At 39.3% G+C, this 281,016-nt stretch overlaps 2 protein-coding genes across 2 annotated transcripts; one reads left to right on the top strand and one right to left on the bottom strand.

Moving 5' to 3' along the window:
- Window positions 1–8,751: 8,751 nt before the first annotated feature.
- On the bottom strand, window positions 8,752–9,736 carry LOC112206878 (variable charge X-linked-like). Its single transcript, NM_001427505.1, has 2 exons — window positions 9,441–9,736; window positions 8,752–9,247 (listed from the first exon to the last, which is right to left on the bottom strand). The coding sequence occupies exons 1-2, from the start codon at window positions 9,540–9,542 to the stop codon at window positions 8,879–8,881; spliced, it is 471 nt and encodes a 156-aa protein (NP_001414434.1). The 5' UTR covers window positions 9,543–9,736; the 3' UTR covers window positions 8,752–8,878.
- Window positions 9,737–65,584: 55,848 nt separating this feature from the next.
- On the top strand, window positions 65,585–268,838 carry ANOS1 (anosmin 1). The gene is made up of 14 exons (XM_016943751.3): window positions 65,585–65,962; window positions 97,768–97,815; window positions 174,129–174,191; window positions 200,457–200,679; window positions 209,759–209,943; window positions 212,329–212,458; window positions 226,990–227,195; window positions 229,328–229,472; window positions 243,592–243,738; window positions 257,932–258,026; window positions 260,738–260,909; window positions 261,870–262,090; window positions 263,224–263,365; window positions 264,660–268,838. The coding sequence occupies exons 1-14, from the start codon at window positions 65,756–65,758 to the stop codon at window positions 264,716–264,718; spliced, it is 2,043 nt and encodes a 680-aa protein (XP_016799240.1). The 5' UTR covers window positions 65,585–65,755; the 3' UTR covers window positions 264,719–268,838.
- The last annotated feature ends 12,178 nt before the right edge of the window (window positions 268,839–281,016 follow it).

Here is a 281,016-nt window from a genome sequence, read left to right as displayed (position 1 = left end):
TCTTTTATATTTATATTACTTTTGGTCTCTATGCCAGTCATAGAGCATTCTCACAGCTGGTGAGAATATGCTGAATTATTCCAATATAATGGTGGATTTGTTCATTTCTATTTTTGTTCTGTTAATTTTTCTTTTATGTGTATTATATATATTAATGCCATTTAATTAGATGCATGTAGATTTAAATTGTTATAGCTATCTGAGAACTTAACAGATTTTCTCAAATGGATGACTGTTTTATCCATAAGGATGACTTTAGCATTAATATTTAATTCATCTGATGTTGATACAGTTAAGCCTCTTTTCCTTGGGTTAACATATATTTGGTCTTTGGTTTTCCATCATCTTCTTTTCAAACCTTTTGTGTCTTTATCTTTTCATTATAGAGTTTAATCTGTTTGTATCCATTGTGTTTATGGACTCATTTCTATCATCTTATATTGTACTTTCTGTTAGTATACCTGCTTTTCATATCACTTTTATTCTATCTTGTTTGTGTTTGTTTTATTTTAGCTTGATTATTACCATTTTATTTTGTCCTTTTTTGGGTCAGAAGTTACATCCTCTAATTTCATCCTTTTATTGGATATTATAGAAATGTTATAATATATATTTTTTGAAGTGTGTATACAAATAAAGTGAATGAGTAACCTGACTCTTCTTCAGAAAAATATAAAGACCACATAAAGTGGGCACATATCTGTGGAGGGACAAAGGTGATGCTGGGCACACAGACTGACCACACAGAGCTGGATCTCTTCAACAATGTCGTATGTCTATGTGAAGAAGGGTGCCAAGGCACACTCTAAGATAATGTGTGTGTGTGTGGGGGAGGCGTGTGTGTGAATGTGTGCGGCACACCTGATGCATGCTCAGGAGTGTATGTATATCTATGTGCACCGTTGTTTTTAATTCAAAAAGTGCATAGCTTTCATTTTCACTGGAAGTTATGATGCCTCATACAGCAAGTACCTTTGGTACTTTTGGATAGACTTTTTAAGGTAGCATCTCATTTTTGTCACCAATTTAGCAGCTGTCTGCATTCTAAAAAGCTGGATTCAACTTTAAAACTTCCCCAGTCTAGTATAGTATAGTGTAAACAGATCAATCACTATAGGAGGAGGATTAAACAGGCATATTCTGAGCAGGCGACTGGAACACAAAACCACTTAAAGAAGCAGAATTGGGCTTGTGTGTTTAAAAGCACAAAAGGAACTGTGAAATATCTAAAATCCAATAGCTAAGAGAAATTTCACATGGAGAGACTGAGAAACTTCTGCAATCATTATGAACGCCTTAAGTTATGAGTGGAAAAACTGTTGCAGAGATTTCCATAGTAATCTCCAAAAATGAATCTGTTGCCCACTGAAACTCAGGATGGTAAGGAAGCAGAAAGTTATGGCAAGACTGGGCTAGTTCTGATTCCATTGGCCATGCCTGGCTAAGCATTTCATTAATTCTTTACCGAGATGAGATTTGAATTACAGTTGACATCAAGAAGTAGTTACATCTCTATTTTCCAAGATCAATCATTCAGCAAAATTTAATAATTGATTCAGTAATACAGAGTCAGTCATTCCTAAATAATGTTTTCTGTTTGCTTTGTAAATTTCTGAAGCAAAAGGACAAAACAATTATTTTAAAAAATCAAAGGTCAGTATCAAAAAGGCAAAGTCAAAATTCTGCAAGAGCATGGTGCTGAGCATGGGTTGGCCAGATATACTTTATTGCTTTTGGAAATGGTTCTCGAGTGATTCGTGTAGGAAATAGTGTAGAAATATTCTGGAAGGGTTTTCTCTGCCTTTATGTGAACATTTCCAGTTTCCAGGAGCCACGGAGCCTGATTCAGTTGTCTACACACAGGTGATGATGATGATGATGATGATGATGATGATGATGATGATGATGCTACTGAGTTGTTTGAGCTCATTTTATATATATATATGATATTATATATATATATTCTGGTTCTTAATCTCTTGTCAGATGTATAGTTTGCAAATATTTTCTTCCATTCTTTAGGTTGTCTCTTCATTGATTTTTTTTTTTTTTTACCATGCAGAAGCTGTTGAGCTTCATGTTTTTCCATTTGTTGACTTTGCTTTTACTGCCTGTGCTTTGGAAGTCTTACTCAAAAAATCTTTGCCCAGACTAGTGTCCTCAAGCATTTCCCCACAGTTTTCTTTTAGTAGTTTCATAGTTTGTGGTGATAAACTATGAGCATGCAGGTGTGACTCCATTCGCCAATGTTGTGAACAGAAGTTGTGAGGACAGAATGGTTTGTGTTTTCATAAGTTTTCTATATGCAAAGTTGATTTGATGACAGTGGCCTCCTAAGAATGAACTTTCATCAAAACACTGAGGTCTCTGACCAAGCAGACAATAAAAACACTCCTTAATGTGGGAGTCATCAGTACCACATAAAATGTGCAAATTAGCAACATTTCTGTCCAAGTATTGAGCTACAAGATTCAACTCAGGAATATTATATGGTTTTATTCATTTTAATACGTAATGGAGGAGACACATTTTTGCTTGTAAAGGAATAAATCCATGTGTCTAATTATGTATTAGGAAAATGAGGTCATTTCCTTCTATGTGGTAATATATTCACATATAGGGGGAAATGCCATAATATATGGGACAATAAGATGGATAATACTATACTAACAAATATAATAAAATGAATAATATGAAAAAAACATCAAGAGATGGAATTAACTTTAAATACAGGGCAGATATATTTTTATCAGCTTGCTGGGCTAGCACTTTTCCTTACTTCTCTCCCTGAAGGGTCCTCAATTCTGTTTCTATTCTGTGTGTCTTTTTCCCCCACTTCTGTGTACATCTGTCCAGGGCCCCTTCCCCCAAAGCCCTTCAACTAGTTATTCTCCAGCAGAACATTTTTCTGCCAGTAAAAATATTTTCTTTCAGGAATTGGCTAAAAGCTATTTTCGTAAAAACTTCCCTATATGAATTGAGCCTATAATTATCTGGCTCTTTCTTAGGATTTCTGCAGAGCTTATGCACACCTAAAGCATACCAATTCACACTTGGTTCCGGGGTCTATAGTAGAGTCACAGAAACATGACTCCTGTCATGAATGCAAGCTAGGATGTGGTCCCTAAAGCAGGGGATGTGTCTCGAATGCCTCTTCAATCCTTGTACAGTGTCTAATACAGTACTGCTTCCACAGTGTTGAGCAGCAGTCCTTAAGAGGGTGGAGTTTAGAATTTGATCTTTGCAGACCTGAGTTTTAATCCTGACTCTATAACCTATAAGCAGTATAAGAAAGTTACTCAAACTGTCTGTCTCATTTGTCCAGTGGGGACACTACTCATTTTACAGGGTGTGATGGTTAATTTCAGGTGTCAACGTGACTGCCTTAAGGAATACGTCAGGAATTGGTAAAGCATTGTTTCTAGGTGAGCCTGCACAGGTATTCTTGGGAAGATTGGCGTGAGCTGGTGGACAGAGTGGGGAAGATGTCTTCAATAGAGACAGGCCCCATTCAATTCTCTGAGGGCCCAGATAGAAGAAACAAGGCAGAGGAAAGGCACTTTCCTCCCTTTCTCTCCTGGAGCTGAGACTCTTCTTTTCCTGCCCTTGGACATCAGAACTTCAGGCTCTTTTTATGCTGAGAATTACACCATCTACTTCCCTGGTTCTGAGGTTTTTGGGTGTGGACTGAGTCACACTCCTGGCATCCCAGGGGCTCCAGCTTGCAGACGGCTTGTCCTGAGACTTTTCACCCTCTAATTCCCCTAATAAATCCCCTCTCATCTGTCTTTGCTGATAACCTGTTGGTAGCGTCTCTCTAGAGCCCCGATTAATCCATAGGGGTAATGTGAGGGAGAAATGAGGTCGTGCATGGAGAGCATTTCACACCCTGCCTGACACATGCCCAGGTCTAACAGGCTGCAGCTGCAGTTATTCTAGAGCTTAGCATCAGTGTTCAAAACAGTGGAAGTCCTTCCCTCTGGTACCCAGCCATCGCGTTGAGCTTCTCCTGTCATTTTTCAATTCCGGAGTGTTTTTTGAGAGCAATTCTATGTCCTGTGTATCACTGATGTGGGGCCAAAACAATCTGTATGGGTGGGGATCTGAAGCTGGGAATGACCAATAGGTCAGAAAGTTCTTAGGAGTCAGGAGCAGAGGAAGCTGCATGGTCAAGGGGAATCAACATGCGCCTTCCTGCCATGTGTCCTATTTCCTGCGGTCTAATGAGACAGAGACATATGTATGTATGTATCATCTCATGCTTAGCTCTTTAATATGTACAAGGTGTTTTCAAATTCTCCCACCAACTGTCTTTGACAGATGAGAATCTCAAGATCACCTGTTGTTCATGACTGCAGTCAAAGGGATCTGCCTTTTAGGGACGCAGGAAGATTTGCCTATAATGCTAGGAAGTTTTGATATTTATCATTTGATTACAAAAGTCAACTGCACCTTTGCTGTTATATTATTTTGGGTCTTTACTCATTCCACTGTTTATTTTAAGCCTGAGATTGTGGGTAGTTGGAGAAGGAGGGAAAGTATTTAACACTCTTATTAACTAGTTTAACTGTGTGTATAACATGTAGAATAAAGAGAGACTTAAATGAAGATGTAGTATTTGTGAATGCTCCAACAAATTAAAAGATTACTTAAATTATTGATTTTTTTTTTTTTTGAGATGGAGTCTTGCTCTGTCACCCAGGCTGGAGTGCAGTGGGTGCAGTCTTGCAATCTCTGCTCACTGCAACCTCCACCTCCAGGGCTCAAGCAATTCTCTTGCCTCAGCCTCCCAAGTAACTGGGATTACAGGTGCACACCACCACGCCTGGCTAATTTTTGTATTTTTAGTAAAGACAGTGTTTCACCATGTTAGGCAGGCTGGTTTCAAGCTCCTGACCTCAAGTGATCTGCCTGCGTTGGCCTCCCAAAGTGCTGGGATTACAGGCGTGACCCACCGCACCTGGCCTGATTTCTGATTAAACCTCTTATTGTCTATAATGAATTAAAAGTTTGTGAAAGTAAATTCAATGACATTTTTGCATCTATAATTTCAAAATCATAGTAACTTTCCAAATCTGAAAATGTCTGAAACACAAGTCTGCCAATCATCACAATAAAACATGAAGCCCTAGTGAAAGAGCTAGTCAGGATGGGTTCCCAACAAATAGCAGTTGAAGCTCCTACTGCCATGAAATGATGAAAGAAACACGGTTTAAGTGCCACGGATAATTATTTCAATGCCAAAAGAATCATCACAGACTGTTGTGACATGCAGAGCTTGAATGGAAATATGGCATTAAAATAAGGTGCATGAAATTAATCCTTGAATGTAATTTTGAAACACACTGCAAAAGTGCTCCCTAATATACACCAACCCCAAAAGTGGCCACTGACAAGATAAATTTATTTCAGTTTTTATGCTGTCATTATGGAAAAAACTATAGCAGAGAGTTCACCAATTTCCCTTTGGAAAGAGATATACAACCACAGCCAATACGCTTTCCTAAAAGACAGCAGGAGCTTTTCATGCGGACTTGTTTCCCATCCGTAACATACAAATATTTATTGTCCAGGGTCAATACAGCCTTGCAAATAAACAGGCTTTGAGTTATACCAAGCATGCTCATTCTTATATGGTATTTCCATATAAGAAATACAAAAGAAATATACCACAAAATGATGGTGTTCAGGACATGGGGCAACGCCCTGTTTCTGTGGTATAGTGGCCTAGATTTCGTAGGATTCCATAGGAGGCAGCTACAAGTTCAACATGAAAAGCTCTGAAATCCCTTCCTAAGCTAATGAAGTGAAGCCCTGACCGCACCAAGGAAAGGATGAAACAGAACTCATTTGTTGTTTCTCAAATGATGCTACCATCTCTTCAAAGCCACCATTAATTTTAACATCTTTAAAGGTATAAGAACAATGTATGTAACAAGTGAAAACTGCCTATAAAGTTAGTGCTTTACATCTCAAACCCTTATTATATGGAAATTCATATTTTCAGAATCACATAAAAGTTTAACGTGCTATTCATTGTAAGATTAAAGGACATGAGTTATTCTGTCTGCGTAATTATTAACAACTGGAAATTAAATCGTGATAATTTTGTACTTTATTCTTCTTAAAATGATAATTTCCTTTCTCCTTTTGCCTGAGAAGCATGCTTCAACAATACCAACAGCTTACCTTCTAAAATAAATGATCACATATAGAATATATATTTTATATATTGTATATTTATCTTTATGCATTACATATTTATATATTATTTATATATTATATATAAATATAAATATATTTACATATTTATATATGTATTTATATATTTACATAGAATATAAATATTTATATAATCTATATGTGAAATAGATCTCTATCTAAATGTAAATAGAAATAGATATATAAATATACAGAGATTATATATTTATCTATAAATATACAGATTATATATTTATCTATAAATATACATATAAATACAAACTATATATATATCCATTAGAAATATACAGGTCTTTTCTAAATATAAATATAGAAATACACAGGTCTTTTCTAAATGTATCATAAATTCTACTATATAAAATTCTACTATATATAGAAAAGACCTGTGTGTTTATATGTTTATATAAATACCTGTGCATTTATATAAATATGTATTTATATAAATATATATAAATATAGGTTTAATATATATAACACATTAGAAATACAGCAGTGCATTATACTCTATATAGAAAAGATCTGTGCATTTATATAATTATATATATAAATGTACATTACATATATACACATTAGAAATACCCATCCTTTCTATATATAGCAAGTTCTATATTATTCTCTCATTGTAATTATTGACAACTGGGAATTTTGTACTTTATTTATTTTTTATTTTTATTTTATTTTTCTTAAAATGATAATTTCCTTTCTTTTTTTATCTGTGAAGGATGCTTCAACAATCACAACACCTAACCTTCTAAAATAAATGATCACATATAGAATATATATTTTATATATATTTATATTTATATATCTATTTTCATGTATTTATATTTATAGATAGGTTTCATATATAGATTTGATGTCTCTATTGATATATTATTTATAAATATAAATATATGTTTAATATGTTTTATATATAATATATAGAATATATTTATATATGTAATCTATAAATATAAAAACATAAGATATATTACTATATAAATATACATAATAGGTTCTACTATGTACAAAAAAGAGTTGTGTATTTCTAATGTGTATAATCTATATTTACATTTATTTATATTTATATATTTTATATATAAATATATATTCCATATTTTGTCTATATGTATATATTTTATATGTAAACATATGTTTGTCTATAGTAAATATAGTTGTATATTTTATTTATATAAAAATTTACATATATTTGTATATAGTAAATTCTACTAGATATAGAAAAGACCTGTATATTTCTAATGTATGGAAATATGAAATGTACTTTCTGTCTCCTCAGTTGCAAAAATAAAAAGGCTTTTTTCAAGTAGATAGATTTTTCTCTACTTTGAATTTTTCTTCTTAATAATATTAGATTGTAGGGAGGGGACGCTGAAAGGAAAGAGATGGAAACGATTCTTCCATCGGTTTCTATAACCGAAAAGGTATTTTGACAGTGAAACCTAAGTAGGTAGAATCCAGTTCTTGGTACCTGGTGTATGTGCTAGCAAGAGTGCATGAAGAAACAAACCGTATAAGAAGCGGAGTCATCCTGTGAAGGGGAAATTTGTCTCCAGTGCTCAGCCATGACGCAATCCTTATCCTCCTGTCTGGCTAACTGTGACCTGTCTCTGTGACCTCAACCCCGCGGGACCCCACTTCCCTCCCTCCCCACATACCACTTGTTCCTTCCTTCTTTCCTCTCTCCCTCCCCACACACCACCTCTTCCTCCCTCCCTCCCCACACACCTCTTCCTCCCTCCCTCCCCACACACCACCTCTTCCTCCCTCCCTCCCCACACACCTCCTCTTCCTCCCTCCCTCCCCACACACCACCTCTTCCTCCCTCCCTCCCCACACACCTCCTCTTCCTCCCTCCCTCCCTCCCCACACACCACCTCTTCCTCCCTCCCTCCCCACACACCACCTCTTCCTCCCTCCCTCCCTCCCCACACACCACCTCTTCCTCCCTCCCTCCCTCCCTACACACCACCTCTTCCTCCCTCCCTCCCTCCCCACACACCACCTCTTCCTCCCTCCCTCCCTCCCCACACACTTCCTCTTCCTCCCTCCCTCCCTCCCCACACACCACCTCTTCCTCCCTCCCTCCCCACACACTACCTCTTCCTCCCTCCCTCCCCAAAGACCACCTCTTCCTCCCTCCCTCCCTCCCCACACACCTCCTCTTCCTCCCTCCCTCCCTCCCCACACACCACCTCTTCCTCCCTCCCCAAACACCACCTCTTCCTCCCTCCCTCCCTCCCCACACACCACCTCTTCCTCCCTCCCTCCCTCCCCACACACCTCCTCTTCCTTCCTCCCTCCCTCCCCACACACCACCTGTTCCTCCCTCCCTCCCTCCCCACACACCTCCTCTTCCCCCCTCCCTCCCCACACACCACCTCTTCCTCCCTCCCTCCCTCCCCACACACCACCTCTTCCTCCCTCCCTCCCCACACACCACCTGTTCCTCCCTCCCTCCCTCCCCACACACCTCCTCTTCCCCCCTCCCTCCCTCCCTCCCCACCATCAGAGAACACGGAGTCACTCAGATCAATTTGCAACACATTCATTTTATTATCAACAGTATGGCAAGCACCCCGCTGGTGAGATCTCTGAGGTCTGGCGGCTGGGCCTGAACTTAGTCGCTGCTCTCGGAGATAGGGGAGTAGCTGGCCGTCTACACACTCGGTAGTTCTTCCACCTCGCTCTCCTGACTCAGTGGTTCTTCCATCTCGGTCTCCTGACTCAGTGGTTCTTCCACCTCGCTCTCCTGACTCAGTGGTTCCCCCACCTCGGTCTCCTGACTCAGTGGTTCCCCCACCTCGCTCTCCTGACTCAGGGGGTCGTGCTGGCTCCCCTCGCTCACTGGCTCCTCCGGCGGCAGCTCGTGCTGAGGGAGCTCCTGGCTGGGCTGGTCGCTGGGGCCGGGTGCCGCTGGCCCGCTCTCCGCCTCAGGTGCCGTCACGGCCGCCATCTTTGTCGCAGCCCCTTTCTTCCCGCGTCTCCCTCTACGAACCGCTTTTCCCTTCTTGGCCACCTTGGCAGTCTGGAAGGACAACAGGGACGATCACAGAAGGGCTGTGGTTTAGGGACGAGGATGGAGGAGGCTGGGAACAGGGACGTGTCCTCAGAAGCGGTGGGGACCGGGTTGGGGGGTTGTGCCAAGTGAGGACAGGAGAGGCTTCTTGTGAGGAAGGAGGCGAGGGGAAGACGAGGAGGAGCTTGGGAGGGTCACTCACCTTCTTCTTCGGGCCACTGGGGCTCAGCTGAGAGGAGGCCTTCCTCTTTGCTGCCTCCTCGGCCTTGGCCGGAGGTCCCGAGGCTCTCGGCTTTGGACTCATCTTCCGCAGCTCAACGTCTCGCAACGGTCGACTAACTCCAGGCTGTCTGGCCTCCCTGTGTATACCCCTCTCGCGATCCCAGGACGAGACAATCACGCCCCTGACCTGTGATTGGTCAACACTCCACTACCCAGCCAATGGTAGCCCTGGGTGGGAAGGCAGGCCTTATACGTCACAAAGCACCATCAGGACATGGCGGATGAAGTCGGGGGCGGGGGGTGGGGGTGACATCTAATGAGGAAGGCAGGGTGCTCTAGTTGGAGAAAGGGAGATTTGGGTTATCACCCCTAAAGATAGTTCCCAAACTGACATGTCGCCCCTCCTAAACTCCCCATGTTCAATTTTGGCAGATCACGTGGCACGGGAGGATATTTCCGCCATATGTTTCCCCCGGACCTCCCATTCAGTGGTACATTCTGTTCCTCCACACCTGCCATCATTACCCAGTTTCTGTATGACCTACCTAAAATCCCTCCATGCTAACTGGGATAGACGGAGGGCTATATGAAGACGTCAATTGACCAGGCACAGTGGCTCACGCTTGTAATCCCAGCACTTTGGGAGACCAAGGTGGGTGGATCACTTGAGGTCAGGAGTTTGAGACCAGCCTGAACAACATGATGAAACCCCATCTCTGCTAAAAATACCAAAATTACCCGGGCATGGTGGCACGCACATGTAGGTCCAGCTACTCAGGAAGCTGAGGCAGGAGGATCTCTTGAACCCGGGAGTTGGAGGTTGCAGTAAGCCAAGATTGTGCCACTGCACTCCAGCCTGGGCGACAGAGCAAGACTCTGTCTCAGAAAACAAGAAGAAGACAAAAGCTATCTTATCTGTGCGTTCTTTTGTATTTACTCATTGGGATAAAGAGGCAATTCCAATGAAAGTAGGACTTCAAAAAATAGATATACTCTATGGCCATATCAAAATTATTAAAAGCACCTTACTGTCTGTGTTCTTAAAAAATTTATACTGCTGTAAATGATTAAGGCAACCGAGCAAGATATATTAATATCAATGCTGAGCCACTGGTTTGTGGGTATGTCATTTCCACAGACATCAAAATGCTATTTAGGTTGTTTTGGTCCATCATTCAATGATACCTCCCCTTAGAATTGAATGAAAGCATTTTGTTAACATTTATGTACGCTTACAATTATTTCACATCTGTGGCAAGGTAAATTATGTAGAGTGCTTTGTTTATCCAGTTTAATATTCGTGGATTATGTGGAAGTTTATATGGACATCTAAAAACTTGAATGATGAATTCGCCTGCCTTTCCTTTTTTTAATGTGCAGTTTTCACATGTAACAACATATAACAACATGTAAAAAGATTTTTTGCATGTAACATGTTAAAAAGATGTACATGTTTTTACATGTAAAACAATTTTACACGTAACATGTAAAAAAAGAAATGTTCATTTGGAAACACTTTATTTAGTAAATATGAAATTCAGAATATATATGGAGTAAGTGAAGTAAATGTATTCTTTTGCCAAGTTTCTGAAATTCCATTCATGAATCCTTCAAAACACAGTACTCCCATTGGGAGGAGAGAAGTGACTTCCTCTCATTTTTCCTCGTGCTATTTATGTTAATTGGCCCCTGTATACCACTCATCTTTTCTAGGTTTTCCAAGTTTCAGAAAAAAAACAAGTTCATTCAGATTGTGTTTTTCTGCCTGCAGTCATGTATACAGCAATAAGTGAGTCCCTATGGGGAGCATTTAATTCCTAAAGTTTGCATTTTCATAAAGGATTTTCCTTTTACCCAAAGCGTGTGTTGGTACTACTAAGTACTATGAAGTACTACTTTAAGTTTCTAAAAAGATCCTTATTTGAGATCTCTTTCAGTAGTTACAGAGCCAAAATAAGCACTGCAGAGGTCCATGTCTGAGTTCTGTTGTACATCCTGGGTTATCTGACTACTATTTACTCGATAGTGGAAGGACAAGAAAGAGGCCACAATGTACTTAATGATGGAACAGTTGATGTTCATGCCACCCCTTACTACCTCAAATGAGTAACTGTGTACTTGAAGTCATATTATTTTTAGAGACCAGGTGTCGCTCTGGCCCAGCCAGAATGCAGTGGTACGATCATAGCTCATTGCAACTTTGACCTCCTGGGCTCAAGCGATCCTCTCACCTGAGCCTTCAGAGTGGCTGGTACCACAGGTGTGTGCACCACATCCAACTTATATATAATATATAATATATTCTATATTATACATAATATAATATATTCTATATCATACATAATATAATATATATTCTATATCATACATAATATAATATATATTCTATATCATACATCATATAATATATATTCTATATCATACATCATATAATATATATTCTATATCATACATCATATAATATATATTCTATATCATACATCATATAATATATCTTCTATATCATACATCATATAATATATCTTCTATATCATACATAATATAATATATATTCTATATCATACATAATATAATATATATTCTATCTTATACATAATATATATTCTATCTTATACATAATATATATTCTTATACATAATATATATTCTATATTACGCATAATATATATTCTATATTACACATAATATATATTCTATATTACACATAATATATATTCTATATTATACATAATATATATTCTGTATTATACATAATATATATTCTGTATTATAAATCATATAATATATATTCTGTATTATACATAGTATAATATATATTCTATATTATACATAATAGAATATGTATTCTATATAACACATAACATAATATATATTCTATATAACACATAACATAATATATATTCTATATAACACATAACATAATATATATACTATATTATACATAACATAATATATATTCTATATTATACATAATATAATACATATTCTATATTATACATAATATAATACATATTCTATATTATACATAATATAATACATATTCTATATTATACATAATATACTACATATTCTATATTATACATAATATACTACATATTCTATATTATACATAATATACTACATATTCTATATTATACATAATATACTACATATTCTATATTATACATAATATACTACATATTCTATATTATACATAATATACTACATATTCTATATTATACATAATATAATACATATTCTATATTATACATAATATAATACATATTCTATATTATACATAATATAATATATATTCCATATTATACATAATGTAATATATATTCCATATTATACATAATGTAATATATATTCCATATTATACATAATATAATATATATTCCATATACATAATATAATATATATTCCATATTATACACAATATAATATATATTCCATATTATACACAATATAATAGATATTCCATATTATACATAATATAATATATATTCTATATTATACATAATATAATATATATTCTATATTATACATAATATATAATACATATTATGTATTATACATAATATAATATATATTATGTATTATACATAATATAATATATATTATGTATTATACATAATATAATATATATTTTGTATTATACATAATATAATATATATTATGTATAATACATAATATATATTATGTATTATACATAATATAATATATAATATATACTATATATGATACATAATATAATATATAATATATTAGATAATATCTATAGCATAATTATATAATACCTATAGCATAATTATATAATTATGCTTTATATATTATATATATCTAATATATTAGATATATATAATATGTAAAGCATAATTATATAATGTGTAATAATACAAATTTTATATATATATAAAATATATATTTTTTTATATATATTATTTGTATTATTATATATTATATATTATATATATGATATATGATATCTTAGAAATAACATATATATTATATATAATATATTATATATCACATATATAAGACATAATATATAATATATATAATACATTATATATAACATATAATATATATAATACATTATATATAACATATAATATATATATTATATATAATATATATACAATATATAATATATGTATTATATATAATATATGTTATATATATTATATATAATATATACAATATATAATATGTATTATATATAATATATACAATATATAATATGTATTATATATAATATACATATTATATATAATATATAATATATATTATATATATAATATATATATTATATAATTATATACACACACACACACACACACACACGTTTTGTCTTTCTAGAGATGAAGCCTCCCTGCATTGTCCAGGCCAGTCTGAAATTCCTGGCCTCCAGTGATCCTCCTGCCTTGGCCTCCCAAATTGCTGGGATTGTAGGCATGAGCCACTGATCCTGGCTGCATTATCTCACTCCTATGTGGAATCTAAAACAGTTGAACTCACAGAATCAGAGAATAGAATGTGGTTTCCAGGAGCTGGGGGAGGTGGAAGGTTGGGGAGATGTTGGCCAAAGGGTACAAGATTTCAGTTAGACAGGAGGAGTAAGTTCAAGAGCTCTATTGTAAAACACTGTGACAACAGCTAATGATAATATTGTATTTTTAAAGATTGCTAAGAGGGTAGATTTTAAGAGTTCTCACCACAAAGGAAATTATACTTAGGTGAAGTAATGCAATCGTCAACTAGCTCGGTGTAGCTATTTCACGATGTATACATATTTCAAAGCAACCTGGTGTAGACGGTATATACCATTTAAGTTCGTCAATTAAAATAAGTTAGTGAAATGTTTGGAATTAAAAGTAAAAACATACACTTATTGCCCTGCAGTTCTATAGTTTCATGTAAAGTCTGGACTGAGTGCCTTTGGGTTAACATTCAAGATGACAGTGGGGCAGTGTCCCTTCTGGGGGTTGTAGGGGAGGAGCTGTTTTCTTGTGTTTTTCAGACTCTGAAAGCTCCCACCATTCCTTGTCTCATGGCCTCTTTCTCCATCTTAAAAGCCAGCATTTTTTGGGTCGGATCCTTGTCATGTGGCTGTCTTTCTGGTTCCTTTCTCCTGCCTCTTTTACACTTAGAAAGACCCTTGGGATTCCACTGGACTCCCCCAGAGATAACCCAAGATAATATCCATGCTTCAGGTCAGCTGATTGGTACCTGTCAATAGCACCTTCCAACTCATTTCCTCCCTTGCCTTGTCGTCTCACATGTTCACAGGTTCCAGGGATGAGTTCCTGGACATCTTTGGAGGGTACTTATTTTGCCTACCAAATACACCCTTTCTTTAAATGCACCTCATCTTAAAAATGGCATTGTTTTAGGTGGGCACAGTAGCTCATGCCTATAATCCCAGCGCTTTGGGAGGCAGGGATGGGAGAATCACTTGAGGCCAGGAGTTTGAGACCACCCTGGCCAGCATAGCAAGATCTCATCTGTACAAAATCATTTTTTAAATGGCACCATTATAAAGAGGGAGATAGCGTGGATTCCATCCTGGTCTCAGCCCTTGTTCAAAGGTGTTGACTTGCATAAACTGAAAAGCCACAGTGACAATAAAAAGCTCATCCCTTGCTACTCCTAAGGAGAAACGCTGGCTCCCATAAGCAAATGATGTGAGTGTAAGTCTTTGTGTATGTGTCCATGGGCTGGGGAACGGGTTCGCTGAGTTAATGGAGGCTTTGAAGTCTGTACTGTCTTCCACCTGGCTGCAAATTGTATACAGTAGTTCAAGGGATCCCCTCACTTCAGGCCTCCCGAATACCTGGGAATACAGGCATGTGCCACCATGCTGGCTAATTTTTTTGTGTGTTTTGTAAAGACATGGTCTCACTACGTTGCCCAGGCTGGTCTTGAACTCCTGGCCTCAAGTGATCCTCCTGCCTCAGCCTCCCAAAGTGCTGGGATTACAGGCATGAGCCACTGCATCCAGCTGACCTATGTGCTTTGTTTTTATTTTATTATTTCATTTTATTTTTATTTTATTTTTTGGGACAGGGTCTTGCTCTGTCACCCAGGCTGGAGGGCAGTGGTGCAATCATAGCTCACTGCAAACTCTGCCCCCGGCCTCAAGTGATCCTCCCATCTCTGCCTCATGAGTAGCTGGGACCACAGGCATGTGTCACCATGACCAGCTAATGTCTGTATTTTTAGTAGAGATGGGGTTTTGCTGTGTTGAAATAGACTCTCTTTATTTAAAACATATGTCTGTCTATTCCTGAGTACAGTTTAAAAACATCTTTTTTTATTATTTGAATTTGTAAGGGTCTTATGTGTAAATAGAAAAGAAAATGCTTATGATAAAATTAATCATAATTAAAATTATTGAATAATTAATATATTAATATATTTGCTTAACAAAATGTTAATATTCTCTTAAAATATCATTACTAACACATAATCCACAAAAATCCTACCTTGGATTTTATTACATAGTTTAGAACTTTTATTGCATGTTCTTATCTTTGTAGTACCATACATGAATTTTAACATCTCTAAGCACAGGAGAAGATTGTATACGTCATTGCCCTTACCTTACAGCTAATAAATGATTGATCATTTCAGAAAGCAGGCATTTAAAGCTGTGTGAACATGAAGCATTCCTCATTACAGATGCTCTTGATCACATAGCTACATGGTATCCAGCAGTTGCAACTTACAAAGTGTATCAGTCCAAGATCTGATTGGTTCTGCAAATTTAGATGACTCATTTTCCAATATTTTCAAGTTGCAGCCCCATGTTTTCATACATGTCATTTCTGATTTACCATTAAGCATGTTCTGGTAAATTGTTTCTCTCGACTGCTCATGCAGTGTTCTGAACTGGTGCCATAGTGGATTTATTTTCTTCCCTTCAGTATAGACACATACATGTGCTTATTTCTAAACCTCATTAGCTGCCACTAAGGACCAGGAAGCAAAGTCCAAGTGACTGAAAGCGGTTTCAAGTTATTCTTTGATTGGCTTTCGGAGTGAGTTTGATGCAATCTCCTCACTTTTCTAGCCAGGGTGATTTGGCCAAGTTATCTGTCCTCAACCATTCCCGTTTGGGCTGTAATACTGTTTTGCCAAACACAGAAACACTAATGTAGATAGCTCACACTTACGGTTTCCAGAAATTTTTTTCATACAGGGAAGTTTTCTTAAAATGTATCAATCTCTTTTTTTTTTCTAAATCCACAAACAAGATTGAATAATATATCACATATACATTTAAATACATATTGTAAATATTTGCATATGAATATATACAATATATGATTAATGTAAACCATTTTGTTTTCCTTACATTTCTTAAAATCAAAGCCAATGAAAAACATTTTAAGTACAATGATATAATTTACTGATAAAAGAAAATTATCTTCCCCTCTTCTATAAATTTACAGAGCCTGGAATTTTTATCAGATACATTTTGGATACCTTATAGCACTAACATAGCCCTTTTTTAAAATATGTTTTTGAAATTTAGCTATTATTTTTAGTAGAGACATGATCTCACTATGTTGCCCAGGCTAGTTTCCAACTCCTGGCTCCAGTGATTCTCCCACTTGGCCTCCCAAATTGCTGGGACTACAAGGAATGAGCCACCATGTTGGCCCAGCATAGTCCTTTACAAAAAAAAAAAAAAAAAAGAAAGGCCACCATAAATATTTGCGGAGATATTGAGTGAGTGGATGGATTAACAAATGAATTAATCAATGAAGCAGTGTCTGAACTTAGGAGAAATTTTTTTTTTTTTGAGATGGAGTCTCGCTCTGTCGCCCAGGCTGGAGTGCAGTGGTGCAATCTCGACTCACTGCAAGCTCCGCCTCCCAGGTTCACGCCATTCTCCTGCCTCAGCCTCCCGAGTAGTTGGGACTATAGGCGCCCGCCACCACACCCAGCTAATTTTTTGTATTTTTAGTAGAGACGGAGTTTCACCGTGTTAGCCAGGATGGTCTCGATCTCCTGACCTCGTGATCCACCCGCCTCGGCCTCCCAAAGTGCTGGGATTACAGGCGTGAGCCACCGCGCCCAGCCTCTTTTTTTTTTTTTTTTTTAAGGAACATTAGTTAAAATGTACTAAACAGCTCCATACGACTTCTCCAGAATGATGGACATTGCCCTATAGACATATATGAAAAATGTATATGTTTATTTATAACAGATATACAACTTTCTTTATTACTGTATTCACTTTATGTTGTACTTATTTTTCTACAAATGACTACAAAAGCCTGTTTGGTTATAATACAATTTCTATAGGCACTTAAACAAACAAAATAGCTCCATCCTTATTTGTGTTCAAAATTTGAAAGTTGCTATTTTGGGGTCATTTTTATGTTCATATCTCTTTTCCTGAATTTGATTTTGTAATGCTTTTTTGTTACATTTATTTTAATTTTTTTATTTCTATAGGTTATTGGGGAGCAGGTAGTGTTTGGTCACATGGTATTTGGTAACACAAGAAAGTTCTTTACTTTTTTGAGATTTTGAGATTTTGGTGCACCCATCACCCGAGCAGTATACACTGAACCCTATTTGTAGTCTTTTATCCCTCACCCTCTTTTCACCCTTTCCCCCTAAGTCCCCAAAGTCCATTGTATCACTCTTATGCCTTCGTATCCTCATAGCTTAGTTCCCACTTACAAGTGAGAACATGTGATGTTTGGTTTTCCATTCCTGAGTTACTTCACTTAGAATAATAGTCTGCAGTCTCATCCAGGTTGTTGCAAACGCCATTAATTCATTCCTTTCTATAGCTGAGTAGTTTTCCATTGTGTATATATACCACAGTTTCTTTATCTACTCGTTGATTGATGGGCATTAGGGTTGGTTCCATGTTTTTGCAATTGCGAATTGTGCTGCTATAAACATGGGTGTGCAAGTATCTTTTTCGTATAATGATTTCTTTTTCTCTGGATAGATACCCAGTAGTGGGATTGCTCGATCAAATGGTAGTTCTACTTTTAGTTCTCCAAGGAATCTCCACACTGTAATGCTCTTTTAAAATATGTGCTTTTTATTTCTTGCTTGAATTTTTTTTTTTGTATTTGGAAATTGATTTAGGAAGTATATGTAATCCATAGAGACCTCAGCCCATTTTTAAAGATTCATGTTACAAACACTCCAATAGCTTCCTGTGGGTCTGGCATGGTAGGAAGTACAGGTGAAAGAAGACAAATAAGACAGAACTGGTATTCTGGAGCTTGAGAAAATGAAGAACCCTGACAATCACAATGCAGTGTGAGAAGTGTTGTGAGACATGCATTTGCGGGACCCCTAGGGGCACGTGTCTGTCTCCTAGTGCAGCCCAGGAGGTATTGTCATGGAAGGCATCCCTCTTAAATCATCTCCCAGAGGATGGCATCTGATGAGGGTAGGATGCATATTCCAGGCAAAGGAGGCAAAGGCACTGGGTTATTAAAGTATTGCAAATAACTCCTGCACACTTCTGGTACAAGTATAAATTGGTACAATCCCCGAGGAGAAATATTTGGTAATATCCACCAGTAATAAAATGTATTAATGATCAGATATGGGACCCAGCTCTCCCAGCTGTTCCATTTTTGAGAATGTTTCCTGCAGAGACACTTGCCCATGGATGACGTGGCAGATGCACAGTTTTGTTCACGGCAGCCCTAGCCTTCGCACAGAGTTACAAACACCCTAGATGTTCCTCAGGAGAGGAAGGATTCAATAAAATACTGTGTGTCCAAATGGTGGGAATGCCACTACAATCAAATGATAAGGAAGACTTTCTGAGATATGATGTTAGGTGAAAAAAGTGGGTTGTAAATGGACGTGTACGATATACTATATATTATGTGAACAAGGGAAAATACATATATGCCTTTACTTGTTTCTTGTAAATGTATAAAGTCATCTCAACGTGTATGTAAGAAGCTGACAAAAATATTTGTCTCAGTGTGTGGTGTTGTTATATGGGACTAGATACAGGACTCGTTGGGGTGAAGGATGAGAGGGAGAGAATGGTCCAAGAAACAGCTACAGACCTTCTCCAAGCTTCCGCAGTCATCAACTCATGGCCAATTCCATTTCATCCCAACTCCTAGACATTTCTGCCTGCCCCAGAGTAGAATATCTTGTATATATACAGATGCACACACACACACACACACACACACACACAGACACACACACATATTCATGTGCTTGGCTTATGGCCCAAATAAGATCCATGCATAAAAATTAAAGGTAAAATTTTTCTTTTAAATATGTACTTTGTCAACTTCTGCAATAATTATAAAAGCCTTAAATTATGAATGGAGTAAAGGGAGTTTGTTATTATTATCAAACTCTCCTAGACACAGTTTTATTTTTATTATGATTTTTCTTTTAACTCATAGTGATCTTTGTGTGTCTTTTTACATTTTTAAATATACAGGGCCATTGAAGGTTTTCTTTAGGCATTAACTTTTTAATTTTTGTATTATAGTTAGAAAATTTCAGATTCTTTGAAATTTGAGAAGACATACTTTATGTCAAGTGGGTAACCAAGTTTTAGAAAATTTTCTGGAACGCTTGAAAAGAACGTGTTCTCCAATTATTTCATGTAGTTTTCTATATATGTCCATTACAAGGAGCTTATTAAACTATTAAATCTTTTATATTTATATTAGTTTGATCTCTATGCCAGTCATAGACCATTCTCACAGCTGGTGAGAATATGCTGAATTATCCCAGTATAATGGTGGATTTGTTCATTTCTATTTTCATTCTGTTAATTTTTCTTTTATGTATATTATATATAAATGCCATTTAATTAGATGCATATAGATTTAAATTGTTATAGCTATCTGAGAACTTAACAGATTTTCCCATAGGGATAACTGTTTTACCAATAAGAATGACTTTTGCATTAATATTTAATTTATCTGATGTTGATACAATTAAGCCTTTTTCCTTGGATTGATACATGTTTGGTATTTTGTTTTCCATCTTTTTCTTTTCAAACCTTTTGTGTCTTCATCTTTTCATTATAGAGTTTAATCTGTTTGTATCCATTGTGTTTATGGACTCATTTCTATCATCTTATATTGTACTTTCTGTTAGTATACTTGCTTTTCATATCACTTTTATTCTATCTTGTTTGTGTTTGTTTTATTTTAGCTTGATTATTACCATTTTATTTTGTCCTTTTTTGGGTCAGAAGTTACATCCTCTAATTTCATCCTTTTATTGGATATTATAGAAATGTTATAATATATATTTTTTGAAGTGTGTACACAAATAAAGTGAATGAGTAACCTGACTCTTCTTCAGAAAAATATAAAGACCACACAAAGTGGGCACATAGCTGTGGAGGGACAAAGGTGATGCTGGGCACACAGACTGACCACACAGAGCTGGGTCTCTTCAACAATGTCGTATGTCTATGTGAAGAAGGATGCCAAGGCACACTCTAAGATAATGTGTGTGTGCGGGGGAGGAGGCGTGTGTGTGAATGTGTGCGGCACACCTGATGCATGCTCAGGAGTGTATGTATATCTATGTGCACCGTTGTTTTTAATTCAAAAAGTGCATAGCTTTCATTTTCACAGGAAGTTATGATGCCTCATACAGCAAGTACCTTTGGTACTTTTGGATAGACTTTTTAAGGTAGCATCTCATTTTTGTCACCAATTTAGCAGCTGTCTGCATTCTAAAAAGCTGGATTCAACTTTAAAACTTCTCCAGTCTAGTATAGTATAGTGTAAACAGATCAATCACTATAGGAGGAGGATTAAACAGGCATATTCTGAGCAGGCGACTGGAACACAAAACCACTTAAAGAAGCAGAATTGGGCTTGTGTGTTTAAAAGCACAAAAGGAACTGTGAAATATCTAAAATCCAATAGCTAAGAGAAATTTCACATGGAGAGACTGAGAAACTTCTGCAATCATTATGAACGCCTTAAGTTATGAGTGGAAAAACTGTTGCAGAGATTTCCATAGTAATCTCCAAAAATGAATCTGTTGCCCACTGAAACTCAGGATGGTAAGGAAGCAGAAAGTTATGGCAAGACTGGGCTAGTTCTGATTCCATTGGCCATGCCTGGCTAAGCATTTCATTAATTCTTTACCGAGATGAGATTTGAATTACAGTTGACATCAAGAAGTAGTTACATCTCTATTTTCCAAGATCAATCATTCAGCAAAATTTAATAATTGATTCAGTAATACAGAGTCAGTCATTCCTAAATAATGTTTTCTGTTTGCTTTGTAAATTTCTGAAGCAAAAGGACAAAACAATTATTTTAAAAAATCAAAGGTCAGTATCAAAAAGGCAAAGTCAAAATTCTGCAAGAGCATGGTGCTGAGCATGGGTTGGCCAGATATACTTTATTGCTTTTGGAAATGGTTCTCGAGTGATTCGTGTAGGAAATAGTGTAGAAATATTCTGGAAGGGTTTTCTCTGCCTTTATGTGAACATTTCCAGTTTCCAGGAGCCACGGAGCCTGATTCAGTTGTCTACACACAGGTGATGATGATGATGATGATGATGATGATGATGATGATGATGATGCTACTGAGTTGTTTGAGCTCAGTATATATATGCAAAAAGACAGTGTTGCAGAGATTTCTGTAGTAATCTCCAAAGATGAATCTGTTGCCCACTGAAACTCAGGACAATAAGGAAGCAGAAAGTTATAGCAAGACTGGGCTAATTCTAATTCCATTGGCCATGCCTAGCTAAGCATTTCATTAATTCTTTTTTTTTTTTTTACTCTTTTGGTTATTTTATTTTATTTACTTATTTATTTTACTTTAAGATCTGGGATACATGTGCTGAATGTGAAGGTTTGTTACATAGGTATACATGTGCCATGGTGTTTTGCTGCGCCTATCAACCCATCATCTAGGTTTTAAGCCCCGCATGTATTAGGTATTTGTCCTAATGCTCTCGCTCCCTTTCCCCTCAACCCCTGACAGGCCCTGGTGTGTGATGTTCCCCTCCCTGTGTCCATGTGTTCTCATTGTTCAACTCCCACTTATGAGTGACAACATGCGGTGTTTGGTTGTCTGTTCCTGTGTTAGTTTGCTGAGGATGATCGTTTCCAGCTTCATCCACGTTCCTGCAAAGGACATAAACTCATTCCTTTTTATGGCTGCATAGTATTCCATGGTGTCTATGTGCCACATTTTCTTTATCCAATCTATCATTGATGGGCATTTGGGCTAGTTCCAAGTCTTTGCTATTGTAAATAGTGCTGCAGTAAACATACGTGTGCATGTGTCTTTATAGTAGAATGATTTGTAATCCTTTGGGTGTATACCCAGTAATGGGATTGCTGGATCAAATGGTATTTCTGGTTCCTTGAGGAATCGCCACACTGTCTTCCACAATGGTTGAACTAATTTACACTCCCACCAACAGTGTAAAAGTGTTCCTATTTCTCTGCATCCTTGCCAGCATCTATTGTTTCCAGACTTTTTAATGATTGCCATTTTAACTGGCGTGAGATGGTATCTCATTGTGGTTTTGATTTATTTGCATTCCTCTAATGACCAGTGATTATGAGCTTTTTTTCATATGTTTATTGGCAGCATAGATGTCTTCATTTGAGAAGTGTCTGTTTATATCCTTTGCCCACTTTTTTCTCCCATTCTGCAGGTTGCCTGTTCACTCTGATGATAGTTTCTTTTGCTGAGCAGAAGCTCTTTAGTTTAGGTAGATCCCATTTGTCAGTTTTGGCTTTTGTTGCCATTGTTTTTGGTGTTTTAGTCATGGAGTCTTTGCCCATGTTTATGTCCTGAATGGTATTGCCTAGGTTTTCTTCTGGGTTTTTATAGTTTTAGGTTTTACGTTTCAGTCTTTAATCCATCATGAGTCAATTTTTGTATAATGCTTAAGGAAAGGGTCCAGTTTCAGTTTTCTGGCTATGGCTAGCCAGTTTTCCCAACACCATTTATTAAACAGGGAATCCTTTCCACATTTCTTGTTTTTGTCAGGTTTGTCAGACACGAGATGGTTATAGATGTGTTGTGTTCTGAGGCCTCTGTTCTGTTCCGTTGATCTATATATCTGTTTTGGTACCAGTTCTACACTATTTTGGTTACTGTAGCCTTGTATAGCTTGAAGTCAGGTAGCATGATGCCTCCAGCTTTGTTCTTTTTGCTTAGGATTGTCTTGGCTATGTGGGCTCTTTTTTGGTTCCATATGAAATTTAAAGTAGTTTTTTCCATTTCTTTGAAGAAAGTCAATGGTAGCTTGATTGGGAGAGCATTGAATCTATTGATTTTTCCTATCCATGAGCATGGAATATTTTTCCATTTGTTTGTGTCCTCTCTTATTTCCTTGAGCAGTTGATTGTAGTTCTCCCTGAAGAGGACCTTCACGTCCCTTGTAAATTGTATTCTTAGGTATTTTATTCTCTTTGTAGCAATTGTGAGTGGGAGTTCATTCATGATTTGGCTCTCTGTCTGTTATTGGTGTATAGGAATGCTTGTGATTCTTGCACATTGACTTTGTATCCTGAGACTTTGCTGAAGTTGCTTATCAGCTTAAGGAGATTTTGGGCTGAGATCATGTGGTTTTCTAAATATACAATCATGTCATCTGCAAAATATACAGTCATGTTATCTGCAAACAGAGAGAACTTGACTTCCTCTTTTCCTAATTGAATACCCTTTATTTCTTTCTCTTGCCTGATTGCCCTGGCCAGAACTTCCAATACTATGTTGAATAGGAGTGGTAAGAGAGGGCATCCTTGCCTCGTGCCGGTTTTCAAAGGGAATGCTTCCAGTTTTTGCCCATTCAGTATGATATTGGCTGTGGGTTTGTCATAAATAGCTCTTATTATTTTGAGATACATTACATCAATGCCTAGCTTATTGAGAGTTTTTTGCATGAAGGGCTGTTGAATTTTGTCGAAGGCCTTTTCTGCATCTATTGAGATATTCATGTGGTTTTTATCATTGGTTCTGTTTATGTGATGGATTACATTTATTGATTTGCGTATGTTGAACCAGCCTTGCATCCCAGGGATGAAGCCAACTTGATTGTGGTGGATAAGCTTTTTGATGTGCTGCTGGATTCGGTTTGCCAGTATTTTATTGAGGATTTTCACATCAATGTTCATCAGGGATATTGGCCTGAAATTTTCTTTTTTTGTTGTGTCTCTGCCAGGTTTTTGGTATCAGGATGATGCTGTCCTCATAAAATGAGTTAAGGAGAATTCTCTCTTTTTCTATTGTTTGGAATAGCTTCAGAAGGAAGGGTAGCAGCTTCTCTTTGTACCTCTGGTAGAATTCGGTTGTGAATCCGTCTGGTCCTGGACATTTTTTGGATGGTAGGCTATTAATTGCTGCCTCAATTTCAGAACTAGTTATTGGTCTATTCAGGGATTTGACTTTTTCCTGGTTTAGTCTTGGGAGGGTGTATGCGTCCAGGAATTTATCTATTTCTTCTAGATTTTCTAGTTTATTTGCATAGAGGTGTTTATAGTATTCTCTGATGGTAGCTTGTATTTCTGTGGGATCGGTGGTGATATCCCTTTATCATTTTTTATTGCATCTATTTGATTCTTCTCTCTTTTCTTCTTTATTAGTCTGGCTAGTGGTCTATCTATTTGGTTGATCTTTTCAAGAAACAGCTCCTGGATTTATTGATTTTTCATTTGCCATTTTCTTAATTGGATTACTGGCTTCGGGGGATGCATTGGAAGAACAGGGACAGGAAAGCAGGCATTCCTAGGGTCTGATAATCAGACACATCTGAAGGCAAAGTCAGATCCCCAAAATTAAGAGTGCCATTTTATACTGGATCCTGGATCCCCCAAAGGAGGGAAATGCTATGGGAAAAGATAGCACAGTGTTTCTACCATGCATTTCATTGCAAGGCAACCCAAAGATAAACAGTTCTTTTTGCAATCAGCCCATCATCTGTGGGAGTCTCATTTCTCAGGTCAGATTGGGGATGTTTTTATATCTTCTGGGTGGCTGAGAGAATGCCTCTCTGTTCCAAATGTGCAAATAGTTAAGTAGCCCTCCATAACTAGTATTAGCCATCACATAAAGTATATTTCCTGCCTAGTTATTACACATCAAGTATCTCTCATAATGTGAAGTAGTTTCTGATATCCCCAAAACTCAAAATCATTAGATAACACAATGCAAAACAAAACAGAGTCCTGGATTTTGAGAGAGATCTATCCACTTTTAACTCCTGGGATTCTTAAAATCTTAAAAGTGTTGAATCTTCTGTCTGTGTAGCTATACATGTGTTGTGTGTAATGTCTATAAAAAGAGCTCTAATGGTCTTAAGAAATAAGTGCTTAAATTAAATATGTTTTAAAGGAAATATAAAATCTGTAATGCCTTTTATTTCATGTGATGTTAATCTTTAATAAATAAAAATAGTCCTAAGGATTATTGGTAAAATACAAGTGTTGTCAAAATGCAAATAGGTGGTCTAAATCATACAATTCTCATACTAGGTTTGATAAATGTTTCAAGGTTGTAAACTGCCTGCTTTACAACTTGGTGAGGCCTGGGGACATACAAAATTAACCACACCCCTAATTATACTGAAAAAAGTCAGACTTTCTCTGTGTCTAGTATATAATGAAAACAACTCACCAGGTTTCACATTAAAGTTACAAATTACTAGAAGTTATCATTATGACATGTAATTTAAACTACTAAAAATAGATTTATTTTCAAGGTGTGTAAAGACAGTAACATATGCTTTTAGTAAATGATTATAAGAAGGCATGGAAATGTAAATTTTGCCTAGGGATAAAGGATTGTTTTAAATTAGATAAACTAAAGCTGAAGATTTAAGCAAGTTATGAAAGATTGCAAAAATTAATCTTGCAAAAAATCCCATGTATAAACAGTAACTAAATTCAAAATGGTACTACATGGTTTTTTCATAAATTGAGCATTGAAATAAAGACACAGCAAGATGGTCTTAAGATGCTAGTCTGCCTTTTAGCAAAACGGTTATAAAAGGTTTGCAAACATTTCACCCATGGTCAAATTGGTTAAGATTAGATGTAATTGTCTATGAGGTTTCACTAAAAATTGGGATTAACTATAATAAACTAATTCAAGGGTAAAATTTGGCTTTGAACAGGATTTTCATGTAATAGTAAAGGCTAATGAAAGATTTTTGCCTTATGAGTCATCATTTTGGCAAAATAAATAATTTATGGTAATCTGGAATTCTATTTCATAACATCAAGTATTTTAAACCTCTAACATACTTAAGAGGCTTCTCAAAATCACACCTCAGTTTTAAAATTGTCTTTCCTGACACCTGGCTTTTTGGAGACTTCAGAAGGGCCCTTAAAGTGTCCAGAAAAAAAAAGGTTAACAGGATTATTTAACATGGTTACATATGTGAGATTGCCAAAATGATGTTTAATCTTCTTCAGGTTATATTTTAGTGAATAATATTAGTGTATGTTTCAAAATTGTGTGGGATTTCTAAAATTCTAATGTTTAAATATATACTATCAATTATAATTAAGGTTGAAGTTATTGTAAACAACAGAAATAACCAAATCTCTGTCAGTCGTGTTTTTAACTGTAACTACCCTGGAAATTTTGTCTTCCACAGACAATTGTTGTCTTGCTTTGTTCCCTTTCAAAAGATGGTTTATAATCAAGCTATAGGACTTTAACAGTTGTTCTCAAATGGAGGTTTCTAATCGCTTTGAAGATTATAACATTGGAATAGAAAAAATATACAGGACTCATGAGGAGCTGAAATGTTTCTGAATATCAAACAGTAGTTAAACTGCATGAACTACACTAATAGAAGTCTGAAGTAATCTTTTTTAACTTTTTGCTTGAAACATTGCTAATCTTTGTTTTCTTCTTCAAAGTCAAGGAAACTTTTCCTTTAAGATATCTATTGCTTTTGTCAATTAAGTAAGGTATGCTTCTTGAACAAAATTTGAAGCATATTTGTTTTTCACTGCCTGGGTTCTCTAAAATTCGGAGACTGTGAGTATTCTTAACTTATGGCAATATGGTTTGGATCAGTGCATTAAGAATACATTTTCTTTATAAAAGCCCCTTGGGGAAAAAAAGAAATAGACTTGCCTCATACAGTCATCTATGCAGTCCCTGTACAGGGTTCCTGACCTGCAGTCAATAAAGAATGTCACTTTATAACAGGTCTAGGAGCTCTGAGTTTATCTTGGGACTTTAAGAGGAAAGGATCACCCAACTCACAGGTATTTGAGGATATAAACCCATGGCTGGACTTGGTTTTAAGAGGTCTTATCTAAGATTCCTTGTGAAACAGAGTTCCGCCAAAGTCAATTTAAAAGCCCGTGGGAAAGATAATTATTCTTGCTGCACTTTATGCACAGAATCAGGTGAAGTATAAAACTAAAGTTTATTCTACAAACAATACGGTTCTATCATAATTTGTTTTTACCAAAAATGAGGACTGGAGAGAGAAAAATTATGCTCCAAAACTTATCATACATTTGTTGTAAAATTTTAGTCTCATTAGTTGTTTCTGAGTGTTTTTGCCTACATTTTAGATGAACCCTGCTTACTCTTGTGAACCAAGTAGTGATCTCCTACAGCTTGAAAGAAACAAAAAGGGATGGGTAAAGTAAAAATCTGGACCAATATGCTAGTTCTGGGCAATTATCCTGAAAATCCTGCCAGGTAATGAAAATAAATAGGGTGCCCATAACCTGGAGTTTTCTTTGGGAAAATAAAACCAAAGAACTTCATAGACCCCCAAAAAGGGAAATTCTATATCTTGACAACTTAAATTTTAGATGGAAATAATCTACTATGGCACCTTTGTGGGAATTGCTATACTCACTCTACTATTTGCATTAGAGCTATACATAGTAGCACCTTCTAACTGAAATGTTGGACAGAGAGTTTCCATTGCTGTTGCATTTTGCTTAAGTATTATCCATATAGCAGAAATAATAGCTACTGACAAGCAGTAAACATGAAGGTTTTACTATCTCTGAGTCTGCTGGGACTTTTTATCGGGTTTGGTAATATGTCACACCCTAGCTATGCAAAGTGGGTTGTAATAAAATGGAGGTTTATGTAAGAAAGGATCTTGTATGGTAAATTCTTGTCCTAAAGAGAATAACTGGTTGTTAAAAAGAGGGATGTTTAGGACAAGTTAGAAAGTTAAACATGCTGTAGATGGTCTGTGGGAGTCATTAAAGGATTAATAATTGCAGCAAAGATTTAACCAAGGTTAACACTAAAGTTACACTAGCCACCCAAATCTAATGCTATTTATCCCAAAAAGAGTTTTACTTTTATATTAATGTTTCAACAATATCTGATGGATGCAAACCAGTATTAAAACCCACTGGAATGGCTGACAGCAATCAAATTCCAAATGGTGCTGCAGACAAAACCATGACACACCTTTGTTCTGAGGACTCTTAGATCAACCCCAGGAGCAGCCCTAGCTTCTGTTGCCCACAAAGCACCCCCTTTCAGCAGAAAGTAGCCAGAAAGAGTCATTGTCCAACACTCCCAACAGCAGTTAGGGTCCCCACTCCTTAGGGGGAAATAGTATAGGAATTAAAACGAAATTATTTAGGCAGATAGTCAGGGTAAGGAAGTCCTCAGTAAGGTTTCCCTTTTAATAAAAAGCAGTCCCCAAATCCTTTCTTTCCTAATAAAGACCAGCCTCTAAGATCGAGCTGCAGACATAGATAAGAAAGCTGAAAGCTTGCATAATGGCAGCTGTGCCAATAGGAAAAGGCTATCTGGGGGCTAGGCATATCCAACGTGGTGGCCCCATCTTTCCTTTTCCTTGCAAATCACGTGTGCAGAAGGGAGCAGACAACATGGAGCCACCAAGTAGCAAACACATTTGCACAATAAAAAAGATTAGGGTGGGGCGGCAAGGTTCTTTGTGTGCTATGAACACATCACACCTGGTCCAACCAATCTTTGGGATCTATGTAAATCAGACATTGCCTCCTCAAGTTAGTCTATAGAACCCTATGCACTCCACCACAAAACTGGAAGACCCACTCAGGTGCCCCTCTCTTTCTGCAGGAGGGAGGGCTATTCTGTTTTCTCTTCCTTTTTCCTATTAAACCTCCACTCTTAAACTCACTCCTTGTGTCGGTTCATGTCCTTGATTTCCTTGGCATGAGGCAACAAACCTTGGATATTGCCTCATATGAGCCATGTCGCTTGAATATCACAGGCCATTTTATCCCTTCAATGGAAACTATGTTATGTGGACTATTTATGATTATAAATGGGTGACTACCAGATGAACAAATGTGGTATTTCATAATATCGGACTGCTAGCTTTTTTCTGCCTTTGCTCCATTTTGACCTCAAGATGTTCATCAACCCATTTTTTTGCAAGCAAAGTACTTGACCGTTGGACCTGCTATAATATTTCACTGAAATCTGGCATTAAAAAATGTAAGTGGGTATTTGGAGCTCCATGTATTGATTACAGTTTTTAAACTTGGAATAAATAACTAGCATCCTTTGAATACCAAAAATTGTTTCCTTTTGACATTTAATTTACTCTGTTTAAAATGAGAGATGTAAAGTGGTGGTTTGTCAGTGACCTAGCCATTTTGTTTTAGAGTATCAAGAACTTGGAAAAGTATGATGAAAGAACTCTTCTTGGTGAAGGAAGTCAACTTAAAAAAGAAATCACTGTTTTCCAAAGTAAAACTGTGTCAGAGACTGTAAATTATGCATATTTAATCTTAGTAACTCAGGATTGATGTAAGCACTGGAATATTTTATTTGCAAAAATGTTATCACAATTACTTAAATTTCTTTTTTTTTTGAAACAGCTGCAGCAAGAGTTGGCACTTATGCAGTTGTCTCTTCAATCTCTGTTATTCTGATGATTGAAGAAAAAACCTTAACCTATGTTATATGATACAAGCATAACTTCAGTTACACAAAACCACACGTTAGACCTTGTTTCTGCGATCTGTTGAATGAACCCTAGACAGTTCTAAGAGAAAGCAGCAATTGCACAGTTATATACATGGTCAATTAAATTTCAACATTAAAAATAATTTAGTTTTAGGTTTGGCCACTGTGGATCTGTATCCGTTCCAAAACTGTAGAAAGCATGGGCATGGAAAAGTACATTTGTCTCTAATAAAAGAAGACAAAACCTATTTTATCTGTGCATTCTTCTTTACTTATCAGTAGGTTTAAGAAGCAATTCCAATGAAAGTATTGTTTGGAGCAGGACCCCCAAAATCTGGCCATAAACTGGCCCCAAAACTGACCATAAACAAAATCTCTGCAGCACTGTAACATGTTCATAATGGCCCTAACACCCAAGCTGGAAGGTTGTGGGTTTACGGGAATGAGGGCAAGGAATACCTGGTCTGCCCAGGGCAGAAAACCACTTAAAGGCATTCTTAAGCCACAAACAATAGCATGAGCAATCTGTGCCTTAAGGACATGCTCCTGCTGCAGTTAACTAGCCCAACCTATTCCTTTAATTTGGCCCATCTCTTCGTTTCCCATAAGGGATACTTTTAGTTAATTTAACATCTATAGAAACGATGCTAATGACTGGTTTGCTGTTAATAAATACATGGGTAAATCTCTGTTCAGGGCTCTCAAGTCTGAAGACTCTGAGACCCCTGGTTTCCCACTTCACACCTCTATATTTCTGTGTGTGTGTGTGTCTTTAATTCCTCTAGCGCCACTGGGTTAGGGTCTCCCCAACTGATCTGGTCTCGGCAAAGTATGACTTCAAAAAATAGGTATACTCTATGGCCTTATCAAAATTTTTACTAGCACCTTAACATCTGTGTTTTTGAAAAAGTTAAACTAATAAATGATTAAGACAACTGTGCAAGATATATTAATATCAGTGTTGAGCCACTGGCTTGTAGGTATGTTATTTCCACAAAGACATCAAATTGCCATGTAGTTTGTTTTGGTCCACCATTCAATGATATCTCCCCTTAGCACTGATTGAAAGTATTTCGTTAACATTTATATACTCTTACAATTATTTCACATCTATAGCAAGGTAAATTATGTAGAGTGCTTTGTTTTTCAAGTTTAATATTTGTGGAGTATGTGGAAGTTTAAGTATACATGCATCTAAAATCTTGAATGATGAATTCTCCTATCTTTCCTTTTGTAATGTGCAGTTTTTATATGTAACAGCATACAAAATATTCATTTCCAAATGCTTTATTTAGTAAATATATAATTCAGAATATATTTGGAGTAAGTCAGTTAAATGTATTTTTTTGCTGAGTTTCTGAAATTCCATTCATGAATCATTCAAAACACAATACTCCCATTGGGGGAATAGAAGAGGGACTTCCTCTCATTTTTCCTTGTGCTTTTCATTTTAATTGGCCCCTATATACCATTCTTACCTTTTCAAGATTTTCCAAGCTTAAGAAAAAAAACAAGTTCATTCAGATTCTGTTTTTCTGCCTGCAATCACTTATACAGGAATAAGTGGGTCCTTATAGGGAGCATTTAATTCCTAAAGTTGCATTTTCATAAAGGATTTTCCTTTTACCCAACACATGTGTTGGTATATAAGCCTAAGTACTATTTCAAGTTTCTAAGAAGATTCATATTTGAGACTTCTTTCAGTAGTTACAGAGGCAAAATAAGCACTGCAGCAGTCCATGTGAGAGTTCCATTACACATACTGGCCTATCTAACTATATAGTGGAAGGACGATAATTAGGTCACAGTGTACTTAGTGTGGAACAGTTGATATTTATGCCACCCCTTACTACCTCGAATAAGTAACTGTGTACTTGAAGTCCCTTTGGCAGATATTCTGAAGGGAAGAAAGTCTTTGCCCTTAAAAGTTATTAGGGGTGTGTATATATGCATGTGTGTGTATAAATATATGTGTGTGTCTCTGTGTGTATATATGTGTATATATGCATACACATGTATGCATACTTGTATATGTATATCTACATGTACATATATATGTATATCTACATGTACATATATACATATATGTGTAGATAGATGCACAAACACATATATATGACTTTTGTTTTTAGAATTGTTTTTAGTTCACAACAAATTGATCTGAAGGTCTAGAGATTTCTCATTTGCCACCTGTTCTCCTGCCATACCGTTCTCTGCTATTCATATCCCCCACCAGAGTGGTGCCTTTCTTACACTCCATGAACTTACATCAACAGATCATTATCACCCCAATTCCATAGATTATTTCAGGGTGCACTCTTGGTTACTATTTTTTTAGTGACTATTTTTCTCACATCACCTGTGCTGTAGCCCCTATTTTACTTTTCATAAAGAGAACATTTAATTTATTCTTTTTTTGTGACCATTAAATTTTAGGTTCGAATACCAGAAATCAATCACACTAAAACAAGTGTAAAGATTCACTTTTCTCCTGAAAATGGTAAGACAAATAACTTTTATTTACATACATATGCTTGAAAAATTATAGTTAGTGCTTTTAAATTCTAGATTGAAGCATATATTTTCTTTTGTTCCATAATAAACACCTGCTTCGAAGAATGGCTGATATCAAGAGCATCATGTCTCTTAATATTGTCTCACTCGACAGCTGAATGTTGAAATGTACAGTCACAAAGCACTAAATATATCCTTAGAGCAATAACGCATTGAACAAAATTTAGAGGTCTCCCAAGGAAGTTTGCCTACAAACCAGTGGCAAGTCCTTTCCTTTAGCAACTGAAACCCAGGAGAAACAGAGTCTCTTGTCTCTGCCTCTTGGAGAGGGGTTCTCCTGACACTGGAGGGAAATGGCCATCTCATCTGCCTGATGTTAGTTAAAATTTCATTTTGGATTGATAGGTTCATATCTTCGTGAAGATATCTAAATTAAGGTGATCCAGCCAAATCACTAAATACTCGACTCACTCCTTAGGAGGAACTTAGCTCTTCCCTGATTTCTGTGCACACACCTGATTTATTGCACTCACAGTACATAAGCTCTGAGATATGAAATTGAACCAGAACCAGACAGTGCATTGCATTCTTATCCAGGCAAATCAAGGCTCGCTCAGCACTGCTCATCCAAAGCACACTGAAATCAATTCTTATTTATTTGTAAAACAGTGATGATGGTATCTGTGTCAGAGGGTTACTGTGAGTGCCAGAGGAAACAATGATGATGAGAAGGTTAGACACATGGTACATGTTGAATTAATGTTAGCTATTAGTTACCAATACCTTCATGATTTTCACTGATATGTATTAGTTGCAAATGTGTATGGGATAAATGTGATATTTTGATACATGAATATGGAAGGATCAAATCAGGATAGTTAGGATATTATCACCTCAAATTTTATCTTTTTTTGTGTGTGTTGAGAACATTGCAAATCTCTTCTAGGTATTTTGAAATACAGGATAACTAGAGTTACTCATCTGTGCTATTTAATACTGGAACTTATTTCTTCTCTTTAAATGTATGTTTGTGCCCACTGTCCAGCATTGCTTTTTCCGGGTCATCCCTGCTACTGTTTCCAGTCCCTGGTAGCTACCATTCTACTCATTACCTCCCTGAGATCAATTGTGTCCAGGAATAAATAGCCATTAAGTGATAAAAATTGACTAGTTGATAGTTAATAATCATGACTGGTCTATTCTTTGTCTGCTACACTTTCTTTCATCTATGTGTGGCAAGTGCCTACTTAATCTTTTAAGATTTGTGTCAAAGATCACCTTATTCTTCACCTCTTCTGGAATCTGTTTGATCTCAAACAAAATTGTGTCCCTTTTCCTCTCTTTTAGTGGTTCTGTACCTTTCAAACCCCATATTGTGGCTGTTATTTACTTAACTGTTACCCCTGAGAGTAAAAATCTTATCATAGTCCTAGTTATATTTTTGGAGCCTGGTGTGTTCCCAGCAATACAGAAGGTGCACAATACATGTGTACTAAATAATTGAAATAATAAATGCTGGCCTGGCACAGTGGCTCACACCTGTAATCCCTGCACTTTGGGAGGCCGAGGTGGGTGGATCACGAGGTCAGGAGTTCGAGACCATCCTGGCCAATATGGTGAAACCCCATCTCTACTAAAAATACAAAAATCAGCCAGGCATGGTAGCAGGTGCCTGTAGTCCCAGCTACTCAGGAGGCTGAGGCAGGAGAATCCCTGGAAACTGGAAGGCGGAGGTTGCAGTGAGCTGAGATTGCACCATTGCACTCCAGCCTGGGCAACAAGAGTGAAACTCCATCTCAAAAAAAAAAAAAAGAAAAGAAAAAAGAAAAAGAAATAATAAATGCTGAATAGACAGCAATTCTCCAAACTCTGTGTTTATGCAAACACAAGAATTAACTTTGTTTGCCTAATTCAAACAGTATCTTGAAATATATTCTAACTTCCCATTTTCCATGAATTAACCAGACATCGTTTGTTGCCAGATTTTCACAAATTAAGCAGTTAAGTATCTTTTGCTATATATCATTTTAAAAGAGCACATGGAAAAAAATCAGACAGCTTAGGTAGTTCACGTCTCTTGAGCTCACTATTTTAAGGAGTGAAGTTCACCCCGCCACTTGCCCACCTGTCTCAGTACTCACACAACACTTGCATCGAAGTCCTGCTAATATACGTTAAATCAAATATTCATACCTGCTTTTAAGTGTGCCCTAGTCAACAAACAGGTCACTTGGTTATCATTATCTTCCATCCAGGATCAAGATAAAATAAGTGCCAGAGAAAGATGCCTTATAGAGATTCTCACAATGTACTAGTTACGCATAAACAAATTAATTACTGGAGCAGACATTCCTACCTTTTAGAAAGTGAAGACTTGTTCATAGGAGCTGAGAGTGAAGAAAATCAATTCTTGTTGAACTGATAAATGTCCCTTCTAGATAATTGACATTGCCATTAAAACATAAATTTGACATTTTTCTTTATCTGCCAGCTACTTATTTCCTGCATGAGCTATTCTGACTTTTTAAATTATATCTTTTGGTCATTTGCCAAGTGCTTGGCCTCTGGGTACACACGGAATAAATTATGCAGTAAAAAGCATCTCAGATCCTTGCACCTATTTTTGATCAGGTACACCTGTAAATCTTAAAAAGCCTATAAAGAAATACCTAACTAGTACGTTGGACACAAGACACAAAAAATCTCACATACTACAATAGTAACTGAAGTACTAAATGCTTACTCAACTTAGAAAATTGCAATCTTTAGGGGGAAAAATCCTTTAACAAAAGCTTAAAATTCCACTAGGTGGTAACCACTGTTAACACACACATGCATTTCCCTCTTCATATTTGGGAAACTGATGGTCGTGTTTCCTTTTTAGGGTGGAAGAAGGAATTCTCCATTAAGAGAAGGGAAGGAAAATATAGGAAAAAGAACCGCTCTTTGAAGGCTTCTATTGTCCAAATCATGAGGAAGAGCTTGTAGTTCTGAGTTGCACAAACATGCTTTAGTTGTTTTTCTGTAGGATCCTGGGCAGGGTCACCTGTTTCACGATAGCTGTGTCCTCAGACCCAGTGTAGGAGAGAGGTAAAAGATGTTGATTGGATAAATGTGTTACATTGCTAGTTCATACCTCTCTGAGCCTCTCTTGAAGCCACTGCAGGGAAAATTCCTCCATCTTTTCTTCGTTCTGTCACTTGCATATTGGGAGCCTTTCCTACTGCCCTTCTTATGTTGCTTTGGTTTGTTTCACAGCATGAATTTTTTCCATTACATATGTCTGTATTTCCAGGGTCTAGCACATGACTGCGCTCAATAAATATCAAATGAATGAATGAATGAATGAGTGAACACGAGTTTCAGATGTCCTTTACAGCCTTTTCTCATTGAAGAAATGCTTGTTCTTTGCCTCTTCAAAAGAGGTGCAACTCATTGAGAATAGGGTTGCCAAATGTTGCAAAACTAAGCATAGTCTTACAAAACTAAATATAGATGTGCCATATGATCTAACAATTGCACTCTTTGGTAATTACCCAAATGATTTGAAAATTTATTTCCACACAAAAACTTGTATGCAAATGTTTAAGCAGCTTTATCTATCATTACCAAAATTTGGAAGCAACTAAGATGTCCTTCAATGGGTGAGTGCCTAAACAAATTGTGGTACATTCATACAATGGAATACCATTCAGCAATTGTAAGAAATGATCTAGCAAGCCATGAAATGATCAGAAGGAACCTGAAATTCATATTGCTAAAAGAAAAAAGCCAATCTGAAGAGGCTGCATGCTGTATGATTCCTGCTATATGGATGACATTATGGAAAAGGCAAAAGTATGGTGACAGTAAGATGATTAATGTTTACAGGGGTTGGGGGCAGGAAAGGATTAATTGGTGGCATGCAGACGATTTTCAGGGCAGCCCAAATACTGTGTGTGATACTACAATGGTGGATACTCGTCATTATACATTTGTCATTGTGAACCCTAATGTAAACTATGGACTTTAGGTTATAATGGTGTATCAGTATTGGCTCATCAATGGTAACAAATGTACCAGTCTGATATGGAATATTGAAAGCATGCATGTGGATTTGTTGAGGAAGGGGGTACCTGAGAACCTTACGTACTTACTGCTCAATTTTGCTGTGAATCTAAACCCATACTAAAAAATAAAGTCAACCCAAAAAGTACGAGGTACTCAAATAAACGTGAATTTCAGATACACAACAAATACTTCTTTAGTATAAGCGTGTCCCATGCAGTCTCTGGGACACGATTATACAAAAAAAGTTTCACTGTTTACCTGAAATTCACATTAAACTGAGAGTTCTATATTTTATCTGGCAGCCCTGCTTGAGAGAAGACATCTGATCTTACAGCTTCTTGGTGTTCACCACAATGTCAGGGGAGCTGTTGGGGACTTGGGCTTTGCTTCTTGAAGAGCTGCATCAGATGACTTCAGGAGTACTTCTTGCAGCTCAAGACACCACACTACTGAAAAAACCTGGATGAACTGGACACACTTTGAGGAGAGTGATGAGAAATATGATTCAACACCAAGTTGCAGGGTGTGTGGTTGATGACACTGAGGTTATTTAATCTGGAGAAGGGATGATCCAGGAGTAATAGGAATGTTGTTCCTAAGGAGCCTTTTTCATAAAGATTCATAAAGTCATTTTCTCAAGCTCTAAGTTTATAACATCAGTGCCAATGAGTGAAAGCCACAGCAAAGCCTATTTCAGCTGGCCACTGGAATTGTTTTCTAACAACGAGAGTCATTTGAAGATGGAAGGGGCTGCTTTGAAAGGTGGTGCCTTGCTCTATCCTGGGGGTATTCGTACAAAAGTTGGACAATCCCATGGCAAGGGTGCTGATGTGAGCATTACCATATGGATGCGTAGACTGGCTGGTGACACGTTTGTGTGCACACATGCACACAAAAGAAATTTGACATAGTACTGACTTTTTAATTCATTTTTATTGAGATATTGCACGTAGTCCAAAATTCACCACTTTAAAGTATAACTATTCACTAGTTTTTAGTATATTCACAAGGGTGTACAAGTATCACCATCACTGCTAACTCCAGAACATCTCCATCACCTCGAAAAGAAAGCCCATTAATAATCCCCCTACCAATCTTCCCTTCTCCCAGCCCCTGGCAACCACTAATCTTTGGATTCTGTCTCTATGGATTTAGGACTGGTTAATATTAAAGTCTCCTTGAACTTGGGGAATCTCTGTTTCTATAAAGTGGCCCTTGGATTCTCCCACCCGAACACAAGCAGGTCATTCCCAAAGACAAAGGAATCTCAGCATACTGGAATCAATGTTAAAACTCAGATCCTTAAGAAGTTAGAATGCACCATCGTTAAATCCCACATTCTTATGGCGGCACTGTCTGTTCAAATAATAGTTTTTTTTTTTTTTCGTTCCATATAAACATGCACTGGTGAGCCTGAGACTTAAAGGAAATGCCATGAAGTCAAAATAGTGAAAACTGCATTTTACTTTGTCAACCTAAATAACAGAGAGTCTCTCCAAAAGAAAAGATGTTTATTTGTGAACAGGGCATTGCAATAGAAACACACATGCCATAGTAAACTATACGCCTATTCAGGGAGGTAAAAGAAGAGAAAGGTTTTTAAACAGAAAAATGATGAGAATGATATAATTGTTTTGAAATAATTATCTTTGGCTATAAAAATCAGTAACAAAGGTGACACCAGTCCGAGTTTGGTCAGGGAGTTGTTTGGCAGATGTCCTTATAGAAGTACTTTTTCTGTAAGGTTGTGATGACATTTGTGCAAGGTTGTGGTTTTTGCAGCCTTTTGTGATAGTTTTTGTTATCAGACCTACAAGCATGTGAACCATCTCCATGGTTTTCCCTGGCTCTGTTTGCTAGGATTTTCTTAACACTATTCACCCCCACTTCATTCTCACAACTTTCACAAATTGCAGCCTCGTTCGTGTGTACAATAAACCTTCATTTTTTTTCTTTCCAAGTATTCTGCAGTTACAGATGGGGTAAAGTTGCTCCCTAGGGTTTTAAAATTTTCATTTCTTTTTTTCCTTAGTAACTTGTGATCCTGAAGAGAGGAACTAGGAAATTACAACCTTGTTTGCAATAAACTCAACATAGCGTGATTAGAAAAACTGTCCTTTGGCAAAATAGTGATGAAGACATGAATGGGTTCTCTCTTGTTCCATCAGGACAGCTGGTAAACTCCCACACCTTTGCTTCTAGGCTTTCTTTTGGCGGGGCATGAAAAGCTCAGCTACAATAAATCATCGTCTAGCCTAAGACATTTATGAACAGATATGTTTTATGAGAGTAGCACATTCAGGCTCTGAAGAAAACATCTGCTTTTTATTCTCAATGTATCACATCTGGGTTATACTTTGCAAAAGTATAGAAATGTTATCATTAAAGATGAATTTGAGTTCAATTGTGGCAAAAGCCACAGCTGAAAACATATGACAGAGTGACAGTTGGCTAAGAAAGCTAGGACTTTTATTTATTTATTTTAAAGCTATAGCTAGGAAAGGGCTTACAGGGCCACAGGAAAATACTCTACAGTGAGATCTGAATACCTTCCTTAACCGTGTTCCTGCTTCAGGGTCTGCTCAGAGGACTTTATGGGTATTTTGAGTCAGGGGGAAGTTCACATGCTGTCAATGTGTAAGGAAGGCTCTCTGTGATGAAATACAGTGTGGTGTTGACTTGATGAGCCCACTGTTTTTTCTTAAGGAAATACCTTTGTATTGACTGCATTTGAGGACAAGTAGTGACTCATAAACCTGGAGCAATATGAGGATCTAATAAAATCAACCCCTTTACCTCATACATTCCTAGTGGATGCTCCACAAGAGTTCTGGGGCTACTCAGGGCAGGAAGCCATCCTCACAGGGTTCCCAAGAATTCCGGACAGAAAGAGAGTCATCATTCAGCATTCCTCAGGCTGCACTTGCACCCACTTCCTTGTAACCACGAGCCCCATAGCACTAGATCCTGACCATTTGCATCTCCGTTGTTCCTATCGAAAGGATCTCTGATGTTAGAATCAGAGGCTTCTGTTTAAGAATTGCTTCAGCAGATCCTGAATTCCAGTGAAACAGCTGAGGCCAACCAGTTTGAAGATCCCCACAGAGGAACCCAACCAGCGTGAGAACACAGCTTCTTCATCACCCTGTCCCATGACTTCACCCTGCACTCTTCTACCAATCAGTGATCTCCACGCTTCGGCCCACTCCAAAACCCTTAAAGCCCCTAGCCCCAAACTCCTTGGAGAGATGGATTGAAGGTTTCCTCTCATCTCCTCATTTGGCAGCCCCATGATTAAACCTCTTTCTCTGCTGCAACCCGGTGTCTCGGGGCAGTGACTTGCCACATGCATGGGGCAATGGACTTATTACGGTTACAGGAGAACCCTGACCTACAGAAATGTGGAAAAAGTTTACAAACCATTTAGGAACAGCAAAAGGGACTTGGGGCTACATCACTGGGAGGAAGTTCTGTACAACCGTGTCCTCCCAAGTTGGCCTGGCAACAGAGCATCCTTGCAGGCACTGGGGTCAGTTAACACAGCAGGATGCAGAAGCATAGGTGAAACCAAGCCAAGTGGCCATACAACCCCTAAGCAGCAGTGTGGCAGCCCCTGCTAGCTTTGCTTGCCACTATCTAATGGATTTGGTCAATAAGGAGGTGATGAGCCAAGATGGATTCTGAGAGTGTATGACTTACACAGACAGCAAAAGTATAGTCAGTATAGTGCCAGCTCCCCAAGGCTCAAGTCCCACCTGACAACACAAAACCAGGGGGTCCAGGTGACAGATGCTGTGAGCTAGGGGTAGCCCCTCTGCTGAGGTCCTACCTCTAACCTACAGCCAGGCTGCTTTATAGAGACACACAGAAGCCTGAAGCTGTATCCTAAAGAGGCAAGGTGTAGAAGGGCCTGTATTCCCCTCAAAGTAGAGAGATAGATGGAAGAGAAGTGGCCAAGAGCCTGTCTTCCCAAGGTGGGGTTGGGGAAATGTCTTTTAGCTGCTCCTTAACAGGTTATCTCCTCTGGCTCCAGAAGAAATTGCAGGTTATCCCACCATGACATGGGCCAGAATGTGGTCAACCTTTGCCTGTGTGGCCCATTTGGTGCTGGGCATGGTAGCGCCTTTTGGCCTACAAACAATTGATCAGTGCCGGAGGAGGGAATCTGTGCCTCAAAAACCCATGCTACACAGCATGGGTCCTCTTTGATCCAGCAGAAGCTCTTGCAATGGTAGCCCAACAAGCAACTTATGAAGCCAGTCTTTGGAATGGGCAGGTTTAAGATCACATGGGGTTGTATGCTAATGAAATTATGGAGCACAAGTCATTATTGAATCTTGGCTCTCTTGGCTACTCATTCAAGCCTGTTGATTATATCCTGGGCAGTAGGATAGAATCATCCAAGTTTGTCTTCTGTGTCCTCCGTCTTCTGTTCTGTAGTCCTGTGTGCAAGATGGCACAATAATCCAAGTTTGTCTCTGTTCCTGCTCTGTCGTCTTGCATCTGTTTCACTGTTTGTCCATTAAACACCAGGGCCTTTAAGAAGTAGGCCCAAAACCTCATGGGAATGACCTTCCCCACAGAGGTCTGAGTTCTGAGTGCTTCTTTGTCTCTCTTGAACATCAATCACCATTGCCTGTTCCAAGACACTGTTGAGAAGCCAATAATAAGAGATGTGGTTACAGCAGGTTTTCCTGCCCAGGTATCCTGAGAACTCCCTGGAAATTCCCCCATCTTATGATTCACAGCAAGTCTGTCTGCACACCTTCATCCTTAGCATTTTTGTGTTGCAAACCAGGGATATCTTTCTTCATTCATGTGCTCATGGGTTGCCAGGATTCTTGTACTATCTTATATTGTAATGTGTAACACATAGCCATCCTGTGTATAATGTTTTAATACTTTCAGTCCATTCCTTTCATCATTAAATAAGCATTTCTCGGGTAACTGTTACATTCCAGGCATCGAACTGAATGATAAGGACACAGAGATAAATGTAATGTGCCTCTTTGTATTATTAAAAGCTTATGATAAATTACTTTGCCATCTACAACTGCTATTATGCTGTACATCAGATTATAGCTCTTGTCCACACGTGGTGATTGATGATGCAGCTAGCTCTCTTCTAATAATGAAGAAAACCTATAAAATGAGAATACTTCTGCTGAACTTAGTGAGCTGCAAAATTATTTGGTTTTATTATGTGGTGGGACAAGAACTTAATGCCCATTGCATTGATTCGCTATCTCTGACCTGACTTTCCAGACAACTTAAAAACCAGAAGAAATATAAAAATCTTTCAAGATCTACTAGGAAAACTATTCTGAGTATTTAAAAGAGGAAATGCAATTCAGGAAGTGATGAAAGAGCAATCTCCGGAAGCTACTAAGACCCCTAGAGGGAGGATCCTAGGTGGCAGGAAGTTACTAGCAAGCCCAAGGTGGCACCACCTGGTGGAAGCTGAAACCCAAACAGGCATATCCAGAGATGCTGGAAATACACAAAGGATACGGACACCCGGAGACACCTGCCACTGCCTCCCATTGGCCCAACCAGCTGGATGCCTGCTTGGAAGAGAGCCTGAGGCCAGAGCTTGAAGGCATAGCCCAGGGAAAGTGAGGGCAGATACAAGGAAAGTAGCATATGGACAGAGATGTGTACTCTCACAGGGACATAATAAACAATAAGCATTAAATATTACTTATAATAAGATCTTACGCTATTTTTATATTTTACATAATGATACTTTCATTCTACATTTGTTGTTTTTGTTGTTGAGTCCCATGGCAGGAAGGAAAAGTAAAGCCAGAGCAAGAAGAGCCAGTTTGTCCAGGATGAGGGTCAGTTTCCAGGTTGAAAGATTTAGCTCGGGGGAGGCTTTAGAAGGTGTCACTGGAGCAAGTTTTCAACAGCGGTAAGGTGTTAGTTGTGCAAAATTTCCCCCCGGTGTTTTTCAGGCAGAGGAAACAACAAGAACGCAGATCCTAAAGGGAAGCAGACTAGAAATGTTCCAAAATCTGCAACAAAACAGAAAGAAAAGCATGCAAACTGAGAGCAGAATCACTTAAAGTCAGAAAGGAGAGGATGCCCCGGATTCCCCACCAAGGAGAGAAGCAGGCAGCTGAAAAGTAGAATCTTCCTTCAGTCGGGCCCTAAGCGCGCAAATCACATCAAAGCAACAACAAGATGCATTTATTATAAAATAGTATTTGATCTGTAAACATGAATAATTCATTCATTATTCAGTAAAGACTTATTGAATGTTTGTTATGTGTCAATAGTGGCAAATTTGGTAGACAAAGCCCTGCCTCCATGGAGCTTACGTTCTAGTTGGAGAGATACAGAACACGCAAGTAAATAAAATAAGCAAGTGAATGCAAAAATAAATAACACAACTTGAGGGAGAGGGAAGCGTTAGGAAGAAAAATGAAGGGGAATAAGGGTTTAGTGAGTGATGCGGTAGAAGGTATATGTAGATGGAGAAATCAGAGGGTCTTCACATAAACACCTTTCTCAGCTTATGATAATCCATTTTATTTTTAAAATTATTTTCATCAATATATAATAGGTGTACATATATGTGATAATGCAATGCATCCACTTATATATTTTATTTCTATACAATGGCTATTATATAACTTTTATACGTGATCTATTTTTGGTTTTAGTTACATAGGGCTATAAATAAAAATCTACTTAAATACTGTATTTTAAGTATTGTTTAATCCCATTTGACATGCACATCGATACTCATAAAGGCTATGTCTATTTCTGTTAGACGTTGTAGAAGTGTTTTCCTCTTGGTGAAGAATGAGACGGTGATGTTTGAGCAGAGACTAGAGGACCTAGGAAGACTGGTGTGAAAATGTCTTTGGCATAGGGAAGAGCATTTGCTAATCTTCTGAAGAAAGCATAAGCTTCAGTGCAGTAAGAAATTCCACTGGGGCTGGAGTGGGCAGAGGAGTGGGTGAGACAAGACCCAAGAAGGGCAGTGCAGATGAGAAGGGGTTGAGCAGGCCAGGCAGAAGAGGTTGGTTCTCATCTCTGAAGGAAGGGAAATCACGAGGGGGTGGAGGACAAGGCAGGCCGTCGTGTGTTTTGCACTTTACAAGCTCACTCTCAGCAGAGCATGGTGGCCTGCACCTGCAGTGCCAGTACTTTGGGAGGCTGAGGCGGGAGGATGACTTGAGCCCAGGAGTTCAACTCCATCCTGGATGATGTAGCGAGATCCCATCTCTAAAAATAAAACATAAAAAATTTAAAAAGCTGCCGCTGGCCAACATGGGCAAATAGTGTAGAGGGCAAGTGTGGAAGGAAAGGGTGCCTTAAATGACGATGGAAGGACAAATGGAAAACAAATAAAGCACATAAAATATGAGCATATATTTACAAGAGATAATGCAACGTTTAGTTATTCTTAAAAAATACAACATACAGAAAAAAAACCACACACCTGTTTGTTAAAATGTCCTATCAATTTATGGCAGCAAAAATACTGAATAGCGTTGTAAGAGCAGTGTGTTAATGTAGCAATATTGGTCATGGTCAAAAAACTAAACATGTTCTAAGCCATCACTTCATAAATACTATAATGACAGATCTCACATTTTGCAGTTATAAGCTGCACATTTTAGTAATCTTATAAAAAGCACCATGCATTTTATCTTATTCATTCCTAGGGGGTCATGTTAATGTGCGTGCTAGTCTTAGAAACCCAGCTAGTAATAATCTACCAACATCTTTATGTCACCGGTTTTATGACTTTATTAGGAATCAAAAATCTCTTTTTTACTGACATTTCATGTTTACTAGACTAGTCATTTAGCATGAAAAATAAAAATCAATACAGTTAGTCAATGTAATTTTAAAATCTGAGATGATTGTTCTAGAATTGCTTTTAATATATCTCCTAGAAATCCTGTAATACTGGAAATAAATATTGGTCACACACATTTAGAACGTAGAAAGAAAACCCAGCCTGGTTGTAACTCTGTATGACAGGAGTAGTGATCTTGACTGGGTACAGCAGAGTTGAGGAGCATTTTAGCACCTTAGTAGAAATCATAGACTCAGTTTAAGGATCTTGAAGGCATTTGACCATTTAATTCGTTTTCTTAGCTTTACTCTACAGAGCTATTTGTTCCATTCTTCATCCAAAATGCGGTTTTAACATTACATGAGAAAAATGTGGGTTCTTTTCTCTAATATTCTGTTTTGTCTTCATGGAAAGAACGAGTATAGGCAAATTAGCTGGCCCGTAGAACAAAGCAAACTACGTACCAGTTTAAAAGAGACCTACGCTGAGTGCATGTTACCATGTCCCTCGTTTATGCACACAGAATAAGGATTGGGGTGTTTCAGCCTCATAACCAAGCTATGAGATGTGAGCTAGAGCTGCCTATTTCACAAGACCTATTTTTATTTATTTATTTATTTATTTATTTATTTATTTATTTATTTTTTATTTATTTATTTTGAGACAGGGTCTCTGTTGCTCAGGCTGAAGTGCAGTGGTGTGATCACAGCTCACTGTAGCCTCAACCTCGTGTGCTGACATGATCTTCTCACATCAGTTTTGTGAGTATGTGAGACCACAGGCACCTGCCACCATGCCCGGCCAATCTTTCTATTTTTTTTTTTTTTTTTGTAGAGACTTTGTTGCCCAGGCTGGTCTCAAACTCCTGGGCTCAAGTGATCCTCCCTCCTCAGCTTCTGAAAACACTGGCATTACAGGCCTGAGCCACCGTGACTGGCTGAAACACCTACCGTTTACATATATTAACATCACTGAAATTGAAGTGTATCTCACAGCATAATCAACAGTGTCTTATAGTCACTCTTGGCCAGAGAGCAAGCAGGATGGTCATCTCTACCTGCACATGCATGTGCTGGGCCTGGCCATAGTCTCTTCAAATGAGTTTTGTGAGCTGTTGTTGCTACAAGTGGGAATTCTATATGCCCAGCAGATGCCATTGACAGCAGGAGGAATTGTCACCTCTCTGAAAATCAAAGAAATCTATTTCAAACTATGGGAGGCTATTGTAGCTGACCCAAGCATCTCCCAGAGCTGTCGTGAAGGCCTCAGACTTCAATTTGTAAGAAACGTCAGGCTGATTTCTAATACACATTTCTTAACTTCCAGGGGTAGCTGATTGAATTGACGAGGAAAACAAAAACAAAACAAAACAAAAAATACTACGTGTTTAATCACACAAGCAAGCCTCTGCGGATTACTTGAAAGCAGAAATAAAAGTGCTGAGCAGATGCACTCTCTCCCCCCACATTTCCCTCCCTCCCTCAACCTCCAGCCAACCTCAGCTGCTTTAGAGGGGAAGGCTAGGGCTAAGGTCTCTCTGCCGCCAGGCTGAATTGAGTACCATGTGGATCTCTGCAATTGTGCTGGGGAAGTTTGTGCGGAGAAGTGATTCAAATTATTACGGCTTTGTTGAATACAGGCTTCCAAGTCACCATCCTACCGGGTTCCATGTGGTGAGTGAACATCCAAGTTCAGCTAATTTGGGTGAATAAGGTTCCCTATGGCATGTTGAATGCCCTTGTGTGGGTGGGGCCTTTCGGAGGCAATTCAGCATACTGTTTACGTTGCTTTTACTTGTGAACAAGTATTAGAAATTGATGCATTGTAGTCTGTTTCTTGTCCTGTGATTGTTGGGGGCAGGGGCAGGGACTTCCAATCATGGAGAACCATAGGTGCAAAATTGTTAGTGTTTTGAGGGACCCACAACACTAACGTCCCTTTTGAGCTATAATCTCTATGACTGACGATTTGCCAAGTGGAGCCTCTGGCAGAAGAAGGCAGCCTCCACCCAGGGGCCTCCTGGGGTCGTGGATTCATGCCTCCCCTAATGTACCTGTCAAGTACAGCCCTTTGCAAGGCAGCACTTAGCTTGCTACAGGGCTCTTGTCAAAGCTGAACACCTGAGCTGTGGAGGTCTCCTTGTTCTCCAGCCTGCTATTACTGTTTTGGGGTGCATCAATGGTGACTCAATGACTAACGAGACAGGAAAGGGCCCAACAAGCCTCAGTTGTCCAGTGGAAATAGAATTATCAAGAAGGCTGCTCACCTGGCTCCAGGGCATCTCCGCTTTGCATTTTGGCAGTAATTTCTTTTTGGGAAACTTTATTTGCTCCACTCCCACTGGTTGAATGTGGCCTTTGGTTCCCCAAGTTTCCCCTAAGTGCCAGGGCCTAGTTCACCGATGGTTTGCCTAAGATGAAACCCAATGGTATCCACTGTGTTGCCATGGATGTTCAGCTTCAGCAATGTCCACGCAAAATCTGGAGTGGGGAGAACTCAAGGCTATTTTCCCAGCTCTGCACAAGACTCTGTTGATGAACCTTGTTTTATTTTATGGACTCGCAGGGGCTTCTTAGTTGGAAAATTCATACATCACAGCAGCTGACTGAGCCATGTGACATGCCACTGCAGATAGCCCCATTCAAGGGCTCTATTCTGATGAGGCAACCTGGAATAAAGCTGCATCCCTCAGATTACCCACTGCTGATGGGACCAATGATGACCTCAGACCTGAGGTCCCATTTGGGGGCTACTGGAGGTGCCCTCTCCTTGTTCAACATTCATTACTTTAGAACTTATTCAACACAGTGCCAGGAATGTTTGTCAAATCACTCAAAATGGCATGCTGGTTACAATATGATCCCAGCAGAGCAAGAAGAGGACTGCAAGTTCAACATTGAAAAGAAATCTTCTTAACATTTTTAGTCACAAACATTCATAAGTTTGTTAAAAACAAGAGCTCATGCAATAGAAAATGCAAACTGCATAGTCAGAAATAAAGTGTGGAGTGATGGAGATAACTCTGGCTGTTAATAAGTAACCTTCAAGAGGGTGGAGACTTTATGTAGCCTGCTATTATATCACCCTGTCTAGACCAGGACTTGAAACATAGAAGGAGGCTCAGAGAGTTACTGAGTGAATAAATAATGTTGAACTTGCTGCCAGAGAGGTGAAACACAAAATTACTGGGAGAGGGGAGATCAAATTAGAAACAAAGCTATTTAAGCTTACTTTTCTTCCACCATCAAGAGAAAAAGGAGAATAAGAGCAAACAAATGGAGCAAAATAAATGCTTCTCATTGTTCTTCCTGTGGACACCTTTGATAGCTGATATACGATAAATTGTCAGTAAATTGCAGTTTATTGGGAGGGAGCTCTTGCAGGTGCTATTTCCAGCCTTTCTCTAGTTAGAGAGAGGAAGATAGAAAGGTTTTCATCTCTATAAGAAGTTCCATTGAGACTATTTGAATAGGAACTGCAAGAAGGCAGGGTTTGGGTGGGGCATGGAGTAGTGGAACAGTAGAAGAAATGGAAAACACCCACATTGGTTAATTTTTTCTTCGAAGCATCACCCAAAATGTTTTGAATGAAACATTCTGTGCTGTGGGTTGTTTAACATCTTTTTTAAAATATTGTGTCCTGTGTTGTGTGTGTGTATCTGTGTGCATACGTGTGTGTTACGTGTTCGTGTCTGTGTGTGTGTCTCTGTGTGTGTGTTGTTATATAATGCTGTTTTAGTTGAAGGATGTGTTTATTTATTTGGTTGGTTTTCCTAGAACTAATGAATGATTTGAAAAACATGGGATTGGTTATGTCAGTGCTTCTCAATTGGGGAGCGGGGCGATTTTGCCCTACCGGGGTCCCTTTGGCAATGTCGGAGACACAGTTGGTGTTGTAAGTGGTAAGAGGTTCTACTACCATCTAGTGGTGAAAGGCCAGGGTTGTTGCTAAAAATCCCACACAGAAGACAGTCTCCAAGACGAAGAGGGATCCTGTCTAAAACGTCAATGGGGTTGATGTTGAGAAACCATGAGTTTCCCATTATTTTAATCCAATTACCAGGACTTTTCTGAAATCTACTATTTGAATTTAGGGAAAAGTATTCTTCTTGTTGATTCTCTAACCTGGAGGCATTCAAATCACCAAGGTGCTTTAAACAATACTGACACCAAAGCCACCCCAGACCAATTAAATGTGGATGTCTCGCAGTAGGGCCTAGGCCTCTGCATTTTAAAATTCCTAATAGTTTTTAGCATTGAGCAGCACCCATTTAAATGATATAATGTAGGCCGGGCGCGGTGGCTCGCGCCTGAAATCCTAGCACTTTGGGAGGCCGAGGCGGGCAGATCACGAGGTCAGGAGATCGAGACCATCCTGGCTAACACGGTGAAACCCCGTCTTTACTAAAAATACAAAAAATTAGCCCGGCGTGGTGGCAGGCACCTATAGTCCCAGCTACTCGGGAGGCTGAGGCAGGAGAATGGCGTGAACCCGGGAGACGGAGCTTGCAGTGAGCCGAGATCGCACCACTGCACTCCAGCCTGGGCAACAGAGCAAGACTTCGTCTCAAAATAAATAAATAAATAAAATAATGCAGGAACTCAAAACCACCCACAGTTGATTTATCTTATCCACACTAAAAGTATCCACAAATAAAATGACACAATTCTCCAACTTAAACCAGAATTTAACAGCTGTCATTACTCCATAACTTCCTATGTACTTGTTTATATTTTATAAAAGAAGATTTTCTTTCACTTAAAGAAAAATCCACATTAAAAAACAGAAAAGAAAGTTTTGGAATATAATAAAAGTATTTCCTTCTTTGTTTTGACAACTTTGTGGCAACCTTCAAGTTCTAAGTCCATTTCTTTATAGTGAATATTTCAGTGACTCATCAGAGAGGCAAGCTAATAATAATAATAATAATAGTTCACCTTATGTAGTATTTCATGCTGTTAGTGTGTGAGATTGCAAGTCTAAATCAAAGCCATTATAATTTATCTGTAATTAGAAACCAGCACTTGCCGGGCAAGGTGCTTGTAATCTCAGCACTTTAGGAGGCTGAGGCAGGAGAATCACTTGAGGCTGGGAGTTCAAGACCAGCCTAGCCAACATGGAAAAATCCCATCTCTACCAAAAAATACAAAAATCAGCCAGATGTGGTAGCACCTGCCTGTAATCTCAGCTGCTCAGGAGGCTGAGGCAGGAGAATCGCTTGAACCCAGGAGGCGGAGGCTGCAGTGAGCTGAGATCACGCCACTGCGCTCCAGCCTGGATGACAGAGCGAGACTGCATCTCAAAAAACAAACAAACAAAGAACAACAACAACAACAACAACAAAACTCAGCACATAAAAATGCCTGTGGATTGAGAATTTTAAAATCGCTTTTAGAATAATTAGCGGTGGGGGGAGGGGGGAGGGATAGCATTGGGAGATATACCTAATGCTAGATGACGAGTTAGTGGGTGCAGTGCACCAGCATGGCACATGTATACATATGTAACTAACCTGCACAATGTGCACATGTACCCTAAAACTTAAAGTATAATAAAAAAAAGAATAATAATTAGCTGTGGTTTGAACTTAAACAGTCTGCTTTTTTACTTGGATTCTTATTCACTTCACTTTAATTACAGTGGTGCAAGTATTATCTCTCTCTCTCTCTCCACCCCCGTCTCTTTCTCTCTTTCTCTCTCTCTCTCTGTCTCTCTCCGTCTCTCTCCGTCTCTCCCCACCATGTGCTCAGAACTTTCCCGGAATTAGTTACGAGGTTAGAAATAGAAACAGAAGTTGACTTATCATATTACTGAATAGTCTCCCAATAGCATTTAAAAAGCACATTTAACAGGAGTCTCTCCTGAAACTCACCCAAGTAATTGGAAAGTAAATGAGTCTTAACAGAGATAAAAGAATACAATTCAATAAAAGTAGCAGAAAACCTCAAATGACTGACACAGAGAGATTTCCCACATATTACTTCCCAATATTGCATTACTTAAAATTTGCCCAAATTACCCGTCTGCACATTCCAGAGCTCACCAACCTGTAGATATAAGGAAAGACATATTATTGTAGTGACTGTTTTTCTAGCTTGTGGTGCCTTTTAAAATCCTCTGAAATCTCCTTATAGCTGTTTTATACCCACACTTACTCCTATGTGATCTCATTTGGCCCATTTTATTTTGAACATTATGCATATAATGCTGATCCTGAAATCCGTGTCTCCCAGGAGAGTGAAAAGCTATAAAGAAAGGCATTCCCTCCCTGCAGACAGGCACAGTGAGCTCCACAGAAGGCCATCCTCATTCTTATGCCTTTGCGTCCTCATAGCTTAGCTCCCACATATCAGTGAGAACACACAATGTTTGGTTTTCCATTCCTGAGTTACTTCACTTAGAATAATAGTCTCCAATCTCATCCAGGGCACTGCAAATGCTGTTAATTCATTGCTTTTTATGGCTGCGTAGTATTCCATCATATATATATCACAGTTTCTTTATCTACTTGTTGATTGATTTGGGTTGGTTCCACAATTTTGCAATTGTGAATGGTGCTGCTATAAACATGTGTGTGCAAACATCTTTTTCGAATAATGACTTCTTTTCCTCTGGGTAGATATCCAGTAGCAGGATTGCTGGATCAAATGGTAGTTCTACTTTTAGTTTTTTAGGGAATCTCCACACTGTTTTCCATAGCAACTGTATTAGTTTACATTCCCACCAGCAGTGTAGAAGTGTTCCCTGTTCATCGCACCCATGCCAAAGATTGGAGACTTGGGGAGAAGAGTGGGAGGGGGACGAGAGACAAAAAAACTACAAATATGGTGCAGTGTACACTGCTCAGGTGATGGGTGCACCAAAATCCCACTAATCACCACTGAAGAACTTACTCATGTAACCAAATACAACCTGTACCCCAATAACTTATGGAAAAATAAAAATAATAATAAAAAAAGAAGACCAGTGTCATTGCAAGCATGGGTTGTTTAAACCACGGAGTTCTCATCTTCTCCTCATGTGTCAGTTCCCTGTCTTGGACTCTTTACCTTCTCATTTTTTCTGACAGTGACATATTGTTTCACTAGGTACTTGAGACAGCTCTACAAAAGTCTAGGGCTATTTTATCCCCAAGGCTAACACTTTTCAGTCATCTGAACACACTATCTTTTGGTTCCTTATTATTCCTAAGAAAAACACTCAATTACTAAGCCTTATTCTTCTCTGACTTTCCATCCAGAAAGAATACAAAACAAACAAACAAACAAACCATTGCTTTCTGACCCATTCTTTTAACAAATGATGCATTTAATATTGCAACAGAAGCTTAGGACCCTGTGTTGCTGCTTAAGTGACCATGCAGTGTCTGGCACTGTTATTTTGACTTCATTATATTTTTAAATTTCAGGTACACTGAGTTAGATAAATTGTAACTCCTGGTCCGTGACATTTGCAACATTGTTCCAGGTATAGCCCATTTTACCTATTTAGCTAACTATTTAATTAGGTATTGTTAATAGCGTAATGGACACCAGAAAATCCCACTGCCACTAACAAAAGCTAGGCCTTATACAATCAACAAATCCTCCTGTTTTACCCACTATTATCTTATAATCTATGCCTACGATGATCGCTTCTTCCCCTTTTATATAAATTTATTGCATATATTTGTGTTTTTTTTTTTTTTGAGACAGAGTCTCCCTCTGTCACCCAGCCTGGGGTGCAGTGGCACGATCTCTGCTCACTGCAACCTTTGCCTCCTGGGTTTAAGCTATTCTCCTGCCTCAGCCTCCTGAGTAGTTGGTACTACAGCGCATGCCACCATGCCCGGCTAATTTTTCTATTTTTGTAGACAGGGTTTTGCCATGTTGGCCAGGCTGGTCTCGAACTCCTGACCTCAAGTGATCCACCCACCTTGGCCTCCCAAAGTGCTGGGATTACAGGCATGAGCCATGGCGCCTGCCCTATTGCATATATTTGCTACTAATAAGTATTTTTTATTCTAGTTACCTTTAACTTTATAAAGAGATAGTATATCTTACCATGTGTAGTCTGTTGGCATTTTTTTCACATACTGTTAAGGTTTTTGTTTAACATATGCATCTCTGTAGTTAATTTTAACAGCTGTACAATATTTCAGTATGTGAATGTGCAAGAGTTTATGCAGCTGTTGTCCTATCGATGGACACTTTATTGGTTTCAGGATTTTGATAACGTGAGCTGTGCTGCTGTAAAGTTGCTTGGTCAAGACTTTGATAATATATATGCGGTAGCTTCAGTTGGGTTGCACCAGGAGTGAAAATGAGAGATTGTCATCTATGTGGGTGGTTGGTTTTTTGGTGGTGATGTCCGACTCTTTTCCAGAGTCGTTGCATTAATCGATACTCGCACCAGCAAAGTATCAAAGATGCTTTGAAGCCAGGTGCAGCGGTTCATGCCTGTAGTCCCAGCTACTCGGAAGGCTGAGACAGGAAGATCGCTTGAATCCAGGAGTTTGAGACCAGCACGGGCAATAGTAATACCCCATCTCTAATATCTTAAAAATAAAAGATGCTGTAGAGCCATACACTTTCAAAGAAGTTAGCATGGTCAGACTACTAAATTGCAGCTGAATTAGCATGGTCAGACTTTTATTAAATTGTTGCCAAAGTAAAAAATAACATAGAGTGTGGGCTTATTTTATATTTTTTCCAATCACCAATGATTCTAAACATGTCTTTTAGAAACACGTTTCTTCCTCTGTCTATGCCTGTTTATAAGATTTTCTCTTTTTTTTTTTGTTCTGTTTGTGCTCTTTTCTTTTCATGTGTAGGAATTAATTCCATATTCTTTATTCCAACACTTTGTCCAGTGTGTATTGTGAAGGCATTTTCTACCACATTGTAATTAGTCTCTTTTCTTTCTTTAAGATGTCTTTGGTAAACAATATGCCTTAATTTTAACATGACCAAGTGGATTGAAATTTTCTCTCTCTCTGTTTTTTGTTTTGTTTTGTTTTGTTTTGTTTTTTTGACGGAGTCTTGCTCTGTCACCAGGCTGGAGTGCAGTGGCATGATCTCGGCTCACTGCAACCTCCACCTCCCTGGTTCAAGCAATTCCCCTGCCTCAGCTTCCCAGATAGCTGGGATTACAGGCACATGCCACCATGCCCGGCTAATTTTTTTTTTTTTTTTTTTGTATTTTTAGTAGAGACGGGGTTTCACCATGTTGGCCAGACTGGTCTCGAACTCCTGACCTCAGGCAATCCTCCCGCCTCGGCCTCCCAAAGTGCTGAGATTACAGGTGTGAGCCACTGCGCCCGGCCTCTCTATCTTTTTTTAGTTAATGCATTTTGTGCTTTACTTAAGAAGTATCTCTCTAATACTAAATTCATCTTTGATCTGACACCCGATTTGTCTCTCAGGTAATGGTTTGAGGATTTCCTTCCTTGCTTCGCTGGTCCTCTTCAGGCTTTGCTGGAGGATAATTCATTATTGCCATCTTAAGCTTTGTCTTCGAAGGTGTCTTGTCTGTGAGGGAACTTCAGGCTCCAGTGTCAACTCTGACTTTGGAAGCAAGTTCTGGGGCTTTCTCCCAGGGCAGCCCTTTGGTGCCCCCTGCTGGCAAGTGTAACCAGGACAGCCAGCATTAAATCAGCCAAACTACTAATACATTCTGGGAAGCAGAGAGAATGTGGTCTGATGAATTTTGGGTTTAGGCCTCCATAATTTCAGATAACGTTTATGCTATTCGTAAATTCTTATATCATACTTCTGAACACCTAGAGTAAAAATTACATATTGAATACAACAATTAAGAAGTTGTAAGAAAAAAAGAGGCCGCAAATTGAGGAGTGTCGAGTATTTCCAGGTCCAGGCAAATAATTTGTTGAGCGCCTATCAGAAATAGCCATCGGCCATAAGAAGTGGAGATGGACATGGACATGTAAACAAAGACTTGATAAGGCGTGACAAACATAATAAAAATGAGCAGCATGAAGAAAATACTCAGGAGGTGTCATCTGAGAATGTTAGAAAAGGCTGCCCATAGGACAATACAGTTACCTCAGGTGGGGACAATAATACATTTCTCAGTGCACCAGGGTTGGCAGGCCAAGAGGAGAGACGACCATTTCAGGGGAGAGAGCAACATCCACCACTGGGATGGGCATGGAGTGACAGCGTGAAGGCGCCAGCTGTTTAGTTCTTCCGTAGCGTGGCTGACACTGATGGGTCTGGGGAAAGATGAACTTTGAGGAGGGAAGACATTATAAAGCAACTCTTACTGCATGATAAACAACTGTCACATCAGCAGGGGGGGATCCAGCCATGATTTTTAAAGAGGGCAACAATAATAGCATATCCTAATTTTAGAAAGACGTGATAAGAGCTAACACTTCCGGTGGTGTTCACCGATATTAACTCAGTGAATACTTATGACACCACAAAGTTGGTATGTTTTCCCCATTTTCCATTTGAGAACACTGAGCTACAGAGAACATATATAATATCCCCAAGTCTGCACTTCTAAAAGCTTCCACAGGGTCGACTGGGGTTCATACCCAGGCAGTCTTTTGCAGGCTCTATGCTTTCAGCAGCTTTTATTTAATTGACCATTTTGGGTACTTTTGCAATAGGCCAGGCACGCTTCCTGCACTGGGCAATGGGGGCTGGGTTCCTGAGGCAGGATTGTGCGTGTGTCTCGCCCTTGGAAACGCCCAACAGGGAGTTGGTCTTACGTAGCGTAGTGAAAGCTCAGGGCAGAGGTGGTTGAGAGAGACACATGCAAATCTTACAGCTCTGCAGAGCAACTAGGGAAAGGCCCCCAAGAAGCCACTCGTAGACACCGCCTCTTTGCATAGCTGCTTGACCCAAAGCAGAATCTTCATCTCTGGGAAGGAAACTCAGGGTCTGTGGTGGGCCCCGGTCAAAAATAAATGACCCACACCTGGGCCAGAGCCCCTCACCCAAGTGGACACCAAGTCAGGACTGGCAAACGAGATTCTGGTTTTCACAGCATAGAGAGAAGACAGAGCCCCAGTACTGACTGGGCTCTGTAAGGTAGAGCAACAGTGTCCTCAATTCCTGCTGCATGGGCTTCTTTCCCATGCAAAGCCTCCTTGTCCAACTTGCCCTTCGATTCTATCACATGGAACAGATTATTTCAAGAACAGTGACGAATCCAGAAGGATGTAAAAAGAGGCTCCAGGGAAAAAAACTGAGGAAGAGACATGGGAAATCTAGGGATATGTGCTGTTTAGGAACAGGAGTTTCAAAGGAAGGGGTCTTGGGAATAAGTCAGTTCCATAAGCTCAACAAGGTAAGAGCAAAGCAGATGGGGAGATTTTTGTATCCTCAGCAAGAAGTAATTCCCTTGTCTGCTGAGTGGCTTGAAGACCACTGAGTGGGAAATCTTCTGGTCCAAGATGACAGAAAAGACCCGTGTTCTACTTTGAAAAAATGAACAATGATAATGAGGACAGGATAAAACTGCTAATCTAGAATTCTATTGTAGAAAAAGTATTCTCCAAAAGTAAAAATGAAACAAAGACATGGCAATACATCCCCTCAAAAAGAAATCTGAGGCCGGGCATGGTGGCTCACGCCTGTAATCCCAGCACTTTGGGAGGCCGAGGCGGGCAAATCACCTGAAGTCGGGAGCTCAAGACCAGCCTGGCCGACATGGAGAAACCCTGTCTCTATTAAAAAACACAAAATTAGCCGGGCGTGGTGGTGCATGCCTGTAATCCCAGCTACTTGGGAGGCTGAGGCAGAAGAATCGCTTGAACCCAGGAGGCGGAGGTTGCGGTGAGCCGAGATCGCACCACTGCACTCCAGCCTGGGCAAAAAGAGCGAAACTCCATCTCAAAAAAAAAAAAAAAAAAAAAAAAAAGGAAATCTGAGAAAATCTGTTTCCAATAGAACCATACTAATATATATATACAGTTGCATATATTTAACTTCTTCCAGCCGAAGGAATGATCCCAGATGGAAACATGGAAATATAAGAAAGAAGAAGCAATGTAAAGGATAAATAAATATTAAATCATAATGAATATTGAGTGTATAAAACAAAAATAATAAGGCTTGTAAAATTTAAATTATATAATTAGAATTAAAATGTACAAACTGACAAAGAAAAATAGAGTCTACAAATAGTCCTTGTTCTTATGGAAATTTTGTGTATATATACATACAAAATTGTATCTATCTAAATTATCTATCTATCTATCTATCTATCATCTATCATCTATCTATCTATGATGTCTTATAATCCCTTAATGTCTGAGTAGGCAGTTATGATAGTCATAACTTTAAAGTTTTTGCAGACAATGATAAAAAGTCTTTTGATTTTAAATAAACAATGAACATGTGCACCTAATCTTCTGAAAACAGAAAAGGGTTTAGATCTCTTTTCATTTCTTTCTTTGTGCATAATGCCAGGAAGCAGTAATTCACTGGGCGACATCCTACTGATATGAATGAGCTGACCATTTCTCCAATCACGCCACTGGTCTTCACTGGCTTCCTCTGTATCAATAATTCAGGAGCATTTCTGCCTGTATGAATGCTCTCAACTGAATGCTTTTCCTAGCACCGTCCTCCTCCATATATGAAAAGCATTATGAACATTGAGATGTTGGAAATAAATTCCTCAGGGATAAATACCACCTGAACTCTCATCAATTCAGAATGGTAGCTACTAATTATTTTCAGGAGAGGAAAAAGAAACGTGTTGAATACATATGGACACCTCCCCTTCAGTTTCTTTTTGAGCACAGAAGTTGTTACCATGTTGCTAACTACCTTAGCTATCTCAGGCAATGTCCAGAAAGACCAGGAAGAAACATTCCCATTAGGAATCGCCATTTAAACATCAAGTGAATCCCATTCACCATCTTTTTTCCTTTTCTGTTTTCTTATTGTTTTAGAAAACATGGTCTCACTTTGTTACCCAGCATGGAGTGCAGTGGTGCAATCACAGCTCACTGCAGCTTCAACCTCCCAGGCTCAGGTGATCTTACTTCAGCCTCTCTGGGACTAGGGGTGTGTGCCACTTGCCCTGATTATTTTATTTTATTTATTTATTTATTTTTTTGGCAGAGACAAGGTCTTGTTATGTTGCCCAGGCTCCATTTACCATGTTTGATATTCAACTGTTGTCCATCTGTGTCCCAGTGAAACACAGATTGCTAAGAAAACAAAAGGCGAAGTGAACTCCTGGCCTTGGCACTCCGTGGAACTCAAAGTCGACCTTTGATGTGCTACATAGTGCCCGAGGAGGGCTGGGCATTCAGAGGCCCAGAAACAATGAAGAGAAGAGACCGGAAGGGAGTCAGCTTTGCTCTCTGACTCTGAAACACCCAAAATTCAATCTTAGAGCGGAATATTCTCCAGTTGGTTCATGCTGGCCACTATAGAAAATCCTGGAAATAAACAAAATATGTCTCTTTGTTTTGTTTTATTTGTGGTCCTAGGGGATGCTTTTTATTAGCTCCAGTGGATACAGAAGAGGAAACAGTTAGTTCATGCCTTAGTTACATTCAGAGGCCCTGCCCACTTGATCTTGGAGCAATGCAGGGCTTCCCCCAGGTTCCCAAACATGTTTATGTTCATCTCTTGGCTGTTGTCTCATCTTGTGCAGAGTGGCTGGTGAGTGTTGAAAGGTAGTTTCTGGGTCTTCTTCATGTTCCCTAAGGCAGCAGATAAAGCCTGTCAACTTTTTTTGCTCTTGTTTTCCCTGGCGTCAAATTTTATTCATATGTTCTCACATTTTACAAAATCTTAAAAAGCAAGCCATGTAGGAGCTGCAAAAAAAAGTGGTTCCAAACAGATGCTTCCATAGATGTAATTCACAGTCCACCTTTGTCAGTTAATTTTGTAGGGAATATTTGGAAAGTGTTTAAAAGTTAGGAAAAAATTGTTTGAAACTGCTATACTAATCTCCCTAATTTAGGTCAGTGTGACTGTAGAGATGCAGGAACGCCTTGCAATATTTAAATCCACACTGGAAGTAATTGAGTTAGTGCTAAGTGAGAATGTGGCATGATTACCCCAGTCAGATATATGCTGTAGAGTGGACAGCTTTGTCCTAAAATTAGGTTATCTCACAGAGACGGTTCTGTGCTTTCCTTCCCGTTTTATTTAAATGGCCAGCGTGTGGCGCTGTCTCCTGTTAAAAAGCTGCTTTTGTAATTTCCAGCGGCTTCTCTCCAAATCGCTTGGTATTTATGTGGCTCAATGTCAATTTCAAAAGGCTTGAAAACATCAGAGAACAAAAACCCACTTAAGACTTTTAACAGAATAGAGTTTCAGTAATTCTGAAGAGCACCTGTAGATTTATTTTCATGTTTAAACATGAAATTCAGAATAAACATGATCATTTATTTGAGCTTTGTTTAAAAAAACTGCTTCAAAAAAGTCTCATTTTACAAAATTTTAAGTACAAATTTTACTGAAAAGAACATTATGCTCTTCACATGAAAAATAGGCCACTCGAAAGTGAGAAATGTCATTTTTAATTAAAGTTATATCATTTAAGACTTCACTAAATTCATGCTTCTATTAATTTGTTTATGCTTCTCCAAATATTTTAGGGGCAAGCCAGTAACATTTTTGTCATACATTTTTGAAATACAATAGTTATTGTTTATATTTTTAATAGCCTCCCACATTTGACTTTAAGTATTTCTAACTATTTGTATGTTTTTCAATATCTACGGCTTGTACCGAGAATTTGACATGAGAGCCCTAAGTATTTATGGTTGCTTATAATAGTGTTGGTAATGTTAGAAGTAGGGTAAAATTAGCTAACTGCCTTGTCACTGGGGCAAGCGTTCATTTTACGGGCGTCAAGCAGCCTGTGAAACCACTGGGTTTCAAAAACCCACCCTCCTTGCTGGGTGCAGCATCTGTTCTGCTGTGTAAGACACCAGAATCAACAGAGGCCATCACATGTGCTAGAGAGACAGATTCATGGTGGGGCTCCGGGAGGGAAAGTGCACCCACAGCCGAACATCACCATTGCACATCACCATTCCCATCGCCAGACAATTGCTCTTGACACATGAAAATACGTCCTCTGACATACTTTATTTATTTATTTTTATTTTATTTTATTTTGAGACGGAGTCTCGATCTGTCACCAGGCTGGAGTGCAGTGGCGCGATCTCGGCTCACTGCAGTCTTCGCCTCCCAGGTTCAAGTGATTCCCCTGCCTCAGCCTCCCGAGGCTGGCTAATTTTTTTTTTTTTTTTTTAGTAGAGACGGGGTTTCACCACGTTGCCCAGGATCGTCTCGATCTCCTGACCTCGTGATCCGCCCGCCTCGGCCTCCCGAAGTGCTGGGATTACAGGCGTGAGCCACCACACCCGGCCTATTTTTTACTAATTATTTTAACTTTAGTAACGATTGCAGCCAGGAAAAATACCTTAGCAATTTCTTAGTCCAGACTCTCAGCACAAGTGTAAACAGGCAGCAAACAAATTTAACACTGATTGATGATGACATGACAATATGAAAGGGCAAAGAGACAAATTATTGAGAAGTGGTGGTAGTTAGAAATCATAGTATTTGACAATTTTTCGTATATTTTGCAAAGGAAGTTTAAATGTCATTAAAATAGTCTTTAGTGCACAAAAGTAATAGGAAACACAATTCTGAAACTTTGTAAAATCTTAGGAAACATCAAGATGACTAATAAAAGTTATCTCTTTAAACTGTATGGACTGCAACTAAATTTTTATAATCTCGTTGAAGGTGAAAAATGTGTTATATGCTAAAGTTATCCCCAAATAGGGTATCTAGCCTTGCAAGGTGATAAAAGAAAGCAGAAGACTGTAAATGGATGCAGTGGTCTTTTGTGTAAACTAGAGTGTATATTCAAAGACCCTATGCCAAAAGCAATCATTGTTATTTGCAAAATCATTAAATTGGCCATCGGGAACAGATGGGTACAGTACCATAAAGGTACACCTCATTCCTGCCTGAAACCATATTGCGAAAGATGAAAATCTGACATTTATCCATTCAGTTATTAATTGTATCCTGTGCTGTGCAGAAGAGAAATTAAGTCTGGAGGAGAAGGAAAGCGGTTAAAAAAGAGCTTTAGCGGAACTGAGCTAGCAAAGCCTGAGAACATTGCCTGAGAGGGTGGAAGTATGGGTCATGGCCAGTGAGCTTGCAGGGCACACTCCTTCATCTTGCCACTGTTGCTTTTCCTGAAGTGAACTGCAGTTTCTAAGGGAAGATGCACACTCTTGCATCATCAAATGGAGGCAACTTGAAAGGAAACTAGACCTCATCTGTGACTTTCTTCCCCTCACTTTACTTTCCCCTGAGAACCAAAACCAGGGACGATGTCGTTTTGTTCATGACTCCTAAATGCTGTCATATTTAAGTATTTGTTCTCCAAGTTTTGAGTGAGTTCTCATTTTGTTTTTCCAAGAGAGGCATGTCAGATAAAGATTATATTTGCTACCTTCAAACTTTATCCTTATCCAGTGTAGCTGGAAGCCCTTTAAAAAGGCAAGTTGCTTTCTGAAAAAAACAATGAGTCTAAGAGAGTCTTGGCTAAATGTACTGGAAAAATATGTCCATTTGATTGTTAAGAAATAGACTAGTATGTCCAATCCATATAAACACACATCTAAAAAAAGATACTTTAAACAACAGTAAATCATAGATGCTATTTAAATACAATTTTTTGTACCATTTTTAATGGTTATGTACTTTTTTTTGTTTGTTTGTTTTGTTTTTTGTTTTGAGACAGGGTCTGGCCCTGTCACTGAGGCTGGAACTCAATGGCATGATCTGGGTGCACTGCAGCCTCGACCTCCTGGGCTCAAGCAGTCCTCCCAACTAGGTTTCCTGAGTAGCTGGGACCACAGATGTTTACCACCTACCACCATTCCTGGCTAATTTTTGTACTTTTTGTAGAGATGGGGTTTCACCGTGTTGCCCAGGCTGGTCTCAAACTCCTGAGCTCAAGTGATCCTCCTGCCTTGGCCTCCCAAAGTGCTGGGATCATAGGCATGAGCCACCAAGTCGGGCTTCAGATGTACTTTTAAAATCAATTATCCCTCAAAGTGTAGTCCCTGGTTGAATTTGTATAGAATCACTTGGGGTATTATTTAAAAGCTGACATTTCAACCCTCCACCCCAGATATACTGACTCAGAATCTCTCAATTTAGGGCCCTGGAGTCTATGTTTAGTAAAGATTTCAGGTGTTTCTCATTCTCTGCAGAAAAACAGGAAAAAAAAAAGAAAGAAAGAAAAGAAAAACCAATAATTAAAATAAAAGGAAAATAATAATTTTTGGAAACTGTGAAAGAGGGCTTTATTTTGTGTGATTCCTCCACAACCTGACCAAGACAATCACATATTTTGGTCTATCTTTGTTCATGTAGATATAAATAAGAGATAATTAAGGTGCTTTTCTACTCTCTTTGTTAAATGTGTGTTTGTCTATTTAAGTCAAACCAAAGTCAATGTGAAGTTAAATTCTTCTCTAGACAAATTCGGATCATGGGGGTCAAGGAGATTTGGAGAAAGGCATACTAAGTACCGTCTTACTAGCTGCACCCGAGGGTCCTACCCCTTTATCCATCATTTCCTCAGCATACTCTTAGGGTTCTCCTCCCCTGTGGTTGGCTTTCATGAACTTAGATTGTGGCTTACCTGGTAATGTCAAAAGTCAGAGAACTTCCATGTTTCAGTTTGCAAGGTGAGCTGCATAATAAGTTGGGCATACATGGGCAGAATGAAAACAAAACAAAACAAAAAAACACCAAAATTTGACTGTTATTCTGACTTTACTAGAATGCTTTCCTTTTAAAAGTTACTTTAAGCTGCAATTAAAGTAAATAATATGAGAAAGGCCTGCGTAATCACAGAGGATGTCTGTGATTATTCTAAAGGAAGAAAGCAATATAACTGCAAATATCATTTTAACATATTTGTAATAAGGTGGCTCTATATGTTTAAACCCAAGTTTTCTGTTAAACTGACTGTTCTCCTTTGTGGTTTATTACAAAACGCATTTATTCATAGAAATGAATATGCTATGGAACCCATATAAGTAGCACACACACTGCTTTTTAAAAAAAAAAACGGCAACCCCTGTGAACCTCCAAAGGCTGTTTTTAAAAGCTCAGCATGCTTGTCCTTGTGATTTCACTTTCTGGAATATGCATTTCATGATATGACATGCAAAATTATAAATCAAAGTTACCTAAGAAAATGTTGGTGTACATAATATCTTTGCCTTCACCAAGACCACATATTTGCTTAACTTTAAAATTTCAAACAGGCCAGGCACGGTGGCCCACGCCTGTAATCCCAGCACTTTGGGAGGCTGAGGCAGGCGGATCACGAGGTCAGGAGATCGAGACCATCCTGGCTAACATGGTGAAACCCCGTCTCCACTAAAAATACAAAAAATTAGCCGGGCGTGGTGGCGGGCGCCTGTAGTCCCAGCAACTCGGGAGGCTGAGGCAGGAGAATGGCGTGAACCCGGGAGGCGGAGGTTGCAGTGAGCCGAGATTGCACCACTGCACTCCAGTCTGGGTGACAGAGGGAGACTCCGTCTCAAAACAAAACAAAACAACTCCAAACAAACACTAGGAAAGGATCCCCTACAGCTTTTGGAAATGTTTTTAGTAATTCACAAATGAAAGTGACAACATTTAGAAGACAATCTCGGTATTCAGACATCATTATTTATTGACACTTGGCTTTATACACATGCCTGCTTGGGGTCATTATAGTTAGCTTCTTTACTCTTCGTTAATATTATGTTTAACATACTTAAAAAATATTTCCATTTGCAATTCTGAGCAATTTTAAAACAAATCATTGAAGTCGTGTAAGCTTATGCCAAAATTACTAGGTTTCCAGCCCAAGTAAAGAGTGGCCCCAACCTTTTTGGCACCAGGGACTGGTTTCATGGAAGACAATTTTTCCATGGACCTGGGGGTAGCAAGTGATGGCTTGGGGATGAAATTGCTCCATCTCAGATCGACATTAGATTCTCATAAGGAGTGCGCTACCTAGACATCTCGCATGCATAGTTCACTATAGGATTGAAGCTCCTATCAGAATCTAATGCTGCCACTGATCTCACCTGAGGCGCAGCTCAGGCAGTAATGTTCCCTGGCCTGCCGCGGCCCAGTTCCTAACAAGCCACTGACAGGTACTGGTCCAAGGCCTTGGGGTTAAGGACCTCTGAAGTAAGGGATTGTCATGGCTAAAACCTACAGATAGGGTCAGCTACATAATTTGTGAGGCTTCATGCAAAATGAAAATTCAGGGAAACTTGTTCAAAAATTGTGAAGAGTTTCAGGATGGTGATGGCAGAACAGGCCTTCTAAGAGTGCGACTGTACCATTGTACAGCTTGCATGTCCATGAAACTGGCTTTGCCTATAGAACCTTTTGAACAAGATGACCCTGATTTTCTAACTCGCTGAGAAACACACCAAGGCCAATTAATTTGACTGGCCTTTCTGATTTAAGCTATGTGAAGAAATACACATGTAAGATGATGTATTTGAAAAGCACTCATAATAGGATAGCTGCAGATGGCTGTCATTGCAATTTGTTAACAGGCAGATCTCAAAATTGCAGAGTGGAACCTGTGTATAAGAATAGGGAAAAGGGTGGGAAATTGCAAAACAACTATATAGGCTTTGTGCAAAGAGGATTCCAGCCTTCTGATGTAGCTTTGAGTAGAGCGAGTGCATCTAGATACCCTGACTGTGCTTAGCTGGGTGCTTATGGAGATCCCGTTTTCGAAGGTGAAAGTGCAATTGGGTAGGAGAGGGTGGAGATGTCAGAACAAAGGAACAGCAGTCAGTTGTTGTCCATTCGAATAGGAGTGTGCCTGGGTCTTTTTTCTCTGGGCTCTCCTACCTGCAAGGGGACTGTCACTTCCTGATGGGGCTCAGGGGAGTGTAGAGCTTTGTTACAAGTTGTGTCTTATCAATGCCTCCTGTCTTTCTGTGGCAGGATCCTGGCTGGGGAGGGAGAATTCGTGTGCTGAGAGAACACTAGACAAAAACGACAGGAGAGGACGGAGCAGCCATTCCAAAGCTAAAAAGCCTGAGTCAAGAGGCTCGGGCAAATCGTGGGGAAAGAAAGAGATTAAGACGCAAGTCTATTTAGAATAAATCACTCACTTTGGGGCGTGCAAGGCTTACTAGAAAAACAGACACCTGAGGAAACAAGGCGTGTGGACCTAAAGGTGGTTAGCTATGCACTGAGACTGTCTCCAGGGAAAACAGTGCGGGAGGGAGGGAGGGATGCGGGAAGGACGGAAGAAATGCAAGAGGGAGAGAAGGAGGAATTTGTCTCCGGGACACTGTAGGGCAAATGTCCACGCTCCCCTCCCCGTCTGTCTTACTGCCATTTGTTTTCTTCACTTCTTTCCACTACCTGGGCAAAGGAAATTTGAATATGTGAAAGCGTGGGAAAAGCCTGGACCCAGGGGAGGTCGGGGAGAAAGCAAGCCACTTAGGGGCGCGGGGTCAATCCCCAGGCAGGTGGGACGCCCCTGGGGGTCCTGAGGCCTCTTCCCTCCTGCTGAAGGGAGCACCCCTCCTGGCAGGCCTGGACCTGCTCACACCGAGGTTTACCTGGACGGAGGGGGAAGGTGGGAGGGGCAGGAAGCGGTTAGTGCGGACGGGAGAGGCGCCTGCGTGGGAGCCGGGCCCCTCGAGACCTGCGCGGCGTGGAAAGCCGCTCGGCGTCGCCCTCCCCCGGAGCGCCCGGGCTCGCAGCTGACGAGACCGGCCCATGGGCCCTGCGCCCGGCCCCCCTGTCACTCACACGCCTTCCAGCCAATGGTGCGGCCTCCTGTCCCCCTCACCCCACCCCTCGAGGGCGAGCTGGGAGGGAGGTCGGCGAGGAGGGTCCGGCCGGAGTTGAAGGATTGAACTTTCCGGCTCAGTCGCGGCGGCTGCCTGGTCCCCAGCAGTGCAGCCCCGGCGCGGAGCAGGGAGCCTCGGCCCGCGCCCGGCGCCCTCGCCCTCGACCCGCAGCCATGGTGCCCGGGGTGCCCGGCGCGGTCCTGACCCTCTGCCTCTGGCTGGCGGCCTCCAGCGGCTGCCTGGCGGCCGGCCCCGGCGCGGCTGCTGCGCGGCGGCTGGACGAGTCGCTGTCTGCCGGGAGCGTCCAGCGCGCCCGCTGCGCCTCCAGGTGCCTGAGCCTGCAGATAACTCGCATCTCCGCCTTCTTCCAGCACTTCCAGGTACGGGGAGGCCCCCGCCCGGGTTCTTTCTGGGGCTGCGGCCGCGGCGTGGGCGCACCGGGGCGCGCGCCTCCTAGCCTGGGCTCGCAAAGTTCTCGGCCAGCGCCGCGGGCTGATCCTGGCTTCCCCTGGGCGTGGGTCTTACAGTCGGGGTGCTGGAACTCTCCTTTCCAGCCTCTTCCCGGCTCCTGAAAAGAAAAAGAAGCCCGAGACATCTTGCCCCAACTCCCTCCTTCCCAGCAGGAAACCAAAGGCGATTTCCCTGGGGAGGGAGAGTCGTGGATGCTGGGAGTGGGTGTGTGGATGTGGCGGTTTCCCGGGAATTGGAGTGCGCGAGACTCTGGGCGGGCGGCGACTCCCGCAAAGTCCCAGGCGCTCCGGGGCACTGGGAGGGAGTCCGGGAGGCGCGTCCGGCTGCGCCCGGGGACCTCACCTCGAGCCCCAGCCCCGCAGGTGCCCGCGGGCCGACACTTTGTCTCTTTTGAAAGATGGTTTTCACTCTCTGAGGGCTCAGAGCTCGCTGCCCACCCTTAGAGCCCCAGCCAGGGTACTTGTGCCCAGTCGTGTTCCAGGGTGCGTGTATGCGCGTGTTGGGGGTGCGGGTGGCTGTGCGCGCCTCAATTCGGAACCCCAAAGATTCGAGGTCTTGCCCTGGACTAGCATAGAGCGTCAGGGAAGAAGTGCCGGGGACAGGGGATTTGGCGGGGCCGTATTCGGATACTCCTCAACGAGTCCCGGGGAAACCGTCCCCCAAACCCCGAACGTAGGTTCTTTCAGCCTGAGGTTGGGGAGTATGTGTGTGTGCGCGCGCGCTTGTGTGGGAGGCTCCGGGAGCCGCGCGCTTGGCTCCAGCGGGTTGCCGGGACTCTGCCCTGTGGCGCGGACCCCCGCGGGACTTGCGTGGAGGCTCCGGGTGCGGGTGGGCGCACGAGAGCAGGTTCCGGACTCAGCGCGAGGGATTGCAGCTGCTGCCTGTACCAGCCCTGTCGTGCGTGCGAGCTCTGAAATCCTCCGCTTATTTTTCTCTTCTCTCATCCTTCTCTCCTTCTTCTTCTCGCCTCTATCCCTAGGTGCCCACCTGTTCCAAGTTCCCAATTTCTCGCTTCAGAGAAACTCTGGAGGGACCAAAAGGAGAAATGGGGGCTGGGGGGAGGGGGTCCCCTGGCTGGGCGGGAACTGGAAGCCAAACCCTTGGCTCTTAAACTGGGCGCCCCTCCTGCCGGAGCTGGGTCAAGGGGTGGGGGGGGGGGGGGTCCCCCCTAGAGGCCCTGGGAATTAAGCTGCCAGAGGAGGCCATATTAATAAGGGTGGAATGTGGAAGTGATTCTCCTTACACTCGGGGATGATCTTGAACTGGCTGGTGAAGCTGGCGCGTTCGCGAGTGTGCAGTTGAGTTTGTTCTAAGTCGTAGAAGCAGCGTCTCGTGGGTGTCAGAGAAATGGGCACGCTCTGTAGTCCTTCTGCGTCTTCAGGGAATGGAAGACCCAGTGCTCACCTCCTGTGGTGAAATTACCCAGACATCCTGGACAGAGCCAGGAGAGGGCCGGTCCCCAGGCACCTGGTTTCCAGCCCTCCGAGTCCTACCCTGAAAGTCACTCTCCTAAGATGCCACACTATTGTTTGAAACAACAGAAAACAAAACAAAACGGAGCAGCCTATTCCCAGGGAGAAAGAGTACCTTTTTTTTTCTTTTTATTGAATTGTCAGTGCTGTAATTTATTTGTTTTACAGTTTCAGTGGCTAAAGCAGCAGCTTAGATGAAGCCAGTTCCCGTGAAAGGCTTTTCTTGTGGTCTCCTTGGCATGATTTCTCTTTGGAAGAAAAACTGCTGACAGAATGCACATTGCTAGACAATCCTGATTACATTTTAATTAGCTGGGGGTGAAATAAGCTGCAAATTACTCAGTTAAGACTTAATAAGTGCTGTGTTTGTAATCAATTGCAAAGCCATTCTGGGAGCCTTAACCCTAACCTGGTAATGCCTATCTGATTTATCTAAATTGCAGGGATTAAGTGTTTTTAAGATCTGAAAAGCCAGCAACACATTCTCCTTATAAAACCCCAAGCTTCCCTGTTCCCCACCGCTTGCCTTCCTTTTTTTTTTTTTTTTTTTTTTTTAATAATTAGAAGGAAGATGGGCCGGGCGCAGTGGCTCATGCCTCTAATCCCTGCACTTTGGGAGGCCAAGGCGGGCGGATCATTTGAGGTCAGGAGTTCCAGACCAGCCTGGCCAACATGAAATCCCGTCTCTACAAAAAATACAAAAATTAGCCTGGTGTAGTGGTGCATGCTGTAGTCCCAGCTACTCAGGAGGCTGAGGGAGGAGAATCCTTGAACCCGGGAGGCAGCGGTTGCAGTGAGCCGAGATCACACCACTGCACTCCAGCCTGGGTGACAGAGCAAGACTGTCTCAAAAAAAAAAAAAAAAAAAGGAAGGAAGGTGGAGCAATCAGTCTGCAGACAACTCATGACTGGGCTACGGGAAGTCTTAAGAAGATTGCTTTCCTACAGGGTCACCCCCGCCCCCAACTCCTGCAAATGAGCCCACCCATAAAGCTGTCTCTGGAGCAGGTGCCTGTTTCCATCTTCTCTTGCACGGTTTCAGGCCATGTTTAAGGATGGGAGAAGCTTGCCTGGCCTCCAGCCTGGATGCCCGCCAGGTATGTGGACTCTCAATTATGAAAGCTGTCAGGCCTTGCCTCAGGAGAGCGCAACCTATGCACTCATGGTGTAGGCAGTGACACAGATTCCCTGGGGCAGTGACCTGCTGTCGTCGGCCTGCAGAGGAAGCTGTCGTCTCATAGTCTGTGCCCCAGTTGTCCCCACTGTCCTCCACTGCCCAGCCCTTCAGCAACAAGACAGAAAAGCAGTGGGTAGATGTGCACACCTGACACCTCCAGGTCTGCAGGCTGTTTCTGCCCCACCTGCACAAAGTGGCTGTCAACCACGCCCAAAAACACAAGGGACTCAGTACTGAGGCATGGGGGTGGGAATGCAGACCAGGGATACCTGAGTAATCCAACACTGCTCTGACCTGGAAAGGAAGAAAGGAAGATGGGATGGAAACCCCATCATTTCACTACTGAATGCTGCCCTTCATTCACGAAAAGAAACAGTGCATGTTAGCACCTCCTGAAATATTAGTATCTGGCTCCAGGATGCTTTGTCCAGGTCATTTGGCATGGAGCTATTTCAGGCTCACAAGTAGAATACATATGTGCGGTTAGCAGAGTGAAGAGGAGCTGTGGGTCTGTGAGGTATGGAACAGGGAAGTGGGCTTTGGGGCTGGGCAGACCTGCTCTACACCCAGGCTCTGTAGCGTCGCGAATGGGTAGCTTGGGTGCATCACATCACCTTCCTGAATGTTAACCCTTCATATGCCCAGTGGGGGAGAGAAGCACCTGCCCTGCAAGATGCAATCAGGATGCAAAACATGTTGGGGTGATGCAGGTGATGGTAATACAGCAGCTAGCACTACCCGGAAGATTACTAAGGAGCAGCCACTCTTCTGGGTATTTTACAAGTACTACTCTTTTAATCCCCACAACACTCCTAGGAGGCAGCTACTAAATTAGGGAAGAACTCAGAGGTCTTGAAAAGTTGGCTCATCACACAGTTCATTGATGATTTAGCTGGGTTAATAGTGAGGATGGCTTCTAGCTTTTGGTTTTGTTTCTATTTTTAAGATTTCGTTGGTTAGCTGGAAAATTTACTTCAGGACTGACTACCTAATTTTCAGGGCCTGGTGCAAAATAAAAATGTGGGGCCTCTTAGCAAGAAAAAAAGTGTTTGTTAAAGGAAATAAGATATAAAACGTTTTCCTTTCTTCTGCCACTTGCTTCTGTTAACTTGTCATGGTGTTTTAAATTTCCTATCCATGTTGTTCTCAGTGAAGAAAATTTAAAAGTTTAATTTTAGCATGACGCTAACTCTTCTTCTTTATATTGTGCAATGCCAGCTTTACATGTAAATATCAGAGCACTTAATTCCTGGAGGGAGCCCTGAAATGGCCAGAGGGTCCAACAGGCCAGACTCGGGAATGGTGGAAGGAGGAAGAGAAGGCTCCCCCAAGGCTTTGGGGTGTGCCCAGGGAACACTCATGTCTCACAGGCACCTAGGGCCTTGGGCTCAGACACATGTGCTCAGGCATGATGCTGGCCAGGTCCCCTCTTTTGCCTGCTGCTGCACCCAGGGATTGTACTCTTGCCTGGCACAGGTCCTCTGGAAATTGAGCCAGGTGCCTCCCCTTCATAGGCCAGCTGCTCCTGCCCCCAGCAGATGGGCAACTCCCAGGTGTATTGCATCCTCCTCAGTGGATGTGCCATTCCAGTGTCTCAGAATCGTGCTGGCCACCCACCAAACACACCATCATGCTACTAGCATGGAATGGGGACAGACACAACCATACCATGGGACACTGTACGACATGCATATGGCCAGCCCTGATCTTCCCTACACCCATGCCTGGTCCCTGCAGGGACCATAGTGGGCAGGGATCATGTGATGGGAGGTGGGGAGCAGAAGGCCAGTGGGGCCTGAGGTGCCAGGTGATGGGGGAATGGGCGGTGAGAACCTGTCCTGGAGAGGTGAGGGTGCGGTGGGAGTCAGGATTGGTTGTGAGCTGACATGTCCACTCTCCAGTGAGTACTGCAGTGTGCTATTGACTCTTACATACAAAACTCAAACTCAAAGAATTTCAGCATGGCCATTGCAGAGCATACCCCAAGCCTAGGTCCTCTTGTGAGCATGTAGTGGACTGCACTGTTCATACATCTGTGAAACTGACCTAATTTGCTTTGTTTGTATGTCAAAGATTCAGCCATCTGGGAAAGTTTAAACCTACTTTGGAGTGGCGGTTCCTCATAGGGTCACCTGTAATGTTAAAGGGTACGATGCTGACATATGCTCACATAGGGAGAAACATCTCTCCTCTTATGTTCTCAACTTCTCTAGAAGATTAAAGAAGAAGGAAAGGAGGGAGGTGGTGCCTGAGATAAGCCCTGTCTCTTTATAGGTGACTCTTGATGCATTTGAGAGTGACTTCATGCCATATGCTTCATCTTGGACACTCCTGCTCCTCTGACCTCCTCTGGGTCTGCCCATGATGGCACAGGTGTAGCTGAGTCTTAAGCTCTAAACATAATCAGTTCCCTAAGCATGGGCAGGCTTGGGACCTGCCATTGGCAATCTCAGCATTGGCAGGCCTGGGACCTGCTCTTTGTCTGCCTGTGTTTTCTCAATGGAGGCTCAAGAGAGTAGGGTTTGAGGAAAAGTAGTAGTCCGTGGGCAAGTGAGGCGGGGTGTGTGTGTATGTGTGTCTGTGTCTTTGCCAGATTTCAGAATGCCCAGGGAGAAAGTGGATGGGATCCTGCTGGAAGACTAATAGCAGGTTGCTGGCAGCTTGGCCCTAGGGTTCCAGAATTGTACTGATGTTAAGAGATTCTTCCTTAATGGGACGTTATTCACCCTATAAAGTACCACCGATAGGCTCCCTTCGGTAGCTGATTAGAGATCAGAGGCTCTTCCTAGCAGTAATTGGAAGCTGTTTGTTTTGGCAAAAAGGAGAATGAAGCTGGTGATGAGATCATTCCACTTAGAGGGCCAGCCTCTCCTCCAAGGCAAAGTAAACAAACAATTAGCGCATCAAAACCCCAGCAGCTACAAATCAGCCCCAGGCTCACAGATTTCAGAGGAACGGATTTTGTGGTGCTCATACCCAGCCTACGATGTGTCCCTTTGCTCTGTGCTGAGTTTTCAGTTATATTGCAGGATGGCCAGGCATTTAGAGAGCCGCTGGGAGAGCCATGACTCGATGCAGTTTGGTCTTGGTGTTTCCTGGTCTGAGTTATTGGCTCTCTGGCTGCGTTTCTAACATGTTCTGAATTTGACCCAAAAGAAACCTTATACTATTCATTGCAATTTTTTGTGTTTTTAATATGGTATTTCTCTTTGAACATGATTTAAAACTCTACCTTATTGTGACTGTAATAGAACATTTAAAAAACAATAGAAAATACACTTACTAACTTGTTTATTTCTTTATGCAGTATATCAAATATATATATCTGTATATATATATATATGTATATAATATTATTTATCCACATGTGTGTATTTGGACACCTAAATTAAAAAGGTAATATTGTTGGTGCAAGTGTTCCCACTTTTTAAAATGTAATCATAAATTTGGAGGTTATCATATTTATTCACAATAAATTCACCATCTTTCATGTTCTCACCTACCAGGTATGTTTCAGTGAGTGAGTATAAAATGTTGGGGTTAAGGTAGAGAGACTTATGAAAGTGTTAGGGGGTACTGCTTGTATTAAGTCAGAAATGGAGAAGTTCCAATGGATTACTTGGTATTGCTGTCCAGAAACCTGACTCTCATACCATTTTGGGGGGAAGGGAGGTTTGGGACAGCAATTAATGAAGCATATCCATATTATCAAAAGGCATTTTTATTTATGAAATAGGAATAGAAATAACTGAAAATGTCTCTTTGCAGTGCCTTGTGTAAAGTATAGAATAACATAATTTCTGGGCATCATCTAAGCTCACACAGCCTTAGGGTTCTGAAGTCAGCTACCTTTCAACTTTTCCATTTAACTTACCCTGGCCTCCATATTTTGAAAGCAGGTTGTCTATCAACATATGGCGTTTATTAAGTATGACCTAGTTTTTCCTCTTTACATTAATCAAAGATATCCATAACTCTTTCAAGCTTTAGATTAGCATTAGGTTGCCCCCATGACCAGAGCTGATTGATAAAATGAATGGTTATGACATTTTAGTTCTCTTTGCACCATCATCTTAGGAAAATGTGTCATTTTGGGGAGTTTTCTGAAATATTTTAAAAGAGGTGATATACACCAATTCCTTCTCCAGTCGATGCAGTTGTTGACCTCTTGCCTCTTACCCCACCATCCCCCGGCTCCTGTATCAGCTGCTAATAGCTTACAGCTGCTTCCTTTTAAGGGAATAACCTTTGGCCGATGGGCACCATCTTGCTTGCAAGGTCATGCATCCTCCTCCCTTGATGTGCGCAGACCATGGCAATTGGCTCTCTGCTCAGGGGATATAGGAGGTCAGCCCCCTGCTGGAATCAGCTCTGTAATGCAATTCATGCCCAAAAGCTCACATGGGATCAGGCTTATGCAGGGCTCTGGCTGAGAGCCCATCCCCACACAGGTCTTATCTCTGCCTTCTCCTGCTTCCTCTCTTCCCTCTTCTACTGAGAGCTTCTCTCCCCGCCCCAATATTACCTCATGTCCGAGAAACCCCATTTCAACCTCTGCTTCTAGGAAACCCAGTCTAAGACACCTCCCTTCAGAAACACTTGGTTCCATTCAACACTTTTGTTTTTTCTGATCAGACAACTCGGTTCTTATAGAAATGACCTGTTCAAGCTAGTAGGTAGAATAAGTAAAAATATAACTTAGCTTTTACACTCTCAGCTAAGACTTCATTTACTATCCTTCAAAAAATTGAGAGGGTATACAAAGTTTAAACATCATTTTAAATAAAGAAACAGATTCAGAAGATTTTCTGTTACTTGAATTTAGTTTCTGGCTCCTGATGACTTCAGTAAAAAGATTTCAATTCTTGGACCTAGTAGGTAAGCACATCATGCTCCCTCATTGTTGAGAATTCAATGAAATGTGAAAATATGCACTGTTCAGGCAAGCTTGAAATAGCTGTAGGGTAAGTGGGCAGTAGCTGGAGTGAGAGGACATCATTAACGACAGTACTACATGGCAGGTCTAGGAAGAAGGCAAGGGAGCCCCAATAGTTCAGGTATCAGCCAACATTGGATTTACTCAGCATGCAACCAGTGGAGCTACACCCCAAAAAAGCTACATCCTCCAGGACCTGCAATCCTTTGTATATTTTAAAAATGTAATTTGTGTATGGTTTCAAAGAGGTGAGGGGAGACATTTTCCCTGATGGTAAAGAGGATTGGATAAAAATAGTTATCCTTATTAGCCAATATGTAAAAAATGCCCAGAAAGGAACAAATGTAGCATTTGTAGATTGTTTTCATGTAAATCACTGTCTGCATAGGTGCTGAATCTGTTTCTTTCTTTAAAAAGTACTGATTTATTTGCATTTCCCTGATCACTAGTGATGTTGAGCATTTTTTTCATATGTTTGTTGGCCAGTTGTATATCTTCTTTTCAGAATTGCTTATTTATGTCCTTAGCCTACTTTTTGATGGGATTGCTTGTTTTTTCTTCTTGCTGATTTGTTTGAGTTCCTTGTAGATTCTGGATATTAGTTATTTGTCAGATGTATAGGTTGTGAAGATTTTCTCCCACTCTGTGGGTTGTCTGTTTACTCTGCTGACTGTTGTTTTTGCCGCGCAAAAGCTCTTCAGTTTAATTAAGTCCCACCTATTTATCTTTGTTTTTGTTTTGTTTGGTTTTGGGTATTTGGTCATGAAATCTTTGCCTAAGCCAGTGTCTCAAAGGGTTATTCCAACGTTATCTTCTAGAATTTTTATAGTTTCAGGTCTTAGATTTAAGTCCTTGATCCATCTTGAGTTGATTTTTGTATAAATGAGAGACGAGGATCCAGTTTCATTCTCCTACATGTGGCTTGCCAATTATCCCAGCACCGTTTGTTGAATAGGGTGTCCTTTCCACACTTTATGTTTTTGCTTGCTTTGTCGAACCACGATGTGGTACCACCTTACTCCCGCAAGAATGGCCATTATCAAAAAATCAAAAAATAATAGATGTTGACATGGATGCAGTGAAAAGGGAACACTTCTACACCACTGGTGGGAATGTAAACTAGTAAAACAGTGTGGAGATTCCTTAAAGAACTAAAAGTAGAACTACCATTTGATCCAGCAATCCCACTACTGGATATCTACCCAGAGAAAAAGAAGTCATTATATGAAAAAAGATACTTGCACACGCAATTGCAAAAATGTGGAACCAGCCCAAATTCCCATCAATCAATGAGTGGATAAAGAAACTGTGGTGTGTGTGTGTGTGTGTGTGTGTGTGTGTGTATACACACATAATGGAGTACCACTCAGACATAAAAAGGAATGAACTAATGGTATTCGCAGCAACCTGGATGGGATTGGAGACCATTATTGTAAGTGAAGTAACTCAGGAATGGAAAACCAAACATTGTATGTTCTCACTTGTAAGTGGGAACTAAGCTATGAGGATGCAAAGGCATAAGAGTGATACAATGGACTTTGGGGACTCCGGAGGAAAGGGTGGGAAGGGGGTGAGTGATAAAAGACTACACACTGTGTTCAGTGTATACTGCTTGGGTGATGGGTGCACCAAAATCTCACAAATCACCACTAAAGAACTTCCTTGTGTAACCAAATACCACCTGCTCCCCAAAAACCTATAGAAATGTATTTTTTTAAAAAGTACTGATTTAATAAGTTGCATTTATTTCAGCTAATATCAGTGGATTGTTACAATTCCAAAGATGAGCTAAAACCTCTGTACATGAGGAACTTAGGGTCTATTCTAGGCTAAGACTTGTTTGTAAACAGACAAGTTCAGCCCAATAGATGGAGTTTTTTGTATGAGATCTCAGAGGAGGGAGGGTGTTTATCTTTTTAGGGAAAGTCTCATAACTGCTAGCTGAGTTATTCCAGCTTGGAACAGCATGTGTATAAATACAGAGTCTTGCAACAGTGTGGTCTGTTGTTGGGGACCATAACCTAAATGGCCATGATATAGCATCAGCCTCCCAGCTAGCAGCCAGACTTTGGGAACTTGTTAGAGAAGGAATAAATAGCCACAAAGCTCAAGTGCTTTGTTCTGCAAGGCAGGTTAAGAGCATGCCCATTGTAACATGATGCCACATTCAAGCCACAACACTTAGGGATGTGTGTCTTGCTGGTTCTTGCTAATCTGGTTGAATTTCAACTCTTAATGCTTTTCAGTTGATCTCTATGGAGATCCTTGGCCACACCCCTAAGAACGAGCCTAAGAAAGAAGAAGGGAGGAAAAGGAGGCTATCTCTTGGCTTGCGGTTGGACACAGCTTCTGAATTAGTGGAAATTAGAAGCTCTCCGGAATTCCTGAGCCACAGGACAGAAGGCATTTAGCATTGCATTTTACAGTGTTTTGGAGTTGACACAGTTGTTTCACATAAAATATCTATTTGACCATCACAACTACTCTGTGAGGTCAGGAATGTTATTTTTCTTTTCAGATAAGAAAACTGAAGGCCTGAAAATGAGATAACCAAGGATCCATAGCAGAAACTCAAGCCCTCATTGTCACATTCCTAGATATTTGTACTGAATGACTCCACTTCTTAGCATGTTAACAGCGAGAGAAGACAGAGGGGAAACAGCACCTATATTATGATCCAGAGACACTCAGTTGTAAGGGAACTAGGACGGGATTTCTCACTGGCTTCTGGAGTCAGTTTTGCACCACAGTTGCACAGATGAGGACAATTGAAAGGTTGCTGGTGTGATAGAAAATGGCTTGAAAAATATCAGTCCATCAACACCATCCCGACTGGTGGTGCACGTACCTACCCAATTCATTCTTCTAACCAATAAGAATCTGCAAAACACAACCGTCTTTCAGGTATCTTAGATTGTGAGGCCCCAGCATATGTGAGATGTGCTTCTTGCCTCCAAAACAATTACTTTCTTTACAAATTTTTTGTTTGTTGTTTACACAAGGTCTCCCTCTGTCACCTAGACTAGAGTGTAGTGCCATGATCATATCTCACTGTAGCTTTGCACTCCTAGGCTCAAGAAATCCTCCCTCAACCTCCTGAGTAACTGGGACTACAGGTGTGTTACACCCCCGTACCTGGCTACTTTTTTTTTTAAGTTTTTTGTTTTTGTTTTTGTTTTTCCCCAGAGATGGGGTCTTGCTATGTTGATCAGGCTAGTTTCAAACTCCTGGCCTCCAGTGATTCTGTTGCATCAGCCTCCCAAAGTACTGAGATCACAGGTGTGAGCCACCATACCTGGCCAAGAGAATTATTTTCTACTGGAGAGAAGGACAAACATTTAATAAAATTGCTGCAAGTTGTTGACGTGAAGAAAGAAACTATTAAAACCATGAATCGACTTTTAAATCCTTACATATAGTAATTTAACTCATGATCATGGGTATTGATATTTTTCAGATGAAGAATGTCTTTTTTTGTTTTTGTCAATTGCTTTTTTTTAGGCCTATCCAATTTTCCATGCATGTAATGAAATAGCAGAGTTTTATCGAGATTCTTGGGGAAGCATTCCAAGCAGCTGGAGTCCTGGACATCACAGGGGATGTTTGCTGCCTGCAACAAAAGTTGCGGTGTCCTCATTCTTGGCTGTGTTGCTGTTGTGTATGTTGGTGGGACATGTGTGGAGTCATTGTGCATGGTAATTGTAGCTTGCATGTATGTGACAGCCATTTCCACGAGCTCAGTGTGCCTGACATGCTTGCTTCATTGCCTTTTGTTTGGGTTTTGGTTATGTGTGTGTGTGTTTACACTTTATAATTCTTTCCGGCATCTCTGCAAAATATAAAAGTTAGGCAATGAGGAAATCTTTCAAAAAAAGAATTTTGAAAATTCTCAAGGCTGCACATGAGAACAAGATGGTAAAGATGTGAAGTTTTGGGGTTCTTTAATCCCCGAAGCTTTAAAACCTCTCCTCAGGGGAGTCTGAGAAACAATACCCATCAAAAGGCTTGAAAAGAATCCAGCAACTAATCAAGGCTCTTAATTCACATTCTGTTTACCCTTTTGTTTTGAATTATAACTTTTTTATTTCATAAGGTTTTTTTTTTGCTTTTCAAGTTGTTAATACTTCAGAAAATATTTTCTTAGTGAGCTCAAAAATATATAATTTTGTGTTTCACATTACCCTGATTCTTATAAAGATAACGCAGATATGTTGTTACCATTTAAAAAGTCACATAATGGGCCAGGCGCGGTGGCTCTCGCCTGTAATCCCAGCATTTTGGGAGGCCAAGGTGGGCAGATCGCCTGAGGTTAGGAGTTTGAGACCAGCCTGGCCAACATGGCAAAACCCCATCTCTACTAAAAATACAAAAATTAGCCAGGCATGGTGGTGCGCACCTGTAGTCCCAGCTACTAGGGAGGCTGAGGCAGAAGAATCCCTGGAACTTGGGAGGCGGAGGTTGCAGTAAGCCGAGATTGTGCCACTGTACTTCAGCCTGGGTGACAAAGAACCTGTTGAGTTCTTTGAAGGGTTCATTCAAGGAAAGTTGATTAACTCTTGTTTAAATCTCTAATAGGGCATTATTGCAAGAGACAGTCCATCTAGACTTACACAAATATCCCAGTCCTTGTCTTTAAATGCCTACACTGTTGGAAGTAATGACACTCTTCTGAAATGTAGACTCCTTGTTATACTGTGTATACCAGAAAGAAAGTTGACCAAAACCTGTAAGCCTAAAATACGGGAGAGAGATTTTTAACAGAATACACAGCTTATATTGACATGTGTCACCCCATCAACTGGACAGGTCCTGAGTGTTGTTATAACAAATCCAGTATGCCAAGGAGGTTTGCATTTCAGGGTCATTAGTTTGCTTTCCAACTGATAGGACTCCCGCAGAATGCAAATTGCAAGATCCTTTACAATCGTAACGAATAGTGATAATAGAATCATCCCCACAATTGGAAGTATACGAATATTTTCTGAGAACTCTGCACCAACAATTTCTGATGCAGCGCTGAGATTTCCACTTTTTCTTCTTCATGGCCAGATACTTTTGTCTCTGCCAACTGCTGTTTTATCCCTTGCTTGATGGTCATTTCTGCCCAGTGGACAGAGTTCTGCTCACCTAGAGGCGTAATTGTGCCTAAAACAAGGAGCAGAGAACCACGTAGCTGTAAGGAGATGCTATGGCAACCAGACATCAGAGGTTACCTATTCCTGCCCAACAGTCCTGCCATATGAATGACCCACATAAAGGCAGAATTACAAACCACACCACAGCATTGGCGCCTGGCCCCTAGAGCTGAAACCAATCCTGTTGATGCCAAGAATGCCAAGTTCATGCAGAAGTTACTGACTCCTTTCAGATAGAATGAGAAGAAAATGGGAGGCCAGTTGTTGTGAACATGTTTTGACAACTGTGGTTCTTTTAAATTTCATCTGTGGCAAGAAGGGACAAAGACGTCACCTAGGGTGGTGTCCACCATTAATTGTTTGAAGGTGGGCACTTTGTTCCCCATTTTCTTTTCCATGTTTTGGGCTACTAAAGCTATTTGGGGCCAGGCATGGTAGCTCACGCCTGTATTCCCAGTGCTTTGGGAGGCTGAGGTGGGAGAATCGCTTGAGTCCAGGAGTTCAAGGCTGCAATGAGCTCCAGTGGCACCACTGCACTCCAGTTGGGTGACAGGAGTGAGACTGTGTCCTCAAAACAGAAAAGTCATTTGGAACTAGAACGTTGCCTTTAAAATCTAAAATATGTGTCCCATATATCCTTGATGGATAGTGCCATCATATCTTTTGCTTAATCATTTATTTTTTAAATTTTGAATTTTTATTTATTTTATTTATTTACGTTTTGAGACAGGGTCTCACTCTGTCACCCAGGCTGGAGTGCAGTGGTGCAATCATGGCTCACTGCAGCCTCAAACTCCCTGGCTCAAGGATCCCTCCACCTCAGCCTTTCAAGTAGCTGGTATACAGGCATGTACCACCACGCTTGGCTAATTTTTTAACAGTTTGTAGAGACAAGTTCTCACCATATTGCCTAGGCTTGAGTTTTTATTTTTTGAAAACAGAGACAGGGTCTCACTATGTTGCCCAGGCTGGTCTTGAACTTCTGGCCACAAGAGATCCTCCCATCTGGGCTTCCCAAAGTGCTGGGATTACAGGTGTGAGCCACTGTACCAGGTCAGCCCATCATATCTTTGAGTAGAAATGCATTGTCTCTCTCTTCTCGCTCTCTCCTGATCTCTCTTTTCTTTCCCCCCTTCCCTCTCCCTTTCTATTTTGACATTTGGCTGTACCATTTTGAAAGCAGTACAGCCAAACCTAGTGGTCATCATTCCAGAAATGGCCTACATCTGGGAAGTATTTTTTTTTTTCCCATTGGGCCAGAATTTAAAAGAAAGTAGAGAACATCTTTTGGTTGCTTTTGTTGTTTCCACATTTTTGTATCCGGAGTTATGAGCTAATGCCTTCACAGCTGCAAAGAAATTTTTTAAAAAAAATCTGGATAGAATATATTCTCTGGTTATGTATCACAATCACCAGAAAAACAAATATAGACTAGTCGACCATCTGTAATTTTCATTTTTCTATTATCCAGGAGCCATAGATTTTTGCAATGTTTTAAACCTGTTTTTAATAGGGCAAGATTTGCATACTCTAGTTCACTTTATTACTCCACAATTTTGAAAAAAAGATGGAGGTTGCTTTTTTACATAACCTCATGAAATTAGGGCTAGAATTTAATTTCCATATATTTGTCTGTGTGTATATTATGCATGCGTTTCTAGTTCAGGGTTTGTCAACCATGGCACTGTGGACGTTTTGGAGCAGATTCTTCTTTGTTGAGTGGAAGGGCTGTCTGGTGCATTTTAATGGTTCCACAGCATCCCTGGCCTCTCCCTACTCAATGCCAGTACCATACCTCCCACCTTCAGTCATGACAAAACTGATGTCTCCAAACATAGCAGTATGTGAATATTTGTATCGGGATATCCATATCTATTCCATCTGTCTCTGTCTCTGGGTCTCTATCTCTGTGTCTGTCTCTATCTGTATATGTTTTGCTTCCACTCTATGGCAAACATCCTGGCAGTCATGACATGGCTTAGCTTCTTGTTCTCAGGAAACACTAAGGGTCTGTGCTGTGTCAGGCTCTTTGCTAAGCGCTGGTGTTGCCAAGATGACCAAGGCACGTGCCTTCATTCCCAAAAGACTGTGTCAGGGAACTGGGGTGCACAGACACAAATGAGGTGTCAGGTGGCACTAGCTCAGAGATGGGAGGCCACAAGAGGAGGGGTTACAGGGTGATCCAGAGTGCACTGTGGATCCAGATCGCTGGTGCCCTACCCTGGTTCTGTCCCTTCTTATGCTTACATCTCTGCTGTAAGTAATTCTGGAATCAAAACTGATGCTGTGAACTCTCTCGCTTATGGGGAGACATGGACATCCCCATTCACAGTCAGAGGAGAAGGTTTGGGCCCTGAGATGACCACAAAAGGACAGGGTTAGCCTGACAAGTTTTCATCTTCTGAATAAATGAGATCTTGTAGCATTCTGTTAAGTTTCTCTCTCCTAAACGAAAACCTCACTTTCCTTGCGTCTTTGGCAACCCTGATTGTGAAGATGTGTCGTGGCATGTGAGCATGATCATATAAGTAGATGGATGGTTTTATCTATGAGCAGACTCATGCAAACTTAGTTATGCTGCATCTTCTTCTTTAAATTCACATTATCATTATTTCTGTTGGTGAGCTGGTCCTAAGGTCTTCTGTTTTTGGGACTTCTTTGCAAGTAAACTTCTTTTCCTTTCTGAAGACTGTTGTCTCTGCCCTGTCTCTCAGACCGTCGACTGCCCTTTGCCTCCATTTTGACGGTGGTGCTGCTTCATTGAGTTTTCTGGGATGCCATGCATTTTACTCAGAACAGAGCCTCTTACTTGGCTCTACAGACGCGCTGGCTGTCATCAAGATGAGTTAGGCCCAGAGGGAGTGCCTGGTGCTGATGATCCTGGGATTCAAAAATAGTGTGGTGCATGCCTGTAGCCCCAGCCGCTTGAGAGACTGAGGAGGGACGATCACAGCCTAGGAGTTCTAGTCTAGCCTGGGCAACACGGTGAGACCCTATCGCTAAAATAAAATGAATAGTATGTAACCCTGGATCCCCAGTGCTCTACAGTCTGGTCTGAGAGACCCCTCCACTTCCAAAAGAGATTTAAAAACTTAATTTTTTAATTTAAGAAACTCTTTCCAGTTTGTTTTGAAGTATCTAGTTCAATCAGTAGAGCATGACATGCAGATCTCTCATGTGTGCTTTTGTTACTTAAAGATTTCCCATTCTGGGTGGCCATGGTGGGCCTGTCATCCCAGTGCTTTGGGAGGCTGAGATGGGAGGATCACTTGAGTTCGGGAATTTGAGACCAGCCTGGGCATCAGAGTGAGACCCCATCTCCACCAAAAAAAAAAGAAAAAGAAAAAATTAGCCAGGCTTGGTGGTGCATACCTCTTGTCCTTGCTACTTGGGAGTCTGAGGCAGAAGGATTGCTTGAGCCCAGGATGTTGAGGCTACAGTGAGCTATGATTGAGCCACTGCACTCCAGCCTAGGTGACAAAGAGACGCTGTCTCTGAAAAAAGAGAAATATTTCACCTTTCCGTATGATGCATAGGATAAGATTAAGTAGATTTTTAAATTGAAATTTGAAATCCTGGATAGATATTGTGTAAGGAAAAAAAGTCATTTAATTCCAAGTCATCTATTCTACTGGGAAAACATATCTGACTTTTCAGACATCCTTCTAATTCTGCAATGAACACATTTTTCTTGGAATGAGTTTTATTTTTTTGCAAAGCAGTTTTTTCTTGGGGTTATTGCTCTTTGCGCTTGCATCACATTTAATTAATCATGTTTTCTCAAGTGATCCCTCATTAAAACACACTGTCTTTTGAAGTTTATATTAAAATAACCCAGAATCATGATGAATGGGTTAGAATATAAGTCAGGGCATAATAGACTACGAGGTGCTCTATTTTAGTTTGATGAATTATTCTGCACTCTTTAATGAATAACATAAATTAGCATAATGAAAAAGCATATATCACAAGAAAACAATGTGACAAAAATCTGACACTTAGTAAAGTCAATTAGAAGGGGAAAACATGTATTTTTAGTCATTTTTTTCCCCTTCTTGGGTGTTCCCTACTACAAATGAAGCTCAACTAAGTCCTGCATCTCCTAGTTTACATGTGTATAGCAAGATGGGGGTTTTGCTTTACCATTAAAACAACAACTTCTAGGACTTACCAGGGATATTCCAAAATGTGTTGCTAAAATATTCAGTAGGGAAGCACATGGAAATAATAGTTTTTATCTCTGGGGCACGGTACGTTTTTTCAATTAGATTTTTTTTTAATGGTTATAGTGATAATAGCAATAGTTCCCAGCTCATGTTATCCGGAAGCATATCCTCTCCACCTACTCTTAATGCATGTGAGTAATTAGCTTGATAACTTAACATTAATCCTTAACCTCTGCTGGTCAACATGCCAGATTCCAGGCAGTAATGTGCCTTGTGGGAATGACTTGTTATGCATAACATATTGCACCTGTCAAGCTTTGCAGCTGCCAAGCATCTATTTTGAAAAATAATAGGGTGATTTGAGAGTGCCTTTAAAGTCTGCTTTGTGCTTTTGCCACACAGTCATCCCCAGCAAGAAATTACATGTTTCTACAGTTGTTCTGTATGAAAATGGCCAGAGACTGAGATGAGGCCAAGACAGCAGAGGCCAGGGAGGTCTAGACCGCCCTGAATATTGTTACCTTGAGTCTTGGTCTTGGAGAAAAAGAAACCAGCACATGCAAAGATCAACTTACTGCTTTACAAAGAGGGTTGTTCTTTCTCAATGACAAGAATCCAATAAGATACCTGTAAGAGCTGAATAAGGGTCTCAGTCATTTATTTGGGACACTTGGAAGGGAGAGAAGAGAGACATTTGGGCCGGACGCGGTGGCTCATGCCTGTAATCCCAGCACTTTGGGAGGCCGAGGCAGGTGGATCACCTGAGGTCAGGAGTTCAAGACCAGCCTGGCCAATCTGGTGAAACCCCGTCTCTACTAAAAATACAAAAATTAGCCAGGCGTGGTGGTGGGCGCCTGTAATCCCAGCTCCTTGGGAGGCTGAGGCAGGAGAATCACTTGAACCCGGGAGGTAGAGGTTGCAGTGAGCTGAGATCGCGTCGTTGCACTCCAGCCTGGGTGACAGAGTGAGACTCCATCTCAAAAAAAAAAAAAAAAAGAAAGAAAGAAAAAAGAAAGAAAGGAGACATTTGGAGTGTATTTCGTGAAGTCACATAAAGCAAAGGAAGAGTAAGCATCTCAGGCTTTCGTGGGGATCAGCCATATTTGGACAACTTGTAAAACAGCTCGCTGCTCTCCAGCCCCAGGAGTTTTGATTCTACGAGTGTAAGGTATATCACCAGAATTTGCAAAAGCTTCCAGGTGAGGCTGATATCACTGGTTCCAGTACCACACTTTGAAAGTCACTGCTTCAGTCAGTCATGCTGTCGGGCTTCTCTCTGGTACCTTTCTTTGCTTGATAAGAGGTGCCAAGTTCTAGCTTTGGAACTGTCCATTCTCCGTCCCCCAGCTTGGACATTCTTCTGGGCAGCCCTTTTTGATTCAGGTTATGTACAATTGATTAAGTGTGAGCTTACTAAGTAGAAGTCAGTGGTGGTGTCCTCAGCAGAAACATCATTATAGGCTCACTTAGAATTAGTAGACTCATTTGTCAAATGAGAGGGCTGGAGTCACTGTCTGGCTGCCATGTCTTTTGAAACATGAGTTTTGATTCCACCTTGTTGACAGATGAAGAGGCCATTGTCAATTCCTCTGAACATATGTGTTCAGGGAGAGAGAGTGGGTCTCCTGGGAGAGAATGGGTCATTAGTAATCAAGGTCCAGGTATGGAACAAAGATCAGGAACATAAAGCTGAAGGTCTCACCAGAGGGTGCAACATTTTAAAAGTAGATTGGTTACACCTGGGGAGAATTGTGTGCTTGGCCAAATCACCTCATTATGACGGTGTGGTTCTTCCATGTTTATTCAAGCAATCAATTTTCACCAAAACTGGACTACTTGATTATAAACAGTTTACATTATGGATTACAAATGCCTTCTTATGATGCACCCACTTGCTGTCAGATTGAAGTACTTTATGAAAGGAAAAACCATTGTCAGTGAGATGGACAGATGGGTTGTTACAAAACACCATGTTCTGACATTTGCTGGGAGATGGCAAGGAGGCCAAAGTGAAGAAATAAACATTGATAGTGAGTTGAAGCAAATTGAAAAAATAATACGTGAACATATTAACACATAGATTATTAACTGAGGTGCAGGTTGAAGTGTGGCTGAAACAATGTAGTATTTGTCCCATGGCTTTAATTTATTTTAGTCACTTCCGGATTGAATAATGCACCTCTAACTCCATATGTTGATGTCCTAACCCCCAGTTCCTCAGAAAGTGGCAAAGTGGCCTTATTTGGAAATAACGTCGTTAGAGATGTGATTAATTGAGATGAGTCATTCTGGAGGAGGGTAGGCCCCTAATCCAATATGACTGGTGTCCTTACTGAAAGGAGAAATTTTAACACAGACATGCAGAGATGTGAGGACACGGATGTGAACGTTGGAATGCTGCCACAAGCCAAGGAACTACCAGAAGCTCAAAGAAAGTCATGGAGCCAATCTTCCCCTATGGCCTTTCTGAGAGAGCATGGTCTTGCGATAACTTGGTCTCACACTTCCAGCCTCCAGAACCGAGAGACAATAAATTTCTCCTCTTTCAGCCCCCCTGGGTTGTGGTACTTTGTCATGGCAGCCGTAGGAAACAAAGTCATATATTTCAATGTGAATTTGAAATTATACTAAGAATAGCACTTGCCAGTATTGCATTTTCATGTTCTCCCAAGTGGGGTTTTGATATGTGAATCTAATTTAGTGTAACCTTGCATTAAACAACTGTATAGATTCTATTCTTTACATGGATATTATGCCTTTGCAAAGACTTCAAACAACCATACAATGTAGAAATTAATTAGGCTGCTCTTATTTATAAGGAACTGGAAACCATTTTCTTTATTGTTGTATCAAAACTTACTGAGGGATTTTAGAATTCTGACTTCTCCATGGCTAATCACATGATTAATTGGGATTAATCAACCTCCAGGTGGGGCCCCAGAGCTCTCTCAGACCTTCTACGTTATTGAAAGTCACTCCTTGTGTGCAAAGTGGTCATATCACTGAACTTGGCATCTTGCCAGCTAGACTACAGCCTTGACCTTGGATGGTCACAGGTGGTTTTCATAGACATCTCTGTGATTATCTTGTAAAGACATTATTCATCTCATTTGAGAAAAGAAGACATTAATTTTTCTGAGAGCTTACCACCCATGATGGATGAGTAGTAGCCTGGCATGTGAAATAAAGCCTTTGACTTTAAGTAAGGTGTGCTTACTATTAAAATATTCTTTGTGTTTGAATCAGTAATAGTTCATACATTTTTTAGCCTTCCTGAGCCCCAATTGACTCATCTACAAAGGGAGACTGTTGAACTTGAATTGCTATTAACTTGCCATTCTCAGGATGTAGAATTTTCCTCTGACTCTTGTGTTGCCACTGTTGCCAATGGCTTTCACATGTTATTCAGATGTGTGACAGTGACTAACCTGATGATTCGGGACAGTCTTAGGCATGGTAATTTTGAGGTTTAGAGCTATCATTGGACACTTAGATTCCTCTTCAGCATGGTAATTTTGAGGTTTATTGGACACTTAGATTTCTCCTCCAACCCCATTCTTTGCTTTTCCTTTCTCCTCAGACATTAGTGGAAATTCTAAGTTCCCCACTGTATGCTCATTTCCATGATGTGGTTTGTGTCATCGTCTTGGTCCTGCCCTTGAGTATTATGGAATTCAGTAATATGTGTGTGATCTTCCTTCTTCACACTCAGGCAGGATGGTCCCTGCATTGTGTTTTTCTCTTCTGGTTTTGATGTTTTCCTTTGGCATGGTAAATGTTTTGGAGAGAGTTACTAGATGAATTAGTTAATCAGAGGATAAAATATTAGCAGGCAGAAAATCTGAAAGTTGATCACTTGACTTGCAACTCCTCACCCCTTTTCCCTTGAATGGCTTTGAGAGATTTCGCTAGGAATTCAGGATGGAAAAGTCAGCATAGCGGAGTAACATGTTACAGGGACACTGTAACCTCTTTCCCTTGGAAAGTTCCCTGTATTATGAGACAATGACATGTCATTAACGAGTTACATTTGTCTTGTTTTCACCAAGAAGATGGATTGAATGGCCCTCAAAGATCTTCTCTGAGTTGTAATGATATGGTATCATCTGAGTCAGAATGCTACCATTTACAAACATTTTGAGTGGGTATTTGGAATCACTTGTTGGGTCCTTTTTCTTATCCTGGTTGTGTTTAGAGAACAGGCTTGGTCAGATTCAAATAGATCTTACACTTTGACAGAGACCGGAATGCCCATTGATGAAAATACTTTGCACAGAAGGACTGCTGGTGAGGTAGAAGTTCTCAGAGAGCTCTGGACTCCTATGTGGCTCATGTGGTCAACTATAAAATCGGAATTTCAAAAGCCCTCATAAATTTATAAGATAACACGGCCGGGCGTGGTGGCTCACGCTTGTAATCCCAGCACTTTGGGAGGCCGAGGCGGGTGGATCACGAGGTCAGGAGATCGAGACCATCCTGGCTAGCACGGTGAAACCCCGTCTGTACTAAAAATACAAAAAATTAGCCGGGCGTGGTGGCGGGCGCCTGCAGTCCCAGCTACTTGGGAAGCTGAGGAAGGAGAATGGCGTGAACCCAGGAGGCGGAGCTTGCAGTGAGTGGAGATCGCACTGCTGCACTCCAGCCTGGGTGACAGAGCGAGACTCCATCTCAAAAAAAAAATAAAATAAAATAACACAAATAATGGTTTTCAATCATTTGTGCATAAGAGCAGCTATTGCACACTACCTTTCCCAGGGTGGACAAGGTTGAATCCTGATGTAGCTAAGAAATGTCACAAGTCATAGTTTTAGTCTATGCAACTTTAGTTTCTGCTAAAATTTTTCTTGATGAATTTTTAGTTATATTTATTTATAAAACATCCTATATTAAGAACACAACACCTACAACAGTTAAGGAAATACAAGACCTAGGAAGGCTTCAAAACACTTCTAGTTATTACGTATCACCTAAAGTACACTATAGCCAGATAAATACTCGCATCATGTCATACTCTTTGCAGATAACCATGGTGAAGAATGTCCCTGGAGGTGAAGGTTGCAGTGAGCTGTGATCTCACCACTGCACTCCAGCCTGGGTGACAGAGTGAGACCCTGTCTCAAGAAAGAAAAGAAAAGAAAACAATGTAATTCAAAGTCATGTAAAGTTATTTAATATTGTTTTCTCTCTGTGTTGGTCTTGCATAATTTTCTTCTTTGATGATTTTCGTTATTCACAAGAACTTTGAAATGAAATTGACATTTGTTTTCTAAAAGACATTTCTTTTTTTATGGTTGAATAATACTCCACTGTGTATATGTACTGCTTTTTCTTTCTTTCTTTCTTTTTTAATTATACTTTAAGTTCTGGGATACATGTGCAGAACGTTCAGGTTTGTTACATAGGTATACACATGCCATGGCGGTTTGCTGCACCCATCAACCCATCATCTATCTATATTAGGTATTTATCCTAATGCTATCCCTCCCCTCGCCCCCCACCCCCTGACAGGCTCCGGTGTGTAATGTTCCCTTCCCTATGTCCATGTGTTCTCATTGTTCAACTCCCACTTATGAGTGAGAACTTGCGGTGTTTGGTTTTCTGTTCCTGTGTTAGTTTGCTGAGAATGATTGTTTCCAGCTTCATCCATGTCCCTGCAGAGGACATGAACTCATCCTTTTTTATGGCTGCATAGTATTCCATGGTGTATATGTGCCGCATTTTCTTTATCCAGTCTATCACTGATGGGCATTTGGGTTGGTTCCAAGTCTTTGCTATTGTGAATAGTGCCACAATAAACATATGTGTGAATGTGTCTTTATGGTAGAATGATTTATATTCCTTTGGGTATATAGCCAGTACTGGGATTGCTGGGTCAAATGGTATTTCTGGTTCTAGATCCTTGAGGAATTGCCACACTGTCTTCCACAATGGTTGAACTAATTTACACTCCCACCAACAGTGTAAAAGGATTCCTATTTCTCCACATCCTCTCCAGCATCTGTTGTTTCCTGACTTTTTAATGATCACCATTCTAACTGGTGTGAGATGGTATCTCATTGTGGTTTTGATTTGCGTTTCTCTAATGACCAGTGATGATGAGCTTTTTTCATATGTTTGTTGGCCACATAAATGTCTTCTTTTGAGAAGTGCTGTTCATATCCTTCACCCACTTTTTGATGGGGTTGTTTGATTTTTTTCTAGTAAATTTGTTTAAGTTCCTTGTAGATTCTGGATACTAACCCTTTGTCAGACGGATAGATTGCAAAATTTTTCTCCCATTCTGTAGGTTGCCTGTTCACTCTGATGATAGTTTCTTAGACATTTCTATTGTTCCTTTAAACTGTCTGGCACTCAGCTTCCCACTAAAGTTTTTTGTTTTTGTTTTTGTTTTGAGGCATAGTCTCGCTCTGCCACCCAGGCTGCAATGCAGTGGTGTGATCTCAGCTCACTGCAACCTCCGCCTCCTGGATTCAAGCAATTCTCCTGCCACAGCCTCCAGAGTAGCTGGGATTACAGGCATGTGCTGGCATGCCCAGATTATTTTTGTATTTTTAGTAGAGATGGGGTCTCACCATGTTGGCCAGGCTGGTCTTGAAATCCTGACCTCGTGGTCCACCCGCCTCAGCCTCCCAAAGTGCTGGGATTACAGGCGTGTGCCACCATGCCTGGCCAGTTGGTTTTAAAAGTACAGGTGGAAAATAACTGCTGGTTACATTGAAACAACGTATGTTCTTCTTGGATGAATATACTTGAAGAACACAATTCTATTAGTTTCAGGAAAAGTATATCAAAGTTATAATGCACCCTAAGGGTTTCAGGATCTGCCTCCCCTCCCCACCCGGGCAGACACCTACATCTGAAGATGCTCAAGTTATTGAAATAAAATGGTGTGGTATTTGTATATGACCTGCAAATATCCTCCTATATATTTAAAATCATCTGTACATTACTTATAATACCTAATACTGTGTAAGTGCTGTGTAAATAGCTGTTACACTGTATTGTTTAGGGAATGATGAGAAGAAGAAAAGTCTGGCATTTGCTGTTCTATATATTTTCTTTAGATACTGTATCTACACCCTATAAAAAGATAATTAGTATTTTTATTTATTAAATAACGTATATTTGATCCCAAATGCAAGTCTTTGTTCAGTTTTCGGTGTCATCATGCCAAATCTCTTGGACATTTACATCACAGGAAACAAAATAATGAGCCTACTTCCTAAAAGCTCCATCCAGAGAAGATGAAACATTTCATCAGCTCAATCTATTTATATCATTCTTTCTAGCTCCTCAGGACCTAATAACTAAAGCTTAAATTCCTTTGTATGACCTCCTACTCCATTCGTTTATTTCTTCAATCAGTACCATTTGTGAAGACCATTTACCCTGTGTCAGGCACGCTGCTATGTGCCAGAGAGCCAATGGCAAACATGTGCTAGGGATAGACACTACCGCCAAAGCTTTTCCAGGCTGGGGGGCATATGATCGTTAAATTAAAACAACACACATAATTTACACTTGTCCACTGTGTGATAGAGTGCCTGGGGGGAGAAGTGCAGAACGTTATAAGAGCAAGCAACAGAGAGAGAGAGCTGTGGCAGTCAGGGCGTGGGGGTCAGGGAAGCCTTCCTGGTTGAAGTCGCATTTTCTTTGAAGAAAGGACAGTATGGGAAGGCTGGGTGTCTGGAGGCAGGTGTATTTCTTTCTATATGGTCAAATATTTGTTTCCTGTAGAATTCCATTAAATGTGAAATATTTGTAGAATACAGAGAGACTTTTTTCTTGGTTAATGAAAAGACTGCTGAGGATATTCCATAACATTTGAAAGAAATCTTACTTATGAACAACAAATATATAAAGAAAGCCCTCCTCCTGAACCTTTTCAATAGACTTTTTATTTTGTAGAGCAGTTTTAGGTTCACAGCAATTGAGCAGAAGGTACAGAGAATATCCACATGCTCTCTGCCCCCACCATGCACAGCCTCTCCCATTACCAACATCCCCCACCAGAGTGGGACATTTGTGACAAGGGATGAACCTACGTTGGCACATCATCATCATCAGGGTCCATAGTTTACCTACGCTTCACTTTTGGTGTTGTACGGTCTATGGGTTTGGACAAATATATAATGACTTGTATCTATAGTTTCATCTGTTGCTTTAAAATAACTTACACCAAGCATGGACACAAAATTGTCCATTCAGGGTCACAGCTAATTATTTGCAGTGTCAAAGCATTGATTGGTAAAGTTAAGGTCTATGGTGGGTTTCCTGACTGATTTCTATTTCAAATGTTCAGTTCCATTGTTAGACACTAGTTTGGTATGTATTTTGGAAATTGTAGACTGACTAGTTCTTTAGCTGTTCCATGCCGACACCTGGCTATGTTGAAGGAAATGAGTGAGATCTGTTCCTGTTTTCTCTTTTCATATGGTGGGATCTAGAGAACTAGTTTCCATATATCTTTATTCTTCCCGTGTGTGTTGTCTTTGCATGAATGATGTGTTTTCTTTACTTGAAGCTTTTGAAGAGTTATCTTTCTTTAAGGAAAAATCAAAAGGCTAGAAATGAAAAGACTTGGAAAATGTCATTGAAATAATGGCCGGGTGCAGTTGATTGAACTTATATAAACTCTTTGAAAGCCAGATTGACTAGCATTCATGTTTGATCTAGTTAAACCAATAAAATACAGGATGTAATCTTTATATAATTACAAAAGTCCCACTGTCTAATCCTACCTGGAGGTTACAATGATGGTTCCAGAGGCAAATGTGTTTCTAGCCTAATGTACTTTGACTCTTTATCTTTGTTGGCTTTAAGCCAGGACAAGACTTTATTGCAAATACTGTTATTTTATCTTTGTTGTCAAATGGCTTAACTGGTGAAGGCTATTGTAATCTGACGAAGGACTTCTGCTGGGGCAGGGTATTGAAATATACTGGATTCTTGTATTTTTTTATTGCTCTTCTGCTCAAAGAGTACTATATGTAAGCAACATAGGTGGACCGTGATGGGGTAGCATCTGGCCTAAACAAAGTGGCCAGCATTGATCGGGGGTTTATTGGCATCCCTGATGCTAGTGGGCAGGGTTCTTAGAAGTTCATAGTAGAGATAAATAGCACAGCACATGATGACTGATACAGGTAAGAGCACAGAACGGCTGCAAAACCTTGGCATGGGGGCAATTATTTTAAGAAAAACAGGAAACCCAGAATCCAAAAAGGAACTATGGATGCATTTTGAGGGCAAATATATATGTGAATGCATGGATGCGTGCATCTGTGTGTGTGCATGCATATAAAATTTCCTTGTGGAAAAACCTCACAAATAAATGCAAAAGATGAATGAGGGGCTTGAGAATTTTTGCAATAGACAAATGATCATTGAACCTAAGTGATACTAATAGTTGCTAAAATTAATTTTAAAAATGGTGAACAATCCACAATTAGATAAGGTAAAAGAGACAGACTATCCACGGTAAAGGAAAATAAATGGCCAGTCAGGAAATTAAAGTAAAAATACCAATACCATTGCCCACTCATCCTGTTGGCAAATGTTGAAAAATTGCTTCCACCCAAGGAAAAAACAGAATGGAAAGGCATCCTTTTACTGCAAGTTTTATTTGTATTTTAGTATTGCTAAAATACTGTATCTTAGTATTTTCAATACTAAATACTTTTGAGTCTCACTATAATAAGACTGAATCAGTTAGTCTAGGGTGAGTATTATCCGTTGTGAGCTGGGAGATATTAAGTCTAGGATTACTCCCAAACTGCTAAAGACAATATAATGGCAAATGACAACAAAATCACATCAATAATAACAAAGGATTTTTAAAAAATCCTGAGCCAAACATTTTGATAAATACTTTACAAGGATTATCTTTTTAATCATCCCAAGCAGCCTATGACATGCTGTCCTCACTAATTTTAAAAAATCATTCTAATCATAATAATTGTTTATGCATGCTTGCCATTGCCCCAAATATTTCTTTGTAATGACAGAGTTTTTCATTTTGTGATTAGTAGAAAATTTTGCTTGAAATGAAAATGCCTTGCTCAACGCAATGTATTGATATTAATTCCCAATTCAAAATAGGCTCTGTGGCTATTGGCTTCCTTCTCATTTTGATGGGTGTGTATAAGCCAATGGTATGGGGAGCATTGAATTGCAGGAAAGAAGGAGAGTTGGTGTGGGGCAGGGCAGGAGGGTTTACACTTGGGAAGGGGAGGTTGGGCAGCTGAAGACAATCTCTGCTGCATCCTTTGTGCTTTTGTTGTTGAAGTTTGGCCATTCAACATACACAGTAGAAGGGAACAAAAGAAAGCTAATCAAGGTGTGTATTAGTCTGTTCTCATGCTGCTAATAACGACATACCTGAGACTGGGTAATTTACAAAGAAAAAGAGATTTAATGGACTCACAGTTCCACATGGCTGGGGAGGCCTCACAATCATGGTGGAAGACAAAGGAGGAGCAAAGCCATGTCTTAAATGGTGGCAGGCAAGAGAGCATGTGCGGGGGAACTGCCCTTTATAAACCCAACAGATCTTGTGAGACTTACTATCACGAGAATAACATGGGAAAAACCCGCCCCCATGATTCAATTACCTCTCCTAGGGTCCCTCTCACATCACATGGGAATTGTGAGAGCTACAATTCAAGATGAGATTTGGGTGGGAACACAACCAAACCATATCAAGGTGTGTCCTGCACAGGGCTTCTCAGGACTCTAATCCTTTATTTTTGTTTTAATTAACTCTCTGATATTTGCTAAATTAAAAATATTATTTCCAGAGATAAAATCTTCTGTAATGAAAATCCTGCAATCTACTTTCTATTTACCTGATCTCCCCTCCTATTCTCTGCTCCACCCCATCCATCTGAACTGCTGCTACCTCAACATATGGTATTTAGGACTGTTGGACCAATCTTCATCTCTCCTTTCAAGGTTATAAATCTGGAAATTCCTTCAAAATCGAGTGTGCATCTTGTTCCTTTCTTCACCTGTGGCTTTTCCTGTTGTGTTGTTTACCATTGAGGTCAATCACTGGCTTTGTCACTCTGCATATTTTACTTGGTTTCCCTGACTACAGGTTTCTTAACTGTAAAATAAATAAATGAAGCTTATGTCATTTTGTGGGATGATTACATGGGGTGAGTATTAAAACATCAAGGCACATTTCTGTCACATAGATTTGGCCACTATAATAATAATAATAGTCAAAGGTGTATTGCCGCGTTAGTGATATTTTTGTCAACCTGTTGACAACAGTTGCTGTGCCTACTTTTGGAACCCCAGGCAACAGTTGCCATGCCCACTTTTGGAACCCCAGTCACTCTTGCATGGCCTCAGAAATGTGCCTTCTCTGTGAGGACCAAGAGCTGCCCTCCCTTGCTAATGTCTTACAGACAGGTAAAGAGGAAACATGGAATCCTGTCCCCAGGGAAAAATCTAGTTGAGCAACCAAGACACAGACAAAATAAAGCATATCATTCAGCAGGAGAGGGTGTGATAAAACTCCAAAGAGGAATCCAGCAAGTGCAGAAATAGCTGAGGTTCCCCTGATCTCATCCAGAGATAAGGTCCTGCCCATCTGCCTAGGAAAAGAAACATCCGGAAGGGAAGGAGGTCTCACCTGTGCCCATGTCAAGGATTCTAGTCCAAGGAGCAGAACCCCGCTGACCTGACTCAAGAAGACTCAAAACCTTCAAACCAAGATGGTGCTGAAAAAGACCTTCAGGAACTGGCTTTGACCTAGTCTCCAAGGTCTGAGGCTGTCCACTTCAGCCCTGAGTCTCTTTAGAAGGTGCCTTATTGCTTCCCATCACTGGTTGGGGAGGAGCTTGGAACACTCAAGTTGAATCCAGGATGTGTTCAGACAGGTGTCGTCCTTGGAAGTCCTGGCAGGAGCCAACTCTACACAGGGGAAGCAGGGGAAGCTTTAACTATGAAACCCCTCTAGCATATAGCCCTAATATTTACTTCTTCTCAGCCTTAACTCCCAATAATTCCTTCACATACCTAGGATTTTAGCCAATCCTCTATGAATCTACACACCGTGCAACATGCTGAGGCTGGCTGTCATGTAGGAAGTTCTTCAAAGCTGCCCTGCCCCAGCCCCCAGCTTCTGCATGCTCAATGCCTGGCCCCTGCTTTTTGCAGTTGTCACGCTGTTTATGACCATCCCCTAGTCAGCCTGGCCCCTCTGAACTTTTAGCTTATAACCAAGCCAATGGCTCCCTTTATAAAACTTCAGTTTTATAAAAGGGTATGTTATGCCCTCTTACACGCTTTCTCCTAACATCTCATTTTCCAGTAATTGAACCACGCCCATCATTTGTCCAGCATTGGCCTCTGCCCAATCTAATTATTTATCTGATGTAATCCCTGCCAGAAATCATACCGAACTTCACCCTAAGCTGTTCGTATGCGTCTCCAGCTTCAGACCTTACTGTCTCTATGGGGGGCATAGATGTCGGGGGAGAGATGAGGGCCCAGATGTGGATGTACGGAACTCAGTAGGTGGTAGGTAGGTTCATAGGAGATTGGCTAAAATCCTAAGAATGTGTTGGAATTATTAGGAGTTAAGGCTGAGAAGAAGTAAAAAGTAGGGCTATATGCTAGAGAGGTTTCATAGTTAAAGCATTCATATGGGACCGAGATCTTTTAAGCCAATAATCTTCACATTGAAGAAGAAGATTGCCAATCCTATACAGCTGAGATTTATTTAGTGGTTTGGGGGGGATCCTATAATTAAGCTATTACTGGGAAGAGACATATTCAGATATGTTATTGGCAGTGGATGGGCAAAATGTGGTATATCCATGTAGCTGAAACTGACAGTCAAAAAGATGAAGTACCAATATATACTACAATGTACATGAAGCAAGATTGCTGTAGCATTTAGCATCAAGAAGCCAGACACATATTGTATGATTCCATTTATATAAAATGTCCAGAATAGGCAAATAGATAAAGACAGAAGCAGATTTATTGTTTGCCAAGGTAAGGCAAGTAGTGGGGAAGACAGAATGGGAGTGATTACAAATAGGTACAGGTTTCTTTTTGGGCTGGTGAAAATGTTCTACAATTAAATAGTGGTGTTGGTTGCATAGCTTTCTGAATATACTCAAGTTGTACAATTTAAATGAGTGAATTTTGTGAATTATATCTCAATAAACTTGTTATAAAAGTATTTTCTAAAAGATATTTTTTGGTTCAATTTTCTTTTCTCATAACTGCAAACATATATCATCTTGCTCTGTCAATACTGGTATCCTTCATATTAAAAGTTTAGACGTTCAAACATAGGAAATGGGAGATTTTGTTTCATCTCCACCTTGAACTTCAGAGAACTAGAGGTCATGACATTTTAGCTATTGGGTGATGGTTTCTGCTAGCTTTGCTACCTATTCTGGCCTAGCATAACCTGACTTAAAAGATCCCAACCAGAGAAAAAAATAATCACCAAAATCTTAGTTATGTGGAATACAGAAATTCTAATGTTCAGGATAATAAATCATAGTACAATTTTATTTATTTATTTATTTTTTTGAGATGGAGTTTTCCTCTTGTTGCCCAGGCTGGAGTGCAATGGTGTGATTTCAGCTCACTGCAACCTCCTCCTCCTAGGTTCAAGCAATTCTCCTGCCTTAGCCTCCCCAGTAGCTGGGATTACAGGCATGTGCCACCACACCCAGCTAATTATATATTTTTTAGTAGAGACAGGGTTTCACCATGTTGGCCAGGCTGGTCTCGAACTCCTGACCTCAGGCGATCCACCCGTCTTGGCCTCCCAAAGTGCTGGGATTACAGGCGTGAGCCACCACGCCCGGCCCCAAATATTTGTTATATATTGAGTGTATCTATTGTTTCATTTAGTTACCCCAGTGGCCTGATGCATGAGATATTGCTGTTAGGCTTGCTTTACTGATGGATAAACTGAGGCATGGGGATGTTAAGTCTCTTGTCTGTGATCATATGTTTTGTGAAAGAGTAAGAGAAGGCTTTTCACGTGGGATCTGATATAGTTTGGATTTGTGTGCCTGCCCAAATCTTATGTCGAATTGGAAGGATGGGCCTGGTGAGGGGTAATTGGATCATAGAGGTGGATTTCCTCCTGGCTGTTCTCATGACAGGAAGTGAGTTCTCACAAGATCTGATGGCTTAAAAGTGTGTGGCACTTCCCTTTTTGCTCTCTCTCTCTCTCTCTCCTGCTCTGCCATGGTAAGATGTGCTTGCTTCCCCTTTGCCTTCCGCCATGATTGTAAGTTTCCTGAGCCTCCCCAGCCATACTTCCTGTTAAGCCTGCAGAACTGTCAGTCAATGAAACCTCTTTTCTTCATAAATTACCCAGTTTCAGGTAGTTCTTTATAGAAGTGTAAGAACAGACTAATACAAGATCTTTCTCCCAATCCCAAACTCTTATTTCTGTAAATTGGTTGAGATCAAAAGCATCCACAATGCTTAAGTTGTAAATTTCTCAAAACTGCTGACTATTGGCGGAACGTCTAGTGTTCATTTACCTGCTTCACTGCTCAACACACCATCAAAGTTGCCTCAGACCCTTTTTCATTTCAGACAGCTTAGAATCTTTAGTATTTTATATGTCTTTGTTTACATCATGAAATCAACAAAATGAAACTTATATTACAAACACATTTTCTATCATTGGAAGGGAAGGACAGCAGGTTTTGCAAGATTGGGTATTTGTTAAAATGCAAATATTCAAAAATTATATGCATAAATTATAATTTTAAATTAGAAATCTGTGTATGTGTAGCTTTCTAATGGATCAATATTTTTCCTTTTTCTTTTTGCAGAACAATGGTTCCCTGGTTTGGTGCCAGAATCACAAGCAATGTTCTAAGGTACGTTTCCTATACCTGTATGAATGGTGCAAAAAACTTTTAGTTTTGGAATAATTATAGATTCACAGTAAGTTGCAAAGACAGCACAGAGAAATCATATATGCCCAGTTTCCACCAATGGTTACACTTTAAGTAATTGTAAACAATATCAAAAGCACAAAATTGATATGCATGCAATGTATGTATATGATTTTGTGACATTTATCATGTGTAAGATTGGATTTACGTAGCTACCACTGCCATCAAGATACAGGTATCAATGGTTCTATATACTACTGTATTTTATTGTTGTTTGTAATTTTCTGTTAAAAAACATTAAGAAGAAAATGCCCTCTGGTTAGACCAGAGAAGATTTAATGTATTCTATTTATACTTATGTTATTTTGCATGTATTTTGGTTTCTTTGTAGGAATTGCTGGTTAAATAATTTGATTTTTTCATTAAAGAGTCTCTTTTCCATTTTTGAGTATTCTTTGCTGCACACTAAAGTACTATAAACTTTATTATGTTACTTATTTATATGTTTGATATAATACAATTCTTACCTCAATCCCAATACACCAAAATCTTTGTTTTTTAAATATACATATGATGGTACTCTAGCTTCAGTCTGAAGTAGGTTTCGTAATCAGGTTATGTAAATGAGTAAAGTTTACAAAGTTTGCTAAAAACATTGGAGCAAAACTTTGGGATCATAATAGTGTTTCATAAAATTTATTTCATGGATATTACTTTTAGTCCTAAAATAGAAATACACCTTATTTTATAAACAACAAATAATCTAAGGAATATATAATAATCTTGAAATAGCATATTTATGAAAAGGATTATTTTGTGAAAGGTCTTTCAAATACATACAATAAATTATTATAGAATAATATTCCTAAACCAAAAACTTTGTTCTAATGATGCATTTCCACAATCATGCTCACTGAATACACGAGTGTTACTTTAAAATAGAACAGAGTTCCTACGTGAATGTTAAATAATTTGATGAAGATAAGCTTTGCTTATCTCTGACTGTCTAGATACTAGGCAGGAATGAAATGCCTGGTTACGGTCCACTTACTCTTTTTATGTAATGTCCTAAGCATTTGTTCTGTCCAGACATTTTCTGGTATTGATTATATTAATTGGTCTTCAACTGGAATTTTAGATAACTTTTTCATGCCATCATTCCAGATAAAGCACATAATGCTATGAGGTTGATTAAATTTCATAAGTATTCTTTTTGTGCAGTGTCGTATTAATCGTGTATTATAGGAATGATAATTTGTTACATTGGTAATACTTCTTATTTAAGCACTCATTTTTTCCATATTCCATCAAGAAATTATCTTTTGCAGACTTACAAGGAATTTGATTAGAACAGGCTTATTTGAATTACTTTAAAATTATTGCAGTGAAAGAAATTCGTACACTAGGGATCAAAGATGGTTAAACCATATTTTGCAAATGATTAATCAAGGCTGCCATGAGAGACTTTGAATTTCACAAGGAAAGAAAGCAATCCTTTTTGTCAGAAAGCAAAAATCAATCAATAAGTCACAATTAAGCCCAACTGAAACTCTGGAATATATTACAAAGCTGACAGAAATTGAAGGGTTGTCTTTAACTTGGGATCCTTGGGAATCTTTGGGAATGAATCTTGCTTATTAATCAAAGTTTGACTCCTTTGGATGTTAGCACGACTGGATACCTGTGCAGATAATTACAATTTGCATTTCTTTTGGGATTCATGAAGTACTAGGTGGGCTTTTCTCTTAATGCGTACGTTAATGAGGTTACTGGTAATCCGTAGTCACATAGTCATCAGTTTTACAAATGGGAAAATTCAGGCATGTGCATATTGATGATGGTTCTGTAATCACTCAACAAACCAGTAGAGACATATACATCCCTGTCTTCTACACTGTGTTTCTTACAGGCCAACAACTCTAGAAACCAGTTTGTACAAATATAGGGAGAGAAAAGTCAGAAAAGTCAGAAAAGTCAGAAGCAGTGTTAATGCTACAATTTTCCGATGATGTATTTTAAAAGATTAGGTTTGCATAATGTTTTCTAGAAACCACACGCTTTTTAATCAGTTCTGGTGACCATCTGCAAAGCCTGTCAGCTCCTCCTTCAGAGCCCCTGTGGAATAGATCTCATCTAACCACTCTTCCCACCTCCAACCTGCCATTCTCTTTGTCTGGGATGAATCCAAGAGCAACCTGATGGGTCTCCTAGCTTCCACTCTGACCCCAAAAAATCACATTTCCTCATGGCTGCTGGAAAGACCCTTCAAACATATAAGTGGCATCACACTGCTGTCTACCTTAAACCTAATGATTCATTTCTGTCTCACTCAGACTAAAATCCAAAGCCCTATTCTGATTCTCACTGGCTGTCTCTTGACTGCCTGTGCTCTGTCCCCAACTTTGATGTTGTTTTTGTTGTTTGTTGGTTTTTCGAGATGGAGTCTTGTTCTGTCACCCAGGCTGGAGTTCAGTGGTGCAATCTTGGGTCACTGCAACCTCTGCCTCCCGGATTCAAGCAATTCTCCTGCCTCAGCCTCCCGAGTAGCTGGGATTACAGGCGCCTGCCACCATGCCTGGCTAATTTTTGTATTTTTTAGTAGAGATGGAGTTTCTCCATGTTGGCCAGGCTGGAAGAAAACATTTTAACTGTAGAGATTCATCTCTGTGCTTCATCTGACTTCGGGTATGCTGGGTTCCACATAATGGAATCAGCACTATGAGCTCAAGGGTCTTTAGCCCCTGCACCACTCAACCCTAGAGAATATAGAAGAGTGCCTATTGTCCAGCACAGGTCTAGGCCAGTGGTTCTCAACCAAGGGCAATTTCCTCCCCCAGGAACAATTGCCAATGGCTGGAAATATTTTTGATTGTCACAGTTGGGAGTGAGGAGTTACTGGCATCTAGTGGGTCAAGGCCAGGGATGCTAATAAAGAACCTATACTGCACAGAAAAGCCCTCCCACAGCAAGGATTATCTGGCTCCAAATATTAGTAATGCTGAGATTGACAAACTCTGGTCTACACATTTGTGAAGTTATAAAAGAAATTAAGAGCATAGTCCTCAGCAGTTTTACTTTATTTATGAAAGAAAATAAATGTGTAGTTTACTGAGCACAAGGTATGTGCCAAGCACCTTTTTAGGGGCTCATTATGTCTAGGAATTCTGATTGTCATCATGTACTCTGTAACACTGGTGAGAGAGATTGCTCTTTGCCTACTAATCTGGTTTCTCCTCTTCTCTGCTAATCGAAAGCTCATTCCTCACCTGAGCACATTGTCACCTTGCGTTAAACATCTATATTTCCCCAAGCTCCATTGCTTCTAAATATGGCCAGTAACTAATTTCTTGCCCAAGTGGAATTATTGTGAAGAAATTTCAAAATGCTTCTTTTAATAGGAACTGATTTAGCTAGAAAATGCACTCATTTGTTCTCTTCCCCTTGTCTTTCCCTGCTTCTTAGAGGACATACCAATGGCAGGGGCCCCAGCAGCTCTCTTGGGCCATGAGGTACTTTTGAGGATGGAGTCCAGGCTGAGAATAACTGACAAGAAAGATAGAAGGAACCTGGCTCTTTGATACTGTGGGGCCCCATACCAGCCTTGCACATGAAGAGGAAATACTTTTCTATCTTGCTTAAGTTACTGTTATTTCACATTTCTTTTGTTCTGTGAAGATGGAATTGTGTGTGAGTGAAATTAATCTCGGCTTCATCTTGGAATGACCACCTTCATGTCATAGATGCTCAGAAAAGGTGGGTGACTTTCTTACAAAGTCACTTTACTAATAAGTACCAGTAAATCCCCTACACAGGATTTGAACTGAGTTCCGGTGGAATTAAAAGCCAGTGATTTTCTCATTGTATACCTCACACATATGAAGTCTTATAGAATAACTTTTTAAAAGTTATGAAAGATCTCCTGCTCAATTTAGTGGTTGATTGTCTTGATGCACTAGGTTTTTTTTTTTTTTTTCCCACCCTTATAGCTACTGTGAATAGTGTAACTTCCTGGCAAAACTGTGACCCAATTCTAGCAAATGAGCCATATTTTCTCTTTCTTGCTTTTATGTTCCTGTTGTCTGGTGGGAAGTCAGAAAGATACAGCCTAAAGATGGCCTACTCTTCTGATTCAGCTTCGTTTAGGGATACATAGTAGATTCCCGGGGAAATAGATTCCTTAGATATTCCTCCATTAAGGTGATTTTTCTTTTCTTTTCTTTATTTTTTATGTTGAGAGAACATTTAACACATAAGAATGTGGTATGCCCTTGGCCACTCCAGAATAAACTGTTCGCAAAACTGACATCTAAACACAGTTTCAGTCTCGGATGATTCAGGGCAAACCATTTATTTATTAATTTAGAGATGGAGTCTCGCTCTGTGTGCCAAGCTGGAGTGCAGTGGCATGATCTCTGCTCCCTGCAACCTCCGCCTCCTGGGGTCAAGCAGTTCTTGTGCCTCAGCCTCCCCAGTAGCTGGGATTACAGGCACCTGCCACCATGCCCAGCTAATTTTTGTATTTTTAGTAGAGATGGGGTTTTGACATGTTGGCCAGGCTGGTCTCAAACTCCTGGCCTCAAGTGATCTGCCCCCCTCAGCCTCCCAAAATGCTGGGATTACAGGCGTGAGTCACCATGCCTGGCCAAGCCTTTTAAAATATATCAAATCTATCCTAAAACGATGCCTTTACAATCACTTATTTTTAGTAGTTCAATTTTAGTAGTAAGTAAGTAATAAGATCACCTATTTCTAATCAAGAAAGTAAATATACACCTTTGGCATAAAAAATAATGTATTTTAAAAATTCTATCTAAATATGTTTTGCAAACAATTTTTATCTTAATTTCCTTTTTTTCAGTCCAAGCCACACTAAATACTTTTTGGAATGAAATATTACTATAGTAATGTAAAACATACTGATAAAACGTGATATATTTCCATTCTAATAATATTTTTAAGTTGGTCCAATCTTAACAATGTACATTACTTTTATTTTATTTTATTTGAGATGGAATTTCGCTCTTGTTGCCCAGGCTGTAGTGCAGTGGCACAGGCTTGGCTCACTGCAACTCTGCCTTCCAGGCTCAAGTGATTCTCCAGCCTCAGCCTCCTGAGTAACTGGGATTACAGGTGCCCCCCACCATGCCTGGCTAATTTTTGTATTTTTAGTAGACAGGGTTTCTCCATGTTGGCCAGGCTGGCATCAAACTCCTGGCCTCAAGTGATTCGCCTACCTTGGCCTCCCAAAGTGCTGGGATTACAGGCGTGAGCCACCATGCCCGACCTATTACTTTAAGAACCTATTTTCATTAACCTTTCTCTTAAATAACAAATTACTCCATGCCAAATATAATGTAAATCAGATCCTATTTTTTCCCATATATTATAATGTTGTGGCTGTTCAGCCCTTTTATGTTTCTAGTTTAACATTTTCTTTAAATACATTTCATTTGCTCGTTCCAATAGAGTCTGATTAATCCCATTTCAGTAGATACTCACTGAGCATCTACTATGCCCTAGGCCCTAGTGATAAAGTGATACAAAGGGTGAACTTGGTCTTTGCATTAATTTTTTACTTTTTTGCTCACTGAGAAAATTCCCAGATATTGTTACTTCATCCATTCTTAAAAATTCATGCAATATTCCGGCCTGGGGCGGTGGCCCACGCCTGTAATCCCAGCACTTTGGGAGGCTGAGGTGGGCAGATGACAAGGGCAGGAGATGGAGACCATCCTGGCCAACATGGTAAAACCCCGTCTCTACTAAAAATACAAAAATTATCTGGGCATGGTGGTGCACGCCTGTAGTCCCAGCTACTTGGGAGGCTGCGAAAGGAGAGTCACTTGAACCCTGGAGGTGAAGTTTGCAGGGAGCTGAGATCCAGCCTGGCGACAGAGTGAGACTCTGTCTAAAAAAAAAAAAAAAATTCATGCAATATTCCTTATGAGTCCCCATTACTGTACCAATGGGGACATAACCACCTTCTCCCCCTTACTTTGCCCATTAGAGCATTTGTGTACCTTTAGAATCCATTTCTGCTTTTTCTCTTTGCTAATCTCACAATTCTAACTCTTTTCCATCATTCTGAAGTTCCTCTGTACTCACCCATTAACGGTTAATATGTGAATTACCCAGTCTCTGTTAGGCTCTGCTCATGGTCTTAAGGCTCAATTCTCATGTTCGTAACTTATTTGGTACTCTGGGATGGAAATATTTGATGAAGAAAGAGAAAACTATTTGAGTGAGCCACAGACACATGGATCCTAGGCCTGACTATGTTAAGAGTTAGATGGCTCCTCTCAGTAAGGGAACGTAGGTGATACAGACCACTGAGATCATTGTTTGCACGAAGGATGGAGAGAAGAATTCTAAAGCTAGAGAGAATATTTAGGAATATCCAGTGCAATTCTTTCATTGTGCGCTTCAGGAACCTGAGGCCTGAAGCAATGATATATCCAGCCAAAGACAGCCTCCAGCTCAGAGGAAATGCTTATTCTTACATTCTATTTTTCATTGTATGTAATTTCCCTAAAAGCCCACTTAGGAATGATTTGGAGCATTTGACAGGAAATTCAAATTCATGGGCAAGATGCCCTGGTGTTTAGTCATAGCACAGAGTCAAAATATTGTAATGAGCCATGTTAACATCTATGTTTCCCAGTGGCTTTTTCTGGTAGAGGAGGACAAATATCCTTCTCTCTACCCATCCTATGTTCATGACTTAGGTCCTTTTAACACAAGATAGATTAAGAAGAGAAAAACTTGCAAATTTATTTAGTAAGATTTACATGCTGTGGGAGTCTTCCTAAATAAATGAAGACTCCAGTAAATGGTTAATTCTGTGTATTTTTATAGTAGCTTTGATGAAGAGTGAATACTGATGGAGAAATATGATAGGACAAAAAGGGTGTGATCTAGTGTAGATAAACTGGGGAATTTAGCAAGGCCTGTTTGTTCAGGTTCCTCTCTGTGACCCTTCATCTTCAGAGATGAGCATGTTCCTTTCTTCCAGGGATCGGGAGGCCCTCACATGAGTGTCTTCTGACCTGCTTCTTGGGAATGTTGGAAAAGCTTTCCTAAGCTGTATGCCCTGCATCAGGGAGAAGCATATGTGTGGGTGAGGAGGGGAGGTCAGAGAGACTTTCCTGCTTCTGTTTTTTTAATATGCCAAGGTGCCGTATTTTGAGTAGTGTGTCCTGAATCCCATCATCCTTTTCAATGTAACTTTTCATTAAATGCAGTGTTCTAGGATAAGGGTTAGCAAATGACTTCTAAAAAAACACCAGATAGTAACCATCTTTGTCTTTGCAGCCCATAAAGTATCTGTTGCAACTACTCAACTCTGTTGTTGCAGCACAAAAGCAATACTAGAAAATACATAGACCAAGAAGAGTGGCTATGTTCCAATAAAACATTTTTTGTAGATAGTAAAATTTCAATTTCCTGTAATTTTCACATTATAATATTTTACTTATTTTTTTTCCAACCATTGAAAATGAAAGAACCATTCTTAGCTTACTGGTTCTACAAAAACAGGTGGCAACCTGGATTTGGCCTGCTGCTGTAGTTTGTCAACCCCTCTTCTATGACATTACATTCACACAGACAAAACTAAACCCAAACAAAACAATAAAAATGCATTCTTCTGACAATACAAAGACATATCTTAAAATATTTAAAGTCAAACAAAAATGGACAGTTTCTGACATAGCTTATAGAACATTGTTTGTCAAACTGCAGGGATTTGAAATAATGAATAGTAAACAATAGTGAAAAAAAACTTCAAATAAATCACAGCTAATTTTTGAAAATCCAGTGTTAAAATGTGATGATCAGAGTCAAGAAAAATTGTGAAAGATTTGAAAATTGGTAAAAGTAAAGATTATTTTTCTCTGTATTGCACTTCTCCAAGTTCTGTCCAGTGTTCAGTGCTTTGAACTATTTTCCCACTCTGCAAATGGTAGAAAATTGATAATGAAAATAACTCTTGTCCATGAAAATGCAAATACATTTTGTCTAATGGAATGCACTTGATGCTTCATCCAGGAATACAACATTTTGCATATATTTGTAAATCCATTTCAGCACCAGCATTCCTTATTGACCCCATTCATCCATCCATCCATCCATCCATCCATCCATCCATCTTAATCTATCATTTATCTGTCTATTGTCTATTTATCTATGGGATTTTTCCTTTGAATCAAATGTAACATATGACTATTTCTTGAGTTAAATAAAATCTTTGGTACATTTCCATCTGATATTTGCATGAGTGTTGTCTTCACTTTATAAAATATTTCTCCACTTTGGGAGGCCAAGGCAGGCGGATCACGAGGTCAAGAGTTCAAGACCAGCCTGGTCAACATGGTGAAACCCTGTCTCTACTAAAAATACAAAAATTAGCTGGGTGTGGTGGTGCACGCCTGTAATCCCAGCTACTCAGGAGGCTGAGGTAGGAGCATTGCTTGAACCCAGGAGGTGGAGGTTGCAGTGAGCTGAGATCGCTCCACTGCACTCTAGCCTGGGCAACAGATTGAGACTCTGTCTCAAAAAAAAAAAAAGATTTCTCCTTTAACCTTCAGCTCAGAGTTACGTTTCAAAACCTTGCATCTAACAAACAATGGCATGCCACTTAGTAACAACCACCTATCTGTGGGGAGCCTGCATGCTTATCTTTCTGCCTTTGGGTGCCAGAATTCACTGGCTTGACTTTTGTTCCCCATTTGGTTTGGAGTGTATGTGTTGAAAAGTGGTAATTTAGGGCCCAATCTTGGTGCCTTGGCTTACAGCTTTAATCTCAGTGGGAGTTCAGTTCTTATAAGGGTACAACTCCTAACTGTTAGTGATTTTCCAGCTTTATTCAGAACCAAGTTTAGAGGTGAGGAAGATTGGTTTTGCTTGTATAAAAATCTGGACAGCTTCATTTGCCATCTGTGAAATTTATCGAGTGAGGGCCAAACCTCTGAAACACATCTGAATATGACTGTGGAAATTTTTGTTTTGTATGAGATGCTTTCTGTGATTTATGTGGTAACGACTGTAAATCCATAGAGCCCAAGGAAGACATTTCTTAGGAGCAAAATGAAAACTCAGACATACATGAAAATGCACCGTGCCCTAGTACCCAAGAACCAAAGGTGAACGTTTTTTATCTGATTGCAATTCTAATATGTAGTGGATCAAAATTTTAAATGTTTAGATACTTTAGACCTGTTGCAATACTTACTGATGCTTATACTATATCTCTTGACTTTATATATGATACATTTCAAGAATAATGTTGCTGTTCACCAAGCATCTGTTGTCCAACTTATTGATTTCCTTTGGAGCAAACAATGACTTCACAGCCAAATCACGTTTGACAATGATTTCAGGAGAAGTGCAGGCTTGTGTAATTCAAAGAGAGAGATTTGTGCAGAAAATGTCTCAAGTCAGGTATAATTAATTCCCCTTCATTTTGGATATTAATGTTATTATTTCCACAAGTACATGTCTTTACTTACATGAGATCATGTCTTTATTTTTCAGGAGAAAATAAATATGATGTGAGAATAAACATTAGAAGAGATAAGAGAAATATTCTATTATTTCCTTAAACCAACATTTTGGACTTAACGTTTGTGTAGAATGCATGCGAAAAGAAATTGTTAGTGTGTGTGAGGTTTCAACTAGTGTTCTTTTGAAAAAGCCATCTTATGTACAATATTATATTAGCATGATTAATATAAACCACTGGATATAAATTTCTCCAACTGTCCTATAGCATGTTGCCACAAGATAATTATGAGTAGCCTTGGCCTTTTGTGCTTAGTAAGACATGAAGTCTCTCTCTCTCTTTCTCTCTCTCTTTTTTTTTTTGTTTTTTTTTTTAAAGCTTTATTGCTCACACAGGGCCTGTTTGGTAGTTTCTTCCCACGGATGTGCGTGACAACAGGGTCTTGCTCTGTTGCCCAGGCTGAAGTGCAGTGGCACCATCTCGGCTCGCTGGATCCTTGACTTCACAGGCTCAAGTAATCCTCTTGCCTTAGCCTCCTGAGTGGCTGGGACTACAGGCATGTGCCACCATGCCTGGATAATTTATTATTATTATTATTATTATTATTATTTGTAGAGACAAGATCTCACTATGTTGTCCAGGCTGGTTTGAACTCCTGAGCTCAAGCCACTTGCACACCTCGGCCTTCCCAAAGTGCTGGGATTACAAGCATGAGCCACGGAGACCGGCCTGAAGTCTGTCTTAAGGGAGTTGATGGAATTGAAAATTAAGTTAGGGCTGGACGTGTGGCATGATTTATAAGTAATTCATCCATTGTTGCTCTAGAAGGACATTAAAGTGGCTATCATCTCTGATGCAAAGGCAGAAATGGAAAGAAAAAAGAAGAGAAAAAAATGAGAGCCTGGGAAAAAGATAAAAAAAGAACTCACAAATAGCTACATAAACAACTAGTTTCAAAACACCATTTCTTAAATGGCCAGGAAATAGTCCTGAGATTTTTGAGAAACCACTGAAGGCTTCCAGCAGGGTCCCTTCTAGTGATAATGCAGGTGGATGGATGAGTTAATGATTTAAACAATTAGAGATTTGCTGCAAACTTCCATCTGTCACTGCCCCCTGGAATGCAGACTCACAGTTCTAATTGGAGCCTCCAGCATTGAAGGCGGCATGAGTTGGTGTCACTGATTTGCTTCCCCTGACCACTGTCATTCTCATGGTAAGCGTTTTCTGCCCTCACGCTGAGAACTTTTATCAAACATATTAGTGTGCATTTGGGTGATCATTAGCCTGCGGTAGCTGAAACATTCCAGGTTATTTTAGCCTAGAAACTAGCCTGTCTGCTGAAAGAACATGCAAAGCTTCCTGCTAAGCTGGTACACAATCAATATATAAGGGAAAGAACGGGTTCCTATTTAGATTTAAATCCAATATGTGACAAGTTAATAGCTCAGTGTGTTTCTGCTTTTCCATGTCAATTTTACGGGTGTGAAAGACTCTTCCACCTGCTATAAACTTCAAAGGAAAAACATGCGGAAGGGGAAATGCACCTCCGTGTAAGTCTTTTCCTAATCTCTTACGATTAATTTCTTCTTCCATCTGATGAAAGAAAATGCAAACGAAATCTCTTATTTGGTTCACAGTTGAAGACGAGTTCCATAAAGCTGCCTTTAGAAAGGGAATCTGTTTTGAACATATGAAAACCATCTGAGTCAAGATGCATTACATGGTGATTACAGTCTGACAGATGTTTTGAAGTTGTAATGTGTTCATCAGAAAGCACGCAGAGCAGGGTTGAGCGCCGCTTGTTTGAAGATGTTGAGGTTTATTCTGGCAACTGGAAAAATGCACCAATGCTGATTGAAGTTTGGGGACCCTTATATTTGAGAAAGGAGACAGAATTGGATTTCAGTCTCTGGTAGATCAGCATTTGTGGGCATTGAACATGAGATTGTATCATGTTGCTTTATCTCTGCCGTGACAGTCACTGTCAAAATATTCTCTACTGGGGTAGAAAACTCTCACTTGAATTTAAGGGGGGTCCACATTTGCTTTTCTATGTTCATAATTTTGACTCCACCTTATAAGTAATCGTTGGAATGAGGTTCAAGTCTACTTGCCTCCCGAATCACACGTAGGAGTTCCTCTTAGAAAACCTAATTTGTGTTTGTGCGTAGTCTACTTTGGAAACTTTTCATTTCTCTGTGTTTCTGAAAGAGCAGTCATTGTAGGAAAATAAATGGAGGTTTTAATTTAAACTCTATTTTTACCAACTGGGTGAACATAGAAACTCTTGCTGTCTCACTTGCCTGAAAAAGAGAATATAGACTAATTGTTTGAAACTAAAACAATTTGCCTATCTCAAGAGATCTTTTATCTATTCAATGGGGAAGAACCTGCCTTGCCCCATAAATAATGACATTCAACCACCTTGGCGTATTTATTTTGCAACTAATTTAGGTCTAAGAATATCCTTGTAAGATTCACTACTCAAAACATGATGTTCTTTGGGTAATCAGTGTGTGTGTGTGTGTGTGTGTGTGTGTGTGTGTTTACTGGATTACACCTTCTGTTTTCTTCTGGGTTGGAAAATGAAATCACGTTTTCTGAGGAGGATTTTTGTCAGATACTCCCTTCTCCCTATTTGATGCATATCTATGCAGGAAGTGGGTTGCTTTTTTTTAAAATATTTATGTATTTATTTATTTATTTATTTTAGACAAATGTCTGTTAGGACCTTTAATTTCACAGTGAATGTCAGAGCTAATGAAAGTTTTGCTAGCTATGGAGTGACAATGAAGTATAAGCAAAGCCACCAGGCATCTGGAACTTTCCAAGGAGTAGAATATGAAACTCATTGTATCCTGGTGGTACCAAAAGCCACTGGAGAGAGACAGTATTTATACCTGCCTGATGGATGTATCACTTCCAGGTGCTCTAGAATCTATGCCTTGATTACACGGCTAAACTATGTCTTTGCCATTTCAAATCTTCCTTTAACAAATGGCTTTTGCTGAATGGTATGTTGCTGCAATGCAATATGGATGATAACCTCAGAAATTGTCCTACAAACCTAGTCGTTGGGGCTGCTCTAAGAAAGTTGTTGAGGACATTGGTCTCTTATGTCATGCCATTTTGGGGAGGAAACTTGGAGAGATATTAATTAATTAATTATTTAATTTTTTTTGAGACGAAGTCTGGCTCTGTCTCCCAGGGTGGAATGCAGTGGCGCGATGTTGGCTCACTGCAACCTCCACTTCCTGGGTTCAAGCGATTCCCCTGCCTCAGCCTTCTGAGTAGTTGGGATTACAGATGCTTGCCACCACGCCCGGCTAATTTTTGTATTTTTTTAGTAGAGTGGGGGTTTCGCTATGTTGGCCAGGCTGGTCTGGAACTCCTGACCTGAGGTGATCTGCCCACCTTGGCCCCCAAAGCGTTGGGATTACAGGCCTGAGCCACCATGCTCGGCCTAGAGACATTCATTCTGATTGCATTATCAGTACTAATTGTGCCTCCTTGAGAAATGGGTAGATACTTTTGGCCTATGGATACTGTGGATTTTGCAGTTAATAGTGTTTTCCTCTTACAATTGGTCTTTAGAAAGCTAAAACTTAAATCAAACAGCCTGTCTTTAACAAGTGTGCTGAAATTGATCATATGTATTTAGGAAACTTGCTTTATCCTTGACAGTATTTATTTTCTCCCCATTTTAATTTCCCTTTATCTCATTTTTTTTTCACTCACTTAAGATGTGCTTTCCAGCTGTAATCATATGTAGCTTTGTAAATTGTCTTGAATTATTTTAAGAGTAAGAAAGGCCATAGATAAATGCACACATCCATAAAATAATAAATCGGTAGAAGGATATCATACTGTGGCTGCGCACGTTGCCCGATGAGTTGTTTAGTCTCTTGAACCCTTTTATCCAGAATTTCATGGTTAAACAAAATGAAGTGACAAGACATCTATATTCATACCAAAGTTCTTTCAGCTGAGAAGTGATGATTATGGGAAAAGATTTACTGGAAAAGAGCAATGAGAGCCTCTTGTAAATTAGGTAATGGCTGTAACTGAGCAAGAAAAATTTAAGAGAACACAACTTAAATTATGAAAACAGGGAGTGCGGTAGAAACTTGTCCTGATGGGAAATGTGGTAGTGGAACAAAGGTGGGGCGCTTTTGTTTGTGTGGGCCATGGGAGCCAGAGGGGTTTGGCCCTGCCTTCACAGATCTCAAGTCATAAATAGCAGAGGTCAAAGAATCGTCTTTAAAACTACACAATAAAGAAAGGACTTCTCTCAAGTGGGTCTTTTCAGAGCATAGCTACCAATGTGGGTAAGTTCATTTTCCATTTGTGTGGGGGAAAATGACTTAAAGTGTGCACTTTGTAAATCTTGCTCGTGCACTCTTTCTTTCTCTTCTTCCCTCCTGCCTTTCTTTTTCCTTCCTTCCTTCCCTGCCTCCCTCCTTCCTTCCTTTCTCTTTCTTTCTTTCTTTCTTTCTTTTTCTTTCTTTCTCTTTCTTTTTCTTTCTTTCTTTCCTTCCTTCCTTCTTTCTTTCTTCCCCTCCTCCTCTCTTTCTCTCTCTTTCTCTTCTCTTCTCTTCTTTTCTTTTCTTTTTTCTGTTCATTCGTTCCCTCCCTCCGTCTCTGACCCTTTTTCTCTCTATTCTTATGGGTGGCACATGTTTCTGTTGGTTTCCATGAAAGACTTTCTCTGTGCCTTAAGTTATAGGAGCCCCAGCTGAAAATTTTAAGCACAGAGAGGTATAATGAATGGCTTCTGGCTTATTTAACGATAATGGAATGGCCACTCTGTCGATACTGTGTTCATTATATTAATAGCAATAGCTCAGTTGGTGTCAATGTGTATATTCCTGTGTGATGACAGGTTGAAGAAAACGCAGGGTTTAAATAGGAAAATGTTGCTGTTGGTTAGAAAATTGGGCTTATGCGAAACTGTCTAATTAAATCATACTCATTTTAACTCATTGCAAGTGACTAATTCTGTGTCAAATTCCACATAAGGAGCACTGTTTGCAGGGAGAACTGTGAGAGCCTCAGGGGCCAGGACAAGCCCTGAACTGTGCAAGCAGAGATCATTTAAGAGTTCAGCTGCCTGCAGATGCACCCAGATTCAGCCTTCTGCAGACTTCTCTTGTGGGGCTGGAACGGATCCTTGTGGAGAGGAGAAGCGAGTTCCCGAGATCTTCCTTGGGGACGCAGCTCCTCTGGCTTCCGCTTGCTGAGGAAGGTGGGTCTTTTCATGGCTGCAAGTCTCCGAGTTCTCACAGCTGAATGGTTGAACTTGGTCAGTCGCAGATGAATGAACAGTGTTTCCCAAGAGAAACTTCACAATGGCTTCGGGACTATTAAGCTGTGAAGATTCATGCTTTCTGTTTGGGAGTGTGTGTTCAGCAACTTTTCCTCGGGGAAGGCGGGGGGTGGGGGGCAGGCATTCGAGGTTGGCTTTTTACATCCAACTGTATGCACATTTTCCCTTTTTGTATGAGGAAATAATGCCTGCACTAAGGATAACCCTCCCCTCCTCCTAAATCCTTCCACAAAAAGATACTTATTAAGGCTGGCATTCTGAAGAACTAAATGCTTCTTTAACTTTACTTCATCTGCTTCAGTGAGCACAGTGTACCGACTCTGGGGAATTCACATTACGGCCGGCAAGCAGCCTTCTCTATTCTCTAGGGGCTCTTTGGGCACAGAAATAATCCCTTCCTAGAATCTTTTGAAAAAGCAACTGAACTATGCAGGCTAATCAACTGTAAATCTTAGCCCTCTTGGATGAAGCAGCACCGAAAAGTCCCCTGATGACCGGGAAGCCCTGTTGTGAAGGCCCTTCAAAGACAGCAGTTCCAAGACCCAAGGCAAATTTGCCACAAGTGCAATTGTCTGCTGTGTTTTCACGTTTCTGAATGTTGCCCTATTCCCCACATGCATCCTGTGCATCCTCTGCCTGTCTCCCTATTTTGTTTCGAGGCAGAAAGGCAATAACCTTCCTTAGAACTTTTGTTTTCTGGTTGGTAATGGCCATGTTATAAGCAGACATGAGCTCAGATAGAATAAGTACATGGGGAGGATTTTCTATATTTCTTCTGAGTCATTTTCTGCGCAGTCCTAGCATAGTATTTGTCAGGAAAAAGTAGCATAGATCAGAAGGGTGACATCTCCCAGCCTTTGCATGCACCGTGCTGAAACCTCCAGTGTTATAACATTAGCTGCCACTCTGCTGAGAGGTTACCTACTGATCCGGACAAAGGCAACACTAGTTTGCCTGCATTCTGTTTGGACTTGCAGGATAATGTCAGTCATGCATTCGCAGCAGCAGCATAAATCAAGCCCTAAGATGATTTAAAGAATATAATTGAAGCCTCTCTTTCACAATCACCATAATCTAAAGGAAATGGGGGCAATGGCGTTGCTCTCTGATATTTGGGAGGCAGAGCAAGAATTCTATTTTTGGCCAAGGAAATACCTCTTCTTTACTTGCCTTGTTTCTGTAACACATGTAGACCGTTGCAGTATTCCTGTCCTTCTAGATTCAACTTTTTACTGGCTATTTCTGATTTAAGATCCTATCTAAATCCTTGACATTGATGTGTCCTGATTTAAATGGACATCTTCTGCCGTTAGAGTGAGAGGCACAATAGAGTTTGGTCTTTGGGCACCAGTGTTAAAGGCTGAAGGGATTCACTAGCTCCATCACCTGGGCCGAGTTACTTACTAGTGCTCCCCAAACCTGTATATCTCTCTGGAATTATTAATATTAATTAAAAGATTAATATATCTTAAGCACCCAAGCTAAAAAACTCAAAATCCTCCTTCATCGCTCCTCGTCCTTTACTTTTCTATCTAGCTGCCTGCAAAGTCCTTCTGATAAATCTCTCAAACTGTTTTGCTATCCCCTCTGATATCACTGAAGCATTTACTATCCCTAAAATGTGGTAATCCCATAGCCCCAATTTTTCTCTCCATTTTTGCTCTTCACAGATCCCAAGGTCTTAAAGTTTGTGCTTCTCAAACTTTAGCATGCTCAAGAATCCCGTGGCGGGCTTGCTCAAATGCAGATTCCCGGGCCCCACCTCCATAGATTCTGATGTGGTGTGTCTGGGCTGGGGCCTGAGAGTCTGCATTTCTAAGAGGATTCCAGTAGATGTTGGTCCGTGGTAGCCCTAACCTACAGGATCACATCAAATTTTTGGCACATTTTTCAGCATCCTTTATATTGAGTCTCCATCTAACTTTCCAGATGACTCTGCTTTTTTGTGTGTGTGTGTATTTTCTCAGGGTTCATTTTTTTCTTTCTCATTAGACAATTTTCCCAGACTCCTCAGCATGCCACATTCTTTCATACCTCTTTGCTTTTGCTTGTAGTACTTTGGAGAGGTAATACAGCGAGGGGATGAAGAGTAAGTGGCAAGCCTGTGACTACTAAAATTCAGTTCAGGAATTAATCAGCACATTATGGCCTCTCTACTTAGGGGCTATGTGATCTTGAGCAAGTGATTTTGTTTTGTGTACCTCGATTTTGTCATCTGAAGAAAAATGGGGCAGATAATAATAGGGGCCACTGTATAGATTCTTGTGATGATTAAACGGCTTAATGCATCCCACGGGTCTTGAACAGCCATATAGCATGTGTTAACTCTCTTTGTTGTTCTCTTTACACTTATTACATTACCTGTTGCTCCAGTCCCTTTTGTGTGTGTGTGTGTGTGTGTGTGGTGAAATTCTCATTTTCCGAAAAAAGCCAGATCTTACTTTTTTTTTTTTTCTTCTCTGTAGCTTTCTCTGACATTTATCTTCCTTTAGTCCCAGGACCAATTGATTAATCCTTCCTACCTGTTAGCCATGACTTGTAATTTTTTGCTTACATATTTTTTGCAGGTAGAGCCTGAAATTCTTGAGTCTTGGAAACTCATTACCCCCATTCCTCCTTCTTAGCTCACTTTTCATTTGTTAAGTTTTAAATATATGCCATCCATGTGCCTGACCCCGTGCTTGCGAAGGGTTCGTTTGGGTGATGGAGTGCTGTGTGGGGAGTGGATTGGATATAAATTCAGTCATCTGAATCAGAAATCTTAAGTTCTGTGCTCTCAGAAGTGTACCCCCAATCAGTGTGATTCTTTCACTTCCTTATCTTACATTAGGAGTAATTTGACATTTTTATTACTTCTGGATTTCTCCCCAAATATGTTGATAGTAACTTTGGCTTGATCTTTGGTCATTATCTTAATATCTTACATTTGGTTAGGATTTACAGTTTGCAAAGAATTGTCACATAAATGAATACCATTTGCTTTTAAAGCATCTTTCTGAGATGGGAATGGAAAGTATTCACTTTCCTTGATTATTATGCAAAATGCTGGATAGAGTGACCCTCTCAAAGTCCTGTGGCTAATAAGATGTGGGGACCATAGAATGGGCCTTGATGTCCTTGGAGACTTTGAAAGAGGAGTCTTAGGAAAGCCTGGAAGACAGGGGGCAGACTGCATGTTACTTGAGGAAAGTGTGGAAAGGGAGAAATTTCATTCTGGGTATGGTTCGCCTTTCTTTTGGTAGTGTGGCCATGAGGAAGAGAAAAAAGAGGGAAGTCAGGTTTTGAGAGGCTGGGCAATCTCTCAAACAAGAGATGTAACTATATTCTCTTGAAAGCACGTAAATATTCATCTTCACATTTTACTGGTTTGTATTGATACTAATTTTCTTTGTCCTATATAAAATTGCTAGGTAAATACACTAGTATAGCAATGGAAAAGCTTTCCTTTTACCCTTGTAGGGTTCTGTTATTAGGGCCTATAAATTTAATGCACAAAATACATTAACAGGAAAACAAGGCAAACAAAGCTTATTTGATGATAATAATTTCACATGCACAGGGACTTCACAGAAAAGAAATAAAAACTCAAAGAAGTGGTTAGACCTAGAAGTTTATATACCATTTTAATGAAGGGCAATACATTGTGGAGAGGAGAATAGACAAAGAAAAGGGGGTTTTGGGCTCCGGGCAGTAAACTGTGGGAAAGTGACCTAGAAATGTATGGTAGATAAGGCTTGTTTACTAAGGCTTGTTATGCGGATAATATGAGTTATTTTTCTCTTCCTGGTATGGAAGAAAGGAACCTTTTTACAAATGGAAACTTACATTGCCTTTACAAAGGGGAAATTTATGTCTGCTTTTAAGCAGAAATGGGGAAGGCAGAGAGTTCTTCCTGCATCTACTGCTTCTCAATTGCTCTCAGCTCAAAATAATCCTTATGCCAAAGTAGCATATTTTGGGATGGCATATTCTGATACTCTTAACTAGGGAATCTGTACTATACATAACCTGATCACATATTATGAGAGTTGATTAGTGCTCAGTGCTAGAGTGAGAGAATGACGGGAAGGAGATTACTGGACATGAGCTGAGAGCAGTGTTCTCAGTGTGGAAGGTGAAATGAGCAGGTGCCTCCATGTCACTTAAGTTGTATAAAATAGGAGAAATAAGCACAGTTGATTAGATTGCCTTATGTCTTCCTGGGATATCATCTAATTGACAACTCTAAAACTTTTCCTCACCAACAAAAACACCCTGGTTCAAAATTTTTATTACAGTTGTCTGTTTGGAAATTTAATTTGAAGAAATATCACTAAAGTATGTTGAAGAAAGTTAGTGTTTTATGACTATTACTTCTTTCTAATAAACAGCTTTTCTTTATTATAAAAGTAACATTTTTATTTTTTATTGTGGTAAAAAAATCACACCACACACACACACAAAACATAAAATTTACCACTGAGAGCTATGATCACATCATTGCAGCCCAGCCTGGGTGACAGAGTGAGACCCTGTCTCTAAGAATAAATAAATAAATAATTTAAAAATTAAAAATTTACCACGAAAGCCTTTTTTTTTTTTTTTTTTTTGATGGAGTCTCATTCTGTCACCCAGGCTGGAGTGCAGTGGCGCGATCTTGGCTCACTGCAACCTCTGCCTCCTGGGTTCAAGCAATTCTTTCTCCTGCCTCAGCCTCCCGAGTAGTTGGGATTACAGGCACACACCACCATACCAGGCTAATTTTTGTATTTTTAGTAGAGATGGGGTTTCACCACATTGGCCAGGCTGGTCTCAAACTCCTGACCTCAAGTGATCCACCCACCTTGGCCTCCCAAAGTGCTGGGATTACTGAGCTTCAGTATTCGCAATTTAGTTGGTTAGACTCTTGCTACTCAAAGTGTGGTTTATGGACCCTGCAGCCTCAGATCACCTGAGACGTTGTTGGAAGTGCAACTGGTGAGCCACCGCGCCCAGCCTGAGAGCCATTTTTGAGTGTATAGCTAAGTAGTGTTAAGTATATTCACATTGTTGTGCAACAGATCTCCGGAACTTTTTCATCTTACCAAACTAAAACTCCATACTCATGAAATAACAACTTCTCATTTCCCCCTCCCTCAGCCCCCGGCAACCACCAGTCTACTTTTGGTTTTTATGAATTTGACTGTAGAAATAACCTTTTTGAAGGATAAGACTTTTTTTTTTTTTTGCAAAAAATCCCTAAAGGTGGATATTATAAGCATAAATAATTTAAAAGTGTGAAACATTTGACTCTGTGTCTCTAGAGGCCTAAGGATCTCAATATGCCTACTTATAGGGACTCTTGTAAAGAAAATCAATGTAATTATTAATTGATTCCCCCATTCCACAACCATCATTCTAATTTCCATCTCTATGAATTCGAGTACTCTGAGAACCTCATACAAATGGAATCATAGGATATTTATCCTTTTGTGTCTGCCTTATTTCTCTTAGCATGCTTTACCTCTTAAAGCCAATTTTTAATTTTATTCTTATTATTTTCACTCTGAGTTGTTGAACTGAAGGTTGGAAGGACGGTATCATCCTCAGTCTCTTGGTCTCTTGAGTTGAATAACTACATATATGAACCCATGATTTTATAACTGTTTATCCATTGGAAAGGCCCCTTGAACCTAACAGATGCCTGACAGTTTCTGTTTTGTAATTAAAGTTGTTTACTTTGCTCTCTTTGGGTGGTTGTTCACTTAGGGGAACATTTTCTCTGTAGATTATATGAGCCGTGGAGTTTGGGTGCTCTCACAGTAAGTGGTGTGTGTTTCCATGATGGACTTCTTTCATCTGCTCCAGTGTTTGGGTAACTTGTTTATGTGTCTGTCTCCCCAGATCGTTTGGCGTCTCCTTGGGAAAAGAGGCTGCGGATTACAACTGTTGGGGCTCACGTGAACTCCTTAAAAGGCAGAGCAAGCTTTTATTCTTTTCTGTGCCTTTGAGCACTAAGATTGGCCATGCTCAGTAAAGGGAATTGAAGTTTAGAGAATGTGAAATGGGCGACATATACAGGTTGGTCTAGGGGCCCTTTCAAGTTCTCCCAATAACCCAAGGAAGTAGCTGTCATTTTCCTCATTGTGCAATGTAGACAACTGAGGGTCAGAAGGAATAATGGACAAGGTTCCCAAAATTTGTCATTTGGGGACTACATTGCAAGACTTTTTGTTTTTAAAGCCCATGTTCTTTCTTTATACTTTAAATTTCTGTTCTTGGCATCAGAAACTGAGTAGATTCTCTCTCCAAGTATTTGGAAAGGAAATATAAAATTTAATTTTTTCATCATACTGAATATTGCTTCTTTCAGATCATCTCCCTACATGTAGAACCAGAAATGAAGACATTGGAATCTCTAGGCACTTGGGGTTCAATCTCCTTTGAAATTCTCAGGGATATTGTTTGTTTTACACAATATTCCCTTTGAACTTGGATTCACTTTGGGACTTTAAGTAACTTATAGGATTCCCTAACCTAACACAGTTGTCCCGTTATGATAGGAAATTGTTTTCACTCCTCAAATGAAAGTGATAGTTACTAAACTGTTCAATGTGTAGGATGAACCCTTGCAAACACTTTTTTAAAAGTTTCTTTGCCTTGGCTCAGTGTCTAATGAGGGAAGTGAGAAACCATCAGCGCAGGTCTGTGGAGAGCTTGCGGGTCAGGTCATTCCTGCTGCTTGTGAACAATCCAGACCTTGCCTGGGTGGGGCGAGCATGGCGAGCCCAGCAGGAACAGCTTGGGGTGGTTATGGCTGTTAATTTTTTAATTTAGTTCTGGACCCTACAACCCATCGATATCTGTTCATCTCATTATTCCCTCCCTGGGTGGCAGGAATGGATATAAAACCACTGTGGTAGTTTCCCCCTCCTCCATTTTATTATTACTTTTGTACCTTTTTATGCCTTGCTAGGTTATGAGCTCTCTTACTGCTCTGAGTTAAAGACAGCACGTAAATAATTATGTGTAAATAAAATGAAAGCTTACATTGTTTAACGTATCCTTAGCCCTTTCAGAGGAAAAAAAAATATATATGTATGTAATCTAAACTTTCCAACATATTTCTTAACTGTTGTATCTGTTTTGGAAAAATAATCTCAGTAAATTTTCTTTTTAAATTTTAATTTCCTTAACTTTGTGTGGGTACAGAGTAGGTGTATATATTTATGGGGTATATGAGATGTTCTGATACAGTCATGCAATGTGAAATAAATACATCATGAAGAAGGGGGTATCCATCCCTCCAGCATTTATCTTTTGAATCTCAGTAAATTTTAAAGCAATTCCATTCAGTATGGTAGACATCAGCCACATTTACTATTTAAGTTTACATTTACTTAAATTGAATACAATGAAAATTCTCCATCTCTGTAGCCTAGTGGTTTTCAACCAGAGGTGATTTTGTCCCCAAGGGGATATCTGGCAATGTCGAGAGACATTTTTAGTTGTCACTACCAGGGAAGAGGTGCTACTGGTATCTAGTGGGGGCGGTCAGGGATGCAGCTCAACACGCTGCGTGGTAATGTTACCATGCACAGAACAGCCACCATCGCAAGGAACCATCGGCCCAATATGTCAACAGTGGCAAGAGTGAGAAACTGCACTAGTCACATTTCACGTGCTGAGTGTCCTAGGTAGCTAGAAACTGCAATATTGGACAGCACCAACTTAGAGTATTCCCCACTGTCACTGCTGACATTTGGTTCTATCAGGCAGTGTGGTCTCAGGTGAGAGGGAAAAGTTAAGGAGGACTGGGAGCAGGGAAGTGATATTCTCATGAAAATACATTTCTTTGAATGAGACACCACAGATTGTAGATTTCTTTGCCATAGACAGGCTCTGTCTTAAGTTTCTGAGGTTATGATTGTCACTGAAGTCATACTATTAGTAACAGTACTCAGCTGTTTGTGGAGTACTCCATGATCGACAAATGGTTTGTCATAAATTGTCTCATTTAATTTTGCAACACTGTAAAACAGAGAAGCTCTCTGTTTATTACAGGTGAGAAAAGTGAAGTGATTTATTTGTCTGTTATAACAACGTGTAGGATGAACCCTTGCAATAAAAAATGAATATATTTAAAAAAGAAAACTGGCTAGACCATGACCGTGTTACATGGGTGGAGTTCAGGTCTTTATATGACAGTTAGGGATCCTTACAAATTCACAAATCATATTTTTATGGGGACATCTCATTAAAGAAAAGCAGAACTTCACTCCCTTCCCCTCACACTTCAACAGGACTTACTGACAGATGATGTGCCCTTTTTTGACATGTATCAAGTCATTTTATTTTTCATATTTGGGAAGACCATTTTACTCTGATTAGCTTATACAAATCAAGATAACATAATGCATGTGTCTTAGTTTTCCTTTAGCTTCCACTTTAAAAAGAAAACTCAGGGATGTGCTTAAGTAGTTGCACATTAGTTATGTTATCTTGGCCAAATGAGGTAATTTGGAGAGAAAATCAAAGTATATAATATTAAATGAGACATATAGGAACCCAATACTAAAATTTACTTTTTTGCTGGCCCTACAAATAAAGGTGGCTAGTTGGCCATTTGGGTTAGATAAAAGAGAAACAGTCAAAACGACATTTTGCTTACAGAAGTAAAAAATATATGATACACCAGATAAAGAAAATGTACATTTATATCATAGAATACTATGCAGCCATAAAAATGAAAAAATCATGTCCTTTGCAGGGACATGAATGGAGCTGGAAGCCATTATCCTCAGTAAACTAATGCAGGAACAGAAAACCAAACACCTCATATTCTCAGTCATAAGTGGGAGCTGAACGATGAGAACACATGGACACAGGGAAGGGAATAACACACACTGGGGCCTGTCGGGGGGTGGGGTGGGGGGAGGGAGAGCATCCAAACAAATAGCTAATGCATGCTGGGCTTAATACCTAGGTGATGGGTCGATATGTACAGCAAATCACCATGGTACACATTTACCTATGTAACAGACCTGCACATCCTGCACATGTACCCTGGAACTTAGAATAAAAATAAAAACTAAAAAAAAAAAAGAAATATAAATTAAGGCACCCAAAGAGAGGCCCCTCTTAACAATTTCTACACTGGATTGTTGAGATAGAAGCATTAAGCTTTAGAGACGCATGAAATGGTCTTCTTATATTTAAATATCTTAATGATTGCATTGCATCAGTGGTTAAGACCCACCGCTTTTTTCAGCTCCACTTGCAATAGAGGCTGCTGTTGTCATTATTTCCTGAGGCTTTATTATGCATCTGGGTGGACTGTCTTTGCACACTGCCACGGAGGGAATGATTTCTGATGAAATGGTTTCCATGCCTTTCTTAGAGTAAAGGATTTGAGGAAATCCTTTGAGATGCTGCCTTTCTCTGCTGAGCGTGGCAGGCAGCATATGATCAGTTTCTGTATTACCATATGTTTTGGCCTAAAAATGATGCCTATGGAAATATGGAATACATTATGTTACAAAATACTTTGGAGTCTCTTTTTCTCTTTCTCTTCCTAATGTTTGAAAGGAAATTTGTGCTAGTTGAGAGGTGCCAAATTCACAGCTTTGGGATTTTGCAAAGTTCATTTCTTGTATAGGATGTACAGGAGCCCAGACGAACTAGACCCTATTTCTGGATTTCCTTCACTGGCTCACATAATGCATTCTCGATCATATTTGGGAAAAATGACTCTCCCACCAAAAGTGGGCTGTGGAAATGAGGATTTGCTGTTACACTACATGAGGTTGATTGTGTGGAAAGAAGACAGGGCAGAAGGCAGGGCAGAGAAGACCTGGTTAGGAGGTAAAATATATATTTATGTATTACAGTTTGCTTGAGAAAATCCATTTGGAGCTTCTCTGTGGTTCCTGGGGTCCCCCACATTTTAGGGGTGAGTCAGGAAGTTACATGTGTGAATTACGAATTTCACATGAATGGGACATGTGCATTTTCTTATGAAGTTTTCAGTTCCATGCTTATCATTTTAACCTTCTGTTTCCCTAAGATCTTAAAGCAAGCGTGTCCAACCCATGGCCCTTGGGCCGCATGAGGCCCAGGACGGCTTTGAATGCGGCCCAACACAAATTTGTAAACTTTCTTAAAACATTGTGAGTTTTTTTGCAATTTTTTTTAAGCTCATCAGCTATGATTAGTGTTAGTCTATTTTATGTGTGGCCAAAGACAATTCTTCTTCTTCCAGTGTGGCCTGGGAAAGCCAAAAGATTGGACATCCCTGCCTTAAAGAGACGATAAAGCAATCACATCACTCAACGGGTAACATTTGTTATTTTAAGGAGTGATTCTTACTCTGTTTGTGAAACTTGTTGATTTTATAAGTCTGACGTCACTGGATCACAGAATCGCTAACATAAACAGCAAAACAGACTAAGTAGGCATTTTTTTACCCATTTCTAAAAAACATGAATTTATCAAGCATAGTTTTTTAGGGAAAAGTTAGTTGAGACTTTGAGGAAGTGCTTTCTGCACTCTTTATAGCAGATTTGTACGTTGATTCTGCGTCTTATCTTTCTATCACATAAAAGTGAAAGGAGTCCCAGATTATTTCTATGTCAAAAAGAAAAAAAAAAATCCAGCTAATGAGTTTCTCATTATAAAGAAAGAAGCCAAAAGGTTGTTACACTTGGTTTATAAGGCCCTTCTTGGGAGCTTGGGAGTAAAGGGGAAGTTTCCTTTACTAGTGCCATTTGGAACATGATGACAGAGTGAGTGTTTGACACCTTGGATAGAGAGAGACAGTAAAGCAAATCTGGGATAAAGAGCTTAGTGTGGGTGGTAAATTACTTCTTGCTGAAGTCGCCCTGCGTGTAAAGGTGTGAAGACAATACAGCCTCCTTCACTGTCTCTGTCCCTTCTCTGTTGTTCCTGTTCTCTAAGCATCTGTACCTATGGTGGTTCGATCCCACTCACATGTTAACCACAACTCAACCTCGAAAATGAATCAAGCATTGTCTCTGTTCTAATGAGGGGATACTTACCTAATGTGACCATTTAAAAATATGAGTTGAGTTAACGTTTCGAGGCATAACAGGATGCACAATTCATTTCTCAAAACTCTCAAAATCCAGACCAGTGAGCACAGATAGAAATCAGGAGCTGTGTGTGCTGCAGGGGAGTTCTTCAGAACTGCACTGCTGCCCATGTCATGCTGAATCTAGAAGGCTGACGTCCCACCAGGCTGTTCTGGCTCTCTTGTTCAAGCCAGGGTACATTTTTTTGAGGGCATTTGGGAAAACTCTCCAGTTCTGTCTGACAGAGTCCTTCCTTTTCCATAAAGGTTGTAGTTGGGGCGAGCAGACACTGGTAAACCTGCCAAGTTCCATAGTTCTGGATGCTTTGGAAGCAGCGTCATGTTGCATAAAATTGCTTGTAAGTCTGTGGAAAAGAACAACAAAAGCGTCATTCTAGATGACATCAGTAAGCAAAGAAAATAGCTAAATTTTAGTTTGGCCTGCCAATTTAAAAGCTACATTAAATTAGTTGTTGTTTGCCGTGCATGAAACATTCAGTGCTGTTTACCAAAATAATGCCAAAAGGTAAATTTATGGTGACACATTAACAATGTTAAAATACAGGTTTCATCTTAATATCCTGTTTATCACCTTCATATGTTTATATTTAAAAACGTGATATAACAAATGATTTCAATGTAAAACTTAGTTGTCTTTTTTTACAGTTCTCTTTTATACTATGATGTGCGGACATAAAGTTGAAAGTACATTGATGATGCCCAATATTAGATGGCATTTATTTAATTATATGCTACTTGGATAAAGTTTTAATTTCCTTATTGCTTTTATTATTTTCCTGGGTTTTATTTTCTCTGGAGAAATTAAGAAAATGCTTTCTTGTTAATGCTTTCTTTCACTCTTGTTTTTTGTTCCCTGAAACAATACAAGTAACAGTTATGGTCTCCTGCCCTGTTAGATCAGACATCCTCTAATTGATGAGATTTCCTGTTACAATCAGGATATCACTGGTGTTCAGGTCGAACACCCTAGTTGATAAATTAACAGATTCGTGAGTCCCTTCATTGGTCAGTGAGGAGCAGAGTGCGCAGGGTGTCTCTTTCTCAGTACCTCATCCAGGAGACAGGAGATAAGCCTCCCTGCTCTCCTATCCCAGGGGCTCTCTCAAATGCAGTGGAGCTTGTTAGCAATGAAAGACTCATATGCTGGGAACCAGTGCACCCCTGGCCACTGACAGAGATAATAACACTGACCTCCGGTCACTTGACAAGGAAACTCTCTTGTGTGGTTCGACTTCCCACTGCTTCAAGCCAATTCAGGGGGAACTGGACAGGCAGATTAGGGATTTATATGCACAGTTCTCTGCATTACCAGCAGGGTGTCCTCAGCATCAGGCCATGGAGGCAGTTCACATGCAGGGGCCACTGAAGGCCTGATGCTCCCTGCCATAAAGGTGGGTTTGCAAGCTCCCATTGCATGCAGAGTGGGCTCCAGTTTTAACTCAATCTGACCTCAGAGGAGTGGTGTCGTGTAAACATGACTGGGGTGTGTTTGTGTCTGTGTGTGTGTGTGTGTGTGTGCATGTGTGTATATGTAAAGCCAGTCATCAGTCTACTACTGTGATTTCTTCCAGGAAGAGATTTTTTAATGAAATTTAAGAAAATTGGGAAGGAGGTAGTTTGGGGACATGTTGGTCAAATGATACAAAATTTCAGTTAGGAGGAGTAAGGTCAAGAAATCTATTGTACAACATGGTGGCTATAGTTCATAATGTATTGTGTTCCGGAAAATCACTGAAAGAGTAGATCTGGAGTGTCCTCACCACAAAAAAATTAATATGTGAAGTAATGCATACGTTAACTACCTTGAGTTAACTATTCCACAATGTGTACATATATTAAAGCATGTTCTGCACAATAATTATATATAGTTTTTATTTGCCAATTAAATAATAATTTTTTTGAAAGTTAAAAAAGAAAGCAAATTAATTCCTGTCATTGGAATTTTTTCACTTATGGTCTTGTATACTTGTATACTGGTCTTATATATATACTATACTATTGTATACTATGTGTATGGTACATATATATACTATGCAGCATATACTATATATATAGTATATATATAATGTAGTATACAAGACCATACAAGTATATATATAAGACCATATATATAATGTAGTATACAAGAGTATATATATATATATATATATATATATACTCACACACATAATATGCAGCATTATCATGTAAGTTATGTATAAATGTTGATTTATTTGACAAAAGATTGCAAGGTACTACTCATACAGATATAGATCCTGCCTTCATGGAGCAGAATTAGTACACTCAACACAGAAGGTCTTAAGAAAGTAAGGAAGTCAGTGTTTGCTCAGTTAATACACATGGTATTACATGATTTTGAGAAAATAGGGTACTATGCTAAGAAAGATAGGAGATATGAAGTATTGCAAAAGTTCTCTGAGGATATGAACTTCTGAAGAGTCGGGTTTTCTAGTTAAAGAGAAGAGCACGTACAATGGCACTGAGGTGGAAAATTATTTGGTACCTATAGAGAAGTTTAAGAAGCTGCTGTATCATGACAAGACACCTGGCGACAGGGCCTTAGAGGATCAAGTCTTTTATATTCTGTATAAAGTGCAGTGATGGAAGCCAGAGAGGCTGTAAGGAGGGGAATGATTTGACACAAGATATTTTGGGGAATGATGAAGAAGGCTGAGAATGGAAAGCGGGAGTCTGGTTCCAAAACAAACACACTAATTTAGACAGAAGAGGTGGGTAGCTCACTCAGGTGAGGCTGCAGTGAAGGCAGGGTGAGGCGGATGGATTTCGGGAGATGGGAGGCAAAATTGGCCAGGGTTGGATACAAGAAGCGAGAGAGATGAAAACATCCGTTCTGATGCCAGTTTCTTAGGAAAGTGGGGAGAAAGGCCAGTTACTTAGGTGAAGGCGACTGGAAGAGGAGCAGCCGGGCTTTTCCTCGTGTGAAAAAGGGAAGCCCTGTTAAAATTCATTTGGGGCATAATAAGTTTAAGCCTGTGAGATTATATCAAGGGGAGCTACTAAACAGGCAGGTGGACATCTGAAGTCTCTGGCCCAGAAACAGTCAGGACTAGAGATGTAAATTTGAGTTGTCCAGAATTGCATGGTATTTATGGCCATCTAGGAAAATTCTTGGGTAAGTTCAATATTTCTGTGTGTTGCTGGGATTCTTCCAGGGTTTGGCCCTAGGAGTATTTGTAGTTGCTTCCCTCAATGGTAATTAAACCAGCGTGGTTGGAGAGATGAGGACTGGCATTTTCTGAAATGTTGGCCTCGGTGAGAAGGCGACATGATGGATGTTAGGTGGTACAGCCAATTGGAATCAGAGGCTGAGGAATGAGCCAACGCCAATTCCAATCCCAACTCTCGGCTGCATCCATCACCATTATCTCCCTGCCCTTTTCTTCTCCAAAATGATGATTAGAAAAATAAAACTTTACCTTGCAGGTCCATGAGGCTTCAAAAACAAAAGGAAATCATGATTTCTGTAAATGTTCTGGTACATCTTAGGCGCTATGCTGATAGATACTTTATAAACTCAGGGGAAGAAGGAAATGATGAGCCCAGATTCTGATGATGGGGAACCACTCCTGAATTTTTTTTTTTTTTACTCCACAGATTTACAGACAGAACGAGCATACGTTGAATAGAATTAATCACATAGTTCCAACACATTTTGTGGGGGAGGGTTAGAATTTATGAATAAAAAAGATAGTAAATGTTTTCTCTACTTTTCTCTCATCGTTTATCTATTGGGCAAGCTACCTTCATGTCAGCTGTACTTGGATGAAAGTTACTTAATAGTATATGCAAACTGGTGTGTTTACCCTATCCAAATGACGGTAAGATAATTAAAGCAATCGGTTCTGTGTGTCTGTTTTTCAGAAAACTTCTATATAGGATTCTAAATTGTGCTTTCTTTCTGATCTACCACATCATCTCAACCCATCCACCTTCTTTGAAGGACTGTTAATCTCAACACAGCCTTTGTAATTAAGTGATAAATTCTTACAGGTATCATCGTTAGTTAAATATTATGCATGAGATTACCTATATTATGATGTACATACATAATAGTACACATTATTAATCATGTATATAAGAATATTAAGCAATCTGGGATTTAGAAAATAATAGGCTTTTTTTTTTTTTTTTTTTTTTTTTTTTTTTAGCAGTTTTGGGCCTGATAAGGCATTCCATTTCAGACCCTGTGAGGTCTATTGGATGCTGAATATCATCAGCCATATGATGATTTGGAGTGGAAAATGAAGAGTTCCCATGCCCTCCCTTCCTCCTCCCTGGTATTTCCCCTACTGTTATCTTGCATTAGTGTGATACATTTGTTACAACTGATGGATTACTATCGATACATTACTATTAACTATAATCCATAGTTTACATTGGGGTTTACTCTTGCTGTTGTATATGCTGTGGTGTTTGACAAATGCATAAAGTCATGCACCCACCTTTACAGTATCTTATACCATGATTTCCTAGTCCTAGAAATACCCTGTGCTGTGCCTGGTCATCCTTCTCCCATTCCACACCCCTGGTCTTCTTGTTGTCTTCATAAGAGACGATATTTTCCCTTTCTCTTTTGGCTATTTCCGCTTAGCCACAATGAAAGGACTTGCTGTGACGCTTTGAGGGAGGAAGGCACCACCAAGTGTCCCTTCAACTTCCCACACACAGAGCCAGACATCTCCAATTACTGAGAGACAGCTTTGCCTTCTCTGACCTCCTGGGCAAAAGGCTGTCAGGCGGCAGAGAGCAGCTGCAGATAAGCAAGGAGGAAGTTAAAAAGGAGAGTGACTCAGAACTCCTACCAGGCTCTGGAGACTTGATCGTTTTGATACTGTGACTCCCCTTTCTCATCCCAAACCTTTTGACTCAAAGTCGATCAGTCAAACGATGGGTTTGTGGCTAGAACAGTGGAAGGTTAATGGCTCCCACAGGTTGATTTGCCTCTCTTGGGTCAGTGGTATTCTGGAAGCTGGCACCCTGCACCTTTGTTGATAATCCCAATTCTGGTACTATAGACGTGGAGGTTTTCATTGCTATTGTTTTAACTTAGTAGACCTTATGTGTGCCTCAATTCACAATTGTAAAAATGTGGAATCAACCCAAATGATCATCAGTCAATGAGTGGATAAAGAAATTGTGATATATATATGGTATATATAATATAGTATTCCATCATATATATATATGGTATTCCATAATATATATGGACTACCATATATATATATATATATATATGGTAGTCCATATATATATATATATATATATATATGGTAGTCCATATATATATATATATATATGGTAGTCCATATATATATATATATATGGTAGTCCATATATATATATATATATGGTAGTCCATATATATATATATATATATGGTAGTCCATATATATATATATATATATGGTAGTCCATATATATATATATATATGGTAGTCCATATATATATATATATATATGGTAGTCCATATATATATATATATATATATGGTAGTCCATATATATATATATATATATATGGTAGTCCATATATATATATATATATATGGTAGTCCATATATATATATATATATATGGTAGTCCATATATATATATATATATATATGGTAGTCCATATATATATATATATATATGGTAGTCCATATATATATATATATATGGTAGTCCATATATATATATATATATATGGTAGTCCATATATATATATATATATATATGGTAGTCCATATATATATATATATATATATGGTAGTCCATATATATATATATATATATATGGTAGTCCATATATATATATATATATATATGGTAGTCCATATATATATATATATATATATGGTAGTCCATATATATATATATATATATATGGTAGTCCATATATATATATATGGTAGTCCATATGGACTACCATATATATATATATATGGACTACCATATATATATATATATATATGGACTACCATATATATATATATATATGGAGTACCATATATATATATATATATGGACTACCATATATATATATATATGGACTACCATATATATATATATATATATATATGGACTACCATATATATATATATATATATGGACTACTATATATATATATATATATGGACTACCATATATATATATATATATGGACTACCATATATATATATATATATATAGACTACCATATATATATATATATAGACTACCATATATATATATATATATGGACTACCATATATATATATATATATATATGGACTACCATATATATATATATATATATATGGACTACCATATATATATATATATATGGACTACCATATATATATATATATATATGGACTACTATATATATATATATATATATGGACTACCATATATATATATATATATATATATGGACTACCATATATATATATATATATATGGACTACCATATATATATATATATATATATGGACTACCATATATATATATATATATGGACTACCGTATATATATATATATATATATATATATATATGGACTACCATATATATATATATATATATGGACTACCATATATATATATATATATATATGGACTACCATATATATATATATATATATGGACTACCATATATATATATATATATGGACTACCATATATATATATATATATATATGGACTACTATATATATATATATATATGGACTACTATATATATATATATGGACTACCATATATATATATATATATATGGACTACCATATATATATATATATATATGGACTACCATATATATATATATATATGGACTACCATATATATATATATGGACTACCATATATATATATATATATGGACTACCATATATATATATATACATATGGAATACCATATATATATATATGATGGAATACCATATATATATATGGAATACCATATATATATATGATGGAATACCATATATATATATGATGGAATACTATTCAGCCATAAAAAGGAATGAATTAATGGCATTTGCAGCAACCTGGATGAGATTAGAAACTATTATTCTAAGTGAAGTAACTCAGGAATGGAAAACTAAACATCATATATTCTCAATCCTAAGTGGGAGCTAAGCTATGAGGATGCAAAAGCATAATAATGACATAATGGACTTTGTGGATTCGGGGAAAGGGTGAGAAGGGGGTGAGGGATAAAAGGCTACAAACTGGGTTCAGTGTATACTGCTCGGGTGATGGGTACACCAAAATCTCACAAATCACCACTAAAGAACTTACTCATGTAACCAAATACCACCTGTTCCCCAATAACCTATGGAAATAAAAAAAAAAAATTTAAAAAGACCTTAAATGCGCCTGACACTTAACACTCGTCAGCATTTTGCAGTCACTCAGACCTCATTGCACTTCTACAAAATAGTTATTCCTCTTTTCTCATTATGCATATGGGGAAGGCAGGAGTGACAAGATTCTAATCCAGTCCATCTGGCTCTACAATTCATGCTCTCAGCTCCTCCACTCTCCTAATCCTCCACAGCCATACTCTTACCCTTCTCGGCCAGGCAGGATTTGGGAGAATGTCTTCTAAAAACACACTACTCCTTTCTGGTATTGGGCCACTAAATCCCTTACCTTACTCTCTTACTAAATCCCTTACCTTACTCTACCTTACCTTACTCCTTCTAAGAAGCAACCCCCATACGGCTGATGATATCTTATCTCCAGTAGACCTCACAGGGTCTGAAATGAACAAAGGGTGTGTGACCCACATTACAGTCAACACTTCGTCTCTTGCCCACTGTGCAAGCCCCGGCCCACAGTGGTTTTCATTCTCTGGAACTCTGCTTTTCTATTTAAAATGTGGAGTGATTTGATGAGATGGTTTCCTCTGTTTTTGTCTAAAATTAAGGATGAAGTTCTAAAACTTGAATGAAGCTCGCACAGTGGTGCACACCTTTAATTCCGGGTACTCTGGAGGCTGAAGCAGGAGGGTTGCTTAAGCCCAGGAGTTTGAGTCCATGCTGGCCAACATAGCAAGGCTCTGTCTCAATAAAGCAACCAACTCCCCACCCCCATCCCCCCGCAAAAAACAAACAAACAAACAAAAGCTTTATGGAAATTAGAGAAGAGTTTCATTTGTCCAGTACGGGAAGGCTTGAATATCCAGTCAAACCAATGTAAACTCAATTCCTCCACTTTTTAGACTTGAATGTTGTGGTGCTAGAATTTCAAGGAGAAATTTCAGCAGCTCTGAGCACCTGATGGGACAGCCTTGGATGAAAGCATCAGGAGGACAGAGTTTATAATTTCTAACACCTAGGGAGTTCTATACTATTCAGCCCAAGCCATGGGTAATGGCTGGCCTAAAAATGAAACTTTTTCATAGTCAAATTAGCCTAGAGCAGGGTATATTTTCTCCCTGGCTATTCCTACTGCTGATACTTGGTGTATTTGTTTGGGGCAGTTTCCCCTCATGGGGTGATGTTGTCTGGGCCCCCCTCAACCTCATCCTGGGGCATACAAGGTGAAGTGAGTTGTGTGAGAGTCAAAATTTCCAGTTATGAAGAAGCCTGGAGACGAGGAGGAAATGCAAAGTTGAAGGGGACTTATCAGCGCCGATGTCAATCTCCACATTTTGGATGGACGCCACAGTTTCATTTAGTACAGAAACAGTCTGTCCATTTTTGCTTCTTGGGCATGTGGGGAATGTGGAGCATTTTTCCTCTGAAGGTCATCCCTGTGTCTGAGATACCATTTCATGACTTTGGGGATATATCAATTTAGCTTTTTCAGTGTTCATTGTAACCAACTAAGAAGATGCTTCAACACATTGAAAGTTACAACAGGAAAACTTACAATTTTGCAGATTTTATGACTCCATTGTGTGTGTATATGTATTTATTTTCTCTCAGGCTCCAGGAACCTTATTTCATTTTTTATTATGACATTTATGATATAGGGAAAATAATCTAATACTGGTTGGGGAGTTGTTGAATTGCTAATAGTGAAAATGTAAACATTCTTAACCTCTTTCTATTTCCTTTATTTTCCCTATAACCATGTTATTCTTTAGAATTTGTTAAATACAACCAACGGGACTCTTCATACTGGTAAATATACATCAAAGATTATATAATAAGGTTAAAATTTGGGATTTTTTTCTTTTCTTTTGTTAGTATCATATTTGTTTTTAGAGACAGGTTGTTGCTCTGTCACCTGGGCTAGAGTCCAGTGTGTGATCGTAGCTCACTGCAGCCTTGAACTCCTGGCCTCAAGCGATCCTCCTGCCTCAGCCTTGGGACTACAGGTGCATACCACCATGTCCAGCTAATTAATTTTTTTTTTTTGAAGAGACAAGATCTTGCTATATCGCCCAGGCTGGTCTTGAACCCCTGGGGTCAAGCAATCCTCCTGCCTCAGCCTCCCAAAGTTCAAGCATCATAGGTGTTAGCCACCAAGTCTGGTCTTTCTCTTCCCTTTCTTTTTAAAAAATGGGGCATGGAGGACTTGGAGTAAAGAAATGCCAACGTTTTAAATGTTAAAGAATATCATCCTAAGTAATTTGCTTTGCTAAAATAATCATGGTGGATATTGCCACCATTATCTCTTAAGTTATTGAAGGTCAACTTAACTGATTGTTTTATTTTCCAATACTAGTAACTTATATAAAAGGAGAATTTAAAAAATGTTTAAGTGAATTGGGTCCCCAACATCTCAGCACCTGCAATATTTACATCCATACTGAGTAGTCTTAATAATGAAATATTTTGATGTTTTAGAGTTCAACAATTGTCTTTATGAGCATGAGAAAAGCAGTACACACCCATTCAAAATATGTAAAGAATGGAAATAGTTGGAGGGAGAAAATGTTACCCATATATCTACCACCCAGCTATTAGCATTGGACAGTATTACCTTCCACTATTTTTTTCCAAGATTAGAAAAGTCTTTTGTATTAACAAGACCTTTTGACTAGTGATTGAGTTAGGGAGTGCAATATCTCACCTCTGAAGTACAACTCTGTGACAGATCAGCCTGGGCACTGCCAGGCACTTCTTTCTTTATGCAGTTAGTAATTTACTTTCTGTTCTAAGGCAGAGCTTTATCTTCTTATTTGTGTGTTGTCACTATGGACTCATGGGTTCTGAAGTATTGAAATGGGTTGGAATCCATTCCCACCATTATTTGTTTTGATATCCAGTTTGTCAAGGTTTGACTTGTGGGGAATTTTGAAGCACACTGCTGCGTCCGTTGGATGTGTGCCTGTCATTCTGGGAGCATGTCCCGCCTTTGCAGCATGACGGGATGCTTCAGGCTTGTCTTGTCGTTCTCTTGCTCATGCCTGAGATCAACTCTGTCTCAGAGGGGTCCTGGGGACACTTTGTTCATCATTTTGTGTCCCTGCTTATACAGTGTTCACAAGAGAGCCCTGGGGGAGACGATATGCATAAAAACATCTGCTTATGCGGACCTGTGAAATTGTGCCCCAAAAGCCATAATCACTGAGTTCTTCAAAAAGAGAAATGGTGCTAGAGAAAGAATGCAGAAGAGCCTGTGATGGAGGCAGAGACACCGCCATGGCTGCCCTTCTTTCTTGCCCTCTGTGCCTGTTGAGATTTTACCAGGAGGAGAAACCTATCTGCAGAGACCGTGGGGTACCCTTGTGTCAGCAGGCTCTCCTCTTAACTTACACCTTATTTGGTTTTAGCCTTGCAAATCAAGTTCATCAAGGGAGGGTGAATTTGTTTATGGAAAAGCCTCAACTGAAAGGGTAAAGGGGTGTGTGTGTATGTGTGTGTGTGTATGCATGCATACGTTTATTTTGTAGTGGCTGGAATTTCTGTATTGCTGTTCCAGAGGCTATAAAGTACCATATTAAAAAAAAAAATCCCTGGCCGGGGGTGGTGGCTCACACCTGTAATCCCAGCACTTTGGGAGGCCAAGGTGGGCGGATCACGAGGTCAGGAGATTGAGACCATCCTGGCTAACACGGTGAAACCCCGTCTCTACTAAAAAAATACAAAAAAATTAGCTGGGCGTGGTGGCGCACTCCTGTAGTCCCAGCTACTTGGGAGGCTGAGGCAGGAGAATGGTGTGAACCCGGGAGGCAGAGAGCTTGCAGTGAGCCGAGATCGCGCCACTGCACTCCGGCCTGGGCAATAGAGTGAGACTCCATCTCAGAAAACAAACAAACAAACAAACAAACAAACAAAGTTTATTTTATGTTCTGGGATACATGTGCAGGACGTGCAGGTTTGTTACATAGGTAAACATGTGCCATGATGGTTTGTCGCACCTATCAACCCATCACCTATGCATTAGCTATTTATCCTGATGTTCTCCCTTCCCCCGCCCCTTTGACAGGCCCCAGTGTGTGTTCCCCTCCCTGTGTCCATGTGTTCTCATTGTTCAGCTCTCACTTATAAGTGAGAACATGCAGGGTTTGGTTTTCTGCTCCTGTGTTAGTTTGCTGAGGCTCCCAGCTCCACCCATGTCCCTGCAAAGGACATGATCTCTTTTTATGGCTACATAATATTCTATGGTGCATATGTACTACATTTTCTTTATCCAGTTTATCATTGATGGGCATTGGATTGATTCTATGTAATGTAATAATTTTATTAGAAAAGGTGGATCCTGGGATTAGTGGTTGATTGGTGGAAGGAAAGGGAAGGTATGGAAAGTCCTTGGGCAGGCATAGTTACCTCTTCACAGTACTTCATGGATCACATTCAGAGGGAGTTAGTAGGAAACACAAGATAGAAATTCAGGCCATGATGTCAGAAAGCTTTGTTCTGGGCAGGCTCCAGTTGGCTCTATTGGTTCCAACTGATTTCAGCCAGTTTTGTTATCTTACAAGCATAGGGAGTTTCAGCATTTCAGCAGGTTGTTTCTTTTCTTATCTACCATCCTGCAAACTCAAGAATTTCTGTTAGTCATTGGTTTCTTTAACTCCTTGGGGCACAGTTTCTATAGGAGTCAGCAAACTACTGCCTGCAGCCCAAATCTGCCCTGCTACCTATTTTTGTATGGCTCATGAGCTAAGAATGGGTTTTGCATTTTTAAATGATGAAAAAAAAAATCCAAAGAAACAGAATGTTTTTTGACACATGAAAATTATATGCAATTTAAATTTCCGTATCTCTTTTCAGTTTGCTCAGGCTGCTGTGATAAAGTATCACAAACAGCTTTGCTTAAACAACAGAAATTTATTGTCTCACAATTTTGGAGACTGGAAGTGTGAACCAAGGTGTCAGCGGGGTTGGTTCCTTCTGAGAGGGCTATGAGGGAGTGATGAGTTCCAGGCTTCTCTCCTTGGCTTGTAGATGTTCTTCCTATGTCTCCACATCTTTATTTTATTTTGTTTTATTTTATTTTATTTTATTTTATTTATTTATTTATTTATTTATTTATTTATTTATTTATTTATTTATTTATTTTGAGACGGAGTTTCACTTTTGTTGCCCAGGCTGGAGTGCAGTAGCACGATCTTGGCTCACCGCAACCTCCACCTCCCGGGTTCAAGTGATTCTCCTGCCTCACCCTCCTGAGGAGCTGAAATTACAGGTGCCTGCCACCACGCCTGGCTAATTTTTGTATTTTTTTAGTAGAGACGGGGTTTCACCATGTTGGCCAGACTGGTCTCAAACTCCTGACCTCAGATGATCCGCCTGCCTCGGCCTCCCAAAGTGCTGGGATTACAGGCGTGAGCCACGGCGCCTGGGCTTCTCCACATCTTTTTCCCTCTATGTGTATCTCTGTCTATGTACAAATTTTTCCTTGTTATAAGGAGACCAGTCATTGGGTGAGGGCCCACCCTAAACACCTCATCTTAAGCAATTACATTTGCAAAGACGCTATTTCTAAATAAGGTCACATTCCAGGGTACTGGGGGCCCAACATATCAATTTTGGGGGGAACACAGTCGAATCTATGACAGCATCCCACATGAAATGTTATTGGAGCACAGTCACACTTATTCATTTTCTTATGGTCTGTAGCTGATTTTGCACTACACCGGCAGAGTCAAATAATTTCAGTGGAAACTGCATGGCCCACGAAGATGAAAACCAGGACCTGTGGTGTTATACGCAGAACCCGGTGAAAAATGAGAATGCAAGGCCCCTTTGAAAAATTAAGAATCTGAAGACAGTGATGGCAAAGCATTAAACCAAGGTTGGGCCCCTTCTAAATGTGGGGCCCTGCGTGACTGTAGTTTGCTCACCCATGAAGCCATCCCTGCCTAAAATATCCACTATCTGGTCATTTACAGAAGAAAACAAAAATTGTGGGTCCTGCATTAAGAGCAGAGCTGGGAGTGAGATCTTGGGCTTCAGGGGCATCAGCCTGATGCAGGACTACAGATGCCTCCGGCCTGAGTGTAATCAAAAGATACCAAGAAACGAGGTTCATGTAATTTACCAAGGACTAGTGTTGGTTTAGTTCCTCTTTCTTCTTTCATCTTTGTTGAGTTTTCTGTGCTCAGCGTGTCCTTAATGGTCATTGCAGCTTGCTCCATTTCATTGGAGTGTTTTAAACCCTCTTTCTTGCAGCTTCCCCGAGAGGATGTGCCCCTGTTTGATGTCCGTCCCTTACAGTATGTGATTGTAGCACATGCACTCTGGCAGAAGGGCTAGTTGAAATGCGATGCTGTTGTTTTTAAGCTCTTAGAAGTAACAGTGCTAATTGGGATTGTGATCAACTGTGCTTGCCCAGGACCATCAGGGGGTAAGGACCACATGGGGGTCATGGGGAAGGTGGTTCTTTATTACCTTTGTTATGGCTGCAACCCTTCTAGGCTAGCTATAGTGTTTGGACTTGTAGTCAAATATAATCCTTCATTAAAATCAAACAGGCAGTAGCATTCCAAAAAGTCTACTGTTACGGGCTATATTCTCTCTTCCCTGCAAATTCAGATGTTGAAGTCCTAACCCCCAGTTGCTCAGAATGTGACTGTATTTGGAGTTAGGGTCTTTAAAGGGGTAATTAAGGTAAAATGAGGTCATTAGGGAGGGCCCTGATCCTATAGGACCGGTTGTCCTTGTAAGAAGATGAGGACACAGACATGTACAGAGGGATGACCTGGTGAGGACACAGGGAGAAGACAACATCTACAAGCCCAGGAGAGGGGCCTCTGGAGGCACCAACCCTGCCTACACCTTGATCTTGGACTTTCAGCCTTCAGGACTGTGGGAGAGTAAATGTCTGTTGTTTATAAACTGCCCGGTCTATGGTATTCTGTGATAGCAGCCTGAAATGAATAAGACATCTCATAAGAAGAGGAGATGAGGACATAGACACACACAGAGGGACGACCACATGAGGACACAGGGAGAAGACAGCATCTACAAGCCAAGGAGAGAGGCTTCTGGAGGAACCAGCCCTGCCCACACCTTGATTTTGAACTTCCAGCCTCCAGGGGTGTGGGAAAATAAATAGTCTGTTGTTTAGGCTGCCCAGTCTATGGGACTTTATTGTGGCATTTCTAGAAAACTGACCCATCCACCTAGATCCTCATAATTTCTCACCTGGCTGCTCTGTGTACTGCTGTAATGTGTAGTGTATTACTTAAAAATGTCTTCTACTTTGCACTGCTGTGGTTCTCTTGTCCTCCTGTTTGCTGTTCAGCTTCTACGCCTGCCCCGGCTTGTAGCACTCTCTGGGCCATTAAACTTTTATTTATTATGATAAATATATATCAAAGACATGCTACTTACAGGATGCTCTATACATTCTTTAGGGCATGTATGCATAGGAAGCATGAAGCAGAGTTTGTATTCTCAACAAGATTATATCATAGTTTTGGGTTAAAGTCTATATGCATTTCTCTTTTTTAAAAAAATTTCTTTTTAAAATTATAGACAGGGTCTCACTATGTTGCCCAGGCTGGTCTCGAACTCCTGGGCTCAAGCAATCCTCCCACCTTGGCCTCCTAGAGGGCTGGGATGACAGATATGAGCCCCTGTCCCTGGCCATATCTCTTGGTCATAAAATGAGGTGGGTTTTAGAGCCAGTCTGGCAAGCTGGCTGACCTTGGGCATGTCATTAAAGTTCATGGTGCAAGCAAAGGTTAGTATTAATAACTCATCAGGGAGAAGTATGTGCAAGGGCCAAACTTGAGTCTGATGCCTAGTCAGGAGAAGGCAGAGGAATGGGGAGAACACAAACAAACCTAAGCCAGTCTCCCAAAGACAATGTCCACATGTCCACCTGAGACCTTTTTGTGTGTGTGGAACAAGAAACAAGTTTTTGTGTGTATGGAACAAGACAGCGTTGCCCAGAGAGCTGCCTCGGAAGTCATTATCAGGGATGGGTTTCATGTTATATGCAGGAAGGTAGCCCCTTCCCCTCTATGTTGGCTCCCCTGTGTTCAGTGGGTGTCAAGCTGATGTCTGCTCTTGTTCATGTTTTCCATGACATTCTAGTGCATTTCTGCCTACATCTGCCTGAGAACTTGGCCAAAGTGTGAAAGTGTCCCTCCTCCAACCTGCCATCTACTCTCTTTTTTGCTTTTTGTTTTTGTTTTTCTCTAAAAACAAGCTGGGCGCGGTGGCTCATGCCTATAATCCCAGCACTTTGGGAGACTGAGGCGGGTGGATCACTTGAGGCCAAGAGTTTGAAACCAGCCTGGCCAACATGGCAAAATCCCATCTCTACTAAAAGTACAAAAATCAGCCGGGTGTGGTGACGCACACTTGTAGTCCCAGCTACTCGGGAGGCTGAGGCAGGAAAATTACTTGAGCCTGGGAGGTGGAGGTTGCAGTGAGCCAAGATTGCACCACTGTACTACAGCCTGAATGACAGAGTGAGACCCTGAAAAAAGAGAAAAGAAAGAAAGAAGGAAGGAAGGAAGGAAGGAAGGAAGGAAGGAAGGAAGGAAGGAAGGAAGGAAGGCAAGCAAGCAAGCAGGGAGGAAGGAAGGAAGGAAGGAAAGAGAAAGAAAGAAAGAAAAGCAAGCAAGCAGGGAGGGAGAGAAGGAAGGAAGGAAGAAAGCAAGCAAGGAGGGAGGGAGGGAGGAAAGGAAGGAAGAAAGAAAGAAGAAGAGAGAGAGAGAAAGAAAGAGTCTCACTCTGTCGCTCAGGCTGGAGTGCAGTGGCACAATTATAGCTCACTGTAGCTTCTACTTCCTGGTCACATTCAATCCTCCTGACTTAGCCTCCAGAGTAGCTGAGACTACAGGCACACACCACCACACCCTACTAATATATTTATATATATATATATATATATATATATATATATATATATATATATATATATATTTTTTTTTTTTTTTTTTTTTTTTTTTTTTTTTTTTTAATTGAGATGGAGTCTCATTCTGTTGCCCAGGCTGGAGTGCAATGGCACGATCTTGGCTCACTGGAACCTCCGCCCCCCGGGTTCACGCGATTCTCCTGCCTCATCCTCCTGAGTAGCTGGGATTACAGGCACACACCACCACGCCCAGATAATTTTTTGTGTATTTTTAGTAGAGACAGTGTTTCACTATGTTGGCCAGACTGGTCTCAAACTCCTGACGTGATCCGCCCGCCTCGGCCTCCCAAAGGGCTGGGATTACAGACGTGAGCCACCGTGCCTGGCCTCCCTGCTAATTTTTTATTTCTGTAGAGACAGTCTTTCTATGTTGCCCAAGCTGGTCACAAACTCCTGGCCTCAAGCAATCCTCCCACTTCAGCCTCCCAAAGTGCTGGGATTACAGGTGTGAGCCACTGTGCCCAGCCTGCCATCCACTCTTGATCATGTTTCCACAGCATTCTGGTGCATGCCTCTTTACCTGCAAAGTGAGAGCAGAAGAGGTAGTCCTCTAATCTAGGTGGTGTAATCTGAGGGCTTGTGAAGATATTTTCCAGCATATCTTCATCAAGGAGGTTGTTCCATGGCTACAATTATTCCATTCGAATTTTTGTGACCCCCTCTAAGATGAGACTGCTCCTGAGAGCAAGTATTAAATTCATTCATACATTCAGTCCCAGAATGAATTCATCCATCCAACAGATAGATATTCATTGAACAATTCGTAAGTATCTTTGGCATGGAGGAAAAAAAACAGATGAGTCCAACCTTTAAGCAGTACATAGTCTTAGGAGGGAAAACAAGCAATAAAGAGGAAATTTTAACAGCTTGAAAATGCTGTAAGTGAACTGGCAGGGAAAATAGGAGAAGGACCCATAATCCTGGGACAAATTAAAGCTGACCTCTGAGGAAGAGCTAGCTAATTGGAAGCGTGGGAGGTGGAGGGGTTTGGCCGTGTCCAACAGGGAGGTTGGACAACATGTTACAAGAAAGCAAGAGGCACCAGGGCATATCTGAGGCATTAGAAATAGCTGAGCTCATGCAGTAGGGCATTAACCATGTCCTTTCCATGGTGCTTGCCAATACATTGAGCACCCACAGCTCTTTCTGCTGCATCTGCCACTCTCTATCTGAGAACTTGCTCATAGTGTGGAAACTTCCCTATTCTGACTGAGAAGCAGGCTAGAGGTACTGGGAGTTAATGCCCTCGGGAACTGCCCCCAAGTGCCAATAGACAGGAGGTAGTAGATGAGAAATACCATGGCTTCCCTGTCACTTGAGAAGGAGAACAGACTCCCAGTGGTTCCCAGTGCAGGTGACCCCCAGGTACTCAGAGCATAATGCATTACCTTAGTGTACCCTGGACTCCCTTCTATCCCCTGCCTCACTCCCCTTCTTCCTTATTCTCCATCTTAGGATCATGTAAAACCAGACTGTGCCAACCTCTGAGGTTAAGAGCATAGTCCTGGCTGGGTGCGGTGGCTCATGCCTGTAATCCCAGCACTTTGGGAGGCTGAGGCAGGCGGATCACAAGGTCAGGAGATCAAGACCAGCCTGACCAACATGGTAAAACCCCATCTCTACTAAAAATACAAAAATCAGCTTGGCGTGGTGGCACGCGCCTGTAATCCCAGCTACTCAGGAGGCTGAGGCAGGAGAGTCGCTTGAACCCGGGAGGCAGAGGTTGCAGTGAGCCAGTATCGTGCCACTGCACTCCAGCCTGGGCGACAGAGCAAGACTCCGTCAAAAAAAAAAAAAAAGCAAGCACAGTCCTCCAAATTGCCAAGTATGTTCAAGATGTCCGCCCAACCACAAGTTCAGCATTTCTCAAAACCACCCTCAGGTTTCACAATTTGCTAAAAATACCCCCAGGATTCACTGCAGGCTATTATGCTAAGGCTCACGTCTATTACAGGGATATGATCTGAATCTGAACCAGCCAAAAGAGTAGTTCACAGGGTAGAGTCTAGGGGAATTCCCAATGCGAAGCTTCCATTGTTTTCAGGATGCATTTCCACACATGGTAGGATGCACGAAATATCACCCACGTGGGAAGTCACCTGAGCTCAAGTGTCCAGAGTTTTTACTGAGGCTTCATGCCGTAGGCATGATTGATTGAGCCATGACCCGTGTGGTTAAAATCAATCTCTGCCTGCCCCCTTCCCACTTCTCTGGAGATTGGGCTCATACCAATTGGCCTGGAGGGGCTCTACCAGGTGTCTCCTAACTAGCAAAAACTAACAGGCATGGTCCTAGGGGCACCATGAATAACAAAGTCACCTACCACTCAGGACATCCCAAGTATAGAGATTGCCTCCCAGGGGTAGGGACAACAGACTTCTCTTTGAGTGAGATCAGATTTCTTACTGCACAGACTCCCTCAGCATGTGTCTGGGGAACCTGAGGTACTGGCTCATTGGGGGAACATACGGTCATCTGAGGGTGAACACCAAGAGCCTCACATCGGGAGGTGAGCTTTTCAAGTCATGTATGGCTTTGAGAACTGTGTTCCAAAGAGCCTGGACTTTGCAGAACAGGGATCCATGCCATGCAGAAAGGTACTGGCTTCCATGGGAAGAACCAATTTGTAGAGACTCAGGAGGCAGGGAGATGGGTAAGAAGATATTTGCAATGATTGCAATAACTTCAGTAGAAAAGCTTAGCAACTTAGACAAGGATGAATGAGTGGCTCAGGGCATAAAGGAAAATGGAAAGTCTGCCCCAAAGGATGAGGGCAGTAAAGGTTCCAAGCAGCTGGATGGACAGGGTATGGCTGACTCGTATCATGAAAGGTAGGTGCCTTAAATATTGTTGGGCAAGACTCACAGGTATGTTTTTGTCCCCATGGTATTGACAAGAAAACTGAGGCAGAGAAAGGCTACACAATTTGCCAGGCTCCTAGGACATTTCACAACAAGGCATTCTAATGCATCAGCCTGTGCTTTTAACTATCACTGCTGGATCAAAGGTAGAGAGGCAACAGGTTTAGCCCTGCTTTGATATGAGGAAGGATTTTCTCCCAATTTGACACATTTGCGGGAATGCAAAAAGATGTCTTATGAAGTGGAGATGTGTAGGTAGTGGCTGGGTCAGATATTGTAGGCATAAAAATTGGGGCCTCTTTCAATTTTCTGATTCCTTAGCTCCATTCCTGATATTTACTGGCTGCTACCCTTGGCAAGGCCTAATGCTCGTGTGTGTGATAATGGTGTTGGGTATTGATTCTAGGATTCCTGGAATCAAAGAAACAATTCCACAGTTCTGCTTACTCCACTGATGTTTTGAGGGGCTTGGACTGAATGACATACCATCAGATAAAATTACCTTCTCCAGTTTTTCCTAGCTGGGGAACTTTCTATGAGAGATGAGTTTGCTTCGTAATTGCTAGAGCCTTTGCTAATTGTATTAGAAGTGCTTTATAAGATAAAAAAATAATAATTTGGGGGATCTCAGACTATTTCCAGAGGTCAGAGTTTTGCTGACAATTTCAGTTCATTTTAATAAACATTGATGAACATCAGCTATGTTCTAGGTCCTTGCTGCACTGTGGGGAGGAGGAGATAAATTAGACCAGGGGCTGGCAAATTATTTCTCTAAAGGGCCAGATGACAAGTGTCTTGGGCTTCCTGGGACAGAGTTGTCTCTGTTGCAACCACTCAGTGTGACGATGTAGCATGATTGTGGTGATGTGTCTCAAGTGTCCCCAATCCTAGGGCCTCGGACCCCTAATGGTCCATGGCCTGTTAGGAACCAGGCTGCACAGCAGGAGGTGAGTGCTGGGTGAGCAAGCAAAGCTTATTCTGTATTTACAGCTACTCACCATGGCTCACATCACCACCTGAACTCCGCCTCCTGTCAGATCAGTGGCAACATTAGGTTCTCATAGGAGTGCAAACAAACCCTGTTGTGAACTGCACATGTGAGGGATCTAGGTTGCAGGCTCCTTATGAGAATCTAATGCCTGATGATCTGTCACTGTCTCCCATCACCCCCAGATGGGACCGTCTAGTTTCAGGAAAACAAGCTCAGGGCTCACACTGATTCTACATCATGGTGAGTTTTATAATTATTTCATTATATATTACAATGTAATAATAATAGAAATAAAGTGCACAGTAAATGTAATGCTCTTGAATCATCCAGAAACCATTCTCCTCCTCCTCACCCAGTCCATGGAAAAAAAAAAATATATTCCACAAAACCAGATCCTGGTGCTAAAAAGGTTGGGGACTGCTAATGTAGCTGACATAGCGTGAAAGCAGCCATAGATAATCTGGCAATGAATGGGCATGGCTACATCCCATTGAAACTTCGTGTTTGGACACTGATGTTTGATTTTCATATAATTATCAGGTATTACAAAATATTATTTTTTTTCAACCATTTGAAAATTAAATATCACCGTGGGGCTGTACAAAAGCAAATGTCAGAGTGGATTCATTTCCCAATGGGCTTAGCTTGCCAAACTTTGAATGAGACACACGGCCCCTGATTTTAAGGAGCTGATAGACTATTCTAGAGCAGTGAACAGATGAGAAATCATGTCAACACACCGTACTGAGAGCAGTAGTCATGGGACAGGGAATCACAGGGTGGGCTCTTCATGAACTTTGCTTCTTGGAGACATTAAAGGCTCTTTATGTTAAATTCTTTAGAAAGTGTACTGCTTCTACACTTGGTGAATAAAACGGAGATGAAAGCAAGAATTGAGGTTTGTAAAATCTGTGCTTGTAAAAAGACTTTTGTTTTATTTTAGTTCCCATGGTGGTGAATTTTTAGCAGTAGGTCAAAAACTTATTTGGTTACTGAGATAAATATCTGTACAGGTGAATGGAATAGAGATAGACCTTCAAGAAAACCACAGCTTTCTTTTTTTCTTTTATGGAATTCTATTCCTTTGGAGCAGAGCACAGATTGTCTTTGCTGGGGAACATTCGTACTTAATTTTATTGGTTGCTTTTTGGTTACACATGTGGTTTGTTTATACTGAAGTATTGTGCCAGAATCATCTGCCCTCCTGATACAGACCAATGGGAGACATAAGACCAAATTTGGCTTCAAGAACCAGGGGAACAGGTTTAACAAAGGCAGTGTCAGCTCTAGCCCTGGGGCTGGATGGCTTGGAGTTGAGAGTAAAGACAGAGAAGGATCTGAGGCTCAAGCTGATATTCACAGCCATGAATTTTCTGCCTTTTAGGATCAGTGCCAAGGGATTTAGCTGGCTGGAGGGCTATAGCCATTTCAGTTCTGGTCACTACTGTATCCCTCAAATGTGGCATCATGCTTGCTACTCAATACAATTTGACATGAAAACAAAGTCATTGGCTTCTTTTCTGCAACCCCATGTCACGCTGTCTCCTTCTTCACTCATGCACTGGATATTTATTGAATACCTACTGTGTGCTGAAAGCTTTTATGGACTCCGGACCATAGGGTGAAAAGACAGACACATCCCATGCCCACATGAAACTCCCTTCTAGCGTGAGACAGACAAAAAACGCAGTGAGCCAATTCAAGTACTGTGGTTAGTAAGGAGAACAAGGGAGAAAAATTGAGCCGGATAAGGGGAACTAGGGTTTGAGGAGGGTGTTTATTTTCCAACAAGTAAGGTAAAAAGGTCATGTGTATTTGTACACTTGAGCAGAAATCTGGAGGAAGTAAGGCAGAGATTGTAGGTATGTGGGGAAGTATTTTCAAGGTGGAGCCTACAGGATCTGCTGAAGGATTGAAATTGGGAGGAGAGAGGTCCAGGATGACTCCAAGGATGGAGGCACCACTTCACTTACTGGAGTAGATAACAAGAATCCACTATCTGGTTATTAGGCTCTCAGTCCAGGAACATTCAATCTAGGAGAGCATCCAAGCAAAATGACAGTGGGTTCATGTAGACCTGTTCCAATAGCTACAGGTTGAGCCCTATTTCTTCTTTCACCCCAAGATGACCAAATCTAAAGCAACTGCAATGAAGAGGTGAGCAGATGATAAAAGCAAGAACAAAAGAAACAGATCTTAGTGTGAGTGAGTGTGAGTATAATAATACTGAATTATACTCAGTATTCTAAGTAAGCATGACGGCTGGGCACAGTGGCTCATGCCTATAATCCCAGCATTTTGGGAGGCTGAGGCGGGTGGATCACTTGAGACCAGGAGTTTGAGACCAGCCTGTCCAACGTGGTGAAACTCTGTCTCTACTAAAAATACAAAAATTAGCCGAGTGTGGTGCTGCATGCCTGTAGTCTCAGCTACTCGGGAGGCTGAGGCAGGAGGATTGCTTGAACCCGGGAGACAGAGGTTGCAGTGAGCAGAGATTGTGCCTCTGCTCTACAACCTGGGTGACAGAGCAAGACTCTGTCTCAAAAATAAAAATAAATGAATAAATAAATAAATTTAATTAAATAAGTAAGCACAAAGACTGGTTTGGTCCAGGTGGACAGAGGACTGGTTATGCTCATGCAATTTGTTGGACCCTGTAGAATTGATGATACTGACTTTGCTTTGGTGAGATGCTATCCTTGTGTGAGGCATGCCATGAAGAAGAGCTCTATGAAACTCCTCAACCTTGCCATGGTGAGGATACTTGAGTACCTTCTATTGTTAGAACGTGATATTTCTTAACTTCAGAAGAAAATTCTTTTTAGATTTTGTATTGGGGATAATTGTTCTTCCAGGTTCCTTTCATGCTTTTAACTTATGTGAATACTTGCATTGTAGGAATTGATCAAGTTCTTCTTTTCCTGTTGGGAATTAGGAAGCTGAAATCCAAATTTGTGGCCTACATTCAGTGGGTGTTGAGGACTCAGTAGAGTGTAGTTTGGTATCACACTCTTTATAGATTCCACTTGATGTCCTCATTCCCTCTTATTTCTTCTTGCTAACTTCCATTTTAGGTTATTTTGCTATTTCTTATGAATATGTGTATCATGTTGAATCATTCCTAAAAACAAAAATCAGAAACTAAATGTACATGGGAGGCCAGGTGCAGTGGCTCACACCTGTAATCTCAGCGCTTTGGGAGCCAGAGGTGGGAGGATCGCCTGAAGCCAGGTGTTAGTGACCAACCTGGGCAACATAGCAAGACCCTACCTCTACAAAAATCTTTCAAAAATTAGTGAGGAAAAAAAATTAGCCAGGCATGGTGGTGCATGCTTGTAGTCCCAGCTACTCGGGAGGCTGAGGTGGAGGATTGCTTGAGCCCAGGAGATGTAGGTGTCACTGAGCTGTGATTGTACCACTACACTGTAGCCTGGGTGACACCGTGAGGCTCTGTCAAAAAACAGAAACAAAACCAACAAAAAACCAAGTAAATAAAAAATAAATGCACATCAGGCCAGTGCCAACGACTTCCTTGTTTTCTTTACCTGCTGTCTAAAATGAATGTTCCCTGGGAGTACACCCTAGGGAGACAGGACCCCAGATGTCTTTGATCACTAATTGTGGCTGAAACTTTAGGAAAGTAAATGAAATGTCAGCTAAACTACTAGGCAGACAGGAGTTTATTCCACGTGGGTAGGAAGGCGGCAATGTGCCTAGTTTTGTACGAGCAATTTCCCACTTCAAAATGTTTTATTATTGAGTGACCTTGTGGAAGCCAGTGGAGAGATCTCAACTTGGGAAATCGTTTCTTGATTTCACATAATTTTAAATTTTAAATGAGGTCTATCTCTCAGACAAACCCCTGTTATAAATCAGGTAAAACTACGAAATTGAAGACACTTGGCTACCCATTGGTGAGAACATAGCTTTGAAAAAGGATTTCTCTTTAATTTTCCCCAAGTAGTCTTTTTTTTTCCCCCATCGATGAGGTAACAGTTTTGTTACTTTGCCAATATCTAGTTAATTTTATTTAACGTTTTTCTCCCCAATTCTTCAAGACCTTAACGTATTCAGTTCTCCTTTCAGTGAGTATGGGAGTATTGAACAGTTCTGGGAGGCAATTTGCATTGGTGTTAAGGACGAGGGCATGGGAAGGCCATCTGCTTTTGATCAGGGTGTGTTTTGTGGTTTGGGAGGTAAAGGGCCACAGTGGAGCCATCTCTGAGGTCCTAGCATGGGCTAGGCTGGAGCCCTGCTTTCTGTGGCTTGGCCGCCCTCAGCGGCTCCAGAGTTCCCAGGGTATTAGGGGATCATACAGGGGGCTGTGTACCCACACATGCCATTGCCTCCCAGGCATCGCTCCCGTCCGGAGACACTGTGTGCTTTCTTTCAGGTGTCAGTGCAGATCAAAGCCATCCAAAGAACATTTGCATGAGAATCTGTAGAATGATTAATTAGCAATGGGCATTAGTAATTTTTCTTTCAAGGCTTTGAAATGTCTTTCATTGATAAACTAGTTCTGTTGAGCCCCGACTCCTTTTCAAAATGTTTTTCACCCAGTACTCCCTCTGTGACTACAAATTGGATTTTTTTTCCCCCTGTCTACACCTCTCCTTTGACTTTGATTCAGCAGTGTGGTCAAAAGGACAGCCTCCTGTGGGCGATAATTCATTCTCATCAGCCCCTGTATCTTTTTTTTTTTTTTTTTTTTTTTGAAATGGAGTCTCACTCACTCTGTTGCCTGGACTGGAGTGCAGTGGCGCTATCTCAGCTCACTGCCACCACCGTCTCCCGGGCTTAAAAGATTCTCCTGCCTCAGCTTCCCGAGTAGCTGGGATTACAGACGTCCGCCACCATTCCCAGCTCATTTTTGTATTTCTAGTAGAGACGTTTCACCATGTTGGTCAGGCTAGTCTCGAACTCCTGACTTCAAGTGATCCGCCCACCTTGGCCTAGCCTGTTTATCTTTTTCAGATGATATTTTATAGTAGGATATCTTCAACCCTCTCTTTTTTTGCTATCCTCTTGAAATGCCTACTGTTGTTCTATTTAACCCATCTTCTAGCTCTGATTTCTGACCATGCTGTTCTCATTTACAAATACATGTGATTTGACATGTTCAGATTCTCCTCCTGATTATCCAAGAAGGCTTCAGGATCTCCTCAGAAACAGAAAATGGGAAATGCACCAGCAGATGTGTTTATCAGCACATTCCAAAGCAATGGTTTAGCAAAGCTCAGGGACACTGCAGTGTTCTGCAGTTGCCTGGAAATGCCAGGAGGGACCCAGGAGAACTGGAACCTCCAGAAAAAGTTGCAAGTCTCAAGAGGATTACACTTATGGGTCCCCCAGGAAACTATCATAAGCAGTAGACACAAGTAACACTGGGCAAGTCATTGTCAAATATAAAGCCTGTCACTTCTACAGGATTTAGGCGTGTGAGATGGAAGCTTATGTAGTTTAACAAAAAGAAAATAGGTTAATTTTGCAAATTTTATAATTTGCATGTGAACACATTTCCTGGGTCTCTTTCAGTGCCATGGGAGGGGCTCCTACAAGTGAGGGGCCACCTTGAACTTGATTGGCTTCCTGGGAAATCCACTGCAACCCCCAGATTGGGGCTCAGCAGGCTGTTGCACCCAGAAGGTGTAGCTGAGAAGTGGATGGGACTTGTTGGAGCACCATTTTATGCAGGCAAAATTTGAGATGATTGTTACCATTGTTGAGAAATTTTAAATTGGGGAACTTGGACAGGTTAAGACTCAGGTTGATGCAATTTTATTGTTGTATTCATTCACTGAATACCTATTGCTTATGCAAAGTATTCTTGGGGATACTGATATGGACAAAGACAAAAGTCTTGTCCTCATTGATATAAGAGGATAATAAGGCATATGGCAACAAATAAAGCGGAGGAGGAGATGGGAATGGTAATGGTAGGTCCCACCTCTGTGGACCATGTTGATAAGATGGCTCATTGGTGAATCCCTGGGGATGATGGTGGGCTGGCCATGATGAGACATATCTTCAAGTTCTAGCTTTGTCACTATCAAGATATATTGCCCTAGACATAGTCACGTATGTCAACTCCCTGGGTCATAAAATCCTCAGCAGTAAAAATGGGACTCTTCTCGCTCTTACTTGGGGTTAATAAACCCTGACATTTTGTTTTCCCTCAATGCTTCCATCCATACCTGCCTCTCACCATCAGAGATGTAGACAATAGATTTGACTTTATAATTTATGAAACATCTTGGAGGTCAGGACTGGCCCTTTTGTGAATACTCTGGGCACTGAAGGAATTTGGGTATCGTTCCTGGGGGAGCTGTAGACGAGGGTAGTGAAGCATATGTCTAGCGGATTTTCACTTCTTAACACCTTTCTGTATTGGAACCATTTTAATGGAGGCTGATAAAGGAGATGCTGACTGGGGAGACTGTCCGTTTATTGGTCCTTTATATCAAAGAAAAGGTGTCTAAGTGGCTATTCTCTCTTGGATTCAATTTTTCTTTACTAAACACCTAGAGTGCACCTGATGCTGGTAGTGTTCTTTAACATCCCACAGGACTAATCTTTGCATTTACTGAACAAAGACATCAACGGAATTATAGAAAGATAGAAAGTATATGTGTCAAAACTGGCTATTTAATAGCATATGTGGACCTTTTGGAGATTCATGAAAGCATTGTTAAAATAATATTGCTATTTGATAATAAGTGTAATTTCTATGATATTACTTTTATGAACAATAGTCCAAATATAAAGAATTAAAAATTAACACAAACAATTTTTAACTCCTCAACTTAGATACAGCAATTTTTAAATGATTGTCATTATTTTAGACTAGATTTATGGCAAATAGTTATTTGAGTGTTTATTGCATTTTTGTGGCATTTACTTGATCCAGTTAAATTTGTTTCCTCAGTTACACAATAATTTCCATGTAATTGTTCTTTTTTTTTTTTTTTTGGACGGAGTTTTGCCTTGTCCCCCAGGCTGGAGTACAGTGGCACGATTTCAGCTGACTGCAACCTCGGCCTCCCAGGTTTAAGCAATTTTCCTGCCTCAGCCTCCCAAGTAGCTGGGATTACAAGCACCCACCACCATGCCCGGCTAATTTTTGTACTTTTAGTACAGACTGGGTTTCACCATGTTGGCCAGGCTTGTCTGGAACTCCTGACTTCAGGTGATCCACCTGCCTTGGCCTCCCAAAATGCTGGGATTACAGGCATGAGCAACTACGCCTGGCCAATTGTTCTATTTTAATATATCATATTGGTCCACTTTGGAGGCATATAAATTGTTTTCCACTACGAAGATTAGTTCATCCTGGAAGCATTATTTTAATTGTTTTGTCTATCAATTTATAATATTTGTACAGTTTATCAATTTATAACATTTATACAGTTTATCAATTTATAACATTTATCAATTTATAACACTATGCCATTTAATAAACTCACTGGATTTCAAATGCTTTGTGGAGATGGGAAGTTCTGATGATATTATTTGTCCCTAATGAGATGCCCAAGCTGCATAGAGCATGTCAGGGTGTTGAAATGAGAAATTATTAAAAGGTATAGGTTTAAGATGCTTTTTTGGCTCAAACGATTCATTTTCTCCTCTGTCACTCACCCTAATGAAGTCCCAGGTCTTTTCTTAAGGAGATTGAACATAGGAAGTGCACTTGCTTACTGCTTGTAGCTAAGAGGAAAAATGTCTCTAAAATAGTTTCTAAGCCGGCAATACACTCAACTCACTCAAAAGCTAAGAGTTCACTTTTTTTTTTACATAAAGATTCCAGAATTACCACAGAAATATGCTTCAAAGCAGTTTGGATTTGTGGGAATTGTTTGAAAGCTCTCAAGTTATTTTCAAGTGTTAGTGTGACTTGCTATATATTTTGCTTGCTCTTTTCTATCATCCTTTGAATTGCGGTGACAGTGAATTGCTTCTCTCCTAGCCTATGTGAGTTAGCCCTTTCTTAGAATTTCCATCTGGACTGTGTTATTGGGAAATCAATATTGTAGAGATGAGGGTTCTGAGTCATAACCAGAAAGACTTGTTCTGAATGCCTTTCCCCATGGTGGTGATGGTTTCGTGCTTATTTATTTATAAGCATGTACCCTATATCACTGGTTCTCAACCTGAGGGCAGTTCTTGTCCCTGGGGGGCATTTGGCAATGTTTTGAGACATTTCGGGCTTTCACACCTGAGGATGGAAGTGCTACTAGCATCGAAGTTGCTAATATCCTCCAATGCACAGAACTGCCCCCCACAACAAAGGCTTATGGATAAGCCCTGCATGTCAGTAGCGTGGAGGCTGAGACACCCTGCCTATACAAGATGAATAGTACATTTCTGCCTTTGATGGTAGAACAAAGCGTTCTATGCTCACGACAAATTGTACCCTAGACAAGGATCGAACCCTCCACCTCGATCTCATTGGTAGCATGCAAGTGCCCTGTGAAATCTTCTTTTTTTTTTTTTTTTTTTTTTTTTTTTTGAGACAGGGTCGCACTCTGTAGCCCAGGGTGGAGTGCAGTGGTGCAATGTCGACTCACTATAACCTCCACCTCCTGGGTTCAAGTAATCCTCCTGCCTTAGCCTCCCAAGTAGCTGGGATTACAGGAGTGCACCACCACGCCCAGCTAATTTTTGTATTTTTAGTAGAGGTAGGGTTTCATGGTGTTGGCCAAGCTCGTCTTGAACTCCTGACCTCAGGCAATCCACCCCCTCCCCCCTCAGCCTCCCAAAGTGCTGGGAGATATACATTGGTTCAGCCTGAAAGGGCAGGGGGCTTCCAGGTCATAGGTGGGTTCAAAGATTTCCTGATTGGCGATTGGTTGAAAGAGTTAAGCTCTGCCTGAAATGTTGAAGTCAGCAGAAAGAAATGCTTGAGTTAAGATAAGGACAGTGGGGTTGAAGAAGCCGAGGTTCTTGTCATGTAGGTGAAGCCTCCAGGTAGCAGGCTTCAGAGAGAATAGATGGTAAATACCTCTTATTGGACCTTAAAAGGTGTCAGATTCTCTGGAAAAGAACTAATAAGGGAAGGCGATTCTCTACAGAATGTAAATTTTCCCCACAAGAGATGGCTTTGCAAGGCTATCTCAGAATATGTCAAAGAAATATATTTTGAGGTAAAATACTTTTTTTTTTCAGGGCCTGCTATCTGTCATGTGATGCTATACTAGGGTCAGGTTGGAGTTGTGTATCTTATTGCTACAAAGAGTCTGTTTTGTCAGTCTTAAGATCCCTATGCTAATGTGAATGCTGGTCAGCTGTGCCTAAACTCCAAAGGAAGGAGGCATGTCTGTCCCTTCTTTCCTGTCATGGCTTGAGCTAATTTTTCAGGTTTATTTGGGACCCCTTGGCTAAGATGGGGTCCATTGAGTGGAGGCTTAGAACTTTATTACTTTATTTTTACTTTACAGGCTGAATGGTCCTCCGCATAACGGTATTTTTGTCAAGCTAAATCTTAAACACAAGTATGTCGACGAAAAGAGTCAAACTCTGTAGAATATTTGAAGAGATTTATTCTGAGTCAAATATGAGTGACCATGGCCCATGACACAGCCCTCAGAAGGTCCTGAGAATATGTGTCCAAGGTGGTCGGCGCACAGCTTGGTTTTATACATTTTAGGGAGGCATGAGATATCAATCAAATACATTTAAGAAAGACATTGGTTTGGTTCAGAAAGGCGGAACAACTCAAAGTGGAGGCGGGGTTGGGGGGGTGGCCCTTCTAGGTTATAGGTAAATTTAAACATTTTCTGATGGACAGTTGGCTGAGTTTTTGTCTAAAGACCTGGGATCAATGGAAAGGAAATGTTCAGGTTAAGATAAAAGATTGAGGAGACCAAAGTTCTTTTGAAGTCTCACAGTGGCTGCTGTTAGAAACAATAGATGACAAATGTTTCCTATTCAGACCCTTTAAAAGGTGGTAGACTGGAAGGAAAAGGTCTAGCTATGTTAATAGGGATTCTTTACAGATGTGCATTTTTCCTCACAAAGGATGGCTTGCAGGACCATTTCAAAATGTAACAAAAAACATATTTTGGGGGTAAAATATTTTGATTTTCTTCCTTGTCTCGTAATGTTATGCCAGAGTCAGGTTGGAAAATAAGTCATGATATATAGAGTTAAATAAAGCCCATCTAATGAGAACTTATGGTTTGTAGGGCATGACTCCCTAGACCCCTTAGATAGGAATTTGGACAACATGAAAGAATCAGAGCTTAGTCCTCAAGTAGAATGGAACAACAGCATAACACAAAATGAAAGGGCCCAACTTATTAATGCAACACTTGATTTATACTGAAAATTTTAGTCACCAGATCTTTAAATGATACATTATTTTGTTAAATTGACATTTAAAAAGAGTAGATGATTCTGAGTTGCAAACACTTCTATTTTATTCAATAAAGACCTTCTATATGCATTATTAGGAGTTCATTGAGTGCCAATTCTTTCACTGGTATGTCTCTAAGTTTTTAATTTTTCAAGTGGTCATTTTCCTCTAGGTCATCAACACCTAGAAAAAAATGTGTTTCAATTGACTCATAAACCTTAAGATAATGTAATTGCTGTCTAACAGTTTCTAGAATTATTGCTTTTGAATGGTTATGTTGCATGAAAAATTATTATTCAAAAATTAACACGAAAGAGGAGGCATTGAAAGTTCTTTATAAAGTTTTCCATTTTTATGTGTTCATGATCTATTCTCAGACTTCATGTAATTTGAAGTAATTGCTGCTATATGGCTCATGACTCTCAAATTCAGCCTGCATCAAGATCACCTGGGGTGCCCATGGATGCATTTTTCTGGCTGCAACTTCAAACCTACTCAATCCTAATCTTGGTGGAGTGTGGGAGAGAGGAGGACCAAACCCACACTTTAAGAGATACCGATCCATGTGCTCAGTCCATTGAATGGAATAGACATGTTTGACAATATGAATCTATTCAAAATGGGATAGTTGAAGATCACTGAATTTTTAACTTACAATCTATTTGACAGGGAAAGTCAGTACATTTTTAATTATTGTTCAATATAAATTACATATATATACTGGTGAATTTAGAAACTTTTTTTTTGCCTAATAACATTCTTGAAATATAATTCACATGCTGTACAATTTACTTGTTTAAACAGTTCATTGGTTTTTCATGTATTTATAGTCCTGCAATTATCAGCAGAATTATAGAATATTTTTATCACTACCCCCAAAAAATCCCATAGCCATTGGCAGTCGCTTCCCATTCCCTCCAATTCCTTCAGTCCTACATATCCACTAATCTATTTTCTTTCCCTACATAGATTGACTCATTCTAGACATTTCATATAAATGATGGAATCATACAGCGTGTGATCTTTTTATCTGGCTTTTTATTTTACTTAGCATAATATTATAAAGGCCCATTGATGCTGTAGCATGCTTTAGTATTCCATTTCTTTTCATTGCTAAACAATATTTCCATGTATTCTTTTTTCATTTTATTTATTCATTCATTCGTCAGTAATTATATATGAAATTTGTTTCCACTTTTTGGCTATTATGAATAATGCTGTAAGGAGCATTTGTGTACAAGTCTTAATGGTATGGATAGAATTATAAATATGTTGTATTTATTTTATTCTGAGATTTTATACATAAAACTTTACTAATTTACTCTAGAATTACATTACAATATTAAAATAAACTCTGTGTCTCTTCCTTTGCCCCTATTGCAAACCCCTGACCTAATAAAATAAAATCCCAGACAACAGGGGGAAAAAAACCCGGCAGAATGAATGCCTATCTAGAACTCTAAGCATTAATCTTAAATCAGTTTTCGGGGAATTTTGATGAATACTTTTTAGAAAAGATGAGCAGACTACCCAAACACCACACAATTTTAAATCATTACCTTGGAATGACTTTACTTTCATGTGCCAAACTGACTATGGTGTGTATTTAATATTTGACATAATATTCCCATGCGCTTTAAGAAATCCATGAAGACTTCCAATAAGATAGCCTTTGTATTTGTGTGTGTATGCACACCAGTGTAATTTGCATTTCCATCTCCTGATGTGCAGGTCTTGAATTTTTGTGTGTGTGATAGTGTAATGGAGCAATGGTGACAATTGCTAAAGAAGCTGATTCTCCAGTGGATACTATTTTTCTTTTTAAAATATTGATGGAATAATATCATCCACTTTGCTGAAGAAAAAAGGGATCACAGAAATAAATAATGGTTTAATGAGAAGATGAATGTGAGGAATGCTATTTTATATCATGTGATACCTCCTTTTCCCTCTTTCTGCACATCTGATTATTCCCTCCTTTACCAAGGGTGAGCTAGTTGGCAATTTATGCTTTAGTTTCTTTGTGCTGTGTGTATGTGCATGCATGTGTGTGTCTGTCTGCATCTGATGATTTTTACAATGATTCTTCAGATTCATGAAGTATGTTATTTTTTATTGCTTTCGAATCCCCTGTGATATTCCTTACTCTTCCGGATACTCCATACATCTGACTGACCTACTTATTTCTCATTTATCATTTCCTACTAATTTTCTCATCATTTTAAAAGGCTTATTCTTCTTGCATATAGGCTGACATGAGGAAGTAAGTATCTATTCTTAGAGAATGACACAGGGAACGAAGTATAATTCTGTTTTCTGAGAAAACATTGATATGTGGGTTTTAATTATATTAGAAAACCAACTCTACTTTTGAACTACTGACTTTGGTCATATTCAGTGGTTTGAGTTTTTAGGGAACAATCCCTACCCACTGGTTTCTTTCCAGAGTAGAAATTGTATCTATGACTTGTAGAAATAATTAATATTAATCATGTCTTGTAAAGCTTTTCTACATAAAGGCTTTCTTTAAATAGAATGAGCTCTTTATTTGCCTTGACTAGCAATGTCTCCCAATTATAGCAACAGGGTTTCTGTATTGAGAAGAATTAATTTTAAAATTCTATGATTATATTACAAGAGGAAAAAAAAACAAGAAATGCGACCTTTCCAACAGTTTTTTTTTTTTTTTTTTTTTGTACAGGTTCATTTTCTTTATAAAAAGTCTGAGCAAGAAAGGGTCTTGCTTTGTTTTTTCTCTTTAGAGCAACAAGTGAGGCCTCAGCCTATAAGAAAGGAAAAGCTCCCTGTCTCACGGCTCAATCGAATTGATTCGGTGGGGCCATCAGTGTGGTAGGCATTGGATTTACATTGGCCTCATAGTCTGTCAAGCGGCAGAAGGGAATTTGCTTGCCACTGTGAAGGTGGTTTTCTGAAACTGTCTCTCCTCTTCCCGCTTCCCTTCCTCTCCCTCCCCCTTGTTAGGAAGATCATGGCGTGAAGACAAACAGATGCCTGCTGCCAAAATGCGCTACTTAACCTGACCCTCAACCAGGCCCACAAAGGAGGGCTTTGAGATCCCCAGAGAGGCAGCCCCTGCATTTTATCATGCCGTGAAATTTGGAGTGAAAGCCCCATGCCTCTGGCTGCTTAGCCATGAGGGATATGGTGATGATGGTGCCCGGAGGGGACTGGGAAGCCAGTGAGAAAAAACACAAAGTAACAGCAGGGACAAAGACGGCCTCCCCTACTGCCCTGCTTTGATTGTTAGGTGGTCTATAAACTCCGAGAAATAGAGGGCCTAGGGCACAAGAGCATTTTGTTGTCACTGGTTCATTTAGTCCTCTGGGTGGGGATGCGGTGGAGGCAGTGATCAGGAGTCTTTTCTGAGCTAGAGGGGTCACTGATTTTGCTCATTAACAAAGAGCAACAGCAAGTACATTTCCCAAAGAAAGAGAGAGAAGCTTATCACTTCATGGGAAGGACTTGCCTTATATCTGACAGATGTGTAACCTCCAAAAATATTTAGTATCCTCTATTTCCAACAGAAGATGCCATTCTGATATTTTTGCCTTGTATTCTCTTTGTAATATATTCTTTGCATGTTAGTCTATCACATTTCCTCTTTAAAATGAGTAAGTTGGATATGAGTTTCTTGTTTTTCTATAAACATGAATACATTTCTATTATAGTAAAGAAGCAGAAGAGAAGCATTCTGTAAATTATAAATGTGCATTCAGTGACATTAGAAATAAAGCAAATCTGTTTCCTCTTGGTGAAGTGAGGGTACATTATCAGCAGCATCTTGGTGAAACAGTTTTCTGAGGATACAGGGTATTTAAGTTACTCTTATGAATTGATATATGTATAACAATCTGAATGAGTTGGAAAGAAACTAATAAAACATGGAAAATAATTACTCTTCCTTCTGTGTGTTCTTGTCCAGTTAAACTGTTACATGTAGCGGCATTAAATTACATTAAGCTGCCTATTTAAATTTGTGGGATTTGTACACTTTATTGTAAATCTCCAAAATGATTTCATGTGTGAGTGAGATTCTTTTTAAGCTCCCCCCAAGTGGAAGAAAGCAGGCATGAATGGCATCATCTATATTGTAAATATCACATGTCTGTTATAAAAATGATGTTCTTATATAAGTTATTTTCAGGTGCATTAGAATTTCACTTAGGGAATCTTATCATTTGATAAAGCAGACCTTCGAGTGCTGTCTTTTTGAAGTAATTAGATTACTCGTTTTACCAATGGTATGCATGCTTTGGGGAAAGGAAAGCTAGGTCCTTTCTCTCTGATAAAGGAAACGTACATGTCTTCAATAAGAATCATTTTCTTTTCTTTGTTCTACTGGTCTACATAAAGCCTGCTATACTTCTAAAAACATATCCAGCAGTCGCTCTAAGCATTGCCAAGATCCAAGCTCCCACTTGTCCCAAAGCTAAAGTTGACTCTAAATAGCCTGTGAATTATAGATCATTTGTCTTCATCTCAGAACACAGCAGAAACCTCTGGAGTGCCTCTATGTTGCTAAAATTTACAGTTTTATTTTCATGCTTAAAAAGATCAAATCTATCTGGAACATACTCTTCCCTCATCCCACCTGCTTTTGCCTGGTTAATCCTACTCATTATTTTGTTTTCTGCCTAGACATATCCCTTTGCCCAGGGAATTTTGCATAGTTGTCACTTGGGTTAGGTTCTCCCCATCTGTACTTCTGTACGCCTTTGTCTCATGGCTTTGATCCCACTGTATTGTAATGGCTTAATTTTGTTCTCCATCATATTCTAAGGTCAAAGCATGCAGACTGTGTGTTTGATGCATCCACGTGCTCCTAATATCTCTTGGATTGCCCAACACATAGATGTGAATCAATAAATACATACGCAGAGAAGGTAGAGAGGGAGGTTACAAAGTAGAGGGAGACTCTTGTAAGATTAGAAATGAATATTGGTGACACAATAGATAATCAGAAAAGTTATGGCTACATTCTTTGCATTTTTGATGTCACAAGGGTTAAAAAATTTCAGTTCACATGTATCATCTTAGTTGCTTTCATCAGGTAGTGTCAGTGAAGAAAACAAACTACTCTAGGTACATAAACTAGAAGGAACTTAATACAAGGGATTAGATGCTTCTAAAATGATTAGAGGTGTTGAAGGAATGGACTCTAGGCTCAGCCTCCAGAAGTGACTCTAAAACAGAGAGCTGACTCTCCTGCTTGCTCTGAGCCCTCTCTGGAGTAACAATGTGAGAGTCAAGGGCCATCCCCTGATGAAGCCTCTACAGATACCCAGGAAGCTGGAGAATGAAGACTTGAAGACTGCAGCAGAAAACCTTCACATTTTCACAAGGGTTCTAAACCACAGAAATAGTGAACAAGGCACAAGCAAGAAAATACCTTCTGTTTTCTTTTTGCCTTCAAATGCTGCGTAAATATATTGATGAGCATAACCTAATTGAATTCAGAATTTCAGTGGCATGATCATCTGGGAAATGCAGCTTCTACTTCCTCTTCCACTGGAAGGTGGGTGTGATGGATGTTGAATGCATACTTTTGTACTTTCCTTTTAACTTTTTCAGTTTCTTCTCTCCAATATGGTAGCTACCAGCCATATAGCTTTATAGATTTAAATTTATTAAAATTAAATATTTCATCTTTCAGCCTCATTGGCCACATTTCAAGTGCTCAGTAGCCCCATGTGGCTGCTGGCTGCCATATTGGATGGTGTACATGTAGAACAATTCCATTCTTGCATTATGTTGGACACCACTGGTCTAGATAATGTGAGCTACTCCTTTTTTCTTTTTTCTGCATTTTTTTGGTTCAGCAGAGCAGCTGATGAATGAATGGGTAAAGGGGTAATGAAGGTAAGCTTAGAGTTAATCAAAACAGTGTTCAGTTAGCTAAGTTGTAAAATGCAAAACAACAAGAGGAAGAGACATCTTTGGTTGAGTCCTTAAATGTGTATTTCAGTCAAGGGGATAACAAGGGAAAACAAGCACAAGAAATTGACATTTGCGTTGCCCACAGTATGAAGGAGGCTCTTCTAAACCCTGTGCAAAATCTCTTGAAAGACTGCAGTAGTTAAACAAACCTTCATGATCCAAACTTACTGAGTTAGTGCTTGCTGCTCGTTTTGGTTGAGTTCACAAATAGCTTTCATTGTTACTGTATTATGATGGAATTCCATTGGCCACAAGAACTTCAACATCACTCTTTTTGTGGTGAAGAGAGAATAAAATTAAATATTCAAGTGAGGTTGTACAAATTTCAAGTTTGGGTTAAAGGCCAAACAGGTTCTATTATAAACAGAGTTTTCCATCCATAACTAACATACATTCTCCACCATGGTGTTTCCTTTTAAGCATCTGAAAAGTTATGAATATGATGTCTAACTCATTAATCTGGAGCAGACCTACCACATAATGCCAAATTGAATGAGTTTGCTCAGGGATGCACTAATGTCTTAGAGGAGCTTTCATGTTGACAAAGCTGGGGTGATTTGATCTGGCAAGGGAGACAGGAAACATGAAAGTCCCCATGAGATTTGGCTCCCTGGTCTTTTCAAGAGCACACCATGCCTTCCTTGAGTTTGACATATCAGACAACCAAGCCACACAGATAGATATTAAGCTGTCAGTGTTACAAGCTCCTTCTATCAGAAGAGGATTAGTGTTGACACTGTTGCTGATTGGTCTCACTGCACAGACATGGTTCATTTTAGGTTCTCTCTTAGAACCTACTATAATCACTCACCTCTCAGACAAAGAGATGCATTTATTGGAAACAATAAGCCAACAGCATATAGTTACCCATGGCATTCTTATATATTACTGATATAAACAATCTTGTTAAGCGAGAAGCAGATATTATAAATAAGACAGGCTTATAAGTAGCTCTGTGAGATTTAACACAGGGACAAAGAGCAAAATCCCATTCCTCCTGTGATGTATGCCGCATTTTGTAAGGTCATTAGCACAGGAAAAAAGGACACCAGGCCACCCAACTTGGGAATAAGATTGACATGGTTCTCCAGAACTACCAATCAAATGTTTTCTTAGGAGATGTGTGTTGTCAAGAAAATGTGTAGGAAAAAAATATATATGGAGATAAGGATCAGAGCTAGATGAGCATAAGCTTTTAAACATAGCACCAAGTGAGGGAAATCCTAATCTCCATTCAACTTGTCACAGAGTTTTTTTTAACCTTGCAGCACAGTGATGTCAGAATCATGCTGTGCAGATTCAATTCTGACCTTCACTGGGGAGACGGGCCTGGCTGTTTAAGTTCTTGGAATGCTGTGACTGGTGATTCCAGTTGAGTTATGCAAAATCTGATCTAATGAACACTTGAGATTCTGGACGCACAACATGGATCCCCTTAATTCAGCCTGTAAAACCTGGCTAATGGCTCTGCCAGGATTCTTGAGTTATTTTGATTACCTGGGGGTCAGTATTGGAGAAAGCTGAGCGATGGATTTGATAGTCTGCCAAAGGATATACAGATGTCCTATAATCAGATTATAATTTTAAAAAATTGTCTGTGTGTGTGTGTGTGTGTGTGTGTTACACTTTCTGGGTTGGAAATTACATGTACAGATAATAGTTTCTAGCTCTTACTGATTTTTTAGCACTTTGATTAAATATGCATTTTTATTTTCCCAGAGAAAAGGCTGTCTTGTTATGTATATCATTTTATTAAGCTGTCTGTGCGCCAGTAAACTTCCCACTGAGGGTGAGTTTTTTGTGTCTTTAGGAAAATGTTCATGTGAGGATGTAAGCTTCCTCCTGTGAGGAAAGGACACCTACCCCTCCTTTACTGCTCTGTCTTGGCAAAACACCAACATCAGTTTTCCTTCATTGGACTTTTAATAAACACAGACTGATTCTGCTGATTTTAGAATTCATGTATGAATGTAGCCAGGGAGTGAACATACTACTGAAAACTAATACTTATCTAGGACATGCCATGCAGTAGTTTGCAACTGCAAAAGAAGTAGGTTCTATCCATCTCCTATCTTCCTTGTGAGGAACATCGTGCTTGGATGTTGTAAGAAGGACTTATCTAGTATAAAGGAGGGAGGGACAAAGAGGGTCCAAGAGGCAAATTGGACCACAGTGCTGAGTGACCTCGTTTCCTGTGTTTTGTAATTAGAAGTGATGGCAGAGAGGAAGGACAATTGGGATCCTTACAGAGTCACCCTGGAGCTTACCTGGGACTTCCAAGATGACTGAGGCTATGCTGGGTCCTCTACTTTAGGGTTTCTGAGGCTGTGGTTAAACCACCAGTTTATACAGCCTATTGAAACTGACTTTACAGAGCCTAAAAGATTCTAGGTTTTGTCTCTTTCTTCTTGAACAGTTGCTTGGGAAGACATATCATCTATTTGGTATGAGGTTTGAGATCTGAAGCATTTGTCTTTAAATCTGTTTATTCCTATAAGCCCATTGATAGGAACTTAAATTTTTTAATGCTCTCTGCCCATAGATTTATATCCATAATAGCTTTTTAATAATGCCAGCTAGAGAAAACTTGTGATTTGAGATTTTAAATAATTTTAAGATTATTTTATGAATTTATTTTTTATTTTAACTTTAAAAAACACACTTAAGAAAGTTATGAGAACACTGCAAAGAACTTCCATATACTTTTCATCTAAATCGGGGTATTGCAAGCTCTCTGTCAAAGATTTGTAAATATTCTTTGCTGGCTTGGTCATCTGTTGCAACTACTCAACTCTGCTGCTGTAGTGCGAAAGCAGCCACAGGCAATATGTAAATGAACAGACATGGCTCTGTTCCAATAAAACTTTATTTACAAAAACAAGAGGTGGGCCACATTTGGTCCCTGGTTTCTAGTTGCTTGACCCAATCTAGACTTACCAGTCGTTACCTTTCCTTTTTTTCCTTTTCTTTTTCTTTTCTTTTTTTTGGCTATATTTGCTTCATCATATTCTCTCTCTCTGCATATATATATATATGTATATATACACAAATGTATAACGTATACATATATACTATGTGTATATATACACACACATACACTTATAATGATTTTTTTTCCAATCATTTGAAAAGAAGATGCAGGCATCATGATTCTTTACCTCCAAGTAATTAAGCATGCACTTCTTAAGAACAAGTGCATTCTCTTAGTAATTACTAAGAGAATGGAATTATCAAATGTAACTGATAACACTGATATAATACCAACATCATTTGATAAAATTATCAAGTGTAGGTGATTTAACATTGATGTAACACCAACATCTAATCTACGGTTTATATTTAAACTTCACTGATTGTCCCGATAATGTTCTTTATAGCCTTATTTTGTCTGATTCAGGATCCAATTCTTCATTATGTGTGGCATTTGTTGTCATGTATCTTTAGTCGCCTTTGGTCTGGAAACATTCCTCAGTCTTTCTTTGTCTTTCAGGACATTGATATTTTTGAAGACTAGAGGCTAATTGCTTTGTAGATTGTTTGGTATTTCCTCTTGGTTAGATTCAGGTTCTCTATAATGGGCAGGAATCCTGCCTCTGTGAGATGCTGAGTCCTTGCTAGTGCATCCTTTCAGGAGACACCTGAGTTTCGTTTTGCTTTTTTTCCCCCATTCTTGGAGGCAATATCTTTGATCCTTTTGTTAAGGTGCGCTCTGCTAGGTTTCTACACTGGAAAGTTAGCACTTTCTCTTCATAATTAATATCTTTTAAATTTGAGCAGTGACCATGGGAATACTATTTGAAGCTTCAATACTGTACCAAAAATGCCATATTAGAAGATTGCGGTTGAAAAATAGGAATGCAAAGAAGGTGTGCTTTGTCTTCCAGGTAAGAGAATTCCATGACTTTGTCTACTTCAAGAAACTTAATTAAGTGGAAAAGAATTACACTGAGAGTATGGTTTTCTGATAATAACTACCTTGAGTAATTGCTTTCCTCTCATTTACTTATGTAGTTTCTAAACACTTCCCCTGAAACTCCAAGGACTCCCTTTGTTGTGAAAAAGTAGTTGTGATAAAATGAGGCCCGTGTTTCCTGATAAGTTTCGCAGTGAGAGAGTCATTACCCTTCGGACGTTTCAGAGCAAGTTGATTTGTGATGCGAACATCTCAGGCCTGATGCTGTTGTGGTTGTGCTAGGCTGGCATGCTAATCCTCTGTGGTTGAGGCTGCAATGATTGTTCAACTGCACTTCAGAGGGCTGTCTGCCAAAAGATTTCATTATTTTGGCAAGACACAGTGCACTTTTCGACACACAGGATTGTAACAATTTCTATACAGTACCAATTTAGAGCTGGAGGGAGGCCATGAATACTTCTAAAGGCAGTAGGGTGCACATATTTTAGGAAATCTATCTGGGAGAAAAAAACAGCTTTCATCTAAAAAGCAGGTCCACAGCTTTTTAGAGAAACTTGCTGCCATTAATTCAGAAAACAGAAATGGTCTTTGCAAACTTTTGTAGATAGCATTGTTATATGATATGAATGTATACCCATATAAAATAAAAAGTTGGAGGTTTTTTTTTTTTTAAGAACCCCAAGGCTTATTCTTTATATCCAGGCAATACTCCAGACAAAATTAAGTATAAAGCATTATTTGATTTTTTAATTATTCAACAGAAAATACTTTTGTGAAAGAAAAGGTACTGTGCTATGGTCTCAGGATATCCCTTCTCATTCCATGTTCTGGCCACACACAGAATATTACCACACCATTCAATCTTAGCTTTTGGAAATGTGGGCAAGAAATGTAGCACTTTAAAAACAATTATTAGAACATGCTTGAGAGACTGGAATTAAGAGAAATTTGAATTTCTTTTCCAATTAAAAGGGAAAATGTAGGTAGGCATTAGGGAAATATGAAAGAACTATAAAACAAAGTCTCCTTATTGGTCCCCTAGAAATGGAAGAGAACTAGATTCACTAAGTACCTATTATGTGTAGACACCTTAAAAGGTGGTCTTTATAAATTTCATTTGAAAAAAGTCCACCTGAGCAAATATTTTTTCACTCTTTTATGTATCAGAAACCTATAGTTTAGAGAGGTTAAAATAAAACTTGAATGGGAAAAAAATCATCTGGCTTGAGGTAGATGAGGGATTCTCCTCTGGGTCAGTCCAAATATAAAACTCAGTGCTCTTTTGGTTGCCTTCAGACTTGGCTAGAATCATGAGTTTCAGAGTCCCTCACCTGGGAAGTGGCCTGACTTATCTATCCATTCAAGACTACTAAAGCCCAGCCACCAGAATTGCATCCACGAAGGCACACACATCTAAACATCAGTGCCTTCCCACCATATTGGAAACCTGTGGCTTATTCACACAGGTTATCAACATGCCACATGATCATTGTCACATTTCCCTACATCCAAATGCTTACATCCTCTAAGCTGGAGTGAAACTGTACGTTCATGTCCAGTCCTAGGCAGAGCCATGGATCTAAACCCTACCACTTGGCCATTGCCTCTGTGAAAATGTTTCAGTTTTCAAATCTGGAAGCTGTATAGGGTTGGGTTCAATGATAGGAGTGATACGTTGCCTCTCTAAAATTCATTGTTTTCATATTGTAACCCCTACAACAGTCTCTGGGACCTTGATCAATTGATAATTTCCTACTTCTTCTACATCTTCAATCATCCTGATCTTCAGTCAGACCTCCTCCGTTTGATCCTTTGTTTTCTGCCTATTAACATGTTCCAGTCACCTCATTTTGAAGCACAAACACGTAAAGAGAGAACAAAACAGATTAAAGAAAAAAAAAACTTTACTAAACCATGAAATCTCATACAGGTTGCCATTCTAGTTTTCGCATAGCCCAACTCCTAAAATTTTTGACACTCCAATTTAATTTTGTCTGTACCTCTTCTCTATCTGTATCTTTGACGTTTGCTTGTAAATGTACATGCTATGATCTTTCTAGAGACTTAAGGTCCTTGAAGGCAGTCCCTTGTGTAGTTCATAGATTTAGCCGTAGACCCATCACTTAGCATGATACTGTGGTTATAGTTAGAACTCAGGAAATGGTTGTAAAAGGAATAAATTAATGATGAGAGAGAAAGACAAAAGAAACTTATAAATGCCATCATTAGCTTTAACCTTTATGCTAAACTGCATATCCACAATTTCAATAGCTTGTTGGACAACACTCCTTGTACGTTTCCTGGACACCTCTAACTCGCTGTGTTAAGCACTCAGTTCCGTATCTTTCCCCATGCTTGTTTCTCCTTCTTCCTTCGTCTTGGTGACACCATCAGTTCCCTTGAGATCTAGATTGGAAACTTTGGTGCCTTTCCCCATTTGATTTCTCTCATCCCCACTTCTCAAAACAAGTTGGTAACCATGTTGATGAGATTGCACTTCCATATTCCCTTTCATAGGTTAACATCCTTTTCCTCCTTTCACCCAATGTCCTCTGACACCCTGGTGGCATACTGACACTAGAAATGGCAGAGAGAAGATTGGAAGACGTTGTAAAGACTTTTGCTCTGGTTTACTTCACTGCAATGTCTCACCTCTCTAATCCATCTTCTGTTCCAACACCCAAGTCTTCATAAACACAAGTTGGAACAAACAATTAGTTCTGAGTGTGTCAGTGGCTCCTCATTGAATCCAAGGGCTATCCTTCCAGCCTTGTTTTCTGCTATGTGTTTTCTCCTACTAGCAATCAGACACCATACTCCCCACTCCATACATTTGATATTATCCTTATCCCAAATTTACTTACAGCTGGTCAAGTTCTCGTCACAGTCACCCTTCTAAGCTGATTTATGGGTCCCTAGTTCTGTGAAGTTCTTTTCAATGATCCTCTATGAAAATACATATCCTTTTTTTCATTTCTTATGACTTTTTTTTGGTTTTGTTTGTTTGTTTATTTATTTATTTATTTATGAGATGGAGGCTTACTCTGTCACCCAGGCTGTAGTGCAGTGGCACAATTTCAGCTCACTGCAACTTCCAGCTCCCAGGTTCAAGCAATTCTCCCACCTCAGCCTCCCAAGTAGCTGGGATTACAGGCACTTGCCACCACACCTGGCTAATTTTTGTATTTTTTGGTAGAGACAGGGTTTCATCATGTTGGTCAGGCTGGTCTCGAGCTCTTGACCTCAAGTGATCTGCCCACCTCACCCTCCCAAAGTGTTGGGATTACAGTCATGAGCCACCACACCTGGCCGGCATGTCGTTCTTAACTCATTTATTTTATGATTCACTGATGTGGACTTATTTATCTACATACTTTTCTCCCATAAGAGATTCCATGCTCCCTCAGGACAGAATGAATCATGCCACATTTCCCCCTGTCTTGGTGACTAGATAAGTACTTTGCACATTAGAAATATTAATCCATATTTGTTGATTTAGCTAATTTGTTGCTAATTCGAACAGATTGAAATCTATGGACCTGCTGCTTCTTTGTTTTAGCATGGGTTCTATTCATTTAGCATAATCTGATCATGAGTTCCACTTGTTGATTATTGGATAATGTAAAATTTTGAATTTTGTGTGAATCTTTTTTGCTTTAGAATTTATTGTGATGGCTGTTTTGGTAAGAACATTTCTTCTGCTGTCCTTTTATGAAAGTGTATGGTTAAATGTAAAGTATGGAATTTGGTGCTAAACTGGCCAGATGGTGATTCACCAAAGTAGTATCCACAATTTCCTTGTTGATCAGTACTTCCACTCATGAGTTGGAGGTCTTTCTCCGTGACATGAAATAGTCTTATTGGTTGTGCTTATATGAAGGTCTTGGAATGCGTAACACCTAGGGCATTCTGGAACTGAATCTCAGAGAGGTCTGGGAGCACCGTAGTTTACTAATCCCATGGATTTGCAAAGTACTTTTCAGTGTACAGATATCTTTTATATACATTGTCTCATGAATCCCCTGTAGCAAGTGGCATAAAGTGCTTTATCATGGAAAATACCCTTTCTTTGAGTGTGCTAAAGCATGGGTTCAATCCTAATTGCCCCAATCTCTCCCAGAGTCACTAGCTTTGTTTCCTTAACCTCTCTTAACTTCAGTGTTTCCTCTCTAAAATGTAAGAATAATTGTGCCCTTTTTAAAATTTTTTTTTCTTTTTTGAGACAGAGTCTTACTCTGTTACCCAGGCTGCAGACTGCAGTGGTGCATTCTGCAGTCTCAAACTTCTGGGCTTAAGTGATCCTCCCACCTCAACCTCCCGAATAGCTGGGACTACAGGTGCACACTACCATGCCCAGCTAGTTTTTTTATTTTTAGTGGAGACAAAGTCTCACTATGTTGCCCAGTCTGTTCTTGAACTTCTGGGCTCAAGAGATCATCTCATCTCAGCCTCCCAAAGTGCTGGGGTTACAGACATGAGTCACCATTCCCAGCCAATAGTGCATAATTTTACATACTTCTATAGATGTGTTGTGATGAGGCTCCATTAGACAAATAGTTTTAAAAGTGGTCTGTAATCTGTAAAGTTTCTATGTTAAGTAGAAACATACTTAGTATCTACCTGCCAAATGATGACATATGCGATTAGCTCTCTCAATCTACATATTTTTCTTTGAAATTTAAAGTGTTTCTTCATTGGAATTGAAGCAGTAGCCTCAGAAGAAATGATTTTAGTCTATCATCCTAAAACTTGAAAGCCTAAAACCTTTGCTAAAAGTATAAACTTTGGTTACTGTTTTGGATAGTTTTAGGTAGTACATGATCATGGCGCCTATAGGAGTTTATGTAATACATTCTAAAGCAATTGTCTCCTGGTAGTAGTATTTCTCTCGTAATCACTCCTCTCGTGGAAGAGAGATGTGGGGTTGTCACAAGGTAAACCCCCAAACTGGAGTTCAGTCTGGGAGGCTACATGGGTTCTTGGCTTCATGCAGGAAGGAATTCAAGAGCAAGGCTACAGAGTAAAGTGAAAGCAAGTTTATTAAGAAAGTAAAGGAATAAAAGGGTGGCTGTGCCATAGGCAGAGCAATGGCATGGGCTGCTTGATTGAGTAAACTTATCATTATTTCTAGATTATATGCTAAATAAGGGGTAGATTATTTATGAGTTTTCTGGGAAAAGGGTGGGGAGTTCTGGAACTGAGGTTTCCTCCCCCTTTTAGACCATATAGGGTAGCTTCTGGACATTGCCATGGCACTTGTAAACTGTCATGGCACTGGTGGGAGTGTCTTTTAGCATCCTAATGCCTTATAATTAGTGCTTAATGAGCACATGGACAACCAGAGGTTGCTTTCATTTGCCATCTTGGTTTTGGTGGGTTTTGACTGACTTCTTTACTGCATCCTGTTTCATCATTGGGGTCTTTGTGGCCTGTATCTTGTGCAACTAGTCCTGCCAACCTCTTATCTCATCCTGTGACTAAGAATGCCTAACCTCCTGATAATGCAGCCTAGCAGTTCTTGGCCTCATTTTACCCAGCCCCTGTTCAAGATAGAGTCCTTTGGGTTCTAACACCTCTGGCAGGGCTGCAGTCTTTTGAGATACCTTTTTTTTTTTTTAATTGCTTGCAGAAATAGGAAGTTTTTTGTTCTACATGAAGTATGAGAGAAAGTGTGTCATTGTCGTTTTCTCCCGCAACACTTTAGCTTTTGTTGAAATCTTTTTTTTTTAACTGGCCAGAGTATTATAAAGAAATAGACTTTTGGCAAACTTATCCTGCAAACATTTACTCAGATGATTGTATATAGGTTGTGCTTGTCAGAGAGATTTCATGGAGGATTATTAAAAGAAAATGTTGGCTGTCATTAATAACATTTTGAAAAATGTCTTTAGATACTGCTGATTACTAGTTACTGGATCTGAAGCAGGAATGCAATTAAAATAGAGCTTTAAATGAATGACATATACTGATGCTAGACTTGGCAGAGATTCTGGATTAATAGCAAAACAAGTGTGTTGTGTATTGCTTTGATTAGCATTCCAGAAATATGCCTGTTTTTGTAAATAGTATTTGTTTTGTATAAGGTATTTGACAATTCCACAAGCTCTCAGGACCATGGTTATGTGGGATTATGGAGATTTCAAAGGCTTGAGACTTTTTGTGCACCGATATCTATAGTTGTGAAAATGCAACTGTGTACACAAGTAGCAGCATATTTTTATAATTTATATTTTTAGCAATAAGAGAAAACAAAAATCACATGCTTATTTTCAGACGTTGTTAGCCACATAGCATTTAACAGTGTCTTTATGGAATAAATGTTTGTTGGGTGTTTCTTGAGTGAAATGATAAAGACTTACCTTGCAGTGGCAAGAGTGTCATGTATTCATTTCAAATGGTCTTGAGGAAGAATTAGGTCTTAGCATACTTTTAAATAACTACTAAACATTTTTGCCTTGAAGCAAATGTCTAGAAAAAATAAGTAACAAGAGCTTTGAGGACAAAGCATTGATGTAGCCGTAGGAAACAAAAAACTAGTTCTTTAAGGAAATCATAAGTAAGTTGGATAAGTTTTTTTCTTTTCTTTTTTTTTTTTTTTTTGAGACGGAGTATCACTCTGTCGCCCAGGCTGGAGTGCAGTGGCGTGATCTCGGCTCACTGCAAGCTCCGCCTCTCGGGTTCACGCCATTCTCCTGCCTCAGCCTCCCGAGAAGCTAGGACTACAGGCGCCCGCCACCACGCCTGGATAATTTTTTTTGTATTTTTAGTAGAGACAGGGTTTCACTGTGTTAGCCAGAATGGTCTCGATCTCCTGACCTTGTGATCCGCCTGCCTCGGCCTTCCAAAGTGCTGGGATTACAGGCGTGAGCCACCGCGCCCGGCCTTTAGATAAGTTTTTAAACAATGTTTCATTACTATTAAAATTGTTTTTCTTTTAGAATTGCTATATTGATGAAAAATTTGTTTTTGAACATTCTTGAGAGAAGTAAGCACTGTAACTTGGGGCAGGCTCATATATGTCTTAGAAAAGAATTATTAAAGAGCTCAAGTTTTTTTTAAAAAATTAAAATAATTTAAAATGTTCGGCCGGGCGCGGTGGCTCACGCCTGTAATCCCAGCACTTTGGGAGGCCGAGGCGGGCGGATCAGGAGATCGAGACCATCCTGGCTAACACGGTGAAACCCCGTCTCTACTTAAAATACAAAAAATTAGCCGGGCGTGGTAGCGGGCGCCTATAGTCCCAGCTACTCTAGAGGCTGAGGCAGGAGAATGGCGTGAACACGGGAGGCGGAGCTTGCAGTGAGCCGAGATCGCGCCACTGCACTCCAGCCTGGGCGACAGAGCGAGACTCCGTCTCAAAAAATAAAAAAATAAAAAAATAAAATGTTCATATGCAACATTACTATGACATCTAAAAATTTTTTTATGAGAAATATATGTTCTTAATGGCACTTATATGAAGCAAGAAAGAGACATTACTCCAAAGAGTAATGGTCTAGGGATTGTTCACGGGCAGAGATTCAGCTACTTGCAAGGTAAGTCTTTGTCATTTCACTCAAGAAACATCCAACAAGCATTTATTCCATAAAGACACTGTTAAATGCAAACATCAAATTTGGTGGCAGTTCTTTTTTTTTTTTTTTTTTTTTTTTTGAGACAGAGTCTTGCTCTGTCATCCAGGCTGGAGTGCAGTGGCATGATCTCAGCTCACTGCAACCTCTGCCTCCTGAGTTCAAGCAATTTTCCTGCCTTGGCCTCCCAAGTAGCTGGGACTACAGGCGCCCGCCACCACACCCAGCTAATTTTTTGTATTTTTAGTAGAGACGGGTTTTCACCATGTTAGCCAGGATGGTCTCGATCTCCTGACCTCATGATCCGCCTGCCTCGGCCTCCCAAAGTGCTGGGACTACAGGTGTGAGCCACCGTGCCCGGCCAATGGCAGTTCTTTTTAAAGTTTAGTAAGCATCAGAATTTTCAGTAGAACTTGTTAAAATAGATTCCTGGGCCCTGGTCCCAGAGATTCAGACTGTAGGTTGAGAATGAGGCCCATGAATTTTCATTTCACACAAACTCCAAAGGATGCCCATAATATCAGTAATTGATCACACTTGGAGCATTATTGTTATAAAGAATTGACAGTTGGCACAGGGGCAGTTGATTTCATACATATAATTGATAAAAAAATGGCAACAAATATTGAAAATTAAGTTTCTTCAGAGTTTTCCAGTGTATCTTCTAACTGTATCTGTATTTTAAAACATGGAAGAGATTACTAGAAAACAGAGTGCAAAAGTAGTATTGCTTCACCATATATCCGGAATTCTACATTATACATATCTGAAATTTAACTGAGAATTTCTACTGTCATTTGAAAACTCATCAATAATGAAATAGAAATAATATAGATAAAATAACCATGAATGTATGAGAGCTAGGGCTATGCTTATATTTAGATGACTGACATCTGACTATATGACTATTAATGTTTAAAATTACAACTTGCATTAAATATAATTTTGAGGATCAAGTTTCCATGCATATGAATGTAACATTTTTTTTTTTCAACCATGAGGCCTGGCTAGTAACAATCAGGCACACACAGACATCCCGTATGTACACACTATATATGCTTTATTTTTATTTTTATTTTTGAGACAGAGTTTTGCTCTGTCACCCAGGCTGGAGTGCAGTGGCCCGATCTCGGCTCACTGCAACCTCTACCTCCTGGGTTCAAGTGATTCTCCTGCCTCAGTCTTCCGAGTAGCTGGAACTACAGGTGGGCACCACAATGCCAGGTTAATTTTTGTATTTTTTGGTAGAGACGGGGTTTCACTTTGTCGGCCAGGCTGGTCTCAAACTCTTGGCCTCAAGTGATTTGCACACCTCAGCCTCCCAAAGTGCTGGCATTACAGGCTTCAGCCACCACACCTGGCCTCAGACTATATATATTTTATATATCATGTGTGTATATATAATATATATAGTGTATATTAGTAATAAACTGTATTATATGTGCATATAATTTGTTTATCCAACAATCTTACTATTTATTATTACAAACGTTCTTGAACAATGGAGTCTGGCTAGTGTCTTTGATTTATTAGAATGTATATAGTAATAAGTTATATGCATGTATGTTTTAGCAAACCTTATGAGACTCTCATGTCATAATCTAACAGACTTATTCAATGTATTTTAATGGAGTGATTAAACTCGATGTATCTGAGTGCTGTTGGATTCATTGAGATAAGGACACAAGTTAACAATAATACATATGTGTACATACATACAGACATAAATTTAATACAATGCATTTTCACTTGTAGAAGAGTGTACAAAAAATAGCCCTATGCTGCCAATTTAAAAGAAATGTAATATTAACTTTTATGAGGAAAAAAATCCCATGAAACAACAACCTTTAGAAAGTATTTCTTGGCTGGGCGCAGTGGCTCACGCCTGTAATCCCAACAGTTTGGGAGGCTGAGACGGGTGGATCACCTGAGGTCAGGAGTTCGAGACCAGCCTGGCCAACATGGTGAAACCCCATCTCTACTAAAAATACAAAAATTAGCCCGGTGTGGTGGCAGGCGCCTGTAATCCCAGCTACTCGGGAGGCTGAGGTAGAAGAATCACTTGAACCTGGGAGGTGGAGGTTGCAGTGAGCCGAGATCACCCCATCACACTCCAGCCTGGGGACAAGAATGAGACTTTGTCTCAAAAAAAAAAAAAAAAAGAAAAGAAAATATTTCTTACTGAATAGAAAATATGTCTTACCCCAATTCCTCCAGCTGATGGTGACGATCATTACTTTTCCTGTAAGTCACTGCCGGGCGCTGTAACTTTTCCTTTCCAATTGTGTTGAAATACATTTTTTGGTCCGCGTTCTGTAATGATGCTTTTGCTCAGATTCGTGTTATACCCAGTTAAAAAGAGCAGCTGATTCTTTGGTTTTCTAAACTAACTAGAATAAACAGGCATTGAAAAGCAACAATCACAGGTGAATTCTTTTTTCCTCTCAGCTTTGTTTGTTTCCATGTTTTATTTATTTTTATTGTTCCTCTCTTCCAGTGCCTGGAGCCCTGCAAGGAATCAGGGGACCTGAGGAAACACCAGTGCCAAAGCTTTTGTGAGGTAGGAGAACGTCAGTGGTACTTAAAACACTTGACCCAAATCTGACTATGCTTACGTGGGGTCATGGGAATGAATGGGCCTTCTTATTCTTCTGCAGCTTGGGGAGATTATTAACTGCAGGTGTGTGTGGATATACGTAAATTCATGTAAAAAATATAGAGCCTTCTTAAAACCTGGCTACCCACTGCTTGCATTATTGGCTAACCAGACCAAAAAAAAAATATGATGTGTAGATGGAAGACTACAGGCTTTCTAAAGGTATAGATTGTCACCACCCTCCCACCTTACATCATAGCTATTCTGAGTGGTTTTTACATGCTTTTGAAGTATTCATGCCATTTGGGAGAAGAGACTCATATTATTGCTAATGGTGTTTCTCAAATATTTTCATCTCTTTGTTCCCCTCGGGGTTCCTCCTCATATCCTGGGCAGAATGCTTGCCCACTTTTAACTGTACAGGAGGCATCTTACTTCAGCTAACTATTAATTAGATTAGTATCCATCTGTTCATCTATCCAGCCAGCCAGCCAGCAAGCCATCCATCCATCCATCCATCCATCCATCCATCCATCATCTATCCATCCATCCAGCTATCCATCCATCCATTATCTATCTATATCTATTTATCTATCTATCCATCCATTCATCCATCCAGCCATCCACCCTTGTATCTACCCATCCATCTCTCTATCATCCTTATTGGGAGAATGTGTAATATTGTCCTAGAGGACCACTGTCTAAAATCACCAATAGTGCAAAAAAAGGAGATCTGCTTTACTGGACTGTCTTCCCTATGGAATACAGGGGGCACAGGCCCTGTATCAGCCTGGATTCTGCTGAGAAGTAACCAGACACAAGGCCAAGCAGACTGCCTGGTTCCAAGGATTCCAAGGACAGTGGACTTGAGAAGTAGGAGAATCTGAAGGTTTGGGGAGAATAGTAGAGAATGAGTCAAAAAAGTCCATTTTGGCAGTCAGGAGAGCTCAGTTGAGGGTCTTGGCCAGAAGAGGTGCCCCCGACATCAGAATGAAATGATGTTATGGATTATCTTTGAACAGAACTGGGGGGTGAAAGGGAACTCTTCCAAGGATCCAGAGACATTGGTCTGGTCTTCATCCACTACAGCAAATAAATGCTAGTGTAATCCCGTTGCCTATGTTTCACTCTGGATCTTATTCTGAGAAAATGACTGCAGAATTAGGACAATAATGGCTTCATCAATATGTATTGTGTGTAAAATATCTTCATAATCTTACTTGACCTTTCCCATACTCCTGTAGTTAAGCAAGGCAGATAGTAAGTCCCCAAGAGTTACGTGTGGAAGCCAGGAAGGACTGGGAAGTTGAGGCTCCTCAAACGAATGGCTTGTCCACGGTCAACCCTCCAGGTAGAAAGGCTGGGTCTAAAACTCCTTGATTTTGATCCCTCTTTTGATCCCTCTCACTGATTATCTAAGTGTTGTTCCTGGTCAACTCCACTTGGCCAATCACCAGGGGTCATAGTGGGTTTGGGCCCCTTGAGATGTAGAAAAGACATAGCAGAAATAAACAAAACTGATGATTTGCTGCAAGGATAAGGAGAGTGAGGCCATCCCATGTCTTTGTTTGTGTTCTGCTTTTACCTTTTCTGTGTTCCTACTTTAACTATTTTAAAAATATCTATTCATTCGTTTATTCAACATGAACTTTTTGAATACCTATAATGTGCCCTGCAGTTTGGTAGAGATGTGGCAGTAAACAAATCACGCAAAAATTCCAGCCTTTGTGGGGCGTATTTTCTCCTGGCTGAAAGATCTCAGCTGTGAATGATGGTAACTTGATTCTAATCCTAACTGCAAAACCAACTTACTCTATGAATTCAGTTAAATCAATTAACCTGTGTCTTCAACCTCATTTTTCAAATGAGGGATTTATCCTATTGATCTTACACAGTGTTTATTAAAATAGATAATGAATGTAAGTGCATGGTACAGAGCTTATCAAGCCGTACAAAAGTAACACAATGATATTTACTTTGTATTATGTGTTACAGGCTTGTGGGTCACAGCTCTGTGAGGTATCTGAATCAACTATTTATTCTGAATTTTTACCCGCATTGGTAATCCTTGTCAACACAATTAGAGCACACTGTCTAGTGGAGTGACTGTTGTGCTCTTAACTTTAATTTTCTACCCTATTCCATACACAAACTATACATCTATAGGCACAAAAATAAATATTTATAGAATCTTTTTTTTTTTTTTTTTTTTCGGTTTCCCATGCTGGAGTGCAGTGGCGTGATCTCGGCTCACTGCACCCTCCACCTCCTGGGTTCAAGTGATTCTCGTGCCTCAGCCTCCCAAATAGCTGGAATTACAGGTGTGCACCACCATGCTCAGCTGATTTTTACATTTTTAGTAGAGACAGGAGTTTTGCGTGTTAGCCAGGCAGCTCTCAAACTCTTGGCCTCAAGTGATCCGCCTGCCTCGGCCTCCCAAATTGCTGGTATTATAGGCATGAGCCACTGCTCCTGACCTGTTTATAGAATCTTGAGGAACAAGGTGTTTGTTTTATAAATTTATTATCCCTAAATATCAGTGACTCTGGGCTGATATTTTTACATCTGATCGCTGAGAAGGAAGATATAATTGAAGGTCATTTGAAACCTTCCTGTAAATTTCAAATTCAAGAGCAGGTTTCTGTAATTGCCATTCTCTGAGGTAACTGTGAGGTGTTCTGAACCAAATCCAGTTTATTAAAATGGGACTCAGGTGTTTGAATGTGATCCCTTCTGGCATGAAAGGTTAATTGAAACTTGAAAGGTGGGGAAAACAGATGCCATTTAATATGAGGAGCTTTGATGAGTTCCTTCAGCCCAACGGTTAAATAACTCAAGACTTGATGTTCCATTTTAGTGGCTTTGATTGTTTTTAGGTCCCTGTGTGTTTTTTGCATCTGTTTTATTTTGCAGTAAGTATCTGACTATTGTGTTGAAGTAGGCTGAACCTTGAAAACACTGATGGCTGTTTCAGCATTTTTAAGCCTAGTCACTTATGGAGACAGGCCTAAAACAATCCCGTTCATCCTCCCCATTCTCACATTATTTGTTAAGAATGCACACGAAGTCCATATTGTCATGACTCTAAGCTTTCCCTTTGTAAAAGTTCAGACCCAGAAGGGACTCTAGATTACATTATTCTTCAACGGAAACAATTACACTGTTAGACATGTTCGGCCCGGTATGTTTACCTGCAGGGCAGTCTGAGCTTATTTGTCTTCTAAGGCATAGGTTTGCAAACCATGACTCGCAAGGCAAACTGGTCTGCCTCTTGTTTTATAAATAAAACTTTATTGAAACACAGCCACACTGGTTTGTTTACATATTGTCCATGGCTGCTTTTGTGCTACAACAACAGAATTGAGTAGTTGTAACATTATATGGCCCTTATAGCTGAAAATATCTAATATCTGGCCCTTTATAGAAAAAGTTTTTTAATTCCTGCTCCAAGAAAAAGAACAGGCTGGGCACAGTGGCTAATGCCTGTAATATCAGCACTTTGGGAAGCTGAGGCAGGAGGATTGCTTGAGGCCAGGAGTTCAAGGTTGCAATGAGCTATGATCATGCCATTGCAGTCCAGACTGGGCAAAAGAGTAAGAGCCTGTGTCAAAACAAAAAACAATAAAACAAAGAACAGTCATAATTATATTACAAAACTCATCTTACCATTTAGAGTATTGTTACTTCTTAATCTGTATTATCAGCACCCATTTCTAAACATAAAACATTGTTCTTGGTAATTTTAATCACAAATAAGTTTTCCTACATGGAGAAGACTTTTGGAGGCATGTTAATAACAACATACCTAGAATTGGTTCATTTCATTCTCATATCCTGATCTCTCTCCCTTCTCATTTGATTACCGATTTTGTTATAATTTGCACGGTAACTTTTGCTACTTTTAGGCTAATGTCAGAGGTAATAATGTCTTCTTCTTTTTCTTTTTTTTCCTTTTTGAGACGGAGTCTTGCTCTGTTGCCAGGCTGGAGTGCAGTGGCGCAATCTCAGCTTACTGCAACCTCTGCCTCCCAGGTTCCAGCAATTCTCCTGCCTCAGCCTCCTGAGTAGCTAGGACTACAAGCATGCATCACCACGCCCGGCTAATTTTTGTATTTTTAGTAGAGACGGGGTTTCACCATGTTGGCCAGGATGGTCTCCATCTCCTGACCTTGTGATCCGCCCGCCTTGGCCTCCCAAAGTGCTGGGATTACAGGCGTGAGCCACCTTGCCCAGCCAATAAATGTCATTTTTTAAATGAAGAAGTTAAATGTTTGTATCAAAACAGGAAAAAAATTGAGATATTTCAGCAGTCCTCTGGATTATATGAGATTTTATTTTCATGTATCAAGTTTTTGGAACATGGCACGTAATCATAGATACATAGATAGGCAAATAGATTCTGTTTTGTAGGTTCAGTTTATTAACTAACCATTATCACTGTTCTTTTCTTTCTTTCTTTTTTTTTTTTTTTTTTAAGAGAGGTTTGCTCTGTCGCCCAGGCTGGAGTGCAGTGGCGTGATCTCGGCTCACTGCAACCTCTGCCTCCCGGGTTCGAGCGATTCTCCTGCCTCAGCCTCTTGAGTAGCTGGGATTACAGACATGCATCACCACTCCCAGCTTATTTTTTGTATTTTTAGTAGAGATGGGGTTCCCCCTCTTGTCCAGGCTGGTCTCGAACTCCTGACCTCAGGTGATCCGCCCACCTCAGCCTTCCAAAATGCTGGGATTACAGGCGTGAGCCACCGCACCCGGCCTGTTCTCTTATTTTCAAAAATCTTAAAAACCATGACAAACTTTTTTTAACCAAATACAAAGTGTACATTTTCCTAGATTGAAACATTCCTTTCTCACGATCAATGGAATCTTAAATTTTAAATGGCATTATTTATTTCTTATTCTTAATGATCTTAGTTTTGGTGAAACTTGATGTATCATTGTTTATGACTTGCCTCCTTGCTGAATGAAACAGCTCCCATCTTTGATTTTGACGTTTCTGATTCATGGCATCTCAACCCTAAGTAAGAACTCAGTGGATGTCAGCATTGGATAAAACAGCTGGTAAAACAGTTGCCATCTTTGACTTTGACGTTTCTGATTCATGAAATCTCAACACTAAGTAAGAACTCAGTGGATGTCAACATTGGAAGTATGCAGTACATGTTAACGTCATAGAAAGCTGAAACCTTATTGGCTTCAGGGATCAATCAAGGCTAAAAATACAAGTTGTTTGGGATGAATATGCATCCTGAGATAAGTAGTCTTTCTCAGCCTGGAAATGGGAAGGAAAAGGAGGTTTTCACTTTACTACATATATAATTATCAAGTAATTTCTTTGCGATTTTGCATTTTGAAATGTCTTTCAGGCTTATAGATTTGATTCCCATAACAGTCCTTAGAAGAAGTTAGATGTGAATTTCATTAGGTAAGCTTGATGGACAAGGAAACTGATACACAAGGAGAAGAGATTTATTTGTCCAAGATCACATGGTTGGTTAGTGGAGTATAAGATCTAAAATCCAGGTGGTGTAGCTTCTAGTTACATTTCTTTCCTGCTGTATCATAGGGTTTCCCTTCTAAACCTATTCTGTGTCACAGCACACAGAGCAGAGGAGGAGGTTTTACTTCCCTCATCAGGGAATAAAAGATGAGCCTGTGTCGAATGTAAAGTTCTTGGCCCAGTCATCCCTGCTTGGACAGGCTTATCCTCAAATGAGAAGGAAGTTTTAGTGGTTTAAAATCATAGTTAATTTTTTTTTTCTTTTTGAGACAGAGTCTGACTCTGTCACCTAGGCTGGAGTGCAGTGGCTCGGTCTCAGCTCACTGCAACGTCTGTCTCCCACGTTTAAGCGATTCTCCTGACTCAGCCTCCCAAGTAGCTGGGATTGCAGGCACCTGCCACCATGCCCAGCTAATTTTTGTATTTTTAGTAGAGACAGGGTTTCACCATGTTGGCCAGGCTGGTCTTGAACTGCTAACTTCAGGTGATCCACCCATCTCGACCTCCCAAAGTGCTGGGATTACAGGCGTGAGCCACTGCGCCTGGCCAAATCATAGTTAATTAATGGCACCTCAAGGAGAGAAGGAAGACAGGGCTCCTTGCCCCTTCACGTGGCTCTGAAAGAAATATTCCAACACTACTGAAAAGAGACCTCAGAAAGTAAAAGGGTTAACATGCCTCTCCTGTGGGGATTTCTTGCACTCAAAACTTTTTATCTCTTCACTGCTCTATAACTGGTTTTATGTCTTAAAATTTAAAGTGTTAATTAAATGCATACCTGTAGGGATTGGAACAGAACCTGTACCTGTCTGGATATGTCTGTAAAATAGTTAAAGGTCTTGAAAGAAGCTGATGAGAGCTAAACGTGAAAGTGATATAATATGCCCCAGATGTGTGTTGGCTGGAAAAGGAGAAGCACATAGAATTTAGTACCATTTAGCAATGTTTTGCTTTAACATATCAGAACAATAGCTTCCCCAATTAGAATATACTTGTGAAAGGGAAATAAAGATTAACTTTGTTGCTATTCTTTTTAAACAGATATATGTCCAAACTGAAAGACAGACTCAATTTTTATTACAAAGATTTTCTACTTGGAAATATTTTCCTAAGAGCATTATAATATGGCTCCTGAGTACTTCCTTTTAAGGAAGTTGTCAATTCTTTAGAGACACTAGAATGGGACCTGCAGTAATGTGTCTAGTGGGTGAGACACTCAGGCTTTTTCTTTTACTTGGTACAATCTGATCCACTGAGCAAATGAGAGATAGTGGTGGCTCAGTCTAGAGTGGTCATGGTGAGAGATTCAATATGAGGAACGGGAGAAAGAGTTGAGTCAGTGGTGTTGCCAGGGCTTTTGTCCTTAAAAACTAGGGTAAGAAAGCTGGAATGTACGAGATGTGGGATATGTGTCAGGCACAGATAGTTTTGGGGGTGGGGTGGGGAGAAAGAATAGACCAGAAGTTTGGTGTTGAGCGTGGCATGTTTCAGACGTAAATTGAAATCCGTATGAGATGTGCTATAGGGAAATAGGCATAAGAGTTTGGAATTTAGGTGAGAGTTCTAGGCTGAAAGAACAAATGCCATGCATGAAGGTACTGTTTAAAGTAATGAAGCTCAATGAGGTGACAGAAAGAAAACAGGTCTATGAGTTAAACTGAATCACAGCAACATAAGAGGAATAGGGAGATGAAGAAGGAGATTTAAGAGAGGCCAATAAATTGGGAGAAAACACAGGGGAGTGTGGTGTTCCGATAGCCAAACGATGAAAGCTTTTCAACAAGGAAGAGGTAATCAGTTGCGTCAAGTGCTGCAAGAGCATGGAGACTTCAAATTTATTCATCAGATTCTGCGACAGGGAGCTCACTGTGGACTTTGACAAGAGCAGTGTTATTGGGTGGCAGAAGAAAATGCCTAATTGGCATGAATTTCAGATAAATGGTTGGAGGAAACAGAGAGGGAGTATAGAAACATTTCAGTGAGCATTACTGTAAAAAAAAAAAAGTGATGAGGGGCGCAAATGAGATTGTGGGAAGAGGTGTGAACAAGGTAATCAAACATTTAATTGTTTTTAGAGTAGAGAAATAATTATATTTTGCAAGCAGAAGAAAATTATTCAGAAGAGAGGGGTTATTTGATGTTAGAGGAGAAAGGGGGGAATTGCTGAAGCACATGACCTTAAATGGCAATGTCTACCATTGTGTGTGTATGGAGGCAGGTTTGAAATGGGAGCAAGCTTCTACGTCGTGGGACAGGAGATGCATGAGAATTCATGGATACATGAGAATCCATGGATGCATGAGATTTTAATGCACCAGATGCAGGTGCATTGGTGGGTGTGAAAATGGTGTCTATGGAACTTCTCTTTTGAATACTTTACTTTTCTCAGTGCAACAGGAATCAGGGTGACCAGCTGAGAGTAAGGACCAGACAAAGGGATGGAGGCTGGAGTGACTGACACATAGACAATTTAATTTTCTTTTCTTTTTTTTTTTTTTTTTTGAGATGGGGTCTTGCTGTGTCGCCCAGGCTGGAGTGCAATGGCACGATCTCGGCTCAGTGCAACCTCCGCCCCACAGGTTCAAGCGATTCTCCTGCCTCAGCCTCCTGAGTAGCTGGGATTACAGGCACCTGCCACCACACCCGGCTAATTTTTGTATTTTTAGTAGAGACAGGGTTTCACCATCTTGGCCAGGCTGGTCTTGAACTCCTGACCTCGTGATCCACCCGCCTCAGCCTCCCAAAGTGTTGGGATTACAGGCGTGAGCCACCGCACTCAGCCACATAGACAATTTTCAAGAAGTTTTTAGTATAATAAATAATAGGCTTTTATTTTTAAAAATGATTAACATTGGTATTTTACATTTTTGTAACACATAAAAGTGTTACTTGTATTTCTAGATGGTGTTACTTGTATTTCTAGATGGTGTTACTTGGGCACCAATGAAGAGATGCAGAATTCATCTAAGTCTTCTTTTCGACTTAGGGGACGTAGTAGTAGTAAAGTGGAAATGTGTTGAAGAATGCTTATGAATTTTTATAATTATTATGAGATATTCTTTGCCAACCACCATATGATGGGTACAGTCTGCATTGTATCAAATTTTATAGTTCTGGAACATAAACTTTTTTTCCTTTTTAAGCACTGAGACTCAATTTTCATTGGATTTTTATATTACTCGGGGGAGCATCAAATTATTCTAGACTCAGTTGTAGGAGAATTGATGAGTTTTGAAAATTTATGGGACCAAGACTGGAGATTATTCAGAATGATTTAAAGACCTAAGCCTGAAAAGAAGGGCTAGGCAAATAGGCACATAAGGAGTTAGGGGAGTATCATGAAAATTGCAAAAGCACTAAATTTAAGTAAAAAAAATTTTTTTGAATGCATGTAAAGCACTTAACCAGTATCTGAAGATAACACACATTACATATATATTAGCTACTTTTACTATAAAAGAGGAAGACAAGGAGACAAGGTCAACACTTTTTAATTCTATTGGAGGTCAGTGAGATGCAGACTAAAAGGGCTCACTGAGTTTTGTAGTTAGGAAGTCACTGGAAATCTGTGTGGGAGACTTTCTGTGGATCAATAGTAGGTAACAGATACAACTCTGCGTTATAGAATAAAATGTAAGGAGGAAATTCAGACCAAATACATGCAACTTTTTCTATAAGTTTAAAGTCTTTCCCTAACACTGTCTCTAGAGCATAGAGGAGAGAGAAGAGGCTGTGTTTAGGGGGAATTCACAGTTGAGAAAGTGATTTTTGTGTTTTACCTTGGAAAGACTGGAATACATTTATATGTCAGGGGAAATGAATGCTGTCAGGAGTGTGAGGTCAGAGATACATGGAGCACAAATTGGATAACTTGATTTCTGGAGTAAGGAACTAGGGGTGAAGGAAATGTAAATATGGAGAGGGAGAAACTCATGCGTCTGAAGATGCCAACTCCAGTGTCCAGCATAATCCAGAACTGGCCTTCTCAGACTTGGTCATGCACACCAATCATCTAGGAATCTGCTTTAATGCAGATTCTGATTAAGTAGGTACATGGTGTTCAGTAGGCGTATGGTATTCAGTAGGTATATGGTGTGGCCAGGAGAGTCTGAATTTCCAGCAAGCTCCCAAGTGATGCTAATGCTGCTGAACCAAGGCCTAGCCTTTGAGTAGCAAGTGTGTGGATGTACTTCTTGGATACTGGGGCTCCCTATTTTAGGGATAGCCATGTTTGTGCCTGTGGTGGCACATGCCTGTGGTCCCAGCTACACAGGAGGCTGGGGCAGGAGGATTGCTTGAGCCCAGGAGGTCGAGACTGCAGTGAGCCATGTTTGTGCCACTGCACTCTAGCCAGGGTGACAGAGTGAGACCCTGTTTTAAAAAACAAACAACAAAAAAGCACTCACTTGAAGTTTTCTACCAATTCTGTGAAACCTTCTGTGATTTGTGCAGTGATAGTCTATGGGGAGAAAATGTGCAATTGCTTAAAATGATTGAAAACCAGCAGATGAGGCTAGGCTCAGTGGCTCACACCTGTAATACCAACATTTTGGGAGGCCAAGATGGGAGGATCACTTGAGCCCAGGAGTTTAAGACCAGCCTGGACAACAAAGTCAGACCCCATCTTCTCGAAAAATAAAAAATAAAAAAAATCAGCCAAACATGGTGTCACATGCTTGTGGTCACCTGTGGTCCCAGCTAGACAGGAAGCTGAGGCAGGAGGATTTCTTGAGCCCAGGAGGTTGAGGCTGTAGCGAGCCATGTTCGTGCCACTGCACTCCAGCCTGGGTGACAGAATGAGACCCTGTTTCAAAAAAAAAAAAAAGAAGGAACAAGAAAAAGAAAAAATCAGCAGATGAAAATGGTTCTTTATAAATAAAAACAAAAAACACTCTTATATTATTCAAGATACAGAATTATAATCATTGATTTATCTTTATTCCCCAATGCAGTGTAAACATGATAGCAGGAATAAAGTTTAGCCTTCCCATCTCATGTAACTAGCAGAATGATGTACTCAGGTTAAATGAATCAATGAATGAAGAGAGTCTCCTTTTATGTGAGTTGGTAGAGCTTTCATGGAGGAATTTAGAAAGAATTCTGATATTTATCTTCTCTAAGAAGTAGAAGCTCCTGTATGAGCTTAAAGTTTATTTATTTACTTATTGAGACTTTTATATGTTATTTCCATTTTTTAGTAGACGTAGGACTATTCACATTGTCTATTTCTTCTTTAGTAGCATTTATAACCTGTGTCTTTGTAGGAAGTGAACTATTTCATCCAAGTTATCACATTGATAAAAATAGCGTAGGTCATATTATCGCCTAATTCACCTTTATTGTTAGCATTTTGATGTCTGTTAGGTTTGTAGTGATGAACCCTTTTTGCAATACTGACATTGGTAAGTTATGTATTCTCTACTTTTTCTTGATTCATCCCAATAGAATTTTGTCAATTTTAGTGCTTCTTTAAAAAAAAAAAAACCTTCTTGTTCTATTGTTTTTCTTTTTTTGTCATTTCCTATGCTATTGATTTCTGTCCTTTATTATTTCCTTACTTTTGCTTAATTTTGATTAGTTTGACTCTCTTTATATAATTTCTTATTGTAGGAGCTTAGATAATTAATTTGAGACCTTATTTTCCTTTCATATATAAGAGCTTTATGCTATAAATTTTGCCCTATGCACTATTTTAGCTGCAACCCACATTTTGTGTTATAGCATGTTTTTATTTTTACACAGGTATTTTCTGATTACTTCTGTGATTCCATTTTTGAATTTCATATGAGTGTATGGCTTATTTTGTAAATTTTTGAGAATTTTACATATATCTTCCTACTGATTTCTAGTTAAGACAAAACTTAGGATTTCTATCCTTTTAAATTTTTTGAGAATTGCTTTTTGGAGCACAGTATGTTTCATCTTGAATGACTTCATGTATAATATGAAAATGTCATAACAATATACTTTCATTGTTTACTCCCTTCATTTGTATTCTTAGTGTCCTAAATCATACTTCTACATTTGTTGCAAGCTCTACATCACATTTTTATGGTTTTTGCTTTAAACTTATCTTCTTCCAGAGATATAAAAATAAGAAAAATCATCTTTTAAATATAATCATGTATTTATTATTTCTAGAACTCTTCATTCTTTGTGTAGACCCCAAGGTTCATCTGTTATCATTTTCCTTTTGCTTTTAACATTTCTTATAATGCTAGGTTGCTGGCTATGAGTTCACCTTTTGTATACCTGTGGTAGTCTTTAAGGCATCTTCACTTTTCAAAGATATTTCATGGGTATAAAATTCTAAGTTGATTTTTTTCTAAATAGCATCTTAAAGATATTGCTTTATTTTCTTCTGGTATGCATATTTTCTGAAAAACCTTTGAGATTCTTATCCTTGTTTTACTATATATAAAGTATCTTTAAATTTTTCTATCTGCTTTGAAGATTTTCCTTCAGTATCTGGCATATGAAGTAATATGGTTAAGTATACTTTGAGTTAATTATCTTTGTTTCTTCTGCTTAGGGGTAATTGAGATTCCTCTACCTTTGGACATACAATTTTAATCAAATTTTTAATTTATTGTTCAATATTATTTATTGATTTCTCCCATCTTCTCTCTTCTCTTGTTCTGAGACTCTAATTACATACATTAGACCAGCTTATTTTGTCTCATGGGTCAATGAGTCTATGATCTTTTTTTTTTCCTTTTGGTCATTTCCCACCCTCTGCTTCATTTTAATAGTTTATTTATTTATTTATTTATTTATTTTAAGCATTGTGTCTTTGCTTTCCTTTTAAGTAATCTTATCTTCTATGGTGTCTAACATTTTAAAAATCCTATTTGACATATTTTTCATTTCTTCCTTTTTACTTCTGGAATTTCTATGCAGCTCTGTTCTGTAGCTTTCATTCCTGTCCTCCCTATGTCCATGTTTTCCTCTATATTCCTGGGCATATGGAGCATATTTATATTAGTTCTTAAATGTCCTTTGCTGTTAATGCTATCATTTCTATAATTTCTGGTCCTGATTCTGTAGATCCCTTTTTTCCCATTTTATGCGCCACAATTTCCTGCTTCTTTGCACACTGGATTATTTTTGATTAGATGTCAAATTTTTGTGTTTTGAATTTTGCTGTATCTTTCTAGAAAGTGTTAGACTTTGTTCTGGCATGTAGTTAAGTTCCTTTTGAGATTCATTTTCTTATTTTTAAAAGTTTCTTTTAAGCTTTCTTGGGGGGAGGGTTCAGAGTAGCCTTTAGACTAGGCCCAATTTATCCCATTACTAGGTGATATCCTTCTGAGGACTCTAGCCAATGCTTCATGAATTGTGCATTCTCTGCACTCTGACTGGTTGAAATGTGAGTTTTTGCTAGAATGGTTTCCTTTATTGCTGTCTGATTATTCTTTCCCCAGACTTATGCAGTTTGAAGCCATGCACATTCAAGTCAGTATTCAGCCAGAAATCAAAGGGTCCCTCTGAATCCCTGTAGGTTTCTCTCTTCATGCAGTTTCATCCTGCTTTACAGTCTGCCCACAAGATCTGGCCATCTCAGCCTCAAGCTTTAATCTCTTTATTCACAACTTGGAAAAATTGCAGAGCTATCTTGGGATTAGCCTTCCTTGCACTGTGGATTTGAAACTACGTCAAATCATTTTTTTGGCAAAATTGGAGCTCATCTCATTTGTGTCCTTATAGGTTTTCTTGTCTTGTGCTACCTATTGTCCAATGTCTGAATAACGTGGTTACATACACAAGAGGACTTCAGAAAGTTCATGGAAAAATGGAATCAAAAGCTAAAAATAAAACATATAAGCTTTGTTTCCCAACATAAGCTCCATCAAGCTTAAGACACTTTTATAAGTGATGTTATCAGCCACTTAGTCCATCCCTAAAGAATTGAGGGTCCTGGGAATTTAACCATGTCAATGTAGGTTTTGAAAAATATTATTCACTGAAGAAAAATGGGTGCTGTTTATAGGTTTTTTTTTTTTTTTTTTTTTTTGAGATGGAGTCTTGCTCTGTCGCCTAGGCCGGAGTGCAGTGGTGCGATCTGGGCTCACTGCAAGCTCTGCCTCCCAGGTTCACACCATTCTCCTGTCTCAGCCTCCCGAGTAGCTGGGACTACAGGCGCCCACCACCACGCCCAGCTAATTTTTTGTATTTTTAGTAGAGATGGGGTTTCACCATGTTAGCCAGGATGGTCTCGATCTCCTGACCTCGTGATCTGCCTGCCTTGGCCTCCCAAAGTGCTGGGATTACAGGCATGAGCCACCGTGCCCGACCTAAAGATTCTTATAAGAACAGGAAACAAGAACAAGTCAGGAGACAAATCAGGACTGTAAGGTGGATGCCTAATGATTTCCCATTGAAACTCTGGCAAAATTACTGTTATTTGATGAGAGGAATGAGCAGGGCCATTGTTATGGTGGAGAAAGGCTCTCTGATGAAGCTTTCTCAGACATTTTTCTGCTAAATCTTTGGTTAACTTTCTTAAAATACCCTCATAATAACATAACATTCAATGTTCACTTTGGGGCAGGGTTTTAGCATTAAGATGAGGTGGAATTTGGCTCTTTACATCGAAAAGTGAACTACAGGACACAGAATTTGTGCACAGCCTCTATAATCTAGCTGAAACTGGCTTGTGGTCTGCAGTTGCTTATCAGAAAATAATCTTTATAAGGCCAGTCTTCTGTCCAATCAGAGTTGTAGAGGTCTGGGTTGTAAATCAGAGTTGATAGCTCCTATTGTTAACAAGTTTAGCTATAGGAATTTAGAAATGTGCCATGCCAACCAAGAACCTTAGCATACCTCTTAGTTGATAAAGGGGCATCCATTTTGGTCTCTCAGATCATACCCACTAGATGCGAATAGCACCTTCCAGTTGTGAGGAACAAAAATATCTCCAGATATTACCTAATGTCCCCTGGGAACCAGTCCCTTAACTTATGGAATTTGTACTTTCTCTTACTTGTTCATAACGCGGAAACTATGTTCTATGTACATTAGTGTATTGGTCTGTTTTCATACTGCTATAAAGAACTGCCAGAGACTAGGTAATTTATAAAGGAAAGAGGTTTAATTGACTCACTTTTCAGCATGGCTGGAGAGACCTCAGGAAACTTACAATCATGGTAGAAGGTGAAGGGGAAGCAAGGCATCTTCACAAGGCAGCAGGAAGGAGAAGTGCCTAGTGAAGGGGGAAGAGTCCCTTATGAAACCATCAGATATCGTGAGAACTCACTCACTATCACAAGAACAGCATGGGGGAAACTGCCCCCATGATTCAATTACTCCCACCTGGTCTCTTCTTTGACACATGGAGATTATGGGGACTACAATTCAAGATGAGATTTGGGTGGGGACACAAAGCCTAATCATATCAGTTAGTTTCTATTTCATTTTGTGATGATCTAACCAGTCCAGAAGTGGTATAATATAGTAGTGTATAAACAAAGAAATAAGAAATTTCAAGGAAGATCTCTAAGAGGTAAACTATGAGATTTTTTTTCTTGTATCTTGGATGGATGTGATGAGTTTGTAGAATTTGACAGTGTTTGCAAAATGAGATGAGCAAAGAAACTGAACAATATAAATCAAAGAGTAAACAACTGTATTTGACAACTTTCTAATTTGTTCCTCTTTAAAAGAAATTATTTACATGAGGATTTTAGGCCATCTATAATTAATGTATATGGATTCCTATTGTTTCTTGTAAAATTTCTAGAACTGCGTTAAAAAATTCTGATGCTAATAAAGGTGGCTAGCACTGATTGCACCTTTATTATGTGCTAGGATCCGTGCTAAGTGTTTTGGAAGCTTTATTTAAGGCTTAGGGTAATATTTTATCCTCCTTTAATATTTTGAAGAAACTGACACTTGCCAAATTAATTTTGCCACCCAAATTGTACAGCAGTTATCTTACTTGTGTATTTGTCAAGCTCTGAAGGGGACAGGCTGTATTTGTTTCTGTTCCCTCTCTCTTTTTCTTCTGTTTTCCACATCACTTTTACTTGCTTAAATCATCAGTATTGATGACTGGTCTTTAAAGTTTTGTCCTTGTCTAATTATTTGTTGATCTCGTGCTTATATCTGTAACTTCCTGTGTCTACCTTTATTATAATGCAAACTAAACTGTTTGATGATTTTTACCTGTTTGTTAGTAAACATGTAAACTATAAGCATAGTGGGTCATCATTTTCACAGTTTCACCTGTTCACCGTTAAATTCCTAGTACCTAGAATGCCAGTTTGGTCTATAAATCAGTATATAAATGGTTTAGTGGGCTGAACATTGCATTGGCATTCTTGGTATTCACTACTAACAAATGCAGAAGTAGGAGAGGGAAATAAATCATAGTTTAAATGTGGTACCTGAACCATCCCTAATTCTCTAGGGATTTGTGAACTTCTCGAGCTATTTATGTGCCTCATGATCTTCCAGAAATATTGCAGCAAGATTCTGAGGTGTTGCTGACTCATACAAGGTGACACATTTGTTTTCAAAATAAATAGAAGAGCCAGACCAGGAAGAAGGAAGCCAAGATAAACATAAGTAAAGATTACTATAATTGAAAGAAGAGGGTATGTACTTGTAGAAAAGTGACTTCTCTAATATGCATGTTTCTGCTTTTCTCCTAATTTTATATTTTCCATGGCCAATGTCTATAATTTGCCTGGGAATCCAATTAATTGCAATCACATCTAAGAAATTAGTATTTATAATTGGGCTTCCAAGCAAATTATAATAATACTTCCAAGCATAAATTAGTAACATTTGAATGGAGAGTTATTTTTCTTATTTCATGCCTAGTGTTTAGATGTCTTCTTTGAAAGACACACTTGGCAGTTTTGCCTAATTTTTTAAAAGTACACTTTGTTTTCTTTTTTGAGTTGGAATCTCACTCACTCTGTTGCCCAGGCTGGAGTGCACTTGTGCAATCTTGGCTCACTGCAACCTCCGTCTCCTAGTTTGAAGATTCTCCTGCCTCAGTTGTCCAAGTAGCTGGGATTACAGTTGTGTGCCACCACACCTGGCTGATTTTTTGGATTTTTAGTAGAGGTGAGGCTTTGCCATGTTGGCCAGGCTGGTCTCAAACTCATGACCTCAAGTGATCTGTCTGCCTTGGCCTCCCAAAGTGCTGGGATTACAGGCGTGAGCCACCACACCCAGCCTGTATTTATTTTTAATAGAAACTATACATGCCCATTAAAAATTAATAAACCGCACAGAAAAGTAAAACCAAACTATCATTCCAGATTTACCATGTAGAAACAGCCATGGTTTACTGTGCAGAAAAGTGTTAACACAGCAAGGCCAAGACTGCTCTCCCAATGCCTACTTAAATGGCTGGCCAGAGGCCAGCACCTGGAAGCTCTGTGCACACTAGTTTCAAATAAATGCTTAAAGTTTAATATTACTTGTAGGCAAGAGAAGACAAAGAGACCCCAAAATATTATAAAGAAAAGATTATAAAAGATATTATGTGGTTGGAATTGTTACTCTTTCAATTCCATATTTGTTTTATTATTTACTGATGTTCTAATATTAAGTTCAAGATAAGTCACACTCATAGGTTTTCTCCACCACTCCTCCCACCTACCAGTTTTTCTAACATATTATTATTTGAAAATTCTTAGTTTTATCACAGCAAATTCTCCCTCCTATCATTCTTATTTTATTTAATTTTAGTTTCATACTTAGGTACATAGGAAAATGATTAATTTTACTGATTCTTTTTTTCCACTGTATGCTTAATTTTGTAAATTTACTTCATATCTTTGTTTTTAAACAGGGGTCTATGGATGGTGTTTTCTTTAAGTTTATGCATGATAAATTTTACCTACAGTTATATCTAAAGTACACTTGGATTGGACAACTTTTTTTTCTTCTATAAGTATTACTTTATTTTATCTGGGTACCGAATATTGTACTAGCCCATTTGTTCTTGTTTTCTGTTTATGATAGGATGGCTAGGTTTTGCCATTGCATGGCACATCATGCACCCTGCCCCCAACACAACCCCCCCACAAGACACAAACACTCACAGAGTTTATTTTCGTTAGAATTATATAGACATTGCTTTGTTAGCTTCACATACTAAATTTAGTAGAGAGACATTTGATAGCAATTATATTTTCTTCCTCATAATCAGCTTGCCTTTTTTACCTGAATGCCTGAAAAATTAAAGTTTTCCCTTTGGTGTTCAGAAGCAGAAGCTATATTGCAGTGTTGCTTGCTCTTTTCAGTTATTCTTGGAACATAATGTGCCCTTTGATTTATAATTTTTTTCTATTAATTCCTTGATCTATCTTTCTTTCTTTTCTTTTCTTTCTTTTCCTTTTTTTTTTTTTTTTGAGATGGAGTCTCCTTCTGTAGCCCAGTCTAGAGTGCAGTGGTTCAATCTCGGCTCACTGCAACCTCCGCCTCCCAGGTTCAAGGGATTCTCCCATCTCAGCCTCCCGAGTAGCTGCCACCACACCCGGCTAATTTTTGTATTTTTAGGAGAGACGGGGTTTCTCCATGTTGGCCAGGCTGGTCTCAAACTCCTGACCTCAGATGATCTTGATATTTCTAGTTTATTTCTTAACTTTATGTTTTTGTCTTATTTCACATTTTATATTTTTGTTTAACTCTTTTCTAACCCTTTTCATCTCATTTCATTGTCTCACTACCTTGTCTTCATGCTCTTGTATTGAATTCTTGTTCTGTTCATCTCACTGTGTTTTTTGGGAGTGAAGTTTTCAGAAATTTGGAATCAGACCCTTTGGCCAGGTTAGGGAGGGGGCAATGCTGAGATGGGGGCAGCAGCAGCAGAAGTCAAACTTTAATGATTTTAACATTTTCAAAGTGCCCAGGACATGTGTAGAAAGACACATTTAATGGAAATTGTGTAGGTTGCTTTTTTGTTTGAACCTTTGAAAGAATTTAATCTTAACATTTTCTGATTTAAAAATTGTAAAATCTTGTTTAACAAAAACTTTTATGTATTAACATACTATTTTCCTTTCATTACAGAATTGTTTATAAAAGTTCCTTTGTTAAAAAATAAGGATCCTTTTTAACACCACAGCATTTGTACTGTTGCTTTTTAATATAGTGAAAATACAAAAGGAAGAGCATGTGCTATTTTTTTGATGTCACTGACTTCAGAGACATTGTGTTCAAAGAATTACCAACATACTTTAATTCAGTGATTGCTTGGTGTTTAGAATGTCAGTGCTTTAATTTTGAGCATCCTGAAATATATCTTTTGTACATACAGAGACAGATGTATCAGAATCAGATTTTCAGTAACCCCTGGATTATAGTTTGGAGTACTTTAATTTAGTTACCCTCAGTGGTCTCTAGGAGTTTATGTACACTTAGATTGTCTGTTTATAAATGCATTTAGCTTTTCTGTATCTAGGTAAATGGAGCTATTCAACTACTCAGCATAGAATTAAGATTAAAAATTTGTTTGCTAAAGGAATAAAAAAAGAAATAAATTTGAAATCACCCTACTATCTCTTCCCAGGAAGTGTAAGATTGCATTTTTGAATATTCAGGTTATTTCTAAACATGTAGAATCAGGAAGTCTAATAACTGAACACAAATTAGAGAGCTATTCATCCAGCAGATTTCTAGTCTTGGCCAGACATTGGGACCATCTGCGGTTCTTTCCAAAGTGCAGTTTCCAGGGTCCATGCCTGGAATGCTGAAGAAACGGGTCAGAAGTTCACCCAGGACATCAGTTTTAGAAGCTCCCTGGGAAATTCTAATAGAGAAGCAAGCTGAGAGCCACTGGGTGAGCCCAGTCTTCTTATTTTACCCTGAGATATGGTGGGGCCCTCAGAAAACACTAGCTCTCATCGTTGCCCAGACTCTTACGTGTTTTGTGATTTGGGCTATGTTATGATCTCCCTGAGCTGTTGTTTCCCCATTTTTAAAATGGAAATAATAACAGTTGTGGGGACTGGGGAAGAATAGGTGAAATGAGAAAGTAAAGCAGCTGGGGTAGAGTGAAGGATGTGATAGACATCAGCATCTCTTGGTGACCAACTGCCACTGCTAATGATGATGGTAATGATGGTGATGGTGGTGGTTATGACAGTGGTGATAATGATGGAGCACTCACTTTAGGAAATTGTATATTTGAGGTTTCATTGTATTCAGCAATCCCAGTTGTTGGCTAGGAGCAGGAAGCGAAGCCGCCCATTCCCTGACTCTTTGCAAAGGCAATTATAATCCTAGAGAATTGACGTATGGTACAAGTCTGTTGAATTGAACCAAATAGCCAAATGCAATGTTCTCCTCATAGCTGAAGCCTTGTATTTATGTGATTTTAAACACATTAAGATAATTTACTGAATTGGATGTCTTTATCATTCCATGATTGCTGAACAGATTATTTTACTGTGCAATACCTTGCATTTTATACCAAACTAAACAAAGATAGTACTGTCTCTCTTTCTGAAAGCATTCAAGAAATGTTGCCTACTTTTGTTAGTATTTAATTTTATTTTTAGCCACTTGCCACAGGTGGATAAATTAATGTTTTATTCATTTTCTTCTTAGTGGAGCTTAGCATATTACCCAGGTAAGGCACTAAAAACCGAGATGACATGTAGAAGGGATATATGAGAATTCATTAATACTGCATATTAATATATAGTATGACATATATCTATTCGTTAACATATGAAGGATTTTTTACTTAATCCAATGCACCTCAAAGATATTTTTCTTTAACACTTTGCTTTATCTCTTCTTTGGAGGCATAATGACATCCATTAGATACTATTAATCACTAATCTGGAAAAAATACATAATCTTTGCAGACTAATTCTTTCTTAGTTTTGGGGACAGTAAGGGCAAAATAAACAAAATTAATGGGCATAGTGACCATATTCTTTTCAAATTTTAAATTGGAGCCAATGACCTGGCAAAAGAATGACATTTGGCTGGGTGCGGTGGCTCACGCCTGTAATCCCAGCACTTTCGGAGGCCAAGGCAGGCAGATCACTTGAGGTCAGGAGATCGAGACCATCCTGGCCAACATGGTGAAACCCCATCTCTACTAAAAATACAAAAATTAGCTGGACATGGTGGCGCATGCCTGTAATCCCAGCTACTTGGGAGGCTGAGGCAGGGGAATCACTTGAGCCAGGGAGTTGGAGGTTGCAGTGAGCCGAGATTGTGCAAGTGTACTCTAGCCTGGCGACAGAGCGAGACTCTCTCAAAATAATAATAATAATAATAATAATAATAATAATTTGAGAGTGACATTTGTGTGATTCGTGAAATTAATCATATGAATAGTTTTATAAAAATGAATTGTAGTTATAAAAACTAAATTTACAGTTAACAATTTGCCTTCAGTACCTGCATATAATTTTAGAAACAGGAAATAGAACATAGAATCTATGTTGTCACACGTGTTTATTGACCATAAAATTGATGGGTATTACATGCATACTGATTTGAATAAGTCTTTTTCTATTATTTTCTCATTCCTTTTAACAAATCTCTGAGTAATTTGTATTATCACATGAAATTTTACATGCTTAATGGTCAGAAGTTATTATACTTTTGTGACACTCAAATTACCTTTGTTCACAGGATTTCCTACTGGAGACCAATTTGCACATTTTGTTTATATCTAGAGTATTAATATTCACACAGCATTTTCTCTGACCTGTACACATTTTTCTCCTTATTCCATTCAATTAATAAATTCTCATTAAACTATGATTAATGACCTGCAGAGAGACCTTATGTACACATACCATATGTTCTCTAATTTATATTCAAACAAATAATATTTTTTCAACCCAATCCAAGAGAATTATGAAAGAAAATTAATAGACAGCATCAAAACCTCCCTTTGATAAATCTGCCTTTAATAGAACAGTTAAATAAAGCTCCTCTGTAAGACTGTTGCACCAAATCCACACTGCTCTAAGATGAACTTCATTTAAGTACAGGGTACAATTCCTGAGATGCAGATTTCAGTGCTTAATCTGGAAGTAGTGGGTTGGAATCTAGTGGCTGGACACACTGTAGAAGAATACAGACTTCCTTCTGTCTTTGGATCTTACAAAATTTTCATGAGCACACCAGAAGAATTTTGAAATGTTAAAGAGTAAACTTGTAGCAGTGGTAAAAGAAAAAAAGACACAAATTACTTAATTCTTATTGAGTATGTATTGTGGGCCAACTACGCACAACAGTGCTTAATTCTTTGTGTGTGTTACCTCATGTAATATTCGTAATGTTACCTGTATTATTTCAAGATTATAAACCAGTCTAGAAACCATGAGTGCAAAGATGAACATATGTGTTTCTATGTCCTTACCAAAAAGGAAAACATTGAATATCCATACAGAATAACTCTCATATCAACTGAAAGATCTAAATTGTTGGGCTAATTATGATCATTCCCCTTTTATAGTCATTGGGAACACATGCTTCATAACTGTTCTAGGTTACTGTCTTTGTTTATTTGTTTCTATGTCTGCCCCAATAGTTCAGTAAATAATGAAGATAAGGAGACATAGCCTCTGTTTTCCTGTCCCTCACAGTTCAAATGTGTGGCAGTTGGCATATAGATAATTAGAATAATATACGAATAGAGGATCCAAACTTTATCTGATTCTTGACTCATACTCTGTTTTCATAGATGAAGAGTATGAACTGAGTTGATTTCATTATATCATGATGCAAACTAAGTCACTGTGATTTCCAAGTTACCAAGCAGGAAACACTTGCCAGATTTAATACAAGTATTTCTTTTTTTTTTTTTTTTTGAGACAAAGTCTCGCTTTGGTTGCCCAGGCTGGAGTGCATTGGTGCGATCTCGGCTCACTGCAAGCTCCGCCTCCCAGGTTCATGCCATTCTCCTGCCTCAGCCTCCCGAGTAGCTGGGACTATAGGCGCCTGCCACCACGCCCGGCTAATTTTTTGTATTTTTTTAAGTAGAGACAGGGTTTCACTGTGTTAGCCAAGATGGTCTTGATCTCCTGACCTCGTGATCCGCCTGCCTCGGCCTCCCAAAGTGCTGGGATTACAGGCGTGAGCCACCACGCCCGGCCTAATACAAGTATTTCTACTTGGAAATCTCAGCCCATGAGGCACTGGCCAATGATTTTGGTAACTAAGTATTTTCTTTCAGTGTGTGTAATGTATATGAATTGTTGTAAGAAGAAAGTTGGCAAATACTATATAATTGTTACAGATCTGTTAGCATACTTCCTTGATTATTAACTTAGGTTTGAAACTAAACTTAGAGCTTCAAAACTCAATGAAGTAAAACACATCTAACAGCTAACAGAAAAATGAACTGTGAAATAGAGTAAGAGATAAAAGCCTTGAGAGTTAATAATGCTTTAAATACTTATAAAGTTTCTTTTTAATTAAATTAGCTGTAAATTTGTCATAATTCAATATTGACACCATGGCCCTTCTAAGTTTTACCTTAAAGTTCTTAAATTGAGAAATAATTTTAGTTCAGTCAACTCATGTTATTTTCACGTTTTATATATGATTAATTACTAACAAACAATTTTATATGACATCTACAATTCTAATTCAAACCTTGAAATTATAGTTTTTCTAGCTAGTGTTTCCACTGTTTTCCTTTTGTTAATTAAGAAAAGAACAGGCATTTAATTGTATTTAACTTGTAATGAAGTACTAATGCTTTGTCATCCACTAAATTTACAATATCAGAAAGATTATTGTCACTATGAAACAATAACAATTTGGTGCTGCACACATTCTCATGGTATAAAAATTTTCTGTCTCTTTCACAGTGTTTTTTTAAAATTGTGGTAAAATGCACATAATATAACATTTGCCGTCAACTCTTACGCATATTTTAATTGAACATTGTTTGGGGAAAAGAAGCAGGTGAGACAGTGGAGAATAATTTACGCTGAAATTGTAGTTTATCCTAGGATTACTAAGATATTCCTTGCTGAAGTTATGTTTTGAGTCTTCAGTGGAATTTCCAGTCATCATCAATCTGAGAATCATAGGCTAAAATTAATGAACTAACTGTTGGAAAAGAGAGACATTCCTCCCACCAACCTTCCACCTCCCACTAGAGACTTTGATAATGGTGGGTTTTTTTGTTTGTTTGTTTGTTTTATAACATACCTCCACTATTGGTGAAATACTCTCTGGTTAATAGCCCAAACCATTCAGTCTCCTGCCTAGATAACCTCCTATCTCCAGGGTATCTAGGTGCTACCAGACACCTATCTGACTAAAGGGTCATGGTTGTTTAACAGTGAGGAGCAGCCAGCAGCATGCTGGCAGGTTTGGCAGGTGTTACCTCTTGGTAGGGAGCGATATTCAATCACTATTGAGAAGCAACAGCAACACAGGAGCTGGTCTTACCAGGTGTTTCCCAGGCATTACCAGGCAATGGTAGGGATGACCCGGTGTTACCCAGGTGTCACGATGGTGCAGAGCCATATTTAGTCATCAGGGAGGAGCAGCAGGCAGCACACAGGCGAGTGTTCCCAGGTATCGTCCAGGTGTAACCCAGGTGTTTCCAGATGTTACCAGTAATGAGCCCTGGTTAGGGATCACTGTGGAGCATCAAGCAGCATGCTGGCGCTGAGCTGCATGATGTTCCTATTCTCCCCCTAGACTTCTGTTCACCAAAGCTACCACATTTATTTCTTATATTCCTAACCCTGTTGTGACATCAAATAAACAGAAAGTGTCCTCCTTGTTCATCTTCCACTTCCAACGTTGAGGAACCATGGCAGCCCTTCACTGGATGGCCTTTGCATTGGTTCAGGTACCCTGAATGGTTGTAGCAAACGGAGCTTGACATGTACAAGAGTTCAAACACGTGTGTACTTGCTTTATACCCATGAAGCAGTTCAAGGCAGCTGTTCCCGGCAGGGTGCTGTCCTTCTCCATATGGGCAGACAGCATTCTGGCATCTCTCCTCCTGTGGCCCCACCATTCCCTCATTCCCTACAGCTGTGGTGCCACCCATATCCAGCTAATAAAGAAGAACACGGGGGCACCATCCCCCACCATCTGCAAGCCTCGGTCCACAGTGGCACAGAACTTTGCTGATTACGTTCCATTCACAACAACGTAGCCACCCCCAGGTAAAAGAGACAGTGAAATTTAACCTGGCTATGCACAGGCATTCCAGGTGAAAATGCATTTTGATAAAAGAAAATGTCACTTTGATAGGAGAAAAGAAAACAAATACATCTATTTTGTTAAACATTCAAGCAGACTTCATGTGTCTTTAGTGGAATAGTAGTTATCATGGAAACCATCTCCCATAAGGATAAAAGGAGGCTTGGTATAAAAGTTAGGGTTATGGTGATCATCTTTTCAGCCATCTTCTATAAAGCAAAAAGAGGGTTAGGGATAGGGCTGAGTGGAGGGCTGGGGCTGGTGGGGCTGTCTTGGCCATTCTCTTCCATAAGAAAAAGGAGAGCAAGAGCACAGAGAGCATCCTTCCCTTTCTTTCCCTGGATGGGACAGCTTTTAGAAATCTCAGCAACTCCTCTGTTCAGTGGCAGAAAAAAGCCATTATCTTCCAATTGCAGCTCCTGTCTTAGGGATGACCGAGTGCTGTCCTGAACCATTTTTTCCTAAGGAAAAATAGGCATTTGATAAATGGCTCTTTCACATTACTCAGGCTTTTTCAATAATGCATTCCTCTAATAAGTCCAGGGCTTCCTATTCTCACTAATGGTTGATTGATTCTGGGCTCAACCAAAATGTCCTCAGCAAGATGCTGTTCAGACCCCAACTGTGTCACAGATAACATAGGTATGGGCTGATTTTTAAAGAAGATTCACATTCTTCTACTGCAGAACTCATTGACAATTCCATATTAATAATAAAGGCTGGAAATTATTGAAATATGTTCAATTAGAAGGCTTAGACAACTGTGCTATACAATACCAATAAATATGTTACCATTGTGAGAATTGTAAAGTTTTATAGAGCTCCTGCTATTTTGATGAGTATTTATGATATATGAGAAAATAGCCAGGTGCAATGGCTCATGCCTGCAATCCCAGTGCTTTGGGAGGCTTAGGGTGGGAGATTTGCTGGAGGCCAGGACTTAATACCACCCTGGACAACATAGCAAGACCTCATTTCTACAAAAAATAAAAATTAGCCAGGGATGGTGGTGTGTGTCTGTAGTTCTAGTTACTTGGGAGGCTGAGGCAGGAGGATTGCCTGAGGTTGGGAGTTCAAGGCTTCAGTGAACTGTGATTGCACCACTGCATTCCAGCCTGGGGTGACAAAGTGAGACCTTAACTGTAAAAAAAAAAAAAAAAAAAAAAAAAAGGGAGAAAGAAAAAATTAAAGAGAGTGATGTGTTATAAGTGTAATGTATATAATCCAAAAAGGGCCCTCAAATTGTACTGAACAGGTTTTGTGGCTATAATCAGTTTTTTGGAAAACATCTTTGACCAAGATAGAATATATGATCTGTGAACGTGGGCGCATATACATCGTGTTTGTCTGTTGCATGCAATATAAAATCATCACTTATGGATTATGTTCCTTTGAGAAATCAGCACAAAATGTCACTTGGATAGGAGAAAAGAAAACAAATACATGCATTTTGTCAAATATTCAAGCAAAGGTTTGGTGGGGAAAAATGTTGAACTTCCTTTCAGATGTCTTGGAAATCAGACTTCATGTGTCTTTAATGGAATATTTTTTAAAATTCTTCTTTGACTTAGCCTCTCTTCCCCAAGAAGAGCTACGAATGCTTGACCAGCTGTGAGTTCCTCAAATACATCCTGTTGGTGAAGCAGGGGGACTGTCCGGCTCCTGAGAAAGCCAGTGGATTTGCGGCCGCCTGTGTTGAAAGCTGCGAAGTTGACAATGAGTGCTCTGGGGTGAAGAAATGTTGTTCGAATGGGTGTGGACACACCTGTCAAGTACCCAAGACTCTGTACAAAGGTAAGGGGCAGCACTGGGGGTATGAAGACACATGCAGTGTCACATATATCTGTGTGTGCCTAGGGAAGGGTGTCCATCATAGGTGTGAAAAGTCTAAAAAACATAAAATCTTTAGAAAATTTATTTTATACCACATACAGACATCTTAACATATTCACAGACTCATAAAGATTAGCCATATTAACTCGACATGGGGCAGAGCAAGTCATTCATATTAATTCTTTTTAATTTGACATATGTGATGGACAGCAACAATTCAGGAACATTTTTGTCTTTTTCTTCAGTCAGACTGATTCAAGTAAGCTCTACTAGGTACACTGGAATAAATCGATTTAAATCCTTAGAAAGTAGGCTGGGAGATGAAGCACACTTGAAAAATGCATAACAAATATACTGGTATTGTGCTTTTTCTGCCGATATGACCCAAGAACATTAGTGTCGTTGTACAGATCTTAAATATTTCCATTAGTACCTTGAGATTCTAGACAAAGGATTTCCCTTCCTCAAAACATGGAGGTTCAATTTATCAAACAGTTTAGCAAATGCAATAGTTTATATTCAAAAGCCGTTTCTAGAGCACTTAGCTCCTTAATATCGAGTGCTGCTGATCATTTTCTGTAAATGGGACTAAGCTCTTTTAAAGCCAAGATGAATCCATTGTATTAGGTATAGTTTGGGATACCATCAAAATACACCGTGACATATAACATTTTGTTAATTTTGGGGGTCTCATTGAAGAGTTATATAGAGCAGCAGTCCCCAACCTTTTTGGCAACAGGGACTGGTTTCATGGAAGATAATTTTTCCATGTTGGGGGAGGGGGCAGGGGATGGTTTTGGGATGATTCAAGCACATTACATTTATTGTGCACTTTATTTCTATTATTATTACATTGTAATATGTAATGAAATAATTATACAACTCACCATCATGTAGAATCGGTAGGAACCCTGGGCTTGTTTTCCTGCAACTGGATGGTCCCATCTGGGGGTGATGGGAGACAGTGACAGATCATCAGGCATTGGATTCTCATAAAGAGCATGCAACCTAGATCCCTCACGTGTAATTCACAATAGGGTTCACGCTCCTATGAGAATCTAAAGCTGCTGATGATCTGACAGGAGGTTCAGGTGGTAATGTGAGTGATGAGGAGTGGCTGTAAATACAGATGAAGCTTTGTCCACTCACCCACCACTTACCTCCTGCTGTGTGACCCAGTTCCTAACAGGCCACAGACTGCTACCAGTCAGTGGCCCGGGAGCTGGGGACCCCTAATATAGAGTCAGTCAGTAGGCAGTATTCATTAAAGTACAGAGAGAGTAACAGATGTCTTTCTCTCTCTATGTCTTTCACACACACATGCCAAATCCATATTGTTTCTAAATACTGGTACTTAAAAAAAATGTGTATAAAGAAGTATTCACCATCAATGCCAGTTTTGATTTATGTGCTGGCTGCCTATTTTTGGAAGTCCATGTTACTCTAACACTTACAACAATTCACATCTCCCAGAAGTTAAGTATCTGTCCCATCTTCCTTTAGCTCCCACTTGGGAATACTTTCCTCTGAAATCTATGTAATTCAACCGGTTTTTTTTTTCTTTATCGTTGGAAACACACCATAAGTCCTATGTCTTACATTCAAAATAATCGCTGCTTTTCTCTTCTTACCAAGTGATGTTTCTTTAATAGTTTTAAAGTTTTATTGTGGTCATGCCTCTTATTTTAAATTACAGCAAGTCGCTTTTGCGAAATTTAAAACCATCTAACTTTTAAAGCATCTGTTATTATGAAATCTTATCTGTCATTAAAGATAATATGCTATGTATGAGTAGCATTCACCATAAAAATAGGATGCTTTGGGAATCGTCTTTTTAAACCCTTTTGTAAAACCTATAGTGTTTTAAAGAGATAATATAAATTAAAATATGCACTTTTATAAAAGGACTGAAGAGTTAGTGTGAATTTCAAATATGCCTGTTTCACTTGAGAATAAGGGGAATATTGTAGAACGGGCCAGAATAAATGATTAAGTATGCAAAGACACTTTGAATGTAAAACTACGTTTAACGAAACCAGGTGAACTTTTGTTAAAGTACTGAAGTCACTCTTCTACTACAAATTAGCTCTTAACTTAGATTTTTGTGGAGAGAGAGAGAATCAATGGGAATCAACTACAAATAGAATAAACAGACTCTGTTAACCTGACAGTGACTTTTGTGTAATGAAGACAGTCAAGTTAATAGATTGTTATTTTGCAAAAAAAAAAATATATATATATATGTGTATATATATATATATATATACATATATATATATATATATATACATATATATATATGTGTATATATATATATATATACATATATATATATATATATATACATATATATATATATGTAGATATTTTTTTCTTGCTTTCTTCAGTAGTCCCTCCAGGAAGGCTGGTTTTCATGTCCTGGGAGTTTTGACAGTGCCTCTTAATATGTTAGTGTGTGTAAAAGGAGGGCAAATAGAGCCTGCAGCAACTCCTTCATCATCTTAGCTAATGAGGCATTTGAAGTCCCTTTTGGCATTCCCAACCTGGAGTCCAGCTGCTTCTTCACTCTCAAAAGAGGAGAGGGGGACTGATGTACACAAGCCCCAGGGAAAGTGTCCATTCTAACCCATCCCTTGGCTTTGCAAGGAGAAAACCATGTGCCCAGTCAGCGCACAAACCAACCTGCAATCTTAGGATACTCGTGATCACTGTCTTTCCTACCTCCAAGATGCCTTCTTATTGCCCCAAACAAATTAATGTGAAATAAGATTGCCTCCCTCTCTCTGTCTCTGCTAGGTCTGTGTAGTTTTTTTCTTTAATAAGAGTGGGAGTCATGGTGGGTTGAGATTATCTAGTCCTGCTCTCTGTTCACAGCTGCTGAAACAGAGGTTGCAGGCTATGCCTAAGTGATTTGGTAGTAGGTAGCAGAAATAGATCTAACATCTGCTCCCATCTGGGCTAGCTCTCCTGTCATTTTTATTTTGAATGTATGGATCTCTAATGGAAACACTCACTGGGCATGGTTGTGTTATGATATAATAGGCTAACTAAGGTCTGACACAGTGGCTCACCCCTTTAATCCCAGCACTTTGGGAGGCTGAGGCAGGAGTTCAAGAGTAGCCTGGGCAAGATGGCAAGATATCCCTATCTCTACAAACATAATAAAATTAGCTAGGCATGGTGGCATGTGCCTGTAGTCATAGCTACTTGGGAGACTGAGGTGGGAGGATCATTTGAGCACAGGAATTCGAGGTTACAATGAGCCATGATCATGCCACTGCACTCCAGTCTGGGCAACAGAGTGAGACCCTGTCCCAAAATGTATCTAAATCTATTATCTACCTGTCTATCTAATAGGCCAACTAAAAGATTTGTCAATATAGAATATTTTTAATCCAACAAAATCACTACTTTATGAATCATTTTAGGCTAATGAATAACATGGGATTGTTTTACATTGTAGAGTTGAAGTGTATAAAACTAGATACAGAGTGTGCTATATGGAGAACCACATTCTATGGGATAAATATTGAAAACCTGAAGTTCCTCATTCATTCATTTTTTATGTATTAAAATGTTGCATAGTGCTGTTTGGAAATCCGAAATAACATTTTCTTAACATTTCCCCGGTTTACCTTTACAAGGGGCTGCTGTCACTTGGATGGAGAAGTATTGACACATTTCAGTTGAATACACATTTACGGAGTGCCTACTATTTGCTGTCATCTATAATGGGCATTGGGGTGCAAGGATCCATGTGACACTAACCCCCCACATGGTCCAATAGTTTATTACTGAGATTGTCATGCTCACAATACTCTTTAAGTGGGCAGATTGTTTTTCTAACCTTTAAATAAATGGACATTTACCAACCTCTGTATATATTTCATTTTATTACTTAATGAATTAATTTTTAAAAAATTTTTAAATTATAAAAACTCATACATACTTTCTGTTTGGTCTACTGTGTTTGTGGAAGGGAAGATAGAAAGTACTGGTTTTATAGCTTCAAGAGCTTTTTATACTGGTTACTTGAGTTTTTAAAAGCGATGGGTGTCTTGAAAATATGATTTTGGGCTATGCTGTAAGAACTGCACTTAACTGATGCCTGGAAGTAAGTTAACCTTCATAGACTATAGTTTAAAACAAACAGCAGAGATCCTTTCTTTTACTTTTTAAATAAAATTATTAGCATCAAAATGAAGGCTTGGAAATATTAACATGATTGGAGATGCCTGCTGGTACTAGTTCTATGAAATGCAAAACTTCATATAGTTGTAGAAAGTCTACAGGTAGAATACAAATGAGTGCATTTGGGGGCACTCACTTCCTTTTTCCTTTCTATTTCTATTTCCTTTCTAAGTCTATTTTATGGCTTGGTGAGACAATCTTTCCTCCAGAGGGTTATATATTTTACTATTTTGTTGCCAAATCCCACTGCCTCTCTTGGCTTCCAACTGTAGCAAAAATGGTTTGGGCAGGGAGAAAGAAAAGTTAAAAAATTTTACAAACGTAAAGATTCAGACTAATTTGTGACCTATAGTTTCCTTTTGCCATGGATAAACCAAGAATTAATTGTACTTCAGTCTGTTTCTTTTCAAAAAGACCCGATCATAGAGTTAATTTAATATTTCCACAAATAATTAATATATCAAATAGTGAAACTTCAGACCTCTGGAAATAGATTTATACAACTTCTCACAAATAAATTTTCAACATTTTGCATCCAGTAGCCCAATGCCTTAATGTGATGTAAATACAAATTCTAGAGTTCTAATTACCTTTATGAGAGATATCAAGTAGTGATTAAATCACTAGAACAATACATCTTGCTACATTTTTATATCATTTAGATTCATGATAAAAATTAATAGTAATAATAAAATCTCACAATGAGTATGCAACTGTAGATTGCTTATCCTAATTGATTTTTCTATCCATATATTTTCAACATTTTTAAAAAGCATTGGGTTTCTGTTCCTTTGATTTCAGCAGAATGTTTCTTGCATTTCAAAGAAAAAAACTGGACGTCACATATTGCAGTTTGCCATACGATAACGTTTGTAAATTTTTCAACAGAATCATTTAGATTTCAGATGACTAATTTGTTCAAAAGTAATTTTAAAGAGAAAAATGCTAATCATTTACATAATAAAAAACACATTGAGAAGAGATCCAGTCTATACATCTGGTTATGCAGTTGGGATGCTGGTTCAGCCAGTGAGGACTGTGCGCACCGGCAGTGAGGGCTGGAGGTCTTGAGGGGGGTTGAGCCCCATCTGCACACAATTACAGTAGAGCGCTGGAGTTACTTCCAATCAAAGGAGCCAACTGACTTTAATGGAAAGCAGATGGACCATTTCTTAACATGCAAATTGCAGGGTCATGCTTCATAATAATTAAAGAGATTTTTAAATGAAGAAATTTGAACTGACATCGCCCTGATGCTCATTACATTTGATTAAGGCTGTTGGTCCTTGAATGCTATTCAAGATTAAAACCTTACAGCGAGGGCACTGGGCTGCTTGGATTGGCTTCTGGTGAGTTCAGGTTACTTCGGAGGCTATTTACTGTAGCTATATTTACTCTAGAAGATTATACATTGGAAAGCCAAAGAGAAAGGTAGATTCAGAAGTCTCGGAGAATGTGCTCTATGAGTTTGAAGAATTGGTCATCATTTTTTTTTTACTATGCACCAAGGAATCAAGTAAATCATGAAATGTTCTCTGCGGCTACTCTCTCTCGCCTTATCCCCTTCGGTAGAACTATTTGTCTGGCATATGCAGGCCACCCTTCAATGCAAGAATGATACTAAATGATCACCTTGTTGAGATTGGTTTTTCATCACTCTGAACAAATTTTGGTGGCTTTTTTCTTGACACAAAACATACAGAGCTGCTTCTATTAAAATCAATTAACTTTGGGTTTTCTCTCTGATCAGGAATTGGTCTTTTTTTTTCTTTTTAATGGGAAAGTCCTATGGTCAGTGTAATAAAAACGTTCTATCTTGTAAACATTTTGGCATTGCTTTATTTTCTGGTATTTATCTTTTTAAAAAACAGAGTGAATGTACATGTGAGTAATAAGACCATGCTGGAAAAGAGATCTGAGTTGCTTGAAACAATATATGATAAAGATGGCAGTACAGAATACTTATGATAAATCTTCACCCTTCCCTAGGTGACTTTCAAACAGAGTAGGGATTACCATTGTTGCAGTGGTTTGCATAAATGTTGCACTAGTCTCTTATTTCCACAGACATATTCTTGAGTGAAGAATAAGAAAGTGGGTTTGGCTATTAGTTCAGCAAACATTGACTGTTCATTGAACATTTGCTATTGCAGAATGTTCTCTTCTGGGACATTGTGAGGTGCGGGAATGAAGGAGACATGGTTTTTGACCTCTGGGGGCTGTGGCTTAATGGAAAGACAGGCATCATTAAATGAATTTGCTGCAGCAAGAGGCAGTTAAATGCATGTCTTGACAGTTACAGGCTCAACATTGAAGGGAGGCAAAAGAATAAAGCCTTTATTTCCAATTGAGAAGTTTAGGGGAAGTGTCACAGAGGGGTGGCATTTGGTCCGAGCCTGGAAATATTCAAGGGCCTACAGTTAGAAAGCAGAAGGCAAGACATTTCAGAATGAAAACAAACAAACAAACAAACAAAAAAACCATAAACAGGCCATGGTATTATTAAGTACCTGGCAGTGTGTTTGTAGGAAAGCTGGGTTTAAAGATAATATCTGTGACAAAAAATTAAAGATGTACCAGGAGATAGATTGACAAATAAATGGTAGCCAATTATGAAGAAGGATGCCTTGAAGGGGATGCCAAGAAGTTTCCCTTCATTCTATAGAGAATGGGATGCAATTAAAGAGTTTGGGAAGCTGAAGGAGAGAACCTCGCTTCTACGTTAGAAAAATAACCCCAAAGTACCAATAAGGGGACAGTAGAAAAAGAGATTGAGATGCAGGGAAATAGGTTGAAAGGTCGGAACAAGGAAGGGAGTAAAGTCAGGTGGCCATCATGGAGACAGAATGATTTGATAATTCTTGAAAATGTACTATGCAGTAAGACAACTAAATGTTGTTAGCTGCAAGAACATATCAAAAAGGTTCTAAGATCCCTTAGACATCCTAAAGAATAAAGTTGTCATAAAGATAGATATCCCAGGAGAAGGGGCATATCTGGGACAGAGAAATTCAGCAGGCAGGTGGAAAAGATGGTCTGCAGCTTAGCCAGGGATTAGAGATAGACTGGAAAAACATTTGCTTAGCAGCAGTATGCTAATCATCCAAGTCTAGGTACCCCCATTGCTATGGTTATGCACTGAGATGAAAAGTTTACAATACAAGCTTGAAATAAATGCATGTCATGGCAGAACAGGAGTCAAAGACTGACTTGGTGAAGTTCCAGATCCACCAGGAAAGCTGAGGATCTTAGAATAAGAATGTCCAAGGGATTTGCATATCTATCAAAACCATCTCTTTTCTCTATCTCTCTATGTGGCCTTTTCTAATATGAAATGTAGAAAGCAGCAGATAATTCAGAGAGAAACCTGAGATCAGATTGTAGTCCCAGGCAACTAATTTAATATTCCTTAGATTCAGTTATCTCCTATTCAACATGTAGATAATTAACCCTTTACCCACTTCACAAACTCACAGTGAGGATCAGATGAGACAAATTTATTGTAAACTAAAGGTCACTACTCAGCCATGACCCATCAGTAATAAAGGAGACTGCAATAGGTATGGTAAACATTTTCTCCAGAAAATAGCTTTTTTTAGATTAATGACTTTTGACCATATATAAATATGCTTTAAAAAAATTATTCAATTCCATCCATCCAAATATTTGATGACTTTAAAATTTTCTTAAACAAGACTTACCATGAATTAAGATCAAAATGAAATAGGAGTTGAAATTCAACCATGTCAACATGCATCAAACCTTATTTGCATTTGGTGTTTGCACATTTTCCAGTTTCTTCTGTGTTTAAACTTACAAAATGGAAGAAGAAATAGAGCATTCTTAACTAGCTTTTAAAATGAGTTTTCAATGCTTTCAGCAAATGACCATTGTGTACAGAAAATGCTATTAATGGTAATTGGTGCTCTTGGTGTTGATGGCATTCACCATCATGGAGCCATAGATTCTATTTCATTCAGTTAGTTTTGCATATTCTATTAGTATTACAAATTTCTTTACAAATTCCCTTTCTGAAATGCCTGCTATTTTGAACTGTGGTTCTTCAATGTATCAGTTGCCAGACAACTTGCATGTACAGAAGGCGATAAAGAAATCAGAATGATTAACTACTTTAAAATGAAACACCTGTGAGAAACTTTTGAAGCAGCGCACTCACTCATGCCAAAACCAAACATTATAAATTCATTATTTTCCAATGTTAAGCCATTAAGACTATATATAGGGGAATGCTTGAGCAATTGATTGCGGAATCCAAAAGACTTGAACTTTGGAAATCACTCTTAGGAGATTTCACATGAAGAGATTTTGCTTTGCAGTGTTTTCCTTAAATGAAAAACTCCCTGAGAAAGAAGGAAGATCAAATCTGGAAACCATGTTATAATGACCTTAGGATATATCAATAGACACAGAGCATGATAAAAAATGGGAAAATGACTTGAAACTCTTTATAATGATCTCCTAGTGTGAATTCCATGTTAACCTCAAGTGAAACAACCTTGTAACATGATTTATTCAAAAAAATGCACATGAAATGATTGCTCTAGAGATTACTAGGGAATAAGCCACTTGTTACAGAATCAGGAACCAATTTAGACTGTCTTATTAAAAAAAAAGAAAAAAAGACAAGTTAAAAGAAAAAGGAGCAAATAGCTGAACTGAGTGTCAGAAGACTTCAGATGTGAAACCCTGTATGGAGAGGCCACTTTTATGAAAGGAAATCTCAGTTGTCATCAGATCAGATTCATCTCTTCCATATTTGTTCTTCCTCAACTTTTACTTCAATTTGAGTCACACGCAGATTGTTTTAATTGATACGGTCCTGTTTCAGGTGTCCCCCTGAAGCCCAGAAAAGAGTTACGATTTACAGAACTGCAGTCTGGACAGCTGGAGGTTAAGTGGTCCTCGAAATTCAATATTTCTATTGAGCCTGTGATCTATGTGGTACAAAGAAGATGGAATTATGGAATCCATCCTAGCGAAGATGATGCCACTCACTGGCAGACAGTGGCCCAGGTAAGAACCTCATATAGACTTTGATTTTCATCCTGGAGGTAGTGTCTGCTACATAGCTATGCACAAAAAATTAACTTGCTATGCCTCAAAATAGCTTGACTACAGAAATAAATTACTCAGATATGAAATGAACATCATGGGGTCTTCTAAAGAGAGGATGAGGTTCATAGATACAAACGAATGTGCTCAGAAACTCGACCATTGGCTTAATTTGTTCAAATACACATGGAAGGGAGATAATTTTATAACCTGATTATTCACATGTATTTTCTCCAAGAACCACATTTTCCTCAGCTAAACTCAAAGCCAACTAGAGTAAGGGAAATGCAACATTATAAGGACTAATTTGACATTTAATAATCTAAATGCCTTCTCTTCTGTTTCTCCTGCATTTACACCTTTATTCCACCCACAGACTTTAGGAGCATGGCAAAAGATTTGTATCACAAAATTACTTAGTGGGACATAGCCAGCAGCACATAAATCTTCACTAAGTGCTTTCTTCTTTGTCTTAGTCAACTTAAAAACTGATATACCACCTGCATGGCAACACTCCCAGAGAGTGCTTCCTCCTCTTCTGTCTTGTTGATGAGAAAAGCAAAATATTTTCTTTCTTTTTAAGAGCTGTTAAATCCAGTACCAGCTGCTACCCCCCCCCCACACACACACAAACCCTACATGGATATAAAAAGTAACAGATTCTGAATGTGAAACTGTTTCATGCCTTTAGACAACTAAAATGCCTTCTCCACATCTATGTCTATAGGAAAAAAAATCTCACCTTATGTTGATTAGATCATTTTTTCCAAGGACTAGATTCCTATTTTTTTTTCAGTAAATGTAAAATAAATGTCAATATTTAGGTGTTTGGAAGAAGAATATCTTCTAAATAGCAGTATCTCAAAGGGGTTAAGCACTAATATAAAACAATGTAAAGACCCCAAAATAAATAAGAAGTTTGATGTAAAAACACAACATTAAATTAGAAAAAAAAACCTAGTCAAATAAATTTAGTAATTCTATTCTATACCTATATTTTATATAAAAAAATTTGCTTCAGTAAAACATAAAGCTAATCAGAATACAGCCTGAAATTCCATTTGATTTACACGGCATGCTTTCATAAAACGTGGTACAGATTCATTTGTAATTTTTCCAAATTACTTAAAGATTATGAAAGTAACCAGCAATAAGATCATCTCTTTTATCTCCAAAAGATTTTTGGAAAGTGAAAAGCTCTTTTATTATTGTTGCTGGTATTATTTTTTACTGTTAATGCTACATGTAGTACTTCCTTCTCTGCTAAACGCTGTGGATACCATGCTGACTTTAAGCTTTTTAAATTCGCAGCTGAAACTCTAAATGATGAAGTTGAAAGTGTTTTCTCAAAGTCTGCTAAATCAGGTAGAAAGCCACATGTAAGAGTTCATATTCTTCCTTTGATCTCAGAAATGTTCAGCTTCTTTTAGATATTGATGTAAACATGACAGTCATTTTCACATTAAGTTATTTTAAGCTGAGGTTATTATAACCTGAAGTTTGGGAGTGTTCAAATCCAATCCTGTTTCCTTAGTTTCATCCACAGATCCAAGTTGAGTTCGGCACCTGGTGTAGATGAGGGCATAGACTGTAGATGGTTATTTCTTGGAATTCAAGGCAAAGGTTTTCAGATCTACCAATGGAAACAAAACACAGAACATTGTTGAAAGCAGGTATATAGTATGAAGACTGTTAAAGTTATTTGATATCTTAAAATTGTAGCACTAGAGACAGCAAAACCTTCTGATCTTCCCCAGTGTCTATTTTTTTCCTTTTGGGCATTTTATTGAACAAATATATGCTAACACATCTCACCCTTTTAGATCAGGACTGGTTCTTCATAGATGTTATGTGACTTACTCAAGAGATTTTTAAACAGTGGCTTGGGTTATACTTTACTTCCAGAAATTGCTAGTGGGTTGCATGTGGGTTGTTATACCTATTTTACAGTTATATTTGGCATGTGAGTTAAAAAGACATTTTCTTTCTATAATCTGAAGATGATTTCATCTTCTTGCTGTAATGTAACAATTACTATACATAAATATTCTCTATTGATTGAATATCTCAAATGCTGTAATTAGTCACCAGATTTAAAAATAGCCCAAGCTCTTGTCATAAGGTTTTGACTTCAAGAGATGTTTAATTCTTTGGGGTGAAATATCAGTGGTTCTTTGTTCCCTGACAGCTCTCTTCATAACTGGGCATGATAAGCCCCTCTTATCAGGGGGAAGACAGACTGAGTTGCATTGGCTGATGGGTTAGTGTATTTTTCTAAACAGATCCAACTAACATGTCGGAATAAAAAGTGACATGTTCCCTGTGCTCTGTGACATGTCCCCTCAGACCACAGACGAGCGAGTTCAACTGACTGACATAAGACCCAGCCGATGGTACCAGTTTCGAGTGGCTGCTGTGAATGTGCATGGAACTCGAGGCTTCACTGCCCCCAGCAAACACTTCCGTTCTTCCAAAGGTCAGTCTTCCTTTTCTTCCCAGACACAGAATACTATCCTTGCTCCCAGGCACACATGGAATGCAGATTCACTGTCTCTATGTTCATATTTATAGTTAGTCAACAGGTGGCTTTGCTGTTTTAGAGAATGGGACCAGATGTGTTTGAAGGTACCATGTACATTTATGGCTAAGGACAAAATTGGAATTTTACCTGCAGTATATCATAGAAGATAACATAAGGGAGTTTTTTTAAACTTTGAAGTGGCGAGGGGGTTTTCATTATCAACATCTGTTGAGTTTTTGCTTTAAGATATTCTGTATCAAACACCATTCAATTGATTTTCAAAGACTGAATTTTAGCTATTCTAGACAAAATAGCCTTTCTTGAAATGATTGTTAAATTGAAAGTGAATTTGACTCCTACGTTTGCTTCATAACATCTAGAATTTAAACCCCTCCTGAGTCATTTAATCATTGCTATAATTTTGTTCAGTTCTGACTGCCTTCATATTTTAAAACCTCTGTGTAATCAGATCAACAGTGTGTTACATTTGTGGTTAATCTGTGACGGTTGAAGGACATAATTTGACCAGGTATTAATAATATCTTCAAGTTTATTTTTCTAGTTGCATCCATATGGCTGTGTACCTTCCAAATTAATTAGACATCTGCTTGACTAATTATAAGGATCTGGTTTCATGATACAGATTAGTTACATTAGTCTCTTACTAATAACAAGTCATCTTCTTACACAGAAGCTAATTTAAATTTATTTTATTTTAAGTAAATTTATTTATTGGGACATTAACAAATACTGTAACCTTACATTTAAAAGCCTCTTTTTTTAAAACAAACAAACAAACAAAACACTTTTTTTTTCTCCCCAGGGAGGCAAATTCATGAACTAAGCAAACTTTAAAGTGAAATTGTAAATAAAGACATCAAAGCTTGTCTTAAGACTCTGTCTCCAAGTGATTTGAAAATTTAGAGAGGCAAGTGAAATAAATAATTAATTGTGGGTTAGGAGGTACTTATCAATAAAAAGCCTCAGAATGCTTCACCTTGAGTTTCATGGTTCAAATGCGATCCAGAGATGTTCTGGTCAAAATATATTACCATCTGTTCAGTTGCCTGCAGGATTTGAGCTGGTGCTCTGTGAATAAGACTGCAAAATCAGACCTCAGACAGAAGTGGTTCTCAGCCTCTAGAGACAGATGCTGAATTAATTTCCTGTAAGAGTTGCAGTGGCACCTCCTGCCTAGTGGAGGTGACCAAGGTGGTTTTGCTCTCATGATTTGTTACAGAGCCTTACTATCACAAGATCCTCAGGATCTGGGCAGAGATCCTGTGACAGCCCCAGGGTCATGAGGGTGCTAACTGAAAGTAGGAAGGCCAAGCTGTCCTGACACTTCCTAGTATATCGGAGCAACTTATAATCTAGAATGGAAGCTGCATCTCCCAAATTTAAGTGGACTTTTATTGAATGATAATGCAACTATTGCAGTTTTCATTAAAATGTTGTTCTGTCACTGTTACAAATATACCCAAAATGCACATCGCATATGTCTCATTGTGAGGAGCATCCCAAACTTTAGTTCTTGCAATTTTACAAACCAAAAATGTCTGTACAGAATTCATGGAAGATTCCATTATATTTTCAGTGAAGATGAGTCCTAGAATGACGGGAGTTTAACATATCAGCCAAAGGGTGGTAGACATTCCCTCTATGATATCTTTAAAGCAGATTTAATCACTAACAAGGTGGGACAACATCTTTCCACACTTTTCTCATTCTCACCAAACGTTGAAAAGAGCCTCACTGGGAAAAATGTTTTAAATAACTTTATTGAAATATAATTTCTATACCATAAAAATCACTTATTTTAAGTGTACAGTTGAGTGATTTTTAGTATTTACTGACTTGTGCAACCATCACCATCATCTAGTTTTAGAATGAGTGCATCACCCCAATAAGATCCTTCATGGCTTACCAGGAAAATTTAAAGGTAGAAATAAAGTTAATTCTGTGTCTTTTGCCTCTTTTATTACCCATGTATCTGAACTGCAGTCCTATAGCGTGGGAGTATCCTGTAGCTTGATACTTGATCTATTCCTTAGAAAAGCCTATTTGGAAAAAAAAAAAAAAAAAGGCCAAAAGCATAGCAGTCACAGTGATCGACAAATGATTACTTTCTTTCTGGAAATACGAGCATCCCCAAGGAAATAAAGGACTTTTCCATTAAGCACTCTTTCTCTCAATAACCTCCATTTGAGTAATCGGCAATGCTGCTCTTGCAGCAGTTTGTGGCAAAAGAGGCCTGCAGTCATTCTCCACTCTAAACATTTTCTACAAGCCACCGCAAATCCTCAGATCTGCCTTGATTCACCTTTCCCTGTGTTTCCCCTAATCCGCTCAGTTCTGTCTTTAACTGGGAATTGTATTAGCTTCCTAATCACATCCCCACTTCTGCCTCCTGGCTTCTGCCTTAAGGCTTCTGGATTCCTGTTTCCTGATCCTGGCCCCTCATTCCTGCTTTCGGATCCCCACTTCCGGATCCTGGGTTTCAGACCCAGGCCTCTCATCCCTGCTTCCGGATTTCCACTTCTGGATCCCCTCCTTTTTAGTCCTCTCTCAACACAGCCACCTGAGTGATCCTACTAAAATCTGAGCCACTTCCCGACAGTTTTTTGCTCAACGTGTCCCAGCAGCTTCCCCCATCTGATTCAGAGTAGAAGCCATGTTCTTTACAATGGATTTTAAGACCCAGTTGACCCCCCCTTTCTCCTTCCTCTTAGACTTCATCGCTACCCTCCCTGTTTTCCTGTTCAACATGCTAGGCTCCTCTGTGTTCTCTGAATACTATAATCTTTCCCTTGCTTCAGGATATTGGCATTTGCTTGGTCCTGGACTGGGGATATGCTCTTCCTTCAGATTGTTGAAAGGCTCGCTGGCTCACCTTCTTTATACAAATATCTCTATTCCAGCAAAACTATCTTTAGCCATGCTACTTGTATGTATAAACAAACAAGCAAACAAATCCACGTTGCCCGTGTTGTATTTTTGTTCTTATTTTCTGTTATGACTGTCTACCTTGCCTTAGTATTTTGCTTGTTAATCTTGTCCACTGTTTCTCCTTGCATCCAATTAGGATGAATGTGTGTGTCTGTTTCTGTGTTTCATAAGACCAGATATGTTTTCGTTTTTACTTCTTATTCCCACTGCCTAGAACAGTACCTGACACATAGTAGCTGCTCAACAAATCCTTGTTCAATATATGAGGAAATGAAACATGAGTAATAAAAAGAGAAGGTAAAGACAGAAAATGTTGTGTTGTTGTTTCTACCTTTAAATTTTCTCAGTAAGGGATGAAGGATCAATCTTTGTGGGTTGATGGACTCATTCTAGAACCCGGTGATGGTGATAGTTACACGACACAGTAAGTATAAGAATGTCAGTGAGCACTTAAGATGAGAGGATTTTATGGTATGAAAATTACATATTTCAAAAAAGTTGTTAAAGACATTTTTTCCCAGTGAGGCTCTTTTCTACATTTGATGAGCTTGAGAAAGGTAGGGAAAGATGTGGCAGCATCTTGTTAGTGTACTGGTTAAGTCTCCTTTAGACATATCCTGGAGGGAGTGTCTTCCACCGTTTTACTGATTTGTTAAACTCCCATAATTCTGTGATGCATCTTTACGGAAAACATAATGGAATCTACTATGAATTCAGTGCTTACATTTTTGGTTTGTAAGACTGCAAGAACTAACATTTGGGATGCACCTCAAATTGAGACATATGGAAATATAAATTTTGGGTGTTGTATTAGTCTGTTTTCATGCTGCTGATAAAGACATACCCAAAACTGGGAACAAAAAAGGCTTAATTGGACTTAGAGTTCCACATGGCCGGGGAGGCCTCAGAATCATGGTGGGAGGCAAAAGACTCTTCTTACATGGTGGCAGCAAGAGAAAATGAGGAAGAAGCAAAAGCAGAAACCCCAGATAAACCCATCAGATCTCGTGAGACTTATTCACTATCACTAGAATAGCACGAGAAAGACCTGCCCCCATGATTCAATTACCTCCCCCTGGGTCCCTCCCACAACATGTGGGAATTCTGGGAGATACAATTCAAGTTGAGATTTCGGTGGGGACACAGCCAAACCATATCAGGTGTATTTGTCAACGTGAGAGATAGAACAACATTTTCATAATAACTGCAATGACTGTGGTGTTTCAAAAAATGGTGCATTTTCATTCAATAAATGTCCATTTATCCCTGTTTGCTCCAGAACTGAAACTGTGCCAGTCTTCCAGTGGTTTAAAATTACTTTTAAAAAACAGTCACCACTTCCAAGGTAGTAGTCTGTGCAAGGAGTAAGCAATTATCTAGTGTATTTGGTTTGGGTAGAGAGACAGTGTTGATAACTTAAGGCTGGGTCAAGGAAAGCAGGAAGGGTTTTTATTTTTGTTTTTTTCATCTACCATGAATATCTCAGCAAATAAAAGTAAAATTAAACAGCAAAAATAGATAAAATGAGTTCCAGTTAGTTTAGGCTCACTGCATAGGATTCATGGACTATAAAACTGATTTTCATGGAAAAGCCAAACTTCTTGTCCTTATCTTCTTTATAGTTATTTTAAAACACAAAATTAGTCCGTGTTTGGCAAAATGCATTGACTGCTATTTAATTTCTTCTTAACTCATTTATTTTCCCATAACTTAGACCTAACTCAACATAACTATTTTTATAGAAAATTCTAAGTTATTCATAGATTAGTAAATTAGTTTCATGCTTTTCCTTTTCCTGGGGAATACCATTTCTGAGTATTTTTATTGCTAACTCTTACCCCTCCCAGAACAAATGCATAAATATAGGATGGGCAAAATCATTAATTTTTTAAGAGTTTTGGATAATTTTTATATTTGCCTACTTAAATTTTTATATTTGCCTACTTAAATACTGTATTTCTTCCTGATACTTGAGACGGGAAATTGGCTTTGAAATTAAAGATGCATAATAGTTTAATAGATTAATGCCTAGTGCTCATTTCTACTTTTTGTCTCTTTATTTAGAATGTGGGACTGCATCTTTGCACATAGTAAGTTACCTTCACAGGTCATTCCTGGGGGTCTACCTAAAGTTTTCTATCCCATTCCATTTGGAACAAACAACATGAAACCTCTGAGCACAAGATGTTGATATGTCTGCATATTCCTACATAAGTTGATATTTGCTGCTTTGAAACACAGATTTCAACAAATAGAGATTGCCCATCAAATATCAGACACCTTCAGAACCTGATCCAAGTGAAGGCTTTGAGTGTGAGCAGTTTACTTAGGAAGTGATCCAGGAATGTGGTAGGTAAGAAGGGAAGTAGGACAGGGTGTAGAAGGAATACAATAAAGGGTGAATTATTTACCATAGGCAACCTAAGCTTCCTCTCCACGGGGCACTCAGGGAGCTAGCGTGAAGCACACACACCTCAGAACTCCTCGCCGGAGGGGGGTTAAGGGTGTTCAAGTCAGTCTTTGTCTGCAGCTGTTCCTAGCGTATCTGGTCTGCATGCTGGCGGAGCTTGCTCTGAGCCCAGACACAGCCTTAGGTGAGGAGGTGTGGGAGGGCATTCAGAAGTTGAGCTGGTGTGCCCTGAAACAGCCTAGCACAAGAAAGTCAGGGTGGGACCCTGAAAACATCTGTTGTTTACCTCTTGTTTAACTCAACATCAGCGTGATTCCTGTTACAGAGTGGATCTAATACATTTTGAATTATGGTTTAAAATAAATATATTAATAGTTTCATGAATAAAATGTGGTGAAACCATGAAAGGAATTCCCACATTACTAAATATTCCTAATCTTCTTCCTCTGTGGTACAAAGTTAATAATCAGACACAGGCATCCCTTTCTAGTTTCTTTTATTTTCACCTCTCTCATTTCCCAAAATCTGACGAGCTTTACATTATTGTTCACTTCTTGGAATGAGAAGACCACTAATGTCTAACCAACAGAGAGCCCAGATTTTGGGAATGACCAATTTGGAGTCAGGGTTACAAATATAAAAACACCTTTGGGTTCCATGTTGCAGTTGCTTATCTTTTTCAGTAAATTGGTGTTTAACCTTTCCTTGATATTGCTGATATTTATCAAATGAGTAAAAATAGTTATTTTACAAATAAACATTCGTATTTTTACAAATAAAGTAAATACAAAATTACAAAATACAAAAATACAGAATATTGCATGCTTAGGATTGGAAATATATATTGCTAAGTAGCTACTACCTATTACAAAATAGTATTTACCAGTTTGCTGAATTTGGGAAATAATGTGTTTGTTTCTGGCTACTGTGACTACATCTATGTGTCAATATGGGTAGTAAAAGAAGGAAGAGTTCTGATTTTGTGGATTGTATAAGGCAAAATCCAAATTCATTTTTTTGATATGTTGCCAAAAGCGGGCAAGCATGTTTGTTCATTTGAAATTAGTCAATATCAATTTGACATCACAAAATAACACACTTTTAAGGGATCTTATGAAGAAACATAAAAATCCAACTTAAATTATCCTTAACCTAGCATATTATCTTTTAGTAATTATATTCATTTCCCTCTAAATTCCAAGTTCTTCATCCATCTTTTTCTCCTTATTTCTCCATGTGCATAGGATACATTACAAAGGAAAAGGAAGCAGACAGCATTGTTTTCACAGCATATAAGTATCACACTGGATGTTATTCCATGCATGCATTACAGAGTGTCAGTAAAACTAGAGCAGACATCACTGATGGTAATAAAGTTCCCTGTTGCCCCGTGGGGACCCATGACTTTTTACTCTGTTCCACAGCTGCTCGGGATGTGCCATTTCCAATGGGCAAAAGGCTTGGCTGTACATATGTCTTGAAACTATTTAATAGTTGGAAATTTGCCTGCAGTGTAGCTTCAGCAGCTTTGCTAAGTTTTTTTTTTTTTTTTTAAGGGAGAAGGAACACTACCCCAACTGCCAAGTCTGGAAAGAAAAAAAAAAGGTTTAAATATTATTAGAAGCAAACTTCTATTTAGTTGAAAAATTTGTGACACAGTTATATTATTGTTTTTAAAATATAACTGCACTTGACCAAAGTTACATCAAGTATATACCATAAGTATACCTTATGAGGTGTTCTTACGATGCGTTTCAGTGCGAAGTTTAATCTATAGACATTATTGGTAGAAATGAAATAAGTAAAATCAACATTCATTTTCTTGAAATAGGTATTGTTCTCCATGTGCACATGTGCATGTTTCTTTATGATGATCTATAATCGTTGCTCTCTTTATGGCCTCATGGGTTTCTGTATTTAACAAATAGTGTTGTCTTAAACCTAGAGGAGCCTGCCTCAGAAAAAGTGATGGCATTTCTGCTGGGACAAGCAGAAGTGGTCTTTTCCCATGAGATTCATGTCAGTGCAATAATAGGCCTGCATTTCTCCAAGGGTGATAAGTGATTTTATTGTCACTTTACCCAACATAGGCTCAAAGTCTTTCCATTGTGTCAAACCTTCGTGCTTGTTACTTTGCCTGTTTGTGGCATGAAACACAAGAGGTTAAGTGATGAAACCTGAAATTTATCTTTCTGAAATCCAAATGTTCCATCTTTCTCTCCTGAAAGCACCACATGTGATGATCAATAAAAGGAACTATTTTTCCCCAAGGCTGAAATTGGGTATACATGCTAAATATTTAGCATATTTTACGTTGGTAATCACACTAATTGTATAGCGTAGAAGGAGCTAATACAGCCTTCCTATTTCAGTTATCTCTGAAAATGTGCTTGCTCTCTGCAGTGTGTTTCTGCAGATAATTGTGAAGATCATAAGGAGGGAGTTGGCATCAAACAGAAAGAGAAGTGAGCTGGGGGAAAATGCCCGGATTTGAGACTCAGAGGAAGAGTTAGGAGAGCACTGGTCTTGTGGTGTGACTCCCGTCCTCTCACTTGAAGAGGTAGTAAATCAAACTCTGCTCTTGAAGTAGTGAATCAAACTGTGATCCTCAATTTCCCCATCTCTAAAATAAGAACAATAATGTTAACATTTAATAGACAAAATACAGCTGTATGTTTGTAAAATTAGGGATAAACAGTGCTCATGTCGAGTTTCCTAAACCTAATGGTTTCACACTTTTTGAAATTCTCCCAACTAGGGGAGAGCAGTCTGTGGCCCAGGGTCCAAATTTGGCCTGCAACCTAGTTTTGCAAATAAAGTTTTATTGGAACATAGCCACACTCATTTGTTTACATATTGTCTGTGGCTGCTTTTGAGCTATGAGGGCAGAGTTGAGTGATTGTAACGGAGACCATATGGTCCGCAAAGCCTAAAATCTTTACTATCTGGCCCTTTCCAGAAAAGGCCTATCAATGCCTGCACTAGCCTATTGTAACAGACACTTTTCCCATTAAAAGGCTTTGAATTTTTACATTCTGTAGGGATATTGTCCCTTATGATGATGGTGGAATATATATGTAGAGTGTGGCATGTAGAGGTGTGTATTGTTAGACCTTCAACCCCATTTTTCTCCTTTCCTTTTTGTTCTCACGCTCCTTGTTCTACCATCAATGATGTGAATGACCTTGGACATATATCTTTACCTCTCTGACCCCTAAAACCCTCACCAGTTAAAAAAAGGTGAAATAAGTTGTAAAATTCCTTAGGGCTTTATAATAACGTATAGAGTTTCCCTCTCTGACTCTCTGGCTCTCATCAGCCACTGTCTATTTATGCATATGTACATCTATATATGTGTGTGTGTGTGTGTGTGTGTGTATATATAAATTTCACATGGAAATCTCCAACTACATTTCAAAATTCTAAAACAATTAAAATATCATGCATAATGAAAGAAAACATTCTGTATAATTCAGCCGAATGAATATACCTTGCTTCATAAAGTAGGGAACCAATTCTCAAGGCAGAGAATGACTTAAATATAGAAACTTGTTAGGACTGAGTAAAATGCTTCAGATTAGAGAAACTGGATTGACCCTGTCTCACCTGAACCCCATAGTGAATAAATGGATAAATGAATGGCTGGTTTACAGAGGAGAATCACGGCAACAAACAGGTGATCGCTGCCATTCTCTTTTGGTTTTGTTTTCTTTTTGTTCTTGTTTTTTTAAGAGCCAGAATCTCACTCTGTCATCCAGGCTGGAATGCAGTGGTGCAGTCGTACCTCACTGTAGCCTTGAACTCCCAGACTAAAGCAGTTCTCCTGCCTCAGCCTCCTGAGTAGCTAGGACAACAGGCACACAACACCATGCCCCAGCTAATTTTAAATTTTTTTTTCTGTAGAGACAGGGTCTTTCTCTATTGCCTAGGCTGGTCTTGAGCTCCTGGCCTCAAACAATCCTCCTGCCTCAGCTTCCCAAAGCACTAAGATTACAGACGTGGGTCACCATGCCTGACCTGGTTTTACAGTTTTATGGTGATTATTTTGGGGGAGAAAGAGATGGGAGTACCTCATCTTGGTAATGGAAGTTTGCCATTTTGGTATTGTAAACTCAAAATGGGCCTTCCTTTTGAGAAAAATGTAAAGAAAATATTATTAATTCATATCTTTTAATGCATTGTTTTCTCAAATGTTGTTTTCATAAATTGTGTTGTTTCATGTTTCATAATGTTTCATAAAATAGATGATGTTATTCTAGATTATTATGATAACATCTAAGAAAAATTTTCCAGGGCAGGAAATGATGTAATGAATAACATAAATTAAAGAAGATGATCAAATTCAGTGACCTTCTTAAATGTTAGAGTTTCTTTAGAAGAGGAGATTATTTTGAGCTTTTCCTTCTGAGCCTAGAATATCTGCAATATTCATGTGACTACTTATTTTCAGCATATAGACATTCAGGTGCACTGCCGAGAACACGAACGGCTGTTATCTTCACACATTTTAATTCTTCTCTTGCCTTGAAGTGATGATTCAGTTGTAAACTGGGTTCCCTCCCAGAAAGGTTGGTAACTACCTTTTGTAGGTTAAGGATTGATTCCTACACCAGAGGAAGAGGTGTTGCTTTGATTATTTTATTTCAAACTGGGAAGAACACTCCTTTGATTTTGCAATTCACTTTGGGATCTTGTGATCTAGCAATTCTGATTGACAGAGTTTGAACCTGAAACTGAAATATCACATTACAAATCAAAGCTAACGTTTAGAAGCCTGTCCTTCATTTAGTCATTCAGCAATTGCTTACTGAGCACATACTGTGTGCTAGGTGCTCTTCTGGACTCTGGAGATACAGATGTGAAAAAACAAGCAAACATTCCTCCTCTCAGGGAGCTTTCATTATCGTGAGTAGAAGCAGACAGCAAACAAGGTACCTAATAAGTCAGTTTGTGTATTAGTCATGGTTCTCTAGAGGGACAGAACTAATAGGATAGATGTATATATAAAGGGGAGTTTACTAAGGAGTATTGACTCACACAATCCCAAGATGAGTTCCCACAATACGCCATCTGCAAGCTAAGGAGCAAGGAAGCCAGTCCAAGTCCCCAAAACTCCAAAGTAGGGAAGCCGACAGCGCAGCCTTCGGTCTGTGTTCAAAGGTCTGAGTCCCAAAGCTGAAGAACTTGGAGTCTGATGTTCAAGGGCAGGAAGCATCCAGCACAGGAGGAAGATGTAGGCCAGAAGACTAAACCAGTCTAAAATTTCCACGTTCTTCTCCCTGCTTTTATTCTGGCTGCACTGGCAGCTGATTGGAATGGTGCCCACCCAGATTGAGGGAGGGTCTGCCTTTTCCAGTCCAGTGACTCAAATGTTAATCTCCATGGCAGCACCCTCACAGACATACCCAAGATCAACACTTTGCATCCTTCAATCCAATCAAGTTGACACTCAATATTTACCATAACAGTTAGTAATAAGGGCTTGGAGAATAATAAAGCAAGGCATAATCATGGTGACTTTTTTTTTTTTTTTTTTGGTAAATGGAGCAAAGCATATGTAGCTATTTTAAATAGGGTCACCACCTGCAGCAGGAAAGGAGCCAGCCGTGGAGACATCAGGGAAAGCGTTTAGGCAAAGGGAGAGGAAAAGCCTCAGTAGCATCGCGGTTTTCCTCTCCAAGAAACAGCATGGGAACCAGTGTGGCTGGGCTGAGGGGTGGAGGTGATAAAATGAAAGGTGCTCTGGGAGGTAACTGAGGCACGGGTTGCAAGGCATTCAGGAGACTCCTGGGTTTTTACCCTAAGTAAGGAGATTCTGTGCACAGGAGTGACATGGTCTGGCAGTATAGAATCATCAGACTGCTGTATTCAGAAAAACCTCTAGGGAGGCAGTGGAGAGCCCTTGGCACTTGGCCCAGAGCATTGGAAGTGGTAAAAGGCAGTTAAATTCCTGTTACACTTTGAAGGTAGTGCTAACACAATTTGCTCAAGAGATATGAGTGGAAAATAAATGTATGACTTCAAGGGTTGGGGCCAGAGCAACTGGAAAGAGCAATTCCCATGTACTGAGATGGGGGTGTCAGTGGTGGGCTGTGTGTGGTGGGATATGTGTTGGTGGTGGGCTGTGCATAGGGATCATGATTTTGCTTTGGGACACATTAGTTTTGAAATGCCTCTGAGACCTCCAAGTGGAGCTACTGGAAGGTATTTTTTGAGTATTGATATTTGAATGATTGGATCTGCATTCAGGAGCATAGTCTATAAAGATATCAATTTGAAAGTTATCAGCACAAAGATTTTTTTAAAACTGTGACACCTGATGAGATCCCTAGAGAGTGAGTGTAGTTGAGAAGAGAGAGGCCCCTGAATTCAGATGCAGAACACTCTCCTGTCTAGAGATTATGAGATGTTAAGGATCATGGAGCATGGGGCTGAAAAATAGCTTCTGTTGAAACTGAATGAAAATCCAGTAGAGACCAGGCGTGGTGGCTCACATCTGTAATCCCAGCACTTTGGGAGGCCAAGGCGAGTGGATCACCTGATGTCAGGAGTTCAAGACCAGCCTGGCAAACATGGTGAAACCCCATCTCTACAAAAATACAAAAATTAGCCAGGCATGATGGCAGGTGCCTGTAATGCCAGCTACTTGGGAGGCCAAGGTGGGAGAATCTCTTAAACTAGGCAGGCGGGCAGAGGTTGCAGTGAGCCAAGATCACACCATTGCACTCCAGCCTGGGTGACAGGGCGAGACTCTGTCTCAAAAAAAAAAAAAAAAAATCCAGTAGAGTAGTGTCCTGAACACCAAATGAAGCCTGCATTTCTTAGAGAAGGAAGTGATCAGCAGTGTTGTGAATATTGATGACTGGGGGAGTCCTCACATGGCTCTGCCAGACCTCCATATTGGGGTGCTTCCCATTCCAATAACGACAGGAAAAATACATTTCCTCCTTACATATGTGATGTTCAGACCTCATAGGAGCCACCTGATGCAGTACTTTTGACCTGCAGGTCATCTACCTCATATTACCTGTGTGTTTCATATAAGATATACATAATCCTGGGTCCCACCTGCACTCAGGGAATCAGCATATCCCAGTATAAGTCTTGGACATTCCAGAGATTCCTGATGTTGATTGAGAATGATTTGACTCAGAAATACCATTTGATCCAGCAATCTCATTACTGGGTATATACCCAAAGGAATATAAATCATTCTATTATAAAGATGCATGCACACTTGTGTACATTGCAGCACTATTCACAATAGCAAAGACATGGAATGAACCCAAATGCCCATCAACAGTAGACTGGATAAAGAAAATGTGGAACATATCCACCATGGAATACTATGCAGCCATGAAAAGGAACAAGATCATGTCCTTTGCAGGGACATGGATGGAGCTGGAAGCCATTATCCTCAGCAAACTAATGCAGGAACAGAAAACGAAAGACTGCATGCTCTCAGTTCTAAGTGGGAGCTGAAGGATGAGAACACATGGACACATGGAGGGGAGCAACACACACCAGGGCCTGCTTGGGGGAGGTGGGGAGGTAGAGCATCAGGAAGAACAGCTAAATGGTTGCTGGGCTTAATACCTAGGTGATGGGTTGATTTGTGCAGCAAACCACCATGGCACATATTTACCTCTGTAACAAGCCTGCACATGTACCCTGGAACTGAAAATAAAAGTTAATTAAAAAAAAAATGACTTGACTAGCAGTATCACATAATATGCTTTCGATTAGCCTCTTACCTAAAAAATACTATGAAGCTTTCTTATTTTAGAAAATAAAGGAACTAACCTAACTAAATGTCCAGACATGATATATCATAGAGGAAAGCAAGAAATTTCAAAAAATAAGTTATGTTTCCATCATTCCAAAACCACAAATGACTGAGAATAAAAACAAGGATTTTTTTTCTCCAGTCTTCTTCATTTATATCAAGTTAGATATTACTTTTTTGAGCCTCCAACACAGACGGTGCTATAATTAGAATTATTGACAGCATCTTCCCGTGATGGCATCTTGAAATGAAACCCTCTGTAAATCACTGGTGGTGAGCAGCATCTCCACTTGCTCAATTTGTAATAGAAAATGAAGTAAAGACCCTCCAGCTTTGGTATATTTAATCTTCTTCATATATGTATTTTCAGTGGAGATTTGTGAGGTGGTAATTCCAGCACCTCATCTTTCTCTTGACAGCTGAGAAGATTTTTGTTAATAAGACAAACCAGAAATGGTACAGTCACAAAAATGAATGCTATCCATAAGTCATCCAGTGTGCAATGTGGATAAAAAATTGTGCAGGTTTTTATTTTTTTTTTCTTTTCTGATTTTCCTTTATTGCTCTTAACTGATGCAAGAATCGCTAGCTACAGGGCACGAAGATGAAAACAATTGCTTTTATGAGCTGAATTTCTTTTTCTTTTCAGAGTGTTAAAAGGTGATTCTTTGTTGCTTACCTATTTAATGTCAATTCACCCACATTGAATTGTACTATATTTTACTAAAATGTGTCAATTTCAGTACAGTAAAAATTTGGCTGGGTTGCCGTGGTATGGAAATGCCTAAAACGATCCTTCTGTATTACAAATTTGGACCAAATTTATCTTACTGTTTAATACTCTATCTTTTAATTTGAGGCTTAACAAGGAGATCTTACTTAACTGCTTGTTTTCAGCTTTGCTTTTCTTTTACTTTTTTTTTTTTTTTTTTTTGAGACAGTGTCTCATTCTCTTGCGCAGGCTGGTATGCAGTGGTGCTAATCGCGGCTCACTGCAGCCTTGACCTCCCGGGTTCAAGCGCTCCTTCCGCCTCAGCTTCCTGAGTAGCTGGGACCACAGGCATGCACCACCCTGCCCAGCTAATTTTTTATATTTTGTAGAGACAGGGTTTCACTGTGTTGCCCAGGCTGTCCTCAAACTCCTGAGCTCAAGAGATCTGCCAGCCTCAGTCTTGCAAAGTGCTGGGATTGCAGACATGAGCCACCATGCCCCTCCACCCCCGTTTTCAGCTTTTCTATCTATAAAAAGCAATGCTTCACGTGTTGACCATGTAGTCATTACATGTCCAAAGATGTTAGTTTTGTGGAGTCATATGATGTGTCTTTGTACTGGGATTTCAGATCCATCTGCCCCACCAGCGCCGGCTAACCTCCGGCTGGCTAACTCCACCGTCAACAGTGATGGGAGTGTGACCGTCACTATAGTTTGGGATCTCCCCGAGGAGCCGGACATCCCTGTGCATCATTACAAGGTCTTTTGGAGCTGGATGGTCAGCAGTAAGTCTCTTGTCCCAACAAAGAAGAAGCGGAGAAAGACTACGGATGGGGTGAGTGGGAACTGGAGGAAGGATTGTTATTCCCACAGGGTATTTCAACTCAAGGCAACTGGCCTGAAAAGAGGCCTCTGCTAAACTGAGAGATGCCATGGATGCAGGAAAGCTTCCCTCCCATTCATTTCTACCGAGGAAGTTCACAGAATGCAGGGGCATGCCAACTGTTTTGCCTTTTATATTTTAGGCAGAAGCATTTGCATTTAGACCATTGACCTACTCCTATCTAAATGTCAGTCAGAACTCTGGAAATCAAAGGAACAGTTTAAATGATCCCCATCTTACCTGTCTGGCCATAGAAAATGATATTATGCAAAATGTACTTTACTTTTAAGTATTTTTTTTTTTTTTGAGAGAGAGAGAGAGAGATCCTTGTAAATGGAAGAGTGGATGTTCATGGCTTTTCTGTTGCGAAGTGTTTCCGTCTGTAATCTAATCACTGAGCAGTAACAGCTTAGGAAGGGCACGTCTCACAATATGTTCTTCTCATTGATTAAAAGGATCTGGAGTGGTTTATCCGTCAGATGCCAAGAAATAAAATCTTCATTGAACCATTTTCTGCAATGAGATTCTTATGATAACAAGCATCTTGTATTATTTGAAATGCTTACTGCATAAAAATAGTTATTTGGATTCCTTTTAGTATACATTCCTTTATCTTGTCATAAAATTTACATAAATACCTTTTCCTATCACTTATAAAGTTGAATTCCATAAATAAATGTTTAGAAATGAAAAGATAGCAAGGCTAAAGATTTCAATATCTGTGCTCTTCAGAATTATAAAACATGCCTCAAAAAGTTGGTATCATTGATATTTAGCCATTATACTATTTTAACTTTATTTATTTATTTTTGAGATGGAGTCTCGCTCTGTCTCTCAGGCTGGAGTGCAGTGGAGCAATCTCAGCTCACTGCAAGCTCCGCCTCCCGGGTTCACGCCATTCTCCGGCCTCAGCCTCCCGAGTAGCTGGGACTACAGGCGCCCGCCACCACACCCGGCTAATTTTTTGTATTTTTAGTAGAGACAGGGTTTCACCATGTTAGCCAGGATGATCTCTATCTCCTGACCTCGTGATCCGCCCACCTTGGCCTCCCAAAGTGCTGGGATTACAGGCGTGAGCCACCGTGCCCGGCCCCACTTTATTTTTATGAAATTTTATGACAGTTCCATTTTTTATATTGAAGGATTTTGGTACAAATGATAATGGTAGTGCACACTTATTGCATGAGCTGGAAGAGCTGAAATTGGGGAATCACTTAGGAATCTAGAGCAAAAAGTGACATGATGAAATGCTGACAGGTCCCACCCTCCAGCCCCCTGCCCAATACATTATGACAGAAAATAATGAAGCACCTTGAAGCATTTTGTCAAGTTAATTTTTCTTTTGTATAGCTTTTGGTGGAAATTTGCTCCTAGAAAATTTAGAACAGATATCAAAGAATTACAATTAGTGCCAATTCATAATTTTTCCATGTATGTGGCAACATAGATCTCTGTTACTTTATTATAAACAGCTCCCTTTCCTTCGAGAGGTGGTGTCTCAGAGTGGCGAGGGCTCAGAATGATTTATTTCCATGGTATCTGAGACCAATAATTGGTTTAGAAACAGTATTTCAAAATACATTTGGCCTTTCTATGAAGTTTATTTTTATTTTTTATTTCATTATATTTTTTGAGACAGGGTCTCCCTCTGTTGCCCAGGCTGGAGTGCAGTGGTGCCATCACAGCTCACTGCAGCCACAACCTCCTGGGTTCAGTCTTCTCACCTCAGCCTCCTGAGTAGCTGGAACTACAAGTGCACACCACCATGCCCAATTAATTTTTTTTTTTTTTTTGTAGAGACAGTCTTGCTATGTTGCCCAGGTAGTCTCAAACTCCTGGGCTCAAGCGATCCTCCCACCTCGGGCTCCCAAAGTGCTGGGATTGCAGTCAGGAGCCACCGCACCTGGCCTGAAGTTTATTTTGATCAGTAGTAAAACTGAATTTTCAGATCCCAAAGATATAGAAAAGTTGGTAAAAGAAATCAGAAGTTGGCATGCTTCATAATGACCCACGAGATTTTGCAATGAAGATGAGAGACGTGGAAGGTTTGTAACGCATTTTGGGTATATTCTCTTAATTTCTAGTTTCAAAATTCTGTGATCCTGGAGAAACTCCAGCCAGACTGTGACTATGTTGTGGAATTGCAAGCCATAACGTACTGGGGACAGACACGGCTGAAGAGTGCAAAGGTGTCCCTTCACTTCACATCGACACATGCAACCAACAACAGTAAGTGACTGTGTCATGTTTTTCAAGATGATTGTGACTTGACGGGCGCCGTATCACAACAAGGCACAATGGAGGGAGAGTGGGTTTTTGATTTGGAATAATTATATGGCAAATCTTCTTACCCACATGCATGTGACAAAAGTATTTAAACTATGACATACGAAACAGTTTGACTTTTGAATTCTTTCTTATGGTTTTTATCTATTGTAGGTGCAATTTTGGTGTTGTAATGGAAATTTAAGAAAACTTATTGTGTCTCATTTTAACAGATTGACTGTTTTTATGTTTACATGACGTGCACATATGCATTCTGCATACTTGTTTTTCAGGAGAATACGTACAGTTAAACTGTTATAACTTGATGTTATTTCTGCTTCCACTGTTTCTGTAATTGTTGTTGTTGTTGTTTTGTTTTGTTTTGTTCTGTTTGGTATTTTTGAGACAGAGTCTAGCTCTGTCACCCAGGCTGGAGTGCAATGGCGTGATCTCAGCTCACTGCAACCTTTGCCTCCCGGGTTCAAGCGGTTCTCCTGCCTCAGTCTCCTGAGTAGCTGGGATTACAGGCGTGCACCACCATGCCTGGCTAATTTCTGTATTTTTAGTAGAGACAGGGTTTCACCATGTTGGCCAGGCTGGCCTCGAACTCCTGACCTCAGGTGGTCCACCCGCCTCGGCCTCCCAAAGTGCTGGGATTACAGTGTTTCTCTAGTTCTGTATACAATACACTTATTTTTGTGCAATTATTTTACATATTTATCTCCCAAATCAAAGTTGGGCACTTTGAAGGCAGAGACCAAAATAAATCATAGTACTGAGAATAATGTGTGTGTATGTACGCGAGTGGATAGGGGGCACAAAAAGTGGTGTGGCATGCCTGTTTTTCCTAGTACTACACAGTGGTCATAATTACTGCTTGAAAGGTTACTTAATACTCCATTGAGTGAAGTTACTAAATCATTCTCATATTGCTTTTCCTTGTTTCTTTTTTTCTTACCTAGTATGTTAGTATGTTTGCTGGGAACTGAGCAAAACAATAGAAGAGTCTTTCTTATATGACACTCATATCTTAGAGAATAAGTTACTTGATGTTTCTGGCTTTGTTCAAACGTCGATACCGGTTAGAACTGCCATGTAGGGGCTCCTAGCAAGGTTTCAGGAAACTGGGACAAATTAAATGAGAGTAGGAGGGAGGAGGCGTTTGTCGCAGGGGCTCCTCCGATGTTGATTTTTTAGGCTAGCAGGACCCCGTCATCATAGCTGCCTTTGATCAGGACAGTGGGCCTCGTTCAGAAGGAGAAGAAGAATGTGTTAAACATTTGTCTGAATTTAGGAAAGGCAATGCTGGCCCTGCAGAGGGAGACACAGGGGTTGCTCATAATTACCTTCCACCCCTGGGAAAACGTAGGATCCAAATGGACAGGTTTGTTTGAAATAATGCTTCAAAAAATGGTCCAGAAACAGAGATTTCTATCTCTTTGAGAAATAGTCTCTTTGGAGATTAAATGGACTTGAAATGGTCAATTTTTATGTGAGTCTCGGTACAATATAAATTTTACCTAAAAGTTCTCATGGAAATATGTTTAGTAACCTCATTCATTTTTAATCCATTCATCCATCTACTCATCGCATTGAAATTGTGTGCCTATGAATTATGACATCACTGTGTCTAATGCCAGGAATACTATATTATACTTATATATACACTATATACTGTAATACACTATATACACTATACGCACTGTATAGCAATATGTTCCATAATTTTCTATAAATAGTATGCACATAGGTATATATGTACACATATGCATACATATACACATGTGTCTACAAATACACACAAACACGCACATAACTATACACACATACATACTCATACACACACACACACATATATACACACACATACATTATTCCTAGCATGATGATGTATTTTGGTTTCTGCCTTAAAAGTGCCTGATTTTGAATTTGGGAGATAAATATGTAAAATAATAACAAAGATCTGGGTGTCGCATACAGACAGAACTACAGGAAACAGTGGAAGCAGAAATGACCAATATGGAGTTGAGGAATGAGAGTCACATCATCCCTCATGAAGTCCTGAAGAGTGAGCGATCTGCATGCCCGCAAGGAATGGACATCATTCCACACAAATGCAGCAGCGTGGATAAGTGTAGAGAGTTAGAGAAGCGCATTGCATGGGCAGAGAACTCAGCGTGAGGAAAGAATGAAGGTGGATGGGCCACTGGTCTCTCCCCTGGAGGTCTCATTGAGTTGCAAGGATTTAACCACCATCTGTGTGCTAATGACTCCCTGCCCTCCCACCCTGACCACTCTTTGAACTCCAGAGTCCTGCATTCAGCCACCCACTTAGCACCTCCACTTGGATGGCTTGCAGATATTTCAAATAAAATGTTCAAACACAAGCTCTGGATTTTCGCCCATACCTGTTCCTCTCCTGGGCTCGCCTATCTCAGTAAATGGCACCAACATTCACCCTTTTGCTGAAGCCAAACATGCAGAAGTCATTCTTCATTTTTCTCTGTTTTTTCTCTCCAGAAATTCAATTCTTCAGAAAGTCCTTTTGTCTCTAATTTTAAATTCCATATGGAATCTGTCCAGTTCTTTCGCTTGTTCACGCTATTGTCTTTTCTTTCCTATAAATTGAAATAGTCTCCTAATTAGTATTATGTTTCTGCTCTTTCTTAAATATCTATTCTTTGTAAAGAGCAGTCAAAGTTTTCTTTAGAAAATATCAGCGTAGTTACAGATCTCTCTCTTTTTGGAGTTCCACTCTCGAGACAGCTACCTAGTTATCTTCAATTCTCTCTTTCTCCAAAACTTCATCCTTCACTATATTCTTCTATATTCCTTACCAACCCCCTTCTCAGGCCAAAATCCTTTAAACTTCAGTTTCATGCAAGAGCTGTCTTTCTCTACTGGTGGTGGAGATTTCATCTATTGTATAAAATAAGCATGTCTTTTAGTCTCCTGATTCTTCCAATAAACAACATTCTTTCCCCATTAGAAACTGGTATGGGATTGCAAATTCCCATAATTTAATATCTGTTAATTTCCAGAACCAAAAGCAAGCAGAAAAAAAGTCCAACTTCAACTTGTCCTTGTTGAGGTTACACTATCTAGAGCCTTGTCATGGTCCAGCCCACGGACAAAACTTTTATGGAACCCTGGATCTCTGTAGCATATCCACAGCTTCTTCACCCTTCCTGGGGCATCCCCACACAACCCTGTAACTCAGGGAGATATTCTTTAATTAGCTCCTTCTGCTACCCTCTCAAGTATGATTATAAACCTTTTTCTCTCATTTGAGCCACATTGCACATGGAGTGCACAGTCCCTAAATCCCTTCCTCTCAGTAAGCCATGCGGTTCCCCATAAATATAAACATATCTATTACATGGAGTACACAGTCTAGTCTAAATCCCTTCCTCTCAGTAAGCCATGCAGTTCCCCATAAATATAAACATATCTATTCTCATGTCCATGTTTATCTTCTCCTGTCTTCTGTATTCTAAGGTGGAGGCATCCTTCTGTATGTGGTGGACTTCACCATGCAGTTTCTAGACCCATTCCTTCCCAACTCAGATACCTGCATCCACTGAAGTCAAATCTCATCTACGTCAGAGACCATGGATTATCTACATATGTGGTCACAGTATCCGTCATAATCCCTGGCATATAAACACGGCAACAAAAATATTTTTGAAACCAAGTTAATTAGTTATTCCCTCGTTTGCCCACAACCTCAACCTATTCCTCTCCACTGGCTTGATCTGCTCAGCTTCCAGTTCTAAAGCAAACCTTTCATTGATGCTGGTTTCATTCTAGCTACCATCTTATCTTTCTCCTTTCCACATTTTTTCTCAAGTTTCTGCAATCTATTTTTCAATCTCACTTTTCCACCAAATCTGCCCCTGCTAATTTCTAAGTCTGGTGGATGTTTTCCATTGTAATTTTATTGACCATTTCTGGTGAGTTTGTCCTTGTTTAACTACACTTTCCCCATTGTTACATCTTGACCTTTGTATGTTTGACTCCCAGATGTCTTAATTTTTCTCATACCTCAGTTTCCTTGTAGGATCTCTTGCCTCCATCCAGCTCTTGGACATTGGAGCTCTCCAGGGTTCTACCTTATCTGCTCTGACAACTTAGTCACTACCTACTCATGGTCCGTTCTCAATGACTCAGCTCCAGCCTTGATTTCTCCACTAATACCAGATGTCTGTGGCCTGTCATTCCCTGTATCTCAATGTCACACAGGCATCTCAACCTCAACATACTCCACATTGAACTCACTCTCTCCACTTACAAAGCTCGATGTTCTCATGTATCTCTGGTCTCCATTGAGGTTACTACTGACCAGAAACTTGGGAGACTTCCTTTTACCACTTTCTGTTCACTTCAGTTTGTTTCTAGGTCCTGCAATTATTTCAGGACCCACAGGTTTCTTGAATTTTCCAGGAACATAGTAAGAGCTCAGTAAATTGACTGCAACTCAGCTGAATGCAACTGTCTTTCCATTCAACCAGCTCTGTGCCACAGTCTAACACGACAGCTTTCTTAAGCTTTCATCTGCTACGGTCATAAATACTAAAGGGGAAGAGGGAAAGAAATGGCTTTTGGTGTCATCTTGGAACAACCAAGGTTGGACATCTTTTACAAGCCATTTGCATATTTTAACTGTGTCCTCCAAGAGTTTGTGTTTTCACTTGGTTGACTATTCCAAAGGAATTATCTTTACCAGTGAGAGTTTTTAGCCAGGTGGGGAGACACTAGAATTATGGCAGTTAAATGAACAAAACAGGCAGTTAAATGAAAGAAATCTATTTGACTGGTTGATTCCCTGTGTTAAGGTCCTTTGCTAATTATCTTTTAAAACTAGGTAATACTTTAGCTGACCAATTAAGAGATAGGGTAGTTAATTAAGAGATATGGTAGTTAACCTATCAAAGACCACTTTATTCTCAGGACTGATTCCTCTTACATAGATTAGAAAAGGAATAAAAGAAAAGTAAGAAAAAAGAAGTCATAGTGCAAAGTACCTATAGTAACACATATTGTTTGGGTCTCAGGTGATTCCACAGAAGAGATTGACTTTTCAACGGATTATGTAGGATACAGTTGAATGTTTGTCAGGATTTTATATCCCAATGTTGATATATAATCTCATAAACACTAGTCTGTGACTTTTATAAGAACATTATATATTTCATCATGAACCAACTAGAAGTAAAGAATAATTACAACGTTATAGTATAAGCAAGGGAAATTACATTTTATAGGAAGGAGAGTAGTAAATGTCACTATATAAATTACTTTTTGAATTATATTTTTCCAGGTCTGCAGGCTGCTAGGTGTTTTAATGATAAACACTTCTATTCAAGTGAAGGCTGAATGTTCATGCAGTTTAATGAAAGAATCCCTTGAAGGAAGTATGATATAACATTGTCTTTAATGGAAAGGTAGCTTGCTTCTTTGAAGGCAGGAGGAATATTTTCAAGTTTGACAGGTTCCAAATGTTTTATAGTTGCCTCATGGAACTGGAATTATTTTCTGGCTCTCCAGAACAAGAATAGATGGGAGAGAAAATACTCTGAATCTCTTGATGATCTATAAAATTAATCAAAACTTGGATGTTTGAAAAATAGTGTACATATTTTATTTTCTTAATTTCTATGACTATCGAGTGTAAATCAGACATCATAACTTTTTCAGAATATTGTAGATATGATATTATTCCATTTTTGCTTATTACTGAAAGTAGAGGAGACATTCTTATAAAGTCAGGGTCATACTGCTGGCATTGTAGTATGCACCTTATCTGTTTTTTACCCTGGCGTGTGTCAGCAACACTAATTGTTGGTGGATTTCTCTTCTCGAATCATTTTAATAAAGCAACAATGGTTCAATCTTAAGATATATAAAAATATGTTTTTACATCTATAATTAAATACTAAAGTTTGCCTAGGGCTGGGCGCGGTAGCTCACGCCTGTAATCCCAGCACTTTGGGAGGCCAAGATGGGCAGATCACTTGAGGTCAGGAGTTCAAGACCAGCCTGGCCAACATGTTAAAACCCCGTCTCTACTAAAAATACAAAAATTAGCTGGCCATGGTGATGCGTGCCTGTAGTCCCAGCTACTCAGGAGGCTGAGGCACGAGAATGGCTTGAACCCAGGAGGCGGAGGTTGCAGTGAGCCGAGATCGTGCCAGTGCACTCCACTACAGCTTGGGCGACAGAGTGAGACTCTGTTTAAAAAACAAAAAAAAGAAAGAAAGAAAAAGTTTGCCTAGGATATAAAGCAAGTAGGAAGACCAGATTGACATTGAGCTTAAACCTAGTATCTAAACACAGTATCTATCTAAACTGATTATCTGTCCTAGTTATCTGCTGGTGAGTTCTCAATATTATCACAGATTATTAGAAACATAAATGGGTTTGTGTAACTCTTAGATCCTGGCTGGGCACAGTAGCTCATGCCTATAATCCCAGCAATTTGGGAGGTCAAGGTGGGAGGATTGCTTGAGGCCAGGAGTTGGAAACCAGCCTGGGCAACATAGTGAGACTGTGTCTCTTAAAAAAAATTAGCCGGCTGGGCGCGGTGGCTCACGCCTGTAATCCCAGCACTTTGGGAGGCCGAGTCGGGTGGATCACAAGGTCAGGAGATCGAGACCATCCTGGCTAACATGGTGAACCCCCATCTCTACTAAAAATACAACAACAACAACAAAAAATTAGCCGGGCGTGGTGGTGAGCGCCTGTAGTCCCAGCTACTCTGGAGGCTGAGGCAGGAGAATGGCATGAACTCGGGAGGCAGAGCTTGCAGTGAGCCGAGATCGCACCACTGCACTCGAGCCTGGGTGACAAAGCGAGACTCCGTCTCAAAAAAAATTAAAATAAAATAAAATAAAATAAATGATTTTCAGTTTTTCACACATTGATTTGAACTCTTTAAGCTAAAATAGCCTAAATGCGAATCTAACAAATGTGCGTTTTTATTTTCCTTTCATCTGGTCCGTTGGATACACAATTCACTGGGCATGCCAGTGTCAGGAAAAATTGAGTTGATGTAGATTATCTTCTGGGGTCCACAGCTTTCCTTGACTGATCTTGTCTTACCACAGGTTGGGCATGTTCTCTCCATCTCATCTTTCTATCTTCCTCTCACCTGCCCAAGAATGCAAACCTCACTGCTTCTATTAGAAGAGTTTCGATAACACATTGTTTATAGGCATAAAATCAACACAGCTTACCCTTTTATCTCTCAGAGGGCTATTTGAAATTCAGAAAGCAGAAAAGTCTTGCATCAAAGGGCAGAATTTCTATGTATGCAACCTCTAAATTCAGTGAGTGGATGAGGGAGAAATTTGGGGCCTAAGGAAATTTTTGGTGTCTTAATTATTAAACCATATAAATGGGTACTCTGTAAGACTCAGTACATGGTGATGGAAACAGAAGTTTGGCATGGGATGGCCCTGGGATTAAATTTCACCTTCACCCTTTGAATTATGTGAAACTGGATACAATTCTTAGTATTTTTGAGCGCTGCTTTTTTCATCTTCAGTGTATGCTAATTCCTCTTTCTCAGGGGTCTGCAAACTATGGCCCACAGGCCAAATCCAGCCCCCTCCTGGTTCTGTAAATAAGACTTTATTGGCACAGGGTCACATTTGCTTACATATCATTTACATATCATGTCCGGCTGTTTGGGGGATACAACAGTAATTGAGTAGTTGGGAGAGTGACCGGTCTGCAAAACCAAAATCATTTACCATATGATGCACAGAACCAAAAATATTTACTATCTGGCCATTTAGGAAAAGTTTAGTTTACTGACCCCTGCTTAATTTCATAGGATGGCTCTATGAATATAAATTAGTGTCAAAATTCACCACCCCAACCAAGCCCCCCAGGAACACACCTGGAGTCAAAAGTGAGGTTTAGTGGCATGTACCTATACTCCTAACTACTTAGGGGGCTCAGGTGGGAGGATCACTTGAGCCAGAAGTTTGAGACCAACCTGGGCAATGGTGGGAAACCCTGTTTCCAAAGAAAAACAAATATTAGGTTTATTGCCCTTTCTGCAACATGTTTGAATCTCATGTTAAAGGATTACTGTATTGACATAAATAAAACACCCCGAATAGCCCCAGGCAAATGAGTATTTGGTAATATATTTGGTATAAACAGCCATCAATTCATAATTTTATTTATTTCATTTCATCCAATACATATTAGGCAGCTACCATGTGCGTGTTTCTGAGCTAGGCAGTTGCCATCCAAGGAAGATTAGGATGAGCTCTGTTTTGTAGAGGACTTCTGGGTTGAGTTTGAGGAACAAATTGAAGAAGAAAAAAATTACTTAAAACTGAAAAAATACAGGAACACAAAAGAGTGGTGTGTTTTGATTTACTCTGGAAAATCTTCACCAGGGAGAGCCTCTGAGAAGTTTTCATGGGCAAAGAAGGTTGACAGAAACAAGTAGTGCTGGTCCATTCTGAGCTAAAGCAATCAGAATTATAGATACAAAGAAAACCAGCAGGTTTGGGGAATTAGGAATGGCACAAGAGAGAAAGATACAGCTAAATTAAAACAAAATAATAAAAAGCAAACTAAAACTAGAGTCAGATCATGACTCTACACAACAACACAGTAAGAAATGACCTAGGCTAAGAATGAAATCTTGAACTACCTGATTCAAAGATATATTTAATGGTGTTTTGATTTATAGTAGCATATCTCTATCTTCCACTGGATATGGGATACGTAGGGCTTGGAATCCTTCTTGTTCAGTTTTATGGTGTCCTACGTTGCAACGAATATGTGTTGAATACACTTTTAAATGGACAATAGGGAAAAAAAAGTTCATGCTTTTAAAAAGCAACCAATAATGAACATGTGAACATACTCTCGCCTCATCTTTCATGAAGTGTCCTGGTTTCTTCACAAAATACCATGTCACATGGCACCAGTTATATTCCCATGGCTCGATTCCTCAGAAAACTTGTGGCCACTTTTTCGAAGAACAGAAACAGTGGCTGGTCAGACTGATGCTCTTCTACTGGGCAGATGCCTTTGGTCAAGCTCACTGCCGGTGCACCATCATTAGAGCAGATTTGCCTGGTGGTATTTCAGGAGTCCCTCAGGTACAAAAACTTTATCTCTGCAACTCCTAGCTCAATGCCTGGCTCTTGGGAAGTGCTCAGAATTGCTGACAGAAAGAGCTAATTACTGCCAGAAAGAGCTAATTACTGAATGGGTTCTTGTATTCCATTACCCAACCTGATGTACTGTTGCCTTTGCATTTCATTTCATTTACTGGATATTTTAAAGTTTCATTTTAATGTCTGTCAGAATTTGGATGTCTGTCACTAATCTGAATGGCACACAGATTGGTTGCTGAGTGATGAAGCTGAAGTTGGCATTGTCAACTGAGTAGGTGCAATTTGCTCCTTACTATTTATTTGACAAAGCTGAACCATATTTCCGTTTAGAGCCCTGCACCAAGTATTGATGTATAATGCTCATACTTCCACATTACATATAGGTTTTCCACGAAAACCTATCTACTTTTTTCACAAAATGGTATTGTAATATTATTTTATTTTCCTCATAACTATAAAAAAATCTATAATGAGAAATATTATTCATACTTATTATTTACATTGGAGCATCTTTCAAGCCTGGTGAATATATGTTACTTACCAAATTAAATACTGGGGATTATATGTAATATACTTTTAGTATTCCAGCGGATTTTGAAGGGGGGGTTCATTAACTTGAACATGAAAGAACATGCAGTTACACCATCTTTTACTTAAAAAAAAAAACAGACAGTTAATATGACTAAATAACAGGATGAAATGAAGTACACTGGGACTAATATAAGCTTATATAATAATGAAGTTCTGGGATACATGTGCAGAACATGCAGGTTTGTTAACATAGGTATACATGTGCCATGGTGGTGTGCTGCACCCATCAACTCGTCATCTACATTAGGTATTTCTCCTAACACTGTCCCTCCCCTTGCCCCCCACCCCCAACAGGCCCTGGTGTGTGATGTTCCCCTCCCTGTGCTCATGTGTTCTCATTGTTCAACTCCCACTTATGAGTGAGAACATTCGGTGTTTAGTTTTCTGTTCCTGCGTTAGTTTGCTGAGAATTGTGGTTTCCAGCTTCATCCATGTCCCTGCAAAAGACATGAACTCATTCTTTTATATGGCTACATAGTATTCCATGGTGTGTATGCCACATTTTCTTTATCCAGTCTATCATTGATGGGAATTTGGGTTGGTTGCAAGTCTTTGCTATTGTGAATAGTGCTGCAATAAACATATGTGTGCATGTGTTTTATAGTAGAATGATTTATAATCCTTTGGGTATACATCCAATAATGAGATTGCTGGGTCAAATGGTATTTCTAGTTCTAGATCCTTGAGGAATTGCCACACTGTCTTCCACAATGGTTGAACTAATTTACACTCCCACCAACAGTGCAAAAGCCTTCCTATTTCTCCATATCCTCTCCAGCATCTGTTGTTTCCTGACTTTTGAATGATCGCCATTCTAACTGGCATGAGATGGTATCTAATTGTGGTTTTGATTTGCATTTCTCTAATGACCAGTGATGGTGAGCTTTTTTTCATACGTTTATTGGCCGCATAAATGTCTTCTTTTGAGAAGTGTCTGTTCATATCCTTTGCCCACTTTTTGATGGAGTTGTTTGTTTTTTTCTTGTAAATTTATTTGTTTCCCATAGATTCTGGATATTATTAGCCCTTTGACAGATGGATAGATTGCAAAAATTTTCTCCCATTCTGTAGTTGCCTGTTCACTCTGATGCTAGTTTCTTTTGCTGTGCAGAAGCTCTTTAGTTTAATTAGATCCCATTTGTCAATTTTGGCTTTTGTTGCAATTGCTTTTTGTGTTTTAGTCATGAAGTCTTTGCCCATGCCTATGTCCTGAATGGTATTGCCTAGGTTTTCTTCTAGTGTTTTTATGGTTTTAGGTCTAACATTTAAATCTTTAATCCATGTTGAGTTAATTTTTGTATAAGGTGAAAGGAAGGGACCCAGTTTCAGTTTTCTGCATATGGCTAGTCAGTTTTCCCAGCACCATTTATTAAATAGGGAATCCTTTCCTTATTGCTTTTGTCAGGTTTGTCAAAGATCAGATGGTTGTAGATGTGTGGTGTTATTTCTGAGGCCTCTGTTCTGTTCCATTGGTCTATATATCTGTTTTGTTACCAGTACCATGCTGTGTTGGTTACTGTAGCCTTGTAGTGTAGTTTGAAATCAGGTAGCATGATGCCTCCAGCTTTGTTCTTTTTGCTTAGGATTGTCTTGGCTATATGGACTCTTCTTTTGGTTCCATATAAAATTTAAAGTAGTTTTTTCTAATTTTGTAAAGAAAGTCAATGGTAGCTTGATGGGAATAGCATTGAATCTATGAATTACTTTGGGTAGTATGTCCATTTTCACGATATTGATTCTTCCTATCCATGTGCATGGAATGTTTTTCCATTTGTTTGTGTCCTCTCTTATTTCCTTGAGCAGTGGTTTGTAGTTCTCCTTGAAGAGGTCCTTCACAGCCCTTGTAAGTTGGATTCCTAGGTATTTTATTGTCTTTGTAGCAACTGTGAATGGGAGTTCACTCATGATTTGGCTCTCTGTCTGTTATTGGTGTATAGGAATGCTTGTGATTTTTGCACATTGGTTTTGTATCCTGAGAATTTGCTGAAGTTGCTTATCAGCTTAAGGAGATTTTGGGCTGAGATGATAGGGTTTTCTAAATATACAATCATGTCATCTGCAAACAGAGACAATTTGACTTCCTCTCTTCCTATTTGAATACCTTTATTTCTTTCTCTTGCCTGATTGCCCTGGCCAGAACTTCCAATACTATGTTGAATAGGAGTGGTGAGAGAGGGCATCCTTGTCTTGTGCCAGTTTTCAAAGGGAATGCTTCTGGCTTTTCCCCATTCAGTATGATATTGGCTGTGGGTTTGTCATCAATAGCTCTTATTATTTTGAGATACGTTCCATCAATACCTAGTTTATTGAGAGTTTTTAGGCATGAAGCGGTGCTGAATTTTATTGAAGGCCTTTTCTGCATCTATTGAGATAATCATGTGTTTTTTGTCATTGGTTCTGTTTATGTGATGGATTGTGTATGTTGAACCAGCCTTGCATCCCAGGGATGAAGCCAACTTGATCGTGATGGATAAACTTTCTGATGTGCTGCTGGATTCGGTTTGCCAGTATTTTATTGAGGATTTTCACATCAATGTTCATCAGGGATATCGGCCTGAAATTTTCTTTTTTTGTTGTATCTCTGCCAGGTTTTGGTATCAGCATGATGCTGGCCTCATAAAATGAGTTAGGGAGGATTCCCTCTTTTTCTATTGTTTGGAATAGTTTTAGAAGGAATGATACCAGCTCCTGTTTGTATCTCTGGTACAATTCAACTGTGAATCTGTCTGGTCCTGGGCTTTTTTTGGTTGGTAGGCTATTATTCAGAGATTCAACTTCTTCCTGGTTTAGTCTTGGGAGGGTGTATGTGTCCAGGAGTTTATCCATTTCTTCTAGATTTTCTAGTTTATTTGCATAGAGGTGTTTGTAGTATTCTCTGATGGTAGTTTGTACTTCTGTGGGATCAGTAGTGATATCCCCTTTATCATTTAATATTGTGTCTATTTGATTCTTCTCTCTTTTCGTCTTTATTAGTCTGGCTAGTAGTCTATCTGTTTTGTTAATGTTTTCAAAAAACCAGCTTCTGGATTCATTGATTTTTGGAAGGGTTTTTTGTGTCTCTATCTCCTTCAGTTCTCCTCTGATCTTAGTTATTTCTTGTCTTCTGCTGGCTTTTGAATTTGTTTGCTCTTGCTTCTCCAGTTCTTTTAATTGTGATGTTAGGGTGTCGATTTTAGATCTTCCCCGCTTTCTCCTGTGGGCATTTCGTGCTATAAATTTCCCTCTAAACGCTGCTTTAGCTGTGTCCCAGTGATTCTGGTACATTGTGTCTTTGTTCTCATTGGTTTCAAAAAACTTATTTATTTCTGCCTGAATTTCATTATTTACCCAGTAGTCATTCAGGAGCATATTGTTCAGTTTCCATGTAGTTGTATGGTTTTGAGTGGCTTTCTTAATCCTGAGTTCTAATTTGATTGCACTGTGGTCTGAGAGACTGTTTGTTATGATTTCCATTCTTTTGCATTTGCTGAGGAATATTTTACTTCCAATTACATGGTCAATTTTAGAATAAGTGCTATATGGTGCTGAGAAGAATGTATATTCTGTTGATTTGTGGTGGAGAGTTCTGTAGATGTCTATTAGGTGCACTTGGTCCAGAGCTGAGTTCAAGTCCTGAATGTTCTTGTTCATTTTCTGTCTCATTGATCTGTCTAATATTGACAATGGAGTGTTAAAACCTCCCACTATTATTGTGTGGGAGTCTAAGTGTCTTTGTAGGTCTCTAAGAACACGCTTTATGAATCTGGATGCTCCTGTATTGGTGGCATATATATTTATTTTAGCTCTTCTTGTTGCATTGAACCCTTTACCATTATATATTCCCCTTCTTTGTCTCTTTTGATCTTTGTTGGGCGACAGAGCGAGACTCCATCTAAAACAACAACAACAACAACAACAAAAAACTCCTGTAGCCAGCTCTGTGTCTGCCCAAATGGCCTCCCAGTTTTGCACTTGAAACTCAGGGGCCTGGCGGTGTAGGCACCCGAGGGAATCTCCTGGTCTGCCAATTGCGAAGACAGTGGGAAAAGCGTAGTTATCTGTTCTGGATAGCACTGTCCCTCACTCACGGCTTCCCTTGGCTAGGGGAGGGAGTTCTCCAACCACTTGTGCTTCCTGGGTGAGGCAACGCCCCACCCTGCTTCTGCTCGCCCTCCATGGGCTGCACCCACTGTCTAACCAGTCCTAATGAGATGAGCCGGTACCTCCGTTGGAAATAGAGAAATCACCCACCTTCTGTGTTGTTCTCGCTGGAAGCTGCATAATGGAGCTGTTCCTATTTGGCCATCTTGCCCAGGAATCTATAATTACTTTTAACAAGTAACTTAGAATGTTGTACTTTGTTGTAGAAGAACAGCTTGTGAAAACTAGAAAAGGTGGAATTCAAACACAACTCCCTTTTCAAAGACGACGACCCACTCGCCCGCTGGAAGTCGGAGCTCCCTTCTATCAGGATGGCCAACTGCAAGTTAAAGTCTACTGGAAGAAGACAGAAGGTACATAAACATTACTTACTTATTTCTTACTTGCTTTAAACAGCACAGTAATATAGAGATAGTTTTGAAGAAGTAAATGTCAAGCCACAGTATCGATACTAAGGCAAACGGTTGTTGAACACAAGTCTGAATGAGTTGACGGTTATCTCACATCTTGAAATCTACAACAGTCAATTGCTTAAATATTTTCCTTTCAGGGATATTAGCTTGTCTTCATTTCTTTCCCAGAGGGCTGATTGGCTGATGTTATATCCAAAACACTCAAAATATTCATTATTTTGAGCTGTAATTTTTGTTATAAATTATTAATTATTATTTTTTAAAGATCCATAATACAAATAATTTAGAAAGTAGGGGGGGAAAGTCACCTATTATCTCAATATCATTTCCTGAAACAGCACTTTGGTGGGTTTCCTTTCAGAAATTTTCTATGCATCTGTCTTTCACTCAGTTAGGGTGTGTGTGTGTGAGTGTGTTTTTAAAACATACACACATATTTCTGTGTAACATTATTTGAGCTGCTATGTTGTCATGCATTTTTCATAACATTCTATAAATGCTACTTTGTATGGGTATATCTTAATATCATAATACATGTCATTATTCCAGTACAATGAAACATTTCAGTTCCTTTAGAATTTCTGTTTTCTAATTAAGGCTGCAATACATTTATCCTTAGGATAGATTCATTTCATTTGTTTGAACATTTATCTTTAACATAAATTCTTTTTGTTTATTTTTTTTTTTTACTCTTAGAATATTTGTTTTTCTATTATCAAGGTAGTACTTTTAGAATTTATTCAACATACAGTCTTTTATCTTTATCACTCTTATGCCTCTTAAAAACATAAGCAGAATAGATTGTTTCAAGAGTTAGGTTTTTAAAATTCTCCTCACTCCTCTGAAATTCACTTTTACTCAAGGTATTGATGGGCCATGTGCCATAAGCAATATTGGTGTTGGAGTGGTTCCTATTCCAGGATTTTCTTTCAAGCTGCTGAAATCCATTCTGCAAGTAAAATAATATTATTATTAATATTAACATATTTTATTTCTATAATGTTAATTAAAGTTTCTTTATTCAACATTTATTGCATTAAGATTATATTATGTCTATATTACAGTTAATAATTTTATAAATATTAAATAAGAAAAGTATTTGATCTATTATATTGATTAATTAAAATATCAACATATTCATATTTAAAAAATAACATTTTATTAATATTAAAATTTTAAACATAATGTAATAAAATGAAAATGTAAACATCTACTATTGAAAAAGTAAATATCTCAAGCATACAAGAGTAACCACCACCATCCTGACTTTTAAAACTCAATATTTGTTTTGCCTGTATTTGAAATTTATCAGAATGGAATCACTCAATTTCTATTTGTATTTGGCTTCTTCCCATGAGCATTTTATGAGAAACCAATGCATTCTGTTGCATGAAACAATTCATTCATTTATATTGCTGCCTGGATGTCCTTAGTGTACGTCAATCTGTGTATCCTTTCAGCTGTGGATGGAGATTTACTTATTCAGATGTGGAGCTATTAAGAATAGTACCAGTGTGAATGCCCCACGAACACATGTTGTTTGACGCATATTCTTCCATAGAGGTGGGATTCTTAGGCCGTAGAGTATGTCAAGCTTTAGAAAACATTAATAGTTTTCCAAAATGGTTGTACCAGTTTACATTCTCACCAGTAGGGCATGATGATGGTTCCAGGTGCTCCACATTCTCTCTGTCATGTGGTATTTTCCATCTTTGTAAGTTTACCCTTTCTGGTATGTTCATAGTGATACCTCATTGTTATTTGAATTCGCATTTTTCTGATGTCCAAGAAGTTGAGCACCTTTTTGTAAGTTTACTGACAATTGGATTTCTCTTTTTTGAAGGACTCTTTCAACTCTTTAGCTACTCTGTCCTGCAAGAGTGCTTTTAATATAGTATATACAAGTCATTTGGTGTTTGTTTGTTGAGACACAGTCTTGATCTGTCGCCCAGTCTGGGGTGCAGTGGCGCGATCTCAGCTCACTGCAACCTCCGCCTCCCAGGTTCAAGCGATTCTCCCGCCTCAGCCTCCTGAATAGGCGTGTGCCACCATGCCTAGCTAATTTTTGTATTTTTAGTAGAGATGGGGTTTCACCATGTTGGCCAGGCTGGTCTTGAACTCCTGATCTCAAGTGATCTGCCCGCCTTGGCCTCCCAAAGTGCTAGGATTATAGGCGTGAGCCACCGTGTCCAGCCATCATTTGTTTTCATGTAAGTATTTTCTTCCACTCTGATCCACTCTTGCATTTTTAACTTTCTTCTTAATGGGTTTTTTTTTTTATGGAGTTTCACTCTTGTTGCCCAGGCTGGTCCGCATTCTGGGTTCAAGCGATTCTCCTATCTTAGCCTCCAGAGTAGCTACGATTAAAGGTGGCTGCCGCCATGCCTGGCTAATTTTTTGTGTTTTCAGTAGAGACAGGGTTTCACCATGTTGACCAGGCTGGTCTTGAACTCCTGACCTCAGGTGATCTCCCTGCCTCAGCCTCCCAAAATGCTGGGATTGCAGGCGCACCGCTCCCAGCCCTTAGTGGTTCTTAATTTTAGAGATAAGCAATTCATCATTTTGTTTCCTTTAGGTTTAGTATTCTCTATGTCCTGGTTAGGAAATCCTTTTTCATACAAAGGTCACAAAGATATTCTCCTTTCTTGTCTTCTTGTCCACTGTTTCACCTTTTGTATTAGTCCACTTTCATACTGCTATGAATACCTGAGACTGGGTAATTTATAAGGAAAAAGAGGTTTAATGGACACACAGTTCCACATGGCTGGAGAGACCTCACAATCATGGCGGAAGGTGAAGGAGGAGCAAAGGCATACCTTACGTGGCGGTAGGCAAAAGAGCATGTCCAGGAGAACTGCAATTTATAAAACCATCAGATCTCATGAGACTTACTCACTATCATGAGAACAACATGGGAAAACCTCGTCCCCATGATTCAGTTACCTCCCACCAGGTTCCTCCCATGACATGTGGGGATTATGGGAGCTACAATTCAAGATGAGATTTGGGTGGGGACATAGCCAAATCATATCACCTTTTATTCTTAAGCTCTTTTACCCAGAATTGATTTTTGTTGTAGAGGGTCAGTGTTCTTTTTTTTTTTTCCTTCTGATCTCCTTCTCTGATACATCATGATATATTTTTTAAATGACTATTTTCCCCAAAGCTCTACAGTGCCTCATTTGCCCTAAATAGTGCATATATGTGCAAGTTAATTTTTGGACTTTCTATAGAGTCTTTGGCATCTTTTTGCAATGTTGTGACAATACCTTACTGTGTTAACTACCATCGATTTATAAATATTTCTAATGATAGTCCTCTAGTTCTTATTTCTTTATCAAATTGTCTCAACTATTCCTGGCCTTTTGCATTTTTATATACATATTTGAATTAATTTTTTGATTTCCACAAAAACCTCCTGAGATATTTATAGAGATTGAATTCATCCACGTGTCAATGATTTTGAAGAATTCGCATCTTAAAAATACTGAGTGTTCCAATCTACAAACATGGTATGCCACTGTATTCAGGTTTAAAATTTTTGTCTCAACAATGTTTTATAATATATTGGATAGAAAGTATGATACTTTTTAATATGATTTTTCCAAGGTATTTGTGTTTATTTTTATCCTATTATAGATGGCATACTTTTTCCTCAATTTTACTTTCTGATTTTTGTTGTTGGTATATTATAAATATATTTTATATTCATATATTGACTGTGAATCCAGCAATATTGTTTTAGCACTTTGTTAATTATAACATTTTCTCTGATGATTTGTTTGCATTTTTTCTACAGAAACCATCATCTAGTTTGTAAATAATGAGAATTTTATATTTTCCTTTCCATATCTTTGACGTTTTAGTTTTCCCTTGCCTTAAAACTGGCTGAGAGTTTCAGTACAATGGTGACTAAAAGTAATACTATTAGGCATGATGTTTAAGTGTAAGGTTTTTGAAGACATCCCTGGTCAGATTAATACAATCCCCTACTCTTCTTACTTGCAAAGTTTTTGTTGTTAATGGATACTGGTTTTTATCAAATATTCTTACTTCATCTAGTGAAATGATCATACATTTTTCTTCTTTGTTCTATTAACATGATGAACTAGAGGAAACATTATAGATCACCTCCTAGGTCTGTTGTGAGGAGTAAATGAGATTACACATCCAGATTGGTTGGACCGGTGCCTGACACAAAGGAGACACCTTAGGTGTTTCAGTGTGAGGATTCTTACGGCACTGCTTATAGTGCAGAGAGAGGACAGGATGTCAGGACAGACGTAAAGAGCCTCTGAGCCCAGCCTTTTAAGGCTTGGTGTTGCTTTAGGACTGACTCTCAATGTTTTCTCCTTTGTGAACAACAAAGAGCAGTGCTTTAAGACGTGATTTAATTGTCCAATTTGCAATACAAGTGCTACAAAACTTAAGCATCTTATTAAATTTGGCAGAAGAAAAGAGATTCACCTTCACTGCACTGTATCAGCAAGCAGTAATATGACCAATATTCCCATACAATAATGATTTCAGTGCATGACAAATAGGAAACATGGTTGTTGGCATAGATATGTACACATATACACACATATACGCATATATACACACGCATTACTTTGAATAACTCAAAGTTAGAAATAAATGTGAAGAATATCCGTGGTTTTCTCAAATACTGAAATCTTTAAAGAAACCATAAGCAGAGAATTGTGTCAATATTTATTAATCAATATTAGAGTCCATAGTATTATCCAGTTTACGATGCATGAAATTGTGGACTTGATGATAAAGGGACAAGATCCAAAGGCAAGGAGTGACCTTGATTTGGGTTCCAAAAGTGATGCTGACTTGATTGATGTTTAGTGACTTGGACCCTGGGCCACAAAGGAGAAGCTGGGAGTGATGAGCTCATGTGACGGAGGTAAACTAGCCTCTATTTGTCAGTAATGATTTGTTTCACTAATGGAAATGCCTCGCAGTCAGTTAGTGTTCAAACTGTTTTCTTCATACCCATTTCCAGCCTCTGAGTTCTGTTAACCTCCAGGAATGCTACCTACTACAGACCAACATTAAGCCATCATCTAATAAGTACATATCCACGCTGGCCAGAGAACACTCTTTGTGGCTGGCCAAAACCTTGATTCCAAAGATATAACTGATTTCAAATATATTTCTAAAAGAGAATGTTCTGTGCGGTGGCCTTCAACAGTTGACAGTGTAGCCTCCAGTCAAAACTATTGTGGTTACAGTGTTACTGCTTACTCAAGAGACAGAGATTCATTCTACATCTTTAGTGACATGTCAGGATTTGTTCTGTGGATTTTTTTGTTGACCATGCATCTGCTCCTTGCCGTTTCAACTCATGCCCTCTCTATATATTCACGCTAAAACTTTCTTTGAAGTGACAGGAAGTTCTTAAAAACACTTGGTATGGATTCCCTTCAAAAGAATGGCAAAAATATGGAATTTGGCATTTTGCTTTTACCTTGTTTAGGAAGATCCTCCCAAAGAGTTTGGAATCTAAAAAGAACATTGTGTAAAAATATCTAGACAGAATACTTATGACTCTACTGAGTACGCTAAGCCCTTTACCAAAATAATAGGGTGTAAAAACAAATAGAGCTTAATTTTCCTACACAAATCCTGTGTCTGACAGCTGGTGGCAGAATCTTTTCATTTTCAATTAAAGTGACAAAGGAAATATAGAAAAAAAAGAAAGGGAAGAAAGGTCTGGTTGTTCTTTTAAGTTAATCCTTTAGATATGTAGTAAACATTGCAAACAGTAATAAGAGTCTTTAGATGAGTATTTTAATACATCCAAAAATGGTATGTTCAACTTTCATTTGAAAATGTGAAGTTTTAAAACTTTGAATTGGCCAGGCGCGGTGGCTCACGCCTGTAATCCCAGCACTTTGGGAGGCCGAGGCGGGCGGATCATGAGGTTAGGAGTTTGAGACCAGTCTGGCCAATATGGTGAAACCCTGTCTCTACTAAAAATACAAAAATTAGCCGGGCATGGGGGTGCATGCCTGTAGTCCCAGCTACTTGGGAGGCCGAGGCAGGAGAATCGCTTGAACCCGGGAGGCGGAGGTTGCAGTGAGCCGAGACCGCGCCACTGACTCCAGCCTGGGTGACAGAGCGAGACACCATCAAAAAAAAAAAAAAAAAACACCTTTGAATTAACTTAGATATCAATGAATGCATTTCCATTCACTTTTTGTCTTCTTTTGCAAATGGACACAAATTACCGACTTTATGCCAGGCTGTGTGCCACGTGATGGGAATAGAATAACGGATAAGAGAGATTTCCTACCTTTAAGGAACCTGCAGTTCTGAGGCTTAGGCAGTTAGGCAGTTGCCGCATAATAAGACATTATTCTTCATAGCAGTCTGGATAAACAGCTGAAGTAGTTGAGAGCAGAGAGATTTTGATGTTGTGTGCAGAGGAATTTTCACAGAGGAGGTAAAGTTTAAGGTACATTTTAAAGGCTGGATTACTTTTTTTGGCCAGGGAAGATGAACACTTCTGGCCCAGGACATGAAGAGGTGCAGCTGGGAGAAAGATCGGGAATGTCAAGTATTGGTGAGGTTGAGGAAGTGACTGTGTGAGACTGGAGAGACAGGTCAATGTCAAGTGATGGAGAAGCTTATATGTTATGCCAGGAAGCTTGGATTTTGTTCTACATGGAGGAGAGGGATGTGAAGTAGCAGGGGAAGTTCTGAGCAGGACTTGGAGATGTTAGCAAAAGCAAGTGTGCAAGGAATATGGATTGGAAAAGTTCAGAGAGAGCACGTCGGTTAATTTCAGTAGCCAAGACAAGAAATAATCAGATCATGAATTAAAGACAGCAGTAGGAGGAGGAAGGTTGGCGAGTTATGTAAGAGTATTATACAAGTGACCACATAATTTATTGTCTGAACTGGGATTTATTTGAGAATAAAAGGAGGCATTTGTAAACATTATTCCCCACCAACAGACATAGACTGTAACTCTCCCAGGAAAGCCAGGATGTATGGCCACTTGGATATTAAGACCTGCCTGAAGAGAAAAAGAGAAACGGATCTAAATGGAGTGTTTACCTTCTAGCTTGAATGACTAACAGTACTTCGACTAACAAAGATTGTGAGCAGTAGAATTATGATATGTTTCATGGGATATGTCTCCATGATATGGAGAATTTGGTTTTGGTGTGTCGAATTTGAGATAACTACATGATTGCCAGAAAATGTCATAGGCAGTCAGAAATACATACTTGTAGCTCAGGAGGCAGCTCTGTGATAGCATCGTGGATTTGACTGGAGCTATGTTCAATCCACTGACTATACTGTCAGGGGATCTGCAAATGTTAGTTGATTTCCACTGGATCACACACCCACTTACTATTAGGAGCTGAGAACAGCTCATGCTCTAATTAGAGTTTCGTATTTTCCAAAAAGTCCTTTTTCTTAAATTTTATCCATTCCCACTTCCCTTGTTATTTTAAATCTGAAAGCCAAATGAACATATAAATTGTAGCAGAGCTCATGATGTTGAACACATGATAGAAGGGAGTGGTAGAAAGCTTTGGGAAGTCCAAAGAACAATGAAGAGGAAAGTATGTGTTTCAAACTTATTCCACATTTTTCCTCCTTACAGAAACCTTTTATGTACTCACCACATGATCTACAGAATCCCAAACCAAAGTTTCCCCAGACATTCATAAAACATGCTCTTATTCATAATTATCACACATGTAGGAAAGGAGACCTTTGAAATGGACTCAGTATTACTAGCATAGGAGCCCTGTACGGAATGTGAATATCAGCACAGTTTCTGTCATGGGAAAGGACACTTTGGCTGGATTTTCTGGATTTTTTTGACTTTGTAAAATGAGAAATTATCTCCTCTGTATGAAACTCAATAGACCCATCTAAAGTGGTTTCAAACTCCTTGACAAGTAGCTGAATATTTTTGAATGATAATTTATTTCCAATTGTGGACACACTGAGTTGAAAACCTAAAAAGACTTAATGCTTTTGGCAAATAAGGGAAGAAAAGAATCTTGCTCATTAATCAAAACTCAATCATAAACAGAAATGGGTTCTTATGTCACATTTCCTAAAAGTGATGGTGGGCAAAATATTGCTTTTGGACTTGGAGTTAGGGACCTAAAAGCCCAAATCTATTCATTTCACTCAAAATTTTTCAGAGACAGTTTCAGTTATTAGGATGTAGCATGTAGTTTCATAGATAAATGAATTAAACGTCAAATATTAGCTTTCTTTACTTAATACACATAGTAGTTGGGTTATAATAGTGAATGCTCTGGGAGAAAATAAATATTTTCAACATTGCATTTGTAGAACAAACATTATTTTAAAACAATTTCACTTAGCTAATTTTGTTAGTAATTTTATTACTCCATTGATATTAGTTCATTTTTACTGTGTAATAATAGAATAAACAATTGTTTTAAGCTTTCTGGCCTGCCTGCCTGCCTGCCTTCCTTCCTTCCTTTCCTTTCCTTTCCTTTCTTCCTCCCTCCCTCCCTCTCTCTTTCTTCTCCTCTCCCCTTTTCCTTTCCTTTCCCTTCCTTTCCTTTCCTTCCTTTCCTTTCCTTTCTCTCTCTCTCTTTCTTTCTTTCTTTTTTTTTTGTCATAGAGACAGGGTCTTGCTCTGTCACCCAGGCTGGAGTGCAGTGGCATGATCATGGCTCACTGCAACTTCAAACTCCTGGCCTCAAGCAATCCTCCTGCCTCAGCCTCACAAGAAGCTGGAACTACAGACATGCACCACCATGCCCAGCTAATTTTCTTTTCTCTTCTTTTCTTTTTTTTTTTTTTTGGAGTTTCTCTCTTGTTGCCCAGGCTGGAGTGCAATGTCACAATCTCGGCTCACCACAACCTCTGCCTTCCGGGTTTGAGCGATTCTCCTGTCTCAGCCTCCCAGGTAGCTGGGATTACAGGCATGCACCACCACGCTTGGCTAATTTTGTACTTTTAGTAGAGACGGGGTTTCTCCATGTTGGTCAGGCCGGTCTCGAACTCCCAACCTCAGGAGATCCACCCACCTCGGCCTCCCAAAGTGCTGGGATTACAGGCGTGACCCACAGTGCCTGGCTGCCCAGCTAATTTTTTAAAAAATATATTTTTTGTAGAGATGCGGTCTTGCTATGTTGCCCAGGATGGTCTCAAACTCCTGGCCTCAGGTGATCCTTCAGCCTCAGACTCCCAAAACACTGGGGTTGAAGGCATGAGCCACTGCATCTTGATGGTTTTCTGGCTCTAGACTTTGTGTCTCTACAACGTAAATGTGAAAAGTTAGCTCAGACATAGAGGAAACATTCATGCTTCTATTTTAAGTACAAATGCCTATGTGATACTCAAAAATTCTTATTTTAGTTGTACATCAGAAAGTTCTGTTTCACCAGATCATGTTTACAGATAGAGTATGAGGCATTGATCCATGAGAGGACTTCATTCAACTAACCTTTACTGAGCACCTACTGTATGCAATGCACCATTTCCGATGCTAAAACACTGCAAAGAGGCAGACAGAAATCCCTACCCTGATGGAATTGGCGTTCTGTGACACCTCTCTAAGTGTGTGCCCCCTTCCCTAGTGCTGTGACTTACAATTCTTTTTAAAGCAATTATTATTCTGGAGAACCCAAGGATTGCCTCTTTCTCAGAGCTCTAATGTCAATAACCCTATCATTCTTGGTCATTAGACTTTTGCGAACTGAGGAATTCACATTTAATGAAAAATTTTAGAGCCCTTTATTTATGCCAGACACTGTGAGTTACATCTATTTGAAAAGAAAATTAGACCCATCTAATTTTTGAACCATAGTTGAAGCATATTACAAGTAAATTTTTTATCACTTAAAAATACTTTTCAGGTACTTTCTTTGTAATGTCATTTATTTGTGGAAAGAATTAAGCTAAGGAACCAGATCAATTGGGTATTTAGCACAGAATTTTCAGATACAGCCTTTCAGGAAGTGTTTGGCTATTTATTTTATTTTATTATTATTTTTTTAAGACAGAGTTTTACTGTTGTTGCCCAGGCTGGAGTGCAATGGCACGATCTCAGCTCACCGCAACATCCACTTCCCGGGTTCAAGCGATTCTCCTGCCTCAGCCTCCCGAGTAGCTGGGATTACAAGCATGTGCCACCATACCCAGCTAATTTTTGTATTTTTAGTAGAGACAGGGTTTCACCATGCTGGCCAGGCTGCTCTTGAGCTCCTGACCTCAGACAATCCACCCACCTCAGCCTCCCAAAGTGCTGGGATTACAGGCATGAGCCACCACGCCCGGCCTGAACTATGCTATTTTCAATATTCTAGTTACAGATTGAGACCTGCAGTCATAACCTAAAATACAAGCTCTTAGGATTTTAGTAATTGGCAAGATAAAGCTAAGGACATGATGTTTGTATAAATGACTTCCATCAAAGCGAATATCTATGAATTGATCTGTTAAAATTGAGCTCAAGTCACATAAATGAGTGTGGGCATTGTTAGGGCTTGCTTTTAAAAAACAAATGTCCCCATACTGGTCATTTGGGGGTGCCATTTACAATACTTCCAGGGCATTTTTAATCTAAGTTTAATTTATATTTTACTTTCTCAGATTGCTTTTAATTACCTTATGTAATATCATGTCTTTTCACACTTTCTTCCATATCTTAGATTATAAGGAATTATTTTCACTGTTGCCAGAATGAGTAGAGAAATAAAAGTGAATTTGAACTGGTGTACCTTCGTTCACTTATTTATTCATTAAATGTTTACTGTCTGTTTATCACCTGCCAGGCACCATGCTCATCTTTGTTTATGCAACAGTGACAGCAAATAGGCATTATCTTTATAGTTATGGAGCTCTAACCAAATGGGGTTGACAGGGATTCATGAAGTAACCACAGAATCAAACAAAACATTGGGAACGAGAGGAGTGTCTGCATGAGATGAATATGCAGAGGCAGTGGAGACCTGGAAGCCAGGCTGAGTATTAGTGTCTTTATTCAGAGGGCAGAGAAAAGCCATTCAATGACTCAAAGCCAACCTTGAGATGGGGATATTACCCTTAATTATTTGGGTGGAAACGAATACAGTCACAAAAGTCCTTAGAAGTAGAATAGGGAAGCAGAGTGCAAGAATCAGAGAGATGGCATGGTGCGAAGGACTCAGCCCAGTGTTGTTGACTTTGAAGCTGGTGGAAGGGCACCACCAGCCAAAGAATGCCAGAAGCCTCTAGAAACCTGAAAAGTCATGAAAATACATTCTTCCCTGGAGCCTCCAGAAAGGAGTACAGGCCTGCCTTGATTTTAGACCAGTGACACCCATTTCAGACCTCCAGAAGAGAAGACATTTATATTGTTTCAAGCAACTACACTCAAGGTAATTTGTCACAGCAGCTGTAGAAAACCAGTACATGAACTGATTTAAAACTCACACCAAACCTATTGCACTGGCTGAATTAGTATCCTTATTCTCAGATAAAGGGAATGAGGCTCACTGAGGCTGCTGGAGTTGCTTGCTGAAGCCCACTTTCCTTGAAGGTCATGTGTGGGGTCAAAATTCTGCATCCTACAGCCAGAAAGAAAAGCGTGAATGCAAGGAGCAGTTGAGGTGCAGAAATCAACATGGTAGCTACAGCAAAGTTGAGTTTGGAAATCCTCCACATGGGAGAGGAAGGAGGGAGCATCAGCTCTTCAAGGGACTAGCTCAGGTGGAAGTAGACATTTGGGAGCTGTCAGCAGAAAAATTTTTCAAACCATGGGAATCAATGAAGTGATTCATGGAGGTGACACAGAGAGAAGATGAAAGTGCAGTGAACTCAGACATGGCGAGATTTAGGGCTAACAAAAGGGAGGGAACCCAAAAGGAGTGCCCCATGTGTCACTCTTGATGCTGCCTCCTATGAAAATATAATTGCATTGTAAAATATGTAAAGGATTTTTAGGATATGGAGGATCCCCAGGGCAGCCAAGCCTCCTTGTATTGCTGTAATGTAGCCACCCCAAGTCCCCTGACTGCTCTGCACCAAAGACCTTCAGTCATCCGTCATGCTCCGTTCTCATGTCAGCACTTTGACACGTGCTGTGTATTCCCTGCTGGTAGAGCTTTTAAGCTGCCCAGTATTGTAACCATGGCCATCTGCAGCTGTTTAAATTTAAATTAATTAAAATGAAACAGAATAAAGAATTTAATTCCTCTGTTAAACAGAGGACATGTGAAATGCTTTATAGGCACAGGTGACTAGTGTTTACCACAGACAGAACATTTCCATCACAACCGCCAGTTCTGTTGGACAGGGCTGGCTGAGAACACCCTCCCACAGGTCTCTGCAGTGCCACTACCCACTGCTACACCTTCTTCAAGTCCTGACTCAGAATTGAACACACGCCAGCCGCCTTATATAAAATCAGCACTTTTTGTCAATCCACCCTACTGCCCTTACCTTCTGTTTTTTTTTTTTTTTTTTTTTTTTAAAGGGGGATGGTGGGGGACGGAGTTTTGCTCTTGTTGCCCAGGCTGGAGTGCAGTGGCGTGATCTCAGCTCACTGAAACATCCGCCTTCCGGTTTCAAGAGATTCTCTGGCCTCAGCCTCCCGAGTAGCTGGGATTACAGGCGCCTGCCACCACGCCCGGCTAATTTTTGTATTTTTAGTAGAGAGGGGGTTTCACCATGTTGGCCAGGCTGGTCTCAAACTCCTGACCTAGTGATCTGCCTGCCTCGGCCTCCCAAAGTGCTGGGATTACAGGCGTGAGCCACCGTGCCCAGCCACCTTCCGTATTTATATGTAGACTTACTACCTTCTAACATAATATCTGTCTTATCTATGTATTGTATTTATCCTCTGTTATTATTGGCCCCATTACTATGTAAAATTCAGGAGGGCAGTAGCCACTCCTGTGTGATTATTTCATTGCTGTTGAATGGAAGAACATGAACACACTCAGTGATTTACTTCAGCCTTGTGCATAGCCTATAATTCTTGTTTTAAAAAATAAACTGTTGATGTCTGCTATGTAAAAATTAAAACCTCTAGTACGTGATTTCTCTTTTAACTAAATGCCCGGAGTGCCCACTTTTATATCTGTTTGCTTTCTCGGATTTAAAGTTCTTCTTTTCTGGTTCCAAAGTGCTCAAAGCGAAGTTCCCACTAGATCAACCCAATTTCATCAAAGAGTTTTCTCCTCTGAAAACCCCCATCAAACACTTGGCATGATGTTGGGGGACAAGATGTTAAATCACCTGCAAAATGGTGCCGTTTGGTGCCATTTCACACTCCTCGGACACACTGGGGTGATTAATAAACCCGAGACTGTCAAGGTCTGCTTTCCCACACTCATTGAGTTGCTTGCCGTTATTTTCTCTTTTTTTTCCCCCACTTTATTGTCCAAAGTAAAGAAATGTACAGAAAATATTCCTCTTGCCCTGGGAATAAACGTGTTCAAAGGGTCAGTCTTCTGGCCTGTGTTTGAGAACACCAAGTCATATTTCAGTAGGGATCAGACATACAGAAATGCCACGATGCGCTTGGTTAAGGGAGAGTGGGAAGCATACGTCCCTATCCTTTTGACAAAAGAACTTCTTTATGGCAATACATAACAGGAAATAAACGTGGATAGCCAATTCTGCAAGTGTGAAGGCAATGTTTTTGTTCTTGTGTGGATTCAATAGTATCTCATCTTTATCAAAAAAAAGGGAGGATTGAGAAACTTCTGATGATTCTCTTTTACAACAGGAATTACGAGAGGTGTTGCTAGGTGTTGCCTTTCATTGTAGGGATTTGCTTACTGTAAAAACCATGGCTAGGTTATTCTCAAGACATCTTTGGAATCATTTTGCTATGACTTTACTAATTTTTTTTTCTACTTAGTACTTGCACTTCAACACAGGTTTTCCCTTGGCAGTATATTACTTTTTTCCCTTACTTTGTTCTTAATGATTAAGTATTCAGAATTATTAATTATTATAATTATTAAGTAATCAGAACCTCACCTCCCTTTGGCTCACCTGTGCATTTATTGGTCACCTGTAGAGGTTGATTTCCTCTCCTTTTCTCCTCTCAAGTTCAAGAACCCCAGGCTACATGGAATGTAACATCCAGCCTATTATTTTTGTCTGTGTGTTTTGGCATTATAGATCCTACTGTCAACCGATATCATGTGCGGTGGTTTCCTGAAGCCTGTGCCCACAACAGAACAACCGGATCAGAGGCATCATCTGGCATGACCCACGTAAGGACATGATCTCTAGGCCAACTTGATCTGTGAACATAATTAGACAGGAGGATGTACAAACTAGACATGTCAAACAGATAACTCATTCTCACAAATCAGCTATTGAGTAATGACTTGATAGAAGCGGAAAGCAGAATGGTCATTATATTCACTCATTCTTTTATCCATTCACACCATTGCACTGGGGGCTTACTCTGTTATCAACATGGAGCAAAACCTAAAGTGCAGAGACTAAAGACACAGTTCTTAAAGAACTCCCATATTTCAGGGAGAAATATGTCTGAGTATGTGTGTGCTTCATCTTAACTGGACAAAACCTTTGAATTATTTTCTGAATTTTGACATGTCACCGTGATCTAAAGGTGTAATTGTACAAGTGAATTTCTATGTGACTCTATCATTTAGCACCATGTCCCTAACTGCCATCAGCTCAGTTAGTGAAATAATCTCCTTGTCCTGTATAGCATGCACCAATATTTTGACTTTTAACTTTAAGAGAACATTAAACTCTCTGAGGATAGCAACTCTGTCAATATTGCCCAAAATGTTATTCCAAATATTTTGGGGTTCATTCGTGAATTATAGATTAGAATCAACAAACCAACACAAAATATTTAAGAGGTCATTTTATTATACAGTGTATAATACACTTTGATGGCAATTTATATGTGATACCTCAGGACAGTTTAAAAAATCCAAAAACATGGCCCCAAACATAGAATGTTTTGGTTTGTGATATGTAACTAGAATATTTTTGTTTTGAACATTTTCTAAAGCAAGCACAATATTTTAAGAACCATACCTGCTGGCATAATTTTAAGAGAGTGAGATAAAACAAGTCACTGCATTTTCAGAAATACACAGCTTCTTTCTCTTTTTTACTGGATTTGATTTTTCTCATGTTCACCAAAGTTTCTCCTTTTACTTATCCTTAAATTAGCTCCAATGTTTGTGACCTTCAGTAAAATAATTAAACAGACATTCTAAATAGGGAAGTCGATTTGAAAGGCGGAGAAAGAAATAAACAGAAGCTGGAATTATTAATATTGTTGTGGGCAGAGGGGTGAGGTTTTTGTTTTACTTGTATGTGTGTGCCTCAGAACCACACAGAACTGGGCTTATGTCAATGCAATTCCCCAATCCTAGGTTTATCATCTTTAGGAACTCTGAAAGTGGTGACAACTATTTGCTGAGCAGATGTAATGTATCCGGTAGAAATAAAAATCAAACTCCTGAAAAATTACCCTTCTAGGGGCTTAGAACTTATCTGTATTTAGTTTTAAACCTTTAGGTCCAATTATTATAATTTGTTTTTATGCTACAATGGAGCATCCACTAATTCACTTACTGCTGCAGATGTCTGCCTCCTATGCAACATGAAAGCAATCTTGAAATATCTGTGAAACAGGATCCTTAATAGCTAACCTTGGATTCCAGTACAGTCCCATATAAAGAGCAGATTTATTTCCAAAGAAAAGCAATTCAGACTCCCAAAGAGACATGGCGGCCTTGGCTTGGGCTTGGGTTGGGCTTGGGTTGGTCTTGCGTTGTCCAGATTGATTTGTTTCCTATTCACTGTCTGTGCTAACTGGCTGCAGAGTTGGTTGCACCCCATCTCCTGTCACCATCTGGATGAAGGGCCAGCACACCTGGAGGTCACTCCTGGTCTCTTTTGAACATTCAGTGCTCTGTTACCTGCAGCCACTTCCACTCCTCACTTAAGTAAATCACTGAAGCCTCAGTTTTGATTTTAATTCTTGTCTCATGTTTTTCCCGTCAACCCTGCTGCTTTCTAGCAAGATCCCCTACCCATCATCCAATGAGTACCAGAGATATTCCATCTGTACTTTTTTTCCTCTCTTAAAAATAATTAAACACACACACACACACACACACACGTAAAAACCATGGAGTCTCACTATGTTGACCAAGCTGGTCACAAACTCCTGAGTTCAAGCAATCCTCCCACCTCAGCCTCTCGAGTAGCTAGGACTATGACACGAGTCACCATGCCCAGCTATCCATCTGCACTTTTATACATATACATTAAGAATTGGTAAATACAAAACAGAATGGATAAGTGCCACTTAGCCAAATATGAAAGAAACAGAGATACACACCTGTTATCACAGGAAATGTCATCTTTTGACATTATCATAAAGTTATATTCTTAGCCCGTGACTCCTTACCATTTAGCCTCTTTCTTTTATTTATATTTAATCACAACATTATGGCAGAAAACAGTAACAGCACTCCAAAAAAGGGAAAAATTATATTGCTAAAGAATATCATCATTTTTTAACAGAAAAACTTACATATAAACTAATTCTATGTCTCAGAGAAGCCTGCATTAGTTTTTTTTAACTGAAAAAAGTTAGATTTGTATTTACAGCTTTACACCACTAAACACAGCACTGCTACCAACTCAAAAATGCTGATTGTGACCTTAGAAGTAGCCTGCTTTGATGAGGAATTATTATGATACTGTTTAATTCTAGAAGGCATATCCCGCAGCCATGGGAGTGTTTCACAATTGTCATTAATCAAAATGTGGACAGTATGTGCTTTGTACTTTTTATAAAAGCCATATTTCACACACTATATAGGAAAACATCCTTGTTGGATGGAATATGATTTCAATTCTTGCCAGTGTTTTTTAATCCCTAATGAGATTTATTGCTAGCATAATTCTCTTTCTCTTGCTCTAGGAAAATTATATAATTCTTCAAGATCTGTCATTTTCCTGCAAGTATAAGGTGACTGTCCAACCAATACGGCCAAAAAGTCACTCCAAGGCAGAAGCTGTTTTCTTCACTACTCCACCATGCTCTGCTCTTAAGGGGAAGAGCCACAAGCCTGTTGGCTGCCTGGGCGAAGCAGGTACGTTTTCACCTGAAGGACTTTTACATCTAGGTCTAAGGTGTCAGCAGCGCTTTGCAAACCTTGCCAAACTGCGTTTCACAAGACCGTGAAAACCAAAAGTGCCTCTCTTTCTAAGTTGTGTTATGATGGCCCAATGTGGAGGGAAGAGATGTAGGAATGAATGTGTTATTTTAAAGCCTAACAGGCTTGGAAAGATGTCCTTTGATAGCAATGTTATCCCTTTGGAAATGAAGGCAAACATTTAGATACCGCTTGTGTTTTGGGAAAGTTTGATATAATTATTTCATTATTTTCCCACCCCTTTGCTGTGTGGGTTATACTCACACACTTTCCATGCCAACCTGGCAAACCTCACATCTGTACCTTCCATCCCATCTCCTTGCCAATGTCCCTGTCTTGCAGTGGGAAAAACTCTTTTAAATGCCCTGGATTTGGCCAGGCATGGCGGCTCATGCCTGAAATCCCAGTACTTTGAGAGGCTGAGATGAGAGAATCACTTGAGCCCTGGAGTTCCAGACCAACATGGGCAACATAGCAAGATCTCACCTTTAAAAAAAAAAAAAAAAAAAAAAAAAAAAAAGCTTCGGATTTAATAACTCTTCTAACAGCTTTAATATTTACCTTCTCACTGCAGTCAATGCTATTCTTTAAGAAATAGTTAAGTCTTGCCAGGGTCTAAACTGCTCTCCTGCTTCCATCTTCAAAAGAGCATTCTAAAAATGATCCTCAAAAGACTGGAAGAAGCATTTAGTACAAAGTTGGAGTGAGGAGATTCCTACTCAACCTATCCCCATATGTCAAACGGGTGATTGTCTGAACCCATGTTTAAAGAACAAGGTCACATTGCTTCTATTAATATCATCCCATAGACTGGCCGCTGAAAATTCCTACAATGGATCCCTTGGGCACACCTTCTCCAGTCGCCTAATCCTGGTTTTCCTTCTTGCATTGCTGCAGGTCATGTTCTTTCTAAGGTGCTAGCTAAGCCTGAGAACCTTTCTGCTTCATTCATCGTCCAGGATGTGAACATCACCGGTCACTTTTCTTGGAAGATGGCCAAGGCCAATCTCTATCAGCCCATGACTGGGTTTCAAGTGACTTGGGCTGAGGTCACTACGGAAAGCAGACAGAACAGCCTACCCAACAGCATTATTTCACAGTCCCAGATCCTGCCTTCCGTAGGTCCCACCTCTTGTACTATGTCTGTGTCATTGGTATCTACTGCTCCTTTTTACTGACCTTCAGAGGTGGCTACCTCTGTCATTCTGTGTGCTGTACTATTGAGTCTTATTTTTGCATTTTCTTCTTCTGAGTGTATCTTTTGCAAGCATTAACACATCACAAATGTGACTGCATAGCTAAGAAGTAGCATAAGCTGCCATCTAGATAAAGTTTGATGGCTAGAGCCAACTCATGAAAAGACCTTACCCTATCTTGTATATAAGTGATTGAGCCATTTTCTTCTATCTTTGTTAACCTCATGTCTCTCTGGTCCAATTGAACATGCCCTGTTTGAAGTGTTGAATTGGGGAGGGCAGGAATAGCTAAAAGAAGCTTGTTGTTTGTCCGTCTTCCCCGCAACTTCAAATTTGGCTCGAGGCTGTAATGAGTTGGCCTGTCTTCCAGGCCACTTAATTCCTTGGCTTCAAAAAAAAAAAAAAAAAAAATCATGTGTGGGATTTTACCCTCTCTGAAAATGCCCTTAGAATAGCCAACTACCGTTACAAAATCCAAAAAGGAGGGGCAGAGAGGGAAAGAAACACAACTTAAATCTCAGAAGGAAAAATTCCATGGAATTAGAGAGTAGTTATTCTATAAATGTACTAGGTTTTATTGAGTTTTGAGAAGAATATGTTGGCATAAAAATAAACATTTTCAGTTATGGGCATTGACAGATACTGTGTTTTAAGAAAAACAGTTGGCTCATTCACTGAAATTTGGACTATCAAGAGTTCACATCACAAGATGTGCAGCTGAAGACTTTAAACCATGGGAAAGTTTTACGTTAAGGAATTAAAAAAGTAAATAAAATCCCAGGAGTGAGCCCTGAGAACTGGCACCTCAGCATATTTTAACTCTGCCAAGTGTCTTAGGCTGCCAAGAATTGAGTGAGGTGCTAAGAAACCATATGGCAGAGAACCCCCACAAATGAGAAATAGTCTATAAATTAAACTGTGCCTTTACAAAGCAACCAAACTTGCCTGTGTATGATATTCTCCAGTGGGGGAAAAACTGTTCTAGGCTCTCTGTGCATTGCATGTTGTCTCTAAAAGGTTGTCGGTGAGCATGCTCTTTTATGTTGTCCCCTTAGGATCATTATGTCCTAACAGTGCCCAATCTGAGACCATCTACTCTTTACCGACTGGAAGTGCAAGTGCTGACCCCAGGAGGGGAGGGGCCGGCCACCATCAAGACGTTCCGGACGCCGGAGCTCCCACCCTCTTCAGCACACAGTGAGTGGGGTGCCAGGGCATTAAGCCATCCTGTCAGGTCTTGTGGACATAGAGAAAAATCTTGCTGGAAAATGAAAACAAATAAATACACTATTACAGGTTTCTATGAGATAGGGAAATTGTCATCATCTGAAATTCTTTCTCCCTGTTTGTACCGACTTACTAGATTCTATTCCAGGCACCTGTAGTATACATTGCATAGTTGATGCTTAATTGTTCTTTTTCTCCCTCCCTTCCTCTTCCCCGCTTTTCTCCCTTTCTTTGCTCCTTCCTTGTTTCCTTTCTCCGCTCCTTCCTTGTTTCCTTTCTCCATCCTCTCTCCCTCTCTCCTTCATTCTTCCCTCTCTTCTTTTCTCCTTTCCTCTATCCTTCCTTTGTTTTTTTTTTTCCTTCCTTGCATTTTCCCCTATGTAATGCATGCTTTTTTCCTTGTCTTTTAAACCATAAATACATATGGGAAAAAAATCTGTAGTCTCATATCAATCTGAAATATTTTTAAATCAAGATTTTCATATATCACAATATAGGAAATAATATTTTGCTAAGGAACTTATGTTCTTGTTACATAGATATTACTGTAATAAATGTTATGAATTTTCTTCATGATATGACCCAAGTCCACCTACTTCATTTATTGCTAAATCAAGTAAAATTTAAAAAGAAAATTGTCACCTAGATTTTCAAAACCGCCTCTTGCTGATTTTTCAATTATGTACTTCGTTTACTTTATTTTCTAGCTTAAATTTTTTAAAAAAGTGTCTGATGATTAGTGTGTGGACAAAACATTGAGAATTAGTCATAGTTTTAACTCTGATTTTTTTAAATGATGGATTGGTATGCTTATAATTGATAACTTGGCAAGCTTATAATTTGAAGAAAAACAAAAACTATCACAATGGGAGAGCTTGATAGCCTCTAAAATTTTTGTCAGATAAATGCTTTTCTGATATTCCTTCATAGAAATTCCTTTTAACAGAAGTATTTGATAATTTTTAAACTTCTTTGAGCAAATAAAAAAGGATTATGGTTTGATTGGATAAGTGTGAGCTTAAGGAAAGGAGCTTGTCTTCTTTTTCTTGTTATTTTATAGTTTGGGAAGACATCAAAGAGGAAGAGAAAAACAGGAAAAGGAGAGAAAGAGTGTGGTTGTACATTCAGATTCAGAATAGGAAAGACATGGTCATAGGAAGGAACATTTGCCAGGGTCTCGTGCTTTTTCTACAAATAAAGGTAATTCTATCATTTATTTGATACATACAAATGGATGTGACTGACATATTTTGTCACTTTTTAGGATCTCATCTTAAGCATCGTCATCCACATCATTACAAGCCTTCTCCAGAAAGACACTAAACTGTTCAAAAAGATTTTGTGAAATTGCACAGATGTGTAAGCTTGTTGAACTTCGGCCACGAGACATGCACACTTCCAGAGGCAGTGGGAACTGCTCAGAGGCCCGGACTCTCCTATGTGACTTTAGTGCAGGAAGAACTTCTGTCAATCACGGACGCATCTGGAGACAAGTGAGAAACAGTAGATTGGTGAAGACAGACACCAGTTCCCTACAAGCATGGAGAAAATGAAGAATAGGCCTGTTTAATGCTAAGTTTTGTTTTCCTGTACGGTGTCGCTCATTTCTATTGAATTACAACAGAACTCAGTTTTCCCTGAATTTGGAGCACCAAACTCCGCCCCAAAAAGGAGAGTAACAAATACACAATTCACACATAACACTAAGCATAAATCTAATCAATAAAATATATTTTTGACTAAATTATTGATTTGATATGAAAAATCAACTAAGATTACACAGCTTTGTTTATTTGAATCTTTTCTAAGATCATTTTTATCCTGGTGATTTTTAAATGAAAATGTGTAATCTAAAATATACCAGCGAATTTAAATCTAAAAATGCTCCTACTTTAAGTACCTTATGCTGCTCTTTATGCAAAGGTAAATCAAAGTTCCCTCTATAAGTTATGATTTACAAAAGACACCCAAGCCAGAGGAACTCAATGAAATAAGCTGCTAATCAGATTTTACCTTGGAGAAATGAAAATTATTTCTTGGGGATGCCTTTTAATATTTGATCCTATTATGTGAGAGATTTTCCTGATATGTTATCTTATTTATATTTTCCCTTATTTTCCTCAATGCAGATAATAGCTTTTGGTGCACTTTTGTTTCACCATCTGAAAATTCACAAAACTTCTTGCTTCAAATGAAAAAATCCCAACTATTGAGCATGTTTAAATCTTTGCAGATATTTGCCTTTTCTTAATCAAAGAAAGGTCTTTGTGTGCTAGAATATTATTGGTAATGTTTTAAAAATTCCTTTGATTGATAGAGAAGGACAGTTATTTGCATTTAATTCACCCATATGCTTTCAAATCTAGTATATCTTACTTTTTGGAAATGTTTTATGCTACAAATTAGTGCCTTGTAGCATGAACTTAAGTCAAAACGTGTTATCAATATAGAGTGTTGCAGTGTATATTGTAACAACCTAAAACGCAGAGAAGTTTAATTTAATACTGTTTTTTTTCTTGAAGGAATACTCACATACATGGTTTGAAATGTGCATAGATATGCATGTCTATATAATTATAAATGCATATGTATATATATGCAAATATATGTACATATACATGTATATACACACAGACACATGCATATACATGGATATACCTTGAGCATGAATCCCTGCAGAAATCGTTTTCATAGCTCACCAATGGTGAGTAAAGATACAGCTCTTTTAAAGGTCATAAGGATAATATATTTTCCCCATCAATGCTGATTCTGAGAAAAGAGCAATTTATCAAAATTGAACAGTGTAAAAGAAAGGTGTCCACATGTCTTTACCTACCTAAGTAACACAGGAAGAAAATCAGTAACATTATCCTTAGGTTTTGACAGTGGTACTTGCTTCTTGTTGTTTTATTGTTTCCTGAATTCATGCGGATGCCTGGCCATTCCTGGGAAGAGTGGATAACCCAGAAGTCACTGTACTCCACGGGGCCTCACTGCAGTGTCTAAAGGCAGATGCAAATTAAAATGCAGGGAAAATAACTTTTCTGATGTTGATGCATGTCTTTGGGAAACACATTTATAAACATGGATACCTGATAATAGATATTGAAACCCATTTCCTGTGTGTTAAAATATTTAAAAAGTGGATATTCCAGGAATGTTTTGCAGCTTTGTACAAGTAACATAAATTGGACACCTCAGAATGAAAGTTCATGTTGGTTCTGAATGGTTCGCTGCAGCTCCTGTCACAAGCTGGGATGGATTTATCACATTGAGTTATGAAATTACCTGGTTCTAAGAATTTTTGAGTGGCAAAAATAGAAAACAATCTTCATTTGAAAACATCCCTAAGCTTGAATAAATGGATACCATAGATAGCTTCTCTTTTTTATTCTGGTGTCATTACCAGCATCTGAATTTCAAGTTCTTAAAATTTCAAAAATTAAAATTTTTCATTATTAGCTGTCCATTTATCTTTTACACGAACTTGTCATGAGCAAATTCAAATGTTTATGCCAGCAAATTTTTGTACTGTTGCATAGTTAAAAATGCTGGGAGTCTCTACATAGATACAAAATATTATTAAATTATTACATAAATTTAATTTTATAAAATTTAATCATGCTTCTTTTGTCTGGGTAATAGACATTGGACAGATATTTTTAGTTCAGATGGTGATTCTGAAGCTTCCATCTCCCTTAAAAAAATCTAAAGCAGCTCTTATGGGCTTCTAATTTTGATATAAATAAATAATTTAAATTTTATTGGTGTTATTGGAAGAAAAATGCTGTTAATGGGCTAATAAAAAACATGTGTTTCTCTTATGGATTTTAATAAGCTCCAGTATTATTCAAATGATCAAAAATATAGTTATAATTTTTTGAATTTTAAAAATGTGATTGCTCTAATAAAGAATAAAATCTATGCTTTTTAACAAACATAGTTTTGGTGCCTAATTCTGTAATATGTTTTATTGAAATTAGATTCATTTCTCTAATGTGAGAAAAATATATCCAGTAATAGTATTGACTGTTTAAAAAATTGAGCTCATCAAAAATATTGTCATCAAATACAGGTGGTTAATCTGACATACATTGCAGTTACATGCATTATTTTTATTTACAACATTTGCTCCTTAATGATGAATTTATCTGTGTTACCCTGTTTTTCTACCTGGAACTCCATAGAATGATGTTTGCAAACCAACATGTGCTCTTTTCAGTCATTCACTGTTTTAATATGACATGGTAGAGAAGATAAGGTTTATGGCAGGTAATTTTTTGTAATGTGTATTAAACGAAGTTCAAAGATTAGAAATACATCTGTGTCCTGAAAACCTTAGATACATAGCCGACTGTATACAGAGGTTCATCTTAACTTCAACACTATTGACTTTTGGGGCTGGATAGTTCTCTGTTGTGGGGGTTTGTCTTGTGCACTGTAGGTTTTTAGTAGCATCCACACTTTCTCCTCACCAGATGCCAGTTGCACCCTCCCCCAAGTTGAGACAACCAAAAATGTCTCCAGATATTACCAGCTACCCCTTGAGGGATGGTACCTCTGGTTGAGAACCATTGCTAGAGAATGATCTTTACTGAATTTGCCCTTTATAAGAAACCCAGTGAATTTCTAGAGCAAGTCCCAAAAACTAAGGGACAGCTAAGAAGTTATTATGGTTGACTTCAAAGGCCTAAACTGTGTTTTTTATGTCCACTAAACAACTTGATTAAAAGACGGAATTTTGACTCGTGTCTATATCATACAAGTACAAATACTAATTTTGCCCTATGTATCCGTAAATGTCATTTGTGATTTTGACTTATTTATTTAATGCCCTTTCTTATGCCGTGGGTTTTCAAGTTTACTCATTTCTATGGTTGCAAATAACTCTAAAACTTATTATATAAACTTTCATATTATAGGCAGAACACAATGGCTAAATATCTGTTGCATGTACTTTAAAGTTTATTATAAAATATAAACAGATATATAAAGATGTTGACTCTTACCTGTGATTTTGCATGGCCAGACTCGGTGTCAGGTACGGAGAGGATTCTCATGACTGTCTTACCTCTACTGAATATTTTAGTGAGTTATATGATTTACGGAGTGATTAACAGCGGTCTATATAAAGTTACTTTTCCCCTTTACTTAATTATATTGTAGTGTGCAGATAACAAAACTGCTACCTTCTCATCCAAGTGGTCTGTAGAATTCATGTCCCTTACAGTGGTCATTTAAAGTCAATATTTATTTATGTATGTAATAAAAAAAGTTGGATTTTTGTGTATGTCTGTCACATTATTTAGAGAGAAGTAATCTTGTAAAAATGTTTTGTAAAAAACAAAAAAGTATTGTAAATAGTCTTGATATTCTGTGACTCATTATTTTCATGTTAGAGTTTGTACATACTGGTTCAATAATAAAGTATCCTTAAACCAGACCAAGGAGTCGACTCATTTATTTCTTAAAGAAACATTTTTGCTGGGCACAGTGGCATGCACCTGTAGTCTCAGCTACTCGGGAGGCTGAATTTGAAGGATCACTTGAGTCCTGAATGTTTGAGACCAGCCTGGGCAACATAGCAAGGCCCTGTCTCCAAACTTAAAAAAAAGAAAAGAAACTTTATTGAATTTAAGAAGAAAAATGGACAGTTCCTGCTGCCAAGGAGATTCAAAAAGTCTCTTTCCATGTCAGTGTTAATGGAATTTGAGGTCTGGTAAATGTTAACAAGACAGCACTTCATCCTAATGAAAGTATCTTGGAGTTTGACAACCAACACTTCAGATTTCTATCATCATGTTTACAATTGTAACTCCTGATGGTTTCAGTGGTATATTAAGTCAAGGATATACAATTTTAAGCTGTTTTTCTTTTGCCACCAATATTTACTCCTAAAATTGTAGATATATGCAATGCCAATAAGCATTCACCTGTATTTCAATACTACTCAATTGTTTTTCAATACTACATACTATACTATAAGCCTTTAAATCTCCATTATCTAAGTAGAGTTTTGAGAGGCTTGTACATCCCCACTTTGACATGCAATTGACCCATAATTGCTGATGAATTGGAAAAAATGCCTAAGAAAAAAAAGCATAAGAAATAAAGGCTTTTAGGGCATTCACCAAAATAATATTTATTGTACCCATTAAGTAATTTCTCTTTACTCCCACTCTCCCACCCTCTGACCCTCCCACCCTTCCAAGTGTTTATTGTCAATTATTCTACATTCTATGTACATGTATACACATTATTTAGCTCCCAATTATAAATGAGAATATGTGGCATTTGTCTTTTTGTGTCAGCGTCATTTCAATTAAGATAATGGCCTCCATTCCATCCATGTTGCTGCAAAAGACATGATTGCATTCTTGTTTATGGCTGAATAATACTCCATTATGTACATAGGGACCACTTATATGCTGTTGGTCATAATGTAAATTAACATGACCTCTATGTAAAACAGTATGGAGATTTCTCAAAGAACTAAAAATAGAACTACCATTTGACCTAGCAGTCCCACTACTGGGTATCCACCCAGAGAAAAAGTAATCATTATATGAAACAGATACATGTTTATCGCAGCACTATTCACAGCAGTAGAGGTATGGAAGTAGCCTATCAAGGCTATCAGTGGAGGATTGCTTGACGCTTTTATGCCATCTTGAAGTTACAGAAAGAATGGGGGCTCGGATCTTGGCAACACAATTTATGGGAGGGAGAGAAGAGAAGTCCTGCCTAGCAAAGGTGGTCTTGTTACACAGATGAAACCTCCCAGGTCACAGCCTTTAGAGAGAATAGATGGTGACTGTTTCTTTCAGACCTTAAAGGTATTAGGCTTTTAGTTAATTTTTCCTAGATCCAGACACGGGGGCAGGGAGTGGGTGTCAGAGAAAGCCTGGCTGCAGCAATGCATCAATGCAGATTTTCTCTACATCTACAGATGCAAATTTCCCCCACAAAAGACAGCTTTGTAGGGCTGTTATTTGCAGGCCCTCTGAACAGCCATCTCTAAATATGTCAAAGAAGAGTTATTTGGGGGTGAAATATTTTGATTTCTTTCAATGGCTGCTGCCGCCACCCTACAGCATGAGCACCCATGCCAGTGGCCCCAGGCTTGACCCTCCCCAGTCCCTGAGGCCTGAATTTCCTGGGAGTTTTCCTGGGAGTTCTTATCCACTCATTGTCTGAGGCTTCACCCAGCCAATCAGCTGCACAGCTTGGGCACCTCACACTGGTCTCCAACATCAAAGATCAGAGAGGCTGGGGCTACTGTCCCAGAGATCGGGCTTGAAGGCTGCAATAAGAATCCAACTTCCTTCACATTCTTTTACTTCTTGAGCTACACCACAGGGTAAGCAGGTTCTTAGGGCCAGTGGAGTGTCTTGGTAGGGACTGAAAACCCAAGAAATATTTTTAGTATTGTTTCCATTGGGGAGGTATTTTTTTACACAAATGAGTCCTGAGAATACAGCTTTGTTGTAAATTGGAGACAACTTCTACATATACTACCCATTGATGGAGCATGGTATCAAAGGAGAAAAAGCTGTAGGGGATACAAGAAAAAAAAATTTTTTTTTTTTTTTTTTGAGACGGAGTCTCGCTCTGTCGCCCAGGCTGGAGTGCAGTGGCGCGATCTCGGTTCACTGCAAGCTCCGCCTACCAGGTTCACGCCATTCTCCTGCCTCAGCCTCCTGAGTAGCTGGGGCTACAGGTGCCTGCCACCACGTCCGGCTAATGTTTTGTATTTTTAGTAGAGACGGGGTTTCACCGTGTTAGCCAGGATGGTCTCGATCTCCCGGCCTCCCAAAGTGCTGGGATTACAGGCGTGAGCCACCACGCCCGGCCAAGAAAAATTTTTTAAAAGAGTAAGAGGCCAGGCATGATGGCTCACACCTGCAATCCCAGCACTTTGGAAGGCTGAGGCGGGAGGATCACTTGGTCCCCGCCTGGGCAACATAAAAAGACTCCATGTCTGCAAAAAAAAAAATGGAAAATTAGCTGGACATGGTAGTGCACACCTGTAGTCCCAGCGACTTGGGTGGCTGAGGCAGGAGAATCGCTTGAACTCACCAGGTATTGGCTGCAGTGAGCTATGATCACATGATTGAGCTCCAGCCTGGATGACAGAATGAGAACCTGTCTAAAAAAAAATAAAAATAAAAATAAAAATTGTGCCCTCTCTTGTGCAGAAACACAGAGAGTGTGCCTGCCTATCCTTTCTCTGCTTTGGTATTCCCACCCAAAGTAAGGATTTTGCCACTCACTTCATGGTTACTGTGAAGATGGTCATGTAACAGTGCTTGGAAAAATCCACGTGTGTGTGTGTGTGTGTGTGTGTGTGTGTGTGTCTAAAAATGTCAGATTGAAGACACCAAAAGCAATCACAACAAAAGCAAAAATTGGCAAATAGGATCTAATTAAACTTAAGAGCTTCTTCATAGCAAAAGAAACTGTCAACAGAGTAAATAGACAAACTAGAGAATGGGAGAAAATATTTGCAACTTATGCATGTAACAAAGGTCTTATATCCAGCATCCAGCACCGATAAGGAACTTAAACACATATACAAGAAAAAAATATCATTAAAATGTGGGCAAAGGACATGAACAGACACTTTTCAAAAGAAGACATACATATGGCCAACAAGCATATAAAACAAAGCCCAATATCACTGATCATTAGAGAAATGCAAATCAAAACCACAATGAAATATCATCTCACACCAGGCAGAATGGGTATTTCATTAAAAAGAAAAAAATAGCAGGTACTGGCAAGATTGCAGACAAAAGGGAATACTTATACACTGTTGGTGGGGGTGTAAATTAGTTCAACCATTGTGAACAGCAGTGTGGCAATTCCTCAAAGAGCTGAAAGCAGAAATACCATTTGACCCAGCAATCTCATTACTGGATATATACCCAAAGAAATATACATCATTCTACCATAAAGACACATGCATGCAAATGTTCATTGCAGCACTATTCACAATCACAAAAACATAGAATCAACCTAAATGCTCATCACTGGTAGACTGTATAAAGAAAATATGGTACATACACACCATGGAATACTATACAGCTACAAAAAAGGAAAAAGATAATCTCCTTTGCAGGAACATAGATGGAGCTGGAGGCCATCATCCTTAGGAAACCAACACAGGAACAGAAAAGCCAATACCACATGTTCTCACTTATAAGTGGGAGCTAAATGATGAGAACACATGAACACAAAGAGAGGAACAACAGATACTGGGACCTACTTGAGGGTGGAAGGTGGGAGGAGGGAGAGGATCAGGAAAAAATAACTAATGAGTACTAGGCTTAGTACATAGGTGATGGAATAATCTGTACAACAAACCTCTGTGACAAGAGTTTACCCATATAACATACTTGCATATGTACCCCTGAGCCTAAAATAAAAGTTAAAAGAAGAAAAAGAAAATTGAATTAATCATATAAAAAAATTAAAATGCCAAATCACTAAGGTGGAGGGGGGTGGAAGGTTTGTAATCCCTAAAACAATTTAGAGCAACTAATAGAAAATTGAGTTGGTTGTATTTGTACCAACGCTTCTTGATATTCAATCCCTGGCAGTGACGGAATGAAATTTAGAATAAGATGAGGAAAGTGAGCAGTTTATGTAAGATCTGTGTAATAGAAAGTTCTAATCTACAGAGAACACAGTGAGAAGAATTTGCAAAAGCAAAATCTAAGAATGGAAACAAAATAGAATGAAGAGGACATTTAGAAAGTAAGGCAAAGAAAGAATAAGATAAGGGTGGGGAGAGAAGGAGAGACCATGAAACCAAAGACATAAGTACTGAAGACTACAGTTCTTCTGCATCATAACTAAGGGCCAGAGGTCTGATTTAGATGCCACAGCAAATTTTGAAATGGGAACACTGTAGAGTAAATGTTACTGAGTAAATTTTACATATATTCTATGTATGAAATTGAAGTAGTTGGGAGAACTAGAACTGATAAGGAACAATGTGGAGTCCAGGGCTCCCTGTGTTTTGTAAAATTTAAATTCAAATCCAAGCCCTATGTCATTTGCCAATCTTCTTTAAAGGAGTCTCTCCCTCTCTCTCTCTTTTTTTTTTTTTACTTTGTATTTTGAGAAAATTGTAGATTCACATGCAATTGTAAGAAATAATAGAGATTATGAACTATCCTGAACCCTTCATTTAGTTTCCCACAATGGTGACATCTTTCAAAACTACAGTATAGTATCACAACCAGGAAATTGACATTGATACAAACCATATCCTTTATTCAGATCTCATAAGTTTGATATACACACAGTTCTGTGTGTGGGGGTGTTTGTATGTACTTGGTTCTATTCAATTTTACACGCAAATTATTTGCAATCTGTTTACACAAATGAGTCATTGTGTTTTAAGTAGATAAACATCTAAGGGACACACAATGACTTAAAGAAATTAGTTTTAAGGAGGTATGGCATATTTTTGCACATTTCCCTAGGGCTGAGTGCAATGTACTTTGTGCTGATTTTAACTTTAACATTCTAGGAATGATCGACTCAATATGCATGTGATGCCATCTTCAATTTCTGTCAGTGAATTGTTTTCATAAAGTGGCCGAGCACGTAACAAGTCTGTTTAGAAAAATCCATCTTGTCCAAGGAAACAAAATGTTTGAGTATGTAAAAATCTATAGATTTGAAAAATCATTTCACTGAGAGAAATCCTGGTGCACATTTATAGTCTAGACGTGGATTTGAGAAAAGAAAAAGAAAAGTGAAATCCTTTATTGGGTAGAAAACTAAAGATTGCCCAAAGTAGGAAGAATAATCGAGTTTCAGATTAAGGTAATACTTAAAGATTGAGTTTTGCACAATTGACTCTGATTATTAGCACGATTCTGACCCTGGGTCAGAGGCTTTCAAAACTGGCTGCCTATTAGAACTCCCAGGGGAGCTTTTAAGAAGTCCAGTGTCCTCTGGCACCTAAAGATCAGGAGAGAAGTATGGACATTGTACATTAGTGCTAGTTTAAAGGGTCCCCAGGTGATTCTAATATGTGCCCAGTGCCGCAAACCACTCTTCCAGACCCTGAGAAGCTATTGAATGATAAATGTTAGAAACATTCCTGCTTGCAGAGCTGAAGAAGCAAAAAGTCACATTGAAGCATCGCATTTTTATCTCAGTGCATCAGAATATACTGAAGTTTTTCTCCTCAAATTCCCTGGATTAAGTTATATATAAAGATGTAGATGCAGACATGAAAATGCATGCAAATACATACACATGTAGATAAATATAGGTAGAGCTATCACAGGCGTCTTCCTTTCAATCTTCTTTTGAGTATAATTCGGAATTTATCCTGAGAAATACTGATAAAATATAGGGCTAGGCAAATGTAATCTGGGATGCTGTCGAGTGTTATTAGTAGAAACGACTTCTCTTTTCCGAGCCTTGTGAAATAGCTTCCAAGGGGCAGCTGGTAGTGATTTAAGGGCAGTCACAGAGACAGCCAATTAGCATTGATCAGTCATTATACTTATAGCACCAGACTATCATGCAATACAAAACTGATGCCGACTTGACCTTTTCATCCCCTATATTTCCTTCCCCATCTCAAACAGCAGCCAATCATATGCAATTGGCTTCATTATGAATAATAGGAAGCATCTTACATTCCTTTGTAGGGTGGTCCACCTCGGTATGGCACAGGATGCTTCACAAGGCCCTGCCTGTAGCTTTTTGTAGTTCACTTGAGAGACCACTAATAGAATTAACCTCTACAGCTAACATTTACTGAGGAACCACTAATTGTAAGGTACACTAAGTGTATTACTGGCATTCCTTCATTCATTTCTACAGCCACCCTATGGCTGGCCATATTTTAAAGCTGAGGACAGTGAGGCAAAGATCATTTAAACCAGTAGCCCAGGCTGGGCGCAGTGGCTCATGCCTGTAATCCCAGCCCTTTGGAAGGCCGAGGCAGGCGGATCACCTGAGGTCAGGAGTTCGAGACCAGCCTGGCCAACATGGTGAAACCCCCTCTCTACTAAAAATACAAAAATTAGCTGGGCATAGTGGCATGGCCTATAATCCCAGCTACTAGGGAAGCTGAGGCAGGAGAATCTCTTGAACCCAGGAGGCGGAGGTTGCAGTGAGCCAAGATCGCACCACTGCAGACTGGGTGACAGAGCGAGACTCCATAAAAAAAAAAAAAAAAAATAGCCCAAAGTCATATAGCTACCGAGTGGCAGAGCCTGAAAATAATCCCAGGCCATTGAGTTCCAGTGTCCTTGTAGTTAACCACTAATCTTTTCTGCCTGTCAGATTGTCCTCCCATAAGGGCAAGTTGCAAAAGATACTACATAGCTTGTTAAATGTATGGGTAAATATGCATATGTGTATGAAATACTCTGTATATATGCATAGACTATATATGTGTGAAATACGCTGTACTACTGCATGAAATACCATTTATATGCAGAGTACTATGTATTATATATATGCATGAGATACTATATATATTAGAATATTATATATCATAAAATATGTTGTGTGTATGTATAAATACTGTGTATATATGTATGGAATACTATGCATATAAGTATGAAATTTGATATACATATGGAATGTATATGATAGTAAATGTATAGGATACTAAATATATTATCTATGTAGAGGTGGAGAGCAAGTTAAATGTCAATGTGACTTGATATGTTCGAGGTGTTTTTTTGTTCCGTTTTGTTTTTGTTTTTTGAGCTACACTTTACTGATTCCATCAGAATCTGAACAGCGGGATGTTCTGAAAGATTTTGAATTGATTCTAATATGCGGCTGGAGAGACAATCAGTACCATGTGTAGTTGTCCAGACTCTCTGTGCAGAACTGAAGACTTGCAATTTGGCTGCGCCTAACTTTCTTGCAAGAATCCTTAGGTTTGACCACTGATGTATATTAATGAATATAGCTAACCCTGAAGTTCTTTCACAAAAGCTATTCCTTTTTCTCTCCTCTCTTCCTTCTCTAGGTAATGGGATAATTTATAATCATTTTCATTTTACAAAGGACATTAACCCTACTTTTTAATTTCAGAGTACATTTTGAAAACATCAGGAGACACACTTTTCAGGACTTTGTCAAAGACTTGACAACAATTATTCTATATAGTCATCAGTTTTGTTTGCAGTGATTCACCACCCTGGGGTTTGCAAATATTGGCATTTTTCCCATGTGTGATAACTTCCAGGCAAATAGCCAATCAAATGATGAATTTGTAATGCTAAATGTTTTAAGAAGATAATTAAAAATAAACCCCTTTTACAGGTTTGCTATGATGAAATATTCCAGGTTTTGATAAAATAAAAGTGGTGAGGTTAGATTTGGCTCAATCCCACGCTTTTGAGTGCAAAATGTCTGCCAAGTCAAATTAGGCTATAAATTGAAGAGGCATGTTGTGGGTACTTTTCATGGGCAAATGTTTCCCAATATTCTTACCACATTTTGTATAGAAATAAGTGATTATCGAATGAACTATCTCAAATGTGAAATATATATATATAATCACTCTCAACATAAGAAATGTTTATTGACTGAGTAGTTTGAAGACATGCTATTATTGTTTTTCCACATGAAGATAATTTTCTGTTTCCCCAAATTAATCGCATGCCATGATTTAACACAATAATTATTTACTACTAAAGTATTCCCAAAGGTAGTCGGGTTAGAGGTAAGAGTTGATAAAAGGCACCCCAGTATTCCCATAACAGCCATGCAAAGCATTTTGATGCCTTCCTTATTATCAAATCCACTTACCACACTTCCTTCAACCAAAACATCTGGTTTTGTGACTCTGGTTCCAAGCTTGAGAGAAGATGCCAATGAGTTGTCATGCCCCACCCCACATTATCAAAGAGACTTTCCCCTAGTATTCTAACAGAAGTGTTACCAAACCCAAGCCAAAGCCCAATTCTGTGCACATGCCAGGATTTGCAAATCCCAGCCCTACAGCTGTCTCCAAAGTGCAGGTGTGGGTGCTTCACCACTGTGCAGATAGCGACGTCTTTGTACCTTCATCTCTGTTCCTTTACAGGTGCTGCATTGTCATTTGGACAGATGTCAGCTTTCTCTAGCAAGGCCCAAAGCCAAAACATCAGCTTCATTCAGTTGCTGACAACCACAGCACCTATGCCAAGTGAAGAAGACACTGAGGAGTCGCATAGGGAGTGGATTCTGAGTCCTGCCAAGGTGCTTGGCATCTCACAGAGGCCAAAAGCAACCCCAATGTGTAACATGAGAACAGCTTAAATCAACATACATTTTACAGTACCAAAAACACAATGGAGAACTTGAAATGCGTATTTTAGGGAGATGGATGACGTCCTGGAAATCTCTGTTGAGTCTATACAGAGTCTTTCGCATGAGTTTTTTACTGACTTAAGCAATCATTTGCTAGGCTTGTTTTTTGTTGTAGGGTTATTGTGTTTTCTCCCCCCCACCCCGCCCCCCACCCCCAACAGGACATTTAGGACTCGGCTCCAAGGGAGCTCTCTTGATGTGTGTCCAGGATCCTTAAGCTGGGAGGCTTTAGTCACAGGAAACAAAGCCTGAGCTTTGGGGCTGGGAGAGGACCTTCCTCTCACTTCTGCCATAAGGGAGGAGACTTATCTGAGCCCATAAGCAAAGCTTTGCCAACCTAGGGATGCACTTAGGGCCGACCACTGTTGATGAAAAGAGTCCAGCTCTGTAAAATATTTGAAGAAATTTAATCTGAACCAAATATGAGTGACCAAGGTCTATGACACAGCCCTCCGGAGACCCTGAGAACACGTGCCCAAGGTGGTCAGGCCACAACTATACAACTAGGTTTTATGCATTTTAGGGGGACATAAGACATAAATCAATCCATGTAAGATGTACATTGTTTCCATTTGGAAAGATGGGACAACTGGAAGTGGAGGGCTAGGGGTGGGTCCGGGTTATAGGCAGATGCAAAGATTTTCTGACTGGCAATTGGTTAAAAGAGTTTGTCTAAAGACCTGGAATCAATAGAAAGGAAATGTCTGGGTTAAGATAAGAGGCTGCAGTGAGCTATGATTGCACCACTGCACTCTAGCCTGGGCAACAGAGTGAGAACCTTTGTCAAAAAAAAAAAAAAAAAAAAGAGAGAGAGAAGGGGTTGTGGAGACCAAGGTTCCTATTATGCAGATGAAGCCTCCAGGTAGCAGGCATCAGAGAGAGTAGATTGTAAATGTTAGTAAAATTTCTTATCAGACTTAGAAAGGTGTCAACTTCTTAGTTGATTCTCTCCTGGATCAGGAGAAAGACCTTGAAAAGGGAAAGGGATTCTCTATAGAATGCAGATCTTCCCCAGGAGACAACTTTGCATGGCTATTTCAAGATATGGCAAATAAACACATTTGGGGTTAAAATACTTGGATTTCCTTTCTTATCTGTCATGCGATGCTATGTCAGAGTCAGGTTGGAAAGCAGGCCATGTTATGTAGGATTAAACAAAACCCCTCTGATGAGACGTTATGGTTTGTAGGGTGGACTCTTTAGGCCCCTTAGATAGGAATTTGGGCAAAAGATGAAAAAAGGTCAAAGTTCAGTCCTCACCACCATGCTTATTGATGAGTGGCTGACTGGCCGGGTATTGTAGGTGGAATGACTGATGCATATTTATCCTGAAGGCCTAGCTTACTAAAAATTCAGCTGGCACTCAGGGCCATGGGGGTAAATCTGGAAATAGAGCTTGGCATCCAATCCTATAATAATTCCCCAAGTGACACTTTTAGGAAGTCAGGGTCCATGTGTCTCCATTAGTGTCTAGTGTATCACTCCATTTATAATTTGTATGGACTCCCTCTTAACTTTCTTAAGAATGAATGTTCTCAACAATTTTGCTACAGGTAGTTAGCCAGGCATGAGTGTGGCGGGAGAGTGCTTCCCGTCAGGAATGTCAGGCAACCATCAGGTGATGGTTGGGCAGTGATCACAATGCCTCTCTTAAAATGATAATTGGCAGCCAGCGCCCCGCCATGGAGAGACCATTTCCTGATAATTCACAGTTGTCACACTAAAGTGATAATTGATCACAGCCCCCAGGGATAGGCAATTTGCCAAACAGTTGAGATTGGTAATCTGCAGCTTCCAATAAAATCTCAGGAGTTGGGAGTGAGTTTGGGCATTCTCCTTAGGAGACAAAATGGCAGAATATGACCTTCTGGGGGCATTCCACTGGAAAAGGGAAGAAAGCCTCAGGTGAGCATGCCCACAACTTCCTAAATACACTGCACATGCTCACCTCCCAAAGCAAGTATGTGTGTGGCTCACCCTTAAGGAAGAATGAGGGAAAAGGGGTGCAAGATGCCAGAAGCAGGCTAGCAAATAAAGTCCTAGAGTCAAGGTTAAATGGGGCACTTGTCCTTCAAGTCACCCGCTTGGATCTCTTCTAAGTGTACTTTTCTTTCCTGCTCTAAAGCTTTTTAATAAACGTCCACTCCTTCTCTGAAACTTGCCTCAGTCTCCTTTTCTGCCTTATGCCCCTCAGTTGAATTTCTTCTTTCTTTTGAGGAGGCAAGAATTGAGGTTGCCACTGTTAAAGCAAACTAAATATGACCTGAGAAGGACTTGGTACTTCTATATTTCAGTCCTTGTGGATGAACTGCAACCTAACTTAGTAGGTCGACAAGATTGAAAACCTAACTTAGGAGTACCGACCTGTAACAATAAGTGAGTCTTGGCCAATCCCAGTGGCCGTACTTCAACCACTTACAGACTGTTAAGTGCTCAAGCTGTGTTCAAATAAGGCAAACACCGAGCTGTAACCAATCCAGTTATTTTTGTATCTCACTTCTGATTTCCGTACGTTGCTTCCCTTTTTTGCCTATAAATTGGTTCTGACCACAAGGCATCCCTGAAGACGCGTTCATTGCTCAATTAAACTCCTTTAAATTTAATTTGGCTGAAGTTTTTATTTTAACACATCAGACCCATCAGTAGTTTGGATATTTGCCACCCCCTAACATCTTCATGCTCTTCTAGATTTTTCTATGCCAAGAATGGCATTGTAGAGGATTTTTGCAGCTACTTCTTCCTTTCTCTTTTCATTTTTTTTGACTGCAGCAAAATATTTGGTAGTTGACATGCTATACACTTTATTCAAGGACAACCAATGCCCTTGATTCAATAAGCCCAGAAAGCCTGAGGGATTTGAGGCCAGTGCTGGGGAATCCAGGTCTGTGAGATTTTCCTGGGATTTGATGAGGATCTGAGCAGATTCTCTGAACCTGTTTCAGCCACATTAATGTTGGTCATTGAAAACTTTCCTTCACTTCATTTTGCTCGCTAATAGTGTTATCCAGAATTGAGTAGTAAGTCAATTCCAGAAAAGGCTGTGGATAGCAGAGAAATATGATTTTGAATAGTAGAATTGCAGGGTCATGGGTAGAATATAAATGCAGGAAGAAAAAGCTAGCTCAAAAAAGGAGAGATCACACAAAAGTTTTTAAAAAGGGAGACATAAAATTGTGTTCATATTTGATACTTAAATTATTTTATTTTTTTAAATTTTTAATTGTTATGGGTACATCATAGGTGAATATGTTTATGGGGTACATGTGATGTTTTGA

This window comes from Pan troglodytes, chromosome X (genome assembly GCF_028858775.2).
Source record: "Pan troglodytes isolate AG18354 chromosome X, NHGRI_mPanTro3-v2.0_pri, whole genome shotgun sequence".
In the NCBI taxonomy this organism is placed as follows: domain Eukaryota; kingdom Metazoa; phylum Chordata; class Mammalia; order Primates; family Hominidae; genus Pan; species Pan troglodytes.
This window is presented reverse-complemented; position numbering and strand designations above follow the sequence as displayed.

Coding starts and splice junctions, on each gene's coding strand:
- ANOS1 (XM_016943751.3), top strand. CDS start 65,756: ATGGTGCCCGGGGTGCCCGGCGCGGTCCTGACCCTCTGCCTCTGGCTG. Junction 65,963..97,767: donor CCTTCTTCCAGCACTTCCAG/GTACGGGGAGGC, acceptor TTCTTTTTGCAG/AACAATGGTTCCCTGGTTTG. Junction 263,366..264,659: donor CCCACCCTCTTCAGCACACA/GTGAGTGGGGTG, acceptor GTCACTTTTTAG/GATCTCATCTTAAGCATCGT.
- LOC112206878 (NM_001427505.1), bottom strand. CDS start 9,542: ATGAGTCCAAAGCCGAGAGCCTCGGGACCTCCGGCCAAGGCCGAGGAG. Junction 9,248..9,440: donor CCAGTGGCCCGAAGAAGAAG/GTGAGTGACCCT, acceptor TTGTCCTTCCAG/ACTGCCAAGGTGGCCAAGAA.